This window comes from Gorilla gorilla, chromosome 1, assembly GCF_029281585.2.
Source record: "Gorilla gorilla gorilla isolate KB3781 chromosome 1, NHGRI_mGorGor1-v2.1_pri, whole genome shotgun sequence".
Taxonomy (NCBI): domain Eukaryota; kingdom Metazoa; phylum Chordata; class Mammalia; order Primates; family Hominidae; genus Gorilla; species Gorilla gorilla.
The window spans coordinates 138,802,917-139,091,274 of NC_073224.2; the positions used below are offsets into that span (position 1 = coordinate 138,802,917).

General features: G+C 36.9%; 3 protein-coding genes, 1 long non-coding RNA gene and 1 pseudogene across 23 annotated transcripts; 3 read left to right on the top strand and 2 right to left on the bottom strand.

Annotated features, from left to right (window-relative positions):
- Positions 1–17,590: 17,590 nt before the first annotated feature.
- LOC109028882 (uncharacterized) lies at positions 17,591–78,830 on the bottom strand. Of its 6 annotated transcripts, XR_010130283.1 has the most exons (8): positions 78,696–78,830; positions 75,826–75,924; positions 29,118–29,439; positions 27,324–27,471; positions 24,229–24,454; positions 23,844–23,955; positions 21,275–21,388; positions 17,591–18,004 (listed from the first exon to the last, which is right to left on the bottom strand). It is a non-coding gene; the product is annotated as an uncharacterized lncRNA (long non-coding RNA). The 6 variants fall into 6 exon arrangements; XR_008669071.2 differs by lacking the exon at positions 24,229–24,454; XR_010130285.1 differs by lacking the exon at positions 23,844–23,955.
- DPH5 (diphthamide biosynthesis 5) lies at positions 78,652–114,723 on the top strand. 9 transcript variants are annotated; one of them, XM_063696557.1, is made up of 8 exons: positions 78,652–78,953; positions 79,292–79,449; positions 83,041–83,165; positions 90,992–91,100; positions 103,204–103,324; positions 109,634–109,673; positions 112,034–112,137; positions 114,155–114,723. In XM_063696557.1, exons 2-8 carry the CDS (start codon positions 79,315–79,317, stop codon positions 114,376–114,378), a joined length of 858 nt encoding a protein of 285 aa, XP_063552627.1. In that variant the 5' UTR covers positions 78,652–78,953; positions 79,292–79,314; the 3' UTR covers positions 114,379–114,723. The 9 variants fall into 9 exon arrangements, with proteins under 9 accessions (XP_063552627.1, XP_004026262.3, XP_055209185.1 ...); XM_004026213.5 differs by having other exon boundaries at positions 78,920–79,075; XM_055353210.2 differs by having other exon boundaries at positions 78,934–79,021.
- On the bottom strand, positions 108,844–209,490 carry SLC30A7 (solute carrier family 30 member 7). Of its 2 annotated transcripts, XR_008669054.2 has the most exons (13): positions 209,211–209,477; positions 208,882–208,983; positions 198,602–198,715; positions 194,422–194,509; positions 193,328–193,454; positions 191,755–191,898; positions 187,463–187,513; positions 183,762–183,897; positions 143,907–143,997; positions 138,892–139,041; positions 129,877–129,969; positions 109,272–109,312; positions 108,844–109,154 (listed from the first exon to the last, which is right to left on the bottom strand). XR_008669054.2 is itself a non-coding variant. In XM_019036298.4 (12 exons), the coding sequence occupies exons 1-11, from the start codon at positions 209,288–209,290 to the stop codon at positions 129,922–129,924; spliced, it is 1,131 nt and encodes a 376-aa protein (XP_018891843.1). In that variant the 5' UTR covers positions 209,291–209,490; the 3' UTR covers positions 123,011–129,556; positions 129,877–129,921. The 2 variants fall into 2 exon arrangements, 1 of the variants encoding a protein (XP_018891843.1); XM_019036298.4 differs by lacking the exons at positions 108,844–109,154; positions 109,272–109,312 and adding an exon at positions 123,011–129,556 and having other exon boundaries at positions 209,211–209,490.
- On the top strand, positions 163,716–164,847 carry LOC115933723 (heterogeneous nuclear ribonucleoprotein A1-like; annotated as a pseudogene).
- A 35-nt stretch (positions 209,491–209,525) lies between the features above and the next one.
- Positions 209,526–233,156, top strand: EXTL2 (exostosin like glycosyltransferase 2). 6 transcript variants are annotated; one of them, XM_019036558.4, is made up of 6 exons: positions 209,529–210,919; positions 215,983–216,057; positions 216,728–216,803; positions 227,652–228,079; positions 228,691–228,761; positions 231,112–233,156. In XM_019036558.4, exons 3-6 carry the CDS (start codon positions 216,799–216,801, stop codon positions 231,598–231,600), a joined length of 993 nt encoding a protein of 330 aa, XP_018892103.1. In that variant the 5' UTR covers positions 209,529–210,919; positions 215,983–216,057; positions 216,728–216,798; the 3' UTR covers positions 231,601–233,156. The 6 variants fall into 6 exon arrangements, with proteins under 6 accessions (XP_055209152.1, XP_004026251.1, XP_018892103.1 ...); XM_055353179.2 differs by having other exon boundaries at positions 209,565–210,919; positions 228,694–228,761; XM_055353177.2 differs by lacking the exon at positions 215,983–216,057 and having other exon boundaries at positions 209,526–210,219.
- The last annotated feature ends 55,202 nt before the right edge of the window (positions 233,157–288,358 follow it).

Genomic DNA, 288,358 nt, shown 5'->3' on the forward strand with positions numbered 1-288,358 from the left:
TACTAAAAGCTGAGCCCAGCTAAAAGCTCTTGCCAGCATTCAGTTACTTCATGCATATGAACTAAACAAACAAGCGGGATACAATTAGCAGAGAATGAAAAAATAGAGAGAATATATTTATTTGCTAACATACTAAAAACACATTAAATGTACTAAACATATTTAGAGAGAAATTATGTCGTGAAGATTGTTACAGTCTTTAGAAAGTATAGATCAGATGTTACTGTTTCTCAAAATAGGTTATTCTTTCATTTTTTTCTATAGATACTAAACCAAAAAATTTTAAATCAAATTAGAAAACAGCAAATTTTAAAAATTCAAGTGACAGAATATCTGTACTATTTACAGGCTGTCAATAAGACACATTCCTTACTTCTCAGAGGTATATAACCCATTAAAAAATTGGCTTTGATTTTTAATTTAATAACTTTTGAAAAAGTGTGTTCTTTTTCTTGTACAAATAATGTTAAGCATAGTTTTCTCTATATAGAGAGCAATTATTCTTTTATATTAGCAATATATAAAGTATCCAAGCTATTATTTAATAGATTATCAGTTTTTCTAGGATTTTCTCACCTTTCTATCAATCACATTCAAAGTTTCTTTCATAACAAATTCTAGAAATAAAACAAATACTAGAAACAAAAAACTTCTAGAAATATGCCAAGAGACACACTAGAGGTACATATAAGAACCTTTGTTAATGCCGGGCATGGTGGCTCACGCCTGTAACCCCAGCACTTTGGGAGGCCAAGGCAGGCAGGTCACCTGAGGTCGGGAGTTAAGACCAGCCTGGCCAACATGGTGAAACCCCATCTCTACTAAAAATACAAAAAAAAAAAAAAAAATTAGCCAGGTGTGGTGGCACTCTCCTGTAATCCTACCTACTCAGGAGGCTGAGGCACAAGAATCGCTTGAACCCAGAAGGCGGAGGTTGCAGTGAACCAAGATCGCGCCACTGCACTCCCGCCTGGGCGATAGAGTGAGACACTGTCTCAAAAACAAACAAACGAAAAAAACAGTTTGTTAAGACAGGTGATTTGAAGTCTTGAGAATTAATTTAACTCTAAACTAGTGTAATTGCACTTTTACTGAAGAATAGATAGCTTTTATATAACTATTCATTTGATATAGAAATAAATTGCCTCTTTGGAAAACTAGATACACACCTCTAAAATGGTCCTCTAAGACTACAGGGTTCTTAGCAACTTAACACCCTCTGTCCATGAGAATGAAAAAAATTAAGCACAAATTACTTGATTTGTAGGTGCATATCCACAAACGGAAACCAAAATGGCAAATGCAATTTTACATTCAGTAATCCAACCGCTTTAAATAACCTTTCTGTAAGAGGTTAAAATACTGTGAGGAAATATGTGTGAAAAAAAATAGCTTATTAAATATTAATTCTTGAACCTTACAGTATCTGTACCTTCATGCATTCAGTGATACATACAAAACTTTAAAATAATACCCAGAAGAAAATCCATGTGACATATAACAAAGGACTTATATATCTGTTTTATAAAGAATTACTACAAATCAGTAAGGAAGCATAAACAAATCCAATAGTATCAATGGGTTTTGTACATGAAAGGGCAATTCTCCAAAGAAATACAAGTACATAATAAATATATAAAATTGTGCTAAACTTCACCAGCTAAGAAACAGAAATTAAAATAAATATAAATTTTTTCTAATCAGATTAGAAAAATTAAAAATATTGAAAACAACAACTGTTGGATATGTGCTTGGTCTGGGGAAATGAACTCTATTATACTGTTGGTAGAAGTACAAATTTACACAAACTTTTGGAGGATAATTTAGTTTTTCCTGTTCAAATATGAAAAGTATACATCCTATTACCTACGAATCCCACTTCTAAGAATTCATCATGTAGACACAGCTACATGAGAATGTAAAAGTAAAATAGAGGATGTTCATTACAGCATTATTAGTAACTGCAAAATATTAGGGGCAACTTAAATATCTATTGATAAGTGAATGTGAAATGAATTAAGATATAGACATAAACTGGCACACTATTGTAGCTATTAGATAGAGTCTCTGATATACTGGCAATGTTCTTCTTAACCTGAGTAATGGATGTATGGATGTTCACTATATAGCTACATATATCATTGTACATATGTTTTTACATGCTTCTGAATTTTCAAAAGAAATTAGAAAAGAATCAGGTGAAGTCTATATGTATTAATCAAGTAAGAAGTACATGATATGAAAAAACACAATAGAAGATCATTATGCGTGGCAAATCCCAATTTTATGAGAAAAAGCATCATGTGTATGCATATATATAAACACATAGCTATGCTTACATGGCATATAAAAAACTAGGGGGAATATGAAGCAAACCCTGGAAAATGGGATTATAAGGATACTTATCAGAGGAATAGAGTAGCATTGGAGAGATTTATACTCTTTATAAAATATGTTTTTTGTCATATATAGAAGACCAAAGAAGATATATATATGTGTGTGTGTGTATTATATATATATATATATAACTTCTGTGTGTATATTTCAATTATCCAAAAAAGCCTGCCACTTAAGCAAGCAAAATAAATTTAAAGAGACTACATTTTAACACTTATCCAGCAATAGAAAGTCAGCTATGCAGTTAATTGACAACAAGCAGGTATTTATTGAGCACATAATAATGAATTGTCTGATGTACTTGGTGGAGCATAGCTTACAGGAAAGTTTAAGACACTCTGGTTGTACCTATGTTTCTTGCATCACAATTAGAGAAATAAAACTATTTTATCAACTCCAGTAGATCCATTTTTATATTATATTTTAGATAATAAATCTGAATACAACAAAAATCATGATACATTGAAAATTTTCCCCAAATAATAATATAAGCAGAAACTTACCCAGTGCTAATTAAGTTCCAGGCCTGACTTTAAATGCATGATATGTATTAATATATTACAACCAATTATTGTAATCATTCCTGTTTTACAGATGAAGAAAATGAGACACAGAGAGGTTAAGTAACTTGACAAAGTTCACACAGCTTGCAAGTGATGGGGTCAAGATTCAAACTTAGGCATTCTGATTCTAATATTTCCACCATGCCTTATTGTTTCTCAAATAACTCCAAGTAAAACCTAATATTCGTTATTAAACGATGTTATAACATTAAAATGGGTTTTGTTTTTACCTTCAAAAGGCACATAAAAACATTTTTGTAAAACATAGAACACAGTAAAATGTAAAATATGTTTATTGCAAAACTTTAGTTATTGCTTCCCTTTCCATAACACAAAGATTTTTGTTTTGATACTACAGTGGATTACAGTGAATGTTACACATGTCAAAACAAAGTTCTTTTCTTGAAGGAAATAGTGTATACGTTTGAGAAATTGATCATAATTAACTGTTTCTTGTTTACTTAAGTAGACTAATACGAATTGAGCCTACAGTAATGTTTATACATTCCAATGCAAAAGAACTGCAGGCAAAGCTAAATCTTGAATAATTTCTTAAGACTTATTCTGCATTAGTAGATAAAACTTTGAGAGTAAATGAGACTATGCAATCATTTTTTCGAGTAAATTAAAATTCAGTTTAGAAGATGGAGGACATTTCTTAAAATTCTAGAGAATAACAATAACATTGTGTAAAATAAAGTATTAGAATAAATGTAATAAGTTATATGAAATATATAAAGAACAGTTCAGAGGTAGAAACTGTTGGGATATGAAATAATTACAGGAATTTTTATGCCTAATATGGAACTTGGACCTAATATGGAACTTGGAACAAGAGAAGGAATGAATTGAGGAGTCATAAAAGAGAGTACTTTACTTTTTAAAAAAAACAAAGCATATAATATTATTTTACTTACACTCTTAGGACTGCTGAAAAATTACTATTATTATTGAGGTATATTTTTAAAAAATATCTTACACTATTCAGCAGGAAGTCTTTTTAAGCTAATCATGTTATAATGTTTGAAAAAACTGTTTTTTCTTTAATTCAAGCCAATTAAATAACAAGAATCCCTTTCTTTGCAATTCTTTTATGCACTATTTACCCAGCACTGTTTCTCTAACTTTACTTACACTTATTTGTCAAAGCAAATGTATAGATCAGTTGATTTCTAGTTATTATACATGTGTTTCACCAATAAGAAGTAAAGAGGTTATTGACTAATCAAAGCCAATCTAGTAACATTCAGAACTTCTAACTTGCATTTCAAAGCTTCACCATACTCAGAATATTATGGCATGAGAATATGAAAGTGCAAACTCTAAGAACTAGGATCCTTAAATGAATAGTGGGATGTAGAAAAGAGAGAAGAGTCTACCGTGAGCTGCATCTTCCAACTCCTTAAAATACAAACGTTTATACCAGGAAAACTCATGTGAATAAAATGCTTCATGCTGTCAAAGGGAAAAAGGAAGTTGCATAAGAATTGACTATTAAGGAAAGTTTCAAGATAGAAGCAAATTTAATGATAGAATGGCTCAGAAGTGGTTTAAGAATATTTTATTAAAAAAAAGTAAAGCAACTAATTTTATTATCCTTAATAAACTCCCTAGGCCTTATCTATGTCTACCCAGAAATTTTCTATAAATACTTAAGTTTATAGAGATTGTCAAAAGAACTCCCACTCTTCCCAGTACATAAGGGAGAAAGGGTAGATGTATGTCGGTCATACTGTGGGGAGGAGAGGGCAGGACGGGGGTGGCAGGTAGGTATTTGTGCCAAGAGACTGAGAACTTGTCCCAAAATAAATGCCTGGAAAAGATCCAAACTTTCGGTCATCAACATTCAGTCCCTTTGCCACACAAGTAAAAAGGAATAAAATACACAAGAAAAGCAGACAAATTAAAAAGAGAATCCATCAGAGACCCACCAAAAATTGTTTATTTTTAAAGTTGGTTGAAGAAGATGTCAAGGTCAGCTCATTACATATACCGATTATCCTTTTGATGATCTCAGGCTACAGCAAAAGGAATATAGAGCAATAACCTTAAACGCTCATATAGGAAGTGGAGGAAAATATTGTTTATTAAGGTTGTTCATATTTGGGATCCTCAAGAAACTGAATAATACTGAAATTTGAGTGCACTGGGGCATGAAAGCAAATGCAAACCGCATGTTAAAAATTTCAGCTTGAACTAACTAGAACATGCAAAGCAGCCACTGGGATTTTTTGCATGTGGATTTTTCAGTCAGGCTTTATTATTTTAGTCAATGAATAGACTGCTTGATTTTTTACAGGATCGAAATGATATATTATTTATCTATGTCCAACAGTATCAATAACAATTAAAAGGATTGTTTCCTTGAACTCAGAGAGTGTTTTAAGTCATATATATTCCTTGTCTATTCTTCCTTTCAAAATCTCCTCCCTCCCAGATGTGGAAGTAAACATTACCTTATTGAATAAACAATAACATCTTCTTGATTCTCATGCTCTTCTCTCAGTTTTACAGATTTAAGTGTGAAAAGGACAGCCTGTAGTCTACAATGGGGATGGAAAATATTATTGATAAAACTTGGTGAATAAAATGTTAAATAATATACTTTATGACGGATGAGGCTTTAAAAGATTGGTGAAGAATATGACACAAATCATAAAAAAACTGGAAACCAGGAAACTAGTTCACTGTCCAGTTGTGTTACCTTGTACAGATGACACTTTCTGGGCCTCAGTTTTGTCATTTAAGAACCTGCTTTAAGGGTGGTTGTGAGTAACTAGATGAGGTTAATATCTTGAAACAAATACAGAACTGTATACAAAAGGCTGACATTGACTCTGTATTCTAATTTATTATTCATTGGTTAGCATGCAAAACAGTTTCTTATGAAGAGCATTAGATTCAGAATCTGAATGGAAACTTCTCTGGCCCTTATTTTCTTTATCTATAAATAAGGGATAATGCCACATACGGGTTTTTTTTAGTAGAATGCTGCTGGTAGAGGCCAGTTATTTGTGGCAAGCAACAGGTTTACAGGGATTTTCCTGGGAATTTCAGATTCAATGTCTGTATTAGTTAAGATTAGGTTTTGCAGCAAATAACAGAAAACCCTCCAAAATGATAAATTAAAGAACATGGAAGTTTATTTTTTCTCATAGGGATGTCTCGGAAGTGGTTCATGACTGGCATGATGCTCCATGTTGTCAGGAACTCAGACTCCATTCATCTTGGTATTCTTTCCTGAAGGCTTCAGCCTCACAGTCTCAACATGGCAGCATCACATTCCAGAGGAGCAGAACAGGGAAAGGGTCAGAAGACAAGAGAGGAGAGGAACACACCTCGCTCTCTCCTGCTATTTTCTGTGCCTGGCTGCAAGCTAGAAATGCCGTGTCCGTTGCAAATGGCCACACATCTGAGGCCCTACCACCATGGGAACAGCCACTGGGAGATAACTAGCAGGTTTTACCATTTGTCATTTAATTATTTTAAAGTTAGAAACTTTTTCTTTTTGAATGTCTGAAAGAGAATAGCCTGAGAAATATTTTGGAAAAGTTAAATAAAACTGCTTTGTGACTGTTTATCACTGTCTTTTTGATTTTGAAAAAGTAAGCTCCAAGACTTCCAGTTTCCAATTTCACATGTAAGGAGCTGGGAATTTGCCACTCTGTTCTAACAAGTAAAAGCTGAGCTAACTGAAAAATCAACAACTCTTCTTGAGTCCATAAGAGAAGTGAGGTCACAGGGCAAACCATTGCCCCCAAAATTAGCAAGATGGACAGGCAGATGTAGAGAATCACAATATACTGGAGCAGAAACCTCCATGGGAGCCACTGCTGGGGTAGGAAAACCTAAACTGTAATTGGTGAATTGCTGGAGGCTATGTGTACACAAGTCTGAGAGATAAAAACTCTGGAAGACCTAGTCACAAGGGGGCCACCATGCTTTTGTAAGTTTTACCATCAGCAGCATGACCAGATTATCAGACTAACTATTGAAGAAAACTACATTGTGCTTCTGGCAGTAGGAAGGAAAGAAAAATCATTTTGATATATGCCAGAGCGCTCAGTTCTTAACAAGGTCTGCTCTTAGGAGAAACTGTTTAACCAAAGCCTAACCTGCTGGGGTTTTATCAGAGCCTAACTCACCTAAGGGAATTGAAATAAACAACCCCAGCCTATTCTAGCTGTCCTATTCCACTTAGAAAGGGAGGGCCTAAGAAACAATTGTGATGTTCAGAGTCCAGAGGAATAGGCTTGCTAAAAGATGGAGACCTAATCATAGGACTATAGAAAGTTTCCCCTCTTCCAACACTTTATCACCATATTAGTAAAGGCCTATTTACAGCACTTCCTTTTACCCAGTACACCATGTTCAGCTATCAAGAAAAAATTACAAGGCATACTGTTTCAGCCCATTTTGTATTGCTATAACAGAATACCTGAGACTAGGTAATTTACAATGAATAGGTATTTATTCAGCTTGTGGTTTTAGGGGCTGGGCAGTCCAAGGTTGATGGGCAAATCGAACAAAGGACTTCTTGCTGTGTCAGCCCATGGAAGAATAGCAGAAATGCAAAAAAGCATGCAGGAGTGGGAAGGGGGCCAATCTCATCCTTTTATCAGAAACCCACTCCTGCAATAACAGCATTAAATCATTCATGAGGGGAGAGCCCTCATGACCTAATCACTTCTTAAAAATCCGAAATCTCAACACTGTTGCAGTGGGGATTGTCTTTGTTTTGTGTTGCCATGAAGGAATACCTGAGACTGGGTGCTTTAAAAGGAAAAGACGTTGATTTAGCTCGTGGTTCTGTAGGCTGAGAAGTTTAAGGGCTTGGCCCTGACTCTGGTGAGGACTTTCATGCTGTATCACAACATGGCAGAGAAGGTCAAAGGGGAAATGAACGTGTACAAAAAGAAGGAAACCTGAGGGGCGTCCTGGCTTTATAACAACCCACTCTCTCAGGAACTAAATCCATTCCCATGAGAACAGCACCATATCGTTTGTGAGGAATCCATCTCCATAACCCAACTACCTCCCGCTAAGCCCTACTTCCCAGTATTATCACACTCGGGGTCAAATTTCAACATAAGTTTTGGTGGGGACAAACAAACCATATCTAAGTCACAGCAATGATTAAGTTTCCAACACATGAACCTTGGGAAACATATTCAAACCATAGCATATACTAAAAGGCAAAAGCAAAGTTTGAAGAGAAAGCAAGCATCAGAGCTTGGATGCTGCCACTCTGTTCTAACAAGTAAAGAGCCAGACATGGCAGGGATTTTAGAATTATCAGACAAATAATTTAAAACAACTGTGATTCACACCGAGGCCTGTTTGGGGAGTTGGGGGCTAGGGGAAGGATAGCATTAGGAGAAATACGTAACGTAGATGACGGGTTGATGGGTGCAGCAAACCACCATGGCACGTGTATACGTATGTAACAAACCTGCACGTTCTGCACATGTATCCCAGAACTTAAAGTATAAAGAAAAGAAGAAAAAAAACTGTGATTAAGATGGTAAGGGCTCTAAGGGATAAATGACACATGCGAGAGCAGATGGGCAATGTAAACAGAGAGACGGAAATTCAAAGAAATAGCCAAAAAGAAATGCTATAGATAAAAAATACTTTAAGAGAAATTAAGAATACCTTTGATAAGTTTATTAGTAGATTGGACATGGCTGAGGCAAGAATCTCTGGACTTGAGGATATATATCAAGAGAAACTTCCAAAACTGGAAAGAGAAGAAAACAGACTGAAAAAAATTAAAGCAGAACAAAATATCTAAGAGCTGTGGAACAATTACAAAGATAGAAGATATGTATAATAAAAAATACAAGAAGAAGAGGAAAGAAGAGACAAAACTACTATATACTGAATGTTTATATCTCCCCCAAATTCATATGTTGAAAGTTAATTGCCAATGTGATGGTATATGGAGGTGGAGCTTTGGGGAGGTGATTAGGTCATAAGGATAAAGCCCTCATTAATGGTATTAGTGTCCTTACAAAGGAGACCCCAGGTAGCTCTCTTGCCCCTTCCTTCATGTGAGGACACAGCAAACAGAAGGTTGTTAATGAACCAGGAAGTGGTCCCTCCTCAGATACCAGATCTACCCATGCCTTCATTATGGATATTTTAGACTCCAGAACTGTGAGAAACAAATGTCATTTAAAAGCCGCCCAGGCTATGGTACTCTTTTCTAGCAACCTGAATGAACTAAGACATAAATTGGTACCTGGAAGTGGGGTGCTGCTGTAATTAATACCTAAAAACATGGAAGCAACTTTTGAACTGGGGAATGGGTTGAGGCTGGAAAAGCTTGGAATGCATGCTAGAAAAAGCCTACATTGCTGAGAACAGAACTTTAAAGGTGATTCTGGTAAGGTCCTGGAAAAAAAAAAAAAAAAAGAGAGAGCGGTAGAGAAAGCCTCAATCTTCTTAGAGCATGCCTAAGAAATTCTGAACAGAATATTGGTAGGAATACAGACTGAAGGTCATTCTGATGAGGTGTCAGAAGGAAATGAGGAAGATGCTTTTGGAAACTGGAGGAGAGACTGTCCTTGTTAGAAAGTGGTTAAAAAAAAGTTGGCTGAATTGTGTTTGTGTTCTAGTGTTTTGTGGAAGGTAGAACTTGTGACCAATAAAATTGGATATATTCAGCTGAGAAAATTTCTAAGCAAAGTCTTAAAGGTGCAGCTTGGCTTCTCTTTAGTGCTCTTAGTAAAATTTAAGAAATAAAGAAATGACTGACTTAAAGACAGAATTATTAAGTGAAAAGGAAGCAGAACTCAAAGATTTGGAAAATTCTCAGCATATCCCTACCGTAAAAACAGAGAAATCATGGTCAGAAGAAAACACTAAGGGTGTAGTCAGGCAACTATTTGAAAAAGATGTTAGTATTGATCAGCCATCTCAATAGAAGCCAGAAGCTATTCCCTAAGATGATGGAATAATAACAGTTCAGATGTTATCAGGACTTTACCTCCCATCACAGACCCAGAGTCCAAGGGTCTAGGTCAGAATAGTTTCAAAAGGGTGGGGCCACGTTTCCAGTCCAGATGGGCCAGGATACCCCTGTCCAGTGGCTCAGGGGTGGGGCCCACACAGAGACCTGTGAAATGGGATGCACCCAGCAAAGCCAGGGGGGCCTTGCTACCTCCAACTATATTTCAAAGGCAGGACTTCTCAGCAGAGCCATAGGCACAGGACTCCAACCAGGACAGCCAAGAGGCCCAGGAAGAGAGCAGCAGCATGGGTAGGGCTGTGGCAAAAGGTTCCCACTAGGGCAATGCCCAGTGGAGACAAGGGGGTGAGGCTGTCTCCATGACATCAGACCAGCAGAGCCACCAGTGTATGATTCCAGCCTGGGGAAGGTGCAAGCCTGGAACCCCAGTGAGCCAGAATTGCTGCCTACAAGAGTCACAAACATACAACTCTCACCCATGAGAGATGTGTATTTGGGACCACAAAAATAGTAGGTCTGGAAGGCAAAGCATTAAGCCATAAAGGATTATTCTCAAGCTTTAATGTTTCATGTTGCCTGCCCCATTAGGTTTTACATTTACCTTAGACCTGTCACTTCTTTTTTCTTTTCTATTTGTCCCTTTTAGAATGAGAATGTCCATCCTATGCCTGTCTCAACATTGTATATAATGCACAGGACATGTTTGATTTCACAAGTTCTTCATAGCTGGAGAGCAATTTACCTCAAGATAAATTATACCTCAAGTGTCACCAATACCTGACCTATTTAAATGACTTAAATTCCAGCATTGACTTAAAGTTAATGCTGGAATGAGTTAAAGCTTTAGGGCTATTGGGATGGAATGGAGACATTTTGCATATGAGAAAAACGTAAACTTTAAGGGACCAGGGATAGAATGCTATAAATTGCATGTTTGTGTCCCCTCAAAATTTTTATGTTGAAACTGAATCCCTAGTGTGGTGGTATTTGGAGTTGGAGGTTTGGGGAGATAATTACATCATGAGGGTGGAGCCCTCATGAATCAGATTAGTCCTTTATGAAAAAGACCCCAGAGAACTCCCTCACTCCTTTTGCCATGTGAGAGCACAGTCAAGAGACAGCCAAATACTATTTCACTCCACTCTCTTCTTGCTGCGTGGTTTCTGGTAAAGTTTGCAATATTTCTAATTTTTTATTATTATATCTGTTATGATGCTATGTGATCAGTGATCTTTCATGTTACCATTGTAATTAGTCTGGGGGTACCATGAATCGTGCCTATATACTACAGTGAACTTAACCCATAAATGTGTGTGTTCCGACTGACTGACCAAAACGACTGTTTCCCTGTCTCTCACCCTGTCTTTGGACCTCCCTATTCCCTGAGACACAGCAATTTTGAAACTAGGCCAACTAATAACCCTACAATGGCCTCTGGGTGTTCAAATGAAAGGAAGAGTCACATCTCTTGTCTCTTACTTTAAATTAAAAGCAAGAAATAATTAATCTAGTGAGATATTCATGTCAAAAGCCAAAATAGTCAAAAGCCAGGCCCCTTGAGCCAAACAGCTAAATTGTGAATGCGAAGAAAAAGTTATTAAAGGAAATTAAAAGTGCTACTCCAGTGAACGCATGAATGATAAGAAAGCAAAATAGCCTTATTGCTGATATGAAGAAAGTTTTATTGGACTGGATAGAAGATCAAACCAGCCACAACATTCCTTTAGGCCAAAACCTAATCCAGAGGAAGTTCATAACTCAATTCTATTCCATGAAGGCTGAGAGAGGTGAGGAAGCAGTAGAAGAGCTTGCAACTAGCAGAGCTTGGTTCATGAGATCAAGAAGCCATCTTAATAACATAAAAGCTCAAGGTGAAGCAGCAAGTACTGATGTACAAGCTGCAGCAAGTTATCCAGAAGATCTAGGTAAGACTATAAATGAAGGTGGCTACATTAAACAACGAATTTTCAGCACAGATAAAACAATCTTATATTGGAAGAAGATGCCATCTAGGACTTTCATAGCTAGAGAGAAGAAGTCAATGGCTGGCTTCAAACCTTCAAAAGAGAGGCTGACTCTCGTGAGAGGCAAATGGAGCTGGTGACCTAAGTTGAAGGCAACGCTGATTTACCACTGTGAAAACCCTAGGGCCCTTAAGAATTATGCGGAGTCTACTCTGCCTGTGCTCTATAAATAAAACAACAAAGCCTGCATGACAGCACATCTGTCTATAGCATGGTTTACTGAATATTTTTAGCCCACTGTTGAGAACTGCTGGTCAGAAAAAAAAGATTCCTTTTAAAATATGACTGCTCATTGATAATGCTCCTACTCACCCAGGAGCTCTGATGGAGATGTACAAGGAAGTTAGTGTTGTTTTCATGCCTGCTAACACAACATCCATTCTGCATCCTGTGGATCAAGCAGTAATTTTGACTTTTGAGTCTTATTATTTAAGAAATACATTTCATAAGGCTATAGCTGCCATAGATAGTGATTCATCTGATGGATGTGGGCAAAGTAAATTGAAAACCTTCTGGAAAGGACTCACCATTCTAGGTGCCATTAAGATCATTTGTGATTCATAGGACGAGGTCAGAATATCCACACTGATATGTGTTTGGAAGAGGTTGATTCCAACCCTCATGAATGACTTTGAGGGGTTCAAGGCTTCAGTGGAGGAAGTAACTGTAGATATGGTAGAAATAGCAAGAGAACAAGAATATGAAGTGAAGCCTGAATATGGGACTGAATTGTTGCAATCTCATTATAAAACTTGGATGAGCAGTTGCTTCTGATGAATGGGCAAAGAAAGTCATTTCTTGAGATGAAATCTAATCCTGGTGAAGATGCTGTGAACATTGTTGAAATGACAAAGGATTTAGAATATTATATAAACTTAGTTCAGAAAGCAGTGACAAGATTTGAGAGAATTGACTCAAATTTTGAAAGAAGTTCTACTGTGGGTAAAATGGTATCAAAAAAACACTGCATACTACAGAGAAATCTTTTGTGAAAGAAGTCAACTGATATGGTAAACTTCATTGTCTTATTTTAAGAAATTGCCACAGCCACCCCAGTCTTGACCACTCTGATCAGTCAGCAACCATCAGTATGAAGACAAGACCCCTCATCAGCAAAAAGATTCTCACTGAAGGCTCAGATGACCGTTAGCAATTTTTAGCAATAAAGTATTTTTAATTAAGTTACGTGCTTTTTTAGACAATGCTATTGCACATGTAATAGGCTATAGTATAGTGTAAACATAACTTTCGTATGTACTGAGAAACCAAGAAATATGTGTGACTTGCTTTATGGCAATATTCACTTTATTGCACTTGTCTGGAACCAAATCCACAATATCTTCAAGGTATGTCTGTATATAATTATTATTCCTATATTTCTGAATTTCTAAATTGCTTAGTTCTGTCTTCACAATTGACCTAAACATACGTAATAAAACTCAAAATAATGTAACCATTAATAATGATATTATGAACATTCCCATAGTATATAAAGGAACCACTAAGAGGAGGAAGTGTGGCATTGTGGAAAGAGCACAGGCTTTGTAAAGAAAGTTCTGGGATGAATACCACCATTTACTCGTTCATTCATTCATAGCACCTATTGCCATTATATGTATCTGTTTCATGCAGCATGGGTTAGGCATGGAATTTATAATCTATTTAGGGATACAGATATGAAACCTACAATTATATAAATAATTTAATTACAAATTTAAATTTGTAAGTAACTTAAAGTAGGAGTATAGGGTACTGTAAACATCTAAAAGTAGGCTCCAGCAATTAAACAGAATAAGGTAGATTTATATTTGCTAGTCTTGAAAATCTTTTGCACTTAAAAGTTTAAATACACTATTAAAAAACTGCAAAATAGTATGTGCAGTATGATTCAATTTCACTTAAATAATTACATCAAAATTTCCAACAATATTATTATATTAAATTCATAGAAAAAATTGTAGTAATACATTGAATTATTAACAGAAGTTATCTCTGGTATTCCTGTTAAATATATTTATAATGACCTAATTGTTTACACTGAGCATATATTACTTTCATGCTCAAAAAATAAATAAAAATGCAGTTTTGAAATAAAATCTAGGAACATACAACTGCAACATGAGTCTGGCCCCTGAACATCTAGAAGTGCCCAGCAAAAGCTTTTATTAAACTGGTAAAAAAGAAATACATTAACAAAGAAATCTAATATTCTTCAAAAAAACAAAGAATGTTTTAAGATATTTTAAGTCAATAAATTATTTCTTGTATAGTACAAATTCAAGATTTGGTATCCATCATTAAAGATAATTATATTTTTCCATATAGAAAAGAGAGAGAATACATCCTATCTGTTAGTTTTCAGAAACATTGAAAGAATTAAAAATGATTTAGGCTCTCACAAAATAAAAATACATTCATTATTTATTATGAACAAACTCTGTACTGTGCTATTGGGAAAATTTTGCTAAGAAAGAGTTTATTAACTCGACAAATATGAATTGGGTACCTACTCTGTACCAGGTCTTGGGGGTTCAGATGCAATGCTCTGGGGATTCAAAAATGAAAAGGACATGCCTTCAAAATACTTTTGATTTAGTAATAGAGGCAGACACATAAATAGTTTTCTAAATATATTACTGAAAAAACTCAAATAACCATAGAAAATTTTTAGATCTAGACAAATCTAAAGCGCTAGCACATACACATTCTTCTATGGAGTTGTCACAGAGCCACACACTTTACAATCACAGAAACCAAAGAGCTTGCATAGCTTCCCAAGAAAACAGAATGAGCTTGAATGGCAAAACCATCAAAACAGAGAAAAGCCTATTTAGGCTATGGAACAAGAAAAAGGAGAAAGATACATTTTGCTCAAATGACTATCATACTTATAAAGTTTGGTAGCTCTTTTGAAAATAGTCACTTTCTCGGCTTTATGTAATAATCCTGAATACTGAAACAGTTTAGCGGCTGTCAATATAAACCATTCTAAGAAAAGTTCATCTTACATCTCAGAATAGTTCTGCTTTTCTCTTTTTGTCAGTTTTTCTAGTGGTGACTGTGGTAACAAAAAAAGCCTTAGATCCATAGTGATAAAATAAAGTGGTTATTTTTCTTTCTTGGCAGTCAACATGAGCATTTACATTAAGAGTCCACTAATAAGCATTTTCATTAGCAGTGTAATGCAACTCCTTTGTAATGGTGTTTGGGAACAGAACTAGCTCTCACTGAGACATTCACCAATTCATCTGAACAACATTTTTCTCTCACCTACAATATACCAAACAATTATCAGGCACTGGTGGTAAGAAATTAGGAAGGCATAGTCCAGGCCCTTGAATTTACACAGAAGCCTGTTGTATAGGCAACAAATTTCCTATAATCTGGCATTTTATGGTTGGTTAATGTTATTAATCATATTTCATTGATCATATAAACTTCATTTCTTAATCATTTAATAAATATGTATGTTCTTTTTTTTTTCTTTTTTAAGATGGGAGTCTTGCTCTGTCATCCAGGCTGAAGTGCAGTGGCATGATCTCAGCTCACTGCAACCTCCGCCTCCCAGGTTCAAGCAATTCTCCTGCCTCAGCCTCCCAAGTAGTTGGGACTATAGGTGTGCACCATCACACCTGACTAATTTTTGTATTTTTTAGTAGAGATGGTATTTTGCAATGTTGGTCAGGCTGGTCTTGAACTCCTGACCTCAAGGGATCTGCCCACCTCAGCCTCCCAAAGTGCTGGGATTACAGGCTTGAACCACCGTACCAAGCCTCTATGTTCTTTGAAATACCCAGAACTATGCCACAGAAAAGTGTGTAAAAACAGACATAGCCTCTCTTCTTAAAGATCATGTAGTTTAGCTGGAATAGAGGGAGGCAGAAATAGTCAGTTTCCTAAATATTTTCCATTCTTCTTTCTTCCCCTCTAAAAAACTAATTCTTGTCTAGGGAGCAATACGTCCAGCCCAGAAAATAAACGATGATTAGTCTAAGTCCATGGTTCCCAAACTGTGTTCCCAGCCCTCAAGGGTGCTAAAGTAAACTCACTGGGGGAGCTATAATATATTCAAATTTTCAAGGGAAAAAGGGACTTAACCTCTGGCAGATAGCATGCCCACTATTAGCTTGGGGTGATTCGCAGTTTCCACATTAGACCATGCTACATTTCTTTAGAATATTATGTCATTGATGTCATTGCAAAGCTGGGTTTTCAGTGGTTGCTGTGATGAAAAGCAAGCACTGTCTGGCAAGACATAGGGTGGCACCATCCAATCTGAGTCCAAGGTTTGAGAAGTTGTAGAGTGCCCAACAGGTATATATAGCCCAGTAGTAACTGTGGTTATCTAAGAATGAACAAGGTATTACTTCTCTTTCAATTTATGTGTCATAGTTCAAACGCTTATTGAATTGTATATGAAACTTTTATGTATTTCTTTTGGTACCACGAAAAAAATTAAGAACCCAAGGGAGCTGTGCACCAAGAAAGTTTGTGAAACTTTGGTCAAAGCCAATCATGTCAATCCTGTTTCCTGCTTCCCCAGCTTTTTTAAATCTAGGGGTAACTATATGCTCAATTATGGCCTAAGTAGAAATCTGCTGCATACAGATTTCATAAGGGTCTATCTGCCATAGATGGTGATTCATCTGATGGAATCACTCAGTGGGGCAGGGGAGGAGGGTCTGAAAGAACATTTGCTTTCCTGGTAAGAGAGCAATGGCAAAGACTATTACTTGTCTTTCAATAGTCCAATTCCTTTAGAATCCTCGAAGTTTCAGCTAAAGGCCACATATTCCAGCCTCCTTTCCTACTACCTGGGACAAACTGATTAAGCTCTGGCCAAAGGTACATGAGCAGAAATGATACACGGAAATTCCGGGTCATATTCTTAAAAGGAATGAGCATGCCTCTACTTCTTTTCCCTTTTTAAATAAAGCCCATTTAAATAATTAGCCTTAAATACACATAGCGAGTATCAGCAGAACTGAGATAAGCACGTCAGATTGCCTTATTTCTAATCCACTGCTCTTTTTATATACCACACTCATTCAGGTCTTGGAACTAGCTGCACTGTAATTTTATATTCAATATGCTAATATGATAAGTTCTCTTTGATATGATGGCATATTGTTGATTCAAAATGATAATGTGAGAAATTGACATTGTTATGATGATAGACCATAGTGTTTTTGTTAAGAATCAAGATTTAGTTAGTGGGTCATTTGAGTTTGTTAACCTGTATAGCTAAGAACTAACTCGTGATAGGTTTCTTCCTCAAGATACACGTCATGTGAGACTTGGACAGTTCTATGACTAGGAATTGCAGAAAGGTAGAGCATTAGCCATCACTCTGTGAATGAGGGTTTCTATTAGGGTAAGAATATGAAAAACATTGCTTTTTATGCTATAAGATGCAGGGAGTTCTTGTTTTACTTTACATTAAACAGCTCAAATAAACATGACATACAGAGACATAAAAACAAATGAACACTTAAGGACAGACACAAATAATAAGATTATAAAATAGCAAAAGATTTTATAAATAGATTAGCAAGGACTGAAAAATCATATCTGAGATAGTTTACTTGGTAACTAAGTTGTTGGGAGTTTTGTAAGAAAAACAGTTAAAGGAATTTTAAAACATAATACATTTTTATTTCTTTAAAAACACATGACAAAATTTCTTCTGCCATCTGCCATGCTCAGATTTATACATTATAAAATGATTTAATTCCCTAAAGTACAAAAAAGAATGGCTGGATCTCCAAAGAGTTGATAAAGACTGAAGATGTTTATAAGGCATGCTTATGTATACTATTTCAAGCCATTTACAGGACTCGAGATAGGAATGTTTAGTGTTTGCAAAGCCATAGTCACTGAGCCAGACTTTGTGGTGATCCAGAGATCCTTTCATTTCACAGAACTGTCCTTGACGGCTTCTCCCAATAAAGATTTACAACCTTATCTGTTGGCTGTGGCAGTATGAGAGGATCTTCTTTCAGTACATATACTAAAGCTTCATTGGAGTAGCCACGCTTAGGAAGTACCTAGGAGAAAAAATAAAGGAAGATGATAATCACTAACATTTTCTAGGAGTTACATTTTTAATATTATTTCCTATTAAAATTAGGTCTCTTATGTCATGTGGATGACTACTTCATGTAACTAATTTTTTTTAAACACAAGGTTGAAAGCGAATGTATGGTGAATTTATCTAACAGCTAACTGAAAAAACAGGGACATCCTGCCTATATCTGTATAAGGTAACATACGAAGAAAACACAAATGAGATTCAATGAACTCGATGTAGCAGAAAAACAAATGTGTGTTTAAAACAGACACTTTAAGGGAAAAGTACCTAGTATCATTTGTTTACATCATAATAATATTAGTGATTCCCTTCTGAAAATGGCTTTGTATAAATACATTAATTCTCATAAGTGTGAAGCAATCCCACTGGAATGAAAAGAAGTTCTGAGTGAAGAATTGAAGAGAAATTCAATAACTGGACTAAATATCAAAGGTACTAAGAAGCTGGAGATCTGATCTACTGAATCCTACCACTAATTTTCTGCTCTGTCTTCTATCCCCATTCTCCTTCCAAACCTGTGAATAGACCTAGACATACTAACACTTCCTACATTTTTTTTTTTTTTTTTGAGTCTCACTCTGTTGCCCAGGCTGGAGTGCAGTGGTGCTATCTCAGCTCACTGCAACCTCCGCCTCCCAGGCTCAAGTGATTTTCCTGCCTCAGCCTCCCAATTTGCTGGGATTACAGGCACGTGCCACCATGCCTGGCTAATTTTTATATTTTTAATGGACACAGGGTTTCCCCAGGCTGGCCAGGCTGGTCTCAAACTCTTGATCTCAGGTGATCTGCCCACTTCGGCCTCCCAAAGGGCTGGGATTACAGGCATGAGCCACCATGCCTGGCCATACTAAAACTTCTTACATTTTAAAAGAGAGAGAGGACTCCAGAAAATTAGCCTCATTCATTAATTCCAGAAATTGTTGTTTTGTAGCATGTAGTTTGCTGCTTGGTTTTGGTGCCTTTCTTTATGGTGCTAAAGTGTCATGTACTCTGTGGCATTCAGCATTCAGTGTTTGTCACGTAACATATAAGATGAATTCATAAATAAAAACCTCTGATCAAAGATTAAAGAAATAAAATAAGAATAGGAAAAAAAGACTTCTTTCTTTGTAAACATTCACCCATATTATTAATAATAATATAATTGTTAACCCATAATAAGCACCCAGGGAAACTACAATTGGTATAAAGAATAAGATAATTATATAAACAACTATAAAATATGACAGAATATAGGAAGTGAGAAAGTGTTACAAGAATTAATGAGAAATGGGATGGAGGGCTCACTGACTAAAAAGTACTACTCTTCTAGCTGGCTAGGTCAACTCTACCACCATCCTTTTCCTCAAATTTATCAGGGTTTCCAAGCACTCTGTTTCTCCAATTTCTCCCTCTTTTTATTTATCCTCGCCCCTTACTTTAGTTCCAGTACATCTTCAAGCCTATGGGTCATCAATCTCTCTTTTGCTAATATCTCAATTTCCTGTGTCGCATTATTCATGTCACACAGCATCTGGCTTTCCACAGTGGCCTTCTCTCAGTTCTTCTCTCAGTTCCTTGTTCACTCCCACCTCAGGGCCTTTGTATATGTTGTTCCCTCTGCCTAGGACACTCTTTCATGTCCTTGCATTCCCTTAATCTGCTCCCACTTAACTTAGCTGGACTCTTCATTCTTCAGATCTCTGTGTAAACCTCACATCAGGGAAGACATTCTTGACCCCCAGCCTAAGGTGTAGCCTTCTAAACGCCATGCACAGACCCTTGGAAAATGCGTGAAACTTGAAATTAGTTATCAATGCCACTTTTGTGTTGTATTATAACCTCCATTAGAGTGGATAATAATTCTGTCCTAGTTATTGCTAAATCCCCATCATTAGTTTATCACTTGATATACATTAGGCATTTGATAAATATCTGTTCCATAAATGAAACAATGAAAGGAGAGGGAGACCCCACACATTCAGCTGGGATGATCAAGGAAGGATTTATGGAGGAGGAGGAGGCCTGTGAGACAGGCTTTGGGCAATGTACACAGTAGTGATAAGCAGTGGGGATAATTGGTGCTGAGGCCTGGAGACAAGTGAGTCAGTGGATGCTCAGGGAAGAGTGGAGGGTTCATTTTGGCTATAAAGGATGGACCATTAAGGCGAGTAACGGAAAAGATTGGGCTGGAAAAGAAGGGAAGCATAATATGGGGAAGGCAGGCCTGTTTTGGAAATCAATACTTAACTTTGTAGTTGATGCAGAGACAATAAAGGAATACAGTTCATAGGCTAAGCAAAAGAGGAAAGAGAATGTATATAGAAAACTTATTCTTGAACTCACAGTGATACTACAGACAAGAAAAAATGGCAAAAGCCTAAAATGGACTGCTGACTGCATGAAATAAACAGAAAAGAAGTGATAGAAAGAATTACATGTTTAAGATGGATTGTATAAAGAGTAAAATATTTAACTAAAATATCTGGGGGGAGGCAGGAAAAGAGATAAACCAGCATGCCTCTTGAGGTTCCTGTGAGAGTAACTAGAAAGAATGGAATAATCTAGATGTATATATGGTGAGGGGAAGGAAATAATCAGTTTATTTTGTAACACTATTGAGCTAGATTTTTAACGTTTTATCTAGAATATAGTAATATTGGGGTAAACACTGTAAATCGGTGGCTGAAGATCAATGCAGAATTTCTGCTCTAATGAGATATTATATTTACATTTCTGGTAACTTCCTTAGTCTGTTCATATGCTTGTATACTATAAATGTATGTTTAAAAAAAAAGACTGCTTCAAGCCATGAATAAACAGTGTGTGCTTTCCTGGAGAAATAATTGTATAGAAAATTTGAGGCAATAATCACCAACCCACTTAACCCCCTCCTCCAACTTAAAAGTATTTTTATATTAAAACAAACAGAAATGTATTATGGAAGAGAATACAAGATTCACATGGATTTTTAGATAACACTCTCAAATTCCAAGAGATTTTGTATTTGGCAAACTGCTTTAGGGTCTACCTTCCTTGCCTCAATCTCCTACCCTTCAGTTCAAGTTTATTTTGCTAAGTAAATTACCTAAATAGCCTGTCCACATCTATATTGCTAGCAAGTGGCAGAGCAAAACTTTTAAATCAGATCTCTCTAGAGCCTGTACTCTAAACCACTATAGTAGACACTATCCAATAATTTAATGGTCTTTTAATTTTAGTTAATATTATATTTAGCTTTACTTACCAAGTAAATGACAACATAAGGCCAAATGCAGGCAGCAGGTATTTTTCAATAATGAATTAGCAGGGGCTCCAAGAATACAACAAGAGAAAGTGATTTTTCACAGTGCTTGAGAGGCTGAAGATGGGATTATCGCAGAGAGAAAAAGGTTAGAGTGGTGTTTCCTTAGTCCACTACTCACAAATTAGATGGTTATGTTACATATTCTTTTAAGACACAAGCCATCCTCCAAACTTACAAAAAACAGAAAGTCTACATCATTTTCCTGTTCAAAACCTTGAAAGCACAGCTTAGAAAGTCCTCCACAATCTGGCTCTAAACTACCCTCCAGCAACTAATCCCCATAGAATCTCAGCTCCAAATACCTCAGACTATTAATTAATTAATTAGCTAATACAATTAAAAGTCTTCCTGAAAAGGCAACCTTAACATAAAGACTTCAGGATAAGAAAGAGTTGTACAGATTAAAGGAATGAAACAGGGTTGGGAGGAAGAGAATTCCATGCAAGAACATGCAGAAACAACATCCATAGGTAGAAAGAGCGAGGCCACTGACAAAAGTTCATTCAGGGAAGATGGCAGAGATGAAGCTGAAAAGGCAGGCAGGCAGAAGCCAGAAAGAGGACTTTGCAAGGCCCATGCTCCAGTGGGCCTTCCTTTTAGGGAAATGGAAAATCAACAAAAGATTTTAAGAAAGGAGTGGCATGCTCAGATCAGATCTGTGATTAAGAAAGTTCACTCTAGATACCCCTTGGAAATCATATTAACACACATTGTGTACCGCCACTACTACTTCCAGATGTATGCCCTCCACTGACTTTTACAGGTAAATGTGGAAACTGATTACGGGGTTTACCTAAGAAAACTAGTTTTGCACTCTCAGATTTCAAAATACAGTAATGAAAAACACAAAGCCTTTCCTCTTAAAATCTTGGAGTGCATGTTAGGGTATTCTTTAAACTTTGGTAACCATAAGAAGCAAATTACTTTGGAGTACTCCATTTTAAAAATGTTGTATAATACATGAAATGTGATATTACAGCATTACTGATCCACTTTATGATGTTTTTAAAAATGTACTTATTTAAATACAGAAATATGATCAATGAATACAGCATTATATAATCACCAAGAGAACTTATTAGAGTTTTCATAATGGTCTCTTGGCTCTTCTTCTGCTGATATTGGCACCAAAGAAATTAGGTTATAACTATTGTTTCTTTTTGTGGCTGAAGAGACATTTCCAAGTACAGAATGAATGGAGTTCATTCAGAAGCCTTGCAAATGGGCTGTGGCCCCTTTTTTTATGCATAATAGGCCCAGCAAGGATATTTAGGACAAAACCAAGTTTTACTTTTAACCAGTTGACAAGGTCTTCACATTTTAAAGGAGCTCCACACGCTAGATTTACTTAGGCTTATCTGTTCTTTCATCACAATTTCTATAGAAGAATATTAAGGATGCCAGAGAGTTGCCCACTTAGGGAAGGCAGATAGTTTTTTTAAAATAACAAGATAAATCATATGTTGCTTAAAACCTAAATTACAGAGGACATAGGAATTTCCAGTAGACTAAACTTGTCACAGTGACATGAAACAATAATATTTGAGGAAAAAAATAAAAGAGCTTAGTGGAGAAGCAAGTCACTGGGAAAGGGAAAAAGCCTAAAAGTCACGCACATTTAAAGAAAACTAATGTTTTGTCATTGTTTCAGCCACATCTGAGTACATTAGAATTTAACGTACTTAAAAAAATTTTTAAAGGCAAAACATACAACAGTTGGGAGACAAAGTGGTTGTAACCCACTTCCTCCACACCCTCTTGATACTTAACATTGATACTTTGTGTGGTCTTTGGCTTATGCAGTATCCTGTCTCATTATGACTGGACTATTAAGAATCAAGTAACTGTCCCTGGGCGTGGTGGCGGGTGCCTGCAGTCCCAGCTATTCGGGAGGCTGGGGCTGGAGAATCCCTTGAGCTCAGGGGCTCAAATCTAGTCTGGACAACATAGTGAGACCCCCTGTCTCTAGAAAACAAACAAACAACAACCAAAAACACCCAAACACAAACACACAAAAGAATCCAGAATCAAATAATGGTCATCAACAATACAATATCAAACTGTAGTTCCTTTTTTTTTTTTTAAACACACAGAACAACCTTTTGAAGGTGCCAAATTTAAAGATGGTAAAGTAACAGAGAAGTAAACTGTAACCTAATTGCTATGGCTTCAGAATAACCCAGTCAAAAGATTTTCAACGTGAAAGGAAAGGAATTTAAATTAGTTGCCCTTGAGTTCAATATCTAAAGGTTCTGTATTTTTTTTCCTACTTTAGCAAGGGAACAAATATATTCCTAGATTGGTCCAGGGGTGTATCTCGCCTTCTCAAAGTAATTTGCAGGTTGGACTACAAAGGAGATACAGCAACCCAATGAAAACAGTAGAAGCAAGACAGGTTCTTGGCATCTGCTTATGCTGCCGCCTGTATTTCTGCCCATGTTGGCTCAGGCCAAACAGTGCAGCATCCAGTGGATGGCTGAGGGACCTGTGTCCTCCACACTTCGCTCACCAGCAGGGAGTCATTATTACTCCTTCACATTGGGTACTTTTGAAGCACTTGATAGAAGCTCTTCTTAATGGAAATACTGAGGATTAAAGAACAATTCTGAGACTCAATCATTCTGTAGGGAAAAAAACACAATTGTCTAAGTCAGGGGAAACCATCTCTGACAGATGTTCTGCTAAAAGAGAAGACAGCTCCTCTTTTCTACATGATTCTCGAGGGCTAAAGGCTGCAGAGAGATATTGCTAATTAATTCCTTCATGTTTTCATGAAGGAAATATTTATCAAACATATCTAGAGCCATATTTTATAAGTATTGTTTAGTTACTGTGTGTATATTCTAAGCATTTTATTATATAATAATATATACTGTGGAAGTAATAGTATTTACCTCACTGGGTTGTGGAGAGTATCTAACTCAGTGAGTTGTGAGATAATAAACATAAAGTGCTCATAAACCATAATCCTGGTGCACTGCAATTGCTCAGTAGATGGTCATTCATGTTATTGGTGTTATGGAAGCTGCTAATATAAAGCTTTATTTCTGGATCCAGAAAGAAGTTGCCTTTAATGGAGATATCAAAGGCTAAATAGTAACACTGACGTTTGAATAGGATCTGGAAAAAAAGAGAAATTTTTGACTCAAAGGGATTTATAAGGTTTTGAACCACCCTAAAACTTAAGATTTCTGGTATGCTGTGGAATTCCTGAAGTTTGTGAGAGACTTGCACTTTCAGGAATTTAGGCTTTGATGTTGAATTAGGAAATTTGAATCCTGGCTCCATTACTTATTATTTGTATACTTTAGCTCTCTTATGTGTAAAATGAGGCTAATAATTCTACCTACACGTCAGAGTTTTTGAGAGAACAATATATGTAAATGCTTAAAACAGTGCTTGGTACTTAGCTAGACATATCTCAAATCACTACCATCATGATCACCAAATGGCAGAATTGACAAATGGGATTTGTGTCTTGCTGCCTCAGATTATCTTGGATTTTCTGTACTCTTTGATATCTAAAATAATTTTGATTCCTATTATTCTATAGCTAAATATTCTAACATGAGGCAATTACTATCCTTTCTGTTTCTAAATTGGAAGGATATCTTACAACACAATATTGCAAGGAAAGTAACCACACATTGGTAGGTTCAAAGAAAAGAAGAGGAGAAACCATTAGGAAATGAAGCCACCTTGTCCATCTTAGGGGATGCTCACTCCTATCCTTCATTTTGCTTCTATCAGCTCTCAGTTTTCCCTCCTTCTCCATTGCGCCTCCAGTCTTAGTCTACATGACATTTAAGCCAAAAGTCATTCATAACATTTGTTTGTTTGTTTGTTTGGCCTCTAAATTTACATTCTTGAGAGACTCCTGGTGGCTTAGTTTGCCCTCTAATAGATTGCTATGGTAACACTTGTTTCCGTTTGTCTACCACTCTCCCTGCATCCTCTTAACTCCAATTTCTGATAAAAAAAAAAAAAAAAAAAGGAACCACCTGTTTCCTGAGCACAGAATTAGATTATTGAATCAAGTTGGCTTACACAGATCCTTCGAATTTGAGTCTTAAGTGGAGGTGCCTTGGGGTGCTCTGGGTCAAAGAGTTCACGTGTTCTCAATGCTCGAGTCCTCAGAATTGTCCTGGTTTCTAACCACCTGAAGCTTGCTTGTTCAGTGATACCTTTCTGTGAGCTACTCTAATAATTCTCGTGTTTAAGATGGTCTCTGTTGCATATGCACCTTTCTGCTTTTTGCAACCAAAAAAGTAAAAAAACCTATGTGGCTGTGTGGCTGAGTTCCCTTGGGGGAATTTAATCAGCCATCAGCTTTGGTCAACTAGGGGCTTACACAAGACAAATTAATCTGGAGGAGATGTTAAGGGTGGTAAGTATTTGATATATCCATAACAGGGGAAAATGGTAGTTATAAGAAAAGAATCAGACTTGTGTCTACATCTACTACAGTCTTAGCAGAATATAACAAACCCCATTTAATTAAATTCCATTTAAGTCAGGCATTACAATTAGGCATTCACTAGATAAGCACTTGGGGGATATTTAGACGGATAAGGCTAAAATTTTGCTCTCAAGTAATGGCTAGTCTGGGGGAAGACTACATGTATACATATAAGTATAATACAAGGCAAAATATGCTGACTACTGTGATAAAATCAAATAAAAACACTTTGGGAGGCCGAGGCGGGCGGATCACGAGGTTAGGAGATCGAGACCATCCTGGCTAACACGGTGAAACCCCGTCTCTACTAAAAATACAAAAAATTAGCCAGGTGTGGTAGCGGGCGCCTGTAGTCCCTGCTACTCGGGAGGCTGAGGCAGGAGAATGGCGTGAACCCGGGAGGCGGAGCTTGCAGTGAGCCGAGATCGTGCCACTGCACTCCAGCCTGGGCAACAGAGCCAGACTCTGTCTCAAAAAAATAAATAAATAAATAAAAACATAGAGGAAAGAACAATTAATTTGGGTTATAGCATTAGCCAAACAGGTCAGCCTGCTGAAAGATTCAAATAGCATGTTGCAAGCCACCAATACAAAGGAAAGAAGGAGCCCTTTTAAAGAGCTGTGGCATTTTGAGATCTTGAGTAACATACAAATGGAAAAAGACTCCTCAGGTTTGTAGGCACTTGAGAAATATTGCTTTCTCACTTCTTACCTCATTTAAGTACAGGTCTAAGTAAAGGTGTGTAGAGGCAAAAATCCTTTCTTACCAATAAGTGAGTCCTTCCCTAACCCTAGCCTTGGGCTGGTAGGAAGTATCCCTATTCAGTGTCCCATTTCCTCACCAAGACTGTTTTCCATTCCTGAGTTAGTTCAACAAGGGTAAAATCTGGATTAATGGCCCCCACGTCTTTGAAGTCAAGAAATGTACATTATTTTTTCCCAGATCTTAAATCTGGTGACTCAGCACAAATTCTAGCCTTGCATGTATCCCTCAACCAGACTGAGTATCCATTGCATGAACAATGACCCACGGACACCAGTGTAACCCCTGCCTCCTCACCTCCTGCACTGGCCCTGCAGAACTGAGATTCTGCCTTTTACGTAGCCCTTTTGCCTGAGAACAAGTTAGCCTAATTCTTGGCAGTCTTCTCTCTGGTTATGGCAGTGGAGTCTCTACCATGTGTTTTAAACCCTAGTTCAACAAGCAATTCTGTTAGAACCCGACTAATATCCTCCTTACAATGGAGCAGGTGTTGGCAAACTTCTTTAAAGAGCCAGATAGTGTATATTCTAGGCTTTGAGGGCCAGAAGGTTTCTGTCACAAGTATTCTGGCATTTTAAGTCCTAAAGCAGCCATAGACCACATTTAAATGAATGGGTGGAGCAGTATTCTAATAAAACTTCACTTATAAAAAGAGGCAATGATTTGGCCCTTGAGTATAGTTTGAAGACCCCCTGCTTTTCAGCATCACTGTTCATGCATTCAGAATTCCTTATTCCCATGACCCATCTGTTTGTAAGAAAGCTCACCTTAATCTTTCCCAATCCTCCTTTATTTGCAAAGGTGTAGGCTTGCCCATCTCAGTTACAATATTCAAGACGTCCATGTACCTTACACTTCAGTTCCTGGTATACTCCAGAGCCCACACGAACATTTATGCGTACCCTATCATTCCATCTAGAGCCAAAGTAAAAAAAGAGAAGCGAGAAGTAGTGGTATGTATATAGTTATTAGCAGTTTGAGGGAAAACAAAACAAAACAAAACAAAACAAAAACAGAAAATAGCCTAAAAGAAGTAACTGTTGCTTCTGGAACAAGAGAAAAGGAGAAAAGTTATAAGACAACAATCTGTTATATTCTGCAGGGAGCAGAGATACCTTGGCCAAAAGTAAAGAAAATTGTTTGGGTAACTCTCTAGACAATGGGAAGAAAACTGAGGCTCATAAAAGTTAAATGAGAGTTCCACATAGGCCTGTTAAGGAATTCCTGCTAATTATATTCATCTTGAAGCAAAGGTAGAAGATGTATCACAATATCCCAAATTGGAAATCTAAATATATTTTCTGAATAAAGTTGTTAAATAGAGTGATTTTTTAAAATGTAGTAGTAGGTTTAATAGGAATTTGTAAGTGGCACAAAACACAATAATAACTGCTATTTAGTTAAGTGACAGTGTAGTGGACATTTTTTTCTGATTTTACCATCTAACATTCACTCCCTTTTCTTTTGGTAACACTATCAACAATTTTCTTTGGACAACCGTGCTTCCTGTGCCTTCAGTCCCCCTGCTTTGGATTGAGCTGAAACTATCCGATTTCAGGGACAGGCATGTGATCTAGGTTTGGATAATCAAAATATTGAACCCCCCTGGATCTACAGTTGTTTTAGGAATAGAAACATGCAAGTTTGTCTCATCAAAGTGAGGCCAAGACTTCTATAGGTATTTCAGGGAGAGTTGCTCTTTTTTATGTTATATTAGAAAATGGCAAGATGTAAGTTTAGAGTTGCTAAAGGATGACATTAGGAAATAACTCCTTTGACAGTTAAAGCAAGTATTAAGAAAATTAGGCTGTAGAAATGCAGATACCAAGTCCTGAGAATATTGTTTGAACCCTTAATATTTTAGTAATGAGTTAATTTTTTTAGCCAATTTTCTTTTATAATTCCTTTCCTCCTTCCATTATTCTCTCCTTCCATCCCTCCCTTCTTTCCTTCCCTTTTATCCCTGCAACTAAGAGTTGTAAAAGAAAGTAAAATAATACAGCTTATTTTATGTGAGTATATATAGCTTTCCTTTAACTCACAAAACAATCCTATGGGTGGGTATAATTACTCGGTCAACTGAGGAATTGCATAGTATGCCGCTGGTCATGCTATGCATAGTATGCAATTCCTCAGTTGACTTCAAAGCTACGATTCAACCTCAGGCCAGTATGACTCAAAGCAGGTGATCCTCACTATACCCCCTGCCCTCAGGTAAAAAGTCTTCTAAGGGAACTAAGCTTTTAGGTCTCAACAATTCATATCTGCTTCTAATTTAGGGGCCATCTCTATACTAGGGGCCTAATGTGATGATAATAGATCAACTTTGGCCAGTGATGTGAAAATAAATGTACTTTTGAAAATGCAGTGACTCCTTGACAGGTGCCCTTTAGAATACTGGTGAATGGCTGTTGTAGAAAAGTCATTTCTGAAAGGTATTTTTATGAGGCAAACTGCATTTTCCACTTTTATCCCACACCTAATGTCAGGGATATGTTCTAAGAGAATACTTTTATTCTCATTCATTCTGCAACAAACATTTAGAGATATTTAGAGCTTACCAGGTATTGGAGAAATGTACTGGGCTGCCTAGAACAACAATGTGGACCAACGTTTGCATGTTCCCATCCCAGAAACACTTGTAGGTCCAGGGTGGTTCAATATTTTGATTGTCCAAACCTGGATCATCTACCTATCCCTGGAATCAGGGATGGTTTCAGTTCAATCCGAAGGACAGGAAGGCCATCTTAGATTGATAAGCCATCTTATGTTCCCAGTATCTGTCTGAAATAATTATATCCTGAGAGCTCTTGTAGTGTGAAGCTTTCTTCTACATGTAAAATTTCACAGGGAACCATGTTTTTCAAACAAAGTCATAAGAACCTGAAAGACAGTACAGAATAGTGATTAACAGGGCTGGCACTGGAGTTCAAGTCTCATCTCTTCTCAGCTGCATGACCTTGAGAGAGTTATTTAATGTCTCTGCGCTTCATTTTCCTTGTCTGTAAAAAAGGAATGATAATAATAGTACCGTTATTGTTAGTTGCCCATCCTCCCCTAAGTTTCTCAACTAAATGAACTACTGACTTGCTATCTAGTTTTTAATTTGAATATTAATAGATTATATTCACTTATATTGTGAATAAGTGAACGTTTCACTTATTTCTCTTATCTCTGTCACAATCTTTTATGCACACACATGCAAATATGCTACATAAATTAGCTCTAAAAATGAGCAACTTGTAATACATGCCCAGCACTGTAATGTAAGTTAAGTGATATTTTATTAGGGAGCAACCAATGATTTTTATCATATAAAATAAACAAGGAAATTTATCAAGATAGTTTTCATCATAAAATATATTTTTAAATATCTTTCTTCCCAAATTTTCTATTAAATTTGACCTAGCCATATGACTTACATAAATTATATTAGCAAAACTGAGGCCAATTATCTGAAACCATTTAAAGTATGGCTATTTCAGAACAATAATATGAGTATCATTTAAACAATGTTATAGTGTGTACACACATATCTGTCTTTCTATGTACCTTAGGGGTGGGAGGACAGACTGAGGCAATAGGAAAATTTCTCAAGTTAGTTTAGAAGTCAGAGAAATTTCCCTTTACCCTTTTCATCAGAATAAATTAGAACAGATCATTGGAATCTATTTCAAACAAATAACAACTTTCCTAGTGTTTTTGGAATGCAAAGACTAAAATGTCTAAATTGTCACACAGAAAACCATACAACTCAGATTCCTAACACAGTTTTATGAATGAAGAGCTGAATCACTTTGTTATGTACAAAGGACTAGATAAATGCCACAGAAATACTATAATCCTGGGGATTCATTCTTTTATTACTATTTAACTAAGTTGTCCTAGTGATTTACCAGTTCAAATGTGATATTAAATGCTGTATTGTATGTTGCTCCATACTTGATTTTAAATGAATCAAATGCTTAATTACAGTATTTGGAATTTTTTGTTATTTTTAAAGGCTTTTTAAAGTTTTTATATACTTGATAGTAAGCTGAACACTTAGGTTAGCTTCAGTTACACAATTGTAAGATTTTTTATTGTACAATTATTCTTTTAGAATTGAAATTTATACCAACTTTTGCATGTTTCCTTCCCTTAAACAATTGTAGGTCCAGGGAAGGAGGGTTCAATATTTTTATTGTCCAAACCTAGATCACATACACGCCCCTGAAATCAGAGTACAGACAGCTGATGTTCAGTGTAGACAGCTGTCTAAACAATAAGAACTCTATGTATCAGGACAGGTGCTGTTATTATCCTCCAAATCTACAACACAAGTGTTGATTTATAAAAGATTTGGAGGGATAAGGCTTAAACATTAAAACAACAAGCAAATATCCCAGTAAAACAAAGCTGCAAATTTCAATCTATTCCTTACACAAGAGTCAACTATTCAATGAAAAATTTCAAGAAAAGTATAGGGGTTTTCCACTGCTTTGAAAGTATTTTGATAACACATAATAATATCCAACTTTGGAAATTTATCACAGCTATCTAAGAAGCTCAAGGTACCACTTCAAAGCATTACCAAGAATCACCTAGCATATTTCCAAAACCTGAAAAATCAACTTAGTTTACAAATTGTTAGACTATGAGTTTCTTCAAGACATGGACCACCTTTCTCCTCATGGTTTGCTGCTACCTTGCACAAATTAGGCACTGAGTATATGAAGGAGCATGGCAGACTGAAGTCCTACACCTACCAGAAGAAAGGCCACACACCCTTGTAGTCACATAGCTCCATCCTATTGGCCAAAAATCAATGGCCAGATGATCAAAAGCAGTGGTTCCCAATTGGGGATGATTTTACCCCCCAGGGATATTTGGCAATGTCTAGAGTCATTTTTGGATGTCAGAGATGTGCAGGGATGCTGTCATCTAGTAGGTAGAGGCCAGGGATACTGCCAAACATCCTACAGCACACAGGACAGCCCGCACAACAAAGAATTATCTGGCTGGAAATGTCAGCAGAGCTGAGGTTCAGAAACGCTGATCTAAGAGTTAATTGAATATTTGGCTGGGCACAGTGGCTCACGCCCGTAATCCCAGCACTTTGGTAGGCCAAGGCAGGTGGATCACTTGAGGTTAGCAGTTTGAGACCAGACTGGCCAACATGGTAAAACCCCATCTCTATTAAAAATACAAAAATTAGCTAGGCATGGTGGTACATGCCTGTAGTCCCACCTACTCAGGATGCTGAGGCATGAGAATCGCTTGAACACAGGAGGCAGAGGTTGCAGTGAGCCGAGATCATGCCACTGCACTCCAGCCTGGGTGACAGAGTGGGACTCCATCTCAAAAATAAATAAATAAATTAAATTAAATAAAAATAAAAGTTAATTGAATATTCATGACGGCATCAGACAGTCATCCAGAGTGGAACACACTAAAATATACCTTGTTTAAGTTAAAAAAATTTCATTGCAAGATTCAGTACTCAACTTCCAAAAGAGAAAAGCTGCTGGAATGAAAATGTGGAAGTAGAATGAAAAGCCTTCCATTTTCTCTCAATGAACACAATTTTTCATACATCTTCATGTTTATCACCACATGTGATATATTCAGGAACTGTGGAAGAACAGAAGTGATAATGATATGCTGATACATAAGGAGTCTCATGTCACCTAGAAAGTAGACTGACTTTTGTTAATGAGACATTTAAAGAGGTCAAATACGGAAGGGCTAGATTTGTATTCAATATCTGGCATAAGAACAGTGAAACAGGAAAGGTAAAGGTAATAATGGTAAAGGAGGTAATTAACATCTTTTATGTCCTCTCAATCTGCCAGATACAATGCTACAACACCTTATGTGTATACTCATTTAACTGGTAAGATCTATCAATCTCAGAAGTTAAGTGTTCCAGAAAGAATATGATTTGATCATTTCTATAAAAATTGTACTATAACTTCCATTTCACAAGTCTCACTCCTCCACTAGACTGGGACCTTCTGGAACCTACCCTCCAGAAGGTCCCAGTCTAGTGGAGTGGGACTCGTAAAACAGACTGAAAAAGTAGAAGTCCTAATGATGTCTTATTTATCATTAGGACTCATTCATCATTAGGACTCGTACTATACCACCAAATAGGCCTTTCATTAGAGATTAAGAGAATAAGAGTAACACTGGGCAACAAAACAAAAATCTAGGGGAAACCATCTAAAGTCCTCCAAATTCTAAGGAGAAGAGAGGTTATCATAAGTCTAGTCTGTGAGTTCTTCCATGAGCAAGATACTTCATTATCTCTGTATTCACAGTTACTAGTGAAGAGTCTAACACAGAGTAGACACTTAATAAGAATATTTTAAATTGAACTTGAGACTGTAAATATTTTCAAGTGTTTCCAAGAAAGGGAAATGTGATCCTCTCCTTTACATGGATCTTGACTCAGCAAATACAGTTACTTCTTTTTCTCACGTGTACTTGTTTACAACTCTTGTGTGGTTCCTGCCATTTACTGTTCAGCTCTGATAACAACAATGAATGGCACTCAGACAAGGTCAAAGGGAGGCAACATTTTGCTTGAGCGATTTCTTCATTCAGCTATATATGTCAGTGTGGATGCAGACTGGGTTACATAAGTAATGACAAATACTCCTTTCTTAATTCTAACACAGAGATCTACAGCTGCCCCATTAGATTGTTGCCTTATCTGGGGAGCTATCCTGTGGTGCTGCAGTGGATACTGTGGAAAAAGGAGGAAGCAAAGAAGTGGAAACAAGATAGATGTGCCAAGGCAGAAACTACATTCTAATTTTGAGTATATTATTTAGATACCACCATCAATCAATCCTCCTGATGTTTTATCAACGAAGACAAGACTTACATCTCTTCCCTTTTTTAGCCACTCAAAAAAGATCTCACTAAACTTCAAACTCAAGCATATTGGCATAATAACAGCAACTATTAAGAATTTGCTTGCTATTTTTTGACTTAGAAAAGATGTTCTCTTCATTATCTCCATGAACTAATATTTATGAAGTACTCTCATGTATTGTACATGCATATCTATCATATACTACTCTGAGAAAGTTAGAGAAGTTCCTGCCCTGTGGGGTTTTTTGTGTGTATTGTAGGGAATGAAGGAGAGTTAAAAAAAAAAAAAAAGGCCATATTCTCTCCCTCTCAAATGTCTTAATCAAAAATATTATAACCGGGCACAGTGGCAAGCGCCTGTAGTCCCAGCTACTTGGGAGGCTGAGGCTGGAGGATCATTTGAGCCCAGGAGTTCAAGGCCAGCCTGGGCAACAGAGTGAGACCCTGTCTCTAAAATATTATATATACATCATATAGTCTTATATATATATGTATATATGTATATATATATAAAACTGTAACTTGACAATATCATAGATCTGACCAAACCAAATGATAAATATATACCTCAGAATATGGAGTGGGTGAGTAAACATAAAATATCACTGTCACAGTTCTTTTAACACAAATGATTTATAAATTTATTGATTCTAAGATGACAAAAAAAGTGTCCCTTAGATAAGCTCTGGTCACCTAGGGTCAGTTTCCAACAACAGATTCCTTCTCAGTATACTACCCAATGGTGAGAAGACCCCAAAGTGGACAGCCGGAGAGCTGCAACACATGCAAAACACTTGCAACCCTTCTTGTTTTCTTATTTTTCCTGTTTTCATTGGCAGAATTTTTTCCTTGCTCAAAGCAGAGCTGCAAATGAAAGCAGCTGCCCAAAGTGGAGGAAGTTCAAAGACCAGAGAAGAAAGAGAAAGGAGGTGGGGGTCAAATGAGGAAAACAATGGAAGACAACATGAAGACTATTGGCAACTCTGCCTTGTATGAAAGTCTAAAGCAGAAAACACACTTGTGGACAGATGGACTGATGGCAGCTTTCGGCAAAGCGATGTACCAATATGCTTTCAAGTGACTTAACAACTGAGTGTTATATTTTTAAACAGACTTGAAAACTTATAACAATCCCAAAGCAAGAAATATTTCTAAATATTTTCCTCTGAACTTTTCTGATGGTCACTTTTTTTGGTTCCTGTCATATATTCATTCATGTTTCTGAATCATGCTACAGATGAAAATCTATTTAAAGTTATTGCATGAGTTTCCTTGGCTTTCACTACTTAAAGATTATCAGGAAAATACAGGTGTAGTTATTTTGGAATCTGGCTTCAATAGGTACATTTAAAAGAATTTGTATATATTTAGCATTTATTTTTTAACTACAAGGTTTAGTGCTTCATTAGATATTAAAATTTAATCTTGAAATTCTTATAAAAGGATTATAGTTAAAATATTCATTGCAATTAATTATTTTATTTTTATGCAGAAATTAAAGAAGTAAAATAAATACAACTTATGGGACATTTCAGAATACATTTTTAAAATGTTTTAAAAATATATAAATACCCTACTGTATTTTAGGATTTTTAGAAATATTTTATGCAAAATTAATTTACTTATATTTTAATGCTAACATATAAATTCTAGAATGTTGCAATTCCAAAACTGAAAAATTCACCAGAGTGCACAGATTCTGGAAGACAACTTGTTTGAATATATTTTTGCAAGTTCAAGTATCTAAACTTTTAGACAAAAACTTTTCTATTGCCCTAGCTTCTTTAAAAAATATATTTACAAGCGAGAATGACTGCAAAATGGGACCTAAAAATGTTTGCTCTATGTAGAAATTTCATAAACGTTAACTGTAGAGCGGTAGACACTTTTTACAGACTGACCGCTAACTCCAGAAGCCTTTTCTTTCAGTCAACACTTTCCCACCGTGAGAACCATTTCTCATTAACAACTAAATTGTTTTCCAATGCTGTGCTATAAGGGGTTTCCTTAGAAACCATTTGGTAAAAGACTGTGGCTTTCTTCCACAGAAATCTCAAGCAGTGAAAAGGCAGATTTTCTGGCATAAATCAAACCCAATTTCTAGGGTTCACTAAACCCTTTCTCCTCAAAATAATGTTTTGTGACTTGATCTTAGCAGTTAATAGTACACGCAGGAGAGCTGGTGTGAACCAGTTTTAAATGAATTTTATTCCATCCCTTTTGTCATTCAATTGAAATCACTTTGAGGGCTTGTTATACCTTGATAAAGGTTTAACTGCACAACTAATGGACAAGATAATACTCTTTACTATGTGGCAAAATGTATAATTTTTTTCCCACCAAATGTGCTCTGTGAATTAATCTTTGTATTATTAGGACAATGTTATCTGTTCTGATTTCAGAGTTGTTCTTGCTTATAAATATACTATTTAAAATAAGTTGTGGCAACACAAGTTTCTGTGCTAAAAACATAAATATTTCATCTGGCTAATATATATATTATATATAATATTATATTATATATATAATTATATTATATTATAATATATTTTAATTATATTTTAAAAATATATAATAATTATAAATATATTATATTATATATATATAATTATATATATAATAATATATAATAATATATATAATATATGTATATTATATATACATATACCAATAGCGTTGTAGAAAATTTCTAGATGCAAGTAGATTCATACGAAATACACAAAAAGAAGCATGTGTACCAACAATTATGTCTCTAGTGTATACATGACAGAGGACTTTAAATGAAAATCCAAAATTATTACTGGAATGGAATAATACATTTCCACATCTCTGTGCCTTGTGTATACATTGTTCCCTTTACAAGCAATGTGCACCTGCCTCCCAAATTTTATTCCTGCCTTAGACATTGTTCAATCATCCCCTCATTCACTCATCCATTTATTCATTCCATACATTTTTACTGGGCACTGATTATTTGCTGGATTCTATGCTAGATGCTGGAGTGAACAAGATAATGCCCTTTCCCCATTTTCCCATGGAGCTAATGGTCAAAAGTGATTCCTTCCCCCTTCTCTGACTTCCTCGGAAAAAGATAATCATTTCATTCTTGGTCCTACCATCATTCATCCATTAAACAAGTATCTAATGAGCAACCACTATATAGTAGGCACTTGCCATATCATCTTGCAATTATTTATTTACAAATCTGTTTTGAGGAAAAAGCCTTTCTATATCTTTGTATTTTGAGGACCTAATACAATTCTGGAATACAATAAATGCAAAGTAAATGTTTATTGAATAAATAATTGAAGTAAATGAAACTATTCTAGCTAATAGACTAGATTTTCTGTTATTTGAAAATTGTCAATAATATACCATAAGTTTACAAAAATATCAGCTCTGCTTCACTAAAAACTTGCACTGAACATTTTAGAGATGTGAAAGATGGAAAACCTGAGAAATAGTCAAGCTGTTCTAAGACTTTTTGACAACTAGAGCTTCTGCCATATTACCAGGCAAGTCTTTCCCAAGATTGAATTAATATGCTTATAGGATGATCCATTTAAGTTTGAAAAATAATTTAAAGTAGAAATTAGTCTTCATAACCCATTTATGCCTGAGGTTGCAATTTTTTGAATTTTTGCATAAAATTCATATATGTAACCTACAAAAATTTAAGGAACAAGAATTTGAAGAGAAAAAGTTTTTATTGTGTTTCATTGTTATGTGGCAATCAAAAAATGGAACACCGGGCATAAATGGCTTGGTTAAGGCCAGTATTGTGACAATTTGGTTTGAGGACATTTTAGTTAAGAAATGCAATCCTCACCTACAGAATGGGAGAACATTTTTGCAATCTATCCATCTGACAAACATCTAATATCCAGAGTTTACAAGCATCTTAAACAAATTTACAAGAAAAAACAATCCCGTTAAAAAGTGGGCAAAGGACACGAACAGACACTTCTCAAAAGAAGATATTCATGTGGCCAACGAACATATGAAAAACAGCTCAACATCACTGATCATTAGAGAAATGCAAATCAAAACCACAATGAGATACCATCTCATGCCAGTCAGAATGGCGATTATTAAAAAGTCAAGAAACAACAGATGCTGGCGAGCATGTGGAGAAATAGGAATACTTTTACACTGTTGGTGGGAGTGTAAATTAGTTCAACCATTGTGGAAGACAATGTGGCAACTCCTCAAAGATCTAGAAGCAGAAATACCATTAGACCCAGCAATCCCATTACTGGGTATACACCTAAAGGAATATAAATCATTCTATTATAAAGATACATGCACACATGTTTATTGCAGCACCATTCACAATAGCAAAGACATGGAATCAACCCAAATGCCCATCAGTGACTGATAGACTAGATACAGAAAATGTAATATTCCATGTATCCACCATGGAATATTATGCAGCCATAAAAAGGAACGAGATCACATCCTTTGCAGGACATGGATGGAGGTGTAAGCCATTATACTCGGCAAACTAATGCAGGAGCAGAAAACCAAACACTGCATATTTTCACTTATAAGTGGGAGATGAACGATGAGAACACATAGAAACATTGAGGGGAACAGCACACACTGGAGCCTGTTCAGGGGGTGGAGGGAGGGAGAGCATCAGTAAAAATAGCTAATGTATGCTGGGCTTAATACCTGGGCAATGGGATGATCTGTGCAGGAAACCACCATAGCACATATTTACCTATGTAACAAACCTGCACATCCTGTATATGTACCCCAGAACTCAAAATAAAAATTGAAGAAAAAAAATGCAACTTTCTACTTCTAAAGGCATCTCCCTGGGACTGAATGCCCAAAATATCTTCTGTAAACTGTAAACCTGACAAGATCTGCCATCCTACCCCCACCTCTCTAATCTCATTTCCTGCCACTCTCTCCCTTCTCATCCTGCTCCTACCAAACTAACCTCCTTGCTATTCCTTGAATATGCCCAGCAATTCTGCCTCAGGATATTGGCACTTGCTGTTCCCTCATCTGCTCTTCCTCAGATACCTTCAAGGCTCACTCCCTCACTCCTTCAATTCCTTCAGGTCTCTGCTCAAATCACCTTTTCAGAGAGGCCTTCCTTGACACCATATCTCAAGCAGCATACCTGCCCCATCCACTCTGGATCACTCCCTAACCTTCTCAGGCTGCTTTAATTTTTCATAGCATGTATCACCATCTGACATACTATTTACTTTTGGGTTTTTTGTCTGTCTGCCCTATTAGAATTTAAATTCTACAAGGCTAGAGATTTTTGTAAATTCTACTAGCCATTTTGTAAACTCTACAGGGCTAATATTTTGACAATATTCCTAGTGATTAGAAATGTTTCTTAAACATAGAAAGTACCCCATAAATATTTATTGAGTGAATGAAGTTGATCAATTTATCTGTAACTGTATACTCAGTATGAATTGTCTCTATTGTGGTATATTAACAGCTAAGGACTAATATGGTAATAAAAACCCCCTGAACTTATACATTCAGAATTTACTTTTTTGAATATCTGATATGCCCTTTGTTACTGACTTAGAAGCCCAAATTTACTCAGTAAAACTGTAGTTTTGTCTCCCCAAATCATCTTGCCTCAAAATCATTGCATTAGAAAAGGCAGTTCTGTGAACACCAACAGATTCCTGAACATTTAAAAGCCTATATGAAAATGGGGATGGTAGAGGGGACATGATCCTTCCCATAGATAGTTTTATTCTAGTGGAGAGCCTCAAAGTGAAAGTACTGTTTCCTCTGTAGAGAAATTCTTGTGAGAAAGTCTTAAGCATAGCTAATCAGTTCTGAGTGGAAAAAAAGCGCTCTAAGTTAGGAAACTCATTTCATTGACTATTTAAGGGAAATTTTTATAAAATCAGTTATGGAAATAAATCTGTGGTTGTAATATGTTTATTTTATTTTATTTATTTAAATAAATAAAATTTATTTAAACATATTGTAATATGTTTATTTATTAATATGTTTAGTTAAAGTCATCAAATGCAAGACCAATTATAAAGTTGTGAAGAAAAAGAATATCAAAAGTTTCTAAAACATTTTAATTTAAAAATATCAATTGCACAAATGTTCTAAATAAATATTTCTACTATCCTTTTTTTTTTTTTTAAACAAAGACAGGGTCTCACTATGTTGTACAAGTTGGTATTGAACTCCTGGGGTCAAGTGAGCCTCCCACCTCACCCTCCCAAAGTGCTGGGATTACAGGCATGAGCCACTGCACCCAGCCCACTCATCTTTCTTTCCCTATTTCTGACAATTATTTGATGCATCTCAGACTTGCCTGTGAAATATTGATATATTAAGTTAGAAATAACCAATCACCTGCTTTGGATTTATATCAGGTATTCTCTTATACTAGATTATCATAGAAACGTAATAAAAGGAACCAAGGGCTTACTTAAATTTATGATAAAAATAAATTTGAGAATAATTTATTAATTAATCCATTTTCCTAGTTAAGTTGCTCTTCCCTGCTATATCCAGTTACTATCTTAGTTCTACAATCTGATTTTTCCAAAATTTGTTCATAGCATTTAACTTTCTCCCTCATATTCATGTACACACACGTGCATGCCCATCTGCACATGTGTACACACACAGAAAAGGGATCCTGGTCAAACCCACTTACCAGCTTTATCTATGACATCATATAAACCTTTCACCCCAGCCATCTGGCTGCCGTTCCAAGTCCTTAATTTTTTTTGAGCACCAAGAAGTTTTAATTTGCAACCTGCTATTGCTTTTAGTTTTAAACTGGCTTGGCATTCTCAGTACTAACTAATACATTTTGGGAATCAGCTGTCATATGAATGTCTTTTGACCTTCAAAATATTAAGAAGGTAGCTGGGGGCAGTGATGTGCGCCTGTAGTCCTAGCTACTCAGGTGGTTGAAGTGGGAGGATAACTTGAACTCAGGAGTTCAAGGCTGGCCTGGGCAACATAGTGAGACCCCATCCCACCTCCCCGTCCCCACCAAAAAATTGAGAAGACTGCCAGACTTGGATTAGGTTAAGCAGCAGATATGTCGACACTTCAGAAACAAGGGCTAGAGGCCCGAAGCAGGCTAGTGTTAGGATGACTAACTCATCCTGTTTCACGTGGGATTCTCCCAGTTTTAGTCCTGAAATTCCCAAGTTCCAGGAATCCCCTGAGTCCTGGGCAAAAGGAGACAGTTACCTCGTGAGTGAGAGGTGGAAGAAAACTGAAATGATAGCACCCTGATATTTTGGAGTAGTCCAATGAGCTACTTTGAAAAGAATGGTAAGTGTAGATGTGGTTTTGAGAAGAGTCAGGGCCAGTTAATTTAGCTGGTGAGGCAGGATGGCAATGACTGTAGACAGACATCAGGAACTGGAGCCCAGGAATCTGGACTGGGTTAATGTAGCCTTGGTAAGGAGCAACGTGATACAAAGCCTATGGTGGGAAAGACAGCCCAGGTTCCATTTACTTGACAGGACAGCTGGCAGTGAAATTCTCTCTGACCTGGGGAACGAGTTTGCTGATGAAGAGCTTCAGGTTGCATCTGTGAAATACAGTGGAAGATAGACACAGATAAAAGTAAACTCAAAGGGGCTGAAGGTTACGTAGCTAAGAAGAGGCAGTGCTGAATTTTAAGCCCAGATCTTTCTGACCCAAAGTGTGTTGCTCAGGCAACCTTTAAATAAAAGGTTATGATATAAATTCTATTCATAGAAATCCTCTGTCTAGTAGTAGTTGTGTCAATGTCATTTCCCATTTCCTAGATTATTAAATTCTTAGAGGGTAAAGACTATTCCAAATTTATTTTTGTATCTTTAATTAGAAAAATACTCAGAAGACAATAAGCTTTTGATATATGTTGTTGAATTAAACAAAATTAAATGAGACCTGCACATTCCTACCTCTTTGCCTTTACTCTTATTAGGTGTTTCTGCTTGCACCATGGAATGTCCTTCTTCAAATTCTGTTCAACCTTAAAGCCCAGCTTGAGTTCTAGAATCTTCAGGTCATAGAGATCTCTCCCTTGTCTGAAATTGGCCTCAGCATTGTATCTTTTAATGTATTTAAATCTTATTATTCTGAAGGGTATTACTAGTGGCTTTATATCCATCACTATTATGCTTACAGCAGACAGTCAATCAACACTGATACTTGAAATCAAAAGCAGAAGTCTGTCAATAAATCTGTTCTCTTAATCAACAATTCAAAGCAGGAATGAACATTCAAAACAGGAAAAGGATTCTAAACCTCCTATCAGCAGCCAGACATGACTATAGTCTAAGTGCTGCTATTAAGTGTGCAAAAGAATTCCATTTGTCCTTTTTTTATTTTATTTTATTTTTATTTTGTGAGATGGAGTCTTGCTCTGTCACCCAGGCTGGAGTGCAGTGGTGTGATCTCGGCTCACTGCAACCTCCACCTCCCAGGTTCAAGCGACTCTCCTGCCTCAGCCTCCTGAGTAGCTGGGATTACAGGCACACACCACTACGCCTGGCTAATTTTTGTATTTTTAGTAGAGATGGGATTTCATCATGTTGGTCAGGCTGGTCTCAAACTCCTGACCTTGTGATCTGCCCGCCTCAGCTTCCCAAAGTGCTGGGATTACAGGTGTGAGCCACCACGCCCGACCCCATTCATTCTTTATAAGGGACTAAGCAGCACCACATCTGAAACTTAGAGACTGTTGCCATGTTGATAAAGTTATCTTTAAAAAAACACTTGTTTATGAAAAGGGATTCTCAGCATTTTTATAAGAGAAAAAATTAAGATATAGTTGTTATCAAAGCTGTTAAAACTGGAATACTTGCAATAAAAACTAATAAAAGCCCAATTACTTTGGGGGGCTATATTGCAGCAAACCAAGTTGTGAAAATCAAGTTTACATATTCATTATTTCTAAGTGACAGAGTGAGGGAACAAATGAAACAACAAACAAGTGAGAACTATACCACCTATTAAGTACAAAAGTGAAATGAAATACACACTTTCTACTTTTGAATCAAAATTTTTGCTTAACTTATTTTTGTTTTGTAATCATTAACACCTCTATTTTTTTTTTCTTTTTTTTTTTTTTTGAGATGGAGCCTCACTCTGTCCCCCAGGCTGGAGTGCAGTAACGCGATCTCCACTCACTGCAAGCTCCGCCTCCCAGGTTCACTCCATTCTCCTGCCTCAGCCTCTCGAGTAACTGGGAGTACAGGCATGCGCCACTACACCTGGCTATTTTTTGTACTTTTAGTAGAGACAGGGTTTCACCGTGTTAGCGAGGATGGTCTTGATCTCCTGACCTTGTGATCTGCCTGCCTCGATTTCCCAAAGTGCTGGGATTACAGGTGTGACCCACCGTGCCCAGCCCCAATCATTAAGACCTCTAAACTGCAAAAGGGATTTTTTTTTTCTTTAACCCAAATCTCTACTAAACTCAATTTTTTTTTCCACTAGGCTGGGGAAACAGTATATAACTGAGTACTGACTTGGATTTTGTCAGAATCAGATAGCTGAAGTAAGAGACACATTAGCAGCACGTTTCCTCATTCCTGTTTTCGGTGCTGAACAACAATTTCTATTACAGCCCAAGATTATACTAGTGTGTGACATAGAATGATCCTGCTTTTAAAACACCAATGGTAAAGTCAGAGCAGAATTAGTGTAAAGTGAATGAAACATAAGTGACAGGGCGTCTCTGCACAAACCCCTCCCAAGGCCCAGAGAGAAACACCAGCATTATATTTAGTGATCATACACTTTTGTACAATTTGTAAAAGTAAGATATATTAACTGCAATCAATTAATACCAGCGTCTCTTTTCATTATGTCTTCTCCATTACTTCTCCTCATGCTAGGAATGTTGGAGTGGCTACATGAATGTTAATATCCACCTGGCTGGTCATGGTGGCTCATGCCTGTAATCCCAGTGCTTTGGGAGGCCTAGGCAGGAGGACTGCTTGAGGCCAGGAGTTTGAGACCAGTCGAGGCAACATAGTGTTACCCCTTCTCTACAAGAAAATTTAAAAAATTAACCAGGTGTAGCGGCACACATCTGTAGTCCTAGCTACTTGAGAGACTGGGGCAGGATGATTGCTTGAACCGAGGGATTTGGGGTTACATTAAGCTATTATTGAGCTACTGCACTCTGGTCTGGATGACAGAGTGAGACCCCATTTCTAAGATAAAAACAACAACAACAACAACAACAAAGATCTAGCTAAATGGAGATTGAGTTAGGTATATATTTAGCTTGGATTTAATGGGATAGGCTTATGTGGCCTGCAGAGTCTTGTGTATGGTTATATTATAACTAGCCAAGCAAATTCAAGACTGGCTTCTAGCAATACTTCTATCACCCTGAGTACTGACTCATCTAGAATCATGACACAAAGATGCAGGGCCAGAGGTGGTCATGGTATATGAACAGGTCCTTTGGTGTCGGGCACTGAAAGTATGTGGTTAAGTCAAGAAAAAATGAGAGAAGTTTTCTCAAATTTGACAACAAAATCCGAAAATTTTGGAAGACATAATTAATAACAAGTTTATGAATTATAAGTGAAAAAGCCATCTTCTACCAATAATAACAAAATAAGACTTCTGATTCCACACATGAAATATTACCTGCTGTTATGATCTGAATGTTCATGTTTCCCCCAAATTAATATGTTGAAACCTCATCATCCATGTTATGGTATTAGAAAGTGGGTCTTTGGTAGGTAGATTAAATCATGAAGGCTCTGCCCTCATGAATGGAACTAGTGTCCTTATAAAAGAAGTCCCGGAGAGTTGCCTCATGCCTTCCACTATGTAAGGACACGGTGAGAAGGCACCATCTTTGAATTAGAAAGCAGACCTCACCGGACACCAAATCTGCTAGCACTTTGATTGTGAACTTCCCAGCCTTCAGAACTGTAGAAATACATTTGTGTTGTTTATAAACCAATCAATTCATGGCATTTTGTTATAGCAGCCCAAACAGACTAAGACATCTGCCATGGGCATTGCACTTTCACTGTAAACAGCTAGTAAACCAGAAAAAAAATACGTCAATCAAGTTTTCAGTTATATCCAAGAATCTCAATGACTCCAAGCAGAAGAAACAATGAAAACCACTCTAAGGCAAATCATAATCAAATTGCTGAAAATCAGTGATAAAGAGAACATCTTAAATGCCCAGAGGAAAAAAAGACACATTATATTCAGGGGGACAAAGACAAAACTGACAGCCAATTTCTTATCAGAAGCCATGCAGACCAGAAGATAATGAAAAGACCTCTTTAAAGTGCTGAAAGGAAACAGAACAAAATAAAACTGTCAACCTACAATTCTGACCCAATAAAAATATCTTTCAAATACACAGGGAAAACATTGACTTTTTCAGATGAATTCTTTCAAGAGAATTTATCACCAGCAGTCCAGCACACACGTTCACATGAACACACACACAAATACACATGCACGGGTACACATGTGCGCGTGCACGCACACACACCCACCCAACTGTAAAAAGAAGTTCTGCAGTCAAAGAAGAATGGTACCAGATAGAAATATGGACCTACAGCAAAGAATGACAAGCAACAGAAATGGTAAATACGTGAACACATATAAAAAATAATTTTTCTCATTTTTAATGTCTTAAAAAGATATTTATGTCTGTTTAAAGCAAATAATAATATATTATGAGGTTGATACTACATATATAGCCTTAAAATGTGTGACATCATAAGAGCATAAAGGATAGGAGGAGTATTATAATTTAATGTCGACTATGACAAGTTAAAGATATGTACTAAAAATAAATAAGCAACTAAAAAAACATCAAATAGTAGAAATTAAATACCCAATTAATAAGTTTTTTAAAAGAGAAAAAAGGGAAAGACCAGATGAGATAAATATAAAACAAATAGATGGTAGACATAAAACAAATGGTATCAATAACTACATTAATTCTAAATGCTCTAGACGCTATAATTTTAAAGTATGTCAGACTGGATTTCTGAAAAAGCAGGATCCAACTATATGCTGTTTATAAGGAATCCACCTTAAATATAGAGACAGAGATTGGTTAAAAAGAAAAGAATATAAAAAGATATACCTTGTAAATATTACTCAAAAGAAAGGCAGAGTAGCTATATTATTATCAGCTAAAATAGACTTCAGAACAAGGGATATAGTAGATATAGAGAGACATTTCACAATGATAAAGAAGTCAATTAATCAAGAAAATATAACAGTCTTAAAGTACATGCATCTAATAACAGAGCTGAAAAATACCTAAAGCTAAAACTAACAGAACTTGAAAGAAAAATGTATAAACCTACAGTTATAGTTCGATATTCTAACACTTCTCTCTAGTAAATGAAAAAAAATCATTAAGCATGTAGATGACCTAAACAACACTATCAATCAACTTGGCCTAATTGACATATATAGAACACTCTAACTAATACAGAATATCCATTCTTTTCAAGTGCCAATGGAACATTCATCAAGAAAAAACAGATTTTGGGTCACAAAAGAAGTCTCAATGAATTTTTTAAAAGTAAATCAAATAGATTATTTCTCTTACCAAAATTGCATTAAACTAAAAATTAATAACAGAAAGATATCTGAAAAAATCTCTAAATATTTAGAAACTTAAAAAAACCCTTCTAAACAATCATGGGCTGTAGAAGAAATCATAAATAATTTAAAATATATTTCAAAAATAGCCAGGCATGGTGGCATGCACCTGTAGTCTCAGCTACTCAGGAGGCTGAGGGGGGAGGATCACCGGAGCCTTTGAAGGTTGATGCTGCAGTGAGCCATAATTGCAACAGTGCACTCCAGCATGGGTATCAGAGTGAGACTCTGTCTCAAAAAATTTTTTTGAATCAAATGAAAATGAAAACATCAAAACCTCACTAACCATAGCTAAAGCAGTTCTTGGGGGAAATTTATAGCATGTAATAATTATATTAAAAAGGAAGAAAGTTCTAAAATTAATGACTTAAGCATATACCTGAAGAAATGAGAAAAAGAAGAACAAATGAAACCTAAAATAAGCAGAAGGAAGGATATGACAAAATTTATGGTATTGTTCAATGCATAGAAAATGAACAAACACAACAAGATATCTTGTTTCAGCCCAACTTTGAAAAGATTAATCAAATTAATAAATTTTGTGATAGACTGAAGTGGTCATATAGTTGTTTTGATTTCTCTGTCACTCACAGCAATCACCAACTCCAATATTTGCAATGTTTTTCTCATCTGTTCAATGTTTTCCCTTAACAAAATCACTTCACCACTTGAATTTTGTATTACCTCCCAAAGAGAGATCACTCTCCATCTAACTTGTTTCCTTACCTCTAGACTCACCTTCCTAAAAATCCTTCATATATAAATTGGCTCATTTATTTATCCAAAAGTATTATGCAGCACCTACTACGTACCAAGTAATGAACTCTTCACTGAGGTGAATACAACATGGTTCCTGCTATCGAAGATCTATCGAACATCTCAGTCCAGTGAAAGAGATTGGCATTTACATAAATAAATGTAATTCAATAAAATCAGTATATTACACCTAACATATGTGAGTGTGTGTAGTAGTAGTAGTAATAGTAGTAGTAGTCCGTTCTCATACTGCTATAAAGAAATACCTGAGACTGGGTAATTTATAAAAGAAAGAGACTTGACTCACAGTTCCACATGGCTAGGAAGTCCTCAGCAAACTTAGAATCATGGCAGAATGCAAAGAGGAAGCTAGGACCTTCTTCACATAGTGGCAGGAGAGAGAAGAGCATGAGCAGGGGAAATACCAGATGCTTTAAAACCATCAGATCTCATGAGAACTCACTCACTATCACAAGAAGAGCATAGGAGAAACCACTCCCATGATCCAATCACCTCCCACCAGGTCTCTCCCTAGATAAGTGGGGATTATGAGGATTACAATTCAAGATGAGATTTGGGTGGGGACACAAAGCCTAACCATATCAGAAGGTTAAATGGTTTCAGAGTCTCAACACTGCCCTTTGTAGAAACTGGGAGCATAGTTAAGTGCACTGACTCAAAGGAAGAATACCTGGGTTCAAATCCCAGGGCCATCACTTACTAGGTGAGGGTTCTTGGATGACTTCACCTCTGAGTGTTTATTTTTTCATCTGTAAAATGGTGAATTTAAGAATTAATAAGTTAATACATAAAATGTATGTAAACTGTTTAGAACAGAGCTTGGCATATAGAATCCACTATATAATTATTCTTGGCTCTGGGTAACCTACTGCTCTGAACTGTCATTTCTCGATCTGAAAAAGGACACAAATTGATAACCTCTATGGTCCCTCACAACTGTAAATGTCAATGTTTTGAATCTTAATATTATAAAATCAAGCCATATAGTATCTCAAGAAACATATTCTAGTATATTGAAGTTTTATTTAAATCTATTGTTATTTAACAAAGCCTAACCATGTGAGAACAGCCTATTTTCTCCAGCTGAGAAGGCAGTGTTTAATTACATTCTAGTGATTTAAAGTAAGTTGAACATATCTGTAAAATAAAAAGTTGGAAAGAAAGGTTTTAAATATAAATGTATAATCTGAATATATTGTCTCCATGGATGTATATTTATTCATTGATTTGCATAAACAAATAAAACTAAATCAAGACCCACAGAAACAAAGCCATTTCAATATCAGGAAACTTCACTTATTTAAGCTGTATTTACCCTCATGAAGACTCCCACAAAGGGTGATGTCATGCTGAATTTAACCATGCTAAGGAAGAGCATCAAGTTGCATTTTAACATTCAAAGCTTTGAAATACACATGCCATCACAGAAATACACATTTTGTAATTGACTAGGATTTAATCACTTGCACATTTATTAAAAGAACTATTTTTCAGCAGGTTTACTCTGAAAGAGTGTGAAATTATAGGTTCTAACTACACTAGACTAAATTCCTTGGTGGGCCTAAAACATTTTCTGTAAGAAAATTATCAAATACACTTTGGATTCCAACATGTTGGCTACAGTCAATTTTAATTATAAGCTTTTCAGATTTGCTTTTGAAAAAAATGGATCTCTTGGATAAATATGTAACTGACATCTACAACTTAAAATCAGACAAACACTCAAGTGGATACTATTTTAAATAATATATGATTAATAATAGTCATTTGTTTCTTGAACTGTTACTGGAACTGCAGAATGCAGTCTGTCCCCTTATTTCAGAGAAATAGGTATCCTGTCTCCTATCCAACTAACCCCCTCACAATTATACCTGATAACCTTCCCTCTGTCACCCACTTTTGCCTAAAAATATGCTTGTTATATTACTATATAATATCTGTGTCTATATATCTATTTCTGAATCTCTATCTCTGTATAATTTATCATGTGTCCAAAATGGAATGTTTTTTTCTCCCCACCTCACTCCTTTCTCTCGTTATTTCTAATCTGAGTTAATGGCATCTCTACTCCTAATCATCGTATGTATGAGCTGTTCTTCATTCCTTTCTCACTTCCATCTTGACTTAATCAGCCACTAAACTCGGACAGCATTTTCCTCCTTAGTAACCCTTGGATTTAATCCTTTCTCACCACTTCCACTGCCTTAGGTTAGAATCTCCATATTCATCTCTTGCATGGATTTTATTCTTACCTGATTATAGTAATTTTTTACCTGATCTCTGTGTTCAACACAGTGCTTTTCTTTCATATTATTCTGCACAGTTCACAAAGATTATTGTTCTTGTCATAACTGTTGCATCATATCGTAATTTTTGGTTTACATGTTTTGTCTTCCCTTCTGGATTTGGAGTCATTCACTACATTTGTGTCAAATGAATGAGCATGATGTTCACTATTTTCTTTAAAATAAAGATCTACTAAATTTGCTAAAATAAATTACACTTTCCTGGAGAATCAAACTGATGAAGAAAATTAGACCATTGAATCTAGCTATATTTTTCTTATTACTATTATATTTATCGTGACTCAGTTCTTTCCAAAACAGATGTTTTTTGTTCAATTTCTGTTTTTCTCTAGAGACAAGGTCTTGCTCTGTTGCCCAGGCTGGAGTGCAGTGGTATACTCATAGCTCACTGCAGTCTTGAACTCCTGGGTTCAAGTGATCCTCCATCTCAGCCTCCTAAAACTACAGGCATGTGCTATCACACCCGGCTAATCCAGTAAAGGTGTCCTTAACCTGGGATCCATAAAGACTTCTAAGAGATGTATGAACTTTCTAATATTTTATAGGAAACTTTTTGTATTATTTTTGTGGTGAACGACCATAGTTTTCACCATATTCTCAACGAGGTCTGGGTTGCCTATGTGCTTAAAGCGCACTATGGTGGGTTTGTATCCCAGCTCCACTACTTACTGACTGTCGTACCTTTGGCAAGTTCTTTTACCACTCAGTGTCTTACACAACTTTCTCATCTTTCAATTGGGGGATAATAAGAGTAATGGCCTCATAAGGTTTTTGCGAATATTTAACATGTATGTAAAGTCTTTAGCATACGGGCTAAGTGGCTATGCGGCTCTTGCTAGAAAAATGCCTATAATATTTTTTAAAATACAGAATTTAAAATTACTGTTACTGAAAACATAGGATTTAAAGGTAAAAAGATAGGTCACAGTTGGAAATTTAGGTTTAGAAGTTAACATAGAAGAAGTGATTAAAATCACTAGATTGGGAGTGGTCCCAATGGGAGAAAGAATGAAGAGAAGGGCAAAGGGTTTTGGATTAAGCCCACAGTAAAGTGAAAAAGGAGGGAAAAGAGCTCATGAAGATCTTAGTGGACTCTTAAAATTTAATGCAAGAATTTTATTACGAAAGATACGAGGCCTGTGTAGTTCCAACACTTTGGAAGACTGAGGCAGGAGGGTTGTTTGAGGCAAGGAGTTCAAGACAAGCTGGCCAACATAGCGAGACCCTATCTCTAAAATAAGTAAAAATAAATTTTAAAAGGTACAATTAAGTCTTCCTTAAAACAAGGAAAATGAGGAATATGAAGGGACTATGAATTTTGTACTAGTTTTCTAGTAACAAATTACCACAAACTGGGTGGCTTAAAACAACAGAAAATTATTCTCTCACAATTCCAGGCGACAGAAGCCTGAAAGCAAGGTGTCTGTAGGGTCATGCTCCTTCCAAAGGCTCTGGGGAAGAATCCTTCCTTGCCTCTTGTTTCCAGTGGCCTCAGGCAGTCCCTGGTATCCATGGCTTAGAGCTGCGGCATCACTCCAATCTCGTCTTCCTTCTTCACATAGCCATTTTCCCTCCGTGTGTCTCTATATCCAAATTTCCCTCTTCTTTTTATGATACCAGTCATTGGATTTAGTGCCCACTCTAATCTAGCGTGACCTCATCTTAATTGGATTACATCTACAAAGACCCTGTTTCCAAGTAAGGTCACATTCATAGATTCCTGATGGACATGGATTTTGGGGGAACAGTTTTCAACCAAGTACAAAAAACTTCAGCTGCTTCAGAGTTCAGATAAAGTTATGAAGAATAGCTCAGAGATCTCTACATAGGATAATTAGGTGTAGAGTTGCCATCAATTGAGATTGGAAATAGGGAGAGAAGGGAGTTGAGGTGGGGATTTAAAAAACCATTTCATTTGGACATGCTGAATTTAAGATGGGATTGGGACATCAATATAGGGATGCATAGTAGTTGAAAATGTTGATTAGGAGTTCAGATAAAAGACTGGCCGGGCGCGGTGGCTCACGCTTGTAATCCCAGCACTTTGGGAGGCTGAGGCGGGTGGATCACGAGGTCAGGAGATCGAGACCATCCTGGCTAACAACGGTGAAACCCCGTCTCTACTAAAAATACAAAAAATTAGACAGGCGTGGTGTCGGGCACCTGTAGTCCCAGCTACTCGGGAGGCTGAGGCAGGAGAATGGCGTGAACCCGGGAGGCAGAGCTTGCAGTGAGCCAAGATCGCACCACTGCACTCCAGCCTCGGCGAAAGAGTGAGGCTCCGTCTCAAAAAAAAGACTGAGGTAAATATTCTGAAGTAAAAGATATACTATGAACATAGTTGAAGAAGTGAAATGGATGAATTATATAGACAGTGCATGATGAATAAAATGATAAAAGGATTTGTAATCAGAGTTCTCCAGGAAAACAGAACAAATGTAGTTGGTCCTCCGTATTGGTGGGTTCCACATCTGCTGATTCAAAAAACTATGGATTGAAAATATTTGAAATATTGTATCTGTAGTGAACATGTACAAGCTTTTTTTCTTGTCATTATTGCCCAAATAATATGATATATTTACATAGTATTTACATTGTATTGGTTATTATAAGTAATCTAGAGATGATTTATACAGGAGGGTGTGCATAGGTTATATGCAAATACTATGCCATTTATATCAGGGACTTGAGCTTCCTTGGCTTTTGGTATCGTAGGGAGGACATAAAACCAATCCCTCATAAATACTAGGGCATAATTGTATCTGTATCTGTATCTGTACATGTATACGTATATGAGAGTGTGTATTTTTTTAAAGAGATTTATTTAAAGGAATTGGCTTGTGTGGCTGTAGGGGCTGACAGTTTGAAACCTGTAGGGCAAGAAGTCTGAAATTTTTAAGGTGGGCTGATCAGCAGGCTGGAAACCCAGAAACTCAAGCAGGAGTTAATGCTGCAGTTTTGAGACAAAATTTCTTCTTCCCTAGGAATTCTCAGTTTTTGCTCTTAAACCCTTCCAACTGAGTACATACAACCTACTGCATTATCTCCTTTAAAGTCAACTGATTGTAGACGTTAACCTTATCTACAAAATACTTTTCACAGCAGCATCTAGATTAGTGTTTGATTAAATAACCAAATACTACAGCCTAGACAAGTTGACACATAAAACTAACTTTCACAGGAGTAAAGAACAAATCTAACAATTAACAGGAAAACAAAGGTATAGAAATACAGATGCTCCTCAATTTATGATGGGATTCTGTCCCAATAAACCCATCATAAATTGAAATTGTCTTGAGTTGAAAATGTATTTAATACACCTAACCTACTGAACATCATAGCTTAGCCTACCCTACCTTAAATGTGCTCAGAACACTTAAATGAGCTGTCAGTTGAGCAAAATCATCTAACACAAAGTTTATTTTATGTGTTGAATAGCTCATGTAATTTGCTGAATACTGTACTGAAAGTGAAAAGAAGGGATACTCAAAGCACACCTTTTCTAAACATGTATCACTCACCATCATAAAGTTAAAAATCACAAGCTGAACTGTTGTAAGTCAGGGACTGTCTGTACTGACAAGTAGTAGTCAGAGGGGCAGAGAACTTGAAGAAAGGGATCAGAGAAGCCAAAAGGCAGAGATCATCAAGGTGATCAACCGTGTCAAGCCCTATTAAGAGGTCACGTAAGTTAAGAGCCTAAATCTCTTCTTGGAATTTGACACTTAGTTAATTGTGACCTAGCATGATCTGCTTCAGTATAGTTTAGAGAAGGAAGCAGGATAGCAATGAGCTGATAAATGAAAGGGAGTTGAGGGAGTAAGGACATTATTGCCATACATTTGTAGAAACAATAATTGAAATGTTCTAAAAACCATTTTCCCTTCCTTCTACCACCAAATTATTTGGGTCTTCCCCCAGGGCTAAAACCACTCCCTGAGGGGATAACCCAGCAACAGGTGCAGTCACGGCTGTTTAGATGCCAAGCATTATGGAAATTAGTTTCATGTCACAGATGACAAATTAGACATTATTAGTAATACTTTAAGATATATTAGAGAATCCCTAGAAATTTTTTTTAATTTTTTTGTATAAAGACATGGAAATATATTCATTATCAAATAATATTACTTTAAAAAGTTAGCTGTCATCTATATTCTTTTCTGGTATCAGGAAAGATTGCAACTATCTGTGACATGCCCAGTTTTGTTAAGTGGTCATACTTAAAGTCTGGCTGATTAAAAACAAACACACTTCATATAGAGTACACTTAGGACAAATGGGTGCATAGGATTATTTCATCATGATTAAACAGAACTTAAATTGGTTGTTTATCAAGGTAAATATTCATTTGTCTCTAATGCAGTCAAGAAGAACTATTACTTGGAATAAAAATGCCATCTAAAATACTTAACTTTCACAATTGGTAGAAAGTTTTTTGACACATAATCTTAATATCTATTCAGTAAGATAATAATCTTATGTATGTTTCTTCTTAACTAAAAATATATACACAAATTATTTGGGCCTCCCTAGGGCCAAAACTATTATCTGAGAGGCTTCTTCTAGCATTCATGAGAAAGTCCATCGGCTCTATAAATTAAAATTTACAAAATATTTCTTTTGTTAAGAGTGACATTTCTGAGCCTCTTCTGGCTATGAAAGGTCACTCTTAACCTCAAACTTACGGCTATTGTTATCAGTCCTCCATATTAAACAGCTGTTGTGTTTGGATGAAAGCACTGAGTCTAATTTCTACCAAAAAGAACTGATCATTTCTGAGCCTTTTTCTATTTGTAATCAGTCAAAAATTGCTGAGTGTACATTACATGCAAAATACCATGCTAAACATGGTGGAAAGAGGACCACATGAGTGGTGGCAACCAAAATGCAATGATAAAATACAATCCTCCTTACAAAGATTATGATTAATCTGTTTGGTTCCTTTCACTTGAATGCAGCCAGGCCTAAAATGTAGTTGGCATTGAAGACAAAGATAAAAGTAAGACAATAATCAAGTCCTCTGACTTTCAAGGATTTACATCTATCTTTAATCTATTTATTGATCTGATTCAAGGAAATAGAATCTTAGCATATTAAAGTTGAAGGACCCATAGATAGGCAAAATAACACAGTGGTTAAAAGCTTTGGAACCAGATAGAGTCAGGGTCAAATCCCAGCGTTAACACTCTGAATTTTAGTTTCCTCATTAATAAGATAGGCAATATCACACACACACACACACACACACACACACACACACACACAATTGTGAAAACTTAAAGCATCTAGTGTGGTTCCTAGTATATGGAAGATAATCAATAAAATGTAGTGGTTATTATTATTAGAACATATATAGTCCAAACCTCTCATCTACTAGATGGTAACATTGAGTCTCCAAAAGCATGTCTAAGGCGAGTGGCAGACAAGTTAGGAATAAATTCAGAATGCTTTAACTGGGGCAGGCTTCACTCTGAGAACTAAGCATTTCCTCAAAGTGTGCTGGTGCGCATTTCATATATTCCACATTAGTCTAAACATTCAAAACATTTATTTAATTCTTAATACTTTACCTAAAATAACAATAAGCCACACTTTACTTCTTTTCAAGATCTGCACAAATACCAATATTTGGTCTCAGAGTCAGCAACTATTTAATATCATAATTCTTTCCACTGCTTTTCATTAGAACATGGTTTTCTTTAAAAAGCTAGACTTTATAGAAAAATACACCTGTTTCAGTATACTTTCAATTGTCTTTAAGTCTACTTTCCCATTTGTCCTTTGTTTTTCTGCTTTTCTCTTCCACTACTCTTTATCATAATATAGAAACACAGAATATTCCTCCGCTATTGAGGAATGTATTGCACTGATTTACCTTCACTATTCCCCTTGGCTCATCTCTATTTTCAGTACTGATGGATCACATCGGTACAAGTGTAGCTGAACTACTGATATATGGGCCAGCTTTTGACTTTCAGGGCACCCAAAGGAAAATGATGAGGTGCAGAGATTACTTGGAGGCCTGGGTCTGGCAGTGGAAGAGATATCTGAAGGGGCAGTCAAGTAGTCCAGGCCCTTAGGCCTTACTGGAATGATCTATCCTTCAGACCCTACTGTATTTCAGCCTGTAAATCCTAAACTGCTTTTCTATCCCCTTCTCACTGATCTCTGAAATACGGGGTACTCTGGACAGAGCTTAAATTTTGAAATCGGTTGAACTAGGTTCAAAAACTGAGTGTCAGACACTTACTAGCTTTGTGTCTGTGATCAAGCTGCTTAACCTTTCTAAACCTCAATAGACTCAACAGTAAAAGGGAGCTTAAACCTATTTACCAGAGTTATTATTATGGTTAACTGAGATAATGAACATAAAACATCTAATTGATAGTAAGCTCCTCTCATGATCCTAATTTTGACTTGACAGTTTGATGCTGATCTCCTGTATCCTTTATTTTTATTACTCATTTAGTTATAGGCATTTAATTTATGATGAAGGTAAATTGAAGAGAACATGATTTATTGATGTTATTTTTAGACAAGCAGCTTTCCATTTGGAAATTATTTTTTACCCTATCACATAACATGCCATTTTAAAAAATAATGCAATATGTATAATGGTATCCAGAGGTACTAGTTAACTAAAGTGTTAAGCAAGATCTTTGCTCTAGATTAGTCCTAGGAATATTTTGATTGTAAGTTATGTGAATACCAGGTTTTTGTTTTATTTTGCTTAATAAATTTACACAGTGAAATGCACAGATTTATTTTATTATTTTATTTTAGATTCAGGGGGTACATGTGCTTGTTTGTTACATAGTATATTGCATACTAGTGAAGATTGGGCTTCTAACATGCCCGTTACTCAAATGGTGAACACTGTACCCGATAGGTAATTTTTCAATACTTGTCCCTCTCCAACCTCCCCCTTTTGGAGTCCCCAGTGTCTATTACTTCCATCTTTATGTCCATGTGTATCCATTGTTTAGCTCCCACTTATAAGTAAGAACATGCAGTATTTGTTTTTCCGTTTCTGAGTTAGTTTACTTAGGATTATGGCATCCAGCTCTATATTGCTGCAAAGGACATAATTTCATTCTTTTTTGTGGCTGCAGAAATGCAATCTTAAGTGCAAAACGGATAGGTTTTGACAAGTGGATACACACATATAACCAATAACCAATCAAGATTATCACTCTGGGGCTTGGCACAGTGGCCAGCCTGTAATCCCAACACTTTGGCAGGCTGAGGCAGGAGGATCACTTGAGCCCAGGAGTTTGTGACCAGCCTGGGCAATACAGTGAGATCTCATCTCTACAAAAAAATTTTCATAAAAAGATTAGCCAGGTGTGGTGGCTTGTACCTGTAGTCCCAGGTACCCAGGAGGCTGAGATGAGAGGAGGCTTGAACCTGGGTCGAGGCTGCAGTGAGCCAGGATTGTACCACTACACTCCAGCCTGGGTGACAGAGTGAGACCCTGTCTTGGGAAAAAAAAAGGGGGGTATCATCCTGGAAGTTTCCCTAGAGCACCTTTCCAATCAAGCCTCACCCCTGTAGGCAACCACTTACTCCATCAGCATAGGTTAGTTTTGCCTTTCACATTATAAAATTTCACATAAACAGGATCAAACAGTATTTATTCCCTTGCATCTGGCTTCTTTTGATCAATATAATCTTTCTGATATTCAGTCATCTTTCAGATTGTATCAGTTGATCATTTTTAAATCGCTTATAGTATTCTGTCACATGATTGTATCGCATATATATTTTTAATCCATTCTCCTTCTGATTGGTATTTCCATTGCTTTCAGTTTGAGGCTATCACGAATAAAACTGCTACAAACACTCTTGTGCAAGTCTTTTTGTGAGCACATGTATTCACTTCTCTGAATAAATACTAGGAGTCAAATGAGTTAGGCCACAGAGTATACGACAATTAACTGCCAAACAGGTTTCCAAAGTCCTTTCACCATTTTACACTATGCCAGTTATGTATGAGAATTAATTTTAGCCTTGTTATATTAATTTGCATTTTTCTAATAACTAATGATGCTGCACACCTTCTTCCTGTGATTACATACATGTATATATCTTCTCTGGTGAAGTGTCATTCAAGTCATTTTAAAAATTGGGTTGTCGTATTTTTAAGCAGTCGAATTTATTTATTTGGATGTAAGTCCTTTGTCAGATACACATATTTTGAATATTTTATCTCAATCTCTGGCTTGACTTTTTTCTTGCAATATATTTTGGTAAGCATCTTTTAATTTTAATGAAGCCCTATTTATCAATTTTTTTTTTTAGGGTTAGTGCTTTTTGCCCTCTGTAATAAATTGTTTTTAAATTTGTTCTTTAGCTTAAAAAAGTAATAGTTAATGAATAAGAATGTATTTCTACTAAAAGAAAAATTCAGTAAGATATTTTGTGAATAAATTTTAGATCAAACATATATTATACCTTAAAGTTTGCACTATTTCATTGTTTTAAAGTTTCAAACACAAAGATTCAAAGTGATCACAAAGAATAGCAGAATTAATTTAATTTCTATTTCTTTGCCTTTACAATAACTGTGCTATTGTTTATTTTGAATCTATTACTTAAACAAAGGATTATGTAGTATTATCACATGGGTTAGAGAGTCGAACTAAATCTGAAGAAAACTCAAACTATTTCTTATCATTATAAATCCTAAACCAGAGTTTGGTGAACTTTTTCTGTAAAAGGCCAGATAGCAAATATTTTAGGCTTTGCAAGCATTATGGTCTCTGTACAACTACTCAGCTCAGTTGCTATAGTGTGAAAGCAGCCACAGACAACACATAAATGAATAAGCATGACTGTGTTCTAACAAAACTCCATTTATGGACACTGATATTTGAATTTCATAACAATTTTTACATCACTAAGTACTGTCGTTTTTATTTTTTTAAATCTTTAAAAAATATAAAAGGCCACACTTGGTGGCTAACGCCTGTAATCCCAGCACTTTGGGAGGCCGAGGCGGGCAGATCACGAGGTCAGGAGATCAAGACCATCCTGGCTAACACGGTGAAACCGTCTCTAATAAAAATACAAAAAAACTTAACCGGGCGTGGTGGCAGGCGCCTGTCGTACCAGCTACTGGGGAGGCTGAGGCAGAAGAATGGCGTGAACCCGGGAGGCGGAGCTTGCAGTGAGCCGAGATCGCGCCACTGCACTCCAGCCTGGGCGACAGAGCGAGACTCCGTCTCAAAAAAAAAAAAAAAAAAAAAAAAGAAAGAAGATTTTGCACAAATCCCTGGAAAAGGCAGCTTGAGTCCTACCTTATCTCTCTGGGTTTCTGTATTCATTTTGCTTTTGACCTGTGAATTTCTTAAATTTCTTCTCAGCTCAGTTACATATGTCTTCCAGCATCTGTGGCCATTTTCAGTAGCAGAATTATTCAGGGTATTTTGCCATCCTGCTAGAAACAGTGACCCTCCAATCACAAGTGATTTTTACTCATATTACTTAAATCACTGTGTTTGTCCACCCTCTTTTCTTACCTTACATAATTTTTCAAAGTTTTGGAGGTTAATGTCTTAGAGAGACTTTTCAATTCCTTCCCAGGAATTATACTTTACACTCGGGCTTTCTTAATAAGAAAGTGTCACTATTGGTACAATGAGTTTAACTGGGCTACTTAGGATACCTATAATGCAAGCAGAAACTTTAAACAAGATTTAATTAGTTTAATTGTAAATGAAACCTAGACATACTTGTCTATTATAAATAATAGATTTTAAATTTATTAAATCAGTAATATCAAATAATAGGAAATAACACTTAATGGATAAAGATTACTCTATTGAATCTTTTTGATGTAGGTAGAATTTCACAGACCATCAGCTTTATAAGGATCACTCAGTTATATTTTCTTAACTGTCCACACTAACACAACTTCTGAAACATTCACCAAATAAAATATGTGTAATCTACTTCAGAGATAGTTGCAAATTCTGATAAATTCTTCCTGTATGAATAACCTCTAGCAGACTTTTCCAAATGGAAATTAATGCTGTCAACTCAATTTTATAGTGCCATTCAGACTTCTAATCTGTACATGAATTCCAAATTCTTTGGACTTTTCTTAATGATCATATGATTAAAACAGATAAATGAACAAGAATTCTGGACTACCAATATAATTTAGGTTTTGCAATTTTAGTTTTGATGGTCAGATATGTTTTTTATTTTAGGTGATCAAGGCTGTTATTGTAAAGAAGGTACTGTAATCCCAGCACTTTGGGAGGCTGAGGTGGGCGGATCACTTGAGGTCAAGAGTTTGAGACCAGCCTGGCCAACATGGTGAAACTCCGTCTCTACTAAAAATACAAAAATACAGGCATATTCCTGTAATCCCAGCTCCTCAGGAGGCTGAGGCAGGAGAATCGCTTCAACCCAGAAGGCAGAGGTTGCAGTGAGCAGAGATTGTGCCACTTCACTCTAGCCTGGGTGGCAGAGCTAGACTCCATCTCAAAAAAACAAAACAAAACAAAAAAAAAGCATGTAGCTGGCCTTTGTCCCTGGTCCCCAGGAGAGAGGCTGTAAGTTCTTGAAATTTCTCCATGATCAGAGTGTCTTCATTATTTATGGTGGGCTAATGATAGTTTAACCTAACGTGATGACTCAAGATGGGGGCTGGACATTCCAAAAAGGGCAATCATGTAATTAGAAGGTTTCAGCCATGTGATACCAGCCTGACCTGCAGAGAGGGAAGAAGTATGGAGGTTGAGTTCCACTGCATGGTTATGAGTCAGTCAATCGTACTTACATAATAAAACCCCGATAAAAACTCCAAACACCGAGGTTCAGGTAAGCTCCCCTGGTTAGCAATCGTCGCACAACAATCTACCAGAAGATGATGAATTTTAACTCCATGGAGAGAGGACATGGAACCCTCATATTTGGGCCCTCCCAGACCTCATACGTGTTTCTTCTTTTGGCTGGTTCTGATACGTACTCTTTTTGATATAATAAAAGTTTTATCATAATTATAGTGCTTTCCTGTATTCTGTAAGTCTAATAATTCTTGTTAATGATTGAAACTGAAGGGTTTGTAGCTATCCTCATGTATTTGTAAACAGCTGATCAGAAGTGAGAGTAGCCCTGGAAGCCCCCAAGCTTGTGGCTGGTGTCTGAAATGAGGGCAGTCTTGTGGAGAACCATGCCCTTCACCTGTGAAGTTTAGCTTACCTCTGGGTAATTCAGGTCAGAATTGTATTGCAAAGGCTTTATCATATTATTATCACTTGTAGTTACATTTACCCTGAGGTACTTTCTCATATCTCTAAGTTCATATAGGAGTTGTGGCCATTTTAAAAGGGTGAACCTATTTTGCATTATACAATGAAAAAGAAACCACTGTAATTGCAGGTACTACTGATTATTTTTGAAGTAAATTAAATACAGACATTATTCATCGAACAAACTTTTATTAAATATGTTCCACAGTTACATTCTACTTGTCAGGATACAAAGATAAAGCACATAATTCCTGCTGTCAGAAAGCTTATAGTTTAGGAAACACTCAGAGAAACCATTATAGTTGAATTAGTCAGTGCTATAAAAGAAATACGAAATAGGAAGAATAGCAATGTCAGATGAGTGGATGGGGAAGAAAAGCAGAGGCTTGGAAGTAGTGACATCAGGCTTCAAGAATGAGAACTGCACAGGAGGAAAAGGTCAGAGGAGGGGAAGTGGGTAGCATGGAAGGTAGACAGTAGAGTGTTCCCTGAGACCTGATATAAAGTTGACTAGTACACAGGAGAGGCAAAAGTTGTGGTTTCACAGAAACACTGGGGCCAGATCATAAATTGACTTAAATACACTGTGTACATATACTTAAATACATTTTCTCTTGAATGTAATGGGAAGCACTGAAATGTTTCAAGCAGAGGAATAAAATAAAGATGTGTTTCAGAAAAAGAAATCATTTTGGGAGCAGTGATGAAGATGAAGATTAAATGTCAGATGAGACTGGAATCAGTCTTAGGAAGTGATGAAGCAATTCTGGAGGAAAGAAATAAGGTCTTGGAATTACAATAGGAAGAGGAAAAGGGAAATCAGAAAGAAAAGCATATACAGTGGGGAAAGGGGAGTTCAGTTTTGCACACACAGTATTGAGGTGCTGTGGAAAATGCAGTTGAATATATGGGATGGCAGCTCAGGAAAGAAATCCCAAGTAAAAAAACATATGAAACTCATAACTTTAGCTGGGCATTACGTGGCTCACGCCTGTAATCCCAGCACATTGAGAGACTGAGGCAGGGAAATCACTTGAGGCCAGGAGTTTGAGACCAGCCTGGGTAACATAGCGAGAACCCATCTCTGCCAAAAAAATTAAAGGTAGCCTAGTATGGTGGCATGAACCTGCAGTCCCAGCTACTGGGGAGGCAGGAGAATCACTTTGGCTCATGAGTTTGAGGCTGCAGTGAGCTGATCATACTACTGCATTCTGGCCCAGGTAACAAAGTGAGACTCTGTCTCAGAAAAAAAGGAAGGAAGGAAGGAAGGAAGGGAGGGAGGGAGGGAGGGAGGGAGGGAGGGAGGGAGGGAGGAAGGGAGGAAGGGAGGAAGGGAGGGAGGGAAAGGAATGAAAGAAGGAAGGAGAAAGAGAGAGAGAGAGGGAGGGAGGGAGGGAAAGAAAGAGAATGGAAGGAAGAAAGGGAGGGAGGGAGGAAGGAAGGAAGGGAGGAAGGAAGGAGAGAAAGAAAGAGGGAGAGAAAGAGAGAAAGAAAAAAGTAATAATTTTAGAAGTGATTTCGGAGCCATGGGAGTAAATAAGATCACCAAGTAGAAATTTTGTAGAGTGAGGGAAGAATAAGATCTAGAATGGAATGCTGAGAATACCAGTAGTTGAGGAGTAGACTAACTTAAAACAGATAGAAAGAAATTCAAGAGAAAATGGTGTCAGACAAACCATGGAAGGATTGGTCAACAGAATCAAAACATGCAGAGAGATCCAGTAGCAGACTGTCCCTATTTTAATAATATGTAGATCATTAGAGTTCATGGCAAAAACAGTTTCACTGTAGTAGGGGTAGAAGTCAGATAAAATGAATTAAGAAAACAGCAGAGATGATGAAGAATTTGAGATGATCTCTGAACATTTCTTCAAAACACTTGTGATGAAAAGGAAAAGTATTGAGAAATAGTTAGAAATGGGCAATGATTAGAGGGCAGTTGTTTTGATTATTTTTAAGATGGGAGTATTCTAATATGCTGAAGGGTAAAAGTCAGTGGGGAAGGAGTAGCTGAAATTATGGAAGAGGATAACAGGTCTCTGTGAAAGTGGGAGAAGAAATTCAGAAAAGGGGTAGAGGGATCTGTGTTTGGCAAGATGAGGAATACTGTATTCTGAGTGAAAATAAAACAAAACAATGGTGGGAAGGGTGCTAGAAAGAGAACACTTAAATTAAAACTGGAAGATGGAATTCACTGACAATGGAAATACTATTGAGCCTGCTAATCTTTGAAAATGATACAAACCAAGTAACAATTTATACACATTCTCTACAGAGGAATATCATGCATAAATAAACCAAAGAGTAAGAAAGAGTTCCATGCTGTGTTTCCTTTTAATTACTGAAATGAATATGCAGGTTATGAAAAGTTTCATAAAAAGTCCATGAAAATGGAATAAATTCATCCTGTAACTAAAATTTTACAATAGAACTGATATGGTTTGGCTCTCTGCCCCTACCCAAATCTCATGTTGAATTGTGATCCCCAGTATTGGAGGTGGGGCCTGGTAGGAGATAATTGGATCATGGGGGTGGTTTCTAATGGTTTAGCACCATTCCTCTAGTGCTGTCTTGTGATAGAGTTCTCACAAGATCTGGTGTTTTTTAAAAGTGTATAGCACATCCCCCTTCTACCCCCTCTCCTGCTCTGGCCATGTGAAGAATGTGACGGCTTCCCCTTTGCCTCATGCCATGACTGTGTGCTTCCTGAGGCCTCCCCAGAAGCAGAAGCCTGTACAGTCTGCAGAACTGTGAGCTGATTAAAACTCTTCTCTTAATAAATTATGCAGGTTCTGGTATGTCTTCATAGCAATGTGAGAATGGGCTAATACAGAGAATTAGTACCAGGAGTGGGGCACTGCTATAAAGATAGCTGAAAATGTGGAAGTAACTTTGAAGCTGTGTAACAGGCAGAGGCTGGAACAGTTTGGAGGGCTCAGAAGAAGATAGGAAGATGAGGGAAAGTTTGGAACTTCCTAGAGACTTGTTGAATGGTTCTGACCAAGATGCTTATAGTGATATGGACAGTGAAGTCCAGGCTGAGGTAGTCTCAGACAGAGATGAGGAACTTATTGAGGACTGAAGTAAAGGTCACTCTTGATATGCTTTAGCAAAGAGACTGGTGGTATTGTGCCCCTGCTCTAGGGATCTGTGGAACTTTGAACTTGAGAGAGATGATTTGGGTATCTTGTGGAAGAAATTCCTAAGCAGCAAAGCATTCAAGGTGTGGCCTGGCTTCTTCTAAAAGCTTATGCTCATTTGCATAAACAAAGAAAGGACCTGAAACTGGAACTTATATTTAAAAGGGAAGCAGAGCATAAAAGTTCAGAAAATTTGCAGCCTGGCCATGTGGTAGAAAAAAAAATTCATTTTCTGGGGAGGAATTCAAGCCAGCTGCAGAAATTTGCATAAGGTAAGCTGAATGTTAATAACCAAGACAATGGGGAAAATGCCTCCAAGCCATTTCAGAGACCTTCTCAGCAGCCTCTTCCATCACAGGCCTGGAGGCCTAGGAGGGAAAAATGGTTTCGTGGGCCAGGCCTAGGGACCCACTGATCTGTGCAGCCTCAGGACATGGCACCCTCTGTCTCAGTGGCTTCAGTTCCAGCTGTGGCTAAAAGGGCCCCAGATATGTCTAAGGCCACTGATCCAGAGAGTACAAGCCACAAGCCTTGGCGGCTTCCACATGGTGTTAAGCCAACAGGTGTGCAGAGGGCAAGAGTTGAGGCTTAGGAGCCTCCACCTAGATTTCAGAGGATGTACATAAACATCTGAAAGTCCAGGTAGAAGTCGGCTGTAGGGGCACAGCCCTATGGCGAACCTTTACTAGTGTACTGCAGAGTGGAAATGTGGGGTTGGAGCCCCCAAACAGAGTTACCACTGGGGCACTGCCTAGTGGAGCTGTGAGAAGAGGGTCCTCCAGACCCCAGGATGGTAGATCCACTGACAGCTTGCACTGGGTGCCTGCAAAAGCCTCAGGCACTCAACACCAGCCTGTGAAAGCAGCTGTGAGGGCTGTAACCTGCAGGGCCACAGGGGCACAGCTGCCCAATCCCTTGGGAGCCCATCCCTTGCATCAGTGTGGCCTGGATTTGAGACATGGAATCAAATGCTATTTTGGAGCTTTAAGATTTAATGACTGCCCTGAAGGGTTTTGGACTTGCATGGGGCCTGTAGCCCCTCATTTTGGTCAATTTCTCTGTTTTGGAATGAGAGAATTGTACCCCCATTGTATCTTGGAAGTAACTAAGTTGTTTTTGATCTTACAGGCTCATAGGTGGAAGGGACTTGCTTTGTCTTGGATGAGACTTTGAACTTGGACTTTTCAGTTAATGCTGGAATGAGTTAAGACTTTGGGGGACTATTGGGAAGCCAGATTGTTTTGGAATGTGAGAAGGACATGAGTTTTGGGAAGAGCCAGGGTAGAATGATACGACTTGGCTCTGTGCCCCTACTGAAATCTCATGTTGCATTGTGATCCCCATTATTGGAGGTGGGGCCTGGTGGGAGGTGACTGAATCATGGGGGGTGGTTTCTAATGGTTTAGCACCATTCCCCTAGTGCTGTTGCATAATAGAGTTCTCACAAGATCTGGTTGTTTAAAAGTGTGTGGCACCTCCCCACTCCCCTCACCTGTTCTGGCCACATGAAGGCCATGCCTGCTTCCTTTTTGCCTTCCACCACGATTTTAAGTTTCCTGAGGCCTCCCCAGAAGCAAAAGCCTGTACAGCCTGCAGAACCATGAGCCAATTAAACCTCTGTTCTTAATAAATTAGCCAGTCTCAGGTATGTTTTTATAGCAGTATGAAAACTAATAAAAGAACCTTGACAATTTCCATAAAGAAAAAAGCAAAGCCACTCTGAAAGGGCAGCATCAAGTAGCTGGCTAGAATTCTCACAAGGTTAGTGACTCATTCCTACATACCAACCCCACAGGGCACTTGCGTCAAAGTTATGCCTCTGCAAATTATAATACAAATTAGTACAAGTGATGAATCTTCAAGGTTGCTTGCAAGCTAGGAAATTAAATCCAGAATGTCAAGTGCCTACTCTACTTCATTCAAAAGAAATATTATCACTATGTTCTAGTATTGTGACAGTCACAAAAAGGAAGAGACATTGTCTCTATCTCTCAGAAGTACAAGTCCATTGGTGAATCCACAAATAATTAATTACTCTAAGACAGCCTGTGTTATTAGACATAGCAATGGAAACAAAAAAGACATCACATTATGTCTGGGAGCATAAGAAAGATTTCCTGGAGCAAGGAATGTCTCAGATGACTCTTGAAAATAAACAGAAATCTACCTGGAAGATGGTCATGGGAGCTCTCTAGAGAGTGAAACAGCATGTGCAAAATGGTGATGGCAAGAAAAACCCTACTTCTGGAAGTGAGTTCAGCATGGCAGGAGTAAAAGGTATACAATAGGAGAATGGAGAAAGGACTGGAAAGATAGGCAAAAATCTAAATAGTAAGGGTCTGTATATTATTCTAAGGAATTTGAACTTTTATATAAGATATCATAAAAGGATTAAAAAGTTTAAGATTATATGATGAATCTTTTTAGAGAAAACACAATTGCAGTGTAAAGATGGTCTAGGGCAATACTTGAGATAGGGAGACTAGTTAGCAGGCTACTCTATAGTGTAGGTGAAAAAGGACACAGGCCAGAATTAAAGCTTGAGCAGTGGGCATGGAGAATCCTGGAATGATTCAAGAGATAAGCAAGAGACAAAATTGACAAGACAGAGCAATTACCTGGAGAGTATGAGAACACTCAGGGTGATTCCAGAATCTCTGATTTGAGTAACTAGATGCATCCTGTGTGATTAAAGCATTAGATCATAGATCTTGGAGCAAGTGTTATATTAGTGCCACTGTAGCTCCAGCCAACAAACTAACTTGAAACAAATTTTTTGAATGGGGCTCATGTAGTGGCTGAAATATTTTTACGTTATTGTTAGTAAAACTGTGGTTATTCAGGAGTACCAGAAAAGAATAAACGAGATCCTAATTATAAACATTAAAACTTAAAATACAGACTGTAATAAAGGGATGGGCCTAAGAGGACAGAGAGCTGGTCAAACACACCTACACTTAATGGGATGAGGCTGAATTCTTCCAGGCCCTCAGAAACAGCAACTAGACTGTAGCTTAAATGGTATTTTTAACGGAAAGAACGAATGTGAAAAGGTTAGTCCAAACAGAGTTCAGCAAGGGCACTTACAGGGCTCAAAAGAATTCCATTAACTAGGACACTATGTGGAAGAAAGATATTTTCTGCATCTTCCAAGCATCTAGGTAATTAGACCCACTTACCTGTTATGATTTTATGTTCATCAAGTAACCTGCAAACTGGCATCTGAAAGAAGGGATGTCCTAATTAGAAATACACATTACTGGTCCGGTGTGGTGGCTCATACCTGTAATCCTAGCACTTTGGGAAGCAGAGGCAAGCGGATCACAAGGTCAGGAGTTCAAGACCAGCCTGGCCAGCATGGTGAAACTCCGTCTCTACTAAAAATACAAAAAAATTAGCCAGGCATGGTGGAGTGCACCTGTAATTCCAGCTACTCAGGAGGCTGAGGCAGGAGAATTGCTTGAACCCGAGTAGCTGAGATTGCTTCACTGCACTCCAGCCTGGGCGAAAGAGCTAAACTCCATCTCAAAAAAAATAAATAAATAAGAAATAGATATTACTCACCTCTTCCTAGACCCTAATAGAAGTGGATAAAATGGCAGCCAGACTTTTGTATACCAGAAACAGATAAACATAGCTAGTGTTAGTCCATTGCTAAGCAACTGGTATTGTGGGTATCCTAAGAAAAATCCAGTTAGCATGTTTGTAAGGATGAAGGTCAACTGCAATGCTGCAATGCTGTCCTATCTGCAACATGTCTGGGCTTCCTGGACAACATTACACCAATTTAGTCTCTCTAAACCATGACATAAATAAACTTTGGTTATCTTGTGATAAGTCATCTAAACCATCAAGAATCCAGAAATAGCTTCCATGTGTTACCTAGATATTATAAACAATAAGGTCAGATCAAGCTATTAGAACAGTATCCAGTTTAATTAATCTTTTTCCTCCTTTTCTACCTTACTGCTTGCACTTCTATCATAGCATGTATCACTGTACATATTGTGATATCCCTATAGGGCACAGGTGTGCTGTGTTCTTCATTTGAATATAATCCCTAGATGGTACAAATAGTGATTTATGCTTCTTTTTATCCCTGAGAATAAAGAGCACATAGCCTTATGCATGAGACATAGTAAGCATTTGTTGGACTGAACAAGACACAATTAAGGTCAACTAGGTATCATAAGACTTCAACTTAGTTGTGCAAGGAATTAAGCTAAATCTCTTCATGTGATGACCACTGAAGAATGTGCAAAAATCTGTCAAAATGTGATGCTCCAAAAATAAATAACTCTAGCTCTCAAAAGGCTTTTTGGGAAGGGAGTGTAAAAGTATTTCAAATGATTTTCAAAAGTGAATAATAATCTCAACTCTCTCCGCTTATTTATTTGTCTATCTGGTTGCAAAAGAAAAATCCCATAGCTCATTCCAGTTTTGTTGAAATTTCACCATTAAATGGAATTTACATTTATAGTCATCAAATATTATGACAGCTCTAGAAAGACTAAATGAGAGGTTTTTAAGGATCCATTTCTACATAGTTTTAAACATTATTACACTGAATGTAGAATACTGTTAATTTAAATTTGAACTTACTTTTATTTTCCTGACATTTGATATAAACTTCTAAAAGTAAGAAGTAGGATCCAGTTTGCATCATCCTCTGGCTTTAATCAATCCCTTTCCTCCCCTCCCCCATTTAATTATGTTCATGGTCATCCCCACTGATTTATATAATTAACACATCTCAACTTCTTTTGTCACTGAGTATACGCAAGACTTACTACTATCACCTCATGCACAGATCACTGCAATAGTTTATCATGTCATTTTCCTTGTTTCTAGCCTCTCCTTTCTCAGTTCATTAGCATACCTTGACTTGCCTGCTTTTGTTAAGTAGCACTTTCATCAAGACATACTACGAATACTCATTTAACATCTATTATGAGCAGAACACCATACAGGAGTTACAGAGAATATAAAGATAAAACATTGGCCTTGCCCTTAAAATCTATAGTCTTAAGAAAAACATATAATAGCAATAGACTATTAAAGAAAATCAAAATAAGAAAAAAATTTGCAGTTATGTGAGGTGGGAAAACACTATAGATGAGAGGTTTCTGAACTAGAATTTTAAGGATAATTCCTATGAGATAAAGTAGGGAAGTATTCCAGGTAGAGGCAACACACTGAGCAATGGATGGCCATGAAATTTGAGATAAATTAACCAGAAGCAAGATAAAAGCAGGTGAGATCACATAATTAAAAAAACTGAAGACCACAAACATGGGCAAGAATCTCAGCCTGAGCTGTCTAATGAAGACCACCAAGCAGGAACACAGCAGGTGATCAACCATAGTTCGAGAAATAGGCAACTGGCCACTGAGCCACCATGTACAGCTGGGCAGCTGTATGTCATCTATGTGAACGGTACCTCTTGAAGTTGTGCCTACACCTGTTCAAAAGTGCTCAATGACCCTGGCAATTTCAGATAGGTGAGTGTCTTCCTTTGTGGGAGCCTAGCTTTGTAAAAGGGAACCCAATCATGGGTAGATGGGGCCAAGGCAAGAATTTAAGTCTCTCAGAGGAATGAAATCAGTAGCAAGTTCAACCTCTTGAAATAACAAGGCAGAGATGCAGGTCCTGATGACTAGGAAGAAGGCAAGGAACTCTATTACTGAGATGGCAGGGAGGCCAGGCAGGAGCACAGATAATAGGAAAGTAAATGACATCTAAGTGATGCAAATATCAAAATTAGTGTGATACTAAGTAATTTCTACATAGGATTTCTTATAGCTTCTCTGTCTAAGAAAATGACTGGCCTCAGTCTCAGATTACCATGCCCTGAACACCTTCAACCTACTGATGGGTTTAATCGGTCACAGGACAAAGTTATTAGGAACTAAACATCACACCTTATTCAAGAAAAAATTTATCTTTAAAATTACTAACACCACTTTCTGTTTCCTTTCATGTGCAAATAACATTGCAGCTACATAATAATTTTTAAAAGCTTTGAGCTTTAGCCTGGATGTCCATGTTTTCTTAGTACTAAATATTCTAATTACAAATTCACTTTTTGTTTGGTGTCAAGGGGGATGGATGATGGTCCTAAACTGCAATTTTACCTAGAACACACAGAAATTCTGTAAAACCAGCTAGCTAGAGAATATTTTTGGTATTAATACTAGCTAACGTTAATTGTGCACTATATTGCAGGCCTTTAGATATACAGTTTACTTATCCCATTTAATCTTCACAAAACCCTAAAGGTAATATATTTATAATGATTGCTAACATTTATTGAACACTTACAAAGTGCAAAAACACTGTTCAAAGACACTGTTTATATGTAGTATTACTTCATTTAATCATCACGATGGTCCTATAAGTGCCTTTATTATATGTATTTTACAGGCAATATAACTAAGGGTTCAAGAACTTTCCTAAGGTCACATTGCTAGTAAGAGAAGCCAAAATTCAAATCCTGTAGTCTGACTCTAAAGCCTATGACATTAAAGTCCAGGCTTTTAACCACGCTATTCACTGCTTCTGCAATTGGTATGCATGGAGAAAACAATATTTTTGATACCACTAATACTACTACTAATATTTTGATATGATAGGATTTCATCAGGTTTTATTTAATAAACACCAGAAGAGAGGCAATAGCCAGAAGCAAAGATAAGATTAAAATAGAATCTATATGAGTTTGAGTCTGAATCTCAATAAGCCTTTATCAGAAAATGTAATGAGCTCTGATAGTAAGGTGTAAAAATTGCTGAAGAAAAAAAACCAATGCTACTCAAAGTATACAATAGAAAATATTACTGCAAAACAAGCAAAAGACCCTAATAACATAAAGCAAAAGGTAAGGAAATAAGATTAGGGTGAATCGTATTCTATGACTACCTAGGATTTAGAAATGCAAACAAAAATCAGTCTGAGAAAATTAAATCTGTGAAAATTCTGCAACTTGATATAGATATCGGTTTAATTTTGGTTGAAAAACTTTCTAGTTATGAAAAAAATCACTGTACTTACAGTGAAGTACAGTTATGTGAAGAATAACTCAAGGTCTACAGTTTATTAGTATAAAAAATTTAGTAACTTAACGTTTTTTTAAAAAAATTTATATTGGTTATGCTAATTTCCAGGTTTAAGGAATTACTGTATTGCTTGCAATTTTATATCGAAATCTATTAAAGGAGGAAGGGTAGAAAAGGAGGAGGAGGGGAAAGATACTTCTTATTGGGTTTTGAGTCATGAAACAAAGCAAAGGTCCACAAGTGTAAATAACTTACATTGACTGATTACCGGTCTAGTGTTTTTTCCATTCTAACCAAAAAGGAAGCTACTGAATCCTACAATGTGACTTAGAAATCATCTAACTAAAAGCATTCATGTTACTGATAGCAAAAAATGGTCCAAACCCACATAGTTATTGGCAGCAGAGGCAGAATGAGAAGTGGGTGTCCTGACAACAGGTGTTCTCTCCAGGCAAAACATATATATATATATATATATATATATATTTTTTAAAGTATATTTTAATTATTTTAAAATAACTTCAGCACTTACTATGTTTCAGGCACTAAGTGCTTTCAATACATTAAAACATATTTCACACATATTTATTAGTGAATCTATTAAGGCCCTTTTAAAGGAAGTATCTTATTCACAAATGGATTTACTCAACTACAAGTATAGATTCCACATTTAAATATTGCTGTGGTGGGAGAAAGAAATATTTTTGTCTTCAAAAATAAATAAATTGACTTTGAAGAGGTTTTAATTAATACTGACTTTAAAAGCACTTTCGTCCAATACAAAAAGTGATATTGATTTTATTCATAATGAATAAAGAAAATAACTGAAAAATTAAATAACTGAAAATTTAAAATAACTGAAAAAAATTACATATGAGGCAATTGACACCATTAACCACCACAGAGCTGCAAATTAAAACCACAACGATATCTCACTACACACCCACTAAAATTAAAAGGTATCACAATACCAAGTGTTGGCAAGGATACAGAGCAACTGTAACTTGCATCTATTGCTGGTGGGAATGTAAATTGTACAAACACTTTGGAAAACTGTTTAGCACAATCTGTTAAAGTGAAAACATATATCCTATAACCCAGCAATTCCAATTCCTAGGTAACATAACCCAACAGAAATGAATACTTAAATGTCTAACAAAAGACAGATACAACAATGTTCATAGCAGATTTATTCATATTGGCCCCAAACTGAAACATCCATCAAAAATAAAGAAGATAAATAGTAGTACATTCATATAACAGAATTCTATTCAGCAAAGAATGAACTACTACTACACAGAACATGGACGAGTAAAGCAGAGCCAAGGAAGCCAGACGCAAAAGGGTACATTTTACATGATTCCGTGTATAAGAATAGCCAAAACTAACTTACAGTCAAATAGTGGTTCGGTTACCTTGGAGAGGTGGGGGCAGGGGGGGGGGGGGACATTTACCGGGAGAGGATAAAAGGGAACCCTCTGGGATGCCAGAAATGTTCCACATCTTTATCAGAATGATGGGTACATGGTTATACACATACGTAAAAATTGTGTACTTAAAATGTGGTGGACTTTGCTTTATGTAAGCTATATCCCATTTCTGTGAGATTCATCCAGGTTGTTTCATGTAGCAGTAATTCATTCTTTTTGATTGCTGTATAGCATTGTATTATATGAATGTATCACACAACACAATGATTCTTTTTATTGTTGTTGGGCATCTAAAAAGCTTTTTTTAAAAAAGAATTCAGTTCCCAAATGAACATTTTCTCTGCTCACTAGCAGATTTTGTTTACTAAACTACTAAGAAGCAAAGTCCATTCGCTTTTTTTTTTTTGAGACAGGGTTTCACTCTGTCACCCAGGTTAGAGTGCGGTGATGTGATCATAGCTCATTGCAGCCTCAAATTCCTGGGCTCAAGCAATCCTCCTGCCTCAGCCTCCTGAGCAGCTGGGACTACAGGTGCATGCCACCATGCCCAGCTAACTTTTTTATTTTTATTTTTAGTAGAGATGAAATCTTGGTATGTTGGCCAGGCTGGTCTCAAACTCCTGGGCTCAAGTGATTCTCCCTCCTCAGCCTCTGAAAGTGCTAGGATTATACAGCTGTAAACCACCACATTTGGCTCCATTTCCTTTAAGTTCTACTTTAAGTTTTAACAAATTGCCAGACAACATTTCTTTGGTGCCAACCAAGTCTATAGTGTTGAACTCAATGACAGAATAATTGAAATGAAGAGCTTCTCTCAGAAAGAATACCTCAGAGAATAATATTAAAATAATAATGCTTGCTTAAGATGACTTTTGTCAATCAGTAAACTATTTAGTGGATTGGTCTATAATTACTGAATTATGTAAATGATTCATATAACTTTTGTGAATGGGGAAAAGAATAAGAACCAATCTAGGTGGACTTGACTTTCATATTATAATCTGACAGACACTGTAGATAATTCTAAAATTAATTTCAAACTCTATATCAATATTTGTCAATGTTTTCTGAGTCTTTACTAGTTGTCTGAAAGTATGCTAAGCCCTTTATATGTATTTTTTCATTTATCCTCACAATAATCCCATGAAAGATGTTACTATTATCTCTATTTTATAGAATAGGTAACTGAGGTTTAAAAAGGGAATGCAAGGAATACACTACTGAGTGAAAGGCCTAGACTAAACATGGTCTGAATGACATCAAAATGTGAGTTCTCAATCATTATAAAAAATCCCCTCTGTTCAGTTCTCCTCAAGAAATTTATTTATAACTTATTACCATGTGTAGATGTATACTCATTCATTCAATATATATTTACTGAGCATCAAACACTGTTCTAGCTGTTTGTTTCACATTAGAGCATAACATGGACAAAAAAATCCTGCCTTTGTGGTGCTTATACTCTAATAGGATGTGGACAAAAAACATCATAATAAATAAGTAAACTATGCAGTTGTGTTAGAAAGTGAGCAATGCTACAGGGGCAAATAAGCGGATAAAGTGATTAGAAATGTTGGTTGTAGTTTACATAAGATAGCCCTCACTGAGGAAGTGAATTCTGAACAATGACTTCAAGGAAGTGGAGCCAGAGCCACACAGCTATCTGTAGGGGCCAGGGGTACGGAGACGAGGAGGTGAGGCTGGAGAACTAGGGGAGTGGTGTAGACAGTGGGGGTATGTGTGTGTGGCTAATATACAGCCTGGTAGTTCGCTTTTATGAATTTTGGCTTTTGAATGAAAGGGAAACCACTCCCCTTCTCCCACCAAATCTTGGCTAGTTTAGCTATGTTTCCCTAAAAAACTTAAAGGGACACTGTAAGTTTTTGGTTTGTTTTTGTTTTTCATTTGAGACGGAGTCTCGCTTTGTTGCCCAGGCTGGAGTGCAGTGGCGCGATCTTGGCTCACTGCAAGCTCCGCCTCCCAGGTTCAGGCCATTCTCCTGCCTCAGCCTCCCAAGTAGCTGGGACTACAGATGCCCGCCACCACGCCCGGCTAATTTTTTGTATTTTTAGTAGAGACGGGGTTTCACCGTGTTAGCCAGGATGGTCTGGATCTCCTGACCTCGTGATCCACCCGCCTCAGCCTCCCAAAGTGCTGGGATTACAAGCGTGAGCCACCGCGCCTGGCCTGTAGTATTTTTAAGTGCAAAAAGAGTGAACTATGTATCCCTGATTCTACCTTTTTAGCAATAGACTTTGGAGGAAGGACCTGCCATATACGAAAATGGGTTAGAAACAAACAGAAAGTTTACACATACATGCACATACACACAGGCACTTAAGGGAACATTCTGGGAGCTCCTTTACACAAAAACGCAGGGCTCTAGGTGACTTCTTTACGACAGTCCATATTGTTACTGATTCAATCTATTAAGCTAGGATGAATGACAATAAAAATTTCCATATTTTACACAGAAAATAGCTCAAGATTTGTTTTTTATGCATTTTTACATCATATGATTAACATATAATGTATGGATGAGTACTTAAAATCACTGGGTTTATAAAAAGTGACTTTTTCTCTAAGTAAACAAGTGTACAATAAAGCAACTTCAAATCTTTTAACCTTAGTAAATACAGGTCCTTATCCTAAAGCAATGTTATCTTTAATTATCACTTATTTGTGAATTGTTAGAAAATAATGACTACCAATCAATTAAGAGTCTGAGCTGTACAAATATTAACCAAGATTTCCTCTAACAAAGGCAATTTCTGGGAACATGTAGGTTAAAAGGCCAGCTTCAGAGTAAAATAATATTCTTCATTCACAGTAAGGTCAGATGGAGTTTAGTCAGTCACCGTGATGTCCTCTTTTCAATAGACAAACTGCTTAAACAGGACAATTGAAGGATGACTTCTCTTAAATGTAAGGTAATTATAATTTGTCCGTAAGGTAATGCAGTGACTCAACTATGTTATTAATTCAGAATAAAAGTAGCAGATGATGTGTCTATGACAATGAAATGGAAAAGCCATCAGTATTAATTTCTTATGACTATCTGCATCTCTCTCACATTTTATGACTACTGACCGTAGGTCTCAAATATAAGAATTTGCCAGTAAAAATGAGTTACTGGCAAAGGTTACAAAAACATCTTAAAGATCCTCATAAAAGCATAAACGTTCACCCTCAGGGATGACTTGGCATCATCTGACCTGAAAGCAAGAATACGAAGTAGAAAACTCTTCAGGTCTAATCTATCCATGTTATTCTTGAAGCCAAAAAAGGCTAAAAATCTTTCTTTTTTTCTTTTGTCCTATAATCACCTTTCTCTTTAACCATCACTCTCTCTTCTGCTAGACATGAGACTACAAATTTGCTGACATAAAAGAATTTGTCCTCTAACTGCTTTCATTATTATTATAAAACTACAATATTTTTTAAAAACTAATTTGAAATCGTTTTACAGCAAAATTTTCAAAATCCAGCCTAAATTAGGTGAAGCAATGATATCATTTAATCAGGTATATGCCTAGGTATGTTTTGTTAATCTATTACCTAGGTGAGGAGTTTATGTTTCAAGCAAAATGTAATATGTGTATCGATGGCTGCAACTTCCCTGGAAATGCATCAACAAATAAGATGGGTTGACATCTGGGTAAAAGGATAAATAAGTGATAAAGCAAAAACAGCAAAATGTTAAAACTTTAGAACCTTGGAGGTGGCTATATGGGTGTTGACTGTGACACTGTTTCAACTTTTCTATATGTTTGAAATTTTTCACAATAAATTGTTGGGGAAAATGTACTCACATTTGAAACCTGTTTTAAACGGCAAGGGAAAAATGTCCAAATCCCACAGAATTCTGCAAAATCCAATAGGCAAGATTTTTGCAGCTTATGTTTGTTGAGCTGAGGAGGAAAAACAAAAAAGATTACCATAATCCCTTTATCTGCCTACCTCCAGAAAAGTACAAAAAATTTACACTGTTATTGAGAAATAATGGCAGGTGAAAGGTTTGTTTGTTAAGAATTCTACGTGGTGAAACTAAGTTCCTCTGGCTACATTTTGAAGCTTAAAAACAAATTATTACTGTTATTTCAGGCAATGTTTCACTTCCTTGATTACCCAGAATAACTTTATTTTCAATATAGATATATTTCCTGAAAGGAGATAAACCACACCTTCTTCAGATTACTTAATCATCCTTTTTGGCAGTGTCCTTGCACTGTGAATCTACCTGAAATTATTATTTTTTTAAATCTGAAAACAAAAAACATAAATGATCAACACATTGGAAAATGTGTTTACCTACTCAATAGCATGCATATGAACTATGTTTTGTGTGTTGCAAGCCTTTCGATACAAATGACCTTCTAAAGTGGCATGAGACAGGCATATTTATATTTGATATTCCATTAATGATTTTTTGGTACTTATTTAAAACATACCACCCTCTGTATTAATAAAGATGGAAAAATACGTAGCTCAGCTACTAGTGGATAATAATGATTTATTCAACAAACATTTATTTAATACCTACTATGTGCAAGGGATAGTGCTAAACCTTAAAGATGAGAATACAAATAAGATGCAGTCCCTGAATTAACTAAATCAATAGTTTGGTAAAGAAGAAATACAAATGAACAAATAATAAATCTCATAAATTGGTTAGTAAGTATATGTAGAGTAATACTGTAATGAAGAGGAGAAACCTAAATTAGCTTAGGGGGGTGAGGGTCTCTGGGAAGGCTTCCTGAACTTGGTCTTAAAGAATGGGTATTAGTGATCTAGGCAGGAGAGAATGGGAGACAATATTCTATGATGAGGCAGCAGCGTAGAGGAACAAAGCAGCATGTTGTGGGCAGAGAACTACAAGCAATTCAGTATTGCTGGAGAGAAAGCTCATGGTATGGAGTGGAGAGAGATGATGCTAAAAAGGTAGGCAGTGGCCACACCACGAATGATCTTGTGGGGTATGTTAACAAACCTGGACTTTCTCTTGGCCTCAGAAGGATCTAGAAGCGGTGTAATATTTTCAGATTGTTAACTATAACTCTCTGACCCCCTTAAGTGAAGGAGACATGATTATCAGCTACAAGAATGACAAAATGAGGACCTGAGAATCAAGATGGTGATAGACGGTATGGTTTCTATTGAGATACACAGGCAGACATGACAGACGATGTGGGGGTGACTCCCAAGTGTCTGGCTGGGGTTAATCTGTTGATGACAATACTCTCCTCACCCACCCCCCCCCCCACCCATCCAAATAGATAATATGGAAAGAAAAGCAAAATTGAAAGGGAAGGTGATGGATTCAACCTTGGATGTGTTGAATATGCTTCCGGGTTATCTAGGTGAAGATTTCCAGCAGAACGTTAACATGAAGCCAAGAGGGAGGAAGTCTGGATAGGAGGCTGAAATTTGAATCTGCAAAATATTAGCGATACTAGGAATTCTGAGTGAACAGCCAGTTTTTGTGAGGTTTTGTTTGTTTTACTTAAGCCATTCTAATAGGTGGGTTGTGGTAGCTCACTGTGATTTAAATGTTTATTTTCCTAATGTCTAATGATGTTTAGGATCTTTTTTTGTTTGTTTAAGATCTTTTAAAATAATTGTTATTTGTGTATCTTCTTTGATGTCTATTCAAATCTTTTGCCCATTTTTAAACAACGAGCTGTTTTATTATTGCTTTTTGAGTGCTCCTTATATATTCTCCATACAAGTCCTTCATCAGATACATGCTTTATAAATATTTTCAGTATGTGGCTTCAAGTCTTTTGAAGAGCATAAATTTTTACTTTGTTGAAGTCCAATTTATCAATTTTTTTCATCACGCTTTTGGTTTAAGAAATATTTGCCTAAATAAGGTCACAAATATTTCCTCCTATGTTTTCTTCTGGTATAGGTTTAGGTTTTCCATTTACATCTACGATCCATTTTGAGTTTTTTGGGGTGTGTATGTGGTGTGAGGAATAGATCAACGTAATGAGAGGGGATAAAACCAGCCACGAAGAGTTTATAGATAGGAAGTGCAAAAAGGTGGATGGAACCTGGGAATGAAAAAAAACCAAGGTTCAAGGAAGCGGAGTTGGGCATTGTCGGGGAGGCAACAGGAAAATTCTGAGTAACCAACACTGCCTGCTAAGAAAAGCAATGACAGCTGTCTTTTTTAACTTGGATGAGGTCATCTTGGGAAGAGCATTTTCAGTCAAAACAAATCTTCCCTATTCCTAATTACATGTAACCAACAGCTTTATAAGAATTCCCCCGGCAGAAACGCTTAAGAGGTCTGAAATCCCTGAGCACTATTAAAGGTCACTTCTTCAGGTACAGGAAGGTCTGGGATTCCTGACACTGAGGGTGACTGAAGCATCCTTGGGGCACTCCAGGCATAAGGTCTTGGGGACAAACCCAAGGAGTCATTGCCTTGTTGGGAAATCAGAAGCACACTCACTGCTGGGTTTGCCAATCTCACGCTTCACCAGGAAGACACCTAGTTGAACTACAGGAGGATGAGAAGACTGGAATTAAAATCCGTGCACTCGGCCAAATCCGAGGACAAATCAGGAAAATCCTTCCCAGCCCTCCCTGTTTCTGGGGAGGAGGAGTAGGGCGCAGGGCCCCTCCCGACTCTCTCCCACGTGGCTCCTCTCAAGCGAAGAGCAACTGCACTTACCCAGGCTTAGGAAGCGGGTGTTTAAGCCATGGGTTAGAGGGCTCGTGAGCACGCCCGATCCTTTCCCTGAGGCTATGAAACGGTGGCTCCACGGACTCCTCTCGGCCGACTGACCTTTCGCCGCCCTGCCCCAGCAGCCGGCGGGTTTCTACCAGTGGAGCCGGGGTCTGGTCTCCGCAGCCCAATAGCCCGCTAGCCCGGCCCCCTCCCGCTAGTCGTAAAGTGCAGTAAAGGCACCAGCATTTTGCGGCACCGTAGGTGAGGCCGGCGGCGTGGGCCTTTTCTCTGCACGTAGCCGGCGCTTTTGCAGTTGCTTCTGCGGAAAGGTGGTAGTTAAGAATTTGTAAAGGCCAGGGAACTAGCTACGATTCTCTCAGCGGGTAATTGGCTGCTCCTAGGTTTGTGTAACAAGCGGCAAAACTGGTAGGGTTGTTTAAAACCTCTTATCCCAGTCCTTAAGCGTGACATAAGGTTCCCAAACGCCTGCTTGTTACTTGCCTCTTCTCTTGTGCTACTTTGGTTGTCATTGTGTTCATCACTAGATTTTAGATGTCCTCGGTGTAACTGACGGTTTTTCTGTCCACTTCGTCTTGCAGTCTCTCTTCTCCTTAAGTTTGAAATGCTTTATCTCATCGGCTTGGGCCTGGGAGATGCCAAGGACATCACAGTCAAGGGCCTGGAAGTTGTTAGACGCTGCAGTCGAGTGTATCTGGAAGCCTACACCTCAGTCCTGACTGTAGGGAAGGAAGCCTTGGTAGGTGCTGAGCGTTCCCCAGCCTCCTGGGAAGAAAGCTATCTAACATCTGATTTTCATACACTAAGCTGAACAGAATTTTCAGGTCTGCTTGTTTAAACCCTTTGAAACGCATCCCTTGTTCATTAATGATCTGAGGAGCAGAAGAATGGAAATTATACACCAACCAAGTGACTTGGAAAATGAAAGGGTGCTTTGTCCTATTTTACAAGTCTAATTTTGTGGCTTTCTCCAGTAAATAGGAAAGCTATTTTATACTCTTGGGGGATAGTTATCAAAACCCCTTATTTCATGAGGTAGTCAAGAAATCCTTTCTGAGTTGAGTGCTAATGAGGTGCTGACACTGCCTTAATGAGTTGGTTATATATATTCAAAAACCAAGCTGAAAGCTTCCCCCTTTGAAGTATGTCCATAGGGAATGGCGATTGCCTTTTTGTATCGTATCCAGAGAGATCTTATCTTAAATAGACTATCTCCCAATAAGGCTTATACTGATACACTTGTATATATTGAGTGAGCCTGGACTTAATATATACAAATGTATGAGTATACACTTATATGAGTATACACTAAGTAACCAAAGTATTTGTTAGTATATTATACATTTAGTTGGCCCTCATAAGGGCCCAGTAAATTTGGGGGAAGGGTCAACTTCAGGTTCATTGTCAAACTCTAAGTAGAAATAAATCAAAAGATTAATACATATGTTATGGTAGGAGGGAGCAGATTTATTGTCATGTCTTCCAAACAAAAAATAGACTTAAAATTTTTAGGCCTCAGATTACTTTAAAATCTTATAGAAGGAATTAAGAACTGCTACTTGAATTGGCCATGCATTTAAATAAAAGTTGTGTGTAAAGACCAACTTTGATATATACATATATGTGGAGAGAGAGAGAAAAGTCATATACATATATGTGGAGAGAGAAAAAAAGTTGTGTGTAAAGACCAACTTTGATATATACATATATGTGGAGAGAGAGAGAAAATAAGGCTGGCTCACTGCAGCCTCAACCTCCTGGGCTCAAGTATCCTCCCACCTCAACCTCTCGAGTAGCTGAGACTACAGGTGGGTGCCATCATGCCCAGCTAATTTTTTGTACTTTTTGTAGAGACAGGGTTTTGCCACATTGCCCAGGCTGGTCACAGGTTCCTGGACTCTAGCGATCTGCCCGCCTCGGCCTCCTAAAGTGCTGGGATTGTATAGGCACGAGCAACCACACCCAGCCTAAGGCCAGCTTTGATTTAAAAAACATTTTTTTTTCTCATTTTTTCACTCTTAGGATAGAACCAAAATATCTAAGCTCGAAATGATGGAAATGTGCGTCTCTAATCAGTGATTAAGGAAAAGTAAAAGGAACTTAACACCTTCAAGAAAAGACAGACAAATATCAAAACAGCAGTTTGATAGATGAGATATCAGGGGATGGCATAGAGGAAAGTTTGGATGTAGTCTTATCTTTGCTTTGTTACATGTTAATGTGACCTTGGACAAGTCCTTTAACTTTAGTGTCTTTTTTAAATGGGGTAAAAAACACCTACTTTAGGTGTTCAGCATAATTCTTAGCATAGGTTCTTAACTATGGTATGTGGCACAAAACTGTTCAGAAATAGAAATTGTCAATGTTCACATTTCCAAACTTCTCTGAACCTCAGTTTCTTCATTTGTCAAGTGGCAATTACCAGTTGGAGGGTTATGTAGTGTTCTATTGAGATGATGTATATGAAAGTGCTTTGTAAATTTTCAGTGCTAGCTAAATGTTAATTTTGGCTGCTGTTATTTTGTAAAGTATTTTTTTCCAAAGACAAAACTTCTGGAGTTACTACTTACAGAGTCAAGACCTGAAGCTGGACCCAGCCTTACCTACAGTAAATTATGTGTACTTTGTTAAGGTGCTGGAATATCTGTTTCTTCACAGTAATAAGTACTGACATTTATAGAACAGTTACAGAACAGTTACTGTGCACTGTTTTAAATGCTTTCCATGTAGATTAGGATTATTATTCTAATTACTGTTCATTTTGCAGGGATAGAGAAGTTAACAAACTTACCTAAGTTCGTGCAGATAGTGAATGATAGAGCCAGGAGATGAACCAAAGCAGTCCTGAGTTGAAGTCTGCCACTCTTTTTATTATTATTATTATTTCTTTTTTTTTTTTTTATTTTGAGACGGAGTCTTGCTATGTTGCCCAGGCTGGAATGCAGTGGTGCGATCTCGGCCCCCTGCAACCTCTGCCTCTCAGGTTCAAGCAATTCTTCTGTCACAGCCTTCTGAGTAGCTGGGATTACAGGCATGTGCCATTGCGCCCGGCTAATTTTTGTATTTTTAGTAGAGATGAGATTTCACCATGTTGGCCAGGCTGGTCTCGAACTCCTGACCTCAGGTGATCCACCTGCCTCGGCCTCCAAAGTGCTGTGATTACAGATGAGAGCCACTGCGCTGGGCCGAGGTCTACCACTCTTGACCTCTACACTGTACTGTGTCTCTGTATTCTTAAGGATAGATAATAGCTACACAAAGTGTAACTTCACAGAACACCTACAGAGAAGGTAGGATTCAAGCAAAATGGTCAATGCTGGATCCTGCCCTGCTTAATAATTTGTTCATGTACTCATTTGTTTGACAGATATTATTGAGTACCAGATACCGTTGCACTACAGCAATCCTTATAAATTTTAATAACTCACTCAAAGTTCTCAGTATGTAAGAAACCGTATTATTTATCTATGCATCCAGTTTTACTCCATTTGAATTACTTATTACTTCTCAGGAAATCAGTTTTAAGATTCATGATCCTTCATTCTGTACTGGGTGACGAGATGAAAAAAAAGAAAAGGATTCATGATCTTGCATAATAGCCCGTAACCACTATCAGATGACTACTAGCTTACTAGCTCACTCTCTACTGGATTTGTTCTCTAGAGTTGAGCTGCAGGGAATTAAATCACAAAGCAGTTTGTTTGCAAACTTCCTACATATTTAGAATTCAGTTATTGCTCCTGCAACTCTGCCTTTTTAGCAGAAACTAAGGAATATAGTTTTAAATTAGTATCTTCTGCATTTATGTAGGAATGTTCACTGGTTCTGTAAACAGCTAATTTTCTATTGTTTCTCATTGGTGCTGCCTTTTTTTTCTAGCTGAGTTGCCATATGTTTCACCATTGAAAATTTAATAAAAGCTAAACCACCATGTTTGTTTAAACTTATTGTTTAATATATTTATTCTGTATTACATCATGTTTCTGAAGTAGGGCTCATGTGTACATATTCTGTATTCATCCTACAGTGTTCTATTTGGCCTTTAGAACCAAATTTAGAAATAAATTTAAAATGCAAAAAGCCTCAGATGTTAAGAGTTCCGCCTCCTTTGGGATATTAAGACAGCCCCAAATACAGAGTTTAATTGCAACATGATATAAAGTACTGGCTTACTGATGAGTTGTATTGAATGATCTGCATTTGGGTGGTTGCCAACATATGCACCAGTCCCAAACAGAGTGTGTGTGTGTGTGTGTGTGTGTGTGTGTGTATGTGTGTTAGAATGGTCACCTGCTGTCTCTTTATCTTGATATTGGACTTATATCTGTAGGAAGAGTTTTATGGAAGAAAATTGGTTGTTGCTGATAGAGAAGAAGTGGAACAAGAAGCAGATAATATTTTAAAGGATGCTGATATCAGTGATGTTGCATTCCTTGTGGTTGGTGATCCATTTGGGTAAGTCAAGGCAGATATTTTGAGTTTTTAACTCATTTACTTTTTTTTAATCAGTAAGAATTATTCTATTGCATTTAACACTTTTACCTGCCAGGTCCTGATAAGGAACTCTGTTTACTTATGCGCTATCTAAAATGTCATAGTTTAAACTTTCATGATCTTTGAGATTAATGAAGAAAAGCTAGTTGGTAAATATATCATCATATGTATCACTACATTATCAAGTGTCAACTCTAAAGTTTGTATCATTGCTTCTGCTGTTTTAGAAGGTCATGTAGGGCAACAAATGCCTTAACTGGTATATCATTATTAAATAGTTCATTACATTATCAAAAGTCATGCCTGCCATTTTCTGCTGATAATTTCAGGCATCTTCGACTTCTTTTGTCCTAGGTTTTTTTTTCCTTTTGTAATCATCTACTATTTGGCAATACTGCCGTCACTTTGCTTGCCTTGAATTTATCATTTATCAAGTCTCTGATTTCAGTTTCTTATATCCATTGGGAACCCTGTTCTTTGTCATTACCACGAAGATGGGCATCTACTGCCTAGTCAAGCATCATCAATCTCTAATGTCAAGCCAAACAGAAGAGTTCTTTGTCTACAGCTGGTTACCTAAGATTTATATCACAGATTTAAGGAACATAAGGACCATGTAAGACCTTGGAGGGGACTAGGAATTTAATTTAAATACAGTGGTAAACTTTTGCAGGATTCAAAGCAGGAAAAAGTCAAAATCTGATTAGCATTAAAAGGTCACTTTAAGTGCTTAGGTAAATGGATTTTAGGGAGGCAAGAACGTTTTTGGTGGAAAAGAGAAAAAGATGGGAACATATTTAGAAGAAGAATGACAAGATGAATGTGGTGGATAAGGAAAAGGAAAGGAGTAGATCTGATTCCCAGGATTCTAGCTTTATAAATGAGTGGTTGGTAGTGTCACTTGAAAACTGGTAGAGAACAGGATTTGGAGAAACAAGAATTGGTTCTGGAAATATGTTAACTTTGAGATGTCAAGTAGGCAGTTAGCTGCTGCTAGAGCTTGGGATGGGAGGTCATCCTAGATAAATGGCTTTTGAAGTCATCAGTATGTTTATGGTGTTTAAAGCTGGAGGAATGGATAGAATCAGCTTAGGAGAGAAGAGTGGGAAAAGAGGACCTAGGATGGCCCTAGGAAACCTTGGAATTTCATCATGTACCTGGAGCCAGAGGAGGAGGGAGAAAAAGCAAGAGAGTATGTTGTCACAGAAGCCGGGAAAAGAGACTATTCAAAAAGGAAAGACTGAATAGCTTCAATATAATACTGAAAGTTTGACTGTAAGATGAGGACAGAAATATGTGTGTGAATTTAAAGACATGATGTTTGGAGTTGATTAGTGGTGGTTTTATGGAGGAGTTGGAACTTGAGCTGGGTCTGGATAGGGTTCAACAGATGGAGATTATAGGGTGGGCCAGGAGAAAGGTAGAAGGAAGAATGCTCATATAAATGAAAAAACTGAGGCACAGAGAAAGTACCTTGATGTAATTAATTGCTCCCATGCTCAAAAACCTTCAGTGACTTCTCAGGGCCTTAAATCTTGAAGTCTTTCTTTTTTCTCTAGCTACTCTTTAACCGCTATGCTAGAACCAAATGGTACAACTTTCCATTTCATAAGTGTTTTGTAATATTCTTCCCCCATTTCTTTGCTCAAGCTTTTTCCTTAAAAGAGTTCTTCTCAGTTCCTAATTATACCTAATTGTACTATAAAATTAGTATACAGCTCAGATGCTACCTCTTTCATTCCTGTTTTATTCCGGAGTGCCTTTTTTTTTTCCATTTTAGACTTCTTTAATTTGCCCTTTCTTAGTGATTCATCGTATATAGCCTTGTATTTAAATTCAGATTTAAGGAATATTTACTGTACTGCAGTTATTTTTTATTTACCGGCAGATTATAGTTAGGATATGATAGTTGGAAATGGCATGATGGGGAATGTGTAATTTTAATTGGAATCTGAGTGGATTAAATGGAGGAGAAATCAGGTAAGGAATATAGAATGCAGCAAGGCACTGAAATTCTTAGATATGAGCAAAAAATATCCCTTATTTAATTTTAAGACCCCTTCTTATTTAAATAAAATATATAAAAAGAAGATTGTTTAAGATGCTGAATCTTAAATTCTTTTTTTCAGTACTTTTAAAATGGTAAAATGACACATGACAAAATGTGTCATTTAACCATTTTAGTGTACAGTTCAGTGGCATACTAAGTACATTCACATTGTTGTACAACTATCAGCACTGTCCATCTCCAACAATATGAAGTTCTTGAAGACAATTTAAAGTCATAGTTAAGTAAGTTCATGTAGTCTCATCTTTGTTCTTTTACCCAGGTTATTGAAAGGAATATGGAAATAGATCACACAAAGAAAGTAAATGAGTCTAAAAATATATACTAAATCAATAGAACTTAAATCACTGTGAGAGTTGACAGTCTCAAACATTCTATCCCTAAATCTCTGCATAAGAAGTCTTTATTAAACACACTGTTTCTAATGATGGTTCTGTTTTATTATTCCATTCTGTATTTCAATATGCTCTGTAACTATATTATTAAAACGAATACAAAATTTTTATCCCTATGTTGTATGCCTTTTCCTTAGTGGCATCCATATACAGATAATATCTCCTGATGTAGGCTGACTGCTTCCATTCCATGTAATGAATGTGAACAGTGCTTGATACCTAATAACTATAAAAGCAGTGGCAGCATTATTATTAGTCTATTTTTCTTCAATATAAATAAAGCTGTCACATATAAATTTATGTATATGATACCTTCCTCCCTCCCACTTCTTTATCCCCATGTTTTAGATTGTTTCCTTATGGTAGATCCTCCAAAATAGGTTTTTAGGAATAAAATATCAAAAGGTATGGACATGGACATTTTCTAGAATAAAGCATATTGTCAATTATTTTTCAAAAGGATAGTGCCAAGTGTTAGTGCTTCCATAGTTCATGAAAACGTCATTTGCACTATATCATTGCAAACATTACTAAATTTCTGGCCCTCCAGCCACACTTATGTCAAAAAGGGAGACACTATAAAATTTAAAACAAACATACCAGCCAGCGCGGTGGCTCATGCCTGTAATCCCAGCAACTTTGGGAGGCTGAGGCGGGTGGATTGCCCGAGCCCAGGAGTTCGAAACCAGCCTGGGCAACATGGCGAAACCCTGTCTCTACTAAAAATACAAAAAAGTAGCCAGGCGTGGTGACAGGCACCTGTAATCCCAGCTAGTCAGGAGGCTGAGGCAGGAGAATTGATTGAACCCGGGAGGCGGAGGTTGCATGAGCCAAGATCGTGCCACTGCACTCCAGCCTGGGCAATGGAGCAAGACTCTGTCTCAAAAAAAAAAAAAAAAAAAAAATTAAATTTTGTATATTCAAATTGGTCACCTTTGTGTACTTTATTTTATTGATTCCATTAATCAAAACATTTTTGGATCTCCTTTTTTGAAATTGCCTTTAGAACAATTTCAAGTAACAAGCATGTTATTACAGACAGATTTATTACTATTTCTGAGCATACATACATATACACATATATGATTTTAGATAGAGCCATATACCTAGAAATAGTGAATTTGTGTGTGTATGTATGTGTCTACTCATTTTAAATAAACTTGTGATAGAGATGTAATTTTGAACCAGTTTTTCATTTGCTTAAATAACTCACCAAGTAACTAATTTAGTTTTCTTTACTTTTAATGTTAAGTAGTGAGATTCTGTTGAAGGTGATATTAAAAACAATTCTTTATAATTGACATTCATGTTATTTTTTTAAAAGCTTATTTGAAATCAAATTAATGATTATTTTTCATACCAGTTTTATTTTATGTATGTGATTAAAAACAGGCTTCCCTGGTGGGCATTTGTTAATTTGTTAATATATGTCTGACTGCTCCATGGGGTGAAAGCCCTTTATCTTCCTACTTGGTATGCATTGACCAGTCCACAGCTTCTACTTGTTTGCATGTGGTTTCTCAGACATGCTAATGTTGCTTTACCCAGTAGGGCCTGGAATTTTTATCAGGAGGGAAAAAGGCCTTTAAAATGCAGTTCTAAATTGATAAGGGGTTACATTTCACTGTGTCCATGTTTATATTTATCTATAGTCTCTCTTTACTCCAATCTACCTACTTACAATCTTGAGATTTTATCTTAAAAAAGGAAAGGCAACAGGTCAAATATGCACACATACATACATACGCATACACACATCCTAATTACACACAGTAACCAAATGAAAACAGTTATAAATAAAATGACTGCTGGACAGATATAAAATCCAATATTATAGGAGATAGGACTCTCATATAAAGACTGAGTGACAAGCTGTGAAAATTTATGTACAGGCATACCTCGTTTTATTGTGTTTTGCTTTATTTCATTTCACATACATTGCATTTTTTAAAAATTGAAGGTTTGTGGCAAGTTTGCATTGAGCAATCCTATTGGTGCCATTTTTTTCTGACAGCATGTTCTCACTTCCTGTCTCTGTGTTACATTTTGGTAATTATTGTGATATTTCAAGCTTTTTCATTATTACATCTGTTAATGGTGATTTGTGATCAGTGATCTTTGATGTTACTGTTGTACTTTGGGTTGCCACAAACCAAGCGCATATAAAATGGCGAACTTAATTGATAAATGTTGTGTGTGTTCTGACTGCTCCCCACCAACCAGCCATTCCCGCAACTCTCTCACTCTTCTTGGGCCTCCCTTTTACCAGAGACCCAACAATATTGAAGTTAGGTCAATTAATAACCCTACAATGGCCTCAAAGTGTTTAAGTGAAAGAGTCACATGTCTCTCACTTTGAATCAAAAGCTAGAAATGAGGAAGGCATATAGAAAGCCAAGAGGCTGGGTGTGGTGGCTCACACCTGTAATCCCAGCACTTTGGGAGGCTGAGGTGGGCGGATCACCTCCAGTCAGGAGTTCAAGACCAGCCTGGCCAACATGATGAAACCCCGTCTCTACCAAAAAATACAAAAATTAGCTGGGCGTGGTGGCAGGTGCCTGTAATCCCAGCTACCCGAGAGGCTGAGGGAGGGACAATTGCTTGAACCCAGGAGGTGGAGGTTGCAGTGAGCCAAGATCATGCTACTGCACTCCAGCCTGGGTGATATAGTGAGATTCCGTGTCAAAAAAAAAAAAAAAAAGGAAAGCCAAGATAAGCTGAAAACTAGGCCTTTTTCATCAAACAGCCAAGTTATGTATGCAAAGGAAAAGTTCTTTTTGTTGAGAAGGAGTCTCATTCTGTCGCCCAGGTTGGAGTGCAGTGGCACAATCTCAGCTCACTGCAAGCTCCGCCTCCCGGGTTCACGCCATTCTCCTGCCTCACCCTCCCGAGTAGCTGGGACTACAGGCGCCTGCCACCACGCCCAGCTAACTTTTTGTATTTTTAGTAGAGACGGGGTTTCCCCGTGTTGGTCAGGATGGTCTCGATCTCCTGACCTCGTGATCTGTCTGCCTCAGCCTCCCAAAGTGCTGGGATTACAGATGTGAGCCACTGCACCTGGCTGGAAAAGTTCTTAAAGGAAATTAAAAGTGCTACTCTTACGAATGCTCTAATGATAAGGAGGTAAAACAGACTTATTGCTGATAGGGAGAACGTTTTAGTGTTCTGTATAGAAGATCAAACCTGCCACAATATTGCCTTAAGCTAAAGTCTAATCCAGGGCAAGGCTCAAACTCTCTTCAAGTCTATGAAGGCTGACAGGGGTGAGGAAGCTGCAGAAAAATAGTTCCAAGCTAGCCGAGGTTGGTTCATGAGGTTTAAGGAAAAAAGTTGTCTCTATAACATAAATGTATGAGCTGTGGAAACAAGTTATCCAGAAGGTCTAGCTAAGGTAACTGACGAATGACTACACAGTAGATTTTCAGTGTGGATGAAACAGCCTTCTACTGGAAGAGGATGCCTTGTAGGACTTTAATTGCTAGAGAGGAGAAGTGAATGCTGGACTTAAAAGGACTGGCTAACTCTTGGTAGGGCTAATGCAGCTGGTGACTCTAGATTGAAGCCAGTGCTCATATATATAGCCTTATGAAAATCCTAGGTCCTGTAAGAATTATGCTAAATCTATTCTCCCTGTGTGCTGTAAGTGGAACAAGAAAACCTGAATGACAGCACATCTGTTTACAGCATGGTTCACTGAATATTTTAAACCCACTCTTGAGACCTGCTGCTCAAAAAAATAGATTTCTTTCAAAACATTATTGCTCATTGACAATGCACTTGGTCACCCAAGAGCTCAGGCAGTGTACAAGAAGATTACTATTGTTTTTATGCCTGCTAACCCAACATCTATTCTACAGCTCATGGATCAAGGAGTAATTTTGACTTTCAAGTCTTTCTATCTAAGAAATATATTTTGTGAGGCTGTAGCTGCCCTAGATAGTGATTTCTCTGATGAGTCTGGGCAAAGTAAATTGAAAACCTTCTGGAAAGGATTCACCATTCTAGATGTCATTTAAAATATTCATGATTCATGAGAAGAAGTAAAAATACCCACATTAATGGGAGTTTGGGAGGGGTCGATTCCAACCCTCATGAATGACTTTGAGGGCTTCAAGACTTCACTGCAGGAAGTAACTGTAGATATGGTAGAAATACCAAGAGAACTAGAATTAGAAGTGGAGCCTGAAGATATGAAGGAATTACTTCAATCTTAGGTTAAAACTTGAACAGATGAAGAGTTGCTTCTTATGGACAGGCAAAGAAAGTGGTTTCATGAGATGAAATCTATTCTTGATGAAGATGCTGTGAACATTGTTGAGATGACAACAAAGGATTTAGAATATCATATAAACTTAGTTGATAGATTATTACTAGCAGGGTTTGAGAAGATTGGCTCCAGTTTTGAAAGAGGTTCCACTGTGGGTAAAATGGTATCACACAATGTTGCATGCTACAGAGAAATCTTTCATGAAAGGAAAAGTCAATCAATGCAGCAAATTTCATTGTTTTATTTTAAGAAATTGCCACAGCCACCCCCATCTTCAGCAACCACCACCCTGATCAGTTAGCAGCCATCAACATGGAGGCAAGACCATCCACTAGCAAAAAGATTAAACTCACTGAAGGCTCAGATGATTGTTGGCATTTTGTAGCAATAAAGTGTTTTTAAACTAAGGTATGCACATTTTCTCGACATAATGCTATTACACACTTAACAGACTACAGTATAGTATAAACATAACTTTTATATGCACTAAGAAACCAAAAAAATTAATGTGGCTGGCTATATTTTGATATTCACATTATTGTGGTTATCTTGACCCAAACTTGCAATATCTTCATGGTATACGTGTATATTCTGCCTTATATTTTAAATACAAAGACAAAGTCTTCAAAATAGAGCAGTGATTCTAGTTATGCCCTAATTTAGAATTTTAGAGCAGTAATTTTAAGAATTTAAAAGGGCTCTGAGACCAAAGAGCTTAAGAATTGCTGCTCAAGAGTTAAGTTGCTAAGCTTATATTTCATAGATGTCTTTTTCAGGTATTTACAGGACAATGGGCAAGTAAAGGTCCCTTTCTTAAGTAGCTGCCAAGGCTGCTTTAGGAGTGTTATAGTAGCAACTCAGCATTTTGAAGGGCATGTTTAGTCTTGCATTTTCTTGCTAAAAAGCTCAGATGAAAGCCTTATGCAGGTGTGTGGAAGAATTTGAAGAAAGGCAGTGCTCCTGCCTCTTTAATTGACATGAACTCAGGAAATATTATAGCTTTACTGTCTTAAAAGTGTTGTTTGCTTTAATCCAATCTAATCTTTTCTCACTACAGGGCTACAACACACAGTGATCTTGTTCTAAGAGCAACAAAGCTGGGAATTCCTTATAGAGTTATTCACAATGCCTCCATAATGAATGCTGTAGGCTGCTGTGGTTTACAGGTAATGCAACAAAGGAGGTTTTTCAGTGGAATTAAACAAAAATGTTTTATTTTTCCACAAATTGAAAATACATTTAATTGTATTTTATGAATCATAAAACATACTACTATTTGATACTAGGCTACTTAGTATATACATAGACTGAATTTTTTAACACTAATTTTTTTATGCTAGGTTTTCCCCCTTATTGGAATCAAACGATTAGATTTAGCTAGAAAATGATTTTAACCTTAAATCCAACTTGTACTTACATAAAAAGGAAAATATAAACTAATCCAAATGACGTACTCAGCATTGTCGAGGCCCATGATTTTTCATATAGTATTGTTTTGTGTGCTGTCAAGAGCATTGTGATGCTGCATTTCTTAGTAGAATCAGTATAAAAGCTAAAAGCCAGTGATATAGGCTTTTAAACCAGGTTTGCAGTTATTGATGTGTAAAGTTAGTTATTTTTGTGTCCAACAGTCTTGGTTCTGAGGGGTTAGAGTGCCCCACAATGGTTTCCAAGATTTACTTCTTAGCTACTATCATTTATATCTTTATCATTTATATCTTAGCTACTATCATTTTCCAAGCTTGGTGTTTGTATTCTGATGTTCACACATGGATAATCCATGACAACTATGACTGCTGCTTGGCTAACGGTGGTTTTAAGACATCATCAATTGTTAAGACACATTCCTATTTTCAGATATATCATAATAGGAAAACAACATGCATCTTAGAAGCTGTGAAATAAGTATTTCCCAGTGTGTCTTCCTGAAACGCATAATTTAAAAATAGATATTTTCAAGAAGATACGTTAGCATCAGGCACCAATGCTATGTCTGTAGCTTTAGAGGACTATATTTTCTGTATGACTTGGAGAGAATAGTTCAATTTAATTGACTAATACTGGCTTTTTATGTCAGAATGTTGCCTGTGTTTATGAAGAACTAGAGAAAAAGTATAAATGATTGACCTGACCTGACAGTATTCACCACTTGCTCTTAGTTGTTATGTTTAAATTAGCATGGAATTTTGCTATCTTTTTTGTCCAAAATGCATACTTTTTAAAAAACCTTGCCCGTTCAAGTCTTTTTTTCCCATTTTGAAACCCTTCTGAACATTTCTGTGTTGGAATAAGTCACATGCTGTTCATAGAACTATAAAATGTTAGCGCTACAAAGAATGCTATAGGGATGGAGAAAATGATGCCAAAATATGTTCCCAAGGTCATTCAGGTAGGTAGATGGAGCTAAAACTCTTGATCCCTAGTCCAGTATTCTTCCCTTCTGGGGATGTCCAAAGGAGAGAGTACAGTCATGGGTTCTTAGTTTCTGTTTTTGGTTCGGCCAGTAAAGCCCCTTCCTCATCCCTCTTTTCTGCTTATCACTAGAGACAGAAACTAAAAACCATGGCTTCAGGCTGCTAAAAGCCTAAAACAAAACAAAACAGAAAAACAACAACAAAATAAGGCAGACTGGACAAGCTTGTGACAATGCTGCCTTTTAAGAACTGATGACGGATGGCTGGGCGTGGTAGCTCACGCCTGTAATCCCAGCACTTTGGGAGGCTGAGGCAGGTGGATCACCTGAAGTCAGAAATTCAAGAACAGCCTGGCCAACATGGTGAAACCCCGTCTCTACTAAAAATACAAGAATTAGCTGAGCGTGGTGGCAGGGACCTGTAATCCCAGCTACTAGGGAGGCTGAGGCAGGAGAATTACCCTAATCCTCAAGGCGGAGGTTGCAGTGAGCTGAGGTCGCGCCATTGCATTCCAGCCTGGGTGACAAGAGTGAAAACTCCATCTCAAAAAAAAAAAAAAAAGAATTGATAACTGCTAGAAGAAAGAAAAAAAGGAGAGAAATTATCATTTGATAAATAAAGATATGTAAACCTTAAGCTAATAGGACATACATTTTTACCATATTTCATATAATTTTGTGTCTTGTAAAGAAAGTTAACTAGCCCTTTCTCCATCATATTTTGCTCTAAATTATAGCTATTTTTAATTAATTTTTTTGCTTCTTTATTAAGCATAAAAATAGAACACATCCCATATAAATCTGTTTTATAGACTGGTTAAAACTAAACCTGGGTGACCCTGTCCTTCTGATCCTCCACACTGATAGATAGGTAAAGTGTAATTGTTCTTGTGTCTAAATTGGGTGAAGGTATTTGAGTGGGAATTTACGGTGAGAATTAGCAGTCTTTATGTAAGCACCTACAGTCATATCCACATATATTATTTTTCAAAAAACTTTCTCACAATTGTGTATGGGATTTCTCTAAACAGCCACACACCATTTTTCCCCCAGCTTAGTTTTATTATCTAATCTGGATATGAAATGACTATTTGTGTGAAAAACAGGAGGTGCCTTTTAAGGTTCTGTCTTATATAGTGATCACATTTCTATGAAGATATACTTCTTATACCACTGAAATTATTCATATCAGAAGAGGTAATTATTGATTCATTTTGTACAGTTTTTTAATATAAAAAGCATTAAAAATCCTATGCATAACACAACTTAAATTTTAAAATAAATGTATAGATATCCTGCATAATGCAAGTACTTTGACAAAGTCTTCTTCCTTATAATAGCTGGCCTTTTTCTCTTTACTATTTGGACTAGTGCTTATGGAAGAAACAATAACCTAAATCTGTGGTTCTCAGACTTAGTATTTATTAGAATCACCTAGAGGGCTTGTAAGACAGGTTGCTGGGCTTCATATTCAGACTTTCTGATATAGTAGATCTGGGATGGGGTCTGAGAATTTGTATTTCTAACAAAGTCTCAGGTGATACTGAAGCTATTGCTATAGGTACCATACTTTCAGAATTACCAACCTAGACAAATTAAAAACTTAGAAAGTGAAAGAACTATGTTGTCTTTTGTTTGGCATGGCAGGATTGGAAGAGTAGATTTTTAATTCCCAGTATACACTTGTTAAATGTAGGATGTTGAGAGGTTATCTTGCCATGCTCTCGCTCAATTTTTTAAAAGGGAGATGAGAACCACTGTGAAAAGGCATTCTGTCATCTCTGTGAAAGAGCTTTCCATGAGTTCAAAAACAGCCGTCAAGTTATTGAACAGAGTAGATTAAAGAGTAGCAGTATGAAATTTCTAACCTAGAAATAGAGAGACTTTTCAGCTATCAATTTATCAACCCCCTTTGAACTATTCTGTTGTTTTTGTTATTTTCTAAAGAAACAACATGCAGAGTTCAGAATCAACCACTGAGTATTGTTCATTACCTTTGTAGTTTATTAGCCAACAGAAAATTTTTGTTTATCACTATGATGGTAAAAATCGTTGTATAACTATCTAACACTCCTTCATACACACAGACATTCACACACACAGCCAGTTGATACGCACTATCTTACAGGCTTGACATAAAATAAAATTCTCTACCACAAACTCCATATTCCTGATGAAAATTTTCCTTGTAAAATAAAAAGTGTATTAGAGGCTTCCAAGTTAGACATCTTTAAAGAGAATAGTGATCCATTCATTCAACAAATATTGTTAACCTACTTATTTTTCTAAGTGCCTTTGGATACAGTGATAAACTTGACCAATAGGGTCCTTGCTCTCGAAGAGATTCTATTTTAGTGGGCAGAAGAGACAACATCAATAAAATGATAAATATTAGATAACAGTAAGCATAAGAAATTCAAGTAGACTGGTATTTAGAGAATGACTAAGTCACTACTGAGGTCGGGGAGGTATCTCTAAGAAGGTGACATTTGAGATTCGATATGAATCAAGAAGGAACTAGCATATTCCATACAGAGGAAACAGTCAGTGCAAAGGCCCTGAAGTGAGAATGAGCTTGGCTTGTTAAAGGAACCAAGGAAAGGCTTGTTGGACCATAGCAGGCAAGGGAAAGAGTGACCTGAGGTTGAATAGGTGGATAGGGCTGGATCACTAGGCTCTCATCCAACATTAGGAGTTTAGATGTTATCCTAAGTGACATAGGTTGACATTGAAGGGATTTAAGCAGTATAAATACTTGATCTGATAAATTTTTTAAAACATAAGCTTTGGCCAATATGTGGAGATTGAATTACTGCCAGACAAGATTGGAATTGAGGAAATCCTCTAAATTACAGTCATTTAGAGGAAAGATGATGGTGGCTTGTACTGTATGGAGTAGGGCATAAGAGAAGATTTAGAAAGTGAACTTGTAAGAGCATTTTCTATTAAAAGAATTGAGATTTGGGGAGATGTAGAGAGCCATTTCTGCCTTACTGATAGTCCTAGGAAAGGAATTGGGGTCTTTATGCTAATGGGTCCTTTTCCACCATCTCCACTACCACAGTTATTATGGTTTGTACCCCCAAAGACTTGTCTATAGGCCTGGATTCTTCTATTACTACTGCTGGATTGGCTTCCTACTTTGGTTGGTTCTGTTAAACTTGTGATTGCTAGAGCAGTTGCCTCCTGTCACTAAGAGCCCTGTGCCAGTCTTTCTGTGCTTTCAGGACCATAGATTAATCATAGAATTGATTATGTGGAAGAGTATGATTAGGTTTATCTTACTCCTAGACTCTTGAGGGTATGGATGTTGCCTTGAAGTCTCTACTAATGTCTTGGGAAGAGTTAAAGTCATGGGGTAGGTATTAAATACATGTATGTTAAATGAAAGAAGCCAGACATAGAAGATCATGTATTATTTGATTCTATTTACATGAAGTGTCCCCAAAAGGCAAATCTGTAGAGACAGAAAGTAATTAATGGTTGTTTGGGGCTGGGCATTACAGGGATTGACTGTGAATGGACATAAGGGGTCTCAGTTGGGTGATGAAAAATGTTCTAAAACTAAGTATGGCAATGGTTGCACAGTGTGGTAATTTACTAAAAAGCATTGAATCATACACTTGGAAGAGTCATTGTTATGTGATGATAATGCAGTAAAGTGGTTAAAAAAATGAATTATACGAAGTTAGCTAGATAGGCAAGAGGGCAGAAGGCATTCCTAACAGAGAAGTGTAGTTAAAAGAGAGAGTCTTGGAAGCACTTTAGGGAATCTGTAAGGTATTGCAGTAACACACACACACATACGAATATGTGCATACATAAATACCGAAGAAACCTTGGCTATCTAGGGAGTCAGTTAACACGAGGCTTAGAATATATCTATGTTGAATAAGAATAGACTACATATTGGGTAGAATTGGTAGAGGAAAAATATAATGGAAAAGATTTAGGATTGAACTTCAACTTAAAAGCCCTTGTTTTACTTCTTGCCTAGGCAGTAACTAAGGTGTCATCTTCTCTGGATCTCAGATTCCTTTACTGTAAGGGTATGTGGTGAGGATTGGGAGGCAGACTGGATGAGAATGTTGGTTTTCAAACCACACCATGATGTATGAAGATGCTTTAGGGATTCTGCAGACAATGAAGTAATGACATAACACTAAATAACAGAGATTTACATCCTCAGGGAGCCCAGTCATTATCTTTAACTCTATTGACGTTTTACTTAAGAGTAGTTCATTTAGAAAAAAAGAACTAAATGTACACTAAGTGCCAGTAAAATGTATGAAAATTACTAAACTAGATAAGGTCTAATATAGATTTGGAAGCCAAAAAGCCAGCCTCTTTTCCAACATTTAGCAAAGATTATCTTGACTGAGATACATTAGGTACTCAAATTTTCATTCAATAAATTTTAGGATTTTTCACATTAAAATAATAGTTATAAACACATACTTTAAAATCATGTTTTTAAATTCCTAACATATTTCTAACACTTGTATTTGTTTAACATTTTGCAGATTTTTCTAATGAAAGAAAAGCCTATTTGTATGTCTAAAGCCAGGCATGTTGGTTGTGTTTAGATGTCCTGGTAATGAAAATTTGCTTAATAAATTGAGGATCAATCTTAATAAATCTGAGATTTTTCTCAATACACAGAAGATAGGAGAATAAAGCACTTTTCTTTGTTTTTTTTTTGTTTTTGTTTTTGTTTTTGTTTTTTTGGGGGGGAACAGAGTCTTGCTCTGTCACCCAGGCTGGAGTGCAATGGCACGATCTCAGCTCACTGCAAGCTCCACCTCCCGGGTTCATGCCATTCTCCTGCCTCAGCCTCCCGAGTAGCTGGGACTACAGGCACCCACCACCACGCCCAGCTAATTTTTTTCATATTTTTAGTAGACACGGGGTTTCACTGTGTTAGCCAGGATGGTCTCAATCTCCTGACCTCGTGATCCGCCTACCTAGGCCTCCCAAAGTGCTGGGATTACAGGCATGAGCCACTGCGCCTGGCCAAAGTCCTTTTCTTGAATTCTTGAGTTTAACATTTCTGCAGAAGCAGTTAGCTTAGACATACAGAATCAGAATTGCTTCCATTTAGCATTGTTCCTGCTTTAGAAGAACCATTTTCCTTGATAATAAATGATTTCTATGCTCACAGAAAATTAGGAAGATATATTGAGTTTAAAAAGAAAATAAAAAAGCATCCATAGTACCACCACCTAGAGATATCCACAGTTACCAATTTTGGCACATTTCAGTCTTTTTATTCAACACTTAGTATGTGTATATTTACTTGATCTTATAGGCCAAAAAAAATTAGAAAAAATTACAAATTCTGAAATACTTCTTTGTATAGAATTTTATTATCTTTCTTAATCATTTGTGTGATAGAATATATTAGTTCTCTTGTAGAAATTTGGTGACTGAAATGGTTTTAAAACATTTTAAAAGGCAGATAAATGAGACAGTTCCATGAAACCAGGTAGCAATGATTTTAGATAAAAACTGCATTATCAGTTGTGGCTGACTTCGGAGAAAAGGTTGTATAATTTCCTATCATTGTGAAATGTTTCCACTTTCTCTTGCTATTGCATGAGTGACCTTGAGTATTGCCATATGTTCATCTGTTTATATAATGCATTTCTAGTTTGGAAAAATGTATATTACTTTCAGAAAGTAACAACTCATTTCCTCTCTTTTTTTTTAATACCACAACATTCATTGTGATAGTCAGCATTGTCGACCTTGTAGTGATTCTTATTGTTACTTTTCAGAAGCATTAATTGGTTTCATTGTTGTCCAGGGACTAATGTAGTAATGAAAAACCCTAGCTTAATACAAAGAACACCTAGTTTTAGTGTTCTTTGTATTAAGCTAGATTTTATCATCTAGAGTTCTATATCCTTCTGTGGTCTTAGAAGAAAATAATCTAAGCTCTTTCTATTCTTTTAGTCACTTAGGAACAGTTTTTGACTACCTGCTAAGTCATGAGCATATTTAATTTTTTTTCTTCCTTTCTGTTTCCACTTATTACTGGTTCTAATCATTATTTTTTAAAATAGCCACCTTACCATCATTTTTTTCCTACTTCATACTTTTCTTTTTAAATTGTAAATATAATTGTGCCATTCTTCTATTAAAACAATTTTGGTAAATTAATCCCCATCCTATATAGAATGTTCAGTTACTTGTATGTTGTATTAGTCCATTCTCATGCCTCTAATAAAGACATACCCAAGACTGGGAAATTGACTTTGAGGTCAATTGTGACTCAATTTTGAGGTCAAATTGACTTTGAGGTCAGTAAACTGTGGAGTTTAATTGAGTCACAGTTCAGCATGGCTGGGGAGGCCTCAGAACACTTGCAATTATGGCTGTAGGGGAAGCAAACACATCCTTCTTCACATGACAGCAGCAAAGAGATGCGCAGAGTAAAGAGGGGGGAAAGCCCCTTATGAAACCATGAGATCTTGTGAGAACTCACTATCACGAGAACAGCATGGAGGTAACTGCTCCCCCCCTCACCTCCCCCACTACCGGGTCCCTCCCACAACATGTGGGGGTTATAGGAACTACAATTCAAGATGAGATTTGGTTGGGGACACAGCCAAGCCATGTTATATATGTTTATGACTTTATCATATTATAAACTCTTTGATTTACTCATTTTCCTATCTGCCATTGCATTCTATCACAGTGCCATGCATATAATCAATATGTAACAAGTACTTGCTGAGTTGAATTTCTTATTTATTTTTTCCCCCAACCCCCTGCCTTCCACCCTGGAGTTCGATCTTGTCTTTGAAATTATATGCTGTTAATTGTAATTTTAAAATTTGATTTACAAGTGGCTCTCATTTATGTGTGAGAATAAATCTTGTAGCTCTTCTGTCTACGTAGTCATTCAACTTTATGTACCTAGTGTGTGGCCCTGTGCATACTCTTCCTTAGTGTCATCAAAAATCAATGTTACATCAATGGCATGCAAATTGTATGTGGGGATAAAAACAACAACAAACAAAACCCAACCCCAAGAACAGTATTCTATATAGAAGAGAAAACTAGTCACTCTTGATTATGTGGTTTTGTGGTACATTTTTTGACAGTTTTGCTGGCTTGGCTTTCTTTCACTTCACAGATTTAACTGATTTAATTTAGGATATAAATATATGATACTTGCAGGGCTTAATAGAGTTCTTAGCAAGTTTAATTTTTCTTAACAGATATTTTTAGCTTTAATACCACAGAAAATATTTTTATTTATTATACAAAATAACAAAAGCATTGAAATCTAAAATGGAGTTTTACAAAGCATCTATGCTTCTAAAAGGAAAGAAATATTGATGGCTATGAGATGAGTTAGGAGACTGTTAAGGTTATTCAGGCAAGTGATATTGAGGGCTCAAACCATGGTTGTAGGGAAAGAAATGAGTAGTCAGCTACATAAATTATACAGCAGAATTTACAGGAATTGGCACTAAATAAGATGTCAGGAATTAGATATATGTTTAGAGAGAAGTCAGGCACAGTTAGCTATTTCTGGGTAATGGCTTAATGCCATTTTAAATATTGCCCAAGACTTCCCGCCTCTGTTACTTTGTTCATAGTATCTCATTCTTTCCCCATGTCCGGCTTCTCCAGTCTTAAATCTTAACTGTCTTTCAAGGTCTAGCTTACACCTTGTATTTTCAGAAGATGCCTTCAGATGCCCTCTTAGTGGGGGAAATGCTGAATCCTTATAATGCTTAGAGTCTATAGCATATTTAATAATAATTATTACTACCTACTATTGTCTTTCTTGAGCATCTTCTAACTAGATTGTGCCTTATGCCTAATGAGTGGATGTTTTGAGTTTTTTTGGTTTTTGTCCTAGATAAAACATAATCCAATATGAGTCAGGTAAACTGCTTTCTCTATAGGTTACTCCAGCTTAAAATTTAAAAAGGCCTGTGTTTACCTACTGTTTCTTAAAAAACAGCTGTTTTTTTAGTCTTTAAATTTAGATTTGCAGCAATAATGTTTTGGAGGAAAAATCACAGCACAAAGGCTTATATGAATATTATAGGATGGTTCAATACTTAGGCTTCTGCAATCTCAGTTCTCATCACTGTGTGACTTTGCTCTAGTATAGTTCACTGGTAAGCCCTTCGATTGTGAAACACAAAGAACTGGTTCTTTTGTTCTTTGAGGTATTGACATATGGCGAAATTGTTTGCATAATGTTCCAGGATTCACTGAAGAAGTTTGCACCACAGCTACAGGAGTGGTTACAATTTATAAATCAGGGTCCTGGAGAGCAGTGCTTGTGTGAGGTTTTCTTTCATCTCTCAAATTAGACAATTCAAAGACACTGCTACACAAAATGCTTTAGTGTTTATATGTGACGTGCATCTCAATTCTTTCTTAAGTGGTCTGTCACTTTCTTTTTGAATGAAGAACTTATTTCCTTCCATGACTGTATTCCCATGACTCTTAAAGTATTTAAGACTCATTTAAAGTATGTATTATTGCATATATAACTTTTTTAACAGTTTTACCTTGAAGCTTTTTTATGGAATAATACTAATATTTCATAGTTTGATCTGAGATGTGAAAAATCCTTTTTAGAATGTAAACAGTTGAACTTGTCAGAATGAAATCATAAATGTAGTTTCAAGTATTTAGTAATATTTTTGAGCTTACTCCAATAAGGAAAGCAGTTGGAGTAAAGCAAGACACAGCATTTTAGAACATCTTCATTATTAAAACATTATCATTATTATATCATCAAATTCCTAACACTGAGACTTTTCCATGTGCAAGGCACTACTAGGCACTCTGCATACTTTGTGTCATTTAACCCTTAAAAACCACATTTTTATGTTTACAGTTATTATACCCATTTTGTAGAAGGGTTCCTCCCAAGGATTGGGAATGTTACTTGACTTGTCCATGATTAATCATAGTATAAGAACCAGTGCCATGACTGCAGAGCCTTTCTCTGATGTATGAGACATGAGCAAGACTGCACAATCCGTGAGAGCCAGAGCTGTTTTGCCTGTCATTTTAAACCTGTGACTAGCATAATACCTGGTACATAGTAGATGATCTGTAATAAGTATTTGTTGGCTAAGTTTGCCTCTCATCACCCAATAATGATAACAAAACCCCTCAGCAGGGCCAGGACCGATCCTGGTAGCTTGGCACAGAGTGAACATATTCGTGGCATTCCACATTGGAACTAGAAATACATTGTCACAGGGAAACCTGTCACATGTAGCAGGAAGTTTCATGACTCAATACTTGGAGTTACATGGGTCTTTGTACACTGACCTGTGAATTTGATTGCTACTGAATAGCATAACTTCTATGTTTTTAGGCAGCTTTCAAATGGACTTTGGGAGTAAACCTTGTTGGTAGGTAAGATGTAGGCTGTGGCCTATGAAGAACATGATGAACCTTCCCTTTAGAACTCAAAGTCACCATTATGAGTATTGATTATAGTTTATAGGACCTCATTATGTAAAAACTGAGAAACGTTGAGCTGCTGCTCTAGGGAATTAGGGATGAAGCACCTGAATGCCCCACCTTCTGTTTCCTTCCTGCTTGTCTTCCCCTCATATCTTGCTGAGCCTCTGAAACTGATTTGAAAAGCCTTAGGCTACTGGAAGCAGAGGATGACTAATCCTTGCTCCAGACCAGGTTCTGCATTTTTAATTGAAGAACCCAAGGCTGAGAAAAGTGACTTCCTGAAGTCACACAGCTATTTCAGGCACACGGTTAATTTGTGGCAGAGGACTAGATGTGACTTTCAGAGTCTAGTGCTTACCAGTTCTATTATAAATTATTTCAAGTACTATTTAAATTGAATAATTAAATCTTTATACAACTTTAGTATTCTGTTTTATATTGTCTTTGAAAATAAATGTCCTTTGCTCAGTGCTGAGATAAGAACTAATATTAACCTATTGTTTCACAGTTTGAATAACTTTTTACATGTAATATGATCCTCACAACCCTAGGAGTAGGAAGAACAGAATTTTATCACTATTCCTGTTTTAGAGATAAAATCTTACAGTAATATCACACAGCCAACAAGTTGCAGAGCCAGAATTCAAAAGTAGATTTTCTCACATAAGATTTGAAATTGGACTCACTTAAGTGAGCTAGTTCAGCCAGTCTGGATCAGAGAAGCCAGCTTCTTGGTTGTAGTGATGGTGAACCCGGGTGGGCCACTTGTGGGTTAAAGAGAAGGTTTGGAAAAAGGCCCTCATCCCTGAACTCTACAGTAAGGGAAAAAATAGAATCTTGCCAAATTAAGGGACTATAGGTTTGGAACAATGGCAGGAGTGAGCATATGCTTTGTTTTCTTGAGATAGTGTGATGGAAGGGAGCATTCCCTCAGGCTAGATTTAAGTGTTTATTTTTATATTAGTTAGCTATGTGACTAGCTAAGTCAGTTGCTCTTTCTAAGCCTTGATGGTCTCATCTGTAAAATGAGAACAATATTAACCTTGTGAACCCCGCTCTGATTGCTCAGAACTCTTTTTTTTTTCCTCCTGGGTTCTTTGCATTTCAGTATTTTTAGCAACTATATAGCTAAATTATGAAATTGTCACACATGTTCCTATACAGAATGCAGAAATACTAGAAACTTATTACTGAAACTTACTTACTACTGGCATCAGAAAGACACCAGCTACCATGAACCAAAGAAAAGTTCCTGTTACCTTTTTTGGTGACAGATTTGATCCCCAACCCATTTCGAGTTGGATTTTCACTTTTTATTTTGGTTGTAAAATGATTAAATTATCTCCTTATCTGTGAAATAGTAGTTAATTGTTCCATCATTAATTAATGTTTTTTTTTTCTAGTTGTATAAGTTTGGAGAGACAGTTTCTATTGTTTTTTGGACAGACACTTGGAGACCAGAAAGCTTCTTTGACAAAGTGAAGAAGAACAGACAAAATGGCATGCACACATTATGTTTGCTAGGTAAGGGTTTTGGAATTTCCTTGAAGTAACAATATGGAACTATCATACTGTTCTCATTTTGATTTTGTGTTAAGGTCTGTGGATAATTAGCTAGAGGTAAGAAAAGACACAGTCTAGCCATTCTATGCAGACCGCACTCTTTCCCATGCTCTTAGAGAGACATGCATCTTCTGCCTCAAGTACCACATGGCTATTTCTGCATACACACCATAGTTACGCTGCTCCCTCTTATGCCCTGCCCTAGTAGATCCTCTCCAGTATTCCATATCTTACTCATTTGTCCATCAAGGATTTACTGCAATCCAATAGACATGCACTGAGCAAGTCTTACCAAGGACCATCCTGCATCTTTCTAGGGAGGTTCTTTGAATACTGCAGTATTGATGCTATCAAATTCACAATGATAGATCTAAAAGAGACTCTGGAGATCATCTTATTGAGGCCTGTTTTACAGATGAAGTTGAGGCCCAGAATATTGAATTATTTCCCCAATGTCACCTAGTCAATTGTTGGCAGAACTGGTAGAATCAGATAGCCTTTTAATAATAGCTCATTTCACTATACCTTCTTCCCCAAATCCTGTTTCCTTTTTAGTGTGGAAAGAGCTGGGATCACTGTCTTTGTTTACCAAGATAATAGTACTGAGTTTCAGAAAGCCATGGTGTTTTCTTTCTAGCAGAGGCACTGAAAGTTTACCGATTCACATTTGCTAATCAGCCCCTATTCTAGTAGCATATGTTGTAGAAAGAAATACTGGTATCAAAGACTTAATCTGTGACTAAACAGAACACAGCTAACTGACATTTTTGATGACTTTGCAATGATACTTCTACTTGGAATCAGAAGACAAAATCCCAGTGCTACTACTTACTAGCTAGAGAATACTGTAAACATTCCTTAGCCTTCATATTTATCAAATAGGAATAATTCCTCCCACCTCATGGAGTTATATAGAGCAGTACTTCTCAAACTATTTGTGGTAAAGAACCATGGTTGGGTTGTTTAAAACATGTTTGATTTTTAAATTTTCGATCTTTTATGTCAGTGTCAAGTTACTATAAATTTTGTACATATTCTTACTCCTGTAGTTACTTCATCATTTACTGGCAACACAAAGCTCACATACTGGCATTGGTCCTGAGATCATACTTTGAATTGTACTGTGTTACTGAAACTGTGTGTGAAGTCACTCACCAAAATGTCTATCACATAGCACAAGATCAGGGCAGAGAATAAGCCCATGATTTTGGCCTCTGTATATTAAATACAGATATTCAGAATATTAGACAAGATTTCTGTTTGCCACTTTTTTTTTTTTTTTTTAAGACAGAGTCTCAATCTGTTGCCCAGGCTGGAGTGCAGTGGTGCAGTCTCGGCTCACTGCAACCTCCGCCTCCTGGATTCAGGCAGTTCTCCTGCCTTGGCTCCCTGGGTAGTTAGGACTACAGGTGCGTGCCACCACGCCCGGCTAATCTTTTGTATTTTTTTTAGTAGAGATGGGGTTTCACCATGTTAGCCAGGGTGGTCTCCGTCTCCTGACCTCATGATCCACCCGCCTCGGCCTCCTAAAGTGCTGGGATTACAAGCGTGAGCCACTGCACTCGGCCTTTTATTTTATTTTTATTTTTTTGAGATGGAGCCTTGCTCTTGTTGCCCAGGCTGGATTGCAGTGGCGCGATCTTGGCTCACTGCAACCTCCACCTCCCGGGTTCAAGCGATTCTCCTGCCTCAGCCTTCCGAGTAACTGGAATTACAGGTGCCTGCCACCACACCCAGCAAATTTTTGTATTTTTAGTAAAGATGGAGTTTCGCCATATTGGCCAGACTGGTCTCGAACTCCTGACCTTAAGATCTGCCCATCTCTGCCCCCCAAAGTGCTGGGATTACAGGTATGAGCCACTGCACCTGGCCTATTTGCCAAAAATTTTTAAGCTATTTGCATAGTATAGCCAATCTCTATTATTTAACCATATTTAATTTTAAGCAACAAAATAAATTTTTTATTTGTTTGTTTAAGAGACAAGGTCTCGCTCTGTCTCCCAGGCTGGAGTGCAGTGTCACAATCTCAGCATACTGCAGTCTCAACCTCCCATGCCCAACTGATCCTCCCACCTCAGCCTTCTAGGTAGCTGGAACCACAGGCATATGCCACCACACCTAGCTAATTTTTGTATGTTTTGTAAAGATGGGGTTTCGCCATGTTGCCCAGGCTGGTCTCGAATTTCTGGGCTCAAGCGATCCACCTACCTTGGTCCCCAAAAGTGCTGGGCTTAGAGGAGTGAACCACGGTGCCTGGCTGTATGTCTTAATAGAAAAGATTATAATACATTTTTACTAATGATTGGCATTTCTTAGGATAGAAATTAATATCTAGAGCAGGGATCAGCAAACAAGTACCCATGGATCACATCTGGCCTAATGTTTTGTAAATAAGGCTTTATTGGAACATGGCCATGTACCTTCATTTATATATTATCTATGGCTACTTTGATGCCACAACAGCAGTGATGAGTAGCTGTGACAGAGACCATATGGTCCTCAAAACCTAAAATATTTGCTGCCTGCCCCTTTTCAGAAGTTTGCTGGCTCCTGATCTTGAGTGAAATTTTATTTAATCTCATGTGCTGCACCCTGAATCCCTTCAGTGATGTGTTATAACCTTACACTACTTTTTTCATAGTCTTACCAGCATATGAATTACCTTATTAACTTGATTTCTTCACTGCTTCATAAGAGCAGAGACTTTATCTTGCTCATTATTCTCTTCCTAATATCTAGAAATCTAGCACAGTGTAGGCACTAAATAAATATTTATGGAAGTTAATGGAAGTTTTATTTAGTCTATATTCTCAGACTTGGTCTTATGACCCATTGGCACAGAAAATCTTTAACTCTTGCTAGTTCAATCAATTGCAGCCAGAATACACTCCTTTTAATTCCATTTTTTTCTTTTCTTTTTTTTTTTTTAAGATAAGGTTTACCCTGTCATCCAGGCTGGAGTGCAGTAGTGCAGTCTCGGCTCACTGCAACCTCTGCCTACCAGGTTCAAGCGATTCTCCTGCCTCAGCCTCCTGAGGCTGGGATTACAGAAGTCTGCTACCATGCTTGTTTAATTTTTGTGTTTTTAGTAGAGATGGGGTTTTGCCATGTTAACCAGGCTGGTCTCAAACCCCTGGCCTCAAGTGATCTGCCCGTCTCAACCTCCCAAAGTGCTGGGATGATGGGCTTGAGCCACTGCACCCGGCCCCCCTTTTATTCTTGGCATCTCATTAATTATAGATCTAGATTAGGCCATAAATGCTTCTCTAACACATTTTCTTTCATCTTATGCCAGTATTTGCAATCAGCTAGTATGATGTTTTCTTATTTTAGTTTATTGCCAGTGTGATTTAGTGCTTCATTCATCATTAATTATCTTTATAATTTTGTCTTTTAATTTTCCTTGTAAAAAGAGACTGGTCTTACTTTTTTATAGTCCTTTCTAACAAGGACACTGTAAGACTTGTGAGTTGGTGTGGACTATGCCATCAGATATATCCATCTTGTTATCCCAAAGTTAGAGCCAGTTAAGGCCAGCTGTGGGTAGAAGATCAAAGTAGATGACGGGCAAAGGATAATTTTTAAAAGGACTTTTGCTAAAGAAGTAGATGTATCTGAGGGATGAAAAATGGGGATTCATTGGAGCTCAGATACTAGAATGTATGTTTTATAACAGTACTGAAAGGTTCTAAAACAGAACAGGGAAGGAAGAATCTGAGAGGCAGGCTACCTGATAACCTCCCCATATATCCATTAAAAATGACAGGAAACGCCGGGCGCGATGGCTCACGCCTGTAATCCCAGCACTTTGGGAGGCTGAGGCGGGCGGATCACGAGGTCAGAAGATCGAGACCATCCTGACTAACACGGTGAAACCCCATCTCTACTAAAAATACAAAAAATTAGCCGGGCGTGGTGGCAGGTGCCTGTAGTCTCAGCTACTCGGGAGGCTGAGACAAGAGAATGGTGTGAACCCAGGAGGCGGAGCTTGCATTGAGCTGAGATTGCACCACTGCACTCCAGCCTGGACGACAGAGCGATACTCCTTCTCAAAAACAAAAAAAAAGATAGGAAGGAGAGGAAGCAGCACTTATCTTTTCAGAAGCTTTGGAAAGGCAGATAGAAGATCAGTGTACAGGTGTTTATTGAGTGCTTACCCTATGCCCCATGTAGAGTTAGTTTCTTTTGGAATACTAAGGAAGTGTAGACGTGGGTCCTGCTCTCAAAGCTTTGAAATCTAGTTTGGAACTAATGTGTTGTGCACGTGACAGTTTAAAGAACAATTAAGTTCTATTGTATGGAGAGGCAGGAAGGACAAACCAGAAATTTGGCTCTTGAGTTGTCTTTCTAAGAGCTGCCCCTTTTCTTAGCTTTCCTGGGAAAAGACAAACAAGGTTAAACAATATATCTTCCTTGCTCCATTAACAAAAGCAGGAACAGAGTGTGAAGTATAGGATGTCATGATTTCAAATCCTCAAACCATAGTTCTCATCGTTTTATCATCTGGCATTATCATTATTTAAATTAGTATGTATTTATTGAATGCCTGCTGTGGGTTAAGTTCCATAGGGATTAGTGAAGATAAACCATGGCAGGAAAGCACAGAGAATTTAAAATTTACTTAGAAAGACAAGACCAATATATATGATATAATTAGAGGTTAATAAAAGATAGCATTAATTGTGTAGATCTTTCCAAGAACAAAAGCATTTGAGGAGAAGTCAACAAAGACTTTATGAAAGAGTTAGGACTTACGTTGCCCAGAGAGTGGATAGTTTAATATGGGCTGGTGACTGAGTGGTAGGAGAGTCGCTTGAGTAAATTTATTCAGTAGACATTTATGGAGTGTCTTCTGGGTACTTCACATTATGCTAGGTCCTGGTACTAAGATGAATCAGAGAACCTTACATTCTAGCAAGTAGAAATAGAGAGGAATAATTATGGACTGTGTGAAGACAAGGGAAAAGTAATGCGGGGTCTGGCTTGAGACAAAGTCACGAATGCACTCCTTGATTAAAAAGGATTTGCCTGTAAAAATTCTCCTCAACCCTCTTCCTTTTAAAAATCAGATTCTATAGAGCATATCTGAAAAGTAAAGACAACTGAAAATATGAAAAATCTCATCACATTTCAGAAGCTCAGAGTGAATGAATTAATAAATGGGTTAAAATTTTTAAAATCTTAGAAACGTAATTTAAAGGAAATCTATAAGTTGAGTAACACCATTGATTATAGGGAGGCCACATTCTTAATAACAGGCATTCGTTTTTTTCTCCATAATGTGACAGACAAGTAGAAATATTAAATAAATAATGATATTTCAAACCTGAAAAAGGCTTTCAATGCTGGTTCCAAGAACATTTAAAAATATGTATTTAATATTAACTCTGCTATAATTTCCAAGCAAACTCTTTGATATCCTTTATAAGAAACACTTCTATAATCACTTAGGAAATCTGCATAAGTCTATTAAAGACTCCTCAGTTGCACTATGTTTATTTTTGCAAAAACAAACTTTGGCTGAACCATTTGTTTTCAGCATGTAAAGCAGGAAGCAGCTGTTGCTGTTGCTGTTGTATACTGAGTTCCTTTGAGGATGTAGAGTGATTCTGCTTTTTTACCTTTTACCAAATAGTTCAGTTGAGCATGAGTGATTAAAAAGTATACCGAATCAAATATTTATGATGCTTGGACTGTCAAGCTTCTTGAGAGCAGAGTTTATATCTGGTCAGGTCCCTGTGGTATCCCAGTCTCTGGCGCAGCGTCTGACACACAGTCCGTGCTCAAATCCCTGTTAAAAGCATGAATACTTAGAATTAAAGTATTTATTCAAAATTATGGCATGTGTTAACATTCGTCAGAAAGCAAAAGACTTTTTTAAATGTGGAAAAGATTTTTTTCTACTTACATCTATCAAAGGGCTTTCAGATGGGTCTGTGCAGTTACTAGCTGGTAGAAATGAAAACAAAGATTGTGATTAGCTGTTAGCAGTGTATATGCCAATGTTTATCTAATTCTTTCCCTTGTCTTTTCCAAAAGGAAATTAGATGTTAGCAGGATGGTCTCAGGGCCAAGTTCATGTTTGTTTTCTAACTAGTGGCACAACCACAAGCTTCCATTCTTCTCTATGTTACTGTAAGAAAGTGGCTAATTAAAATGTGAGGGAAGAGTGTTTCCCCAAAATTTAGGTGACTCTTAACTGAGGTTTACACATAGGGTTTTGGATAAAGTTTTTAATTAAATTAAAAGAACTATTTTTACTTCCTACAGACATCAAAGTAAAGGAGCAGTCTTTGGAAAATCTAATCAAGTAAGTTATTATTCTGAGAATGCATACATGTGTTTTATTTCCTTGAACAATTCAATATATTCTACTTAAATGACCTGAGTTCTAAAGATGGTTGAAAATGAGCTCTCATTAACAGTGTGAACATTAGGCATTTTTATTCTTACGAAATGATAAGCAGTATAATAGAGTAGAAATAGCAATATATTTTGTAGATTCAACACTGAGAACAGTGGTTGGCATCTAACAGACAGTGTTTGTGGAATGAATTAATGCATTGGGATTCTGAAAACATGGGTGTGAGGCTGGGTGCGGTTGTTCACGCCTGTAGTCCCAGCACTTTGGGAGGCTGAGGCAGGTGGATTGTTTGAGGCCAGGAGTTCAAAACCAGCCTGGCCAACATGGTGAAACCACGTCTCTACTAAAAATGGAAAAATTAGCTGGGTGTGATGGCACGTGCCTTTAATCTCAGCTACTTGGGAGGTTGAGGCACGAGAATCGCTTGAATCTGGGAGGCAGAGGTTGCAGTGAGCTGAGATCACGCCACTGCACTCCAGCCTGGGTAACAGAGTGAGAAAAAAAAAAAAAAAGACATGGGTTTGAGTCCTGAGTCTGCCTCTAGTTGAGTGCTCTTGGGCAAGTTACCTCCATCTCTGAGCCTTATTTTCTCCAGATGTATAATGATAGTACTAATCCTTTTTTACTTAGAGAGGCAGTGTCTAATACAGTACTCCCTACCCACTTGTGACTAAGGAGCATTTGAAATGTGGCTAATGTGACTGAGGAACTGAATTTTTCATTTAATTTTAATTAATTAAAAAATGATACTCAATTTTGTTATTGGAAAACTTTTAAGTATGTTTGGAACAGGTTTAGTATATAAATCAACTGTTAAAACCATAAATTTTATGAAAGTTAGATACAGATCAACTATTTCCAATGAAAATTTAATATCCAAATTAAGGTGTGCTGTAAGAACATACCAGATTTCGAAGACTTAGTATAAAAACAATCTCTTTAATAATTTTTATATGAGTAGATGTTAAATTACAACATTTTGGATTAAATAAAATATTCAAATTTTTGCCTTTTTTGGCTGGGCGTGGTGGCTCATGCCTGTAATCCCAGTACTTTGGGAGGCCGAGGCAGGTGGATCACGAGGTCAGCAGTTCGAGACCAGCCTGGCCAAGATGGTGAAACCCCGTCTCTACTAAAAATAGAAAAAAAATTAGCCAGGCATGGTGGCAGGCACCTGTAATCCCAGCTACTCGGGAGGCTCAGGCAGAGAATTGCTTGAACCCAGGAGGCAGAGGTTGCAGTGAACCAATATCACGCCACTGTACTGCAGCCTGGGCAACAGAGTGAGACTGTCTTAAAAAAAAAAAAATTGCCTTTTTACAGACTTTTTTGTTAATATGGCTACTAGAAAACTTGATTCTATATATGGCTTCATTTATATTTCTATTGGATAGCACTGACTTACAGAATTTTTTTGAGAGTCAGTAAAATAATCTGTTTGAACTGTGTTGTAAGCCACAATAGCTATATATATATATATATATATATATTTATATTTTCGACAGAGTCTTGCTCTGTTGCCCAGGCTGGAGTGCAGTGGTGTGATCTCAGCTCGCTGCAACCTCCGTCTCCTGGGTTCAATTGATTCTCCTGCCTCAGTCTTCTGAGTAGCTGGGATTACAGGCGTGCGCCACCAAGCCACGCTAATTTTTTTTATTTTTTGTAGAGACGGAGTTTCACCATGTTGGTCAGGCTCGTCTCAAAGTCCTGACTTTGTGATCCACCCGCCTCGGCCTCCCAAAGTGCTGGGATTACAGGCATGAGCCACCATGCCTGGCCTGCAATGGCTGTATTTTTGTTAATATGATAGTTCGGCAAGCCTGATAGGCTTTTGAGGCATACAGAAATAAACGTATGCCATCACCTGAGATTTTTAAGCATCCAAAATGCTTTAGTTTACTTTTCTTAGAGGAAACAGTGAAAAGAATATGTGGTTTAAAAATGGTCATAAAAAGGACACTAAATAACCTGATTAAGCTAGAGTATAGACCAAATTGCCACTTACTTTGAATTGTTTTTACCGAAGGTAACTTTGAATAAAGATAACTTTCATTTAGACATCTATCTTTATGTGTTCCTGCCATCATTTCAGTGAGATCAGAGGAAGGTTAAATTAGAACAATGAAAAAGCTTAAGAAATGAACAATCATCATGCTTTTGTGTATGCTTAAAGTGAGTACATGTAAAAAAACATCAAACAGAATGTAGACTGTGGTACTTGAGTATACCTGGGAGAGTAATTGCATTAATAACATATTATGTAGTTTCATGGCTAAGAACAGTGGCATCTAGTTTTCTGCCTATAGGGGAAGGAAGATCTATGAACCTCCACGGTATATGAGTGTAAACCAAGCAGCCCAGCAGCTTCTGGAGATTGTTCAAAATCAAAGAATACGAGGAGAAGAACCAGGTACTCAAGACACTAGAAGGGCTCTCATATTATTCCTCTGTTACTACATTTAGATGTGTATATGACTTAATATCTCATACCACTATGGAAGCAAGAGTCAGTATTTTTGCATTGTACTATTTCTTGTCATTTTTGTCCAACTTTAACTTAAATCCCATAGGCTTCAAGTTGTAGTGAAAGAAAAAAAAATCGGCATTCTTTTATAGTATAATTAACACCATTCCAGAAAGTGAGGATTTTTCACAAATTAAACATAAGTCACATTTGATATAAATATATTACTATATAAATATTTTTGTAAAATATATCTATTATGTTATCCCTAATCAATGGTGAGATCTATCCTGCAAAAATATATTTATCGTTCTTTTATTCTCCCTCCTTTCATTCTTAACATTGAGACTAGGAATAGTTTTCTTCAGGGTAAATATAAGAGAAAATTTGTTCTTATATTCCTAATATGTAGACACAGTGTGTGGTATATAATAGAAATGTTTATTGTCAATAAATCTTTATGGGAGGTTCTTTTTTTTTTTTTTTTGAGACAGGGTCTCACTTTGTCATGCAGGCTGGAGTGCAGAAGCACTATCTCAGCTCATTGCAGCCTCCACCTCCTGGGCTCAAGTGATCCTCCCACCTTAGCTGAACTACAAGTGCATGCCACCATGCCCAGCTAATTTCTTTGTGTGTTTTTGGTAGAGACAGGGTTCCACCATGTTGCCCAGGCTTTTCTCGAATTCCTTGGCTCAAGCAATCCTCCCACCTCGGCCTCCCAAAGCCTGCCAAAGTGTTGGGATTACAGGTGTGAACCACCACGCCTGGCCCACTGTGAGATTTTTTTTTTTTTTTTTTTTTGAGATGGGGTCTTGCTTTGTTGCCCAAGTTAAGAGTGCAGTGGTGCAATCATGGCTCACTGCAACCTCTGCCTCCCGGGCTCAAGCCACCCTCCCACCTTAGCCACTTGAGTAGCTGGGACTACAGGTGCATGCCACCACACCCAGCTAATTTTTTTGTATTTTTGGTGGAGATGGGGTTTCACCATGTTGCCCAGCTGGTCTCGAACTCCTGAGCTCAAGCGATCCGCCCGCCTCAGCCTCCCAAAATGCTGGGATTACAGGTGCGAGTCACCGCACCCGGTCAAGAGATTCTTGAGTGATTGTTGCTTATTTTATTCTCATTAGTAGGCCATGTTAAAGTCGTGAAACAAATAGTCTGCAAGGATGTTCTATATCCATAACTTTGTACAGAAGTTTCTTGCATTCCTGTTTGTCCTTGGATAAACCATTTGCCCCCTTTTGATCATTGTTCAATCAAGACCCCTTTCCCAACTAAACAATACAACCATTAAAGGGTCAGCTCTTTAGCTGTAGCACCAGAGTGAATAATACTAAAGCTAAGGCTGGCTGTTTTTAACTGAAAAACGTAAATAGTGCCAAATGCTCATTATTTGTTAAGGAATCTGTAGTCTACTAGTCTCATATCTACTATCTTAGCTCTCATTACCATGATTTAAAAGAGAGAGTATTATATTTTAAAAAATGAGAAAACTGAAGTTTATCACACAGCTAATTGGATGGCAAGGCAGAAACTCAAATCTGTGAATTTATTTCATAATCTCATGGTTTCTCCAGTATATGTAGGTCAATATGAACATTATCTCAAGCAAGTTATTAAAAACCTGTGTGTAATAAACATTGTTTACTCAGAACTTATTTAAAAACGAATGCTGTGCAATTGTAGAGTGTAAGTATAGCTTGTCAAGTCCTAAAAGCTTAGTGTAAGCCTTTGTAATTCTGAAAGGGTAAAGTTTGGAAGTACTCTTTTATATTAGGTAATACAAATGATTTAGAAAATCCCTTGGATGAATTAATGGATGAATTAATGGTCCATAAGTGGCAAAAGAGATTTAAGATATTTGGGGCTTCTTGAAATGTACTTGTGGTACTAATGTTTGTTTGACTGTTGGATGGATGATGCATTTGCTGAATTGAATAGCAGTATCTTTTTTTTTTAATAGCAGTTACCGAGGAGACACTTTGTGTTGGCTTAGCCAGGGTTGGAGCCGATGACCAGAAAATTGTAGCAGGCACTTTACGGCAAATGTGTACTGTGGACTTGGGAGAACCATTGCATTCCTTGATCATCACAGGAGGCAGCATACATCCAATGGAGATGGAGATGCTAAGTCTGTTTTCCATACCAGAAAATAGCTCAGAATCTCAAAGCATCAATGGACTTTGAACATAGATATTTACTATTGTCTGATGTAAATTTCAGCCATATATGGATCGATATGGTTTGGCTGTATCCCCACCCAAGTCTCATCTTGAATTTTAATCCTCATAATTCCCAGGTGTTGTGGTAGGTAATTGAATCATGGGGGCAGTTTCCCTCATGCTATTCTCATGATAGTGAGCTTTCATGAGATCTGATGGTTTTATAAGTGCCTGGCATTTCCCCTACTGGCTCTCATTCTCACTCTTGCCGCCCTGTGAAGAGTTGCCTTCCACCGTGATTGTTAAGTTTCCTGAGGCCTTCCCAGCCATGTGGAACTGTGAGTCGAAAATTAAACCTCTTTTATAATTACCCAGTCTCGGGTATTTCTTCATAGCAGTGTGAGAATGGATTAATACCTGGATGCATGCATGTTTGTGTAACAAACAGGTCTTTTGGCTTATCTAGTAAGTATAAAACAAGTGACCAAAAAGAAGTTGACTCAACAATGCTTGGTTTCTTGTGGCAGTGAGTTTTTTCCCTATGATATCATCAGTTGTTGCTGCTATTTTGGCAACTTTTCAGGATGTACACATAAAGCAGACCAGGCTGGAAAGCTTGTGGATAGACATCCACTGACAGAATGATTTAAGAGCAGTTTTTATTTATGAAACCAATTTATACAAGGTGGTTGTTAACAGAATATAACTTAAAGGTAACTGGAATTTGAATCACTTGAATCTGTTTTAAAGGGTAAAAAATGTTATGAGTGCCAAGAAAAGCAAATAAAAGATTAGTAAATGTTCACAAAATATGTTTATAATTTTCTTCTTTTTAAAAAAGTTAGCTGTCCCTACTGCATGAGGAGTTGTCCTGACAGCAGCTGGTATTAGTGTATACAAACAAAGGTAGAAAGATTACATTTCCATCCAGCAGTCTGACTTAAAGCTCAGCTGAGCACACGCCACAAAATGACATTCTTCTGAATTCACTGTCTTGGTTAGCTGACATCCTAATTACGTGGCTCATACTCTGCTGTATTTTGGAGGTTATAAGATTGTTTAATTATAAATGTTCAGCCAGCCTTGTACAGTTGCTGTTTGGTTTTAAATAGCATCTTTCACATCCAAGCAGACAAATGGAAAACTTGCTGACTACAAAATAAAATTTTTAAAAATGTAAGTTTTAAGGCAACAATGGATTAGTCAAGATATGCCATATCACTTAATTCAGTTAATATGCCATTGTATATGTGCGAATAGTCACACTCTTCTTACTAGTATTAAATAACACTCCATTTATTATATTTCATGACCAAAGAGTTTCAGTTCTGAATAGAAATAGCTTTCTTATATCCTAGTTCAGTTGGTTCAACTCTAAGTATTTCCATGGCCTAACCAATTTTTCTGAGCTCTTTACTTAGTAAATTCATTGAAATTTGAACAGATTTCCCTACTCCCTGGGATCATCAATTAGCTAAAGATTATTTGACTTATTTTACTTCATTTGAGATAAAAGATATTTATATATATATGAAACATCTCTTTTTTCTTTATTATTTTTTATTTATTTATTTTTTTTTGAGACAGTCTCACTCTGTAGCCCAGGCTAGAGTGTAGTGGTGCAATCTTGGCTCACTGCAACCTCTGCCTCCCAGGTTCAAGCGATTATCCTGCCTCAGCCTCCCGAGTAGCTGGGATTACAGTCATGTGGCGGCACCACACCTGGCTATTTTGTGTGTGTGTGTGTGTGTAGAGATGGGGTTTCACCATGTTGGCCAGGCTGGTCTTGAACTCCTGACCTCAAGTGATCCGCCCACCTTGGCCTCCCAAAGTGCTGGGATTACAGGCATGAGCCACTATGCCTGGCCTCATTTTCAATCTGTTAGACACAGAAGGGGAGAGAGCCAAGTACATTTAAATGCCAGTTGTATATTATTTTCTTCTCATATGTTAAACTAAACATTTAAGAACTATATAATGAAGGACTTCTGGTTTTGGTAATGGTGTAATAGCTTGTAATGTACAAACCCTCCCAATTATAAACTGTGGACAAAATATAATAAACAATGGTCTAAAAACTCTAGGGAGTCACTGAAACCAGCTGTGAACTATATATGGTTTTTCCCCTTCGGTCTTTCCCAGACTGTGTGGTAAGGCGTGGCTAGAACTCAAGAGAAAGTTGCAGTCTTTCTGGCTTGAGGTGTTAGGATGGAATTAAAGGCTGCTAGAAGAACTGAAAATTAAAGCCGCAGATCCTAGAAATGAAGGTGTCAGAAATGGAGGAGGCTTCCTGTCTGCATATGATCTCTCCTTAAATCCTTAGCTAACTCTCGAACCGTGCATGCCCCGGGAAGACTCCAAGGACCTTGGTGGAAAGCCACAGTTGGAAGGCTCAAGAAGCTGAACAGAGACAGCTGTTTTCTATTGCAATAGAAGACAGAGTTTCAAGTTTGAATTCTGACAAGTTAGAAGGGCTTGATAGAACCTTGAGCTTCCCAAACCCCAGAATGGCCATGTATTAGTAAAGACTGTGCACAAGACTAAAGATTTATGCTAAAACTAAGGATGAAACCTTTAACATAATATAAAATCAAGGTGATTAGCCAATACTTTAAATGAGATCAAAGCTTAGCACTCTTCAGAGTATGATAAAATGAATCTGTATAACATATAAACAATGACCGGAATACAATAAAATGCTATAGGGTATCCAAAGAAATAAGGAAATACGGTTTATAGCTTATGGTTTAAAAAAAAAAAAAAAGACAACAGAAAAAAAAATCTGAACATAAACTAGATGATGGTGGAATTGGCAGACAAGGATTTTTAAAGCAGTTTTTAGAACTATGTTCATGGACAAAAAGGTAGGGTGGTTGTAATGAATGAATATAGATACATATTCTCACCCAAAATGTGGTAACATTAAAAGAAAATGGTTGGGTTTAACCGTAGCATACAGATGACACATGAAAGAAATTGTCCAATCTGAGGAAAAGAGAAGAAAAGATTAGAAGGAAAACAACAGAAAGCCTCAATGCCATTTGGGGAAATATCAAGCAATTTAACATATGTAACTGGATTTCCAGAAGAATAGAAGGAAAATAGGGCAGAAGAAAATATAAGTAACTTACAGGCCAGAATTACCCCAAATTTGGTAAAGCTATCAACTCACAGATCCAATAAACTGAGTGAACCCCAAGTGGAATAAATAAAGAAAATCATACCTAACGTAACAGGTAAAACTGATGAAAACCAAGGATAAAAGAAAAAAGCTACCAAGGGTGGTAGTAGGGAACCTACCAAATTTTTATTTGAAATTAAACTTAACCAGGTTCCTCTGTCTGCTAAATCTGGCAATTCTGTTCTGTATGTAACTTAACCTCAATTTAAATGAAATTGTAAAATGAACACTGCACTACTCAGCAGGGAAAGGATGAACAATAGTGTTTTCAGTCTGTTCTCTGAAATCCCAGTGTTAGTTAAAATAGAAATACCTGAAGGCTGCATACATTTGTTTGATTATTTAATAGTGTTTAGCTCTTTAATACTATAAAGTTCTTTAAAATTATCATGTAGTGAAACACTATTCCATAATCTAGATACAGAACGGTTTCATCACACACAAGATCTCCCACTGTCCCTTTATATTCATCCCTCTAGTTCATTCCTCTTTATTGCTAAGTAGTGTTCTCTCATATGGATAGACTACAGTTTATCCATTCACTATTTGAGAGATAATTGGTTTGTTTCCACTTTTTAGCGATTGTGTATAAAGTTGTTAAAACATTAACATAACAGGTTTTTGCCTGATATTTTATCCAGAGGGATTGCTGGATCACATGGTTAAGTGTGCACCTAATTTTATAAGAAACTGCCAAAATGATTTCCAAAGTGCCTGTACATTTTGCATTCTCGCCAGCATTGTATGGGTTCCCATTGCTCTGTATCTTTGCCACCACTTCATGTTGGCAGTATTTCGAACTATTCTGATAGGTGTGTAGTGGTGTCTTTTTTTTTTTTTAGACAGAGTTTTGCTTTTGTTGCCCAAGCAGGAGTGCAATGGCACAATCTCGGCTCACCACAACCTCTGCCTCCTGGGTTCAAGCTATTCTCATGTCTCAGCCTCCCGAGTAGCTGGGATTACAGGCATGCACCACCACGCCCAGCCAATTTTGTATTTTTAGAAGAGGCGGGGTTTCTCCGTGTTGGTCAGGCTGGTCCCGAACTCCCAACCTCAGGTGATCTGCCTGCCTTGGCCTCCCAAAGTGCTGGGATTACAGGCATGAGCCACTGTGCCTGGCCGCAGTGGTGTCTTTGTTGTGGTTTTAATTTGTATTTCCCAGTACCTAATGATGTGGATCATCTTTTCATGTGCTTATTCACCATTCTTATATCCTATTTGATGAAGCATCTGTTCATGTCTTTTGCCTACTTTTAAATTGGATTGTTTCCATATGGTGAAATTTTGAGTGTTTATTACATATTCTGGATAAAACCTTTTGTAAGATATATGACCTGCAAATATTTTCTTCCCATTTGTAGCTTGTCCTTTCATTCCCTTAACCATTTTTGATAAAGCAAACGTTTTAAATTTTGATTAAATCCAGTTTATGTTTTCTTACATAGATTATGCTTCTGTTGCCATGTCTAAGATCCCATCACAAATTCAACAGACTCAATATTTGTATGAAGTGAGTTTTAGATCCACACTCATTTTTTTTTGCATGTAAATGTTCAGTTACAACATCTTGATAAGAAGACTGTTCTTCCATTGAATTGTTTCTGCACCATTGTAAAAATCATTAAGCCCTATTTATGTAGGTTTCTTTCTGAACTCTTGCTGTTCTATTGATCTGTGCGTCTCTCCCTTCTATGATACTATGCTGTCTTAATTACTTTAGCTTTATGGTAAGTCTTAAAAACAGGTGGTGTGGTTCCTTTAACATTCTTTTTTCAAAGTTGTTTTAGCTATTCTAGTTCCTTTGCCTTTCCATATAAACGTTAGAATGAGCTTGTTGACATATACAAAAGAGGTTGTGAGATTTGGATTGGAATTGTTTGAGATGGTGTGGATATTTTGGGGTTTATTCTGTTTTGGGTTTGCCCAGCTTCTTGACTCTAGGTGTACATCACCAAACTTGGGAAGTTTACAGCCATTATTTCTTCAGATCTTCCTTCAGCACTATATACTTTATCCTCTCCTTGAGAAATTCTGATAAATACAAATGTTAGACATTTCTTACTGTCCAACAGGTTCCCGAGCTTTGTTCATTGTTGTTGTTATTTCAGTCTGTTTTCTCTGTTGCCTAGAGCTGATAATTTTTATCCATCTATGAATTCATTGACTCTTTTCTCTGTCTTCTCCATTCTGCTGTTGAGTCCATCTGTATGTTTTTAAAATTTTGGTTACTGTTCTAAAATTTCCATTTGGTTCTTTTTATGTCTTCTGTTTTTTATTTTAACATTTGTTTCAAGATTATTTGTGATTTCTTTGTCATGTATTTTTCTGTAGGTGTTTGAGCATTTCATATAGCATTTTTGTATTGCTCACTTGAGCATTTTAAATATCTGCTTTAGGGTCTTTGTTAGATAATTCTAAGATTGATATCTCAGTTTTACCATCTATTGATTTTCTGTAAGTTGAAATTTTTTGCAGCACTTTATCAAGTAATTTTGGATTATACCTTGGACATTTTGAATATTATGTTGTGAGTTGCTGGGTCTTGTTCAGATTTAATGGAGAATATCAATCTTTTTGTTTGAGCAGGCAACCAACCTGTTAGCTTCAGGATGCAATTATCAGATTGCTCTTTATGGGCCACAGTTCCAGTGTAAGTTCGGTTTTCAAAGACTGCAATTTTCTTTGGATCTATCTCAAGTTTGTGGCACACAATTTGGGACTTATGAAGTCGTCTGTTGGATAGTTTAGTTCTCAAGATTCTCAAGGCTAAATAGAATCAGATCCAAGCATTAGTGATTTGAGGATGATCCTTGGGGTTCATAAACAACTTTATGAGATTGCTTTCGTGGTTTCCTCCCACTCCATAATCTCTCCACTTCCTGGTTCCCTGGGCTCCCTTTCTTGGTTGATCCTCTGGCCAGAAACTTGGGCATCTAGTTACTCTACTCTGATACTATTTCATACTTTCATGGCTGGGCCTGCATTCTGCTCCATGTGGTGGGGGTACAGAGAGAAAAAAGCAACAGGGTTGCTGTACCCTTTTAAAACCGTAACTCTACCAAACAGAAATATTCCCCTCCCCCAAAGTTTTAGTTCCTATGGGCTTACATAGCTGTTGGCCACCACCACAGGATTGCCTGGCCGAAGCTTTTGGAAGCCAGTGGGAAGTCTTCCCTCCAACTAATGTAACTACAAATGTAGTAACTTTGCCTTCTTCTGAGGTCTGTAGAAACCAATATGACCTGTGTACAAATTATTGCTCATGGGGAAAGTAGTATGATGCACATTACAGGACAATAAACCCTGTAAAGCTGAACATTATGATCTAACTTATTGTCTAGGGTGGAAGACAGTGACGGCTAATCAGATGGACCTTATTTTATTTGTAATTTTACAAGTCACAATGACATACTCAAAAGTCCAAGCCAAATGGCCAAGCCAAGCCTTAATTGCTAAGTGCTCCTGCTTATATGTGAATCTGAATATCTTGTTTACTTAAAAAATACCACATTTAAACAATGCCATTTGGTGGCTACATTCAGGAAATAATTTTTATAATGTCTTTGTATTATTTTGCTTTATTCTTTAGTTTTAGCAGTTGCTCTTTCACAAAAAGAGTACTATTCACTTTAACAATTCATACAGAATCACTTTTCAAAGAGGAGTTAAAGTTTACATTAAAAAGCAAAATTCATCCATTTTTTCAATAAATTGATTGCCTTGCCTACACTGTGCCAGACTATGCATTTCTTACTATCAACATTAGCAGATAAATTTGAATTGTGAATTTAAATGTTGGTAGCATGTGCTAAGCCTGAATTTCCTGGTAGTTTTTTTTTTTTTTTTTTTTTTTTTTTTTTTTTGCCTCAAAGTAGAACTGGATGAGCTGATAATGTTTTAATGAACTAGAATCCCATTAAAATGCTGTTTCTTTTTTTTGGAAAGAATGAAAAAAAGTAGTAAATTGCTGTCATTCTGTCTACATCTATTGAACCTGTTTGCTCCTCCTTGTCTCTGCTGTTTTTTTGCTCTAGACTAATGAAAAGTTTGGTGCCATATCAAGGGTTTGATTTAATAAGGAGGGAAAGAAATGCATTTAAGTTTCGAAAGTTGTTCAGAAGAGTTTACACTTGATAAGCATTAGGGAGCCACTCAAGATTCCTGAGCTAGAGGACTGCAAGTGGAAACTGGGAAAGCAAGACCAGTTTAACATGCGGTGGCTTCTGCGGTTAGGAAAGCCAAAACTCTACATAAGATTGGCCGGTGCAGTATTGTACCAAACAACTTCCTAACCCAGCGTGTAAACAGAAGAGGCTGCTCCGTAGGAGTGTTGACAGGCCACTGTAGAATTAGGCCAGAGGCTAATTACAGAGAAGACAGGATAGGTAGGGAGTCTCAATCTAGCAGGTATGCAGAGGGGCCAGCTCCCGGCATTCAGGAAGCCAGGACAGGACAAATGCTTCAAAAGCGCCTGGACAAAAGTTGGATTCAGCAAAAATTCCTTGTACTCCCGGCCAAAGCCAAAATTGTTTGGGTGGGGGCTGAAATGGAGGTGGCTAGAGTTGGGCAAGGAAAGTGATTCTGCTTGCAGTCATCAGTGAAATCCTGGAATAGGGCAGTGGGAATGGAAAAGAAAGTAAAAGATTTCAAAGGAAGAAAGACGTTTTATGATAAGGGATTCAGGAAATGGAGGTGACAGGGCATTGCTTAGTTTTCTAAGAATTCTATGAAGAATTCCGACAAATTGGTAGTTGAGAATTGAATGGGAAAGATTTGTTTTCTTCAATTCTGAATTTGATATGCTGGTAGTTCTGCCATGAATGTGACAAGAAGCCACTGATGGCCTTGAACCAACTTCTACAAAATAGGAGTGAAGCTATACTACTAGGAGCTATGGAAATGGTTAGAAAGGAGGTAGAAGCAGCAAATGTAGACCACATACAAGGAATCTGACAGCAGACATGCTGAGGATAAAGCCTTGAAGTATGGCAGAGATTGATAGTAAAGAAGCTGCTTTGGTAAGAATACCTTTGAGAAGGAAGGTGACATGAGTGGTGCATGGGATACTGTGGAAGAAGTTATTTTAAAAAAGAATTGCTTCTAATCAGAGGGAAAAATTTGGAAGGATAATGGATGCTCACAACAGATGTTTTGGTCTTCACGTCATATAAGACAAAGTCATCCATAGAAACTGAGATGAGAGAACAACTTGGGAGTGATGGAAATATCTGGAAGTAAATACTTCGAGACATGTTTATGAGGTCCGATGCTGACTAAGAGCCACAATGAGGCTGTTCACAATGTAAAGATACTTCCAACCTCCTAGCATCTCTTCTCTCCTAGTAAGTTCTGCCGTTTCTTGGCTCTGAGAATCATTCTTTGCCGTTCATTCCTTAAGTCCTCTAGAATCTATTCCAATACCTGTAAGATTCACAGTGTTTGTTTCAGTTCGTCAAACTGATAGACACAATTCAGGTAGAGATTTTTAAACAGAAATTTTATTGAAAGAATTTTGATACAGTTCATGATTCTTTTTAAATACATATGAAGTTTAACAAAATATATACATGAATGTGTTCAAGTAGAAAATGTGAAATATACATTATAGATTTGTTGTATTGCACTTGGGCAAATCATAATTGCTCACTTCAGCATATTCAAACCGAATCACAACATAGTCTTTGAAAGTTGACATTATAACTTAGCCTTGTACTCAAACATTGTAAGAAATGTTTTGATGCCTTAATCTTCACCAAAGGAATCAAACCCAAATACTAACTTGGCCATATGTTTAAATACCACTAAAGGCAGGGAGGTAAAGTGTTGTAGGGGTGCTTAAAATATACTAAGAAGGGATTTGGCAATTTTCCATTCACAGTATTTCCAATATAAAAGACTCATCCTGTTTATCAAACTCACAAAAGTTGGGGGAAAATATCACTTGGGAAAAAATTTCACTGAATTGCTATCAAAGGAAGCAATGAAGTTACTTGACAAACTATTGACAGGATGTCTAGTTCAAAATAGAATCTTCATTGAGGCTAACTGTAGCACAGTATGTGATACATAAACAAAATTCAAATATTAAAATTCTAAATAAAAAAATTTTCCCCGCTAGTATAAAGTAGAAGTTCTATAGTGGAAATAACAATGAAAACAGATGAAAAATCAGTGAAGAAATAGAGGGAGGTACTACTAAAATTTTGTGTTTGAGAGGAAAAAGAGAAAGGTAAAAAATAATTCTGGGAATATTTAAATCAGTAATTGAATACATGTAGTGATGTCTTTAAAGCACCTTCAAGAAAGACCTCTTTCATTTTGGATGACAATACATTAGGATAAATGAAATATGTGAATATGGCAATTTTCCATAAAAACAAAGGAGACTATGGAGACCATCTGCTTCCTGATTTGGCCATACAAAATATAGAAAATTCAAGTGACCCAGGTTCCACAGTCCCAATTCTGTCAAATTCCAATCCAACAGTTTGTAAAATGGATAACATCTGTATACTTCCACTGTATATGAAAAAGAATGAGCAGCTCACAGGGCTACTTAAAAAAAAAAAATGGCCAAGGTGAATATATAGTCATTTATTTGTGCAAAAATGCCAAAGAAATGCTGAGATGTCTTCTGTAAAAAACAGTAAATTACTGGTTTTACCTATCCCTAACCCTTACTTTTGACACAACTATCTAAAATGTTCACTAGTTAACCAAACATTTACTCAGCATGTGAATCCATCCTAAGTTTGTGGATAAAAGGATGCAGAAGAGAAAGATATTCTTTATTACAAGCTTTCCAACATCATGATCAAAATTACAAATAATTTTCAAGGCTGTTGTAAGAAGTCAACATTAAGTGTTAAGTTTAAGCATAGATTACTACTATTTATGAAACAGATTTCTTCCTTTTGAAAGGTGTGTATAAAATGTAATGTAAATCAAATCTACCTATCCTTCTCCTGCAGTGCAAAATTACTTGTACTTTTGGGGAAGATAATTCCCTAATAAACTAAATTAAGGTCTCTTGGGTAGAAATTCAGTTTCTCTCTTCATACAGCCACAAAGGGTACTATCTTTTCATTCAGTCCCTTAAGCAGCTTACTCTTCAATGCCAACAAAACTTTATTTTTTAAATAGTCTTAAAAGTGCTTAAGGGAGTTCTGGTTCCTCTTTTCAGCCTGCACAGTTTAAGATCAATGGTAAAGGTAGGAAATAAGCATAAGGGCACTGGAAGAAGGAATGAGTCTAAATAATGTATAATGACTGTTCCCCCATACCAATTTTGTCATGGTGATTATTCACTAATTTTATAGGAGAGTGTATTGAGATCTGCTACAACTTCTTGGATCTTTGAAGCACTGCTGAATTACATACACAAAGCAGAGCAGATGTCAGCACCTGATTAATCAGTACTCTACTACTGGCTAGATTCCCCAGGCAAGTCACTTAAATTATCTCCAAACAGCTTCCTCATCTGTAAAATAAGGATAAAAATTCCTTCCTCACAGAGATGTTATGAGAATTAGAGGAGATTTGAAAATGCTCCGTCAATCATAAAATCATGCAAAATTATTCCTTTGTAGAAATTTGAGGATTAAATGTAATAACATGAAGGCCACACTAACCGCCTGGCACATAAATACTTAATAAAAGTTATTCCCCATTCTCACGTTCTGTGTAATTTGCAGTTAGGAAATATAAATCAAAGACACCCTTGTCAGACTCACATCCATTTGGCTTTAACTAGAACTGTCCTTCTCTGCTCCTTTTCTTTTTTTTTTTGGATACATAATCTTTCACTGTATTTGAGGCTATCTTGATTCTCTGGTTGAGATCTGGGTCACTAAGGCTTCTGGGGGATCATGTCTTCAACAAGCCTTCCAATGAATGTCCAAAGAAAAACATATAATTTCCTTTTATTTTATTTTATTTTTTTTTACCAAAGTTCTTATGAATTGGAAAATAATTTGTTTCAAAGATGGTGATGAAAGGAAAAAAAAAGTTTAACTTTCCAAAGGTAATGCTTTCATGAAGAGTTAGAAATAGCAGTTTTAGTAATTAGTTTTAGGAATTCTGGTTAAGACTTCAACATTTGACCTTACTTAAAAGATATGCTTTATGCAACATTTAATGCCCAGTTTTGCATGGCTCTAAAAATCTTTAAAATGCAAAAGCTTTTCCAGTGACTGGAAGCCAACACGACAAGACTGAAATGGTATGACCTGTGAATTAGCCTGGTTTATAAAAAAATACCAGTTCAGAGACCATAAACAAAATAAAGAAACTAAGCAATCCTTAAATTGGATTTAGCCTTGGGCAATTAGCAGAAAAATTCACTCATAAAAGGATCCATTTTACAGATATCGTTTTTTAAAATGTCAGGAACTGGTTTTATAAGAGTAAAAAAGTTAAAATTAATTACATCTTCCATAAAGAATATGATGGAAATAATTATATACGAAAAATGAGACAATAAAAGTCCATTTATAAAGTGCCTTAATGTACCAAAAAAGGAGGTCAGATGTCCTTTATTTACAAATCATATTTAATCCCATTTACAGAAAGGCAAATATTACATTGGAGAGGCAGCATAATAGAGTATAAAGAACTCTCAACTTCGAGTCAGAAGATCTGAATCTTTTTGGCTTTGCCACTAATTTTCTCTGTGACTTTGAGCAAATGAGAGTTTTTCTGGGCTTCGGTTTTCTCATCTGTAAAATGAGAGGCAGAACTACACTGCTTCTAAAGCCAGTCCTTGCTTGGATGTAAAATTCTGTGTTAAGCAATGTAAATATGGTTCTTAAGTTTTGGAATTACATAACAGGGTTCTACCATATTAATAATCTCTGTAAAAACTGATTATTCCATAATAGGTAGGTAAAAACATTATAGAACTGTGATCAAATACATTTTGAGTTCATGATTTGGCTGCTGTACAAAGGTGCAAAAAAGTCAGCATTTTGGTTACTGATATACACGTGTAGGTTTTCAGGAATGCTGACAAATTCCAGATATAAGGGAAATGACAGCACAAGGAACACTGACCTACAGATAAACTAGATACTGTCCTTCACAAAGACACATGGGGAGTTAGCAAACTGAGGAAGCTGTGGATATGTTAAGCCCTTCATCTTGAGGAATATAATCTATGTTTAAAAAACCAAAGCTAGTGGCTGAGCACGGTGGCTCACGCCTGTAATCTCAGCACTTTGGGAGGCCGAGGCAGGAGGATGACCTGAGGTCAGGAGTCCAAGACCACCCTGGCCAACGTGGTGAAACCCTGTCTCTGCTAAAAATACAAAAATTAGCCGGGTGTGGTGGCGTGCACCTGTAATTCCAGTTACTCAGGGAGCTGAGACAGGAGAATCACTTGAACCCAGGAGGCGGAGGTTGCAGTGAGCTGAGACTGCGCCACTGCACTCCAGCCTGGGCGACAAGAGTGAAATTCCATCTAATACAAACAAACAACAACAACAAAAAAAAAACAAAACCAAAGATAGTATAGCTATATTTCTGTTTGGGAAGGTTTACCAGGCAAGGTAAACTGTCCCTGAGCAATACAAATTTGTTGTCCAGAGAATATTTTGGCTTTTAAAATATTGGCAAAGTTACACTCAGATACAAGTTTTGTTTGTTTGTTTTATAAGAGTTAGCCCAATATCAGGGACACTGTAAATTAATTTTATAACAATAATCAGGTAGTATTTCTCATTGGAATTATCTACTTTAGTAATACACATGTGCCAAGAACACTAATAAGACAAAATATTTCCTAAGAGTGACAAAAAGTTGCTTTTTCTCACTAATTTTTTACTGCTGCACACATAGGTATACTGGCATTTAATTAAAGCATAAATGTTAATGCCAACTTGCTAAATGATATGCGCTGGCAATGTAATGTAACAAATGCAAATTCACATCAGTCTAACACTGTATAAACATACTCATGCATTTGTGTACTGATAGTACAGTCAAATAAAATGATTCATATTTTGACAAAAACTAAGCTTGGAATGGAGGGCTGTGTGAAAGGCAGACTTGGGTCTTCAAATATCTCCATATGTGAAATATCAGTAGTTATACATAATCAGTTTTTAAAGGCACACATCCAAAATCTCCCTTCATCTATATCTGTCATTTTCTCTATCTAATATGCCAAAACCCACAGAATATCCCAGAGTTCTCTCAGACTTGGTGGTGGTTGCAAACTTCCAAATGACTACTTATATTTGTAGAAAAACCAGTACCATTATCAGGACACTTCCTTTTGAACTTTCCTGCTTAAAAGACCTTAACAGTTGTTTTAAGCACATACTACTGCAGTAAATCATAGATTTCAAACCACCTGGCAGTAAGCAAACATATTTAGAAAATGCCACTTTGCCTGCGGAAAAGAGACTATTGATAGAGTTCACGGCAATCTGCAGCAGTTTAGAAAAGAATGAAGAAAGTGGTCTAGTTCTCCTAATAGAGAGTAGTTTATAGTTGTAGGTCAGAAATAGGGGAAAAGACACTCTAAAACTTAGAATCAACAGGGATTTCTGCCACATCACTAAAAAGTACTTATTATTGATCTACATTCTTAATCATTGTTTCCATCCTGCAGGGTTTTTTCTCCCACATTTACAATTTTTTAAGTTAAAAGGGAATATGTATTGTAAAATGAAGTATGAAGGAAATCAGATCATTTTCTCTTCATAAAACACAGAGAATACTTAAGTAGAGTGCTCAAGCACTTATCTCGAATTGCAATTTTATTTTTCAAATACGTAAGAACCTAGAAAATCAACTTAGCACTTACTTCCTAGATACCTGTGTTAGGAAAAGTTCTACATCACCACATTTCCTCTGTACCTTTAATAATTCAAACTCAATAAAACGCTGCTTTAGGATTCCTGAAAGCAATTGTATTTGTGCAAAGCCTAAACAGGAAAACAAAGTAGATGACTTGGCATTTGAAGAATGAAAAAGCCAAACAGCACTGTCACAACCATTTCTGCCTTCAGTCTCCAATGCCTTTTTCTTTCATTATAAAATCCATAGAAATGGCAAGGAAAGATATAGGAAAGTTTATCACAGATACAGTAGCTATTACAGAAATTTGGAATTCAGCAGATGTTTTAAGTCAAAATTTTCTGTGTGACAGATGAATTTGCAAAGTTTTGAAAACACAGTCCACAAAGTAATTTAAAATGTGATAATTAAATTTGTTTTAAAAAGCAAATTAACACCTTTTATTTTCTGTGAAGATAAAACAATAAAAGAAAAATGTTCATATATCCAAACCTATGCTGGAAGTACACAAAAAGACAATTTGTATACATTACTGGCAATAGTCTTGTTTTGTACAGGATATTTTACAGAATATCCGTTAAAAAAAAAAAACAAAAAACAAAAAAAAACATAGCCGGGTGTGGTGGCTCACACCTGTAATCCCAGCACTTTGGGAGGCTGAGGTGGGTGGATCACGAGGTCAAGAGATCAAGACCATCCTGGCCAACATGGTGAAACCCCGTCTCTACTAAAAATGCAAAAATTAGCTGGGCATGGTGGCACACGCCCATAGTCACAGCTACTCAGGAGGCTGAGGCAGGAGAATAGCTTGAACCCGGGAGGCAGAGGTTGCAGTGAGCTGAGATTATGCCACTGCACTCCAGCCTGGCAAAAGAGCAAGACTCCATCTCAAAAAATAAAAAATAAAAACAAAAATAAAACATACATGACTCTTGATGGTACATTTCTATGCTGGCAAATACATTTTTGGATACAAAGGCACTTTGAAAACCCAATATGGTTTGGTTCATAAGTTTGCAAGGTACAAACAATTTAACAAACATGATTATACTGAAGAACGTCAACAATTGTGACATTACGTATAGCACAGATTTCCAATTTCTTTCTTTTTTTAAAAAAAAAAAGTAATACTGGTTTTGTGGGAATGAAAGCAGTGATTTCCAGCAGCTGCAGTGAAGACATTCCAGAAGACTGGAGGCCCACAATCTGAAATTCTTACTGCCTGGGATGAGAGGATGGTGGTGTGGGCATTCAACATGAAAACAAACAAACAAACAGAAAACAAAAACAAAAAAAGAAAGACAAAAGGACAAATTAACATCCTAAGCCAAAAACCTCAGAAGTCAAAAAGATTTGGAGGAAAGAGCACAAAAGAAAAGACCAAAAGTCCAGGAGATATCCTCTTAAATCTGATCCCTTAGCTGTGAACTCCCCACAAAGCATGAACGGCTGACTCTACCCCGTTTACTTAGTGCTCAGGAGTTGTAGTGATAATTTCTCTCTTTTAAAAAGCTGGTTACAATGTTTTGGATTGTACAGTACCAGAAAAATTTGGTCCATAAAAGGTGCATAATTTCTTTCCATTCACTACATGGCTGCAAAGTCAATCTGTACGTAGAGCTGTCTCACTCCAGCCTGAAAAGTAAGAAAAAAAAAGTTAGAAAATCTAACAAGCTAATAACACCCTACACATTTCAGGAAAGTAATTTTTTTTTTTACAAATCTCACTTTTTTAAAAAAAGAAAAGAATTATTTCAGAAACAAATATATTCATAAGATACAAAAAAGAATCTCCATTTACCACTACAAAAAAAAAAAAAAAAAAAAAAAGAGCCATGTTAACAGTCACACACCCTATCCAGATATCCAGGTGATACTTAGAAAAATGCAGTTCACCTTCTACAGTTACTCTATTAGAGGACACCATGATGCTTAACTGGTTGGCTCCTAGTTGAAACTGATACATCAAGCCTGTCTAAATCCTCCTGTGATAAATGATTAGTAAACAATTTAGCAAGTATAACCATCTATTGGAATTATTTTGCACTCCAAGTTCTCTCTTCTGTTTTGGATATGAACTTGCTACTCAAGGATACTGCTCTCTAAATTCTCCCCAATATCTTCTGTGTTACCAATTTACTTCCTCTCAACTAGATCACTTCTATTAGCATACAAACACACTGTAGCTGTTTCTATCTTTGAAAAAACCTCATGAGAAATTATCTTTTGGGTACAATGTACACTATTCAGGCGACAGTTGCACTAAAAGCCCAAACTTCACTACTACGCAATATATCCTAGTAACAAAACTGCACTTGTACCCCCCTAAAGCTATTTAAAACAACAAAAAAAAGCAACAAAAATCTTTACTTAGCCCTACATCCCCTTTTGGGCTCCCCATCTCCGCTCTTCTTTACAGCAAAAAGCCTCGAAAGAATTATCCATATTTGCTGTCTAAAATCCTTTTTCTCCCTTCTCTCTTGAACTCATTTCAACCAATCTTTTGCTTCCCAACACTTCCCCAAAACTGTGTCCAGGTCACTTCCACATTGCTTACATTAATATCCAATTCTCAGGCCTCTTCTTCCTACTTCACCTATCAGCAATAATACAGATGGTCACTCCTGCCTATAGATATATATATTTTCCCTTTTGGCTTCCAGAGAATATTCACTGGCTGCCCTTTTACCTCACTTATCAGTCTTTCTCAGTCTTCTCTGCTAGTTCTTCCTCCTCTCTGAAAACTGAAATCGCCAAAGGCTAAAGAAAAAAATAAAGCTTGGTACAAGAGCTGGTAAATACCTCAGCACTCCCAGTAAACTTATCACCTTGTGATGTATTATACAACTTATTCACGGTGTTTATTGTTTATCGCTGACCTCTCACTATAATATAATGTCTCCGAGATAAAGGATTTGGTCTTCTTCTTTACATTGCTGACTCCTAGAACCTCAAGTGGGAGCCAGCACACAGTAAGTGATCAATAAGTATTTGTTGAATTAACTAAAATTCTACTAATTTCCTTCTTTCAACCCAAAATGATCTATTTTTAATTAAAGGAACCCATCAGTCACAATAAGCCCTTTCTTCTCAGTACCACAGAATAAAAGGTAAATTGGAATATTTAATAGGAAAAAACCAGAGTGAGGAAAAAATCTATTAGCACTACCTTCTTACAGTAATTTCTGGACTCCTCAAAGCACTGTTTTCTAGCTTGGCTTTTTTTCTAGAATTCAGGTAGGAGGGCTCTGTACAATACTGAGTGCTTGAAAGGATTCAGGAACTACTCAAATGGATAAAAGGCTTGCAGGTTCTAGAAGCTTGTCAGCAAAAGAAACATATTTTAATTTTGCTGGTGCTTCTCCTTTTTTTTTCTTTTTAAATAAAAGGCCTTCCTGTGGAAAGTTAAAGCCTCTGTTATTCAAATCTAAGAAAAATATATTTAATAGCATCCTCTCCTCAGTTAAGATGATGTGGCAGAAAAAAAGAATTTAGTATCTGTATGTTCTTGAGTTACAAATTAAAATCAAACTTAATTTTTTCTCATTTTAAAAGCATTGATAAACACCAACCCTACTAATCTCACACAATTGTTACATATTCATCCAATATTTGACAGATATTCAATAAATCCTTGCTATATACCAGGTACTTATAAAAGGCTATTACAAACAAATTATTATGATTGATTACAATTATATGATCTGACATTATCCAGATGACACCTGAAATGACTGTACTTAGGAACTCTTTAAAAATTCTTATATATCAAACCATAAGAGGAAACAAATATTGTTCAAATAAATTGTCTTAATTTCTTTTATTTTTCAACAACATTGTTAGTGAAAGCAAAATGGGCAAAACTTGGGCTCTTTTTATTGTCTCTGTCATTTTCCTTACTCCTAGCCCTAAACAGAGAAGACGGTAAAAAAAAAAAAAAAAAAAAAAAAAAATGAAGTAGCCCAAGGCAATAACAAAGAAAGGAAAAACAAAGAGGCTAGGTAAATTTTCTTTGCATAATCATGAGTTAATTACTCAAGCTGATATCCTTCCCCTGAGGGCTTACAGCTTTCCACAAAAGCTCAGTCTAACAGAAAAAAAAAAAGAAAAAAAAAGTCATTTTGCTTTATCCATCTGGCCCGATGAGGACAGCTTCAAGTTTTACAGATTCTCATTTTCCTCTTCCAGTTTCCTTTAAAGTAAAGAGAAAAGTGGAAGAATCCTATGGTAAGTCACCTACTCTCTGAATGCAAACTAAGTTTTCTATAGTTTATTCACATCACAAAGACATGACAGACACTCCAACAGATGAAAACACTACTCAGATCCATCATAAATTCTACCCCTAGAATGGGACCAGGAGCCAGAGGCTGGCTGACAGGTCCTTAAAATGTGAAAACCATATAGTACTCATTGCATATCCTGAGAATAATGTACAAACCATACTCCAGTCAACATTTTTATAAATGGGAAAGGCACCTATTTTGAACACTTTTATGCTCCTAAGAAAATAAATGTTAACCTGGTGCTATAGGCTTAGAATATCTTCAATACATATTTATTGTTGTAGAAAGGATAACAAATCAGAAGTAAAAAATTTAGGGAAATAAACGGGAATATGACTATAGAAAATTATTTCGACTGAACATATATTCATCCTTATCCCTTTAAAATGAAGTCTTGAAAAATTGCCTTACTCTTCCTTGTGAAACCTAAATCATTTCAGAGTTAGCAAAATAATGAGCAACTGTGACTAAATTACAAGTCAATAACAGTAACTTGAGTGTGGGTTTTTTTGTCTGTAAATTGTCTTTTGAGGCTCATTTAATATGTCAGGTACTGATCACACTACTTGGCACATGACAAGCTCTCAATAAATACTAGCTGCTGGTGCTGTTATTATTTCCACCACTATTTATCAACCAGTGAACACTTAAATCATATGGATTACTTAAAAACAATAAACCTAGGGATCTGTTGGCCTCACAACCTATGGTTGTTCTCTCCAACCTCCAAAGGAGGTCAGATTCTGGCGGACTTCAAGTACAAATGATGAAGAAAGATAATGGGAAGATGGATAAGGAAAAACTGCAGAGCAGGCAACCAAAATCAATACTTAGGAAACATTAAAGCCCTTGACCAAAAGCTTAAGAGAAAAAAAAAAGAAAAGGAAAGGTGGAAAAATAGTAATCCACTTTCTCCTACTCTGTACCCCCTCCCTCAAGCAGACAGAGCAAAGTTAGATAAAGCCACAGGAAGGGATTATGATCCTAGGAGAGTTTACGGAGGCAGAAAGTTTCTGAAACTTGGGGCACTCTTACTTGGGCTTGTGAGGAGGCTTTTTGATTCCTTCCTGAGTATCAGTGTTAACTTCTATTTTGAGGACAGAGAATAGAGCACAAAAAGCTGAAGCAGGAAGTTGGTGGGGGGCTTAGGACTTATCAGGCACAAGTGAGAAAGGCAAAAGAGTAGAAAAGATGGAAGAAATAAAGGTAGAAGTTCTATCAAGGAGTAAATATGTATTAGGAGAGACCATCTTTTGTGTTTTGTGGAACTGATAATGGTAATAAACCCCAAGCGTATTATAGACTTTTCTTCAAACATATTTCTATATGTTTCTTTAATATGTTTTCTTCAGACATTATTTCTAACAAAAAAGGTATATTAAAATTTTTAGGATTACAGTTATGATTGTGAAGTGTGCTATTTAAAAAAATTAACAAATATTATTGGCCAATTTAAAACATAAGATCTTAATTGCCTTCCTAATCTAGTATCCCATTTTTTTTTTGCTGTTTGTACACTAAACACAAAAGGTAAACTCTCCATTTTATCAATTCCCAAATGATAACTCATTAAAAAAAAATTAGTGCAAGGGGAAAAAGAGGGAGAGGACTTTTTGTATGTCAACAGAAAACCTGGTACTTTAAAAACTGTATTGTCACTTAATCCCAAAGCAATCTGAGTACCGAAGTGGCTTTTAGCAATCCACTTGCATTAGTTTATATTCACGTACAGCAAGCCAACTTCTTTAGCAGTTAAAGATTAATTGGTAACTCTGGAAAATGAAATTAAAAAGGATATTGCCTAAGATATAGTCACAAAACTATAGTTTTATTAACCAAATAGAAAGTTATAATTCTCCAACTTTTAGATATTGGTCTTCTCAGTTTAAAGTTATCCTCATAAAAGTTTTAACAAAACAATTTTTAACCAAAAACTATCACTTACATTGTAATTTAAGACTGGCTATAAGAAAGATACCTAAAAATGTAATAAACCAAAAGCTATAACTTATTATTGAAAAAAATCCTTCTTTTGGTATTTTGGAACTAAGGCCACCAGTATTTTGAATCTGTCTGTAAGAAATACACCTGAAGCATCTATGTGATCGAAAAGGGAGCAATTTGAGTTTTCTTATTTTTGATAAGTAAAATTTATAAGATGTAATTTAAGATCAAAATTTTTTTTAAATTTAAATTTCATTTCATAAAATAAAAATGTTCCTGCAAGCCTTGGCATATACTAATTGCATAAGGACCATGCATTACTAGGGTATATGCAGAAAAGGAAAATAAATTCATGAAAATTTCAATTTGCATAAGTCAGAACTAAAGCAGTGATCATAAAACAATTTTAAAATCATTAAATGTAGGAATGAAAGTCATTAGTAGGGTGACTCCCCTCTCCCCTAGGAAAAATGTGTTGAGCCACCTTCACTGCAAGTCTCAAAGAATCCCTGGTCTCTGCAAGGAATGAAATAAAGTGGACTTGACCTTAGGTGATAAAAAGGCTTAAAATATTTTTTCAGGGCTTAAAATATTCAAAGCTCAAATGCAGTTTCCAAAACCAAAGAAACAGCTGAATAAACTTTCAATTTCAGCCATTTTAAAAGCCAAAATTTCTAAAGTTACCGGAAGAACCTCCTTCCACTTACTTGAATGACAACTTCAAGAGTTCCTAAGCCCGGACACAGCTGCTTGCACATTTCTAAAACTAGAAATTGCATTCCTTTTCAGAGGGCAAAATTGTGAGTAAATGCCAAAGTCTTAGGAGAATATGGAGTGTCCTAGAATTCAACAGAAGCTCACACTATAAGGGTGAAAGGACATTGCATATCTAGGAGAAAATTCAAGGTAAAGGAGGGAAAAATAATCTGGAAATGTCAGTGAAAAGAAACATTACTGCTAGCCTGGTTATCTTGTTGTCCCTGAAACATGTAGAAGGTATAAGAAGGATTCAGACACATTGTGAAGGTCTTGCATGCTTCATTATGAATGTCATGATATAGACTTACAGTGTCTGTTAAGAAAGACACCTAGTTGTTAAAATTCTGAAATAAATAAGTGGTACCAGCATCTTGTTTGTAGTAGTGTATGTCTTGATTACACATAAGATTAGCACTGGAGTAAATCCTAATTATACATAAGATTATTTCATTAATTTACTCCCAAAGGGACCTAATGACACATTTCTCTTTATCAGAAAGATAGATTTTAGATCTCATTAAGATCTTTTTGAGCTTGTGGTTAAAAAAGACCAATGGGAACCCAACGATATTTTTCCATACTTAGCATATATAAAGATGGCTTTAATCAAATACAGTTTTTAAAATCTGTTTATATAACAAATTCATTATACACATATACATCTTCTAAGCACTGGGAATGCAAAATCATGACAGCTGGTAGGAACTCGCACACAAGTTGTACAATGTGATATGTATGACATAGGATAAAGTAATTCTGCTTTGTGGGACACTTAAGGCTTCAGAGAGAAAGTAACAATTGCATTGGATATTTTAGTTAGAGTAGGATTTTTGTCCCTCACAGAAAAGCAAACAGTCTGGTGGGTTTGGAGTATAAAGTACGTGGCAATGAAAAGCAGGAGACAGACTTTAAAAGTCTGTTGGTTCATGCTAAAAAGTCTGGGCTTTACCTGGATGGCAATGAGGCACCACCAAGGTTTTTATTTTTCAACTTTTTACCTTGGAAAAAAACATTTTTTTTTTTTTGAGACAGAGTCTCACTCTGTCACCCAGGCTGGGGTGCAATGGCATGCTCTCAGCTCACTGCAACCTCTGCCTCCCGGGTTCAAGCGATTCTCCTGCCTCAACCTCCCGAGTGACTGGGATTACAGGCATGCACCACCATACCCAGCTAATTTTTGTATTTTTAGTAGAGATGGGGTTTCACCATGTTGGTGAGGCTGATCTTAAACTCCTGACCTCAGGTGATCTGCCTGCCTTGGCCTCCCAAAGCACTGGGATTACAGGTGTGAGCCACCATGCCTGGCCTATTTTGAAAAAATTTGAAGTCAAAATAATAGTACAATAAATACCTGTGAACCCTTCAGCTATATTTACCAATTGTTAATATTTTACCATGTTTGCTTCATCTCTCTACATATATATTTATATGTAATTTTTTTATTTTTGCCAAAACATTTGAAAATTAAACATCTGGATACTTTGCCATTAAATCCTTCAACATGAATCTCCTAAGAATTAAGAACTGTCTTCTATACCACAATACCATTATCACATCCAAGAAATTTAACCACCCATACAATTAAATGAACTACTACAGTCTATAATCAAATTTCTTTGACTATCCAATACTTTCCTTTGTGGTTGTTTTTTTCCCCAGTCCAAGATTCAATCAAGTACCACACATTGCATTTAATTGTGAAGTTTCCTCTAATCTAGAATTATCCCCTACCTTTTTCTCCTTTCATGACATTGACACTTTTTAAAAGAATCCAAGTTAACAGCCTTGTGGAGGCTCTCACAAGCTGTATTTGTCTGGATGTTTGCTCATGGTTAGATTCAAGTGAAACGTTTTTGGTAGGAGTACCACATAGGTCATGTTCTGTATTCCCCATGGTATCAAATCAAGAGGAATATAATGTCAGTTTCGACCACAGATTTTTAACACATGGAACCTGTTTCTTCATTAGATCTATGTGTTAGATCAGGGGTCCCTAACCCCTGGGCCACAGGCCAGTACTGGTCCACGGTCTGTTAGGAACAAGGCCACTCACAGCGGTGAGTGGCGGGTGAACTGTGGCATTAGATTCTCATAGGAACTGCACATGTGAGGGATCTAGGCTGTGTGCCCTTTATGAGAATCTAATACCTAATGATCTGAGGTGGAACAGTTTCATCCCAAAACCATCCCTCCCACCACCACCTCCAACCCCTGTTCATGGAAAAACTGTCTTCCACAAAGCCGGTCCCTGGTGCCAAAATGGTTGGGGACTGCTGTGTTAGATGATTCTGACAGTGGTATCAATGTCTAGGGTTTTTTGCCAAATGTTTCCAACAAACTAGACTGAGAACAGAATTTATATTCTCTCTGCCTCTTTCTTAGAGGTTACTGACATGACCTTCTTATTCTCCCAATATATACACAATACATACCATAGTAATCAGTCTTTAATTGTCAGTTACATAGCTATGTTAACTCATGATGGCATGAGCCTTAACTGAAATAACTTGGTTGTAGACCATGCACTGATTAATTCATGATTCCAAATGCACTATTAAGAAAAACTCAACAGCATATAAAGTTATTAAATCACTCAGTAGGTGACCATAGTTTTGCTGTCACACAAAAAAGTTAACAGTCTGCTTTTAGCTAAAGCCACTTATTCTTATTCCAAACACTGTTTTAGAATTCTTGGCTTCAAATAGTACCTAACATATCTTATAAGAAATGTGCAGTAAAGGATAATATACTTTTTCTTGAAGGAACTCAAATAAGTACAATGATGAGCATATAGGAACTATCTTTCTATTCCTGAAGAATATTAACTAAAACAGGTATTTCCCAAACTTGACCCTGTGTTTGGAAAAAAAAAAATGTGGTTTTCTTTTTTCTTCGAGACCGAGTCTTGCTCTGTCGCCCAGGCTGGAGTGCAGTGGCCATGATCTTGGCTCACTGCAAGCTCCGCCTCTTGGGTTCATGCCATTCTCCTGCCTCAGCCTCCCGAGTAGCTGGAACCACAGTCGCCTGTCACCACACCCGGCTAATTTTTTCTATTTTTAGTAGACAGATGGGGTCTCACTGTGTTAGGCAGGATGGTCTCGATCTCCTGACCTCGTGATCCTCCTGCCTCAGCCTCCCGAAGCGCTGGGATTACAGGTGTGAGCCACCGCGCCCAGCCAAAAATGTAGTTTTATGCTTACCTTATAGTTTAGTAGTATATATATTTATTATGTTAAATGGCAATTTTTTTTTTTTTTTTTTTGAGACAGGGTCTTGCTCTGTGGCCCAGGCTGGAGTGCAACTGGATCATAATCCACTGCAGCCTCAAACTCTTGGGCTCCAGCAACCCTCCTGCCTCAGCCTCCCAAGTAGCTGGGACTATAAGCGCATGTCACCATGCCCAGCTGATTTTATGTTTTGTAGAGACGGGGTCTCACTATGTTGCCCACACTGATCTAGAAATCCTAGCCTCAAGCCATCCTCTCACATTGGCCTTGTAAATATTTTTAAAACTACTAGTTATAAAAAATGTTAAGACCCTTAAAAGAAGTTAGTAAAAAAGACATACCTGAGTAAAAATATTATGTGTTTGGCTTAAAATCCACCTAGCATCAGCATCAGGTGCTACTATTAATTTCAAGGTCCCAACATAAACGTCAGAACATAAAGTCCAGAAGTGCTGTTCCTGTAAACTGTAAACTCCTTGCAACTGCTGTACCTGAAATATAAAGGAGAGATATTAACATCATAATCAAGTTAAGCACTCCCTTTTACTTAAGTTATTATGCAACATATCAGTAAACATGGATTCTATCCTCCACTTTAAAAAAAGGAAAGGAGGATGTTTGAATAAATAAATAAATAAATACTCTTGAGTACTAATTATGTGCCAGGTACCATGACAAGTATTTGGGAAATATAAACAAACACGTATCAAAATTTGTAGGACACACCTGAGAGTGTGCCCCACAGGGAAATTTACAGTCACAATCACTTTATAAAGTCCAACACTTATTTATGACTTGGAAAAAAAACTATTAGAAGGACACTTCCTTAACTTAATATAGGCTAACTACCAAAAATGTACAGAAAATACAGATGAAACATTAGATGTATTCCCTGAAGATCAGGAAAAAGACAGATACCCAAATCACTGCTATTGTTCTGCATCTCCATATTGATCTGGAGGAGCTGAAATAAGATCAACAACCAAAAGTTAAAAGAAAAAAGCTCAATGTGAAAAGATCTTTATAACAATTACAGCAGTTTACAAAGAAAGAGGGAGCTTCTCTGTGAGTGTGTTAACTACCTATCTCCAGAAATGGTCAAGAAGCTGTAATACCAACTTGATGTCATAGAGGAGATTTTGCAACAGACAGAAGGCTGGGCCAAATGCACAATAAGATCTTTTTCAGTTCTGAGATTCTGATTTTTACATAATCTACCTGGGAAGTTAAGAAAATGTTGATCTTATATCTATCAAAAATATTTATTTTTTGTCAGAATTTGATGAATGTAGTCATTATTTTCTATAAACTCCAAGACAGTTGATAGGAAACTGAGATAGTATCTACCGTGCCTTCTTTAAAAACTGCTTTTATTGGGGAAAAAGATCAAGGTGTACTTTTTCTTCCTCTTTTTGGACTCTGACAACATAGCTGTTTTAGCCAGATATCCCTCCACATTTTTCTACATGGCATCCTCATGGATGAGGCCTTAAGCTGAGTTCCACTGTTAATGAAATAACCTGGTTGAAAAGATTTCTCCTACTTCGATATGTGGCAGTACAAGTACATGACTGCAGTTATCTTAAAACACAAAGTAAAGAATAATTCCTGTAGAAACTGGCTTAATTTTACAAATTAAAAAATGGGAGGAAAGTGTAGTTACAGATGAAAAGGGCAGTGTGGCACAGTAGAAAGAAGATGACCTTTAGAGTCAGAGTGACGTGGATTAGAATCCTGATTCAGCCACTAGCATTTGGACCTAAGGTGAGCCTCAATTTTACCTAGGGATAGGAAGACGATACTCACCCTGTAGTTTATTGTGAAGAAGAGAAACTCTCTCTCTCTATATATATACACACACATATATAGGTTATATAACATATATGTTATATATACATATACATATGCATATGTATATGTATATATGTATATGTATATATAATATATACACACATGTATATATGTATATGTATATGTAATATATACACACATGTATATATGTATATGTATATGTAATATATACACACATGTATATATGTATATGTATATGTAATACACACATGTATATATGTATATGTATATGTAATACACACATGTATATATGTATATGTATATGTAATACATACATACATGTATATATGTATATGTAATACATACATACATGTATATATGTATATGTAATACATACATACATGTATATATGTATATGTAATACATACATACATGTATATATGTATATGTAATACATACATACATATATGTATATGTAATACATACATACATGTATATATGTATATATAATACATACATACATGTATATATGTATATATAATACATACATACATGTATATAAGACATATAGGTTATAGAACATATGTTATATGTTGTATAACATATATGTTATATGTTGTATAACATATATGTTATATGTTGTATAACATATATGTTATATGTTGTATAACATATATGTTATATGTTGTATAACATATATGTTATATGTTGTATAACATATATGTTATATGTTGTATAACATATATGTTATATGTTGTATAACATATATGTTATATGTTGTATAACATGTATGTTATATGTTGTATAACATGTATGTTATATGTTGTATAATGTATGTTATATGTTGTATAATGTATGTTATATGTTGTATAACATATATGTTATATGTTGTATAATGTATGTTATATGTTGTATAACATATGTTGTATAACATATATGTTGTATGCTGTATAACATGCTGTATAACATGTTACATGCTGTATAACATGTTACATGCTGTATAACATGTTACATGCTGTATAACATGTTACATGCTGTATAACATGTTACATGCTGTATAACATGTTACATGCTGTATAACATGTTACATGCTGTATAACATGTTACATGCTGTATAACATGTTACATGCTGTATAACATGTTACATGCTGTATAACATGTTACATGTTGTATAACATGTTACATGTTGTATAACATTTATGTTACATGTTGTATAACATGTGTGTATATATACATATACATATATATATATAAAACAATTAGTAACAATTATGCTGATTGATGCTACCTTAAAATAATAACAACAAATCTTGAATGGGCAATATGTAATTTCCCTGTATCAAAAGATTATTTTATACCTTCTCCTTTTTCCTCTAGCCTTCTGATCTCTCTGCATGATTACACTGCCTGGTACATTATAGAGAAAACAGAAGTAAAAAGAAAATCCCTTATCCTTTACCATTAAATCTACCAGTGACCTCTCATCTATGTCAGCATTTCTGCATTCCCTCAGAGGATCTAGTACCCCTGCTACTATCAACAGTTAATCCTTCCATTGTGCTTTGGGTTCTATCCTTTCTCATCTTCTCATGATGTCATTCCTTTAATAATGTCCTTTAGTACTATAACAATTTCTTCCTCTCAGACTGTTACCATCAGTTAATGCACATGTTCTAGAACTATGCTGTGCAATTCAAAAGTCACTAGACATATGTGACTATTTAAATGAATGGAAATTAAGTTAAAAAGAATCAGTTACACTAGCCACATGTGGTTTGTGGCTTCCATATTGGACAGTGCAGATTATAGAACATTTCCATTATTGGGGAAAGTTCTGCGGGATAATGCTGTTCTAAACATCCTACTTTAAAAACAAAAAAATACCCTCTTTCCTGATAGTACATCCATATCCGCTATCAACTCATTTCTCTGCTCCCTTTAACAACACTTCTTAAAGGAGTTGTCACTTCCCCATTCATTTTCTCCTTAATCCACTCAAATCATGCTCCCCTCTCCAACACTCCAATGAAATTGCTCTTAACAAGGTCAGTAATGGCATCCAGAATGCCAATCAATGATCACTTCTTGTTTTTACCCTCCTTGACCCCACAGAAATATTCAACACAGTTAATTACTTCCTCCTTCTTCAACTCTGTGATCCTACACTCTTCTGGTTTTCCAGCACACCACTAACCACTACCTTTCCTGGCTTTCTCACCTATGCTCCAAATTTAGAGTTGAAAGCAGAGCTAAAAGAGTAGAACTAGAACTTCTCCGGAGGTAATCAATACAATCTTGATGTTTTAGATGTTATTCATATATTGATGACTTATAACTCTTTCTGGTCCTAATCTGTACCCAAAACTCAAGATTTTCAGATCCAACTACTTAAGTAACATTTCTCCTAGAAATATGGTAGCCATTTCCATTTTAACATATCCAGAATAGAACTCTTCATTTGGGGAGATTTTCCATCCTCAAACCTGTACCAACAAGGCCTCAGTCTCAGTAAGTGGCATTACCATCTACCAAGTAATAAGCCAACACTTTCTCTCCCCTCTGCTAATATAATCCACTTCCAAAAACATATCCCAAATGTGAAGAAGAATATTTATCTTCACTGTTACCACTGTAATCTAAACCAACATTGTTTTTCACTTAGAGGACAATAACTTCATAACTGGTTTTCTTCGCTTTCATCCTCCCTAGAATATGTTCTCTTCATAGAAAACACAATAATCTCTTAAAAACATAGGATTTATGACATTTCTATTGCCTAAAAGCTTTCGAATGCTTCCCACTGAGTTAGAATTAAATTTAAATCTATGACCCAAAACCCTAAGTGATCTTGCTCCTGCCATTCTCTCCAGGCTTTCAAGCCATTCTTCCCTTTATTTAATATGCTCCAGCCACAATGGCCTTTTTTATTCTGTTCTTCAAACACAAATTAAATCCAGACATAGCACTTTTACATTAGCAATTTCCCTTGCCTGGAACATTCTTCTCCAGTATTTTCATATGGCTAGCTCTTTCTTGTCTTCAAGGTTTCAATTTCCTTGAATATAACTTCCTTAGTGAATCTAAGGTAGCCATCCATGACTACCACATCACTTTGTTTTATTTCTACTATAGTAATTCTCATTGATATTTTCTTATTTATCTACTTACTGTTTAGTTACTGTATTTCCCCAATGGACTGTAAGTCCCATGAAACAGAGGCACTGTCTGTCTTGTTTACCATCACCTCCCCAGTACTTTAGAAGAGTATCTGGTAGAGTGGGAGCTCAAAAACTCTATGTTGAATGAATATCTCTGCTATAGATATTCTATATTTTTAAAAACTACTCAATTTCTAGATCAGAACAATTTCTACCACATTTTCTTTAGTAAAGTTCAATATTTTCTGACAATTTTATTCTGGTTTGTATAAATGACATTTCATGGTCAGCATTCAATCTTGGAAGAAATAGTCAATTATACACACGTTACCCATATTTGTGAAAGCTGAAAATCAAGAGATTGAAAACAGCATAAAATCCAATGGTTTGGAGTATTTGAAACTCACCCTCTGATAGCACTGAGGCAGAGTATTTTCTAATAGGGGAGGAGTTCTCTGCATTAATATTCCAACAGATTCTCTTAAAAGAGGAATAACACTAAGGAAAAGGAAGACAACAATTTATTAAAGTCACATTCTGCTAATCCCATCCGGCAAGAAAGTAATAATATGCCTCCCTACGGTAGAATATAATAGGACTTACAGGAATAATATGAGAAAAAACAATCAACCAGTCATTGTTTTAGATTTTCCATGTGATCAGTAAATTATCCGAAGTAAAAGTAAAAGAGCTAGAGAAAATGTATTAATGTATGAAAGAGTAAAGCTATAAAACTGAAATAATATCATATCATCTAAACCCAGCACATTTTCAACTGTTAGTTAAAATATGACTCCACATGGTCAGAACCTTCCAAAGTAATCATAGTAGCACTGATAAGGAAAATACAAAAAAATGAATACATCAGCCTATTTGTCCAATATCAGTCATATTTCATTACTTAAAAAATATAGAAGCCTGGTGATAACCACAGATGTAGTGAAATGAACTCAGCTCCTCTAGGGATGGTGCCCAAAAGTCTGCATGTGTTGATGTACTAGTCCTCAATTAGTATTTGAAACTACTGCTTTAGGCTATTTGGATGATTAAATGTACACAAAACAGGCCGGGCGCGGTGGCTCATGCCTGTAATCCCAGCACTTTGGGAAGCCAAGGCGGGTGGATCACAAGGTCAGGATATCGAGACCATCCTGGCTAACACGGTGAAACCCCGTCTCTACTAAAAATACAAAAAAAAAAAAATTAGCCGGGCGTGGTGGCGGGCGCCTGTAGTCCCAGCTACTGGGGAGGCTGAGGCAGGAGAATGGCATGAACCTGGGAGGCGGAGCTTGCAGTGAGCCGAGATCGCACCACTGCACTGTAGCCTGGGTGACAGTGAGACTCTCCGTCTAAAAAAAAAACACACAAAACAATTAATAGTAGAATGGTGAGGGTGACTCTAATGCAATGCCTTTCTAATCTAGCACATATCCAATTCACCTTAGAGTTTTATTTTGTTTTCACTTCTGATATATTGAATCAGAATCTTTGAGGGAATGTCCAAAAAGCTCTCCATGTGATTCCAATGATTCAGACTGGTAATGTACTGTTCTACTGCTTGAAGTAGATTGAGAGGGGAGGTCAGAAATAGCTTCACTACACTTAATAGCTTAAATCAGTGCTCACTTAAACTTACAGAATCTCAAAATTTTCAAAGTAAAACTTCTGATAATAGCTGTAGATGATGAAGATAAAAAGAACATCCATCTTTCAAGGAAGAGCTCATAAGAAGAGTAGAAGCAAGTGTACTTTCAGGACTGGTGTTATTCTGACAGATGGAAAGGAAAGAGAGGTACCAAGAAAGACCCAAAAGAATAGAGACAATGCTTATCTGGCTCACTATTATATTCTCAAGGTCTAGCAAAGTGCTGGTCATAAAGTGGGCCCAATTGCTGGTTAAACGAATGACAGAAATACAGATAATCAAATGTTTCAGACTCTGCCCTGAAGAAGGGCATAGGGCACAGGAAAGAAATGAGGAGACTGTTTTCATACTTTAAGTGTATAGTGATAAGTATTTGGACAAGGAGGGTAACCATAGGAACAAAGACAAATAGGAAAATTAAGCAAATAGAAATAACTGGTGTCTAACTGGATCTAACGAAAGACACAGTGAGAGCAATGTTAAGGACAAACAGATTACTAAAAAATATGGAGAAGATGGCAGTGATGAGGATAGAAAGCTAAATGTGGACAGGAGTTTCAGTCACATTCAAGTAAAAATATTATCTAGTCAATAGTGATTTAAGAACCAAGAAAAATTAGATGTCACCCTTAATTCCTTTTTCTCCCTTAAATCACCAAGTTCTCGTGATTTAATATCCTAAATATTTCTTGACTCAGTTCCTTCCCCTTCATTGTACTACGCATGTCCACAATAATATCCGTATCTTTTACGTGGATTATTATAATAGCTTCCTAAGTGGTCCCTTCAGCTCTAGTCTTATTTCCTCAAGTCCACGTAACAGGCAGCTTCAGTGATGGCTCCCAATGACCCTGCCCTATGTAGTATTCATGCCCTATGTAAAGTTTCAGGACTTAGTGACTTGCTGCTAATGAACAGAGTATGACAAAGTGATGAGACATCACTGCCAAGATTAAGTAAAAAGACTCTGGCTTCTGTCTTGTATACCCTCCTCGTTTGCTTTCACTTGCTCTCTCATAGCTGCTGTGTTGTGAGCTGTCTATAGTGAGGACCATGTGGCAAGAAACTGAAGGATACTTCTTGAGAAATACTAGACAGACCCTCAGTTCAACAGCCCAAAAGGAACATAATCCTGTCAGTAACCACTTGAGTGAGCTCAGAAGTAGATTCTCCCCCAAATGAACCTTGGAATAACTGCAGCCCCGGCTGCTACCTTGATTACTGCCTTGTGAGAGATCCTGAGCCAGGCAACATAGTTAGCTATGCCCAGGTTCCTGAACCACAGAAAGTATAAGATAATAATGTGTATTATTTTAGCTACTAGGTTTTGGGGTACTTCACTATGTATCGACAGATAACTAATACAACCATATTTTATAGAGGCGTTAGACTAATCTACATAAAATAGGTATGTGACCCTATCCCTTTACCACTAAGAAATGTGTCAAAAGCTCCCCACTGCCTAGGGAATTAAGTGCTGGCTCTTTTAGTGCTGGCTCTTTAACATAGTATATTTTTGGATCTGGCCCCTCTATCTTCACCTCCTATTAATCCTTGCTTCATATTTTAAGCTCTCCAAATATAACATACTTGTACTTTACCTTATGCTGTTTCTTACTTTCATGGTTTTGCTCAAACCATAACTTCTGCTTAGAATGTCCCTAAGCCGCCCTACAGTCTTACATTTCTTCTTTAAAATCTCAAGTGTCACCTCTTTTAGGGTATATTTCCTGATCCCAAACTGTCTTCTACACTGTATGAAGTGTCTTCTCTGTGTTCCTATGAAAAAAATCTGTGCTACCTACACTATTACTACATTGCATGATAATTATCAGATTGTGTTTCCCCCTCCCTCTAACCAGAAAGCTGCTTTAAGGTAGGAATTATCTTATTTATGTTTGTAAACCCAGCATCTCAGATGGTGTTTGGCAAATAAATGTTTATGGAACAGAATTTGTAGCTGAATCTGTTAAACATAATTAATTCATAAATTTTAAAAGTATATCTAAGGCTAGGGATCAATACTAAATCTTAAATAATATATGGAATCATTAGCAGTTAAGAAAAGGCACTAGGTAAAGAAAGTAAAGTCACAGTAAGTAAAACATCTGGAAAAAGGGGAAACATATTTCCAGCAACAGTAAATGCCTCAATGAAGAAAAACAGAAACAGAAAAAGGCCATCAGATTAAACAATGCAAATACTGGCCGGGTGCAGTGGCTCACGCCTATAATCCCAGCACTTTGGGAGGCCAAGGCGGGTGGATCACGAGGTCAGGGGATCGAGACCACCCTGGCTAACACGGTGAAATCCCATCTCCACTAAAAATATAAAAAATTAGCTGGGCGTGGTGGCCGGCACCTGTGGTCCCAGCTACTCAGGAGGCTGAGGCAGGAGAATGGCGTGAACCCGGGAGGTGGAGCTTGCAGTGAGCCGAGATAGGGCCACTGCACTCCAGCCTGGGCGACAGAGCGAGGCTCCATCTCAAAAAAAAAAAGAAAACAACAACAACAACAACAACAACAACGCAAATATTGTTTGAGGCCATCCACTGTAACATTTCAGGAACAGTAAAAGCCAGGTTGGAGAAAGAGAAAAAAAATGAGTAGAAAACAACTGCAAATGGACTTAAGGATTTTGACAGTGAAGAATATTGGTTATTCATTCATCTAAACTAAAGAGGGGGATCTGTTTCTACCTACTGTGTTGCTATTAAATAGCTGAAGACTTCCTGTGTTTACAAAAAAGGCAAAGAAAAAAATGATGGCATATTAATTAGGTACAATTCAACCATCATTTTTCTTTACTCTCTCCATCCTCATTTCTCAGGAAAAAAAAAGAATCCATCACAGAATGTTTTCATATATTAAACTTAAAATTTTTATCTTTTCCTAACTGTACTCGGAAAATGGGCACAAAAATAGTTCTCCTTGAATTATGTTTGACAATTAGAAAAAAGGTTTTTTTCCTACCTACCTCGTAAGTTTAGTTATTTTAATAATTTCTTCTCCAATCTCAATCTAGGGAACTACTAACAATGTTTAGATATCTGACGTGAAAATTACACTCATGGAAACCATGACACTTGGGTTCTGATTCTGCCATTAAATAGCTTTAAGCAAATCACATAGTCTTCCAGAGCATCAATTTTCTCATCTATAAAATGAAGGAGTAGACTAAACATCCAGGCAATTTCTTTCATCTTTTATATATTTTCCATTCAATAAGAAAAAGTGGTTAAACTATAAAGAATACTAGAGAGAGAATATATTTGGAAATGAAAGAAAATATAAATTGTTTTTATATACTAAGGGGAAAAAAGCAGTGTCACCAAATGACACATAGATATACTTGGCAAAATGATTTATTCTATCATGATAGATAATCCAGCAAATGAATTTTATTAAGCAATCAATATTAAGCGATTATTAAGGATCTACTACTATATATCTGGCATCAGATTTTCTGGAACCAGGTGGGACCTTACTCTCGAGTTGTGGAAATGGTGGCCTAGAGCACCAAAGTAACTTGTTTAAGGACACAGCTATTAAGCAGGAGAACTAGAACAGATCAGGTCGTTAGACTCCAAGTTCAGTTTTGAAAAGTTCAAGTCAACAAACATCTGTTATATGCCAACCATGTAGCAAGCATGTGCTAGACACTGGAAATACAAAAATAAATAATATAGAATATTTCATCTCAGAGAAATTCATAACTTTATTTTTAATAAGCCTGCAGAGAAGGCAATGGAAATCAAGCATCAAACTTATTTAGGGCCAACCATTTAGAAGAAGGCACATATGAATTTAAAGCAACTACATATTATGCTTGTATCCATTTTCACTTTCCATGAACTTTTGGTAAATGGTTTTCTTAATTGGTATGTTGATAACTTCTTTTTAAACATACCTTTAAAAGTAAAGGGGAAGAGAAAAGGAATAGAAGAAACACTGACTCAACTGCAACAGAAGGCATACAGTATGAGAAATAACATTACTTAAGCAATAGGTGTGAAATAACTTTTGTGAACAACTTTTAAAAATTTATTGTTTTAGAATATTCAGGTTTAGTCTAGTTGTTTCCCCCAAGGAGCTGAAACACAGTAACAGATGGTGAATCCCATCTATAATAATCCTTGAGGAGATCAGCCTTAAAACATTAAAGACATTCCCTTAGACAGTCCAACAGTCTCTTAATAAGTCACCTAGAAAAAACATCTACAGATTTATCCAAATCTTTGTTCAAATTTTTATGTGTGTATTCCATGTGTGTTGCCTTCCAAAGTCTGCTACTCCCTGCCACCACCTTTTTAAAAAATAACCTAGTACTTCCTTTTTTCCTCCTAAAATTCACTTTCACATGAGGCCCTTAGTTTGAGGACTCTAGAATTAGTAAAGAAATTACATGATCACAAATAATATCATATTAGAATTAAAACGAAATTTAGAGATCACTCATTTTAACACCATTCAAGAACAATATGTAGATAAACATTTTAATAAAATGTTAGAAATAAACATATATTTTAAAATTAACTAAATTATAAGACATCATCACTGATATAAGGAAATAAAATTATAGTGCATTTTTATCTTTTTTCATTAGGCTCAATTGTGGTTTTTATTGATTTGCTTATACTGAAATTTGGAATGGTTGCCTTTTTAGGTAGAATTTTAATAAAATCTTTACACTCAACAGCAGCGAGCATTTCACCAAAGCAAATGGATATGTCACACTAACTTTCTCCAATAGCAATTTAAAAATAATGCAAGAATTTCAGCTATAGGAGCAATAACTAGGTCATAAAACTATGGTAGAGAATAAAGGTACTTGCTAAATCACACGGTGATACGCAATTTAGAACAAGGCCAATTTCTATAATAATTTAAAGAGTCATAAAAATGTAAAAGAAACCTTTAGAAACTCTAGTTTTTGCCTTTTAAAATTGTGTTTAGCTCAGGAGTTTGTGTCCATATTTTTCTGATTAACTACTGTAATAGAGAAGCATAAACCAGATTTTAGCTTGGATCTATCTAGCCATAATGAAAGGATATGTAGAAAAAGACAAGCTTAGCAAATTCCTGACTGAGCTAAGACTTAGAGCTACATCCAAACCCAAAAAGTAAGCATTTGGAAACAATTAGAGGTTCACTTCTGGTTGACTAACCCAATTCTAGCATTCACAATGAAGCACCATTTCCCTATCATAAATAAAAAGAGATGAGTCATTAGGTATGAGTTTACCAGTAAAACAGGGCAATGATTTTATTCTTCAAAAGCTGAAGGTAAATCAAATTTATAATCTTACAATCATAAACATAATATTAATTTGAAAGCTTTACCCTTAAATGCTAACAGATTAAATAAGCAGTAGTTACTTATTACTCTTTACTGCCAGTAATTTTACAAGTAAAAATATATTCAGATCTTACTCCAGAAGCAGCTTTTAGTGAAAGAGCCTCACTACTTCAACAGTAAATAAAATTATCTACCAGTAATCATAAACAAACCAAACAAAAAAGGGTATGCATTACGAAAACTTCTGAAGAACAGTCTACTGACAATCACAATGTTTAACAATAAAAAATTTCAGTTAAAATTATTACTTAGATCTGAGAATAAATGTCAAGTAATATTAATTAAAACATGATTACAGATTCATCTTGATGAATCAGCTTATGAGCTAAGTTTTTCTATATATTGTAGGGGTTCTTACAATCTACAAACACAAAGAAAGAAAATTATACTTTTAAAAATAAATTTTAAAAATAAATTTGGCATATGTTGTATACCATATTTTCAGGGGACAAAAAAGCCAAAGAAAACTGGCCCATAATGGTAATGCAATTCACATTTAAATTAAATATTCAGTCACATTTGCATAAATATAATTAATTCATAGTGATGGATAATTACCTATTAATCCAGAATTTCATAAGCCTTCTATAGAATAGATAACCAAAAATCTTATCACCTGGGATTGTGCTTTACTTTATAATTATACTGTGTTTCTGAAACCTCTGGCTCAAATCAATGCATATTTATAGAGAACCTACTTTACCAATAATGGGGATATTAAGATGCCCTAAGGTACCCCTAGAACTTAGAGCCAAAGTCATGAAAAAGTCATCCTTTTCCATAAGCTTCTGGAACTTAGTTATAACACCTAATGCATCTGGTCTTTGGACCAAAAACACCAGTGTATAATGTCAAATTTGTAAATAATTAGTAATGTCATTGTTTAGATAGCACTTAATAGTTTTTAAAATGCTTTCATAAATTTTTTTTAATTTAATCCTCAAAACAACCTTAAGTAACCTTTAAGAAAATGTTAAAATCACTCCCTCATTTTACCGGTGAGAAAACTAACTTGGAGAGGTTAAAATAACTTGTTCTTTGTTATACATAGGTAAGAGTTAGTGGCAGAGTTGGGTGTGACACTGCCAAGACAAAAGCTCTGCACACACTGCAGTATCTCATCACAGTTACGTTCTCTAGAGTGAAGAGAATAAGAATGAAATGCCATATTCATTTTATTCCTAGTGCCCAGCACAATGCTTAGAACATAATAACCACTTAACACGTCTGCTGAAGAATGTATTATATACTTAGAAATTCCAAATGGCAGATTACTGACATCTAAACTAGCCCTTGTTTGACTTGACTTTCAACCGTTCACAATAACAGCTAAATAGCATAACAGAGAAGAGCCTCCCAATTCAGTCATATCTAAAAAAGAACCTCTAATAAACAGAAAGCAAAGTATCTTATCCTCCATTCAAACATACATTAGAAAGAATTATACTTAGGAACAATCAGCATTCTCAATTCTCAATGTGCAATTTATCTTAATAGAAGCTCTTCTCTTCATTTTTATAAGAAACTAAAATCACACCAGCAATATAAGTAAAAATTAAATCTTAAAATGGGAAGAGACTAAAGTCAATACAGTATTGGGCAAAAAGCTCCAGAAAATATACACGGCTTTGAGAGAAGATCAGGCAGGAATAAATTCATATTATTCATATTAAATATGGTAACATTTGTATTGAAATGCTAATGAGACCTGGAGGAACCGCCCCCACTCCATCTGAAAGCAGCGGTTAGGTAAGGATGGACACAGGCAGGAGAACAAGCTCTTTAGGCAAATCTGCATTTTAAAAAGCATAGAAGTCAAGAAACAGGACCTTGTTTAGAAAAACCAGATGAGACAACAAGAAGTACTTGTTAAGACTATCAAAATCGAATGAATTACCATTCAGGTAGCTTCAGAAATGACAAGTATTAGCCCAGAACAAAAAGGTCAGCAAGAAAAATCCAAAAGGAATAGGACCAAAATGCTAATTAATCTCTGGTTTCAACTAGCTATCAGGAATCTGAGTTAAACTATGTCTACCTAGTTGTATTTGTCTGCCTTCATACTGCTACAAAAAACTACCTGGGACTACGTAATTTATGAAAAGAAGAGGTTTAATTGACTCACAGTTCCACAGGCTTAACAGGAAGCATGAGTAGGAGGCCTCAGGAAATTTACAATCATGGCAGAAGGTGAAGGGGAAGACAGGACCTTCTTCACATGGTGACAGGAGAGAAAGAGACAGTGAAGGGGGAAGTGCCACACACTTTTAAATCATCAGATCTCACGAGAACTCACTATCACAAGAACAGCAAGGGGGAAATCTACCCCCATGATCCAATCACCTTCCACCAGGTCCTTCCTCCAATGCGACATGAGGTTTGAGTAGGGACACAAATCCAAACCATATCACTAGTACAAGTTAAAAATGGTATACTTATATTTGATCCAATCTACATAGTGTTCAAACCGTATCATTTCCTCACAATATGGTAATAGAGCTTTGACTCTTAATGGCCGAGTATGTTGCTGTGAAAAAATTCAGCATCCAGGAAAGACACTGCAGAAAAGGAGAAAAGGGCATCTTTGAAAGTACAGTTAATCTTTTGTCCTCTTAAATGATGCAGGTAGAACCTATCCAGGATTTGGTTTAGGAACTGGCCCATCAGGTAGCCAAGAACTAGTCATTCCAAAGTAACTAGGGAAGACATAGATGAACTATATCTCTTTGTTTTTTTTCTTGCCTTTTTTCTCTCTGTCTTCTGTCTTTCCCCATTTGGTGATGAATAAGAGTCAATTACATGAAACAACATGTCACGGTAGTAAGAGAAGACTACCTTTAAGTGGATGGTGTCTGCTCCTCAATAGCCTTCCTTTAAGAAAGGCAGGCAAGAATTAACACTTTTACTGAAAGTGTGGCAGGCGGTGTTCAAGACTTTATATACACATCTTAACCCATTTAAGTCACACACAACAAATTATGAGGTAGGTATTATCATTGTCCCCATTTTAAAGATGAAAAATTGAGTCACAGAGAAGCTAAGTGACTTGTCCAAGCTCACACAGCTAAAAAGTTAAAACAGCATTTGAACCCAGGCACTCTGGCTATACAGTGAATTTGTGTGTGTGTGTGTGTATGTATGTGTGTGACTTAAAATAGCACAAATTAATTATCTTGCAGTTCTGGAGGTCAGAAGTCCAAAATACGTTCCATTGGGCTAAAATCAAGGTGTCACAGGCTCTAGAAAGAATCTGTTTCCTTGACTTTCCTGACATCTAGAGGTCACCTGCATTCCTTGGCCCCGGCCTCTTCCTCCATCTTCAAAGCCAGCAGCATAGCCTCTTCAAATTTGTCTTTGACTCTGACTCTTCTGCCTTCCACTTCCATCTTTTAAGATCCCTTTTTTATTATATTGGGCCCACTTGGATAATACAGAATAATCTCCCATCTCAAAATCTTTAACTTAATTACATCTGAAAAGTCCCTTTTGTGAAGTAAGGTAATATATTCACAGGTTTCAGGGATTAGGACTTGGCCATCTTTGGGGCCATTCTTCTGCCCAGCCATTCTTCTTACCCTAGCCAGGTGGGTAAGGAGGGAGAAATCAGGAGGCTGTTGGCAGGACCTCACTGGCCAGAGGAGGGTCTGAGTTAGGTCTTCCAGGTGGGAAGACTTTTCACAACATGGAGAGGATTCCAGGCAGGCTGAGCAGCACGAACAAAGGCACAGCAGTTATCACGAGCCTGGCATGAGCACACTGGGCAGTAGGGAGACAGCTCTAACTGAAGAAAAGAGGTGCACCTTGGAGCATTATGGGAAGTAATGCTGTGGAAAAGTTGGGTTCCATTCTTCTTCAACTACGAGACTTGGAGGGTAGTGCCTCCTTTTTCACAAGCAACATTTTAGTATAATTTGTGGATCTTCTTTGCTGAAAATTAGGAATGGATTAACTAAGATTCTATAACAAAGCTTTTTTTTCTGATTAGCATTTTTCTGTCTTTCCTGATTCCTTTAACCTGATTCCCTTTTTCGTTGTTATTTGTTGTTATTGCTTTGCTTTTTCTAAATGAGTTCTAGCTTTGTAGTAGACAAAGGGGTACTTTGTGTCAGTACCCTGACATACCCCTCCCCTGCTTCGCACCCCTTTTCCTTCTAACTGCCAGCATTTCACCTAACATCTTTCTCTAACCCCAAAGCTTGCTTTGCATATCTGCCAAGTGGAAAAAATCTGATTCACACTCCCTCACTTTTCAGCAGCTGTCTTCCAACGACTGAGGAGTTGGTCTATAAATCCCATTTCCCTTCTTCCCCTCCAGTGGGATAACTCTGAAACATGACTCCTACGCTGGCTCCCCAAGTTACTCAGCAACTTAAGCTCCTGTTGCCTATAGTGGTAACTTAATTGACACTGAACCCGATGCTGGCTCCTTCCCTTCCCTGTCTCACTTCTCCACTCCTCTACAGGTGTTTGTTAGGATCACCTCCCAGATAAACTACTTGCACTTGAATCCATGTCACAGGGGGACATGAATCATGTCTCTAGGGCAACCCAAACTAAAATAGGATTTCATCAACATAGTGAGTGCTTTTAACTAGTCGGGGTTAAAGTTATAAAAGTGACTTTGTGGGCTCTTTCAGAGAACTTTGCCTACAGTAAAGTCCTGATTTTAGGAGAAGCTGATTTTTAAAGTGTATAAAAGGACCAGCCCACAGAAAAAAACGCAAAAGCTCAGGAAAACATGAACAGTAAAAATAACCCCAGTGGACCTTGGCAAGAGGCAGTGATAGAAAACAATGTGAAAGTTTTCTGCCATCATAGAGCTGACTGGTACAGTCAAATGACATGACCAAAAACAAATCTCTGACACCCAATTTCCATTCTGGGCCCAAACTCCATGCTGACTTCCAAAGTTACATGTTTAAGTAAACCTAAATTGTGAAATAAAAACAAAGAAAAAGAACTCTTATTTAACTGATTACCTAAAATACAAAATTTTAAATATCACTGTGAGAATATATTTTTTATTGAATATCTCAAAGTAAGTTAATTGCTACTTACACTGGATGCTAACTATATTAAAATATTTAGTTGCTGAGGTATGACTGGAATTCATGTTTCCAAAGGATTAATTAAGCAAAACAACAGATTAATTTAAGGGCAGGCTATACCCAGTGGTGGAGAGTTTGAAATTACACACAGATTAAGAGTGACCATTAAAACTAAAGAACCACTGCAGCTCCCAGCGTGATCGATGCAGAAGACGGGTGATTTCTGCATTTCCAACTGAAGTACCTGGTTCATCTCACAGGGCCTGGTTGGACAGTGGGTGCACCCCGCGGAGAGCGAGCCGAAGCAGGGTGGGGCATCACCTCACCCAGGAAGCGCAAGGGGTCGGGGGATTTCCCTTTCCTAGCCAAGGGAAGCCATGACAGAATGTACCTGGGAAAAGGGGACACTCCCACCTACATACTGCACTTTTCCCATGGTCTGAGCAACCGGCAGACCAGGAGATTCTCTCTCATGCCTGGCTTAGTGGGTCCCATACCCACAGAGCCTTGCTCACTGCTAGCGCAGCAGTCTGAGATCGACCTGCAATGCTGCAGCCTGGCTGGGGGAGGGGCATCTGTATTGCTGAGGCTTGAGTAGGCAAACAAAACAGCCAGGAAGCTCGAACTGGGAGGGGCCCACCGCAGCTCAGTAAGGCCTACTGTCTCTACAGACTCCACCTCTGTGGGCAAGGCATAGCTGAACAAAAGGCAGCAGAAACTTCTGCAGACTTAAACGTCCCTGTCTGATAGCTCTGAAGAGAGCAGTGGTTCTCCCAGCATGGTGTTTTGAGCTCTGAGAACAGACAGACTGCCTCCTCAAGGGGGTCCCTGACCCCCATGAAGCCTAACTGGGAGACACCTCCCAGTAGGGGCTGACAGACACCTCATACAGGCGGGTGCCCCTCTGGGATGAAGCTTCCAGAGGAAGGATCAGGCAGCAATATTTGCTGTTCTGCAGCCTCCGCTGGTGATACCCAGACAAACAGGGTCTGGAGTGGACCTGCAGCAAACTCCAACAGACCTGAAGCTGAGGGACCTGACTGTTACAAGGAAAGCTAACAAACAGAAAGGAATAGCATCAACCTCAACAAAAAAAGACACCTACACCAAAACCCCATCTGTAGGTCACTAACATCATAGACCAAAGGTAGATAAAACCACAACGATGGGGAGAAACCAGAGCAGAAAAGCTGAAAATTCTAAAAACCAGAGCGCCTCTTCTCCTCCAAAGGATCGCAGCTCACCAGCAACAGAACAAAGCTGGACTTAGACGAGTTGACAGAAGTAGGCTTCAGAAGATCAGTAATAACAAACTTCTCCAAGCTAAAGGAGCACGTTCTAACCCATCACGAGGAAGCTAAAAACCTTGAAAAAAGGTTAGATGAATGACTAACTAAACAGTGTAGAGAAGACCTTAAATGACCTAAGGGAGCTTAAAACCATGGCATGAGAACTTCATGACGCATGCACAAGCTTCAATAGCCAATTCGATCAAGTGGAAGAAAGGGTATCAGTGATTAAAGATCAAATTAATGAAATAAAGCAAGAAGACAAGTTTAGAGTAAAAAGTAACAAAGCCTCCAAGAAATACAGGACTACATGAAAAGACTAAATCTACGTTTGACTAGTATACCTGAAAGTGACAGGAAGAATGGAACAAAGTTGGAAAACACTCTTCAGCATATTATCCAGGAGAACTTCCCAAACCTAGCAAGGCAGGCCAACATACAAATTCAGGAAATATAAAGAACACCACAAAGATAGTCCTCGACAAGACCAACCCCAAGACACACAATTGTCAGATTCGCCAAGGTTGAAATGCAGGAAAAAAATGTTAAGGGCAGCCAGAGAGAAAGGTCGGGTTACCCACAAAGGGAAGCCCATCAGACAAACAGTGGATCTCTCAGCAGAAACCCTAAAAGCCAGAAGAGAGTGGGGGCCAATATTTAAATTTCTTAAAGAAAAGAATTTTCAACCCAGGATTTCATATCCAGCCAAACTAAGCTTCATAACCGAAGGAGAAATAAAATCCTTTACAGACAAGCAAATGCTGAGAGATTCTGTCACCACTAGGCCTGCCTTACAAGAGTTCCTGAAGGAAACACTAAACATGGAAAGGAACAACCGGCACCAGCCACTGCAAAAACATGCCAAATTGTAAAGACCATCGATGCTATGAAGAAACTGCATCAATCAATGGGCAAAATAACCAGCTAACATCACAATGACAGGATCAAATTCACACATAACAATATTAACCTTAAATGTAAATGGGTTAAATGCCCCAATTAAAAGACACAGACTGGCAAACTGGATAAAGAGTCAAGACCTATCAGTGTGCTGTATTCAGGAGACCCATCTCACATGCAGAGACACATATCGGCTCAAAATAAAGGGATGGAGGAAGATCTACCAAGCAAATGGCAAGCAAAAAAAAAGCAGGGATTGCGATCCTAGTCTCTGATAAAACAGACTTTAAAACAACAAAGATCAAAAGAGACAAAAGAAGGCCATTACATAATGGCTAAGGGATCAATACAACAAGAAGAGCTAACTATCCTAAATATATATGGACCCAACACAGGAGCACCCAGATTCATAAAGCAAGTCCTTAGAGACCTACAAAGAGACTTAGACTTCAACACAATAATAATGGGAGACTTTAACACCCCACTCTCAATATCAGAACAAGACAGAGGGTTAACAAGGATGTCCAGGACTTGAACTCAACTCTGCACTAAGCAAAATTAACAGACATCTACAGAACTCTCCACCCCAAATCAACAGAATATACATTCTTCTCAGCACCACATCACACTTATTCTAAAATTGACCACATAATTGGAAGTAAAGCACTCCTCAGCAAATGTAAAAGAATAGAAATCACAACAAACTCTCAGATCACAGTGCAATCAAATTAGAACTCAGGATTAAGAATCTCACTCAAAACCACACAAGTACATGGAAACTGAACAACCTGTTCCTGAATGACTACTGGGTAAATAATGAAATGAAGGCAGAAATAAAGATGTTCTTAGAAACCAATGAAAACAAAGACACAATGTACCAGAATCTCTGGGACACACTTAAAGCAGTGTGTAGTGGGAAATTTATAGCACTAAATGCTCACAAGAGAAATCTGGAAAGATCTAAAATCAATACCCTAATATCACAATTAAAATAACTAGAGAACCAAGAGCAAACAAATACAAAAGCTAGCAGAAGGCAAGAAATTCCTCTATGCAAATAAACTAGAAAATCTAGAAGAAATGGATAAATTCCTTGACACATACACCCTCCCAAGACTAAACGAGGAAGAAGTTGAATCTCTGAATAGACCAGTAACAAGCTCTGAAATTCAGGCAATAATTAACAGCCTACCAACCAAAAAAAGTCCAGGACCAGACAGATTCACAGCTGAATTCTACCAGAGGTACAAAGAAGAGCTGGTACCATTCCTTCTGAAACTATTCCAATCAATAGAAAAAGAGGGAATCCTCCCTAACTCATTTTATGAGGCCAGCATCATGCAGATAGATACCAAAGCCCGGCAGAGACACAACAAAAAAAGAAAATTTTGGAACAATATCCTTAATGAACATCGATGCAAAAATCCTCAATAAAATACCGGCAAACCAAATCCAGCAGCACATCAAAAAGCTTATCCGCCATGATCAAGTGGGCTTCATCCCTGAGATGCAAGGCTGGTTCAACATATGCAAATCAATAAACGTAATCCATCACATAAACTGAACCAACTACAAAAACCACATGATTATCTCAAAAGATGCAGAAAAGGCCTTTGACAAAATTCAACAGGACTTAATGCTTAAAAACTCTCAAACTAGGGATTGATGGAATCTATCTCAAAATAATAAAAGCTATTTATCACAAACCCACAGCCAATATCATACTAAATGGGCAAAAACTGGAAGCATTTCCTTTGAAAACCGGCACAAGACAAGGATACCCCCTCTCACCACTCCTGTTCAACATAGTGTTGGAAGTTCTGGCCAGGGCAATCAGGCAAGAGAAAGAAAGAAACGGTATTCAATTAGGAAAAGAGGAAGTCAAATTGTCCCTGTTTGCAGATGACATGAATGTATATTTAGAAAACTCCATCATCTCAGCCCAAAATCTCCTTAAGCTGATAAGCAACTTCAGCAAAGTCTCAGGATACAAAATCAATGTGCAAAAATAACAAGCATTCCTATACACCAATAACAGACAAACAGAGAGCCAAATCATAAGTGAACTCCCATTCACAATTGCTTCAAAGAGAATAAAATACCTAGGAATCCAACTTACAAGGGATGTGAAGGACCTCTTCAAGGAGAACTACAAACCACTGCTCAACGAAATAAAAGAGGACACAAACGAACAGAAGAACATTTCATGCTTGTGGATAGGAAGAATCAATATCATGAAAATGGCCATACTGCCCAAGGTAATTTATAGATTCAATACCATTCCCATCAAGCTACCAATGACTGTCTTCACAGAATTGGAAAAAACTACTTGAAAGTCCATATGGAACCAAAAAAGAGCCCGCATTGCCAAGACAATCCTAAGCAAAAAGAACAAAGCTGGAGGCATCACGTTACCTGACTTCAAACTACAGTAACCAAAACAGCATGGTACTGGTACCAAAACAGAGATATAGACCAATGGAACAGAACAGAGGCCTCAGAAATAATACCACACATCTACAACCATCTGATCTTTGACAAACCTGACAAAAACAAGAAATGGGGAAAGGATTCCCTATTTAATAAATGGTGCTGGGAAAACTGGCTAGCCATATGTAGAAAGCTGAAACTGGATCCTTTCCTTACACCTTATACAAAAATTAATTCAAGATGGATTAAAGACTTAAATGTTAGACCTAAAACCATAAAACCCCTAGAAGAAAACCTAGGCAATACCATTCAGGACATAAGCATGGGCAAGGACTTCATGACTAAAACACCAAAAGCAATGGCAACAAAAGCCAAAACAGACAAATGAGATCTAATTAAACTAAAGAGCTTCTGCACAGCAAAAGAAACTACCATCAGAGTGAACAGGCAACCTACAGAATGGAAGAAAATTTTTGCAATCTACCCATCTGACAAAGGGCTAATATCCAGAATCTACAATGAACTTAAAACAAATTTACAAGAAAAGAACAACCCCATCAAAAAGTGGGAGAAGGATATGAACAGACATTTCTCAAAAGAAGACATTTATGCAGCCAACGGACACATGAAAAAATGCTCATCATCACTGGCCATCAGAGAAATGCAAATCACAACCACAATGAGATACTATCTCATGCCAGTTAGAATGGCGATCACTAAAAAGTCAGGAAACAACAGATGTTGGAGAGGTTGTGGAGAAATAGGAACGCTTTTACACTGTTGGTGAGAGTGTAAATTAGTTCAACCATTGTGGAAGACAATGTAGCGATTCCTCAAGGATCTAGAACTAGAAATACCACTTGACCCAGTGATCCCACAAAGGATTATAAATCATGCTACTATAAAGACACATGCACACGTATGTTTATTGTGGCACTATTCACAATAGCAGACTTGGAACCAACCCAAATGTCCATCAATGATAGACTGTATTAAGAAATTGTGGCACATATACACCGGGGAGTAGGGGGCGGGGGGAGGGATAGCATTAGGAGAAATACCTAATGTAAATGAGGAGTTGATGGGTACAGCAAACCAACATGGCACATGCATACCTATTTAACAAACCTGCAAATTGTGCATATGTACCCTAGAACTTAAAGTATAACAAAATAAAAAATAAATTAAAAAACTAAAGAACCAAAAGGAGCCAATTTTTTTTTCTTTTTGCAGCTAGTAAGTTAAGTTAAAAAATCTCAATATGCTTTTCACTTTTTTGACTTACTTTTCTTTGAAGGGCTAAATATGTGGATGATTCCAAAGTCAAAAATATTTTAAAAACATATTCTGTCTGGGTATGGTGTCTCACACCTATAATCCCAGCACTTTGGGAGACTGAGGAGGGTGGATTTCTTGAGTCCAGGAGTTTGAGACCAGCCTGGACAACATGGCAAAACCCCATCTCTACAAAAATTAGCCAGGCGTGGTGGTGTGCACCTGTAGTCCTAGCTACTTAGGAGACTGAAGTAGGAGGATGGCTTGAGGCCAGGAGGCAGATGCTGCAGAGACTGTGCCACTGCCCTCACTCTAGCCTGGGCGACAGAGCCAGACCCTGTCTCGAAAAAATATATAAATAAAATAAAATGAAAATTCAAAGTCTCACTTCTAATCCCTTTCCTCTGCCTAAAAGATAACTATATTTGCCTTTGATTTATTCTTCCAGTGTTTCTTTTCAAAATTATGTGAAAACATTTAGATTATATGCATGTCTCTTCTTCTTATATAAAAGGTAGCAGTGCTTTTATATAGCTTATGCTATAAACCTATATATCATGTGCTACATATTAAGTGCTATCTTGTTTTCTTAATAATATTCTTGAAAATCATACCACATTACCACATAAAGATCATCTTTATTCTCCTTTTTAAGGTTGCACAGAACTGCTTTACTGATGATGTAATATTACAAAATACATATTTGGTCTTTGACCCCATTTCCTGACATACAGCTCTTAAAATCCTTGGACTCTCTAAAGTGATGTCTTTCTAATGAGTTGACTGATGGCTGGCAGCCTGTAGGTAGCTTCGGGATGTGGGCTGGTCATGCAGAAAGATCAAGGCATGATTAGAAAGATCCAGATAGGGAGAGCGGCTGAAGGTTAAGTTGATCACCAATGGCCAATTAATCAATCATGCCTATGTAATGAAGCCTCCATAAAAACCCAAAAGGAAAGGGTTTGGGAAGCTTCCAGATAGCTGAAGACATGAAGTTTCCTGGAGTGTGGCTCACCTAGAAATGACATGGAAGCTCTGTCCTTCCCCCATACCTCACCCCATGCATCTCTTCATCTGTATCCTTTGTTATATCCTTTATAATAAGCTAGTAAACATGATTCCCTGCGTTCTGTGAGCTGCTTTAGCAAATTAATCGAATCCAAGGAGGGGGTTGTGGGATCCCCAGTTTATAGCCGGTCAGTCAGAAGCACAGGCAAACTAACCTGGGGTTTGCAAATGGCATCAGAAGTGGGATCCCTCAACCTGTGAGATCTCACACTGTCTCTAGGCAGTGTCAGAATTGAACTGAATTAAAGGATACTCAGCTACTGTCTGCTGGAGAACCGATTGTGTGAAAATAAGTAATTCAAAATCTAAGCTGTTGGAACTTCAAAATATTTTGAGCCTTAAAGGAATGTGATTATAGGACCTCAGTCACATAACAGGGAACTGTAACCACTGTTTCTCTGATTAGACTTGCCTTCTCTCTTACCCACATAGTTTTATAAAATGTTGTAAGTGATTAAAGGGCACCTAGACAGCCCCATTCTCTCTTCACTGTAGATTAACTGCCCTTTTACTTTTTTCATACACAGACTATCATGTCTAAGACGAAATGTTAAAAACACTCTTTTAAATTGAAAAGGAAATGAAAGCAAGCTGTAACTCATTAGATTGTTGTAACTCATAAACCAGCCTTGCATAGAAAATGCTATAACCCTAATACATTTGTTTTCTGCCTGTATAAGCAAGAACTTAACTTTTAATTTGGGAGCACAGACTCCATTTCTCTGGAGTTTGTGTTTCCCAGATGGCCATTCTCAGCTTTTCACTTGAATAAAGCTAGACTCTGATTCTTTCGATTATTTCAGGTTAACACTTGCTTGGTGTCTGGGGAAAAAACCCCACACATTTCACAGAAGTCTACTGTGTTGATTGTTGCTGGGTGAGAGAACAGAAAAAGCACTTTGAGTGTTTTTTCCATAGAGATGGCCATTTGTGTTCTTTCCAATCTTTTGCTATTACAAATAAAGGCACAAAGAATGACTTTACAGATATGTTCTTTTATATTTTTTGCAAATTTGCCTTTGGGATATATTCCCAAAAGTGTGATTGCTTAATTAAAGGTATATGCATATTTAATTTTGCTAGACATTGCCCAATTCCTCTGAGTTAATACTATTCTCATTCCTATCAGCAAAGTATGAAAGTACCTATTTTACCCATAGCCTTGCCAAAAGATTATGCAAACCTTTGGACATTTATCTACTGATGGGTAAGAAGTGGTGTCTCAATGCAGTTTTAATTTCTATTTCTTCCTTATACGTTGAGCTAAACTACTCTTCTAAAAGTTGTTTGTGCTTCCTGCCAGAGGATGCCGTCAAGGAGGCATTGTTAAAATCTCTCTTCCCACTGCCGTCATGTCGCAGTCAGTTTTCTAAAGAGCCCGAACAGCTGTGGAAGCTCTTCATTGTCATTGGAGGGTTGAGCTTTGAAACAAAGCTGAGGAAGATCTGAGGAGCCATTCCCAGCAATGGGGAACACTCACAGAGTGTGTGGTAATGGGAGATCCAAACACCAAGCACTCCAGGGGCCTTGGGTTTGTCACGTATGCCACTCCAGGGGCTTTGGGTTTGTCACGTATGCCACTGTGGAAGAGGTAGATGCAGTCATGAATGCAAAGCTACACAAGGTGGATGGAAGAGTTGTGGAACCAAAGAGAGCTGTCTCAAGAGAAGACTCTCAAAGACCAGTGCCCACTTAACTGTGAAAAAGATATTTGTTGCTGGCATTAAAGAGTATACTGAAGAACATCACCTAAGAGATTATTTTGAACAGTATGGAAAAACTGAAGTGATTGAAATCATGACTGACCAAGGCAATGGCAAGAAAAAAGGCTTTGCCTTTCTAAGCATGACTGTGGATAAGATTGTCATTCTGAAATACCATACTGTGAATGGCCACAATTGTGAAATTAGGGAAGCTGTGTCAAATCAAGAGATGCCTAGTGCTTCATCTAGCCGAAAAGGGTGAAGTGCTTCTGAAAACTTTGGTGGTGGTTGTGGAGGTGGTTTTGGTGGGAATGGCAATTTTGGTTGTGGTGGAAACTTTAGTGGTCATGGTGGCTTTGGTGGTAGCTCTGGTGGTGGTGGATATGGTGGCAGTGGGATGGTTAAAATGGATTTTGTAATAATGGAAGCAAATTTGGAGGCGCTGAAAGCTACAATGATCTTGGCAATTACAACAGTCTTCAAATTCTGGACCCATGAAGGAAGGAAACTTCGGTGGCAGAAGATCTGGCCCCTATGGTGGTAGAGGCAAATTCTTTGCTAAACTATGAAACCAAGGTGGCTGTGGCAGTTCCAATAGCTGCAGAAGCTATGGCAGTAGCAGAAGATTTTAATTACTACTAGGAAATAAAGTTTAGCAGGAGAGAAGAGCCAGAGAAGTGACAGGGAAACTACAGGTTACAACGGATTTGTGAATTCAGCCAAGCACAGTGGTGGCAGGGCCTAGCTGCTACAAAGAAGACATGTTTAGACAGTATTTGTGTATATGGGCAAAAAACATGAAAACTATATTTGTGATTAATTGTGTAACAATAACAGGTTATCTTAGTTTATGTTCTGTGGAAAGTGTAAAACAGTCTACTGAAGGGTTTTAATATAAGATTTTATTTTTTGCATCCATGCTGTTGATTGCTAAATGTTATAGTCCGATCATGACACTGAATGTGTCTTTAAAAATAAATTAATTAATCACATTAAATTTGTATTTCTTTTCCTGTAACTTAAATGAACTTATACTTTTACCCAGTTTTCTATCAGGAAGTTGGTCTCTTAATTAAATTACATTTTTATTTTTAGAAGCTCTCTTTATATTAGAAATGTTAGCCCTTCATGATCTAAGTGGCCAATACTTACTCTAATTTATTGTGTCTTGTGACTTTCCTTATGATGCTTTTTTCTTATGCCAAAATTCTTCTTTTTAAAAATGTAGCTTAATTCATTAATCTTTTCTCTTACTGATTTTCTAGTTTTGAGCCACAGCTACCCCTTAATATTCTCATGCTACTGTAAATAATTCAGCCATGCCTTCTTTTAATACTAGCATGGTTTCATGTTTTACTTTTAAAACACTAACCCATTTGAAATGTTTCCGGGTATATAGTATAACATAGAGCTCTAAATTTATCTTTTTTCAAATGGCTATCCAGTTTTTAGGGAAGCCATCTTTTTTCCACTGATTTGAGGTGGTCTTTATCATTAGTAAGCCACTATATATATATAAACCCATCTCTGGACATCCTAATCTGCTCCATTAGTCTTCTTGCTCTTTCAGGTATCTCATTATGTTCATTATAAAGGCTTTATATTTTACATCTTCTTTTCCAGGATTTACTTGGCTATTCCTCCTGTTTGTTTTTTCCTTATAAACTTTAAAATCAATTTTTACTATTTCCTCCTCAGAATAAAAGGACCTACTGGTATTTTTATTAGAATATTTTAAAACTTTTATAAATAAACACAAAAAGCATTGACATGTTGCTGTTTTTTTTTTTTTTTTTAAAGGAGTCTCGTTCTGTTGCCCAGGCTGGAGTGCAGTGGCACAATCTCAGCTCACTGCAAGCTCCACCTCCTGGGTTCATGCCATTCTCCTGCCTCAGCCTCTCAAGTAGCTGGGACTACAGGTGCCCACCACCATGCCCAGCTAATTTTTTGTATTTTTTTTTTAGTAGAGACAGGGTTTTACTGTGTTAGCCAGGTTGGTCTCGATCTCCTGACCTCGTGATCTGCCCACCCTGGCCTCCCAAAGTGCTGGGATTACAGGTGAGAGCCACCGCGCCCGGCCAGCTGATTCTTTAAAAATGTCATAGTTGACAAAAAAGGCTCTGTTCGAGTCTACTTCTGTGTTTTTTAAAGGGTTTAAATTCCTTGTGTAAATTTTACTCATTTAACCTCTACGTTATCTTTGTTGTTGCTACTGAAGAGGTGTCTTCTCTTTAATAACATCATTCAGTTGGAATTTGTTTATATACATAAAGAACATTGATTTTTGCATATCAATCTTATATCTGTAACTTTGCTAAATTGTCTGTCATAGTTTTCCCATCAACTTTCACGGGCTTTACAGACATATAATTATATACTTGGCATTAAAAAAACCATTGCTCCAATTTCTAAGTCTCAAATACTTTCTCTTGTCTAATGTTACTGGCTAATGATCACTAATACTATGTTAAATAGCAGAGGCAACAGAGAGAATCCTTGTCTAGTTCCCTACTTTGGTAGTAATGCCTCTAGTGTTATGCCTTAAGAAAGGGATTTAGACTTTAGGGCTGTGATGCATGTAATTTATCATGTTAAGGAATTATCTATTGATTTACACATGGCCATAAACATGGGAACAACAGACTCTGCAGACTACTAGAGAGAGGAGGGAGTGGGGGATGGGTTGAAAAACTACCTATTGGGTACTATACTCTCTACCTGGGTGCAATATACCCATGTAACAATCCTGCACATGTACCCCTTCTACCTAAAATAAAAGCTGAAATTGAGAGACAGAGACATTATTCCAGGTAAGCCTGATTTAATCAGATGCAAAGCCCTTAACAGATGGACTGGAGCTCTCCCTGAGATCAGATGCTCTCTTGCTGACCTTGGAAAGGTAAGCTGCTGTGTGTTACACAGCTGTAATGAAACAAATTCTGCCAACAGCCATATAAGCTTGCAAGATGACCCTGAGCCTCAGATGAAACTATGGCCCCAACCAACACTTCAGTTGCAGTCCTGTGAGACCCTGAACAGAGGAGCCAACTAAGCTGTGCCCAGACTCTTGATCACAGAAACTGTGAGATAATAAACGAGCATTGTTTTAAGCTGGAAAAATTGTGGCAATGTGTTATGCAGCAACAGAAAACTAATACATATGGCAATTCTTCAGTCTAGTAAAAAGAAACAAGTAAGTTTAACAAAGTGTGATAGGTGTTAGAAATGCTTAGGGCACAAAATAAAAAAACAGTTAATTCTATATAGTAGTTTACAACAGGCTTCACAAAGGAGATGCCCCTTGAGATGAATTTTATAAGAGGTATTCAAAAGGTAGACATTAGCTACCTATCAAAATCCCAGTAACATTTTTTTTCTAGAAATAGAAAAATCCATCTTAAAATTCCTATGGGATCTCAAGAAACCCATAATAGTCAAAACAATCTTGAAAAAGAACAAGGTTGCAGGTCTCACACTTCCTAATTTCAAGTTACTACAAAGCAATAGTAACAAAAACAGTGTGGCACTGACATAAAAACAGACATATAGACCACTGGGATAGAACAGACAGCCCAGAAATAAACTCTGACATATATGGTTAAATGGTTTTCAACACAGATGCCAAGGCAATTCAATGGGGAAAGGACAGACTTCTCAATAACTGGTGATGGGAAAACTGGATTTTTACATGCAAAAGAAGGAAGCTGGACCCTTACCTCACACCATATATAAAAATTAACTCAGAATAAAATGTAAGACCTAAAACTATAAAACTCTTAGAAGAAAATATAGGAGAAAGCTTCATGACATTGGTTTGGTTGATTTCTCAGATATGACACCAAAAGCTTAGGAAACAAAAGAAAAAACATGAAAATTAAGGCAAATCACGGAAAAAGAGAAAATATCTGCATATTATACATCTGATAAAGAGTTAATATCCAGAATATATAAAGAACACCCACAATTCAACAACAACAAACAATTTAAAAATGGACAAAGTACTTGGATAGATATTTTCCCAAAGATATACAAAATGGCCAATAAGTACAAGAAAAAATGTTCAACATCAGTAATCATTAGGGAAATGCAAATCAAAACAATAAGACCACTTGATACGTGTTACGTTAATGGGTTTTCTGGTAGATAAAAACAGAAACAAAAAAACAAAAATAAAAACAAAAACAAAACAAAACAGAAAATAACAAGTTTTGGAAAGCATGTGGAGAAATTACAACCCTTCTGCATTGTAGGTGAAAATGTAAAATGGTGTGGCAGCTATGGAAAAGAGCATGGCAGTTTCTCAAAAAATTAAAAACAGAATTACCATATGATCCAGCAATTCCACTTCCAAGTAAATACTCAGATGTTTAAATAAATAATTCAAAACCTCCCACAGATGTTTTGAATTATTGACACAAATTTGCAATTGAGCAGTTTCTTACATGGTTACATAGTATGTGTGTAGGTAGTAATAGCAGATTTTTATTTACTTTTAACATTGATTTATTTCTTAGGAATACTGAGAAGGTAAATAAATAATAAGAACATGTAAAATGCTAAGCAAAAATGAAGAGCTACACAGGCATTCCTACATACATAGATATAGATATAGATACAGATAATCTATGTGTATGAGTATGAGTAAATATACTAAATCTATAAGTATAGTATAAGTATTTACTTATACTAAATGTATAAGTAAATACTCAGAAGTGGAATTATTCAGTCTTAAAAAGAAAGGGTATTCTGACATATACTACAAAGTGAATGAAACTTGAGGACATTATTTTAAGTGAAATAAACTAGTCACAAAAGGCCAAATATTGTATGACTCTACTCTCATAAGGTACCACTTATATATGTCACAATTTCATAGAGACAGAAAAAATAGTGGTTGCTAGGGGCTGAGGTGCAGGGTGAATTGGGAGTTATTGCTTAATGGTTACAGAATTTCAGTTCTGCAACATGAAAAGAGTTCTGTGGATGGACGGCAGTGATGGCAGCACAACAATGTGACTGTACTTAATGCCACTGAACTGTATACTTAACAGTGATTAAGATGGTAAATTTTATGTTATGCTTATCACAATTATTTTGAAAAGGTAGACATTAGTAGGCAAGATTTTCTAAGGAAAAGATACTTGGTGAGCAGAGATACAGAGGTATAAGCTAACTTAACATGCTCTAAAAAGTGCAAACAATTTGGTACCACTGAGACTTAGGGCAGGAGTCTTCAAATTAGAGTACATATAGGAGTGTGTACTACATTTCACTAATCACAAAAAAATACCCTTGGGGATACCCATATACTTTCTGAAAGACGTTTAGAATAGTTATAAGAGAATAAAATATCAGATCCTCCACTTCCACAGGTACTCATTCCAAAACTGACAAGACACCAGACTGAGACAATTGGTCTAGTAAATTAGTAAGTTCTCTATTGCTCCCCTCCCATTTCACAATTACCACTTCAGCCACTTGACAAAAGAAAAGCATGTAATTCACCCATAGAAAATACTACTATGGTAAACTGTGCCAGAGTTTGAAAATCACTGGAGTAGAAAAAAAAAAAGAAAAACGAAAAGAAGACAATTTGAAATATTGGTATCTGGTAAGCCTTTAATAAAAGCCTTTGTCTCTGCTCATAAACTGAGGTATAGTTTTATGGCTTCTCTGTTTTATGTAATTCCTATTAAGGGCAAAGAGTGGTATTAGGAACAAGGTATTCTGGCCCATATATTAGGAACGTTCTGAGTTCAGACATATTGTAAAGTGGGATGACTAAAGTAATGATAGGTTTAGTAATAATCCCTCTTCTATTGTCCCCCAGATACTGACAAAGAATATGTCACTCCTGAGAGAAGTCCCAAGAAACCTTTGTCAAACAATAGTAAAAACCTGTATCTCTTTAATGTCATTTATTTACACAATATACAGACCTTAAAAAAAGCTATTAATTTTTTTAGAGGAAAGCTGGGAGTATTGGTTAAAAAACAGTAAACAGCTTGAACAATTCCAAGCCATCATCAAAGTTGGCTTTAAAAACGTCATATAAAGTATTGTCACTCACTATGATAGTTAAGAAATCACATTTGATAGTGATTATTCCAGTGTATAGGTGATAGCCAAAAATAAGTTAGTCACCAAGTCTATCACTATAGCTCCATTCCCTATTCCAACACCACTCTGCTTCATAAAATGCATAAAATGGCAGAAGACACACTTCACCAGATTGTAGCAAAAATCGTAAAAAGAACTAGTTTTGGTTTCTGAAAAGTTTAAACTGACTTGCATTAAGCACTGGATGTAACTATTAGAAACATACCAGAATTCATGCCTATAAAAAGTACTATGTGAGGAACCCAGGTTTTGATGCAGTCAAAAGACGGTTGTCATTTGTGTAACTGAAAAATGAAGCAAGACTTTCTCTGACAGAAAGAACTTTCTCTGAAAGTATGATTTGACTGATTGGGTTGACAATGAAGGCTAGTTCTGACAATTAGGTTATATAGAGGGTATTTCTAAAAATAAATAAGCTAAATTTGTAGTGCGAAGGCTTTGATTAGCATATATTAAACACAAATAGTTTGAAGCTTCAAATATGAGCTAAAAATAGAAAATCATGGCACTGAATTTTTTTTTCTTTTTGTGGGACAGAGTCTTGGTCTGTCACCAGGCTGGAATGCAGTGGCAGTGGCGTGATCACGACTCACTGCAGCCTCGACTTCCCAAGCTCAAGCAATCCTCCCACAGATGTTCTGAATTATTGACAAAAACTTGCAATTGAGCAGTTTCTTACATGGGTACATAGTATGTCTGTAGGTAGTAATAGCAGATTTTTATTTGCTTTTAACATTGATTTATTTCTCAGCAATACTGAGAAGGTAAGTAAATTACAAGAACATGTAAAATGCTAAGCAAAAATGAAAAGCTACACAAGCATTCCTACATACATTTATATATATATATATATATATATATATAGGTATTGATATAGATACAGATAATCTATGTGTATCCTCACTAGATGTGTTCTGCTTCTTCCATTTACACAGAGATAGTTTAAATAGTTTCTTAGGAAAATATTATATTTCCACACCTTAAGAAGATGTAACTCTGACTTCCTTATTCTTTTTACCATAATATGAAAATATCTAAGCAGTTTATCTGGATAATAGAGCAAAGAAAAGATGACAGTCCTATATTCTTATAGTTCATAACCTAAATGGCCCCTTATTGCCTTCTCTAAGTGTGCAATATTTAATTTCTACTTTCTAGTAATCTCTGTTCTCAGGTCCTGATAACTTCCTGTCTCTATATCCTTGAAGTAGGCCATACTCTGAGAATTCTTATTTTCCATTATTAGCCTTGGCTTTTAACATGCTAAAGGTATCATGTGTAAACACTCCATGAAGTGGTACTTATTTGTACAACCATGAAAATTAGAATAAAGTCAAAAATCCACACTTGAGAAAACAGAGGGGTCCAGAAACTTGAGTGTCACAAAGCCAGAACCATAAGTCAAGCCTGCTGAATCTCAATCTAGGTCACCAAAATTCCACAAATATTACTGTGCACCAAGCACAATGATACAAAGCTGAACAAGACCAGTCCTATGCTCATGTACTGGTATGTACACGTATGTATATAGAGATACACTATGCCACCATTTATGAAAACAATAACTTGATAAATTTAAAGGTTAAAAACAAACGGTTTAGAAATGGAAGAAAAGGCTTCATGGAAGAAACAGTATTAGAACTGAACCTTAAAGAATTGTTAGGACATGCCTCCAGCAAAGACTTGGAACCAACCCAAAGGTCCAACAATGATAGACTGGATTAAGAAAATGTGGTACATATACACCATGGAATACTATGCAGCCATAAAAAAGGATGAGTTCATGTCCTTTGTAGGGACATGGATGAAGCTGGAAACCACCATTCTCAGCAAACTATCGCAAGGACAAAAAACCAAACACCGCACGTTCTCACTCATAGGTGGGGATTGAACAATGAGAACACTTGGACACAGGAAGGGGAACATCACACACCGGGGCCTGTAGTAGGGTGGGGGGAGTGGGGAGGGATAGCATTAGGAGATATACCTAATGTAAATGACGAGTTAATGGGTGCAGCACACCAACATGGCACATGTACACATATGTAACAAACCTGCATGTTGTGCACATGTACCCTAGAACTTAAAGTATAATAAAAAAATTTTAAAAAAAATTGTTAGGACAGTGATGGGAATCATGAGGAAGAAAGGCATCAAGATAAGAATACTATGAGCAAAGGTACAGGGGCAGCAAAGTATAGAGAGTATCTTCCATAAATAACAAGTGATAAAGCTAAAAAAAATTGTGGTGGCCAGGCACGGTGGCTCACACCTGTAATCCCAGCACTTTGGGAGGCCGAGGCAGGCAGATCACGAGGTCAGGAGATCAAGACCATCCTGGCCAACATGGTGAAACCCCATCTCTACTAAAAATACAAAAATTAGCTGGGTGTGGTGGTGCATGCCTGTAATCCCAGCTACTCGGGAGGCTGAGGCAGGAGAATCCCCTGAACCAGGGAGGCAGAGTTTGCAGTGAGCCGAGATTGCGCCACAGCACTCTAGCCTGGCGACAGAGCGAGACTCCGTCTCAAAAAAAAAAAAAAAAAAAAAAAAAAGAAAAAGAAAAAGAGTGGTATAATATATACAAACTGCTATGGAAAATAACTGGCTGGAAGGGAGGTTGGGGCAGATGACAGAGCTCTTTAACCATAAGATTTATTCTGTAAACAGAGATAAGACATCAACAATTTTAGAAGAGGGGGCCCTTGATTAAATTACCATCTATACTGTACCTTGTTCATTTTTATAGTCTAGCTCTGTATTGTGTTTATTTGTGTATAGGTTTCTCTCTCTCGTATTACTTGGTGAGATCTTTGTATTCCACTTCTCTAGAACACTCTAACACACTCCCAGTAAGTTTCCTTAAATAAACCTACACAAACCAAGCAATCCCATATCAAACAATGATAAGGCATAAATAAAAAGGAAAAAGTGTTGACTTGATTTTTAATCACAGACCTACACATATATACCATCATTAGATTATAAATTACTAACGTATATATCTAGTTATATTACACCACTCACATTTCTATTTTTCATGCTTTGTAATATAAATATCAGTTGCAAACCACAAAAAGGCCATATTAAGCAGTTTCTTATTTATTTATTTATTTATTTATTTATTTATTTATTTATTTTTGAGACAGAGTCTTGCTCTGTCGCCCAGGCTGAAGTGCAGTGGCGCAATCTCGGCTCACTGCAACCTCCACCTCCCAGGTTCAAGCGATTCTCCTGCCTCAGCCTCCCAAGTAGCTGGGATTACAGATGTGTGCCACCACACCTGGCTAATTTTTATATTTTTAGTAGAGATGGGGTTTCACCATGTTGGCCAGGTTGGTCTCAAACTCGTGACCTCAGGTGATCTACCCGCCTCGGCCTCCCAAAGTGCTGGGATTACAGGCATGAGCAACCGCGCCCAGCCATTAAGCAGTTTCTTATGGGACTAACCGTTCTAAAACTTTTGTGGAAAAGGCATAACACTCTGATTTTTAAATTTCTTCCTTCATTTTAGCTTTTATACTCCAATAAAGTCAATGATGAAACATACAACATTTCTTAGAAAAACTACAGTTCAAATATAGCAACAACAAAAATGGTAGGGTTAGATTAAAAGCAGAAACAGCACATTCTGGTGTTTGTACACAGCTCTTCTTATTTGACTTTTAGAGGAGTTTTTGGCTTTAGGGTAAAGGAAAAAATAATACAGTATGCTTGATGTTTAAAAGAAACCAAATACATTTCAACAATGAATTCCTGAATAACTCTGATTGGAAGATGGTATCTCAGAACACTTTAACTCCAATTTACAAATACAGTTTACAAATAGACTCCTAATTTACAAATTGGTAGTATTTTAAGGTATTTTTAAGTTGGCTGTTTAAAAATCACCAATTTCCCACAAGAAACAATGCAAAAAGCAGTTAGGTTTTACAGTGAATATTTTAATAAGAGCACAGTACTAAACTCTGGTACTAAACTCTGGTAACTGAACAGTAAAAATAAAAAAAAAAAATACTCAGTGAGTTTCAAATAAGAGCATGGAAAATAAAATCCAGTATGCAATCCTAGTAACCAAAAACCCTGCTCCCTCTTCATTGGCCAGGAGATAACCTTATCTCTAATACTAGCAGTTACAACCTTTTGGAGGCATTGACAGTTAAGGCATATTTACGAATTGTGCATGTGTGTGTTTATGTGTGTAGTAATGTAATGGCAGAGAGAGGAAATGAGTTGAGATTTTGCTTAAGTCAGGAATTTTTTAAATATACTTAATGGCGGTTTATTGGTAGTTGTACTGAATTAATACCTGATACTGTATCCTCAGATCCTAAGAAAGTGTTGAGGACAAAGCAGATGTTTCAATGAAAACTACTGAATTTTTGCTGAATGATATTCTTACATAATTAGGTTCTTAAGTTCAAAATTCTGTTTACCATTACTATGCTCACTGTGTTCTTTCCAGTATTATAAAATCCTCTGCCAGCCTTTAACTAGGGTTCCTCATCTGAACCAATGAACACAGAAAATGATTTTAGCGACTATTTCTCAATTCCCCCAAGGATAATACATAACTGTGCTTATCTAGATACACAGGTAAGAAGTTAATAATTCCATACAAATTGAGGCTTTATAGTATTAGGGTGTTCTTTCCCAATTGAGAAAGGCTGTTACACTAATCAGTTTTTATAAATGTTCTTACTATGATGGTTTTATGTATGATTAAAGAATACAATAACTATGCAATAATGTTCCCATATGTTCAATTTTACAATATGGGCACATATACAAGCAGCAAGTTAAAATCTTGGCAAACTGTTTATCTTAGTCCCCAAAAGTAATAGTTCACAAATTATAACCACTTGAAAGGCAAACCACAAAGGAAATTGTTAGGGAACACCCAAAAACAATTTTGAAAAAAGTAAAATCTCTAGAATTTGTCATATGGTAACTTTCTACATACTAAAAAAAAAAATGCTTACTTTTTACTTAATACAGGCCACAAATTTATTCTATTCAACTCTTTCTATTTAAATAGGAAATCAACAAGATTTATCAAAATCAGTACAGGGTCTAAATCCTATATTCATGAACAATGATGATTTCTTATAATTAAGAATTTCAAGTTTATAATTTTGTTTCCATTAGTATACATTCTATTTCATACAGACCATTATTTATCATTTCTAAAGTCTGTACCTCAGTTTGCCTCTAAAAATTTGTTTCCTCTAAAATTAAGCTGCTATTTTAAAACTTTTTAGACCTAACAAAAAGACTTGTTTTTGGTTAAAAAGCTTTTCTTTGTACTTACAAATGATTTTGTGGTATATATATATATATATATATATATATATATATATAAAAGTACAAAGCACCACAAGATGGTAACTGGTGAGTTGCAGAAAATTGATTTTTTAAAAAAATCTAGCAAGGCTTCAGAAATATCACACCAGTAACAAAGTGTATTTCTATATCCTGCTTAGTTTTATAATTATCCATCATGCATAGGTAACCCTTTCATTTAAGTGAATAAAAAAAAATCAAGCTACAGATCTATGTAAATTGCCTCATCTCTAAACTGCAGTGAGATTCAAAGCTACAACTAATTGTTCAGATTTCTGCATTCTAAGTTATGAATTCATCTTCTATCCCAACTCACCTTAGGGAAAAAAGGAGCAGAACTACTCTGAAAGCTCTTACAGGAACCATATTTTCAGAAAATAAAAAATCACACTCTTACATGATATTCATTCTCCTGTTTTTCATTGCAAAACAAAATTCATCAGAATACAACTCAGTTTTACCCCAAAATTTATTATCACCCTTTGTCTGTGTAGAAAATGTTGAAAAAAAAAAACCTGTCTTTTTCTAAGAAATCACTTTCACTGTGGAAGTGAAAATGGAACGCTGGGCAACCTGGAAGGGACAGACATATATTTCCATGGCACGTTTTCAACTGAGCAGCAGTAGACCCAGAGAATTTAAAAGAAGTGCCACTATTTCTCTTGCTATTGATGAACTGCAAATACTGAATATATAAAAATTAATGGTAGGGGAAAATACTTCTTTATACTCTATTTAGTTGATTTTTAAAGAGTTTTCACTATTTCCTAAAATCAGGCAAATTTTTACCAATTTGAAAAACATCTCAGAGTGATCTCCTTGCAAATAGTTCTTTATCAGGTGTACATTTAAATAAATTCAGTTTGTTTTCTTTTTTAAATGAAAAAAATGCTGAACTAGAATTTCTTTATTTTGTACTTTGGAGCTACTTTTTAACTGACTTTCATTAAAAAACTTATGCTTTTTTAAAGTCTAAGTCCAAAATGTTACCATAGAGAAATTAGGCAAGAGATGTAATTTTAAAATTACACTACCCAGAGAGAGCCAATTAACATTCTGGGAAATATATTCTCTATATATATGAATGCTAATTGGGATCTGGTGTGTACACGCACGCACACATGCACACACACACACACACTCTCTCTATATAGTTTCTCCCTCATACATGTAAAGATAAATGCGTAGTTTAGACACAGACCTTTTACAAGAATTTTTCTTATGTGTTGCTCTGTACCTTGTTGTCATTTATTACCATTGAATCTAAGCCTTTGCTGACAACTTAGTCATCCAAAACTTAATATTGACTTAAAATAATAAATATACTATTACCTTTCATCTGAAACCTGTGAATGCTCTCTGATGCTGACCAAGCTTAACAATCTACATATAGTAGAAGTTCAATAATTTTTTTAAAAATGTCCCTAAAAATGATTGTAAAGAAATACTGCTAACAGTGGTTATGTGACCTCTGCGTGTTGTGATCCTAGTTTTTCTTTACTTCATATGCTTTCCACTATTTTCAAAATTTTCTACCATGATCATATTTTATAATCAGAAAACTATTAAAAATTTTCTTACAAAGAATATGTCATATGCATAATACAAACAAAAATATTATGAAAAACAAAATAAAACAAAAGAATCTCAGAATAAAAGAAAAAATCCAAAAGAAAACCCACAAAAATATTAACATGGGTCTCTTATGGTAATTTTTCCTTATCTTTTTCTATATTTTACCAAGTTTCTTTGTCAACATAATTATTCCCATAATTTAAAAAAACTACTTTTAAATATGCAATTTCATTAAATCCTCAGCCTCTTCTCTAAATAGCCACATAGCATGTTCATGCTCTACCTGAAAACTGACCAATGGAGGGCACTGTCTTCCCTACAGCACTATTAAGAAGCGCCGTTTTCTCTCCTACACTCCAGTACTGTCGGGGCTTGTGGTGAGGCAGATGTCCTTCTTGCTTGTCACTATCACTATTTATCACAGTTCCTACTACTTCTTCCCTACAGCACAGTTTCCTTAAGGCCCATGCCATTAGATCATTCCACCCTCTACCCATCTTGATTACCAGGGTTACAATTCCTGATTGCTCCCCTTCAGTCACTGAAAAATTTGGTAATGGGCTTATTATCTTTCCACCTCTACTCTTTTCATTATTCTTGATTTAAATTATCCATGTGGGCAATCCACCTATCATCAGGTCTCTATATGCTAAGCTTATCTTCTGCCCCTATAATCACACCTTAAGCCTTAAGATCTCAATTCCAAATATCTCGTAATCTGAACAACCCTTTCTATTTCTGGATCAATTCCCCTAATACCTCCACTCTTAATACTTCTTCCCAAACAGGGAAGATAGGCTCAGTGGATTAGACTGACCCTATCTTAGGCCACTAAGTGGATTAGACCACTGAACCTAACACTTTTTTTTTTAAAGCATGCATCAATTACCTTTATATCTTAATTTCTCACCACTCTAATCCCTGCCTTGCCCCTTTCTCACTGTCAGTACTCACCTGACAAAACCCCAAACCTGTTAAATCCAACTCTCTGTCTATTCCATACCTCTTACCAAGTAGCTGAACAAGACTGAAGAAAAACACAACTATTCTGGTTGTTTGCACTTTAAATTCATGACCACAAACCTCAAAGTGGGCCCTCTGTGCTGCCAGGCAATCACACTGCTCCCCTTTACAGCAAAAGGCTTTGAAAAGGAGTTGACTTAGTTGCTATCTCCATTTCCTCCCCTCCCATTCTCTCTTGAAGCTACTCTGTCTGATCAGGCTTTCATTCTCATCACTCTTCTTAGTCCCAGCAGCATTTAGCAGAGTTGATTAGTCCTTCCTGTTTAACAGGTTTCTTTACAAGGCTTCTAAAACAACATATGATTATATCTTTCTTCCCACCTCGCTGGTCATTCCACTTTACTCTTCTTGGTTGCACCTGCCTCCTGACCACCCCCAGGGCTCAGTTCTCAGGCCTCCCCTCCTCTATCAATACTCGGTCTCAGAACAAACTGTCTATTAAATATGGCTTTAAACAACATATATAATCTGATGACACCCAAATTTCTATCTTCCACCGCAACCTGCTCCCTGAACTCTAGAGATGCAGATATATAAACATGTATCTACCACTCTCTGCCCTGCTCATTGCGCTCCAGTTACACTGCCCTTCTTGTCATCCTTGTATCTGGCATCCTCCTGCCTCAGTGTGTTTATACTTGAAGTTCCCTCACCAGGGATATTCTTCCTCTGAACAGTCCCATATCCCTCTCCTCCACCATTTAGTCTCTGCTCCAATATTACCCTATGCAGAAGACTTTCCAAGCCCTTCTAAAATAGCATCTTAGCCTACTCTATGGCATTTGTCACCAACTGAGAGTCCATTATCTATTTGCATGTTCGTTTGCTTTATTGACTGTCTCCCTATTAAAATGTAAGCTCCATGAGGGTAGGCTATTTGCCCATGTTGTTCACTGCCTGGCACAGAGTGGGTACTAAAACATTTGTTGAATTTTAAGATACATGAAACTTTTTTGTTACCTTCAAAGGGTGGGCTTATGAGAACCTTTTAATAGGTAAGTTATACATTTCAGTAATGTTTAAAATTTTCACAATAAGAATGTTAATATAGTTTAGATATGTGTGCCTGCCCAAAACTCATGCTGAATTGTAATCCCCAATGCTGGAGGTGGGGCCTGGTGGGAGGTGTTTGGATCATGGGGACAGATCCCTCATGGCTTGGTGCTGTCTTCACAATAGTGAGTTATTTCGAGATTTAGTCATTGTTTTCTCTCTCTCTCTCTTTCACCACGCTACATGCCTGCTCTGCCCTCACCTTCCACCATGACTGTAAGCTTCCTGAGGCCTCCCCAGGAGCTAAGCAGATGCCAGCACTATGCTTTCTGTAAAGCCTACGGAACTGTGAGCCAATAAAACCTCTCTTCTTTATAGACTACCCAGTCTCAGGTATATCTTTATAGCAATGCAAAGTATTACTTTGGTTATCAGAAAAACAAGAGCAAATAATAAAAATATTAAAGCTTAACAATAACAAAAAGAAATCCAATCATATGACCTGAAACTATGTATCTATGTAAGTTACAGAGAAGTTTATAAGTAGGTCAGTAGGACCTAGACAAGGATGACAAATAAGTTTTACCTTGGAAGCCAACTGTAGTTGACCGGTTGTGGTTGCTTGAAGCACTATATTGAAAGGGCCCCTGATGCTAAATCAGTTTTAGCAGGCAGGAGTACCATACTGAGGGATATCTTCCAGGAAAACAGAAGGGGTGGGAATTGTGGCATTCATGCTAGATGAATTCCAATGCCAGATGAATACCAACCACTCCATGACTTTAAATCCAGGTGTGGACTATTTTCAACCCTTTCTGTTCAGTTGGCTGCTCCCAAGAATGCCTATTTGTACACTCTTTGTCTATTTGAACTCTCCATATCAATGTCTGAGAGATCTCAAACTTACATCCAAAACAGAATTTTTGATCTACAGTCCTCTTTAAAAATAAAAACATTACCTTTCTCCCAGTCCCCTCTCTTTTAGTAATGACACCTCATTCATTCAGTTGCCCAGATTAAAAACTCTAGAAACTATTCTTAATTCCCCTCTTTCACTCAACCCTGACCCACACATTTATATTCTCAAGCAAATCTTGTTAGCTGTACCCCAAAGCATTTTCTAACTTTTCTGTGTCTCTCCATTTCTAAGGTTAGTACCTAAGACCAAGCCACCATGGCCTCTCACCTGGTCCACTTTAAATAATAGCCTTCTGGCTGGTCTGCCTGTTCTCACTTGTGCCCCCTTATAATCTATTATCCACACAGCAGCCAAAATCATTTTTTAAAAAGAATATCCTTATTGTGTCCCATTGCACTTGGAATAAAATCCAAACTCCTAACCCTAGGTAGTCTTCCCCAGCCTATTTCTCCAACTTTATCTCAAACCACTCTCCTCTTACTCCCTATGCTTCAGCCATGCTGGCCTCCTTTCAGTATCAAAGCTGCTTTTACCACAAGGCTTTTCTACCAACTGATACCTAGACTAGAATGTTCTTCCTCTGACAAGCTTTTCTTACGACAATAAGATCTCAGGTTAAAGGCCTCTTCTTCAGAAGTCTTCCAGATCTACTCAATTTAAAGTGGCAACTCAGTCACTATCATATAATCCTATCTTAAATCTACACAATACAAATAACTATTTGGCATTTGAGCCGTCTAATTTATTAATTATTAATTATTAATTTATTAATTTGTTTATTGTCTCACTCTCCTATTATAGGATCAAGACAGTGAAGATCTTGTCTAAGATTAAGTAGTGAGAGGGCCTGCTTAATAAATATTTGGTGAAGATGATTTGTGCAGTTTTCTTAATGTGTTATATTCAGTAAAACAAGTTTTCTTTGTGTGTCTGTGTATGTTTATTTATTTATACTAGAGGAATAAATGAATGAGAACAGAACTAAGTAAGAACTCCCAATTTGGAATTAAAGTAATTCTCTGAGGTTGAAAAAAAAACCCACAAATTTATTTTGATTCAAATTCAAAGTGCACCAATTTTTTTTTTTTTTTTTTTTTTTTTTTTGGCCAGGGAGAATTAGGTGCTGACTTTAAAACAATGAAAAAACAATTTGCCCTAATGGAGCTTGAGGGCAATAACAAACAGCCTATGGTAAGTAAATGCCATGAAAAGGGTACTACAGTAGAAGGTGCTATACGTGCAATCAACCCAGCCTGGGAGGTAGAGAATCAGGAAATGCTTCCCAAAGAAATGCCACTTAAACTGAATCTGATCTGAAGGATGAGTAATTGTGATACATACACATATGCTGGTGGGAAGGGGTGGGGGGTGTGGCAAGAAAGACATGAAGTATAAGAGTATTTTGAATAGAGGAAATATGAGCAAAGCCCAGAATCCAGAGAGCTGATAACATACTCAGGGAACTAAAACTAACTTACTGTGGCTGAAGAGCAAAGTATGAATTGAGAAGTACTGAGAGAGACCAAAGAGGTCAACAAGGTTAATATATCATGAAGCCTGCTAAGGAGTTCAGACCCTATCCTAAGGGTAAGAGTCATTAAAATATTTAAATACTTTTATATGTAATATAATCCTTATTAACAAAAGATAATTTTAGCCAATGTGATGTGTTTAGAGGGAGACAGAAAGGTCAACCTGGAGATTGTTACAGTTTTCCAGGTAAGACATAATTATAGCCAGAATTAGAATAGTAAGAGTGGAGACAAAAGTGAATATTAAGATCCTAGTCTAAGAAGAATTAGAAGCAGTTAAGTGAACACTAAAAGCACAAATAAAGAGGTATAGTTGTAACAGTGAATAAATTACCAAAAGTCAGATTTCACAGAATATGGGACATCTAAGCTGAAATTTCAACAAGGTACAGTAAGATTTCCAGAGAAGAAGAAAAGGCATTTCAAACTTTATGAAATCCTTTTATTTTCCTTTTTATATAGAGACAGGATCTCACTCTGTCACCCAGGCTGGAATGCAGTGGCACCATCATAGATATCTGCAGCCTCAAACTCCTGGGTTCAAGAGATCCTCCTGCCTCAGCATCCCAAGTAGCTGCAACTATAGGTACGCAACCACCATGCCCAGCTAATTTTTAAATTTTTTGTAGAAACATGGTTTCACCATGTTGCCCAGGCTGGTCTTATACTCCTGGCCTCAAACAGTCCTCCTGTCTCAGACTCCCAAAATGCTGGAATTATAGTTGTAAAGCACTGTGCTGAGCTTATAACAGACATTTATATAGCAGAGTTATTTCCCTGTTCAAATAATTTGAAAAAATTAAAAAATAATCTGTATGTTTAAAATGTATATCCTATTTTTTTAGGCAGAAACTTTAAAAAAAATCTCCATTTATGACTCATCTTACATTATGATTTCATCATACTTTATTAAATCTATTCTAATAAACTACAAGCTATAAAAATCTTGAGTCTGGCCTCTAGCAGATCTTAGTTATCATTACAAAAAAGTTCCTGACAGTAAAATCACAATGAAAAAATAAAAACAGTCCAGTCAAGACATATACAGTGTATATGTAAATTTTTAAATAACTTTAAAATGGAACATAATGTCTTATCATTATGATAAAAATTAGATAAAAAAGATAACAACTGTACAATCTAATTCAGCAAATATTTATTGAGAATTTATACACCTACACACATGTATCTTTCCATATACATTGTCCCTATAGAAGGAAAGAGAAAGATAAAGAGCTAGGAGGCAGATGCTTCCTCAAGAATTTTGTAAGCCAGATGGGAAGACGGACATAATTCATTTCAGGTAGCATTTTTACAAGACTTCTACAATGATAATGTGACTTGATGAATAAAAATGGTTCTAGCAGAGGAGTCTTTGATATTCTTTTGCATTTAATAATGTAAGATGCAGATGTCAAAGGATTAATACACTAACTATAGTGAATATATTTTATATTTCCATTATTTTACTCTATAGATGCAATGTTGGATTCAAGAAAATTACTATTGATTTGAATTATGACCAAAAATTTAACTGCCAAATATCAAAAAGAAACATCAAACTCTAGGTAAGAAATACATGGCAAACACAGAAAACATATGAAGATGAAAAGGGTATCTGGCCGGGTGCGGTGGCTCATGCCTGTAATCCCAGCGCTTTGGGAGGTTGAGGCAGGTGGATCACCTGAGGTCAAGAGTTTGAGACCAGCCTGGCCAACATGTTGAAACCCCATCTCTATTAAAAATACAAAAATTAGCTGGGCACTAACGTACAGCTGGTTGCAGGTGTCTGTAATCCCAGCTACTTGGGAGGCTGATGCAGGAGAATTGCTTGAACCCAGGAGGCAGAGATGGCTATGAGCCGAGACAGTGCCACTGCACTCCAGCCTGGGTGACAGAGCGAGACTCTGTCTCAAAAAAAAAAAAAAAAAAGCAACCAAAGGAAAACCAACATAATTATTTTTATTTTAGACCTATAATTTAAGTAACATATTTCTCTCTCAGTCTCACTTTAATACTTGAAAGTAACAATAACACTTACCTTACAACTATAAGAATGGCTATAAGAATTGAACAGATAGGATCTGCTATCATCAGACCAAAATTTTGCATCATGATGGCAGAAGCAATTACACCAATACTTCCAAGTGTATCTGCTAGGATATGTAAAAATACACCTAGAAATAAACCATAATAAAAATCAAAACAGTCTTTTGGTTAATTTAAAATACGAATATATCCTAGAGCTATACTCTTAATTTTATATATAAAAAACTAGATATCAACTTCAAAAATAAGTAAGCATGTATATTCACCATTTAGTAACCATGTAATAGTACATTTATGAATTAAAATCACTTTTTCTGTTTCAAATCAACAGGGGTTGAAATATCTGACTGGTAATTTATACCTTTTCTTAATGATATAAATGAAGTAGAGAAGCAAGTTGATTTTAAAAATTGTTTGTGAACATTCACCTCTGGCTAAAAGGAGTCCAAAAGTCAGTAATTTGTTATGGGATGGAAATTGCATCAGGCTAAAAGAACTGGTCAGGAAAACATTTTTAACTATAGATATACGTACATACAGAGCCCTCTACTGGTGATTACAATTATTACCATTTGGGACTACAATTTCCCATAAACCATAATTTCACTTATCCTGTTACACTTATTAATTATCCTAAAAGCTCTATCTAAACTGGTTACATACTACACTCAGAGGTGATGTGAAAGCAGGCACTGATTTGAATATTTTTAAATAAATATAAAATACATGTTGAACTTTTAATAATTAAATATTAAATTGGTAGGATACTGATGTTATACTGATATTCTAAAAACTTAGACATAATAACATTTAGTAAGTCAAAGTTGCCCAGAAAACCATTTAAAATGTCAAGAAGTAAGATTTATGTACAATACTTTCTGAAAAAACTCAACTGAGACAAATTATTCAACGTTTAGATCTTTAATACAAAATTTCTATATCACAAAACATTCTTTTAAACTTCAACCATGTCTTGCTAAAAATAGAACATTATTCAATACCATCATCTGCCCTATCTGAAAAGAAATAGTTAATGTATAAAAAGCATGTATGTAGTTGAGAAATACTTGATTTTTCTTTTTTAGTATTCACTGCACAATAAAGGGTAAACTGTAATTATTTTTAGGTATAGAAATACAAACAAACTCAAGAAATGTTCTCATAACTTAAAAATTGATTGCTAATGAGTCAAATCAAATCTTGTGTTCTGGGAAATTATACTTCATTTTATCTGCCACTGATGGAAATTTATATCAAATATTATATTAAATATAAATCATCCCTCACTACCTACATATAACTTTTCGTTTATATACAGTTTAACTCTATTATTGTAACTGTTCTTCAAAAAGAACAGTCCTTTAAGAACAACTTTCTTAAAAATTTTTCCAGAAGAAATAAATTTTGTCAGACATACTTATAGAATAAATATTCGGTTCCTATCACGTATTTCAAATAGCAGTGAATTAAATAGGTTAATAATGTTGGGTCCACTTTAACTTTTAAAACTACAACTGGAAAAAAAATACACATCAAAGCAGATTGAAGGTCCCTAACTACAAACTCTTATATATGATACATGCTTTTAAGCCTTTATATTCTTTAATCAGTGTTTTGGTAGAATAAAAAATGAAAATAACTCTAAACATGAAAAGAAAAAGAAAATAATGATTTGTTCTTGATTTTCCTTAGACTGGAAAGTCCCTGGCTACCATTTATTTGCTAACCTGAAAACTGGTTTTATTAGTAAGTGTCATTAAAACTACCTAAAGCCTTCTTACTACATAAACTGTTTAAGAAAAAAATCACTAAGAAAGAAACATAAACTAGGATGTTTAACTTATACAAAGTTAAAAGCCTTAGAAGATGTGGTAGGATACTGATAACCTAACCCCCCAAAACCTTAGTAAGCCAGGAGTCAAGATGTAGCAAATAATTGAAAAACGTAATTAATTCAAGTTTTTCATGTATGAGTATCTATCTACCTGGTCATTTTACAAGAAGTTTTTAATGCCAGGTAGTTATCTCTGTTCTTCAGCTATTTACTGGGCTCTTCAGCCACCATAAATTGATAAATATTCAGAAAATATAAATTTATTTTCACAATAACTTATATAAAAGAGAATTAGAAAGGCAAATCTAACTTCCTTTCCTCCAACTTGTGATGACTTTCAAAATTAAATTCTTATTATCAAGGCTAATTTATAGTACTTGATATAGATGCATCATATATGCATGATTATATGTTATTTCAGCAAATGTTATTCTAAAACAATTCCATATCTTTTGTAAATGGAAAACCTGTGATTGGAAGACACATTTAAGCCTTCTGAAAATAAATTTCTCAGTATGAAGAAATATATTCACAGTGAAAAAATAAAAAAACGAGAGTTATATAAAGAAATAGTGAAGACAAATAGGTGCAGTTGAGATTGGATCAGAAGCCATTCAGAAAGTCAGACGGAAGTCAAAAGTTAATAAAGGCAAGTAGATAGCTGGGAATTAGGAAACCCTGACAATAAAGTCTAAATGGAAACTCAGAGCCAGAGATTGATTAATAACCTACCCCCCCACCCACAAAAACAAAACAAAACAAAAAAAATTACTATAATTCATAGACAGGATTGATTTTCTCTGGCTTGTAAAACTTTGTAATATACAATTTTACACATGTATTAGCTATTGATGGCCTACAAATATTATGGAGTTCTCACTTTGCATTAAATCTTTAGCTCTAAATTTTCCTACAACATAAAAACATATTAAATATTATTCTTGGAAAAACTACGTAATAATCCTGTAAAAGCAAACATACTCCTACAGACAGTCCTCGACTTAAAATGATCAACTTATGACTTTGGCTTCATGATGGTGTGAAAGCAGTATGCATTCAGTAGAAACTATACTTCAAATTTTGAATTTTGATCTTTTCCTGGGCTGGCAATAATGTGCTATGATCATCTCTCATGATGCTGGGCAGCAACAGCAGGCGGCAGCTCCCAGTCAGCCAAGCAATCACAAGGGTAAACAACTGATACTGTACTCTACAGTGGACTGTATTAAATAAATTACATGAGATATTCAACACTTTATTATAAAATAGGCTTTGTGTTAGATGATTTTGCCCAACTGTAGGCTAATGCAAGTGTTCTGAGCACATTTAAGGTAGGCAAGGCAAAACTATGATGTTCAGTAGGTTAGGTGTATTAAATGCATTTTCAACCTACAGTATCTTCAATTTACCATGGGTTTATTAGGACACAACCCCACAGTAAATCAAGAAGCATCTATACAATGTTTATAGTCACAGGCGTGGGTATTACTTATATTCAAGCAGAATAGTTTCCGAATCTTTTTGAGATATGAGTCTCATATGTTCCCCAGGGTGGTCTCAAACTCTTGGGCGCAAGCAAGCAATTCTCCTGAGTAGCTGGGATTGTGGGGACATGCCAAGTGCACCCAGCTCTATATTTTGCTTTTATTATCAAATCAGAGAAAATAGTCAAGTGACAATTAAAAGAATGTCTGCTAATATATCTAATAGTATATAAAAAACAATCACTAGAAAGGCTAACACTAAACACAAACACTATGTTTTATATTTTTCTTAAAGGAAAACTTCAGACAACTAAAACTTCAAAACTATAAAAGCAGTTTCAAAAAACTAAGAAACATAAAAATTGCTTGTCATACCTTGTAAAATCTGTCTGCTGGGTCCTGTTGTTTCTTTTAAGGAGGGGCCATCTGTAGAGAATTAAGTTATTTTAAAACATGTTTTTAATTCCTCATTCAAGTTTTTACAATTCAGAGTCCTTTTCATTCAAATGCATCATCAAGAATGCATGGCTATATAGCCATATCAAACTTACAAATTTATTTTTTAAATTTAATAAAATAATTGAGTGGAGGTAAATTTAGTGGCAGTAGTTTTAAAATTCATCAAAAGTACGGAGTATTTCAGAAATTATTGTATTAAAAAGATTAAAAGCACAGGAAATTAAAGACATTGTGAAAATCTTCCAGTATTCATAAAATATCTTTTAATACTCTTACAATTGGAAAATTCAGAGAAACCCAAATGTACTGCTTGAAGTTATGAGGTCCAAGAAATGAAGCCAGGATAGAAAGATAACTTGACTATGGTAAACAGTAGTTTTTCAACAGCTTCTAGATTAATGTGGCAAACTCTTGATACAGAAGAGATAAAAATAATTTTTTTCATTTTACTTTTATGATGACAAAATGCTATAATTTCTATCTCTAAACATCTTGAAAATTACTATTCAGCTTTAACATTAAAACAGAAAATATAGGAAAACAAGGCAAAAGATGAGAAATATTTGTTTAAACAGATCATCAGGAAGACTGACAAGCTTTCTGATCACAACTAACAATGTACCTACTATCATCATTTGTTCATGGCCCACAGCACCAAAAAGGTCACGGTACCCTTATCAGTACAGCTTTGATAGAGCATTATAACAATGTTCTGCAATAATGTAACAAAGAAATATAAAAGCATAACACCATATAATATTTCCTATCTAGATATTATACTGCTGTATGGGAATGAAGAAGTAGCTACCCTGAAAAATCCAGCTGATAGCCAAAAGTGTAAGAGATATGCAGTTTTTCAACATTATTTTGGGATGCATGTGAGCAAAAAAGTTGGAAAAGCAAGGTTTTAAAGCATACCAGTGTAACTGTTATAAAAATACAGGATATTTTAGAGACTGACACAGGCATCAGGCAAAAATAGACAAGAAGGATTACATCAAATTAAAAAGCTTCTGCAAGGCAAAGGAACCAAATAACAAAATGAAAAGGCAACTTAACAGAATGACAGAAAATATTTGCAAACTATGTATCTGATAAAATATAGACAGAACTCACAATCAACAGCAAAGGTAAATAAATAACCTGATTTTAAAATGGTCAAAGAGTTACAGAACGACAAACATTGCATGTTCTCACTTATTTGTGGAGTACAAAAATTCAAAACAATTAAACTCATGGAAGCAGAGAGTAGAAGGATGGTTACCAGAGGCTGGGAAGGGTAGTGTGGTGCTGCGGGAGGAGTGAGGATGGTTAATGGGTACCAAAAAAAAAAAAAAAAAAAGAAAGAATGAATAAGATTTACTATTTGATAGCACAACAGGGTGACTACAGTCAATATTAATTGTACCTTTCAAAATAACTAAAAGAGTGTAACTGGATTGTTTGTAACACAAAGGATAAATGCCTGAGGAGAAGGATACCTCATCTCCATGATGTGATTATTTCACACTGCATGCCTGTATCAAAACATCTCATGTACCCCATAACAACATACACCTACTGGTTGGGCACAGTGGCTCACACCGGTAATCCCAGCAGTTCGGGAGGCCAAGGCAGGTGGATCACGATGTCAGGAGATTGAGACCATCCTGGCTAACACGGTGAAACCCCGTCTCTACTAAAAATACAAAAAGTTAGCTGGGTGTGGTGGCACACGCCTGTAATCCAGCTACTCGGGAGGCTGAGGCAGGAGATTCACTTGAACCCGGGAGGCAGAGGTTGCAGTGAGCCGGTATCGCACCACTGAACTCCAGCCTGGGTGACAGAGCGAGACTCCATATCAAAAATAAATAAATAAATAAATAATAAGAATATACAGCTACTATGTACCCACAAAAATTAAAAATAAAAAAATTTATTAAAAAAATTAAAAAGTAATAAATGGCCAAAGGAATAAAATAGACATTTCTCCAAAGAAGACATACAAATAGCCAACAGGTACATCAAAAGATGCTCAACATCACTAATCATCAGGGAAATGCAAATCAGAATCACAATAAGATATCATATCACACCTGTTAGGATGTCTATTACCAAAAAAGCAAAAGACAGTAAGTGTTGGGAAAGCTGTAGAGAAAAGGAAACCCTTGTATACTACTGGTGGCAATGTAAACTGGTGCAGACACTATGGAAAACAGTATGGAGGGTCCTCAAAAAACAATAATGGAACTACCGTATGATCAGCAAACTGGGTATATATCCATGAGAATTGAAATCGAGCTCAAAGAGATATCTGCACTTCCATATTCACTACAGCATTATTCACAATAGCCAAGACATGGAAGCAAGCTAAATGTCCATCAACAGATGAATGGATAAAGCAATGTGGTATATACATACAATGGAATATCATTCAGCCTTAAAGAAAGAAAGAAATCCTTCTAATTTTGACACATGAGTGATCCTGAAGGACATTATGCTAAGTGAAATAAGCCAGACACAGAAGGACAAATACTACATTTATATCACTTATATAAGGAATCTAAAATAGTCAAACTCACAGCAATAGAGAATAGAATAGTGGTTGCCAGTGGTTGGAGGAAGTTGGAAAAGGGGAAATATTAGTCAAAGGGTACAAAGTTTCAGTTGTGCAAAATAAATAGATCCTAGGGATTTGTATGGCATAGTGCCCATAGCTAATACTGTATTGTATACTTAAAAATCTGCCAAGAGTGTAGATCTTATGTTAAGTGCTCTTACTGCAAAAGTAGAAAGAAAGAAAGAAAGAAAGAAAGAAAGAAAGAAAGAAAGAAAGAAAGAAAGAAAGAAAAGAAAAGAAAAGAAAAAAGAAAAGAAGGGAGGAAGGGAGGGAAAGAAAGAAGAAAAGAAAAGAAAAAAGAAAAGAAAGAATTGAGAGTAGGAGGAAACTTTCAGTGGGAACGGATATGTTTATTGGAGAAATCATGGTGATGGTTTCATGGGTGCATACTTACCTCAAACTCATCAAGTTGTATACATTAAATATTTATCTGTTTTCATATGTCAATCATATCTCAATAGAGTAGTTAGAAATTTTTTTTTTTTTAGACAGAGTCTAGCTCTGTTGTCCAGGCTGGAGTGCAGTAGCGTGATCTCAGCTAACTGCAACCTCCGCCTCCTGGGTTCAAGCTATTTTCCTGCCTCATGGAAAAATTTCAAAGACTGAAAAATGAAGGGCTTAGAAGGCTCACTCTTCAAGGTCCCTTTCATATTTTCAATTCTAAAGCTTTAGGATTCTGTCTATGCTGCAAATAAAAGATAATACTTAAGCATACACTCTATTGAGAGTAATCAAATTGTGTCACCCAAGCAGCTTCTATTAAGCTATACTTTATAAACTATGTAAAATATAATTCAAAATAAAATATTAAGTTGATAAACACCTCATAACTTAGTACCTAATGCTATATAAGTTAGCATCCAAAGATTTCTAAAAAAACATAGAGGTAAACATCAGGTGACAGACATCAAAAATTGTAATATAAATGTGAAAACTTGAAAACCTCTATCATATTTTTATAAGCCAATATAGCACAAAAGGCCTCGTGATGCTTAAAAAATTATGATTTTCATTTCCTAAAATGCAATTGTTCCTCATTCACTAGTACTCATTTAAAATAGTGGCATTTGGGGGGAGGGAAAGGGGGATGGTTAATGAGTACAAAAAAATAGTTGAATGAATAAGACCTAGTATTTGCTAACACAACAGAGTGACTATTGTCAATTTGTAATTTCATTGTACATTTTAAAATAACCAAGAGTATAATTGGATTGTTTATAACACAGGATAAATGCTTGAGGAAATGGAAACCCTGTTTACCCTTACGTGATTACTATGTATTACATGCCTGTACCAAAATGTCTCATGTAACCCATAAATATATACACCTACTATGTACCCACAAAAATTAAAAATTAAAAATAAATACATAAAAAAGTGGCATTTTATTATGATATACCCCCTGGAAAAACGCGAACATCCACTGCCTTATACTGAGTTAATTTCATGCTATACAAAAAATAAACTAGCCCTGGGAACCATTTAGATTGATTCATTAGAAAAGAAGTTGATTGGGTATCTTTTTAATAAACTATTTCAACTAGGAAAAGTAATCCACGAAACTCTTGTTTATTTGGAGGCTGTCCATTTGTCTCTAGGCTGTACTCACCATGAGAATGAAAGTGTCCATGTCCATGAGCATGATCATGGCTATGTGCAGCACCATGTTTCACTTCATGGCTATGGCAATGATCGACATGGCCATGTGCCTGATCTAGAGCACCATTAAAGAGGGAATGACTGTGTCCATGGCCTAGAAAACAAAGTGTTAGGACAGAAGGTATGTAAAAATATATTATATAAATGGTTACAATTATACTGACACTAGCGCAAAGAATCAGCTCTAAACTCAGATCAATTCAATAAACATTTACTTGTAAAAAGTGTTACACATTTGTTAAAACAATCCTGAGTTTCTGCTATGGAGTACCAGAAGGTAATGAAAGCATAGAGGAAAGTGATAGACCTTACCGGAAATGAAAATAAGTACTGACTGGAAGTATACAGATATCTCCAAAGAGGTCAGATAATGATATTCATTCATTTGAGAAATATTTATTGGTAACATTTTCTATTATAGGAATCATTCTAGGCACGGGAGATGAGGCAGTAAACAACAAAGACAAAATTCATGCCCAAAATTTTTCAAAGTACTATTACACACACTAACAAAGATTAACAAGACATATGCAAATGCTCACATTAAGGCAGACACAAGAAAGCTGCTGCATTTGGTAACAGAATCAGTAAAATTACATTAAAGCAGGTAGAAAAAGCTAAATGCAAAAGACTGCAGAATCCTTTCTCCACAGCATACCTAAAAACGACTAAACCACCGAGAAACATCTTATACAGGCTATTCTAAAGGACAGAAAAAGAGTGGATGCTATCCAAGTCAAAAATATCACTTTTACAAAAATTCTAAATACCAGTAAATTAAATCCAGCACTGCACTATATGAAAAAATCATGACTATGAGGATCTCCAAGACATATTTACATAGTACATTTCATAAACACACACACTTTTTTTTTTTTTTTTAGACAGAGTCTTGCTCTGTCACCCAGGTTGGAGTGCAGTGGCATGATCTCGGCTCGCTGCAACCTCCACCTCCCGGGCTCAAGCGACTCTCCCATCTCAACCTCCTGAGTGGCTAAGACTACAGGCATGAGCCACCATGCCCGTTTTTTTTTTGTTTTTTTTTTGAGATGGAGTCTCACTCTGTCACCCAGCATACCTGGCTAATTTTGTATTTTTTTGTAGAGATGGGGTTTCGCCATATCGCCCAGCCTGGTGTCAACCTCCTGGATTCAAGTGATCCATCTGCCTTGGCCTCCCAAAGTGCTGGAATTATAGGTGTAAGCCACTGTGCCCAGCCCACACAAAACTTTCTGATAAGTAGATTTGTTTTGTGGTTTTCTGATATTTGTCTATTTTATATAAATGATATCACACTAAACAGATAAGCTACTGAGGTCTGGTGGGATCCATGATAACAAGCACAGCTCTGAGAAGGCACTGAGATGGAGGGGCATAAAGAAGTGAAAGGGATAGTTCAGGAAGATATTCACACAGTCTGTTGACATCAGAAATCAGTATAGTTTAACTTAATTCTCTCAAGTAAATAATTATAACAGAAACCTAGTAGAAAATGAAGAAACAAAGTGTCCTAACCATCATACCAGAGCCATGAGAATGTCCATGACCTCCATGTTTGAAAACAAATATTCCTATTAGGTTTACCACAAACCCAAGAATGGAAACAAGAAGCAGTCTCTCATGGTGGACATCTGGAGGGGCTAATGCTCTCTAGAAAACACATAATACAAACAAATAGCATTGATATTATTTCTGATTGATCAACTAACAAAATCATAAGACAACATTAAACACTTCCAGTTATTTTTGGAATTAAAAGCACTAAAAAAAATTTCCCAAAACAGTTGATAGAAATAAAACCAGTGCTCACATACTGTAGAAAAAGTAACAATTACTATTTTAAAATAAATACAAATATTTAAAAGCATAAATATTTGGTCCAAAACTTGTTCTTATGTGGTATCTTAAAATACTGCCTTTCATGGCTCACACTTGTAATCTCAGCACTTTGGGAGGCTGAGGCAGGCGGATCACTTGAGGTCAGGAATTCAGGACCAGCCTGACCAACATGGTGAAACCCCGTTTCTACCAAAAATAAAAAAAAATTAGCTGGGCATGGTGGTGGGCTCCTGTAATCCAAGCTACTCAGGAGGCTGAGGAAGGAGAATCGCTTACACCAGGAGGCGCAAGTTGCAGTAAGTAAGCTGAGATCGCGCCACTGCACTCCAGCTTGGGCAACAGAGTGAGACTCTGTCTCAAAAACTAAATAAATAAAAAATTTAAAAAAATACTGCATTTCATTTTAAGTTCACTAATCTTTAAGTTTTCTTCCTTTTTAAAAAATACGCCAAATGTTAAAGATTGACTGCTTCTAATTTCTTTAGAAATACTTCCCTATTGACCTCATTATCCAGATTGCGCCTCTACATTTCATAGTATTAACACTTCATCTATAACTTGTAAAGCACTATCATTTAATTGTTTTCAGTTCCAAGAAGATTCATATATATTTAATTTTTCAACTATTTTGTAAGCTCCTCTTGTACGCACATATCTAATCTAAGATTGTCCACAATATTTAATAATAGTTGAAAAAAGCTGTTACATATATCTTTAATTAATAAACATTTTCATTACAGAAATGTAATTTACTGACTTTAATAATTATCTACTATACCTCAACTCCTTCTGAGAAAATAAAAAAAGCAGTGAAGATCAAAAATAGGCCATTGACAAAGCCAGCCAGAACTTCCGCTCTAACATACCTAAAGAGGAACAAAGTAAATAACTGAATTATTATGTTATTTCTTAAAAATTAAATCATAAAATTACATACATTCAGAGATTCCAAACCATATTACATGGTTATAAGTGGCCAGCGAAGCCCTAGTGTTTATAGTACAGTGCATTTTATTTTATATATAGTAGAAATGAAGAAACGAATTAGTACGAATTGTTCAAAAGCAGAATGCCACAAAACAGATTTTTACAAGCCAATCCAAAGATCTTCTTAGAGTAAGTAGTTTTAGAAAGACCTTTCACAGAAATTTAAATCTCAAGTTGCTAGTGGAGAAGGAAAAACAGAACCAGACAAGTGGACAAAGAAAGAAGGATTAACGGCTAAAAAGTAGAAGAAAGGGTCTGGAAAAGGGGGTTTTTAAAACTTATTAATTTCTCTTTTTCTAAGAACTCCTTATGCTTTCTGCTTTGTACTTTTTAGCTTTCAAACCTTTGGAAAGCAGAGCTTCGATCTGAAGGAAAATAAAATTATTTCTGACTTACGCCAGAGACAACTTGAGATTTATATTTCTAACACTTTTTCTAAGATTAATAAATCTAGCATAAACTTTCAATTACCTATTTTTAGAATCAATTTTAGCTTCACATAATTCTAACTAAACTATTTTTAAAATACCTGTCTTTTGTTCCATGGAGTTCTGAAGCTTTCTGCTTCCTACCTGTGTGAAGCATTGGGGAAAGATTTTATTTTTCTATATCGTATATTTGGCTTAGTTAAAGTCATCAGAAACAACTTTAACTTAGCATTTTTACATGTTCAAACATCATTCAAAGGGTGCTAACAGCAATTAACCACTCTGGTCCTTAAACAATATAATGAGAGCATCAAAACTCGTGCTTTTCCTAGGTTTCTATGTTAACTTCTAGGTAATAACGATTTTTACTGTAAAAATATTTTTAAAGAGAATTCTTGAAAATGTACTCTATCAAGTTATGTTGGAGTTTGTCCTGTCAAGTGCATTCCAACATAGTATGTATTTCTATGCCAGAAATAATGCATATTTCTATCTTCTAACACATCCAAATAACGTATTACTTGTCAAAACATATTTTTTTTTTTCCTGGAGAAAAGTTCATTAAATTCAAATAATTTGCAACCAGCATTCCACAGCCTACACTTAGGAATTTATCTAATAAATCAGCAGGGTTACTATCCAAAAGTAAAAAGTATTTTCTTTTAATCTACCCTTGTAGTCCCATAACTAACGCTTGACTGAAAACCTTTTGTGCTTGACTTCTACCAGATTTCAAGATCAAAGGCAAGAATGTTTTTCAGGCATCTTTTTGTTTCTAATTCCTAGCTTAGTAGGTGTGCTATCTAAGTTCAGATAAAATGTTGGAGTGATTTAATTAGCTTGAGTTTAAGATATATTTGTTAAACTTGGTTGTGGGCTCAAAACAAAAACACATGAAAACTAAACACATTTGCCTTTACAAATATCTGTGTTTACTTAACAGATTGAGTAGGTCTTAGAATTAGAACATGTAATTCATGAATGTGCTGTTGCCTAATTAAGTATGGCTAGTGTTTAGATTCTTGAGCCAGGAAGAAAAATAGAAAAGATTTAAGTATAGGTACATATGTATATACGCATGTATGTATGTATCTATCTACCTACTGGATGTATATTACTTTTAAGCTGGCTTTGCTCTTTAAAAAATAAGAGTGTGGCAAGACACAAAGATGACTTTTATATAAAGAAATACTTAAAAGTCCTTGCTTGCTCTCATATTCCCCAACTCTTTCTTCTATTGCAGAGTCAGTCAGCTACTGCAGTCATCCTGAATTGGGGTGGGAGGTTATGAGAATTCAACCCTATGCTTAACGTGAATTAATCAGTGTCATTTTGATTCACTGACACCAGTAGTTTACATATGATGCTACTTATTACTATACCAATTATTCATAGTGTTAAATATTGTACCAGCTTTTATTCTTTAATCTTTCCCAAAAGAAAACACACACACACACACACATAAAGAGAGGAGAGGATTAAATTAAAGGTGGAAAGAATATTATTCTCTTACATCAACTAGCTAAAGCTGAACATTAAAATCTGCTATGGTACTGAAGGTATTCAAAGCTATTTCTAAAAACCATTTTAGAGCAGGAGACAACACATTCTAAATTGGAAACAATAGAAAATCTAAGCGTTAAAGAACTGAGAATTTTTAATAGTCAGCTACTGTTTATTCAGAAAGATTGTAGAATAAGCTATTCTAATTAGATTTCTGATATATAATATAAATAAATTACTAATTTTCCAACAAAAATTATAACTTTGGATATAATCTTTCTTTAATAATCTAAAATATACTTAAGAATCTTTCAGTAGCTACTGTTTAAATTATTTGCATATCACCAATATCATGCCATAAAAAGCGTTCTTATCTGAGCTGTCAAGCTGTTTGAATTTATAGATATATAGGATCTACTGCTCTATACTATAAAATGTACAATTAGTATTTTTTGGCTCACTTTTTATAATTTCAAAAATAACCATATCCCTTGCTTATAACTAAAATCAGCAAGTTCTGCCACAGAACTCCACATCTCCTTTTTGGCAACTGTCACAATATATAGCTATTGTTGTATTTTTACAGAACCGTTTGCCCAAGAGACAAGTTCCGGCAAGGCAGGAGGCATGTTTTTACATCATTAGATCATTTTTACATCATTAGAACTAGAAAAGTATTTGACTCATATGGACCCTCAATAAATATCTAAACAGAACAAGAGCATGTGAAAGAAAGAGTGTGTGTCTGCTAAAGGAAAGAAGCCAAGCCAGGGAGAAAGAGGGAGCAGTGAAGGACCGAGAGTAAAAGACATAACAAGAGGCCTAAGAGACAGTACATGAAAGAAGGTGGCTGTAAAAAGGACAGGGAGAGAGTGAGAGAAACTGCACCGGAAAGGGAGAGCTCAGGGAAGGAGAATCAGTGAAGGAAGGAAAGAGAGACTTGGAAAGGGAGACAAAAAAGAAATAGAGCTAAAGAAGTTAAGAGAAGAGGAGGAGGAGAGATTGAGCCTGACAGATAAAGGGTTAAAAGGTAAAGGAAAAGACCAGGAGAAAACAAAGAATAAGACAGGAAAGGTATAGGGGGACAGAAGAAGGAAGAGAGAGGAAAAAAGAGCATGAGCACAAGCCCAAGCGACAAGAAGCAAAGACAAGAGAAGGAAAAGGGAGTTCAGGAGAAGATAAGAGAGAGTAAGAGGCCGAGGAAGGGAACAAGAGTGAGAGACAGAAAATATGAGAGACAGATGAAGAAGGAAAAGAATGTAAAAGAGCACTCACAGGGGAAACGAAGAGAAGAGGAGGAAAAGGACAGAGGGGAAGAATTAGTAAGAAAGCAGAAGAGAGAGGGAATAGGAAAGACAAAGGGGTGGGGAAGAGAAAGAAACAGAGTATGCATCCTGAGCTCTGCTTACACATATATATAGCTATACTGCAAAATATTCTATGAACTCAAAAAAGGAAACACTCAGGCAGTGTAATCAAATAATGAAAAATCCACTGCTTCCTCCCATCAGAGGTGGCAGAAATCAAATTATGCCTCTAAGATGATCCAATGTAGTCCCTTCAGCATACAGATGCTCTACAAATATTTGATTAATTGTCCAACTCAGCAAGCATATAAGAACTGTTACATAAAAGCAGAGCTAAAGAACATAATATAAAACCATATTAGAAAATGATTTTAAATAAATCAACAGCAAAGTATCCATTCAAAAAGAAAAAAGCAAAAGCAAAAAAAAAATTCCTATTTTCATATACTAAAACTTTCTTCTTCAAAAAAAAGTTGAGAAATTCCTCTATATGGTAACAATCTCAACAAATTACTGTAGATTCCAATTATATACTATTCAAAAACTCATCCATGAAGTCATGAAAGTGGTTACCCTTGGGGAGGTAGGAACTCGAAGAGGCCTGAGTGGGGGCTTCAAAGATTCAAAAGTTACACCTGTGTTCAATTTGTAACAAGTCACTGAGCTTAAGATTAGTGTTTTTTTGTGTATATCTTATACTTCAATAAAAAGATTTTTTTTCTTAAAGTCTTACCCATAGGAGAAAGCATCATTATCTCTCCATTTTGAAATAACAGAAGCTGCCAGTCCAGCCAAAATGGCAGTGCTATCGAAAAACATGTGAAAAGAGTCGGAAATCAAGCCTAAGCTGGAAAAGAACAAACACATTGACAAATTATAATAAAAACCAAACAGTAGGCATCTTTCTCTGAAAGTCTAAGATTCAGCCTTTGTTCATCAGGAATTAACCATCTAAAACAACAATTTAAATATGCTATATAGATAGCTTTGAGGATAAGTTTTAAATATCTAAAAAGTAAACCCTCGTACCTCCTGCACAAGGAAAAGCCCAGCTGCTGCGAGAGAGGTAGAAACAAAAACCATCTGCTGCTGGGTGAGGGGTAGGAATGTGACCACTCTTTGGTCACTTGCAAAGGTCAGCTGCCACTGAAAGAGAGGTAGGAAAAAAAAAAAAGCCATCTACTACTGGGACGAGGCTGATACCTGCTTGCACCCAGGATCTTACAAAGCAAAGGTCTGCTATTGTTGAGTATCCTGCTCCACCCTTTTGATACCAGGCTGAGGACAGTGGGGACAGGCTGGGAGAGAGGGAGAGCTGCAAGATCATTAATACTCACCCTGACACTGAGGTGCACAGGCTTGCCTGACTAGGGATACAACAAGAGAACCTAGTCCCACCCTCCCCACCAAGTCTTGAATAAAGTATAAGGAACAGCAAACTACCAGTGAGAGCACAAAGAGATATGTGCAGAACTTGCTAAAAGCTGAGAGTGGAGCAAGAACCCTGAAAAAATCCTGCAGTACTCCAAATCCAATACTAATCACAAAGTAGTAGGAACCACCGAAAAATTCAAAGACTAATTTGTTGAAATCAGCAATAACAAAACACAAAACCCAGCTCAACCCCAGTTCGACTAATGAGCAGATAGTTTCAAAAGTCCCATACTAATGGCCAGACAGAAAAATAGGTGTGCCCATTTCTGGACATATACAGTCTCTATTATTTTAAACAGAATGTCCAGCACTCAATGACAAAATCAAGAAAGAAAAAAAGAGAGACTCATTGTTAAGAGCTACAACAGGCAACAGAACCAGAAATGGCCCCGATGTTGGAACTATTAGATAGGACTTTAAAAACAAATACAATTAATATGTCAAAGGATGTGGTATAAAGTCAGAGAAAATTCATTAACAAATGAAGAATTTCTGCAGATAAAAACTATAAAAGAATATAATGGAAATGATAATTTTTTAAAAATTACAATACGGAGGAATAACAGTCATGGGCTTCTGAGCAGACTGGACACAGAGAGAAAGAATCAGTTAGGTCAAAAGAAGTTAAACAAAGTGCAACACAAAGAGAAAAGAGAGTGGAAACAAACAGACAAACAAAAAAAGCAGAGCATCCCAAACCTGTCTGGAAGTATCAAACATACTAAAATACATGTATTTAGAGTCTCAGGAACCGAAAAGAAAAAAAGAAAGGGATAGGAAAAGTATTTAAAGAGAAAATGTTTCAGAGTTTTCTGAAATTCATAAAAGAAAATAAATCACAGATCCAAGAAGCTTAATGAACCCAAGCGAGGAAAAAACCCTGCACACTTCACAAACCACTAAACATCAAAGAGAAATAAAAAAATCTTTGAAAACCAGAGGGGAAAAAAGAGAAAAATTAAATTAAAAAAAAAAGATAAAATTTATAGCATGTTTTCCTTCAGAAACTATTCAAGCCAGAATGCAATGGAGCAACACCTTTAAAGTATTGAAAGAGAAAAAAAATACTGTCAACAACCTAAGGTATGACAATAATAGCACGCAGAATGGAATAAGAAAATCAAAGTGTATTATTGTAAGGTTCTTATCAGATACATGAAATGACATATTATTTGTGATAATTTAAAGATTAATATTATACATACTAAAGCACCCACTAAGAAACGCCACCAAAAGAAGGGAAGGAAATCCTCTACCAACACAAAGCAGACGTTCTGCTACCACTGAGAATGGAGAAGGAAAGTTGTCTCCATCCAGGACCATAAACATACACACAGTAGAGTTTGGCTATTACAGGAGAAGGAGTAAAAATGTTGACAAAATCATACCCCTGAGGGTGAGGCTTACAGAATCTACCAAAGACAGAGGCTTTGGGTTAAAGTTAACAAATACCCCTCTGCCTTCACCATAAACTGGGTACTGAGTAACAAGCAACAGCAGTCTATAGCTTGGGCAGGAGTAAGAGCATGAAGAAAAGAGCTTCTGTGGCACAGGCACCATACAGAGATTACTAAAAGCACAAAGTCCAACCAACTAGTGGTCTGACAGACAAGGCATACCTATTTCCGATCATAAATACTATTACCTCAGTATCTACTGTTTTTTACTCATAATGTCCAATATTTGATAAAAAAAAATTTCAAAATACACAAAGAGCCAAAAAAAAAAGAAGTCACTGTGGAGAAAGCAGTTAACAGAACCAGACCAAGATATTGACCCAGATACTGGAGCTATCATAAACTCTAATTAATATGCTAAAGGATCTATGGAAAAAGTGGACAAAAAATATGAACCAGTGGGGAATTTGGTAGAGAAGTGGGAAATATAAAAAACAATCAAATGGAAATACTAGAAACAGAAAACAAGTTATCAGCGATAAAGAATTCTTCCAATTGGCTTATCACAGACTGGACACAGCTGAGGAAAGAAATCCGTGAACTTGAAGAGAAGTCAATAAAAATTTTCTGTAAGCAATCATCAGTTCAGTCTTTAAAAACAAGCTTCTGAAGTCAGAGTACCTGGGTTCAAATCCCAGCTCCAAATTTACTAGTTCCGTGACCAGTAAGTTACTTAACTTCTTTGTGCCTCAATTTAGCCATCACTTCAATAGAGTAATAGTATAAAAGTGTCATAATTGTTATAATTGAGTTAATATATATGAAACATTTACCACAATGCTTGTCACATTAAAACCACATTAATATTCCTATTGCTAATTATTAATAAATTACATTATTAATTATTAACTATTATTAATGCTTATAATACCTGGTGTTCCCAAGCACAACCCATACCTCTTAATATTTGGCTAGATGCTAGAGTTGTCATCAGTTGGAAGTGCTACAAACTAAAAGTCAAAAACATTCTTCACACATACAGAAAAAGCATGGTTTTAAATTTTTCTCATAATTTGGAATAATTATATAATTAGAAACTAAGTCAAAGCACATCATTTACCAACAAGAAAAAGCACAATAATTTATAAACCTCTGCCAAATCATTACAAAAGATTTTAGAAAATGTCTTAAACTTTTATCATGAACCTTATTTATTCCACTGAAATATAGATATATTAGAAAGTTTAAGTGCAGATAGTACTTTAACCATCTCATCTGACATCTAACTCAAAGCAGAATGAGAACTGGTGAATAAATGATAAAGCAGAATAATAAAACTGATACATGAGGACAAGGTAAGGGGCATATTATTCATGCAATTCTCTTAGATTTAATATTTTAAGATTTGTCCTTGTATAGTTAGATTACCGAAAATTACACACTTGAATCATAACATCTATGTAACATGGAAAATAATGATTTAACTTTATTTTGAAGTACAAAAGACTCATGTGAAGAATTTCTCTATACTGTGATAAAACCATTAATAAAGACATTGTCTATGATTTTGTTTTCGATCCCCCAAGAAAAGATTAATATGGCAAAATACTGTTAAAATTTGATTTCAGAAAACTATCTTTCTACTCTGATAAAATGATAGAGTTGTGTTCACTTTATGGAATTTTATAACTAAATTTAAAAGTCAATTTTGGGAGCTAAATTAGACTATATATTTAATAGATTTATTTTTTCCTCCCTAGGTATGGTTTCTAAATGTTTTTATTTCTTAATGTGTTTTATTAGTATATATAGCTTTTATTTTAAATTACTGTAATCAGTTTTAGAAGGCAGGGCATTCATTGTAAATAAATATAAACAAACATTTACTGATTTATTGATCTATATTTTACTATCTATTTCACTATATATTTAGTAAAACACTGTCATAGGTTGAATTGTGTTCCTGCCCCCAAATTCATATGTTGAAGTCCTAACCTCTAGTACCTGAGAACGTGACTTTATTAGAAATGGGCTCATTGCAGATATAATTAGTTAATATTAGGTCATTAAGGTGAGCCCTCATCCAGTGTCCTTATAAAAAAGAGAAATTTGGAAGAAGATACATAGATCACCATGCGAAGATAAGGCAGAGATCAGGTGATGCTCCTACAAGCCAAAGACTGTCCAAGATTACTAGAAAACCAACTGAAGCTACAGAAAGATCATGGAACAGATTCTTCCTCAGAGCTCTCAGAAGAAATCAACCCTGATGACACTTTGATCTCAGACTTCTAATCTCCAGAACTGTGAGACAATAAATTTCTGTGGTTTAAGCCACCTAGTTTGTGGTGTTTTATTACACCAGACTAGCAAACTAACACACACTCCTTTTTTTCAACAAATTTACTTTATATGCATCCAACACAGACCAAATATTGCTGTAATGCAAAAAATAAAAATAAAAATAAAAATTCCTTTTGCACAGAATAGCAGTCAGGTTCCTTTTAAAGAGGTGTGGATATAGCACGGCAATTTTAATACTCATCAAAATGAAATTTTATTTAAATTTTAAGTAAATTTAATTAGCATAAATGTTATTTTTAGTACTTAATAAAATGTGACTACCTGAAAAACTACTCCCTCTTCTGAGATGGAAGAACATTATGTTCTCTTAAAACACTGCAATATGAGATCTTTTCCCTTAAACTTGATATCATGATTTAAAAATTACCTAGCTGCAAATACACAAACTCATGGGAAAAACAGTCTACTTTTAGCTCTCTGCTGACCTATCACATGTAAAAATACTGCTTATGAGGAAGGTCAATTTTACTGCTCATATTCAACCTTAGCAAATGTTTCTGATTATGAATTATATTTAAACTATATGGCATAAATTTCCTTAAAAAATAAAGGTAGCATAGAGAATACCTAAGGTTATATGACTGAAACACCAAAGGTAACTTCAGTAAACCATGATAAAGTAAAGCTGGTTGTGAAAATCCACTTACTTGTCGTAGACTCCTCTTTAAGCACTGCTAGTTTCTCTAAAATGTATTTGTAAACTTTTTTAAATGACTACCTTCTAAAGACATTTTAACATGGAAAACCAGCCGGGTGCAGTGGCTTGTGCCTATAATCCCAGCACTTCCGGAGGCTGAGGTGGGTGGATCACCTGAGGTCAGAAGTTTGAGACCAGCCTGGTCAACATAGAGAAACTCCCATCTACTAAAAATACAAAAATTAGCCAGGCGTGGCTGTACTCCCAGCTACTTGGGAGGCTGAGGCAGGAGGATTGCTTGAACTCAGGGGGCAGAGGTTGCAGTGAGCCAAGATCGCGCCACTGCATTCCAGCTTGGGCAACACAGTAAGACTCCGTCTTAAAAAAAAAGAAAAAGAAAACTTCTAAGTGTATAAAGGAGAAACCCGAATACATAAATACAGAAGCAAAAACAGCACAAATGTCAATAGAATATATGGCAAAAGAAACTTTTGAAAAGAATTTTATTTAGGGTCTATTGGAGGCAAAAACAAAGGAAGGGAGAAAGAGAACCTATAAATTAAGAGCAACTTAAGAGACATATAAGCTAAATACTATGTATGGATCTTGCTTGATTTCTAATCTGTAAAACCAAACGTAAAAAGAATTTATGAGACAATGAGGGACTCCTGAATACTCGCTAGCTGGATATTAATGAGTCATTAATTTTCATGGGTGATAATGGTTTTGGGTTATGTTAAGGGGGGGTGGATTTTATCTTTTAGAGAAGCATAATGAAATAGTTATGGAAGAAATTACATCTTGTGTCTGCTTTAAAACAATCCAATGGTGGGACAGGGACAACAGATGAAATAAGATAGACCATGTATTGATAAATGTTAAGGCTCAGTGATGGGTACATGAGGTCCATTAAATGCTCTACTTTTACATATGTTTAAAATACCCAATGATAAAAAATTGTTTAAAAGGTCTATTGGTAACTAAGCTAACGGTATATTTATATTGTTCGTTAAACGTGTTCAAAATTGAAAATAAGGAATCATCATAATTCAGAAATCCCTTACCAGGTACTTTCCATGATGTGGAAAGTCGGGGAAAAACACTGTCAATTTATTATCAGGAAATTAGAAAATTCTTACAATCCTGACATTAGCAAAGTCAATAAACTAAATGAGTTACAGTGAAATAACCCAGAACTCCACTACATTCCATTATATAGTCCCTTACTTTAAAAAAAATTCTAAGCAAAATGGAATATTTATCTATGTTTTTAAGGTGGGAAATAAAATTATAGGAAAGCAAAAGCCATCACCATAAGCTGGTAAGTAATGCTGCCTTTTGAGAAGGAAAAAGTTGATTTTAAAAGACTAAGATATATGAAAATTTTAATAGAAAAACATGTGATTGATAGAAGTATTCTTCTTCACTAAGGAATTACTTTACAAACATCTGCTGTGAAATATCACACTGAAGTAGAACCAAATAAATGTCTAGTATTGTCTTAAACATTTCTTCAACAAATATTTACTTTGTTAACACAAAGACATTAACCTTTAGAGTTACCTGAGTGTCTTCTATGTCTAAGGGAAAAATGGTTGCAACAGCTTTGGTAAGAAATACTACTGAAATTAAATCTGTTAATAATGAAGTAAAAATGTAAGAACATAAAAACATAGAAACTATATTGAGATACTAGAAAAAACCAGTGTGATGTTTTTTGGACATCAAACTTGGACAATAGGTGCTTAGGCTCTGCTGCTCACTTGGGAAGTAAAAAACTCTAGGCCTCAATTTTCCAACTATGGAAGATGACAGGTTAGTTTGTCTCTCTCTCTCTCTCTCTCTCAAGTCCCACTTCCAAAACCTACACTATCCACATATTCTCTTTCTTCCTTAGTAAAAAATCCTTGACTTTCCGCAGAATACATGGCTGGGTGGAATAAAGACTACATTTGCAACTAGGCATGACCATGTGATAAAGTTTTAGTGAAAGCATTGTGTGTTAGCATCCAGGTAAATCTTAAAAAAAAAAAAAAAAAAGTGCACACCTTTTACCTTTTTTTATCTGCATTCCAGACATTATGCTGCCAGGGATGACTGAAACACTAGCACCCATCTTGGAAATGAAGTTTTATCTTGTTTAAGCAACCATTATTTTAGGTTTTTGTTTTGTTTTGAAACAGAGTATTACTCTGTTGCCCAGGCTGTGGGGCGGTGGCTCAATCTCAGCTCACTGCAACCTCTGCCTCCCAGGTTCAAGGGATGCTGGTGTCTCAGCCTCCATGTAGCTGAGATTACAGGTGTGCAGAGTTTTCCTGTAACTTGAAAACAAACTTAACCGTAGATGATACAAAACCAAATTGTTACACTATGTTACCTTGAGATTAGTCAGTTACTCAACAATAAATTAGTAAATGAAAAATAAAATACTAGAAGGAAGGGAAAAATCACATAGAATTTCTACCATTTTCCTCCCAATTTCTAAGAGTGAGAGAATGGAATTTAATGTTTTGTCATTGCTGTTTTTCCTTAACGGGGTAGTTACCATTTTTAGTATAGGTAGTGTAATTCCATACATTAATTATTCCCTCATTCTTTCATTTAGCAAATATGTATTAAGCATCCACTATGTGCTATGTACTGAAGTGCCTGCATAAGATAGAAAAGATCCCTACATTAATACAGTTTACGTTCTAGTGGGAAGGTGAAAGGTAGCAGATATTTATTGAGGGGAAAAACACACAACTACCTATTCTTCCACTGAAGAGACCTACTCATCATCTAAAATATAAATCAACTATAATTAAGTTCTTCCTTTAAAATGAAGGCTCTGAAAAAGAACCAGAACAATTTAACATTTGTTAAAATTAGATCAACTGCTTCTATGAACCTTTATTTGTGAAGTGAGTGTTTTATTCATGTTTCAGTCCTCTATAGGAAAAAAATTCTTGGTTATTTCATGTTCTCAACAAGTTGAAATTTATTTTTACAGAATGAAATTCAACACGGAATTGACTTTAATACACAAAATGAGTTTTAGAAGAAATTTAATCAAGGAACTGAAAAGCTAATATAACCTACAGGAACGCAGATAATCTTCTGGTCATATAAAGAAATTATCGATCAGTCAACAAAAGGAACTAAAAATTTTGGTGTCTAAATAAAACACAGAAAGCCAGATTATTAAAAGGCCAGAGAAATGCCTAAATCTGCCCAAATATCAATGAGAAGAGATCTGTATTAAAAATTAATATTTAAGAATAATTGGTTGTAGATCTGGAGATTAACATAAATAGGCATGAGATGACGGATACGTGCTAAATGAACTAAGTACAACACGCACTGGAGCTAGATTTCAAATCTAGCTAGAAGACATAACACAATGAAAAACAGTATATAAGCTGCACCAGTAAAGAAAAGCAAGCCCCCTAAGGGTAAAAGAACAAGTCACCTACAACTGATGTTTTTGTTATGCACTGATGCATACTGACTTAAAAAATAATGGTTCTGGTAATCTCCCCAACAGATCTCTACAGATCAAAAGAGTTACTATATACTTAACTTTTCATGAAAGGTGGTTTAGGAACTTCAAGTGTGAATCTCTTGAATGAGATATTTCACAGAGCGACTTATGCAATGGAAAGCCATAGTGAAACACTGCAATAGAAACTATCTGTAGCAAAATATGCATATATAAGCTATGATACACTCTTGATACAAAATATGCATATATAAGCTATGATACACTCTTGATACAAAATATGCATATATAAGCTATGATACACTCCTGATACAATCAGCACATATCCCAAAATTAATTTGGCATAATTTAGGAAGAGAAAAATGTAAAATATACTGTAAATATTATATTTATGATAAAGTATGATTATTCAAGTACAAGTGCTTTCAACATCTACAGTATATTAAAGTGTGTTAATACTATGGGATTAAAAAATTAATCTATGATGGGGTAGCCTTCAAATTAACACATCTGATTCCCAAAGGATTCAAAATGGTTATTACATATATTAAGATTTCATTGTGCCAATATGCCTTTATACCCAACTGTTGACTAAACCAATAACCTTCAAAATCTGCTGGTTATTGAGTATTTTTTATAGAACTGAATTGACGGTTGAATTGAAAGAAGCCCAAGCATTATATAAAAGTATACATGTCACAAAACCTGGTGATATTACCTGTCAATGTTTGATCTCAACAGATCAAGGACAGCAATTTTCTCTGAAAATGGGTCTTAAACAACAGAGACTAAGTCTATTTAATAAATAGAAAACAGGTTCTTAATCTAGAGTCTAAGATTTAGTACAGGGAACCCAACAACATCCTGAAGCTTTATGTACAATTCTGAGTATTGGCTTTCATCAGATTTTTGAAGGAGTATGGGATCTAAAGACAGAATTAGTACACCTAGGAGTGTGACAGTCTTGTTAGCAGAACAACTTCATAAGACCTTAAGTTACTCAACAGCAAATACCTGAATAATAGTAACTTCACTGCCACAGAGTTACACACTAGATTTTCTTCCTCCTAAGGATGTTTCAAGAAAAACAAAAACCCTCAAAGGTGCCACCAAAACCCAAGAAATGTTGTTTCTAGAAACTATATGGGATTTTTACATCGCAGTTAAGACTACAGGAAAATCATGAGACAGTTTCGGCATTAAAGAGAGAAGAGAATGACACATATTCCTCCCGATATCACTTTATAAAACCTCCCATTCCAAGCCCCAATAACAAACTAAGTAGAACATCTCAGATATACTCTCTCAGAATCTTAAGGGTGAAATCCAAATGCCACTCCCCCCCGAGAGAGGCAGCAAACAAGTTTCTCCCAATTCCAACAAAGTGGGTAAACCTAAGGCCTACAATTAGAAATGAAGGATTCTGCCCATCTGCTAAAATAAGGAGGGGCTTGTCAGTCTTGTCTGATGGAACTGGAGGGGAGCATGACAAGAGAGGTTGCACAGGATAGGCCCAGATCTTACTCAAGAACTGTAGCCCTACCAGATTGGTGTGGGTATGAGAAAGCAACTCAGCAGCAGAGGTAGGTAACAAAGGTAGGACCTGAACCTCCTGGTGAGGAGCTACGTGGCATTAAGCAAACAGTGCTTCGTCTCCCTCACACCCAGCTTCCGCCCAAACCATTTTCCCCTTTGGTTACCAGTTGCTCCAGATGCCGTAGAGTAGTTCCACAAAAGCGAAAGAGAGGTTCAGGCACAGGAAGAAAAACAGGTTCCGGGAAGTCTTGTCGGACAGTATAGACCTGGGAATGATACACGTGGAGAAGAGCCGGGAGAGTTAAGGAGGTGCCGGGACCCCGAGGCTGGGTACCCCCTTCAAGACCCTCCCAGTTCACATGCTCCTTTCCTCACAGCTAGGGGTTGACGGGGAGTTTCTGACTCTCCCTCACTGGACCTCGGGCCATCCTGAGGTCTGGGCCTTCTCCCTTTCTGCCGGACACCCCCTCCCCGCAAACACAGCTCCCCGCACCTAAACCAGCCCGAGATCTTGCCGAACAAATTGAACTTGGGTGGTTTGTATTCATCGTCCTTGATGGACAGGGGCAACATCTTCTCTGCCCGGCGAAGGGCCGGGTCTACTCCCCTCTAGAAGTGGCTCCGTGGGGTGATGGCAGTGACAGTAGTGACGCCTCAAACGGGAATCCCCAGGGCTTGTCCGGGGCCGCGCGCCGCTGCGAGACACAGACAGACACAGACACACACCCGGGAATTCGCTTACTTCCGGCCCGGGCCGCGCAACGCGTCCTGGGACAGGAAAGAAGGGAGGCCGGTCGCGGGCGGGGCCTGCGCGGCGGAGGGCGTGGCTTGCGGCGGGGGCGGGATGAGAACGGTGCTGGAGCTGTTGGAGGGACGCCAGGAGGTGGCAACTACCAGGGGGTGTGAGGGGCTGACCTGGGATGGAATCCTGCCACCCGGACTCAGGAAGAAAATCCTGAGGTGGCGACCTGCAGACTGAGCTGGGAGATGGAGAGCCCGCTCACGCCCACCCGACCGCCTACCACCAGTGTTCCCGGATGCATGGGCTCCAGCGCCTGCCCTTTCGCCATTTCCTCCCACCTGGCATTAAATCCTGGTGTGGTAGATATCAGTGATTAAGAGTCTAGGCAGCCACGTGTTCTATTGCCGCCAGTCCGCAGGAAACGCAAGTGATCGTTTTGCTGCGTTAACTCTATGGGCGCCCAAATCTTAGGAATCCATTCCACGCCACCCCGAAAACAGCGCTTGACCCTTCTGGACTGCCACGCAGGAGGCGATCAATGTTTTTCTTTCTTTATTTTTTTAAGAGACAAGGTCTCGCCCTGTCACCTAGGCTGGAGCACAATGAGGCTTACTACAGCCTGGAACTCCCGGACGCAAGTGATCCTCCTCAGCCTCCGGAGTAGCTGAGACCCCAGGCGTGCGCCACCATGCCTGGCATCAATCAATGTCTTTCAAAATAAAGGCTGTTAAACGTAGTATAGGAAAGAAGCCTTTTAATGGTAGGTTCTACCAGACGTGTTTGTTTGATTTTTAGGTTTGGTTAATGCATTGTTTCCCGTACAATCTCAACCCGCGGAACCCCGAAACTCTAGAATTCGTGCAGGTCTCTTTCGCTTCCAGGTCATCCCCGGGGCAACGGCCGCCGCTCTAATTCTTGTCAGAACCTCCAGGCCAGTTTCAGCAACGTGCAGGCAGAAGCTGGCGCCTCGGTGGGATGCGAGGGCGTGTGGAGCGCGGGGAGGAGAGCCCCACAGGCCTTTCCTGGGCACCCGCGGTGGATGGGAAGGCTCCTTCGGGCGCCTTTCAGGGAAGTTGTTTGGCTGAGGGCAGGTGGTCCGTCGCGTGAATGATTAAAAGTTGTTACCTTGGAGAAGAAATGGAGGAAAGGATTGGCTTTCGGAGGTGGGCTGGAAACTACAAAACCGAGCTTCCTGGGAATGCCTTTTGGGCCGACAGGAAGTGGAGCGTCACCGAAAGGGAGGGGCGGCCACTTGGGGACTGTCCCTTGCTCCAGGCGCTCGCTTTGCGGGCGGCACTTTTTCCAGGTTGTTAATCCAGCTAATGGAGAAGGATAGATGCACGCTACTTGATTTAGAAAAAAAAACAAAAATGAGCAAACGAGACGCCCCTTCCGTTTTATGATAACCAAGCTGCAGGGAAATAAATCGGCTGGCCCTACTGCAATCTACTGCACTCGAGGTAAGGAGACACAGCAAAACGCTCCAGTGTTAGTATTTTTCTTTTTGTAGTGAGGATATATGCATGTTTTGCTCTCGTTCTGAGAACTTTGTGTGCGTGTATGGAGTATTCGGTGGTTTTATTTTTGAAAATATGTACTTATTCTACAATTTTGAAAAATGTTAATTAAAACTGCTGTGTAAAAACAGCTAGGTTTCAGAAGTAAGTTCTGGGAAGAGTATTTTGTATTTGCCTTTGTTAGCGTATATTTCATTCTTTTAATTTAAATGTAGAAATATTTAAAATTAGTAGCATTTACTCTTTTTTTGGAAGGAAGTTTTTGTATTAGCAGTAGACCTTGAATTTTACTCTACTGCACTGCTGAGGAAAAATTAATTGGGTGCAAACTAGATAGTTTAAAGATAAATAATTCTATGGTAATTGGATTTTTCTCCAAAACGCCCTTATTCAATATGATTTAACTTGGGAGAAGGCGGGAGAAGTAATAGAAATAATTAAATTTCAGCAACTGATTTCCAGCATAATCCTAACTCATCAAGGTCAGCTGCATTTTGAACTTTTTTGTATTCTGCCTTTGAAAATAAGTCCTATATTTTATACTGTATTGCTACAAATCAGAAATCGCTTAAGTGGTTTATGGAGAAACCTACATTACCCCTTTTCAAATAGTTTTGAAATGGGTACGAGAAATTGAAGTTTAATTTCAGTTACATCAGTTTCCAGAGACTCCCAAATTCCCCCACTCCCCATCCCCAAAGATATATGATAGGTATTCCCATGAGGACCTTCTCCTTTCAAAAAGTGACGGTGATGTCTTCACATCTTTCAGTCTTAAAGAGCATAATGACCAAATTTAAAACTAAAGGCATTTTATTTGCAATATAAAAGTGTAGGTGGACACTATTTAAATCAGGAAAAGTTCTATGAGTGAAAAACGTCAGGCTGTGCCTCACTTCTTTTGTCATTGTCAAATAATGTTTGTCCCATATATGTTAACCTGTCTTTGTTGTCATATCAAATTTGTTTCTTTCATTCATTCAACAGTCATTTAATGAATGTCTTCTATGTGCCAGGCTCTGTGCTGGGTGCTGGGGATACAAAGCCAGATAAATAAAAAGTTCCTTCCCTGGAGGAATTTTATGGAAAGGAGTAGTTATGAAGAAAGGGGGGGTTGTGACAGGCAAATCAGTCCCGTCTTTTAGAACTCTGTGATGTTTAAAATTTACACAAGGGATGCCCTTGGAGCAGTGTGGAGGGACAGCTGTCACTCAGTAAGTCTTTCTATAAATACTAAGCCATTCCTTTTGCCCTTTCAATATGTCGTATTGGAAAATCAAAAATGATTCTTCAACTCTGTTCAAATGGTATCTTGCAAGTCACCAATCAGAATTCTTAATTCCTTTGTATGTTACAAGATTAAATAGGTTTATAAGATCATAAAATACATATACTATTTAACATTTTTAAACTAAAAGATGGATTTCTACCCTGAACTTTTAAATATGTTTTTATATCTCTCCTACCAACTAATTGCATTAGGTTAGCTATGCAGACTCTATGGGTGGAAAAACCCCAGCTGCTCAGACATGTGATTGAGGATTCTGAGAAATGAAAGCAGAGAGAATTAAGGGGCAGAAGCTCATTTCAGTCATGGTTTCAGCTCCTTTTGGGCAATGGTCAGCAAGGAATAGGAAAGATGCTATCTGTCATTCCTCAGTAATCAACCCTGGCATTTATCTGCAACCCTGTTTGACCCTTTTAGATGCTTCAAATTGAGTGCCCTGGGAACTGCTGGTTAAAAAAGGAGTTGTAAAGGTACATAAGAATACAAATTCATATAAATCTAGAAACTGGATACAAGTGCAAATTGCTGACATGTTCAAATGTTTTGCTCCATGGCATACATCCTCTGGTTTCAAATGTGTAACATTAGATAGTTGGGATCGTGTGCATTTATTTTGCTTCTGGATCCTTGTATTAGGGTTCTCTGGAGGGACAGAACTAGGATAGTTCTGGTAGGATAGATGCGTATATGAAAATGAGTTTATTAAAAAGAACTGACTCAAACAATCACAACGTGAAGTCCTACAATAGGCCATCTGCAAGTTGAGGAGCAAGAAAGCCAGTAGTGGCTCAATCAGAGTCCCAAAACCTCAAAGGTAGGGAAGCCGACACTGCCGCCTTCAGTCTGTGGCCAAAGACCTGAGAGCCCCTGACAAACCACTGGTGTAAGTCTAAGAGTCTAACAGTCAAAGAACTTGGAGCCTGATGTTCGAGGGCAAGAAGCATCCGGTACAGGAGAAAGATGAAGCCCAAATACTCAGCAAGTCAGTTTCTCCCACCTTCTGCCTGCTTTTTGTAGCCATGCTGGCAGCCAATTGGATGGTGCCCACCCACATTGTAAGTGGGTCTTCCTGAGAGTGGGTCTTCCTGTCCTAGTCCACTGACTCAAATGTTAATCTCTGCTGGCAACACCCAGAAACACCCAAATACACCTAGAAACAATACTTTGCATCTTTTAGTTCAATCAAGTTGACAATATTAACCTTCACAAGTCCATCCCTTGTCAACTTGAACCCATACACATTTCTTGAAATCATACCTAATCTCCAAATAAATGAAACTGCCTTTGCAAAAATTATAACTGAGGAAATTATGACAGTGAAAGATATCAGACCTAACCAACTCCGTCTTGCTTCTAACCTCTAAACTGTCCTTGTCCATTCCTGAATGTAAGCCAAACTAGCCTTGGGAAGGAATTTAGTTTATAGTTTAAATAACAGCCCTTCCCAAAAGCTAAACTGTTGTTATAAAATGATTGAAAGGCCACCAGGCACCAAGTTAGGATGAGAGGGGCTGGAATTCTAAATATTACCAGCCATTATTCCAGAGGTCATAAGATTTGCAACTTTTCCAGTTACTCTTGAAGATAACATCACTATTGTGAAACTAAGATTGGCCTTTTGAGATGTCTTTTCAGGTTTTTGCATTTCTGATAACTGGATGGCCCCACCTGGACCTGCCAACCAGTTCTGTGGCCCCCACCCTGGAGCTGACTCAGCATAAAAGGACAGTTTTGACTCCCTAAGATTTCATCCACAAGCCAACCAATCAGCACTCCCAACTCACTGGCCCCTTACCCAACAGATTATCCTTAAAAAACTCTGATCCCTGAGTTTTCCAGGAGGCTGATTTGAGTAACACTAAAACTCTGGTCTCCCGCACAACCAGCTCTGCATAGATTACTCTTTCTCTTTTGCAATTCCCCTGTCTTGATAAATTCATTCTGTCTAGGTAGCAGGCAAGGTGAACCCATTGCATGCTTACATAAAAACAATAATATGGTCATAATTATGCCTAACAATACAGCTATCCTTTATACAACCAGAAGCATACTAATCCTTAACCTAAATGCCATTACATAAAGTTAACAACACTTAAATGCTGATATGTCAATAAATGTCACAGGATACAGGAAAAAGAGGGGAAATAAAGATATATTCTTTATTCTTAGTACAAGTGTATACATGCATAAACATATTCTTAACAAAATAAGGAGGAAAACTCATGACAATTACAGTCCTAGTTTCTGCAACTGCTTATGTGGTCATAGCTGGTATTGATCACTACCTTCTTCTACTACCCATTCTGTATTCCCTTTGCTTTCAGCAAGCACCTCAGCAGGTCATAGTTTTTTACCTGGTGAAGTAAATTGGTACTGCAGAGAGTAGGGCATTGGTATAAAAATATCCAAAAATATGGAAGAGACTTTGGAACTGGGTAACGGGTAGAGGATGGAAAAGTTTGGAGAGCTCAGAAGACAGGAAGACATAGGAAAGTTTGGAACTTCCTAGAGACTTGTTGAATGGTTTTGACCAAAGTGCTGATAGTGATATGGACAATGAAGTCCAGGCTGATGTGGTCTCAGGTGGAGATGAGGAACTTATTGGGAACTGCAGCAAAGGTCACTCTTGCTATACTTTAGCAAAGAGGCTGGTGGCATTTTGCTCCTGCCCTAGAGATCTGTGGAACTTTGAACCTGAGAGAGATGATCTGAATTTGGAACTTGTGTTTAAAAGGGAAGCAGAGCATAAAAGTCAGGAAAATTTGCAGCCTGACTATATGGTAGAAAAGAAAAACCCATTTTCTGGGGTGGAATTCAAACCAGCTGCAGGAATTTGCATAAGTAACAAGGAGCCTAATGTTAATCACCAAGACAATGGGGAAAATATCTCCAGGGCATGCCAGAGACCTTCACAGCAGCTTCTCCCATTACAGGCCCAGAGGTGTAGGAGGGAAAAATGGTTTCATGGGCTGGGACCAGGACCCTACTCCTACTCTGTGCAGCCTTGGGACTTGGTGCCCTGCATCTCAGCCATGGCTAAAAGGGGCCAACATACAGCTCAGGACATTGTTTCAGAGGATGCAAGCCCCAAGCCTTGGCAGCTTATACATGGTGTTGAACCTGTGGGTGCACAGAAGTCAAGAATTAAGGTTTAGGAACCTCTGTCTACATTTCAGAGGATGTATGGAAATGCCTAGATGTCCAGGCAGAAGTTTGCTGCAGGGGTGGAGCCCTCATGGAGAACCTCTGCTAGGGCAGTGTGGAAGGGAGATGTGGGGTTGGAGTCCCCACACAAAGTCGCCACTGGAGCATTGCCTAGTGGAGCTGTAAGAACAGGGCCACCATCTTCCAGACCCCAGAATGGTAGATCCACAGACAGCTTGTACTGTGCGCCTGGAAAAGCCACAGACACTCAAACGCCAGCCCATGAAAGCAGCCAGGAGGGGGACTGTACCCTGAAAAGCCACGGGAGTACAGCTTCCCAAGACCCTGAGAGCCCACCTCTTGCATCAACATGTTCTAGATATGAGACACCGAGTCAAAGGAGATTATTTAAGAACCTTAAGATTTAATGACCGCCCCACTGGATTTCGGACTTGCATGGGGCCTGTGGCCCCTTTTTTTTGGCCTATTTCTCCCATTTGGAATGGGAGCATTTTTCCAATGCCTATATCCCCACTGTATCTTTGAAGGAACTAACTTGCTTTTGATTTTACAGGCTCCTAAGCAGACGGGACTTGCCTTGCCTTGGAAGAGACTTTGGACTTGGACTTTTGGGTTAATGCTGGAATGAGTTAAGACTTTGGGGGACTGTTGGGAAGGCATGATTGTGTTTTGAAATGAAATTTAAGAGGGGCCGGGGTAGAATGATATGGTTTGGCTGTGTCCCCACCCAAATCTCATTTTGAATTATAATCCCCATAATCCCCACTTGTTGTGGGATGGACCCAGTGGGAGGTGATTAGATCATGGGGGCAGTTTCTCCCATGCTGTTCTTGTGATAGTGAGTGAGTTCTCACAAGATCTGACGGTTATAAAAGTGGCAGTTTTTCCTGTGCTTACTCACTCTCTCCTGCCCCCTTGTAAAGAAGGTGCCTGCTTCATCTTCCGTGATGGTCATAAGAGGCCTCCCTAGCCATGTGGAACTATGAGTCAATTAAACCTCTTTCCTTTATAAATTACCCAGTCTGGGGTATTTCTTTATAGCAGTGTGAAAACAGACTAATACAACCCTCAATAGAAAGATGAAAACCAAAATATAGCACCAACCTCACTGGAAGTCATTAATCATCTACCTCATTGCCTAAATATAATTTTTAGAAGACAGAATAACAAATTTTAATTTCTAAAGTAACTCAAGGCTTGTGGACAATGGCATTGAAAGCACCATTTTTTGTTTTGTTTTTAAATTTCCTGCTGACTGACAGAAACATCACAGAAAATTCTTTGATTTATCTTAATAGTGACAAGAGAGCCTGCTTCTATCAATTACTGAAGCCATAAGGAAATTTTTTAAAAATTAAACTTCAACACAATGAGGTAAGTACCAATATTTTTTGGCTTTTGTTTAACTGTTGTAAAATACGTATAACACAAAATTTATCACCTTAACGGTTTTTAAGTATATAGTTCAGTAGTGTTAACTGTTTTCACATTGTTGTGCGGCCGATCTCTGGAACTTTTTCATCTTGCAAAACTGAAACTTTATACCCACTGAACAACAACTGTCCATTTCTTCCTACTCCCAGCCCCTGGCAACTGCCATTGTTCTTTCTGTTTCTATAAATTTGACTTTCCTAGGTACCTCATAATAAATGGAATCATACAGTATTTGTCTTTTTGTGACTGCCTATTTCAATTAACATAATGTCTTCAAGATTCATCTGTGTTGTGGCATGTATCAGAATTCCCTAATTTGTAAAAACAGAATAATAATACTCTTTTGTAGCTGTGTATCATATTTTCTAAATGTATTATCCATTCATCTGTCAGTTGACCTTTAGGTTGCTTCTGCCTTTTGGCTCTTGCAAATAAGGCCACAATGAACATGGGTGAAGTACCAGTACTTTTGTCTGAGAAAAATTATCTCCTATAGAGTTGGTTTTATTTCCTTGGAAACAATAGTTCTTACTTAAGCCAAAATCTTAGAAAATACTGAGAGACCTCTCTTAGGTCCATTGAAATAGTATTCCAGATTACAGAATGAAGTCAGTATGTATAGAGTTGAATATTCTTGTAGACCAGAACAAAGCTGGATATAGAGACTATTCAGAAGACATAGAAAATACAATGTGGCGGGCGGGGCACGGTGGCTCACGCCTGTAATTCCATCACTTTGGGAGGCCAAGGCGGGCGAATCACAAGGTCAGGAGATCAAGACCATCCTGGCTAATACGGTGAAACCCTGTCTCTACTAAAAATACAAAAAAATTTGCCGGGTGTGATGGCGGACGCCTGTAGTCCCAGCTACTCGGGAGGCTGAGGCAGGAGAATGACCCGGGGAGGCGGAGCTTGCAGTGAGCCGGATCGCGCCACTTATCTCCAGCCTGGGCGACAGAGTGAGACTCTGTCTCAAAAAAAAAGAAAAAAAGAAAATACAATGTAGCTCAAGTGAGAGAGTCGAGAGTTTGATTTAGACTTGCCACTCTTTCTGTGGCTCAGGAAAAATCTTTTAATACTATATTCTCAATCTCAGATGTCTTCTCTGCAAAATGGGATGGATACACTTTATTTCCTTTCTTTCTAAAGATTTGAAACATTATCAATTTGAGGTAATCTATAACATGAAGCAGGGAGAGCTCTGACAACTTTCATTAGTAATGCTCAGCTCTGTGAGGGCAGAAATTGGTTCTTCTTGCTCACCACCATCCCTTAGTACTTAGTGCTGGGCACGTGGTAAATACCTATAAATATCTGCTGGATATTTTGACCTTCCCCTAATAAAGTAAGAAAGCTCACATGAAGTGGGATTGCTTCCATCTTAGGTTCAATACTTAAAAATATTTTTAAGCCATAATTCATCTGTATGAAATCCATTTCTCTTACAGAAGTGATTTTGGAAAGTGAGTTAATGGCTGAAAACCAATATTGGATAAAAGAGAAAGGGTTCTATAGAACAGAACAGGGATCTGTTGCCTGACAAAACAGATTCAAATGAAAATCTCCAGTATCCTGGAATGGTAAATGTACAATATTTGCAGATGTACTTGGTTTCTTTTTGACCCATTTCTAGAACTAATTTTGCATGGCACTGTACTGAGCTAAAAATGCTTTTCTATTTCTAGGCTTTCCTTTTAGGATGCGTTGACTCCTTGGATCCTATGAGTCATGGATATGTTCCTCTTAGGAATAAGGCCTCTCTTACTCCTGCCCTAATATATGTCCATGGAATTGGTCATCTCCAAACATCATCATCATTATCATTATCATCATCAATAGCTACAATTAATTCACTAATCCAAGAGATAGGTGCAAAGCTAGAAAGAACTTTTATCTAGCATAATTCAGACCTGCGCAGTTTGAAAGTAGAAAGGACCTCATTGTCTACCTCAGTAGCAGATAGCTGGATTGAAGGAAGCAAGTGGTGCTTTAAAACGACTTTATGCATAATATTTATGTTATTTCCCTGTAAATAAGTGATAACAAAGCAAACTCTAGTTGATTGATAATAGCTGCCTGAAGCATTGTTGAGAAGGAATAAGATCCTTTGTATAGGAAAGGGGAAGAGGAAAACTAGAAAATGCTAGAACTGATGAGCAGCTTTTGCAATGCGTAAGAGCTTAGGATTGAGGAGGGAAACAGAAACACAGGTACTTAATGCCTGATATCCCATTTTCAGTGCTGCCCTTGTTCATTCTAGCCTGATTTACCTGTTAAGAAATGGCTCATTCAACCTGGCCGCCAGAAGGAAGACGTGATGTTTAATGTAATCAGCACAGAGATGCTTTCCTCACAGCTTGCAGTGCTAAATGACCTATTGCAGCAACATCATTCTATTTAAATGTGATACTGAAGTTTGTGTAGCTACTTCTCAATATTTTAGCAATTGTTTCAGAACTGTAGTCTAAAAAGGGCAGGACTAGGCCTTCTAAATAACAAGGTTTAAATTGGCTATCAATGATCATATATATGCATAGCCATTCTGTTGTCAATAGAAAAGATGGATCACTTCCACCCTAATAACTAGTCCGTAACACAGTTGATCCAGATTGTAGTCATCTAAATGATCCATTCATATCACTGTAATTGGCCATAAACACAAGATCACAAGATGAATCTCTGACACTACATGGACTCTTTTATTATTACAAGTCTATTCCTATTCCTGCCTTTACTTCTATATTTATTATTAACACAAACTAATTTAAATTATTTTGTTTTAGATTTGTGAAAAAAGTAACAGGAATTAAGAAGAACCTCATAAGAATAGAAGAGCTACTTAGGAAAATGGGAGGGGAAATCATTTTGGAAGGAGAGCATAGAATTGGTAGAAAATGAGAAAAGCTGTATGGCGTTTCTAAAACAACAATGAAAAGAATGACTTTCCTGAATGTGGGTAAAAACCTTACCTTACATCAAAAACTCTTCCCAGAATCTTTTATAGCACCTGGAAAAGACTTGTGAAGAAAAATGACCTTTCATGTACCATTTCTAGCATTTTGTATTTTGCAATGCAATAAATTCTAGTTTATGCTGCTTATAATTTTAATGGAAGAAGCTTACCATGGGCAATACTGAATTCAGTTGTGTAGTGTTCTGACTTAGTTTTCTTTTTCTGCCAATTGTCATGAAGTCTGTAGTTTTTGTCACTTTCTGAACCCAAACTAAATTTTCTTTTCTCAACCGAGTAAGAGTTTTTTTGTCTGTTTAAATCATGTATGCTGCGTGCCGGATTAAATAATATAGCTTCTGGTTATCATGACCTGCTAAACTTCCTTGGGGAAATTCGCAAGGATGATATTATCCATCAAATGATGCTTCCCCCCAAGGCAAATCAGCTCATTCACCAAGAGCTTTCATAGAAACAGGGATGTTCAAGTATATTTTAATGCAGAATATCTTTGAAAAGATGTGAAAAAAAATCAGAGATCTGAGACATCTTTTGTTTATCAAGTGGCTTGGCCACAGAACTGCATGTAGAAAGGGGGCCTGTGTGGTCTGTGTTTGAGGTCACATTTCATGACATGCTCTTCTAGTCACCAGATGGGTGATGACCCAGCTCTCCTATGTAGGGAACAGTTGCTTTGGTACTGTCTAGTCTTAATTGGGCCTTAATTTACATTTAATCTGAGTTTATTCTGTTAATGTTTCAGGCATTCATTGACATTTAGGACAATTTAGACATAAATTCCCTCATTTAATTCAACTATAGTGATGTGAGCACTGAGTCAAAAAATGGGCCAGACACTGTTCTGGATTATAAAGAAGGACAGAAACTTCCCTCAAGATATGTTAAGACTGAAAAAAACAGCAAAAGAACAGTCGATAGTTGAAATACCTGAAAACAAGGACTAGAAACACAGTAATCAGAGTTCACTGGAATACTCAGGGTGGAGAGTGGTGAGGGAAACATTTATAGGAGATGTGATATTTGAAAGAGATTTGAGGGGCAGGGAGTAAGAGTTTGTCAGATAGAGAGAAGGGTTTTGTAAGTAGAGAAAATAGCATGTACCAATACATGGAGTCGTGGATCGGCTCACTGTATGTAGGTACCATTGAGGGGAAATGTCTTTTTGGAATTTGGCACCACATGTGCCTTTGCCTTAGTTTAAACAGTGTTGGTTATCTGCATGCCATAAACCTGGTCAGAAACTGGTCATTGGTTGTAGAGCCGTCTCTTCCAATTTTCTTTTTGCATCTTCTTATGTGCATCAGCTCAGGTTCTGCATTGGCCTCTGTATTCAACCTTGGAATGATTTTATCTCTTGGCAGCTGAGGCCCCTTTTCTGAGCATCTATATTCTATATTCATCAGTTTATAGGCAAGTAAATATTCTAGAAGATGAGCCAGAGGAGAAACAATCTGGACAGTATGAGGCAAATCTCGTAGTGAAATGGCAGAATAGTTATCGTTCTGCTGCCATCTGTGGCAGCAAAATAAAAATGACAGCTTCTCATTGTACAACACCACGTTGCTCATTGCTTTTCTACCTTATGAGTCAGAGAACATAATCTTTGTTCATGCTGTGTACTGGCATGTTTGTTTTCAGCTTCTCTCTGGATAATTATTGCTTTCCAGTCCGAAGGAACTAGCCTTGAGGAAAGAATCCTTCAACGGTGTTTCTTCTAGGGAACTTTGATAGATTATGTAGTAAGTAACTCTATAGCAGATCTTTGGAAATTCAAATTGCCTGGTCCATTTAAAGACATCCATGACAGAATTTGTACTGTTATTTAATAGACTATATATTATTTACTTTCTTATTCTATGTCCACATTTAAGAAAATTACTTGTAATTTCAAATAATGCTCTTTGAAAAGCTACTTCAGTTCTCAGATATTTAAATATTACTGACATAATGACCCAGCAATTCTACTCTTAGGTAAGCACCTAAGAGGACTGAAACCATAGGTTCACATAAAAACTTGTACATGAATGTTCATAGCAGCATTATTCATAATGGCCAACATGTGGAAACAATTCAAACGTCCATTAACTGATGAATGAAGAAAATGTGGTCTATCCATAGAATGGAATGTTACTTGGCAACAAAAAAAAATGAGGTACTGATATATACCTCATGATATATACAGCATGGATGAACCTCAAAAACATTATGCTAAGTGAAAAAAGCCAGATACAATGGTCATATATTGTATGATTCCATTCATATGAAATATCCAGAATAGGCAAATCCACTGAGACAGAAAATAAATTAGTGGTTTCCTGGGGCTGGGATGGAGGTCAGGGGTTAAGGGAAGTGAAAATAGGGATTGGCTGCTAATGGGTCTGGGGTTTCTTTCTGAGGTGTTGAAAATGTTTTAAAATTAAATTGTGGTGATGGTTGCAAAACTCTGTGATTATATTAAAAGCTACTGAACTGTATACTTTAAATGGGTAAATTTTATGGTATGTGATCTCTCCTTAAAGATACTAAAAAACTCCAACATAACAAGTATAATTTTTTATATTATCTTGCAGGTTAGTGACAGTCTTCCTTATTAATTTTTTGACACATCCTTGCAGAATTTACCCTAGCGTAGTGGAAAGAGTTGTGGACTGTGCCATCAGAAGGTTTAGAGTCTTCTCTTGGTTCTGCTGCTGATTAGCCACGTGCAGCTGCATGACCTTAGGCAAGTTCCTTATCCCCGGACCTTGAGTTGTTTATCTGTGAAATAAGGAAACTGGCTAAGGAGGACCCTGAAGTCTCTTTCAGCTCTCTGAGTTTCTATGTTCGTGCAATAAGTAATATAATTATGTAATTATTGGGGCAGTATTTTTTAGTTGGTTTGTTGTGTTTCTTGTTTTTTGTTTTTTTATGAGATGGGAGTCTCACTCTGTTCCCCAGGCAGGAGTGCAGTGATGCAATCACAGCTCACTGCAGCAGCCTCATCCTCTTGGCTCCAGCTATCCTCCTGCCTCAGCCTCCTGAGTAGCTGGGACTATAGGCATGCACCACTACAGATGGCTGATTTTTTAATTTATTTGTAGGAATCGGGTCTCATGACATTGCCCAGGCTGGTCTCAAGTTCTGGGGCTCAGGCAGAATCCTGCTTTTGCCCCCGTAAGTGCTGGGATTACAGATTTGAGCCATCATGCTTGGCCTACCGGGGCAGTTTTAGAGACAGGGCTTTGCCCTTTATTGTTTGAGTATAACTAATGGCAGTAGGATTTTCAGAAGCCACCTCTCTAGTAGTCCTCATCATGATGTTTAAGTGTGTTTTATTAGGCAACCTATATGTAGATCAGGGTTTCTCAACCTTGGCATTATTGCCATGTTAGGTCAGATAATTCTTTGCCATGGGGGGCTGTCCTATGCATCGCAGGATATTTAGCAGCATCTCTAACATCTACCCACTAGATAGCAATAGTATCTCCCCTCTAGTTGTGACAATCAGAGATACCTCCAGACTTTGCCAACTGTCCCTTGGAAGACAAAATCATCTCTAGTTGAAAACCCTTTGTGTCCCCAACAGTGGTCCCCAACCTTTCTAGCACCAGGGACCTGTTTTGTGGAAGACAATTTTTCCATAGATGGGTGGTAGGGGATGGTTTTGGGATAAAACTGTTCCACCTCAGATCATCAAGCATTAAATTCTCATAAGGAGCATGCAGCCTGGATCCCTCACATGCACAGTTCACAATAGGGTTTGCACGCTTGTGAGAATCTAATGCCACAGCTGATCTGACAGGAGGTGGAGCTCAGGTGGTAATGCTTGCTTACCCATTGCTCACCTCCTGCTGTGCAGCCCAGTTCCTAACAGGCTGCAGACCAGTACTGGTGTGTAGCCTGGGGATTAGGGACCTCTGGTGTAGAAGACGCTAAGTAACAATGTATCAAAATAACTAAAAGGATGTGTTCTCTACCTATAAAGAACTAATGAATTAACGTGCAGAAAATATCATTGGGGGAAATCTTGGATTTTTTTAGTTCATGAGGAGAAGAGGAAGGATTTTTGTTTTGTTGGCATTTACTGTATTTATCAAAGTTATATTTACTGCAGTCATGGGGATGGGTGAAGGACAGAAGGGGAATAGACTAAGAGCTGTCAGATCCTTTTTGGAATGAGGCAGGGTGTCAGCAAATATATAAAGACATAACTTAAAAAATGAAAAACCAAAACCTAAAGAGAAAGTTTAGGAATTGAGGGCAAGAGAACTGAGGTGCTTATGTTTACTTCTTAGTTCTTCCCAAGTACGACATAGGTCATCCAGATGTGTTTTTTCTCATATCTCTCATTCAAAGCTCAAAGCTGCAAATTAGATGATAGGTTCTTTCTCTAAAAGAACAGAAGAACGCCAAAAACTGTGAAATCCTTCTAGCCATAAAGTCATCATTATTCTCCAAATTGTACTGAAGCTGTTTCTAATGGGCCTACGATGGAGTTCTAGACCTCAGCTATTGTCAAAGTACAGTGTGCCACTTGCACTACAGTCTATAAAGTCCTTGCTCTTCATACTTTACTATGCAAACTAAAATTTACATAATTTTATTGGGTTGCATTATTTAATAAATACCACATGAAATATTTACACTATGTTTCTAAAGACATAAATTATTCATATCTCCTGAAACCTTTCTGATACAGGTAAAATTGGGGGATTAGGAGCTATCTGAAAAGAAATGTCTGTGATGGATACAGGGGATAAACTCCTACTTAAAAGAATACATGAGAAGGAAGCAGTCACTCATGAGTGTCTTCAGTGTATATTTATAGTAAGCTATAGTAATTAATCTTATTACTTTTTCTAGATTAAAACTGCTAGATAGCAAGTTATTAGTGTCTAGAGATCAGAAACACTTCTATATAAGTTTTAAAATGTGCTATTCCTACTCAGCTGCAGAAAATGAATATAAAGATCTTAATCATGGTATACTATAATGCAGTTAGTCAAAGTGATTCTTTATTCTCAGTACTTATAACCAGTCATTTTTATGTAGAACTGAAAATATGTGTTATGGGACCTACTTTTCGTTCAATATTAAAAGGATTTTCAAGGACTTTGAACCAAGATTGTTAATTCATAATGATTTGTCTTTGACCATATTAACATTACATGTTATTTTAGTAAGAGGGTAGATAAAATGAAAACATGGTACACTAAAGCTTTAAGTTATTATCCTTGTAAAATAATCATGGAAAAGCTGAGGTTACCTTGAAAATAATTTATTTTATTTATACCTTAAGAGTGAGGCCGTGATAGAAGCAGAAACACAAAATTGCTCTTTTTAATAGAACAAGCTGCAGAGAAAGTCCAGGAGAGATACCCTTGAAATCACTCTCAAAAGCTTACTCTAAAGGTGACATTACTTTTCAAATCTGGACTGTTGAAAAGTGAGAGCTGCTGAATGACAATGATCTTCTCCTTGTCTTTGTGAACAAACTCTTCCTTTGCTTGCACATGCCTGAGCATACTGTCCTGTCATGGAGAGTATGCCCTTGTCCTTCTTTGCAATTCTCTAAACTTAAACTTCAAAGGAAAATGTTAAAGACATGGTATATATGATCTCTCTATGTCCTTGAACTATAGAAAGGAAACTTTCTACCATTACAAAACGCACACCACAACATGAAACAAGCTTACAGGAATATGATGGTTACTAACCCAACCACTGCCAGGTCTCCTCAGTGAAAAACAAAATGTTGAGTAGATATCATTAGGAAAGTAAAATGAGATTTAGTTTGGAACAGAATATTCCAAAACTATTCTATTCTATTCCAAACTAAATTTAGACTACAGTCTTAGGATTGCCTATGGAATGATGGCCTAGTTTCAATTGCCTGACTTTAGCCACAAGACATGAAATCAAGAGCTTAAATATTACTATGTAAGTATACATACAGTTCACTTTTCCAAGAAGAGGGGGAGTATCAAAAATAAAATGTACAGAGGCAGTGTTATACCAAGAAGAAGAGTGACAGTAGCTCTTTGCAGTTAGTATACTTCAGCTGTGGTTAGCAGTGAAAAGTCTTATCCAGCTGTATTACATCTGTCAGTATTAAGCAATAGATGAGAGTAACTGTTTATCATATAGCCAAGAAGAGAAATTGTACCAGAAGTGGGGATGAGAAGGGATAGACTATGGGTTAATTAAGGCCACCAAGAATAACATCTCATCTATTCTTTCTCAGAGATCTATTTTTTTCCTAAAGGTGTTTTAAATATGTTGTTTAGAAACTCCTGATTGGTTTTTGTTTCCAGTCTTTCTTTTCATAAGTAAATTTCTTTGAATAGTTCATTTTCCTCACTTCTGGCTTTGCACTTGAATAGAGTAGTAAAATAGATCCATGATGTGCTGAAATGGCTATGAAGACTCAGTTGCCAAAGTACAAAACAAGGACCATACCTAAAATGCTTCTGGTGGCCTGTGGAAGAGTAAGTAGCCTGGAATCAGAAGCAGAAATAGCAGAAGATTGAAAAACAGAAATAATTGAATGCCAGGAGTCAGCAAGCATGGAAATGAAATGTTATTGGAATCCAGGGAATAAGAGTTTTAGGCATCTATAAAACTGTCTGAGATTTAACCTTTTCTCATATAAGCAAGGGATTTGATTACACAAAATTTTTTGACAGTGGATAGCTAGACTGTACTTATCAATTTGTTCACTACTGTTCTATGGCTATCTCTGGAAGACCCTTTAGGTACAATAAGGAAGATGGGAGAGTACATAGCTGATAATAATACCTTGTGATTTGTACTGTGAGAGATCGAGTTGTGGAAGCTCTAGGGCTGTGCCTCAGTTCAACCTGGATGTAAAGCCAGGCAATACACCCCCAAGCCCATGAACAACCTAGGCTCTGGGGGCAGATTTTCCTGTTGGAAATCCTAGCACTATTACTGAAATTACTTGGTAATCTTGGGAAGGGCATGTAATCTCTGTAAGCATCTAAACTATTAAATGGGAATAATAATAATAAATAATAAATTAGATCCAAGAACTCTCCAATGGCTTCTCATCTGGCGTATAGTAAAATCCAGACTCTTTAATGAGGGTCAGAGGTCCCACATAATCTGGCCCTTGCTTATTCTGATTTATTCTTTTTATAAATAGATTCTATTCATACCCACTACCCCAGATTATCTTTTGAATTTGTTTATTGTGTTATCTGTTTCTCCCTATCATCTCCTCTGCTACTAACAGCAGACACCTTTTGTATCTCATTAATTGCTATATCCACAGAACCTGGAACAGTGGTGGCACAAAGTAAGTGCTCAGTAACTATCTGTTGAATGAGTAAGTACATACTGTGGTATATGAAGCACATGGTACAGGGCTGGTAAGTAATACACCTACCATAATTGTTTGCTGCCTCATGTATTACGGCTCTGTATGATTTTGTTTGGGAAAAAGTCTGCTACTACAGAAGTGTAGATTCGAAATTAATATATTACTAAGGGAAATAAAATCCCAGTTGAAAAATAATCTCAGTTCTGGAGATATAGTGATAAAATGATGGCAAATTTTTAAATGCTTAATTTTTCCAATTTTGTATGTATAACATCTTTTGTCTGCAACTGCATAACAAGCAGGGCAAGAAGGAAGGGAATATTAAACTGGTTTTTTAAAATCTCTTAGGCCAAATTACCTTATTGAGGAGGAAGGGAGAACTGAATTTGAATCAGCTAAAATAAGATTGATATCTTTCCTCATTGGAAAAAAACATGAAAACACAGGGACTCGTAAGAATGCTAACATTTGTATGTTGTTTCCATTTCTACTCTAGGTGTTGCCACATCTGCAAACTTCCTGGGAGAGTAATGGGGATTCGAGTGCTTCGATTATCTTTGGTGGTCATCCTCGTATTATTACTGGTAGCTGGTGCTTTGACTGCCTTACTTCCCAGTGTTAAAGAAGACAAGATGCTCATGTTGCGTAGGGAAATAAAATCCCAGGGCAAGTCCACCATGGACTCCTTTACTCTCATAATGCAGACGTACAACAGAACAGATCTCTTATTGAAACTTTTAAATCATTATCAGGCTGTACCAAATCTGCACAAAGTGATTGTGGTATGGAACAATATTGGAGAGAAGGCACCAGATGAATTATGGAATTCTCTAGGGCCCCACCCTATCCCTGTGATCTTCAAACAACAGACAGCAAACAGGATGAGAAATCGACTCCAGGTCTTTCCTGAACTGGAAACCAATGGTGAGTTGCAGTGTAGTTCTCAGCCTGGAAAGGCTGCCGCTATCCAGAGCTGGGACAGACATGTGAATTTCTGGCCTTCTGCTTAACCGTCTGGAGAAAAATGAAGGAAGTTAGTCCTAAGAAAGCACTTTGGAAAGCTTGAGGGACAATTTCCAAGATGTCAAGAAGTGGTTTCCTGGCAAAGAGGTTAATATTGTAATAAAGGATATGCTATAATTACATATTATTGCATTACAGTTGATAGTAAGATGCCATTTAGCTTATGCTTAATATATTTTTTTGCCACTCCTCTTTTCCTCCCATTCCTGACAGTTTGATGAGGTTGCAATTTGCTTTAAAGAATCTTGGCTTTATTCATGTATAGGCCCAATAGTTTCTAGGATGCTGGATAATAACTGCTTGATTATTTTCCCTTCAGGCAGTTATACAATCAGTTATGATACCAAAAAAATTATTTTCTACTGGACAAATCTCCCCAAGAATACATTGCTTATTTATTATTGGGTCAGAAAATACTTCATTTGAATGATCTATATAGACACTATTGTATTTTACTACTTTTGTTTTCATTTCCAAACTGTTCAACTTAAATTTTTGTCCTTTCATTTTAGCAGTGTTGATGGTAGATGATGACACACTCATCAGCACCCCAGACCTTGTTTTTGCTTTCTCAGTTTGGCAGGTAATGTTGCTGTCTCTTTTATGAAACCATCTTTATAAGATCTTGACTAGTACTTAACCAGGGCAACATGGTTAATATAGAAGTTACCTAAAATATTTTAGATAATATTTATCTAAAAGATGGATGAATTTGTTATAGGCTAATCAAGATTTTCTGAGCTTAGTTCAGCCATCCTGAAAGTTATAGTATCTTTTATCTAGATTTAATTTATATTTTGGTGTATTGGGGAAAAGAGCTAGAACTGCCTTCCAGAGAACAATGGGGAAATGATGTGGTCCAGCAAAAACTAGAATGAGGAGATGTTTTGCCTAGACCACAGACATGTGTCTCAAATGATAAGCGTATTTCTATGTTAATAATGTGTATAACTTTTTGTAAAAGGAAGTATTTATTACCTCCACAAAATTTAATCCTGGTTCTGAGAGCATTGTTTAGAAATTTTGCAGTAATAATTTTACATGTACCATTGTGGTAGGAGGGTTTTGTTTTACTTTGTTTTGTTTTTTCCTAAATCATAGCTTGAATAAGCAGGCATAAATTGGTCAGTATCCTATAAAAGCAGCTCTCTCCTATTGAATATGTGTTAGTAATAGCTAACTTTTACAAGTTGCACTGCCATTACCTGAAACCGGAACTGCATGGAAGCACTTGGAAGCCGTGTCAAATAATTAAACACTGTGCTACCCAGTAAATGATCGAATTTATACCATGGTAACTTTTAAAATTAGCTTCTTGGGATATAACAGCATTCGATATTAATGGTAAGTGATCACAATACTCAGCAGATATCAGCATTTTTAAAACTTCAGTTTTTAATTTCATGCCTAGTGTGCTGATCAACGAAATTTTTCCATATCAACAATTTTTTTTTCCAGCCCTTGGAATGAAATGAAATAAATGAAAGCTTCTTGGACAAAAAGTTCTAATGTGATAATTCAACTGTGAGATTTCTATTGATGCTTAAAAATCCATTTGCCCAAAATGCAAAAATGGAGGCAGAATATGGGGACTGTGGTTAATTGGAACCATCTGAGTAAACTATAAATTAAAGATATATAAATATGATTTCAGGTTTTATTTATAAAAATATCAAAAACAATTTCAGTCCATTGACCAACTTAAATTCAGTCCAACCCAAACCCTGCATAGCATAATGATCTGAGGTTTGTGTATAAGCAAGCAAGATTCGAGTAGACATTCATCTGTGTCTTTATATTTGCCCATTACCTCCACTTTTAGTGTTTTCCCTTTTCCCTCTCTAGCCAACTGTGAAATTTCTTTCATTCTCCTAGATTGTGTAAATAGCGCATCTTCTCTGAAGCCTCCCAGCCTTTATCCCCCATCCCCTGACCTTCCCCTTTGCCTCCCAGCAACACAGTTGTCATTCTACCCTCAATGTGCCCATTGGATTTACCCAGCTGCACTTAAAACAACTTTCTCACAGTATTGTATTTCCTTGTTTGCATATCCATATCATACCCCTCTACCCTCTCTAGACTATAAGTGCTTTGAAATAGCATTTAACTCAGCCTCGTGTGTGTGTGTGTGTGTCCCTAGTTCTGCATCTGTTCAATAAATGAATGAAACTCAAATTATTTATGAGTGAATGAAACTTTCAACCCTATAAATTCTTACCTCTTTCCCATGCTTCAGTGTTTTTCTTTTGTTTGCTGATTGTTGTTTTATTTTTAGTCACGCTCATCTACCATCTATCCTTTCATCAAAGATTCTGATGCATCTCTCTCACATATATATAATATAAACATTTATTTTATATAGATAAATATAAACATTTATTTATATTATCTCATTTTTTAAAAAAAGAAACACCCAAGCTGAAATGGGATAAATATAACATTGTTTAAAATCAACAGTAATTTTTATGAACATCGAAATCAACATGAAAAAGAGATAATCACACATGTAGGTCCATAATTTTATATACTCCTAAGAGATTAGAACAAATTTTCAAAACGATCCCATTATCTCTTATTTCCTACAATAAATAGCATTCAGGCAGTCAACTTTTCTCGCAGCAGATTTTGAAGGATTGGACTCTTTGGTGACTGGAATTTGTTAATGTCAGATAATGTTTGAATTAGGAGAACATTTGTAAGGGTAGAATATTTGTTTTCAGAGATGTTTGGGTTGTGATGCAATTTGACCTGTAAACATATCAGAACACAGATTTATGAAGTTACCTGGAGCTAGATAAAACTGAAATGTAGAAACCAGGAATAAGGAAGAGTTGACAAATCAGTTTCATTCTCTCTGTAATAAATCATTGCCTTTTTCACTATGTCTTCTCTAAAAATATGTGACATTTAATTGTTCTTTTCCCTCTTTTCAGCAATTTCCTGATCAAATTGTAGGATTTGTTCCTAGAAAGCACGTCTCTACTTCTTCAGGTATCTACAGTTATGGAAGTTTTGAAATGCAAGCACCAGGGTCTGGAAATGGTGACCAGTACTCTATGGTGCTGATTGGAGCCTCATTCTTCAATAGCAAATATCTTGAATTATTTCAGAGGCAACCTGCAGCTGTCCATGCTTTGATAGATGATACTCAAAACTGTGATGATATTGCCATGAATTTTATCATTGCCAAGCATATTGGCAAGACTTCAGGGATATTTGTGAAGCCTGTAAACATGGACAATTTGGAAAAAGAAACTAACAGTGGCTATTTTGGAATGTGGCATCGAGCTGAGCACGCTCTGCAGAGGTCTTATTGTATAAATAAGCTTGTTAATATCTATGATAGCATGCCCTTAAAATACTCCAACATTATGATTTCCCAGTTTGGTTTTCCATATGCCAACTACAAAAGAAAAATATAAAAGTAAAACAAACAAAAACAAACCTGAAAACTGCTTGGCATTTGAGTAGCTTCTCCATGCTATGTATTTTTTTAAGCAACATCATGAATTTTATCTACTCCAGAAGTCTCTACAATAGAAAAAAAAGTGCAGTGCTTCTAGGATATAAAATTCACATTACTTTTGAAAGCCAAGAAGTTGGTCTCATCCAGTTAGGTCTTCTTATGAAGAGTTTTCATCCAGGGATATAACTCCTTGGTCAGTGATTTTACTGTTTACATCCTGAGACTGTTCTACAGTTTCTCTGACTCCTGGCATTTGCCTTAAGGACCTATAGCAAGCTGTTTCTAGGATCAGAAACTCAAGAGAGGCATTTCTCTGCTTTTTCACTAAAGGTCAATTGTTTTAATTTGAAACCTGAAATGCCTCTTTAGCAAAAGCCTGTGGTATGGGGTAAAGCCATGTAAGAAGAGAATAGTCTCAGTCACATATGAAGAGGAAAATTTGCAGCTGCCAGTGCTTTCCTTGTGGCCCTGCCAACCAGCTCTTCCAGGACGAACTCAGTCCAGCATGGTTTTGATGTAACCATCCATGCTTTTATTTTTGTTAAGTCTTTTGTGACTGGGACAGTTAATTTTAGTAGCTGAAGAACGTCTAGTTGTTTGCTTGATTTTTGTGAACATTTACTGCATGGATCACAAAACAATATACCCTGTATTTCTTATACGCCACTTATATGCAGCAAGGAGTAAATGTGTTACTAGATTCGGGTAGTGCATTTTGTCACTGAATCTGACCTTGAGAATGTACATTAATTCTTATATTTTACATAATGTATGTGTTGTTTAAGAAATGTATAAAAAACCTGAAAAAAATGAGTAAGAACTGGCAGAAGTTAAAACCCTTTGTATCAAAAGATCTTTATTGGTAGAGCACTGGTTATCTTCTGGATACTAAAAAGTTGTATTACAAACCCAAACGCTTGCATTCACAACTTTAAAAAAAGAAGATCCAAGGTACTATTCATAATGATGAAATTTCAACTACATACAAGGAGGAGAAAATAAGAGCCCAGTCATAACAGAGGAATTCTATAGGAGTCTGCATCAATTCATTGTTAAGGTTGCCTACTCTCTGTTATGTGAATTAGCGTCTGTGTTTCACCCATTGCGTGTTTAGTCCTTGTTCACCACTAGGGCAAGGAATTCTTAACTAGGCCTCTGTTTACCACCTTCTCTTTCTCCTCCTTTCCCTCTTATTCCTCCTTCTCCTCTTCCTTCTTATATAATGCTAGTATATTCTCAAAATTGCAAAGCTGTGAGAATATTAAAATAATCATGGCTAATGTTCCAATAATGAGGTCTTTGTGCATTTAGTTCCGCATATGATGGTTTTTTTTTTACATTAAAGAGTATATGTGTCTTAATGCAGTCAGATTGTAAAAAACAAAAACAAAGAAACTAAGAATCTTACTAAAAATCAATAATGTGAGTTATCTGTTTTGTCCAATATTGGTAGTACTTTTTTGCCTCTTATGATTCCTCTAGCAGATAAATAAAAGAAACTTTTGCCATCCATGTGTTCTGTGTTAACTAAGCAGACTCATGTTTTTGTGATTGGTGTTCTTACACATTTCTAGATATGATACTCTAATATGTTGCTGAGAATAAGGTAGAGACATTAGCCACATTACCCATGAAAAAAATTCCCAAATTTTATTTCCCATCTTGTGTCTTTAAACTTGTCTTAAGCATCACATAAGTTAATCATATCGTGTTTTCAGATATTATAGAGCAAATAATATGAAACCAAAATGCAGTTCAGTCTACATTACAAAGACTCTTGCATTGTAGGTAGACTCCTATTAAAGCTGTCTTTCCCTGAATGCCTCTTATTCTTGCCTCAAATGATCTGGAGAAGAGATGCTCAGGCTTAAAACTTTGTAAGAGAAGCAATGCAGCGTAGCGGGTCAATTGTGCACACTTTGCCATTAGAATACTTGGGCTCAAATCCTTGCTAGACCTCATTTTCTCTTTACTCAGTTTCCTTATCTGCAAAATAAGGATAATATCTGCCTGGAGTTTGTTTTAAGGAACAAAAGAGATAACTTGCATAAATATAGCACAGTGCCTTGCCCATTTTAGATGTTCAATAAATGAAAGCTGTTGGGATGACAGTGTTATTGATAATAAGGACAGAATTAATCTTTCCACTCACCACCTAGGTGTTAGGAAGCCCCTGCATCCACCAGGTGAGACATTCAGGAAATTATTTACATTTAACTATGGGCAAGGAACCATGGCAGTTTCATCTCCTATTCATTATTTATTTCAAATACTGTTTTTCCTTTCTTTTTTTTTGAGACGGAGTCTCGCTCTGTCAAATACTATTTTTCTTATGATTAAAGCAGTATATATTCATTCTGGCAATTTTTGCATATTCAGAAAAGTATAAAGAAGTAATTAAAAGCCCACTACCCCAATTAACAATGGCATTTTTGTATGTGTTCCTGCAGACTTTTCTAGGCATATATTTTACTAGCATGATTTATCTGGTATTTTATTATATGAATAAACCATAATTTATGCACTCAATCATACTACCATTTTATTTTATACTTTTTTACCATTATAAAAACATTTAGATAAGTATCTTTGCCTTGAAAAGATATCTTTGAGCGTATCTATAATTATTTCTTTAAAATCAAGTCCAACAAAGTTCAATACCTGGGTCTATCTAGTAGTGTGTGTGCTTTTAGGGTTTTGCTACATACTGCTAAATGCTTCCAGAGGTGTTGGCATGGCTAGCCTATTCATACCACAACTGAGAGCACCTGTTTCCTGTCAGTTTCCCAAAATTGAGTATTATTTAACAGGTTCTTTCATATATTTTTTCTATATATAAAATACTCAAATAGTGCCGGATTTGAAAGGCTGCTCATTCATAGAACTCTGTGTTGAGAAGGCTGAAAAGGCAGGCAATCAACTATCAAAAAAACTGGAGGGCAATATAAGCTTCAGGAAGCATTTGACAGCTTCTAAAAACTTTACTCCAAGGTTTAGAGTATAAACAATGAAAATTTCCTGGTACCAGCAATAAACCGTTTGGAAGCAACAGAAATGGCCACATTTGTTTCCTCTGGGAAGACCTAAGGCTTTGAACCTGAGGTCAGGAAGGGATATCTGTGTGTGCTAGAATACATGCACTTGAGCGGGTAGGAGGGACAGGGAGTGGAATGTGGGAGAGGGAGTGGAGGATATTGCTGTGATGGAGGATGAGTATGAAGGTACTGAATCTCAAAGGTTGCCACAATGACTTAAATGGTGAGATTATATCATCCTCTATCCCATGCCAGCTTTTATCGTTTATTGTTCCACTAAGGTGCTTTCAACTTTGTTCACTTTCTCCCTTCCCTCCTTCTTCCCCTCCCTCATTCTTCTTTCCTCCACTCCTTGAAAGCCTTCTTAATATACAACTCAAATATATAGCTACCATAGATGAAAAAAAGACCATTTGGTACCCTAGAAACATGCACTGAGTCCTGGCTTGACTTAATTTCATCTGAAGAATAGGGATGAAAATACCTGCCCTAAGATTCACGGGCCTTAACGTGTAAAGAGAACTTTGCAATAGCAGGAAAATTAAAGAATACTGTAAAAGCCATCACTGATAAACAGCAGCTTGGCCAACAGTTAAAAAGAAAGCTTGGTTGTGAAGTAGTAACTGTGTCAAAATTATACCTTAGAGTATAAAAAGAAGCGAGAGTAAATATGCAAGTACTGAAAGCAATTTAAGGAGCCCACTTTAGCTCTAGCTCAGAAGGAATATGTAAATGAAGTATTTATTTAATCTAGAGAGGCCTCAAGTCTCTTTTCTTTTTCATATGTCAATATTTCTTTTATCTAAAAGGAAAAAGAATCAAATTCTTGATTGGAATATTTTCAGTAGTTTAAAAATATATATATCTGAAGCAATCAGTCTTACTTTATAGCCGTAGGTCCTAACCTGGACTGATTTTGCCCCCGAGGGGACATCTGGCAATGTCTGGAGACATTTTTGGTTGTTACAATGGAGGGCTTGCTACTGGCGTCTAGTGAGTCGAGGCCAGGGATGCTGCTAAGCATCCCACAATGCACAAGACAGGCCCTCACCACAAAGAACTAAGTGTCCCAAAATGTCAGTAGTGCTAAAGTTGAGAAAAAATATGTTTGGCATTATATTATGGAATATTTCATCAGTCTTGTATCATATCACACTACTTATCTCAATGAAAGTTGCATTTTTAAAGTTTTATCCTGTATAACAATGCCTATTGGAACAGAACAGTAACAGAAAATGTGCTTGTATTTCTGATAAAACATCCGATGCATGATGCTATGACCCTCAACCTCATCAAAGAGCCAGAAATTTCCCTGGTTAAGGTTTATTTTTGATTCATTTTCTTTTTCTGATCCAGATACCTCTTTCTATTCTCACATATTGAAGAAATAGAGAATGGAGCTTGATTTTCTGGGAGGGAACATATGAATGAATATATATATTTCTGAAGCACCACAGAGAAATATTATATAATATGCTGTGTATTTTAATAATGTCTCAGAGAAAGTCGGCATGGTTGAGTTAAAATAAGCTAAATATAAATTCTCAAGTAAGCATACTTATGTGTGAGTATGTGTGTCCAAATATTTTTGGTTTAAACAATAAATAATATACAGCTAGTGAAGACAATTTATATAGAAAAGAATCTTGCAATGGGAGATTCAGGGAACTTTCTTTCTAGTATCAGCTAGGTGACTAAGTTAATTAAATTTATCTGGGTCTCAATTTCCACATATACGAAAGAGAATGACGAACTAAATGGTCAGGAAATTTATTTCCCGTTTCAAAATTCCATAACCCTAAACGTGAGTATTGAATTAGTAGGTTTTAAAGTAGCTATATTATACTTCCCAGCAAGAAAAAATTATCCCGTAGAGTTTAGCTCTGTTGGAACCTCCCCTACATCCTAATCCTATCTCCCCAGAAACACTGTCTCCAAGTGAATTCTAACTTAATAAACATCACTAGTTGTTTGCTGCGTTTTAGGGCCAAAATACGTGATGATGATGTCATCACGCAGTGGTAAACACCGACTGGAAGAGGTTGTGATTTCACAGATATTTTACTTCTTAACAAAGCTATTTAATGGATACCACTGGCCATTATGAAGAACTCGAAGACAGTTACAGCAGGCTAACAAACCACTTGATTCAAATTGAGCTATGAATCAGAAATGATCATATACAGCAGCTAATTTGTTAAACCCAGAATGCAAATACGAATTGCAAAAACAATTAAATTATTTGATTTCATTTACACTGGTGAAACACGATTTTTATGGAATTTACTGTCTGACCAGCAGATGTCAGTGCAACCTAATTAACTAACATTTTTAGTAGTTTAAATACCTGCCAGTAAACTAAGTGAAGTAGTCTTAAAATAGCGAAGTTAAAAACCTACTGTCAATGTTTTTGATTAAGAATATCTAAGTAGAGCTATAGAAAATATCAATCCTTCAAAAGTTAAGTTAAATGGGTCCTTGCCTATGTAAATCATATTACATAAGTTATGACACCTTGTTATAATTTATGTGACAATAGCATTTCTCAGTGACATATACAAGACATGACCTTAATTAAATACAAAATGCTAATCTGTGGCGAAGTGTTAGACTAGCACGTTATTTTAAAAACTCACATATCATAGACACTTGAGCCAAATGTAACTTAATTGTCTCTGGGTGATGTATACAAAGCCTTGGAAGAACCCATTAATTCCCAATGAACACTAAACATTAGTAATGTGATACCATTTGTTTTCTACAATGCAGCCTTTTGCATTCAGCAAAAATTGTAACTGTAATGACAATAACGGCAGCACCTATTATGTGCTGAACATTCAGCTTATATTATCCCATATAATCTTTGTAACAACCCTGCCATGTAGAGGCCTGTGTCACCCACATCTTGAGGATAAAGTAACTAACATTCAAAGAGGTTAGGTAATTTTTCTAATAAAAGTTACACAGCAGCCAAAATGACAAACTTCAGATAGTTCCAAGGCTGTACTCTTCCCTTTATGCAATACTCCATTCCTTTAAAAATGCTATTTTATGACCTTTTATTGAAAAGGCCTCTCATCATTTATCACACTTAATGCTAAAACTATATTTTATACAAAATATTTCTACAACAATGATACGGCACACAACGAGAAGTAGACTAAGAATAAATGAAGGAGTATGTGTACAATTACTTTTGAAAAGCAAAAGCCATAATTTCTTATAAAGTAAAACATGCCCTCACCATATAGTAGCAATCCCATGCCTAAGTATTTACCTAAGACGTATTAAATATATGTCCACACAAAGACCTATACTCAAATATTTATCAAAACTTTGTTCATAATCATCAAAATTTGAAAACAACCCAAATTTCCATCAGCTAGTTAGAGGGTAAACATATTGTGGTTTATCCATACAGTAGCATGCTGCTCAGCAATAAAAAGAAACAAACTACCTTTACATGCAACAGCATAGCTGAACCTCCAAAGCATTAAGCCAACTGAAGGCAGACAGACACAGAAAGCCATATACCATATGCTTCCATGTATATGACATTCTGGAAAAGGCGATACTCTAGGGACAGAAAACAGATCAGTGATTGCCAGGGCGTGGAGGTAGAAGTCGGGGGTTGGGTATGAAAGGGTATGAGGAAATCTCCAGGGATGATAGATATATTCTAGATCTGATTGTGGTGAATGGTGATAAGACTATATACATTTATCAAAACTCAGAATTGTACACTTAAAATTGGTGAATTTTACTTTATGTAAATCTTACTTCAACAAATCAGACTTTTTTTAAAAAGTGAAAGACATTAGACATATAGAAAGTATTAGTGACGTCACCATTAATAAAATTTCTGAAGAGTTGAGCCAAACAATAAGAGATAGAAGAAAAGTTAACAAACAACCCGAATCTTTGCCTAGTCTGGGAATGTAGGAGAACAGAAACCAGGGCTCTGGTATTAGCTTGCCAACCCGCTTGTGTGATCTTGAGTGAGGCATTACTTCTCTCCAAGTCTCAATTAACTTACTATTAAATAAATTGCATTAAACATTTAAATTCTTTAAACTTCTTGAACTCTTCAAGCTAGAAAAACAAACCCCAAAAAGTATGAGGTTCACTGTTCCAAAAATTCTCCCCCTTGCTGATCATTAAAGAAAAGCCCAAGTATCACATATAATTGCTTTGGTAGAGAAACGGGGTTCACAGTATTCACTATTATCACTCACCATTCCTTCAGAGAGGGTAATTATTCTATGTGGCCAGCAGGTGTCATTCACTCATTTATGAAAAACTGATAATTCTCATATCCAAATGCTTTTTTAAATGAATGTTGGCTTAATATTTTCATTTGTAGCGATTATGAACATTGTTTCTCTTGGTAAATGCTTACAGGAAGGAAGATATCCTAAGAATTCAACCCGGTCCTCCATTTTTTTCTTAGTCCTCATCAGGTATGCTAATTAAATCTATATATCAAGATGAAAAAAACATCTTTTACTCCGTGATGTTTAATGTTTCAAAGATTTTTAGGAAACAAAGCAATGGCTTTATGAACATTACTTACCCAATCTTGGCACACTCAGTCCTTTAACAACATTCTCGTCATTCTGTGTCACTCCCTGCCTGAAGCCTTCCCCTGGCATCTCCGATACCACAAAACTTTGTTATCCTAAGTAAAGCAACTTCCACACTGTCTTATAACTATTTATGTATAAATCTACTTCTCATCTCTTTTGACTACTCTTCAAACCATAAATTCCTAGGTTATACCAGTACTGTGTACCCAAGCATGCAGCATAGCATCTTGTGCTCAATAAATGTTGGTTGATGGTGAACAAAAAAGTAAATGAATATTTGAAACAATTTTACCATCTCAAAACAGATGGTGTTTCTATGACCAGGTGAAAAGTAAAAGGACTAAGGGGTGGTGAGATCAATTGAAAAACACATAGAGACACATGCCTATTTTCCCTGGAAAAGCATATGGGATAATTGTGACTTATAGAAAGAAGAGTAAGGGCAGCAGCATATAGAATCCAAAAATTTGAGATAATGGGGCAGATACATAGCTTATGGAATGAACTAGCAGGAAGTCTTAACCTTTTTGTGCCAAAGACATTTGAGGATGCCTATCAACCCTTTCTCCAAATAATGTTTTTAAAAACATAAAACATATAAGATTACAAAGAAAACTAATTGAATTTAAATATAGTTATCAAAATATTTAAAACTATTTATAAGATCTAGCAGCAGACTTAAAATAACTTATAATTTCATAAAAGTGAAGAGTGTAAATGATATTTTGAGAAATCTGCGACAACTGTAACATGATATGAAAAAATATTTTTGACAGTCACAGGTACTGCTGATCTTCTGTAGTTTTTGCCTAAATTCACAATTGGTGAAAATGCTAGATTTCAGTCGAGTGAAACTGAAGTTGTAATTTTTTTCTAAAATTACATAGATCCCTTAAATTCTATTTGTGAACCACTTGAGGTGGATCTATGAACCCAAGGTTAAGGGTTAAGAACCCCTGGGCTGAATAGAGGTTAGGATGGTGGGAAACAAGGAGTTATGAAGGGTGAGGGAACAAAAGGATTTTTCTTCTACAGACAGAGTTTCTCTCTCTCTCTCTCTCTCTCTCTCTCTCTCTCTCTCTTTCTCTCTCTGTCTCTCATTCTCAAACTCATAATATTGGCCAGGTGTGGTGGCTCATGCCTACAATCCCAGCACTTTGGGAGGCTGAGGCAGGAGGATCACTTGAGCCCAGGAGTTCAAGACCAGCCTGGGCAACATAGTAAGACCCTATCTCTAAAATAATAAAATAAAATGAAAATGGAACAATAAAGCTCACAATATTCACGTCCCCACCTCTCATTTTTTCTTTACCTCATTACAATAGGGATTATATCCCTATCACTCCCTAAAATCATCCTTTTCCAAGTCTTGCCTGATATCTAGGCATTACACAGTCTGGTGGGTATGGCTTGGTTCTTATCTTATTTGATTTCTCTTTGGCTTTTTCACTGTTAACTACTCTCTTTTTCAAATGTCTTTCCTCCTTTGACTTCACTTTTTCTTTTTCTCCTTTTTCTTTGTAGGCTCCTTTTTAGCTTCCTATCCTGTCTTCTCTTCTTCTGATGGTGGATATGTCCCTGGAGTTCTACCTCTATTTTGCTTCTCTTCTCACTCTGCACACTTTCAATGAAATGCTTTATCAATCTAGTCTACGTCTCTAGCCCCAGCTTCTTTCCTGAATCTAGATCTCTATATTCAACTCTCTATGAGATACTCTTCTGATATGTACCAAGGATCCCTCAAACTCAACGTATCCAAAATTAAACTCATCCTCTTCCCCTCCCTGCTTCTTTGTTTTCATTTCCTACTTTGGTGAATGACATTACAATCCAAAACCTGCCCGACTCAAAAGTCTAGATGTTATTTTTTACTTCATCTTCTCTCACACCACCAAACATAAAATCAATGGTCAAGTTTTAAAGATTATTCATCTTTAAGATAGCTCAAGCTTGTCCCTTTTTCCCAGCTCTACTATTACTGCCTTGGACATTCTAATAGCTACCGGCAATCATTGTTTCTAATTTGTCAAGTATTATGCCAAGTATTTTACACATGCTGTCTTATTTAATTCTCATATTGTCCCCTGAGGTAAGAATCATACCTATAATTACAAATGAGGAAACAGAAGCCAAAGAGGGGTAAGAACTTGCCCAAAGTCATAGGGATTCTAAATGGCAGAGTCTGGATGGGAACCTCAGTCTGTTGGACTGCAAAGCTACATGCTTCCTTGTTGCTCTCAGGATCTCTGGTGTTCTTCACCTACACTCTACTCATCACGCTACCACTAACATTCTTCTCGGAGGCAAGTCTGATCACCTTACTGTGCTGCTTGTGATTTTTCAGTGTTCTTGAGAATCTTCACCATAGTGCTCACACTCCTATCCTGGCCTTTATTTGGTCAGGCCAAATGAGCTCAGCCCTGCCAACCTCTCCAGCCTCCCCTCTAACAACCATACAGCTTGTGCTCCACACCCAGGTGCTTCCCACCCCACCCACACACCTCAGTTTCCCACCCCGCTGTATTCATTTGCTAGGGCTACCCTAAAAAGGACAACAGACTGGGTGGCTTAAACAACAGACATTTATTTTCTCACAGTTCTGGAGGCTGGAAGTCTAAGATCAAGGCATCAGCAGGGGCAGTTTCTTCTGAGAGCTATGAGGGAAGATCCATTCCAGTCCTCTCCCCTTGGCTTATAGATGGCTGCCTTCTTGTTGTGCCTTACATGGTCTTCCCTTTGTGTGTACAACCCTAATGTCTCTCTGAGTATCCACGTTTCTTCTTCTTATAATAAAGACATCAGTCAGATTAGATTAGAGCTCAACCTAACAGCCTCATTTTAAGTTAATTACCTCTTTAAAGGCCCCATCTCCAAATACAGTAATATTCTGAGGTACTGGGAGTTAGAGCTTCAACATATGAACTTGGGAGGGGACACAATTCAGACTCTAGCACCCACTAACCCAGCTAACTCTCACTCACCCCTCTGGATGCATTTGCTCATGTCACCCTCCCTAGGAAGTCTCTGAAGCCCTAGATCTGAGTTAAGCTTCCCTCTATTGTAGCACTTCGCATTCTGTATTGTAATTTCCTTTTTACTTCTCCAAAACCTCCATTGGATCTAACTCCTTGAGGGCAGGAACCATGTCTCATTATTTATTTTTCTAGCCACAGCCCCCAAACCCCAAACCTGAATCACATAGGTGTTTAATCAGCTAATTAATCAGACAAAAATATATTGGTTCATATTTTCCAGATCCTTGTTTTGGTCAGGCACTTTTCAGGAAATTAATGTTAAAGCGGCAAAAGGCAAACAAGACCAAATAAAGCCCCTCCTCTCATGGAGTAAATATTTTCACAGGAGGACAATAAGTTGGTGAAAATACATGATATAATCTCTGGCCCCGATAAAGAAAATAGAGTAATGTGATGGACAGTAGCTATAGGAGACTTCTTTCACTGGTCGTTCGGGAAAAGCTGGAGGAGGATGTGAGGTGTGGTTTGAATGATGAGTTGTTAAGGCATGCTCTGTGGGAAGAGAATTTCAGGCAGAGAGAACATCAGGGGCAAAGGCCCCAATATGGGAATAAACTTGGCAAGTTTGGGGGATGACAAGAAAGCCAGAGGACTGCAGAGCAGTAACTGAAGCTGAGAGTAGAAGGAAATAATGTCAGAATCTTGAGCTGTGGACTAAGTACAAAGGAAGCCTCTGAAATGTTTTCACCGGGGGTGGGATATGACGATTCATATGCTTAATAAGATCACTCTGGATGCTGTATAGGATGTAGATTTTAGAAGGGCAAGAGTGGGACAGGGGGACAAATTAAGAGATTGCTGGCACTAATTCAGAGAAGTGGTTCTCAACTGGGAGTGATTTTGACCCCCCCCCCCCAAGCCCCATAAGGGACATTTGGCCATGTCTGGAGAGATTTTTGGTGTTCATAACTGCATAGTGGGAATGTGACTAGCATCTGGTGGGTAGAGAGAAGGGCTGCTGCTAAACAGCCTACAGTGCACAGGACAGCCCTCAGAACAAAGAATTACTTGGTCAAAATGTCAATAATGCCAAGATTGAGAAACCCTGATCTAGAGAGAAATAATGGTAGTTGGGACCATGGTGGTAGTAATGAAGTTTGTCAGAAGTAGTTAGACTTAAGGTATGTTTGGAGTTAGCCAGTAAGACATACAAGACTTGTTGAACAGATTAGATGTGGGCTCCTGGGTTTTTCGCTGAAGACATGAGGTAGATGTTGGTAATATTTACTGAAATGAGGAAGACTGGAGATCAATCATTAAAGCATAGATGATATTAAGAGCCCTCAGAGTTGGTCGAATCATTTAGGGGGATAGCATAAATAGAGAAGGAGAGAGGGCTGGGTAGAGCCTGGGACACTCCAGAATTGAAGTTCTAGTGAACAGAAGAAGCCCGTACATGAGTACAGAAGTGAGGTGCCTGGGAAGGCCCGAGAGGATATGTTCCAGGTGCAGGGGAGGGTGGCCAAAGGGGCAGGAACTCTGTTTTCCTGAAAAAGGAGGGAAGACAAAGTTCATAAACAAGGATATAGGAAGGCAAGTGGATTTTGTGATGAGAAAGAGGGCATTTTGCATGTTGACATTTATTGTCTATGACGAAAGTCTGAGTATGAGTATCAGTTGAGTGTGAGTGTGTGTGTATGTGGGAGGTATGGGGATTTGAGAGAAGAGAACATTGTGAAATAGCTATCTTGGAAAGTAGGAAAATGAAGTTACCAGGGCAATGAGATAGAATAATCTGGGACTGTTTTGAGTCATTTGAGATTTGTAGTTACAAATTTAAAGTGAGTCCAGTCAGCACAATTTCTGGATTCATAATTTATCAACAACCTTTATTGAATGAATAAAATATCATAATAATAGTAATATTAACATCTACCATGTTGAGTATTTACAATGTAGCATGCATCATGCTTTATACAATGTTCTTATTTAATACTCTCAAACAAATCTTATGAAATAGGTATTATTACCTTATTTAACTGATTTAAAAAACTAAGAATTAGAGAGGTTAAGTAATTTGTTCAAGGCCGCAAAGTAAAAAGGTCAGGATTCAAACCTGGGTCAGTCAGTTATAAAGCTTATATTCTTAACTATTAATAATATATCCTACTCAGGCTACCATTAATAAAAACCACTGCCCTGACCGGGGCTTTGCAATTACCCTAGTCTTCAGAAAGCCAAAGATACTAGTAACTCTAGGAGTAGTGGTGGGAATAAATGAAGATAGTGCTAAAAAAAAAAAAAAAACCTAAGTTTCATTAAAAATGCATGTAATTAATTGCTACAATTTACTGCTTTATGATTCTTCTCTTGCAAGATTCTCCTTGAGGCTTACTTAAATCCAGTGTTATCTGTTTACTGAAATGGGCTAGGGAAGGGCAAGTGGAGTTGGAACAAGGTACTGGAGAAGGAACAAGGTACAGAGTGTGATTTGCCCTTAGCCTCCAACCCCCGGTGGGACAGTCTTGAGTTCTGATAAAGGATTAAAATTACTTGTACAGAGAAAACATTCTGCTTCTCCTTCAATCCCCTTTAGTTGAAATGGAGATGTGAGGGCTGAGAAGAGGTTATCTAAGACCTCAAGAGAGTATCTGAAGACAATGGAGATTTTCCTTTGTAATTTGACTCCTGCAATGCATTTAGCTCACTACACATTCTTGGCAGCAATGTGATTCATGACATGATGCAGAGTTACAGACTAAATGCAAAACATAATAGGTCCTTTTAATCAGAACATCTGATATGGTTTGGATTTGTTTCCCCACCCAAATCTCATGTCGAATTGGAGGATGGGCCTGGTGGGAGGTGATTGGCTCTTGGGGGCAGATTTCCCCCTTACTACTCTCATGATAGTAAGTGAGTTCTCATAAGATCTGATGGTTTAAAAGTGTGTGACACTTCCCTCTTCTCTCTCCCCCTACACCATCATGGGAAGAAGGTACTTGCTTCTTTGCTTTCTGCCATGATTGTAAGTTTCTTGAGAACCTCCCGGTCATGCTTCCTGTTAAGCCTGTGGAACTGTGAGTCAATTAAACCTCTTTTCTTCATAAAATACCTAGTCTCCAGTAGTTCTTTATAGCAGTGAAACTAATACAATGTCTAAAACAAAGTTACCTGTGCTCCATTGAGTTTCCCTCATTTTAAATAGTTGTCAGCCATAGTCTTTACTTCCCTCTTCACAAAAATTTTAAAAGTTTAGAAACTTCTTGGGTTTTTTTTTTTCCTTTTTTTTTTTTTGCAGGGATGGTGGATGAAGAAGGGATGAGGACAGAACCAGAACCAGAAAATTTCTAGTTTTGATGAATTTGCATATAGCATTATTGATATAGTTGTGTATCACATCAAAAGTCAGATTTAGTTTGTATCTCTTTGTTTCAGTAATATTTACCTACCACTTGCCATTAATCACTGTGTTATTAAAAAGCTGTTTTTAAAAAAAACATTTAACTTTCTTGATATATTTATTTCAATACTTATCAAAAATCAATTAAAGCTCACCAGTTTAGATCTATGTATTTTGTTTTGAGCAATGTATATAATTTAACCATGTATTTTCTCACCTTATTTGTCATGATGAAAAATATATTACTAGGATGGGGTATCCTACTTTACACCGGATGTGTTGAGATCTCTCTTTTTCATGCATTAGGTTAAGCTCCTATGAATCTGGGTCTTCGTTTCTAGGAAAGAGGTTAAATAATCTTTTAGCATTCCACAAACACTTATTAAGCACCTACTTCCTAGCACTGTGTTAGGTGCTCAAGATACAGAGAAGGACAAGAAGTGACCAGTGTTCTCAAGGAATGGAAGGAAACAAGCACTCAAGTGTTACACAGAGTAAAATAGTTCTATCTGAAAGGTAGAATTGAGCAAAAGGAGAAAATGCATGGCCTACAGAATAATTTGGCCATTCTCTTCTAAGATGATGTTGCCTACCCTCTCTCACTCTGAACTTTCATGTCCAACAGGATTTTCAGAGAGGCTATCAGCTGGTAGCATCTGCCACCAGGGAATCAGGATCAGGAGTCAGATGAACTTGGGTTCAAAATCCATAGCTATCACTTACTAGGATGTGACCTTGGCAAGTTTTGTAACTTCACTAAGCCCAACATTCTTCACCCTCAAAGTACAGCTTACTGCAAGGGAGGCAGTATTGTATATTGTTAAAAGGTAAAGCTCTGCAGCCAGACTGCCTGAGTTTAGCCAGGTGACCTTGGACAAGTGATTTAGTCTTTCTATTCCTCAGTTTCCTCATTTATAAAATGGGGACAATAGTTTTATCTATTTCATTGGTTTGGGGGTGGATTAAGTGATGAAAGTGCATAAAATAGTGCCTGGCACATTGTAACTAGTCAATAAATGCCAACTATTCCTATTGCTGTTATTATTGTTTGTTATTGTTATAGCTTTCTCAATTGAGCTGTTGAAAATTAAAATAAAATGTTTGAAAAGTAGCTAGCACAGTGTCTAACACCTAGTAATTGCTTACTAAAGGCAGCAAATGAAACTAAATGAATCTAGCATTCTTGAGTTTCTCTCACCAAACTCCTGACCCTGGCCTTAATAGAGGGAACTTCTAAGAAGATAAGATGGACATATTACAATTCTTCTCATGGCTCTCCAATGGCTTTTTGGTTCACTCAAAAGCCAAAGTTCTTTTAGGGTGACCTACATGTCCCTAAGTGATCTGGTCTCATCTTCCCTCCTGACCCCATGACCTGCCACTGTGTGCCTCACTTATCTTCCTCTGCCACATCAGCTCTGGACTGTTCTTTAAACATTTCAGGCATACACCTTTCTCCAGTCTTGGCTGTTCTCTCTGCCTGGAATGCGTATCTTCCCTCAGATTACATATCAAAGCATAAAGGACTTAGCAAAAGCAGTTTTTAGAGAAAAATAGCCTTAAATGTTTGTGTTAAGAAAGAATGAGTAAGTTGTGCATGCAACTTAAAAAGTCTGCAAAAGGGCCGGGTGCGGTGGCTTACGCCTGTAATCCCAGCACTTTGGGAGGCTGAGGTGGGTGGACCACAAGGTCAGGAGATCAAGACCATCCTGGCTAACACAGTGAAACCCCATCTGTACTAAAAGTACAAAAAATTAGCTGGGCGTGGTGGTGGGTGCCTGTAGTCCTAGCTACTCAGGAGGCTGAGGCAGGAGAATGGTATGAACCTGGGAGGTGGAGCTTGCAGTGAGCCAAGATCACACCACTGCACTCCAACCTAGGCAACAGAGCAAGACTTCATCTCAAAAAAAAAAAAAAAAAAAAAAAAGGAACAAGACAAAATAAATTGTAAGGAAGAATATGATAAAGTTAAGAGCAAAATTCATGGTCTCAAAAACAGAAGTACAATAAATAGAATCTATAATGTCAAAAGTTGGTTCTTTGAAAAGACTTAAAATAGACAGAACAGGTTGGGTTCAGTGGCTCACACCTATAATCCAGCCCTTTGGGAGTCCAAGTCAGGAGGACTGATTGAGCCCAGGAGTTCAAGACCAGCCTGGGCAACATAGTGAGATCCCCGTCTTTACCAAAAATAAAAAAAAATAGCCAGACATGGTGGGGTGTGCCTGTAGTCCCAGCTACTAAGGAGGCTGAGGTGGAAGGATGACTTGAGCCCAGGAAGTCAAGGCTATAGTAGGCCTTGATTCTGCCACTGCACTCCAGCTTGGGTGACAGAGTGAGACCCTATCTCAATAGTAATAATAATAATAACAAGATAGTCACAACTAACTCAGTTGAAACTATTCCAAAAAAGTGAGGAAGGACTCCTCTATCATTCATTCTACAAACCAGCATCAATCTGATACCAAAACCTGGCAAAGAAACAACAAAAAAGAAAACTACAAGCCAATATCCCTGATGAACATAGATGCAAAAATCCTCAGCAAAATACTAGCAAACCAATCCAACAGCTCGTTAAACAGTTAATTCACCATGATCAAGTAGGCTTCATTCCTGAGATACAAGCTTGGTTCAACAAATGCAAATCAATAAATGTGATTCACCACATAAACAGAATTAAACCCAACCATATGATCATCTCAATAGACATGGAAAAAACTTTTGATAAAATCCAACATTTCTTCATGATGAAAACCTTCAACAAACTAGGCATTGAAGGAATATAACTCACAATAATAAGAGCCATTTATGACAACCCACAGCCAACATCATACCAAATGGGCAAAAACTGAAAGGATTTCCTTTTAAGAAATGGAATAAGAGAAGGATGACCACTCTCACCCCTCCTGTTCAACACAGTATTGGAATGGACAGCCAGAACAATCAGGCAAAAGAAAGAAACAAAAGGCATCTAAGTAGAAAAAGAAAAAGTCAAACTATATCTCTTCAAGGACTATATGATTCTATACCTAGAAAACCCTAAAGACTCCACCAAAAGACTCCTGGAAATAATAAACATTTTCAGTAAAGTTTCAGGATACAAAATCAATGTACAAAAACCAGTAGCATTTCTATACACCAAAAACATTCAAGCTAAGAACCAAATGGAGGATGCAATCCCCAGTTACAATAGTGACAGAAAAAAAAATAAAATACCTAGGAATACATTCAACCAAGGAGACAGAAGATCTCTACATCAGAATTACAAAACACTGCTAGAAGAAATCATACATGACACAAATGGAAAAACATTTCATGCTTATGGATTGGAAGAATCAATATCATTAAAATGGACATACTACCCAAAGCAATTTACAGATTCAATGCTATTCCTATCAAACTACAAACATTATTTTTCACAGAACTAGAAAAAACTATTCTAAAATTCCTGTGGAACCAAAAAAGAGCCTAAATAGCCAAAGCAATCCTAAGCAAAAAGAACAAAGTGGAAGGCATCACATTACCTGACTTCAAACTATACCATAAGGCTACAGTAACCAAAACAGCATGGTACTGGTACAAAAATAGACACATAGACCAAGGAAACAGAGCACAGAACCCAGAAATAAAGCTGCACACCTACAGCCATTTGATCTTTGACAAAGTTGGCAGAAATAAGCAATGGGGAAAGGACTCCTTATTCAGTAAATGGTGCTGGGGTAGCTAGCTAGCCATATCCTGAAGAATGAAACTGGACCCCTACCTGTCACCATATACAAAAATAAATTTGAGATGGATAAAAGATTTAAATGTAAGACCTCAAGCCATAATACTCTTTGAAGAGGCTGATTGTGGTGGCTCATGCTTGCAATCCCAGAACTTTGGGAGGCCAAGGAAGGTGGATCTCTTGAGTCCAGGAGTTCAAGACCAGCCTGAGCAACATGGTGAAACCCCATTTCTACAAAAAAATACAAAAATTAACCAGACATGGTGTTGCATGCCTGTAGTCCCAGCTACTAGAGAGACTAAGGTGGGAGGATTGCTTGAGTCCGGGAAGTTGAGGCTGCAGTGAGCCATGATCACGCCATGTACTCCAGTCTGAGCAACAGAGTGAGACCCTATCTCAAAAAAAAAAGAAAGAAAAGAAAAGAAAAAAAATCCTAGAAGAAAACCTAAGAAACACCATTCTAGACATCAGCTTTGGGAAATAATTTATGACTAAATCCTCAAAAGCAATCGCAAGACAAAAATTGACAAGTGGGGCCTAATTAAACTAAAGAGCTTCTGCATAGCAAAAGAAACCATCAACAAGAATAAACAACCAAACTACAGAATGGGAGAAAATATTCACAGCCTGTACATCTAAAAAAGGGCTAATATCCAGAATCTATAAGGAACTTAACAAGCAAAAAACAAATAATCCCATTTAAAAATGCGCAAAAGACACAAACAGACATTTCTTAAAAGAAGACATACACATGGCCAACAAACATATGAAAAACGTTCCACATTACTAATAGTCAGAGAAATGCAAATCAAAACCACAATGAGATACCATCTCACACCAGTTAGAATGGCTATTTTAGCAAGTCAAAAAATAACAGATTCTGGTGAGGCTGTGGAGAAAAGGGAATGCTTATACACTGTTAGTGGGAATGTAAATTAGCTCAGCCACTGTGGAAAGCAGTTTGGAGATTTCTCAAAGAACTTAAGACAGAATTACCATTCAATCCGGCAATCCCATTACTGGGTATATACTCAAAGGAAAATGAAGCTACCAAAAAGACACATGTACGCGTGTGTTCATCACAGCACTATTCACCATAGCAAAGACATGGAATCAGCCTAGGTGCCCGTCAATGGTGGATTGGATAAAGAAAATGTGGTACATATACACCATGGAATACTACACAGCCATAAGAAATAATGAAATCATGTCCTTTGCAGCAGCATGGATGCAGCTGGAGGCCATTATCCTTAGCAAATTAATGCAAGAACAGAAACCAAATACCACGTGCTATCACTTATAAGTGGGAGCTAAACATGGGATACTCAGGGACATAAAGATGGCAACAACAGAAACTGGGGACTATTAGAGAGTGGGGAGAGGTGGAGAAAGGAAAGAGTTGAAAAGCTAACTATTGAGTACTATGCTCAGTTGCTGGGTGATGGGGTCATTCATACCCACACTACAGCAGCACACAATTTATCCAGGTACCAAATCTGCATGTGTATCCCCTGAATCTAAAATAAAAGTTGAAAAATAAAATAAAATAGAAAAACCACTAGCAATATTAAAAAAGAAAATGAGATATGGCACAAATAAATAATTTTAGCAATGAAAAAGGAAAATAACTTCATATCCAGCAAGATTTTAAAAATTTAAAATAATACTTTGTTTAATTTTATGCCAATAAATTTGAAAGTTTAAAAAAATATATAGGCTAGGCACAATGGCTCCTGCCTGTAATCCCAACACTTTCAGAGCCCGAGGAGGGAGAATCGCTTGAGCCTAGGAGTCTGATACTGGCCTGGGCAACACAGGGAGACCTTGTCTCTACCAAAATTTTTTTAAAAATTAGCCGAGCATGATGGCATGTGCCTGTGACCCCAGCTAATTGAGAGACTAAGGTGGGAGGATCATGACACTGAACTTAAGCTTGGGCAACAGAGCAGGACCCAGTCGCCCCCAAAAAAGTGTGTGTGCGTGTGTGTGTGTGTGCGTGTGTGTGTGTGCGTGTGTGTGTAAACCTTCAGAAATGTTTAGTCACAATTACAGACACTGATAAAGTAATTGAACATCTTCTCATAAAAATAAGCCCCAGATGGTTTTGTTGACCTGTCTACCAAATTTTTAAGCAAAAGTTTATTCTAATCTTTTGCAAACTCCCGAAGAAAATAGAAAAAGAGGGAACATTTTCTACCACATTCTGTGAGTTCAGTATAACCTTGATAACAATCAGACAAAGAATGTAGGAGAAAGAAAAATAACAGGCCAATTTTACTAATGAGTGTAGATGTAAGAATCCTTAAAAAAATTAGCAAATTGAAACTGTCAATGTACGATGTACAAAATGGTTATGAAACATCATGATCAAGTTGAATTATCTCAAAAATGTAAGATTTATATAACTTTAAAAAATTCTAGAATGCCATTCATCAGAAGCATAGATTAAATGAGGTATACTCTATAAAATTTTTTCTTTGATATTGGATGTTACCCCAAGGAATATTTGGGATGGTGTAAAAATAATGAATTGTTTGAATTTAAACACAAAGTTCTTAAGTTTACCTGGATTTGTGTATGAAAATAGTTTTTTTAATCACTTGAAAGAAGGAGAAAATAAAACTGAGTTAAAAGTTAAAGAAAGTGTATCTCTCATATCTGAGTTTTATCCTCAAAACATATTTACTAGGCCTGCCACTGGATATATACTTATTTTATTTTTTTGTGAGATTTTCCATCCAGATTCACACAAACTTTGCAAGATGATTTTTGAGAGGCACTATTTTATTACTAAAGTTTGGTGATCAACACACACTTCATTCTTTTACCTATTAATTTGAAAATTTGAAAATAAATTGTTAATTGTGCAGTATGACCTGTCCTGTAAAAGATATACTTTGCTTATGTTGTTCATATTTCCATCACCAGTTTGTTGCATATATATATGACATTGCATTTGAGATACGTCATTCAAATATGTATATACATACATATTCGAATATGTATATATATATTTCAATGACGTATCTCAAATGCAATGTCATCCATAGAAGGATAGCAATTACCAAGGATATTCTCTTTCTTAAGAAGTTATAGTATTGTTTCTAGTCATCTGGATTATCTCCAGTTGTCAGTGATTCCTCAAAACTCATTTTAAATGGATTAGCGAATATGTATGCAAAGTCCTTGAATATATTATAATTAAAGCTAGACTAGTGAATTTGGCTATGTATATATATATATATTTGAATGATGTATCTCAAATACAATGTCATCCATAGAAGGATAGCAATTACCAAGGATATTCTCTTTCTTAAGAAGCTATAGTATTGTTTCTAGTCATCTGGATTATCTCCAGTTGTCAGTGATTCCTCAAAACTCATTTTAAATGGATTAGTGAATATGTATGCAAAGTCCTTGAATATGTTATAATTAAAGCTAGACTAGTGAATTTGGCTATGTTCCAATTGTTATTGTTTTATTTACTGTTACTTTATAACATTTGAAAAACATTTTTCAAGTATTTTTTTCCTAATGTTTGGTTATATGTATAAGGAAATATATTTAACTATTTATTATAATTAACATAATTCTCATTATAAGATCGTATCGAATCAGTTCAAAATAAATTACTCAGTGAATGCCAATTGCTAGAACTGATCTATTCAGTCTTGTGTTGGGACCTACAATACTCTTGTCTCATGAACAGCATAAAATGGCCTTAGGTAATCACAACAGTCAATTTTCAGGCATTGGAATGATCACGCACACACACGCACATTTTAAAGGTACACCAAATCAATATAGTTTATTTTATTATTTTATAAGCTGGGGCAGAAAACATATCTTGTGCTTTTCTGTATGCCTCAGAGAGCCTAACGCAGGTCTATGAAGATAGTTGATGCTCCATGCTTGGATAACTGACTGAAAGTGAGTGAGGGCATCAGTAATACACCTAGAAACTGCAGCCTGGTGCTTGGGTTCACATCCTGGCTCCATTATTCTTGAGCTGTGTGACTCTAAGCAAATGACATAAACTCTCTGCGCCCCGGTTTCTCAGGTGTTCACTGAGTAATAATAATTATACTTACTTCATAGGATTTTTTGTGAGCATTAAATGAATTGATACATATAAGTATTTAAAATATTACCTAACATATAATAAATATTCAATTTGTATCAGCTATTATCATTTGGAATAGATGGGCTAAGATGGAGCACTTTTCTTGAATAAATTGAATACACATCTTTTCAAAGCTATTGCTCCAAAGTGATCTGCACAGAATGGCTGTGGAGTGAAGTTTCTTGCTGCTGTGAACATTAATGAACATTCAAGTTTTGGTTCAGTTCTAGACATCAATAAATGACAGTTTTCCTTGTCTTTTCTTCCGTGCCCTATCATGTTCTTTACCCCATGTCTCTGTCTGATAGTTGTTATTCTTATTACTGTGTTATGACTAAGTTTTTGGCATTGCTAATCCCACATCTTTGATCTCAAAACATTTATTATTCTTTGGATCTTTCATCTTCGTTTACAAAAAAACCCAAAAACTTGACTCTTTGTAACTACATAAGCCTGAATTTAAACCTTGGCTCTACCACATAACCTCTTCAGTCTTTATTTACTCATCTACAAAGCGGAAGAATTAAATCTATTTACAGGGTTGTTGACAGCATTAGGGCAAGTTTCTGTTATTGTGGGTGCCCATCACAATGCCTGGCACATAGTGGATGATCAAAACATAGCAATTCCTTCTCTCCATGAACTGATTTTTCTCATTTTTTACTTTCTGCATTATTTCTTTAAAAAACTGAGATAAAATTTTAATTTAATTTAATTGACTTTTAATCCATCTTTTCCACAACATTTCAAATTTTTATTTTCCAAAAGAAGTTAAAATTGTTTTGAATCCTCCAGCCTCTTTAAAGTACTGTCCTAGGGCCTACATGGAATACGAGACTCTATAAAACATCACTTTCTCCTCTCAAAATAAACCTGTTATTTACTGGTAGTTTTAATTTTCATGTAAATTACTATTTGGGAGAATTAACCATCAAATTTCTTATGTATATTCTATAGTGAGTATGAAGTTCTTGGGTCATAAGTATGAGCATTTAAGAACATAATTTTATTTTTATGTAACAACTTGGTTTTGATTTTAAGATCTTTTTTTTCCCCAGTAGCAGATAAAATAATTTGATCAGTTCTGGTTAAACTCAGTTGTTAGGGTCTTCTCTCCTCTCTGATGTGAAATTTAATTTCCAGGAGCTTATGGCATTGTGGTTTCTGATGGGGGTGGTGGAAGGATAACTGGCTCATGCTTGTCATCTGTCCTTCATATTGGCTCCCATGAAGATGTCCTAGCCCATGGAGACTTGCACAAACCTTCTTGATGGCATCTGCAGAGGTGTCCCTGTTCCCACCTGCACCATAGTGGTGTGGTCCCTACTGCTTCCCCCTCATCAGGGAGTCCCCTCATTATGACCATGAGTCCCTTGCCAATTCTCTGGCTAGTTTCTGCACCCGTTTTGAAAAGCAAGAAAATTAATTCCTCTCATACACCACTATTGGCTCTTAGGAAGCTCAGTAAGGTGACCTTGGGCTTTAAGTGCCCACACCCACATACACAACCACATCTGCTACTAAGCCTGTTCCATGACGGTAGACGGAATTTCTGGAGACAAGGTTGTCTTCAAAAATTCCCCATGATCTTACTATTCAAAGAGTGGACCATGGATTATCTGCATTAGGATCAACTGGGAGTGTGCAGACTCCTGGGCCACATTTCAGAACTACTCAATTAAAAGTGTATTTTAATAAAATCCTCAGGTAATTTTTACGCACATTGAAATTTGCAAAGCACTGATCGGAGATACAGCATAGAGTTGCAATTTACCCTCAGAACCTTGACTTCATTTAAGGATTCTATTGCTCTCATCTCCCCGAGGGGCTAATTACTGAGGGAGAGGTATGGGGAAGTAGGGTCTGGTGATCTTTTCTAAGAGAGTTTCAGCAATGTCTTAACAATCTTGTTTCCCATCTCCACTATATCCCTTTTCTTCTCTTAGTCCAGATAAAGGTTTAAGTTATTTTCTTCTGAGAGAGGAAAATGCTCCAGCAAATATTTGATTTAATCTTTGTATCACATAGGTGGGCATTTTAAACTGAAAAGCCAAGAATGTGTTATATTTATTTTCTGATTGTGCTGTAATTCCCTCCCCTTCCCTTCTTCCTCACATCTCTGCTTGGGCCAATGGAACAATTCAGTTTAGCTGCCTGGATAGGGGAAGTTCAGGGTCAAGGTAATATAGGAGAAAGCAATTAATACTTGTCAATATCATCTCATGGGGATAAGGATTTTATTTAGGTTTTAAAATATTTTAGACTCAAATGGATTTATGTTTTCTAGAAAGCCAAACTACATTTTTGAAACTGTAGTTCATTCTGTCATATTGAAAGTCCTTCTATAAGGCTGTGTTTTCTGAAAATGGGCTTTGCTAATAGAATTTTTGTGTGCAGATAGTGAATATTGGGCAAGTAGACTGATAGAAAGGACTTAAGCCTCTTCTGTCTTCAACAGTCCAGTTTGGTGCAATAGTTGATGTTTCAGATAGGTCTTCTTTGACTCCTTAAGAGTGAGCTGTGCTCACTTTGAGTTCCAGGTATTTACTTCTATGTTAGCATTTAACACTTTGGTCACTGTATCCCTTATTAGACTACAAGATTACTGAGGACAAGGATCAGAGTCTCTTTCACTGTTTCATCCCCAATGCCTAGCCCAGTTCCTGGCTCATAGGAAAAACAAACCTGCTTGGATGAATAAATGAACAAATTTATTGGTATTATTCAAAATTTTCCTCACTGAGCCTCAATACCTGAGAGGGAGAAAATAAATATATAAAGTGTCATGGAAGTCTTTTAGTCCAATCACTGACTCAAAGTAAGAATCCTATATATAGAATCTCTACAGAGCCAAGCTTTTGCTAAAATATTTCCAGAAGAGGGAATATACTTAGGTTTTTTCCATTTATGGATCATTCACATTTTTAGAAAGTTCTTTCTTTATTGAATCAAAATCTGCCTCCTTAATTCTGTCTGCCCTTTGGAGTTTTATAGATTTCCATTTCTATAGTATAATTCTCCAAGTTTGCTAAAAAGACACAAGTTCAAAAAGATTTAAAATGTAGTAAGGATGGCTCATCTTGCACAGAAATCACCAACAGCTGGAACATCTGCTTTCTCCCCGATAAAATAAATAGGCTTTGCTTTGAATTTAGGTATTTATGGAACTGTCAGAAATGGAAAGGGAGAGGAATATGTGGGTTTGGCTACCACATTCAAGGAGGGAGAATTACCTTGATTTTTAGCCTTTGATATGAGAGCAGCATCGTTTAGGTGCTTTATGATATCTGTCATATAACACAATATGGGGATTCATTTCTGGTTGTGGTATTTTACATTTGAAAATGCTCATCAAAATTTCTCTATGTGCCCTTGTTCTATGCCCATATAGCTACTCCCTACTGTCATTATCACTCCAAATTCTACATTTGAAAGACCAGAATTACCTCCTCCTCTTAACCGTTTCTACCAGCTACTCTATCACTGGCACTATTATTCTCCCAAGAGCAAAAAATACATGGTTCATTTATCCTGCTCATCCCCACATCCTCTCAGCTACATAGTCGTGAGCATTTCTCACCTGTAGTGTTTCTTACATTTACTTCTTCCTCTCCAGTAATAATGAGGAGGCTCTCATTGCTACATGATTCATTTGCTGCTTCCCTTTCTCACTCCTGCTCCTATCCTGTTTTCGTGAAGAAGACATAGCACAGTTACATTATTTTTTTCTTTACTTCCATTGTCATCAATCTTTCACCTAATTTAAAATCCCAAACATATGGATGACCTGGTACATCAGTCTAAGCTTCTCTACTTCCATCTCAAGGTCCTCCTTCAACCCCAAAACCCTTAACTCTCAAATTGTCCAGGCTCATGTTAGCTACTGCACCACCCCATACAACCCACCCCAAACTCCAAGCCCATTCCAGTTGGTACCCTCTTTCCTTGCAACCCATCTGCACCCCAACTCATCCACAGCTGTGCTACATTTGCATTTGTATTGATCTGCTCTCTCTTCTGTGCCAATTCTTAAGTTATATTTTCCCCACAAGTTTTTATTCCAGTTATTCCAGGCCTTATTCATCTCCTTCTCTTTCTATCACTTAACATTTTATTGTGAATTATGATTTTAAAACAGGTAAATAAAACATGTGTACAGTTTTAAAACAGGTTATGAAAAGAATACCCATGTAACTACCACTCAGATAGGAAGTAGAGTATTCTGGGAACCCAGTACATTTTACAGTACTAATAGTCTGTACCTCATAATTTAGTACTTATGGTAATTAAGTATCATCTTGCCTTGTCTTATGGCTTAAATGTGCCATTGTATTCCTCCTACTCAATTGTAGGCTATTGAAAGGCAAGGGCTCTACAGATTATTCTTTAGAATATCCCACAGTGTCTCAAACTGTGCTAAGTAAATACTACATATTCAAGAGATGCTTGTTCATTGATTACAGACTAGGAAAAAGCAACACTTAGTACAAACAATATGTATGTTTATGTCCAAAAACTAACATTGTTATATCTTTCAAACACATGTTAATCTTTAGGAAATAGCACAGTTCTAACGTCTTAGCTTCTTTTTTTCCCACATATTGTCCTCCTTGGTTTCGGTTTTCTTTTCTTTATATGGCATTCAGCTTTCCTGGAGACTTCTCAGGGAATTTCCAGTTTTACAAAGCAGAATATAAAGGAATGCCTTGATAATAAATAGAAGTCCCTGGCAACATAGTAGAAACACCAATGATTGCCTGTATTAATTCAGTTAAAGATCTGCTATAATCACAAAGCAGTCTTCTCTCTTCCACTGCACAATTCTTTCATGAAAAGAAACTCTGCATTGCATCCAAAGGTCTTTAGCAAATGTTAATAACATTCCACATATTGGAGGTTTTATCACACAGGACCTCCAGCAAAGATTCCATAACAGCAATAGGAAGAAAAAAATATATATATATATACACACACACACTCTAAATATATATACTAAGGAAATAGTAAACCTAAGAAATGCACATTTGAAAAAAAAAAAAAAACTAATCCCTAAAGGAGTTCTCAGTGCAGGACATTTGACTTAAGGAATTGTGCATTGTAAATTACATTAAAAATGTATAAAATATGCTGATAGTGATACACCGCAAAACAGCATACATATTACAAGACAACAAAGAACTCTAATGTTTGGTCAGACCTATGAATCCCTGAGATGTTGGGTTAAGTAAGTATTCCTTACATAGGAGAATCTGTGATTCAGCGGCAGAAAGAAGGAAATCTATTCTTTTGTCCTATCTTACAGTTTCTATGACTGAGGCAAAATTCATTGTATTAAAGAAGCATTTCTTGTTCGGGCTAATTATAATCAGACAGTGGAGAAAAGCAGAAAGAAAACTTACATTATCAAAATGGATATATTTACAAGAGCTTAGTTCATGGATAGAGCATTAACTAAGGCCACAAGTGAAATAGGTAAGGTAGTAAACCACCAAAAATGGTATCTGACAATCATGGTGTTCAATCAGTTAAGCAACTGAGCCTAACTGTCAAGCTTCAGATATGAGGAAATGGACAAAACTATTTGGAAGGCTTATATTTTTATTAATTTAGTTAACAAATATTTATTGAGTGCCTACCATGTGCCAGATCCTTTTATAGTTACTTGGGATATATCAGTGAACAAAATAGACAAAAGCCTTTGCTCTTATGTAGCTGACATTCTAGTGAGGATAGGCTGATGGCCCTTCATGTTGTGTGATATGCCGTCTTTATGAATTTCAAAACCAAAAAAATACATTGCTGATTTTGTGGTGAAACCATAGAAAGACTAAAAGTAAACATAAGCCTCAAGATAGTGGTTAACACCTGGGAGAAAGAGGGTAATAGGATCAGGGAGGAACAAACAGGTAGCTTCAACGATATTGGTGATAGTAAATTTCTGAGGTTGGGTAATGGATTAACAGGTGTTTATTTTATTATTTTACTTTTTAAGCTAGCACAAGTTATATAATTTCTTTTGCACATATAAAATATTACATCATGAAGTATTTTTATATTAAAATAGGAATGTTTTTAAAAAGAGCAAGTGGACAGGGCATGGAACAAGGGACATAGCCCATGTAATTTAAAATGGCTAAGAAAGTGGCTGGCAAGATGGCCAAATAGGAAAAGCTCTGGTCTGCAGCTCACAGTGCGATCAACGCAGAAGGTGGGTGATTTCTGCATTTCCAACTGAGGTACCTGGCTCATCTCACTGGGACTGGTTAGACAGTGGGTGCAGCACAAGGAGGGCCAGCCAAAGCAGGGTGGGGTGCCTCACCCAGGAAGTGCAAGGGGTTGGGAAACTCCCTCCCCTAGCCAAGGGAAGCCATGAAGGACCGTGCTGTGAGGGATGGTGCTATCCAGCCCAGATACTATGCTTTTCCCATGGTCTTTGCAACCCACAGACCAAGAGATTCTCTTGGGTGCCTATGCCACCAGGGCCCTGGGTTTCGAGCACAAAACTGGGCGGCCATTTGGGCACACACTGAGCTAGCTGCAGGAGTTTTTTCATACCCCAGTGGCACCTGGAATGCCACCGAGACAGAACCGTTCACTCCCCTGGAAAGAGGGCTGAAGCCAGGGAGCCAAGTGGTCTAGCTCAGCGGATCCCACCCCCATGGAGCCCAGCAAGCTAAGATCCACTGGCTTGAAATTCTCGCTGCCAACACAGCAGTCTGAAGTCGACCTGGGATGTTGGAGGTTGGTGGGGGGAGGGGCGTCAGCCATTACTGAGGCTTGAGTAGGCGGTTTTCCCCTCGCAGTGTAAATAAAGCCACAGGGAAGTTTGGACTGGGTGACGCCCACCACAGCTCTGCAAAGCTGCTGTAGCCAGACTGCCTCTCTAGATTCTTCCTCTCTGGGCAGGGCATCTCTGAAAGAAAGGCAACAGGCCCAGTCAGGGGCTTATCGATAAAACTCCCATCTCCCTGGGCCAGAGCACCTGGGGGGAAGGGGTGGCTGTGGACGCAGCTTCAGTAGACTTAAATGTTCCTGCTTGCTGACTCTGAGGAGAGCAGCGGATCTGCCAGCACAGTCCTCAAGCTCTGCTAAGGGACAGACTGCCTCCTCAAGTGGGTCCCTGATTTGCATGCCTCCTGACTGGGAGACACCTCCCAGCAGGAGTTGACCAATACCTCATACAGGAGAGCTCTGGCTGTCACCTGGTGGGTGCCCCTCTGGAATGAAGCTTCCAGAAGAAGGAACAGGCAGCAATCATTGCTGATCTGCAGCCTCTGCTGGTGATACCCAAGCAAACAGGGTCTGGAGTGAACCTCCAGCAAACTGGAGCAAACCTGCAGCAGAAGGGCCTGACTATTAGAAGGACAACTAACAGAAAGGAATAGCATCAACATGAACAAAAAGGACATCCACACAGAAACCCCATCCAAAGGCACCAACATCAAAGACCAAAGGTAGATAAATCCACGGAGATGAGGAAAAACCAGTGCAAAAAGGCTTAAAATGCCAAAAACCAAAACTCCTCTTCTCCTCCAAGGTATCACAACTCCTCACCAGCAAGGGAACAAAACTGTATTGAGGATGAGTTTGACAAATTGACAGAAGTAGGCTTCAGAAGGTGGGTAATAAAAAACTCCTCTGAGCTAAAGCAGCATGTTCTAACCCAATGCAAGGAAGCTAAGAAGCTTGAAAAAACGTTAAAAGAATTGCTAACTAGAGTCACAAGTTCAGAGAAGAACATAAGTTACCTGATGGAGCTGAAAAACACAGCACGAGAACTTTGTGAAGCATACACAACTATCAATAGCCGAATTGATCAAGTGGAAGAAAGGATATCAGAGATTGAAGATCAACTTAATGAAATAATGCATGAAGACAAGATTAGAGAAGAAAGAATGAAAAGATATGAACAAAGCCTCCAGAAAATATGGGACTATGTGAAAAGATCAAGCCCACATTTGATTGGTGTACCTGAAAGTGACAGGGAGAATGGAACCAAGTCGGAAAACATTCTTCAGGATATTATCCAGGAGAACTTCCCCAACCTAGCAAGATAGGCCAACATTCAAATTCAGAAAATACAGAGAACACCACAAATATACTCCTTGAGAAGAGCAAACTGAAGACACATAATCATCAGATTCACCAAGGTTGAAATGAAGGAAAAAATGTTAAGGGCAGCCAAACAGAAAGGTTGGAATACCCACAAAGGGAAGCCCATTAGACTAACAGCGGATCTCTCTGCAGAAACCCTACAAGCCAGAGGCGAGTGGGGGCTGATATTCAACATTCTTAAAGAAAAGAATTTTCAACCCAGAATTTCATATCCAGCCAAATTAAGCTTCATAAGTGAAGGAGAAAAAAATCCTTTATAGATAAGCAAATGCTGAGAGATTTTGTCACCACCAGGCCTGCCTTACAAGAGTTACTGGAGGAAGCACTACATATGGAAAGGAACAACCAGTACCAGCCATGGCAAAAACATACCAAATTGTAAAGACCATCAACACTACGAACAAACAGCTTCAACTAATGGGCAAAATAACCAGTTAGCATAATAAAGACTAGATAAAATTCACACATAACAATATTAACCTTAAATGTAAATGGGCTAAATGCCCCAATTAAAAGAAACAGACTGGCAAATTGGATAAAGAGTCAGGACCCATGGGTGTGCTGTATTCAGGAGACTCATCTCATGTGCAAAGACACACATAGGCTCAAAATAAAGGGATGGAGGAACATTTACCAAGCAAAGGGAAAGCAAAAAAAAAAAAAAAAAAGCAGGGGTTGCAATCCTAGTCTCTGATAAAACAGACTTTAAACCAAAAAGAACAAAAAAGACAAAGAAGGGTATTGCATAATGGTAAAGGGATTGATGCAATCTGAAGAGCTAACTATCCCAAATATATATGCACCCAATACAGGGGCACCCAGCTTCATAAAGCAAGTTTTTAGAGACCTACAAAGAGACTTAGACTCCCACACAATAATTTTGGGAGACTTCAACACCCCACTGTCAATATTAGACAGATCAATGAGACAGAAAATGAACAAGGATATTCAGGACTTTGAACTCAGCTCTGGACCAAGCAGACCTAATAGACATCTACAGAACTCTCCACCCCAAATCAACACAATATGCATGCTTCTCAGCACCACATAGCACTTATTCTAAAATTGACCACATAATTGAAAGTAAAACACTCCTCAGCATATGCAAAAGAATGGAAATGATAAGAAACAGTCTCTCAGACCACAGTGCAATCAAATTAGAATTCAGGAATAACAAACTCACTCAAAACTGCACAACTACATGGAAACTGAACAACCTGCTCCTGAATGTCTACTGGGTAAATAACAAAATTAAGGCAGAAATAAATAAGTTATTTGAAACCAATGAGAACAAAGACACAATGTACCAGAATCTCTGGACACAGGTAAAACAGTGTTTAGAGGGAAATTTATAGCACTAAATGTCCACAGGAGAAAGCAGGAAAGATCTAAAATCAACACCCTAACATCACAATTAAAAGAACTAGGGAAGCAAGAGCAAACAAATTCAAAAGCTAGCAGAAGACAAGAAATAACTAAGATCAGAGGAGAGCTGAAGGAGATAGAAACAGAAAAAAACCCTTTAAAAAAATCAATGAATCCAGGATCTGGTTTTTTGAAAAGATCAACAAAAGAGATAGTCTGATGGCCAGACTACTAAAGAAGAAAAGACAGAAGAATCAAATAGACACAGTAAAAAATGATAAAGTGGATATCACCACTGATCCCACAGAAAAACAAACTACCATCAGAGAATACTATAAACACCTCTTCACATATAAACTAGAAAATCTAGAAGAAATTGATAAATTCCTGGACACATACACCTTCTCAAGACTAAACAAGGGAGATGTCGAATCCCCAAACAGACCAAGTTATAAAATTGAGGCAGTAATTAAAAGCCTACCAACCAAGAAAAGCCTAGTACCAGACAGATTCACAGCCGAATTCCACCAGAGGTACAAAGAGGAGCTGGTACCATTCCTTCTGAAACTATTCCAAACAATAGAAAAAGAGAGACTCCACCCTAACTCATTTTATGAGGCCAGCATCATCCTGATACCAAACTCTTTCAGAGACACAACAAAAAAAGAAAAATTCAGGCCAATATCCCTGATGAATAGTGATGCGAAAATCCTCAATAAAATACTGGCAAACCATATCCAGCAGCACATTAAAAAGTTTATCCACCACGATCAAGTTGGCTTCCTCCCTGGGATGCAAGGTTGGTTCAACATATGCAAATCAATAAACATAATCCATCACATAAAGAGAACCAATGACAAAAAGCACACGATTATCTCAATAGATGCAGAAAACGCCTTCAATAATATTCAACACCCATTCATGCTAAAAACTCTCAATAAACTAGGCATTGACAGAACGTATCTCAAAATAATAAGAGCTATCTATGACAAACCCACAGCCAATATCATACTGAATGGGCAAAAACTGGAAGCATTCCCTTTGAAAACCAGCACAAGATAAGGATGCCTTCTCTCACCACTCCTATTCAACATAGTATTGGAAGTTCTGGCTAGGGTAATCAGGCAACAGAAAGAAATCAAGGGTATTCAAATAGGAAGAGAGGAAGTTAAATTGTCTCTGTTTGCAGATGACATGATTGTATATTTAGAAAACCCCATTGTCTCAGCCCAAAATCTCCTTAAGCTGATAAGCAACTTCAGCAAAGTCTCAGGATACAAAATCAGTGTGCAAAAATCACAAGCATTCCTATACACCAATAATAGACAGAGAGCCAAATCATGAGTGAACTCCCATTCACAACTGCTACAAAGAGAATAAAATACCTAGGAATACAACTTGCAAGGGATGCGAAGGACCTCTTCAAGTAGAACTACAAACCTCTGCTCAAGGAAATGAGAGAGGACACAAACAAATGGAACAATATTCCATGCTCATGGATAGTAAGAATCAATATCATGAAAATGGCCATACTACCCAAAGTAATTTACAGATTCAATGCTATTCCCATGAAGCTACCACTGACTTTCTTCACAGAATTAGAAAAAACTACTTTAAATTTCATATGTAACCAAAAAAGAGCTCATATAGCCAAGACAATCCTAAGTAAAAAGAACAAAGCTGGAAGCATTACATTACCTGTCTTCAAACTATACCTCAAGGCTACAGTAACCAAAACAGCACGGTACTGGTACCAAAACAGATATGTAGACCAATGGAACAAAACAGAGGCCTCAGAAATAATACCACATATCCACAACCATCTGATCATTGACAAACCTGATGAAAACAAGCAATGGGGAAAGGAAAGGATTCCTTATTAATAAATGGTGTGGAGAAAACTGGCTAGCCATATGCAGAAAACTGAAACTGGACCCCTTCCTTACACCTTATACAAAAATTAACTCAAGATGGATTAAAGACTTAAACATAAGACCTAAAAGCATAAAAACCCTAGAAGAAAACCTAGGCAATACCATTCAGGACATAGGCATGGGCAAAGACTTTAAGACTAAAACACCAAAAGCAATTGCAACAAAACCCAAAATTGACAAATGGGATCTAATTAAACTAAAGAGCTTCTGCACGGCAAAAGAAACTATCATCAGAGTAAACAGGCAACCTACAGAATCGGAAAAAATTTTGCAATCTATCCTGACAAAGGGCTAATATCCAGAATCTACAAGGAACTTAAACAAATTTACAAGAAAAAACCAAACAACCCCATCAAAAAGTGGGCAAAGGATGTGAACAGACACTTCTCAAAAGAAGACATTTATGTGGTGAACAAACATATAAAAAACACTTATCATCATGGGTCATTAGAGAAATGCAAATCAAAACCACAATAAGATACCATCTCACACCGGTTAGAATGGCAATCATTAAAAGGTCAGGAAACAACAGATGCTGGAGAAGATGTAGAGAAATAAGAACACTTTTACACTGTTGGTGGGAGTGTATGTTAGTTCAACCATTGTGGAAGAGAGTGTGGCAATTCCTCAAGGATCTAGAATCAGAAATACCATTTGACCCAGGAATCCCACTGCTGGGTATATACCCAAAGGATTATAAATCATTCTACTATAAAGACACATGCACACGTATGTTTATTGCAGCACTATTCACAATAGCAAGGACTTGGAACCAACTCAAATGCCCATCAATAATAAACTGGATAAAGAAAATGTGGCACATATACACTATGGAATACTATGCAGCCATAAAAAATAATGAGTTCATGTCCTTTGCAGGGACATGGATGAAGCTGGAAACCATCATTCTCAGTAAACTAACACAGGAACTGAAACCAAAGACTACATGTTCTCACTCATAAGTGGGAGGTGAACAATGAGAACACGTGGACACAAGGAGGAGAACATCACACAATGGGGCCTGTCAGGGGGCAGGGAGCAAGGGGAGGGATAACATTAGGAGAAATACCTAATGTAGATAACGGGTTAACGAGTGCAACAAACCACCAGCCATAAAAAAAGAATGAACTCATGGCCTTTGCAGGTACAAAGGACATTGAACTTTCCATTGAAAATAAAACATGATTATTTACAGTAAAAAAAAAAAGACAATATTAAAACAATACTGTGGCTTTACACTGATAGTCTAACCTGCATCAATTATTTAAGGTGAAATCCTGGTAACAGATATAAATATAAATTGAGCCTCTAATGGTTCTGCTTCTCTTATTGATCTCAGACTGATACAAGTTTTGGGCAAGTTTTTGTAGGTGTCCCATGCCTCAAGGCATCAGAAAAGCCCCAGGCAAGGTAGAAAGTGAGAGGCACATAGGGAGAGACTGTCAGTTTGCTCCTGGATGAAACTGACCAAAGCAGGTATTAGTTAGGTAACCGCAGCAGTGGCTGGAATAAGAAGTGAGGCTGAAAGGATTTTAAGTAGTATGCAAGAGATATCCAATAAGCATTCTATAATAATAGTATGTATAGGGTACTAGGGAAATGCCTAATTCAATTAAGGTAGGGATTTCACAGAAAAGATTCACAGTTCTGTGACCCAGCAGAATAGTGTCCTCAAATAAATGTCATCACACTTGTTAATGTAATTGTAAACTTCTCTTTATATTACTAAAGGTCATCACCTTAATTTTTTAATTATTTCAGATTTCAATTGAATATCCATATTTGGTAAGGAGGCTGATGCTTTTGTTGCTGTAAAATCATGCAGTGTATTGACATGAAGTTGGAATTTCAATGTACCTATTTTGGTAGTGTGAAACACCAAGTTCATAAAATTACAGTCTTCTACTCCCCCAAAGGGTTAATCTTGCCTGCTTCCTAGAAAAACCAGTGCACTGAGAACAGCAGGTTTTTGCAATAGAGAAAAAATTTAATAATCGCAGTATCAGCCAAGTGAAAGGACAGGAGTTTATTATTACTCAAATCAGCCTCCATGAAAATTTGGAAGCTAGGATTTTTTAAGGATAGTTTGGGGGACAGAGGCTAGGGAATGGGGAATGCTGATTGGCTGGGTTGGGGAGAAATCATAGGGAGTCAAAACTTGTCTTCTTGTTCTGAGTCTGTTCCTGGGTGGGGGCCACAAGACCAGATGAGCCAGTTTACTGGTATGGATGGTGCTAGCTGGTCCATCTGATTGCAGGGTCTGAAAAATACCTCAAACACAAGCCTTAGGTTTTACAATAGTGATGTTATTTACAGGAGCAATTGGAGAGGTTAGGAATCTTGTGGCCTCTGGCTACATCACTCCTGAGCCATAATTTCTAATCTTATGACTAATTTGTTAGTTTTACAAAGGTGGTCTTGTCCCCAAACAAGGAAGAAGTTTGTTTTGGGAAGGGGCTCTTATCCTTTCCTCAAAGTTAAACAATAAAGTAAATTCCTTCCATAGTTAGCATGGCCTTCAGCCAGGGATGAAGGGCAGCTTGAAGATTAGAAGCAAGATGGAGTCAGTGGAGTCAGTTTGGTCAGATTTCTTTCCCTGTCATAATTTTCCTATGTCAAATTTTTCTCATTGTCATAATTTTTGCAAAGGAGATTTCATCATGAGACCTTCTGAAGTATTTAAAACTAAGATTTTTTTCTTTAGGGAGATGGGAGATTACTAGCATTTCTCTTACAAACATAGGTTTCAACACTTTATTTTATAGAACTTCCCTTTCTTTCTTAACTTACATTTAGCAACAGAAGGAGATTTTTGTAGCTGTAACAAAATGATGAGGAAAAAAGTAGACTGAGCTTAGTATATATTAATGGTATGTGCACAATGTTAGCAAAATTCTTGCTTACATTTTGCCTAAATATAAATATTTTTGACATAAATCAAAGCCTATTATAAGGAGCTATTTTTATACTAATAAATAGAAACTACCATGTAATCAGATCTTTCATTAACTAGCTTTGTGCCTGCCATAGAGATGGGATGTTTGCGTCCTCCCCAAATTCATATGTTGAAATCCTAATCCACAAGGTGATGGTATTGGAAGGTGGGGCCTTTGGAAGGTAATGAGGTCCTGAGAATGGAGCCACATGAATAGAATTACTACCCATATAAAAGAGAACTCAGGGAGCTCCCTTGCTCTTTTTGCCATGTGAAGACACATCAAGAAGACAGTAGTCTGTGGATCAGGAAGTAAACCCTTAGATATTGAATCTGCAGGTGCCTTGATATTGGACTCCCCAACTTTCAGAATTGTAAGAAATAAATGTTTGTGATTTAGGTCACTCTGTCTGTGGTATTTTTATAGTACTATGAACGGACTAAGGCAGTATCATTGGATACATAATGTAAACTCTTTGGGCCTCAGCATATATATATGTGTGTGTGTGTGTGTGTGTGTGTGTGTGTGTGTGTGTGTGTGTGTGTGTGTGTGTATAGAAAGAGAGAGAGACATAAATATAAATTTATATAAATATAAATGTTTTAGTTAAATAGGTTTTCTCCCAGTTCAAAAATTCAATCATTGGCCAGGCGCGGTGGCTCACGCCTATAAACCCAGCACTTTGTGAGGCCGAGGCAGGTGGATCACTTGAGGTTAGGCATTCGAGACCAGCCTGGCCAACATGGTGAAACCCCATCTCTACTAAAAATACAGAAATTAGCTGGGCTTGGTGGTGCACACCTGTAATCCCAGGTACTTGGGTGGCTGAGGCATAAGAATCATGTGAACCCAGAAGGCGGAGGTTGCAGTGAGCTGAGATCATCCCACTGCACTCCAGTGTGGGTGACAGAGTGAGATTCTGTCTCAAAAATATATATATATTATTATTATTATTTAGGCTTTCATTTTGCAATAAAATTTCCAATTAGTAAAGAAGCCCAGGAAAATCAGAAAAAGTAACATTATATCAATTATTTTTGTTACTGAGTTTCAAGTCCCACTGGGATTAATAATTTGATTTAATAACAGTTTATAAATGGGGTTGTTTTTTCTCTTAACAGAGGAAAACTTATTATACTAAGACCTATTGTGTTTAGATTTTTATCGCTTAAAAGCGGCAGAAAGCGTTCCCTTTAGTATTGTCTAAAGGAAATGAAACAATTCACTTTTAATAGCAATACATCAGCTAAGTGAAATTTTGACACACATACTCCCCATGAAGAGTACCTTGAAAGAAAGATCAAAACCTTTTAAAAACTTCGTAGCACCAAAATTCCCATTTTCCTTGGGAACTTCCCATGATTCATGAGATTCCAAAAGTGTAAAGATTCAGATCTGTTGAAAACTGAAGGAAAATTCATTAACAATTGTGTTTATCAATATTTTAAAAGAACAAAGCTTAACATTTTAGTGAGTGAGGGAGGCCGGATGTGAGACATTCTGAAACCATCTTCTGTGACCTGATTCCCATTAGATATAAAAATAAATCCAACCCAGTGGCCAGGAAGACTGCGCTGCTCTGCATAAAACTGAAAGCTAATCAAACTCTCTGATAATAATGAATCAAAGGATGAAAAATAGAGAAGTCTGGAAGAAGAGAGAAAGGAACTTCTTTTAAATCTTAGAAACAAGAAAAAAGAACTTGCCATATAAGCTGCGGTGACTACCTTTCCCACCAGCAGCACCACTCGTTGTGGGACCTGTTTCCCAGTGCTCCGCTGGGTGCTGTACACACACATGAGAGTATAGCTCAGTTTGAGGCTAAGTGCATCCACATAAGCAATTCAGGCATGTCTGAACAGATTTGGGCAAATCCATTCTTATGAAGGTGCTGAGGAGATCCTCCTGGAAAATAACTCACCTTAAGGGCAGAAAAAGTAAGACATCAATGTGTCTAACCCAATATGAAAGCCTTAGTCATCAGAAGAGAGGATAACTTCTGAGTCTACTCAGTCTTCAATAATACTGGGTCACTTGGAATTGTCTCCTGCTCATGGGCCCTGTCTCAGTCAGGGAGAGAGAGCAAGCAATAAAAGGGCATTTCCACTAAAACTCAGTAAGGTATTGGCACCAGCAACACTACTTTGGTAGTCTTCTAATTCAACGTAACATAAAAAAGGGAAAAGAGGCATGCTCCCTTTTTATCACAACCCAACAAATAGTTTTGGCACGTATTCATCTGCTCTCACATTGCTACAGAGAACTATCTGAGCCTGGGTAATTTATAAAGGGAAGAGGTTTAATTGGCTCACAGTTCCACAGGCTGTACAGGAAGCATGGCTGGGGTTGGGGGAAGCTCAGGAAACTTACAATCATGGCAGAAGGCAGAGGGGAAGCTGGCAAGTCCTACATGGCTGGAGCAAGAGGAAGAGACAGAGCAAAGGGGGAAGTGCCACACACTGCCAAACAACTAGATCTTGTGAGAACCCACTATCACAAGAACAGCAAGGGGGAAATCTGCCCCCATGATTTAATCACCTCCCACTAGATCAACACTGGGGATTACAATTCAACACGAGATTTGGGTGGAGACACAAAGCCAAACCATATCAGGAGACACAAAGCCAAACCATATCAAGCATCTTGAGGGAGACAGTGAAAATGCAAGTGCCCAGTAGGTGATCATAGCCCCCTGGTGGTTAGATAGCAGATATTTCAGAAGTAGCAGTGGGATCTCCTGGATTTCCCCCGTTAACTGACGATATATTCATTGGCATTTACAGAAATTCACTATTACTTCTAGAAAGTCTTTAGGCAGTGAGATGAATGTATTAGTCAAGAGAAGTTAGGTTGTCATAAAAAACACGTTGCTTCTACTTACAACTCAATAATCAGAAGCCTCATGGCCCTGCCGAACTGCGACTTGGCAAGTGGATGTGGAGGAGCAGATGGCACTCTTGCTAAGCATTGCTGTCTCAGCCCCAAGAAGTATGGAGGCTGTAAGCAAGGGATAGGAGGAGGAGCTGATAAAATGTATTCTTAATTTTACTGCATTCATTCTCACATACTGATGATACCAGGGAAGATAGTCAATTACATACACAAGTCTTTTATTTAATCCTCATGGCAGTCAGAGAAAACAGAGAAGTTAAGTAACTTGCCAGAAGTTACACAGCTGTTCAGGTCTCCTGGACTCCAAAGCTATTTGCTTTTTATTATTCCATATTTGCAAAAAAAAATTATATGCCTTAAAATAGCCTCAAACATTCACTGAGTTCCTACTCTGTTATTATCTCAGTTTTCTTCACAGCAACCCAGTAAGATGAGATTGCTATTATCCTCAACAGGATCACAGAGGGTTAAGTAACTTGATCAAAGTTACTGCAAGCAGAAAAGATATAATGTGAGCCCAGATCTTCTCCCTTCAACTGACTGGAATCCAATCAATTCCCAGTCTATTCCCAGTCTGATGCTTTTTCCACCTCCTTAATTGGTGATGAAGGTACTTCAATTATTCCTATTATCAATGTCATAAATCATAGGCCATAAACTATGGTTAGTTCAGTAACTGCTACTCTGGAGGAAAATAGCTTCTTTCTAACAGAAACCTTTATTTTTCATTTGAGTAAGTCATTGAACATTTCCAAAGCATAGACTTCTCTGGCCTTCACAAATAAAACAAAGATAATGGGTACATTAATTCTACTAAATACACATCAAGTACTTAAGAGAGATGCTTAACTCTAACTCCTAGGATGTTTTTGAAACAGAATCTGTAAAGAAAAAGACAATGTCAATTGACATAGTTGAGAAGAGAGGCAGGTGAAATGCTGTCAGGAAAGTTTAAAGGAAATTAATGAAGACTAAGAACAATTTTTATTTAATGTAAAGGGGAATGCATGTCATAAAAATGATAGGAAAACAAGCCATATAGTAAGACTTTATTAGGGCATAGGTACACAGAACCAAACCAGGGAAGATAAGAGTGTATTGTGCTAAAGAAAGACAACAGAGTTGTTGGGATATTCACTAAGTTACAAGTTATCTGCCATATGCAAAATCTAGCCCATTTGCAGATAAGGTTTGGGACTTGTCTCATACAGATTAAACATTGTTTATCTGCAAATAGATTGATTTCTTTATATGGGCCTTAAACTATATAAATTTGTTAAAAATAACCTTTATAACAGGACATATTTGCAAGATGGCTCAGAATAATTACTCTTTCTTCAAATTATTGTGAAAACAAGGGGTGTTAGATTTAGTTTTCACCAGTTTCCTTAAAAGGCAAATCACTGGCTCAAGTCAGAGAAAGCATCAAAATGGCTACATTTAAATTGAAAGTTGATACAGAAGGGTCTACAACAGGGTCTCAACTCTGACTGCTCATTAGAATTGCCTGAGGAAGTGTCAATAAACATTGCTGCCTGGGCCTGTGGACAAAAATTCTAATTAAAGATGGGGAGTTGAGGGCGCAGTACAACGGCTGGTGACAAGCAGTTATATTTTTAAAATTCTTCCCAGATAGTCTGATGTCTGATCTGTAGCCTTCCACCATCAGTAGTGTATGAAAGTACATCTCTTTGACTAATCAGTCAACCCATTAAAAAAAAGACCACAAAGCAGTCAACCCATTAAAAAAAAGACCACAAAGCAAAAACCCTAACTCTTGAAAGATTAGCCATGTCATGCTATGACCAATGTTAGTTATTAGTGTTACATTTTTACTTTGGTATAGTTTAATTATTAGTGTATTCTTAACAAATGCATATCATCAGTGACAACAAGTCATATTTTTAATGAGTTATCATTACAAGTTAGTGTTAAACTTCTCACCCAGAACATAATAAAAATTTTGTGCACATTTTATTGTGAAATCTAAAGCTTTATCTTTAGCAATTTTCTCTGTTCAAACTTCTGAGCCCCATTCTTGTGTGTGGTGTGATGGTGCTCGGCATGTCTACTGTCTTTGTTCTTATATTCATCTATTCCTTTGTAATATGGTAATTAGTTTTAAGATGAAAGCTAATCCCGACTGTGAGAGTGCTGAGCTATTGTTACTGATGGCTAATGTATCACTAGAAGACCATGCACAGTAAAACAGAAAAAAAGGTTTTTCTTGTGTTCTCCATTGGTTTATTATTAGGAGTAGGGGAACAATGTGCAAAATGTATCTCTAAGGCACAAATGAGAGTAGCGATGGAAAAAAAAGCAAAACATATTGAGACGAGAAACAGTGAGTTTTCAGAGGGCTATCAATAAGTTTAAGTCATTTTCTGTACTGGAAGAGCAGAAGTTCAGCATCCAAACCCAGATCCACTGGTGGAGGGGGAGTCTTTGGGGTTTTATATCTCTGCTGAAAGGGCAAGCAAAATAATGTGTGTGTATATGTGCAGTTTTCAGGAGAGCAATACCTGTTACCTTTGCCAAAGGCTTATGAGTGAGGTATCTACAAATTGATATGAAGGAAAGCTATCTCTTCATATCTTCTCTTTCTTAGCAGTAACCAATACTGAGTCTTTTTCAACTAATCTTTTAGGGGTTCTTTGCTGGAATAATCTATAATACTTGGTGTATTTCTTCAGTATGTCCTTACAATAATTCCTAATCAATATACAAGTACTGGAATCAGGCTTGCCTCTTCTGTATAGAAGGCTGCTAGCATCAGGGTCTTAATTTCATGAATGGCAGTTGCTGTGGCTTCTCTTCCTTTTCTGCTAATACTACCTCTCATAACATTGTTTTAATCTTCTTATTCTGAACTTTTGCTTGACTGGCAGGTGGACCAGCTAGCTGGGTGTTACTGAGGTTTAGCACCCACTCAGACCCATGCTTATCTCTCTTGCTGTACAGATGAACAGGTTAGCATCCTCTGAAAGGACAGTATCTCAGCTCTCCTGAGAGAGTGGGAGAGGTAAAAGAGAGGGTCCCCATAACATTTTTTCTTAACTTTGAGTCAGGTTTATGCATTCATCCATGGCTCTACTCTCATGATCATTCCAGTGCTATTAGAATGCATTGCATTTTTAAAAATCTGATAAATCTAGCAGTAGAAATGGGCCTATCTTGCTCTTTACTAATAATGAGTGCTCAAGGCCAGACTGGTTACACAGAGAACCTTGACATCTAAAGCATGCCGTAGGCTTCAGCCCCACTCCATTAGGAGCCTGATGCCATCATCCATGCTTATAATAATTGCTCATAGTTATTGAAACATACTGCATATCAGGCATGTAACTTGTATTATCTCATTTACTCTCCACAACAATTCTCCTAGGTAGGTCCAATGATTATTTACATATCATAAAACAAAGGCTTATTGTAATCACATAAATCGTACAAGATCATACAGCTAGTAGGTGATTGAGCTGGGATTTACACAGTTTAAATCTGTTTCTGACTCTAAGGCCTCCATATTAAACTATATTAACTCCAACGGTTTCTGGAAAAATCCAGAGTATCCAAAGTACGTAGAGTCGGAGTTGGGGAAATGATAGTCACTATGAGTTTGCCTCCTTGAAATATAGTTATATATTACTGATAGGTATTTAAAATTACTTACTTATAGCAAGAACAATGAAAGTACTAAGTTTTGATGTGAGCTTAGACAACATCAAAAACAACAAACAAAATCTTTATTACTACAGACCTTGAAAATACCTAGATATTTTCTACAGAATATCCACAATTCTTTATTTGCTCATCAAAATTTACAGTGACTTTTCTTCAAGTAATAGCTTGATAAATTTTTAAAGTTTAATTATTCTTCATTTAATTATTAATATCAGTGAATGTTTAGAAAATATTACATGTCTACATTTGAGTAACTCTATTTTAACACTGATGATTAACATTTATGGCATGTTGCATGTGTATGTTCACTGCAGCACTATTCACAATAGCAACGACATGGAATCAAGCCAAATGCCCATCAATGATAGACTGGATAAAGGAAGTGTGGTTCATATACACATGGAATACTATGTGGCCATAAAAAGGAATGAGATCATGTCCTTTGCAGAAACATGGATGGAGCAAGAGGCCATTATCCTCAGCAAACTAGCACAGGAAGAGAAAACCAAATACCACATGTTCTCACTTATAAATGGGAGCTGAACAATGAGAACACATGGATACAGGGAGGGTAATAACACACACTAGGGCCTGTCAGCAGCAGGGAGGGGTGCGTAGCGGGGAAAGCATCAGATTAGACAGCTAATGATTGCTAAGCTTAATATCTAGGTGATGGGTTGATAGGTGAAGCAAACCACTATGGCACACGGTTTACCTGTGTAACAAATCTGCACATCCCGCACATGTATCCTGGAACTTAAAAACTTTTATGGCATGTTTTAGAAACATGAAATAGTCTGATGGGGATCATTTTAGAATATGTAAAAGGGAATAGCAGGAGACACATTGGGAAGTTTGGCTGGAATTATATTGTAAAGGGCTTATATGCCATTTATTTTTTAAGTTAAGAAGTATCACAAAAAATGTTAGCCAGAGGAGCAACATTGTTCTATAATAAGAAACTATATATAAACTTGAAAATTCAATGTACGAATGTTAGAAATAAGCTATTTTTCTATTGTATTCCTGTGTATCTCTAACATTTTTTCCTTGTTACTTATTTTAGAGAACAAGCTCATTTAGTATAGAGACCATATGAGTGGTTGTAAGTAGTTAAATCAAAAGGAGAGGGTCATCTTATCAAACTGCTAAAGAGGACAGGAATATCCAGCCGAGGACCCTTTCTCTCTAACTCTGGGCTCTGCTTCTCTGTAAAGATCAGGCTTTATTCTCTCAAACCAGGGGACTCTATGGGCTGGAATTATGGCCTCTGGCATAATACAATGTGACAGCAAACACCAAAGCAATAGACCTTTGTAGTTTTTTTTAAAAAATGATAAAATGGGAGAGACCAGTTTTCAATCTGGCATGTAAGGAGCTTGTAAGTGATCACTACATGCTCACAGGTTAAAAGCTGAACAGACTAAAAAATCTTCAACTCTTCTTGGGTTTGTCACAGAAGTGAGGTCGTGGGGAAAATTGCTGCCCCTAAAACAAGAAAGGCAGACAAACACAGAGAATCCCAAACACCAGAGCAGAAACCCATGAGCAGAAATCTCTGTGGGAATCACTGCAGGGGTTGGAAAACGATAACTATAATTGACGAATTGCTGGAGGCTCAGTGTGGACAAGTCTGGGAGTTACAAATGCCAGAGGGCCCTGTCCCGGGGTGAAGGTTGTCCCCACACTTTTGTAGGTTTTGTCTCCAGGAGCTCAACCAGGTTCTTACAGCCAATAATGGAGAAAAGTCCCCTCATGCTTCTGACAAAAGGAAAGGAAAGGTAACCATGTAAAATATGCCAGAGCTTTCTGTTCTTAACAAGGCCAGCCCTTCAGATAAAATATTTTACCAGTGCCTAAACTACTGGATTTTTTCAAAGTCTCACTGACATGAGGAAAGAAAATGCTCAACCCCAGCCTCTGCTATCTTTCAATGTGGAGAAAGAAAATACCCAATTCCAGTCCACTTTATCCATCCTGTCACACCTAAGTGTGTGCATGTGGGTGGGGGAGACAGAGAAATACTTGTGAACTGCACAGTCCAGAGGCATTTGGTCACTAAAAGGCTGAGACCTAATCATAGGACTGTAACACATTTCCCTTCCCTCACATCACATACCACGTTACTAAAGACCTATATCCAGCAGCTCCTTTTACCCAGTACTCAAGAAAAAATTACAAGGCATACTAAAAAGCAAAAACAAACCAACAAAAAAACAACAACATGGTCTGAAGAGACAAAGCAAGCATCAGAATCACACTTAGATATGGTTGGGATGTTGGAATTATTAGATCTACAATTTAAAACAACTTTGATTAGGATACTAAGGGCTCTAAAAGATAAAGTAGACAGTATGCAAAAATAGATGAGCAATGTAAGCAAAGAGATGAAAATTCTAAAAAAGCAAAACAAAGAAAAGAGATGCTAGGAATAAAAAACACTCTAGCAGAAATAAAGAATGCCTTTGATGGGCTCATTAGTAGCCTGGAAACTGCTGAGGAAAGAATATCTGAGATTGAGGATGTCAATAGAAACTTGCAAAATGGAAAGGCAAAGAGAAAAAAATGGCTGAAAAAAATGGAACAGAATATACAAAAACTGTGGGACAACAAAAAGTGTTACATGTGCATAACAGGAATATTACAAGGAGAAAAAACAAAGGAAGAGGAGAAATATTTGAAGCCATAATGACCGTGAATCATAATGACTGTGAAATTTGGGCAAATCACAGATCCAGGAAACTCAGAGAACACCAAACAGGATAAATACCAGAAAACAGCACTTAGGCATATCAAACTACAGTTTGAATATTTTCTAATATTCAAAGGTATTTCTAATATTCAAGGAAATCAAAGAAAGGATTTTGAAAGGAGCCAGAGAGAAAAAAAAAAATCTTACCTATAGAGAAACAAAGATAAGAATTACATCTGACTTCTCAGAAATCATGCAAGGAGGAAGAGAATGAAGTGAAATATTTAAAGTGTTGAGAGAAAAAAAAAACCCACCAACCTGGAATTTTGTACCCTGTGGAATTATCCTTCAGAAGTAAAGAAGAAATACTTTCTCAGATAAAAACTGAAGAAATTTGTTTCCAGTAGACCTGCCTTGCATGAAATATTAAAAGAAATTCTTCAGAGAGAAAGGAAATTATGCAAGTCAAAAACTTGGCTTTACATAAAGGAAGAGCATTAGAAAAAGAGTAAGTAAGGGTAAAAAAACCTTTTATTTTCTTATTTTTAAGTAATTTAACAGATAACTGTTTGATCCAATAATAGCAACAAAGTTTTTAATTATGTTTCCTTATATATCATATGTATCATACATGCATATATATTATATACACTTACGTACTGTTTAAAATTAATGACAGCAATGATACAAGGGACAGGATTGAGATATTAGTATTATTTTGTTATTCCAAGTTATTTGCATTACCTATGAAGAGATACACTGTTATTTGAAAATGGACTTGAATTAGTTGTAAGTGTATATTACAAACCCTAGGGCAACTACTAAAAAAAAAGTAAGAGAAGAAGTATAATTGATATGCTACGAAAGGAGAGAAAATGGAATCCCATAAAATGCTCAGTTAATACTACAAAAGGCAGAAATAAAAGAGTGGAAGAAAAAATAAGAACAAAGCATAAAGGCAACAAGTAAAAAAACAATAAATATGGCACATAAATCCAACTATATCAATAATTACTTTAAATATCAATGGTTTAAATATACCAATTAAAAGAGAAATTGTTAGAATGAATCAACAATTTTAAAGACCCTACTTTGTGTTGTTTACAAGAAATCCATTTTAATATAAAGATGCATATATATTAAAGGAAGTTATTTAGGGAGTAGAAGTATGATACCCAATGGAAATTTGGATCTATATAAAGGTATAAAAAGTATCAGAAATAATAAATATATGAGCAAATATTAAAAATGTATTTTTCTAGTTTTTAATTTTTTTGTAAGATAACTGCTTAAATAAGCACAAATATCTTCTTGTGAGACTTGCACACATGAAGAAGTAAAATATATGATAACAATAGCACAAAATATGGGAGAAGGAAATAGACTACTGTAAGTTTCTTACGCTACATATGAGGGTAGAATGTGGCAAATTAAAGATATATATTGTAAACCATTGAGCAATCATTGAAAAAGAGGGAGTAGGGCTAATAAGCTAATGTGTAGATAAAAAGGAATCATTAAAGATAATCCAAAATAAGGCAGTAACAGAGAGAGAAAGAACAAGAAGAAGACGGGACTAATAGAAAATGAATAGCAAAATGATAAACCTAAAAGCAATTATAGAGATAATTACATTAAATTAAAGTAGCTTGAATTCCTCAAATTAAAAGGTAGAAATTATTAGACTGGGTGAAAAAGCAACAGCCAACTATATGTTGTGTAAAAGTAGTTGCCTAAATACAAAGCAATTCATAAATTAAAATTAAAATAATTGAAAAAAGATCATGCAAACTTAAGAAACCTGCAGTGGTTTTATTTGTATCAAAATGGACTTTAAGATGAAAAGTAATAGCAAGGATAAGGAAAACTATCTCATAATGACATAGAGTCAAATCTTAAGGAAATTATAGCAATCTTACATGGTATGCACCCAAAACCAGGTTGTATTTATAGAGCTAAAGGAATAAATAGATAAATCCACAATGATAGTTGTAGATTTCAACACTTCTTCCTCAGTAGTTAATAAACAAGTAAATAAGATATCAGCGAGGATATAAAAGGCTTAAACAAAACTATCAACCAACTTGACTTAATAATACATATTTTTTCCCCTAGTCCCACATCCCCCAACAGGCCCCAGTGTGTGATGTTCTAGGGGAGGGATAGCATTAGGAGAAATACCTAATGTAGATGACGGGTTGATGGGTGAAGCAAACCACCATGGCATGTCTGTACCTATGTAACAAACCTGCACATTCTGCATATGTATCCCAGAACTTAAAGTATAAAAAAAAAAGAAAAATAATAATACATATTTTTTGAATGCTGCACCAAACAACAGAATACATGTATATTTTCTCAAGTTAATATGGGACGTTTAACAAAGATAGACTATATACAAGGCAATAAACAAGTCTTTTTTTAAACTCTATAATTTATTTATTTATTTTACTTTTTTATTATACTTTAAGTTCTGGGTTACATGTGCAGAGCATGCAGTTTTGTTACACAGGTACACATGCCATGGTGGTGTGCTGCACCCATCAACCCGTCACCTACATTAGGTATTTCTCCTAATGTTATCCCTCTTCTATCCCCCAACCCCCAACAGGCCCCAGTGTGCGATGTTCCCCTCCCTGTGTCCATGTGTTCTCATTGTTCAACTCCCACTTATGAGTGAGAACATGTGGTGTTTGGTTTTCTGTTCCTGTGTTAGTTTGCTGAGAATGATGGTTTCCAGCTTCATCCACATCTCTGCAAAGGACATGAACTCATCCTTTTTGATGGCTGCATAGTATTCTATGGTGTATATGTGCCACATTTTCTTTATTCAGTCTATCATTGATGGACATTTGGGTTCGTTCCAAATCTCTGCTATTGTGAATAGTGCTGCAATAAACATACGTGTGCCTGTGTCTTTATAGTAGAATGATTTTTAATCCTTTGGGTATATACCCAGTAATGAGATTGCTGGGCAAATAGTATTTCTGGTTCTAGATCCTTGAGAAATCGCCACACTGTCTTCCACAATGGTCGAACTAATTTACACTCCAACCAACAGTGTAAAAGTGTTCCTATTTTTCCACAACCTCTCCAGCATCTGTGGTTTCCCGACTTTTTAATGATCGCCATTCTAACTGGCATGAGATGACATCTTATTGTGGTTTTGATTTGCATTTCTCTAATGACCAGTGATAATGAGCATTTTTTCATATGTCTGTTGGCTGCATAAATATCTTCTTTTGAGAATTGTCTGTTGATATCCTTTGCCCATTTTTTTAATGGGGTTGTTTGCGTTTTTCTTGTAAATTTGTTTAAGTTCTTTGTAGATTCTGGATATTCGCCCTTTGTCAGAAGGATAGATTGCAAAAATTTTCTCCCACTCTGTAGGTTGCCTGTTTGCTCTGATGATAGTTTCTTTTGCTGTGCAGAAGCTCTTTTGTTTAATTAGATCCCATTTGTCAATGTTGGCTTTTGTTGCCATTGCTTTTGGTGTTTTAGACATGAAGTCTTTGCCCATGCTTATGTCCTGAATGGTATTGCCTAGGTTTTCTTCTAGGATTTTTATGATCCTAGGTCTTATGTTTAAGTCTTTGATCCATCTTGATTTGATTTTTGTATAAGGTGTAAGGAAGGGGTCTGGTTTGTTTTCCACATATGGCTAGCCAGTTTTCCCAACACCATTTGTTAAATAGGGAATCATTTCCCCATTGTTTGTGTGTGTCAGGTTTGTCAAAGATCAGATGGTGGTAGATGTATGGTGTTATTTCAGAGGCCTCCATTCTGTTCCTTTGGTCTATATCTCTGTTTTGGTACCAGTACCATGCTGTTTTGGTTACTGTAGGCTTGTAGTATAGTTTGAAGTCAGGTAACATGATACCTCCAGCTTTGTTCTTCTTGCCCAGGATTGTCCTGGCTATGCAGGCTCTTTTTTGGTTCCACATGAAGTTTAAAGTAGTTTTTTTTCCAATTCAGTGAAGAAAGTCAGTGGTGGCTTGATGGGGATAGCATTGAACCTATAAATTATTTTGGGCAGTAAGGCCATTTTCACGATACTGATTCTTACTATCCATGAGCATGGAATGTTTTTCCATTTGTTTGTGTCCTCTCTTATTTCCTTGAGCAGAGGTTAGTAGTTCTCCTTGAAGAGGTCCTTCACATCCCTTGCAAGTTGGATTCCTAGGTATTTTATTCTCTTTGTAGCAATTGTGAATGGGAGTTCACTCATGATTTGGCTTTCTATTATTGGTGTATAGGAATGCTTGTGATTTTTGCACACTGATTTTCTATCCTGAGACTTTGCCGAAGTTGCTTATCAGCTTAAGGAGATTTTGGGCTGAGACAATGGGTTTTCTAAATATACAATCATGTCATCTGCAAACAGAGACAATTTGACTTCCTCTCTTCCTATTTGAACACCATTGATTTCTTTCTCTTGCCTGATTGCCCTGGCCAGAACTTCTAATACTGTGTTGAATAGGAGTGGTGAGAGAGGGCATCCTTATCTTGTGCCGGTTTTCAAAGGGAATGCTTCCAGTTTTTGCCGATTCAATATGACATTGGCTGTGGGTTTGTCATAAATAGCTCTTATTATGTTGAGATATGTTCCATCGATACCTAGTTTATTGAGAGTTTTTAGCATGAAACGCTGTTGAATTTTGTCAAAGGCCTTTTCTGCATCTATTGAGATAATCGTGTGATTTTTGTCACTGGTTCTGTTTATGTGATGGATTACATTTATTGATTTGCATATGTTGAACCAGCCTTGCATCCACGGATGATGCCAACTTGATCGTAGTGGATAAGCTTTTTGATGTGCTGTTGGATTTGGTTTGCCAGTATTTTATTGAGGATTTTCGCGTCGATGTTCATCAGGGATATTGACCTAATATTCTCTTTTTTTTGTTGTGTCTCTGCCAGGCTTTTGTATAAGAATGATGCTGGCTTCATAACATGAGTTAGGGAGGATTCCTTCTTCTTCTATTGATTGAAATAGTTTCAGAAGGAATGGTACCAGCTCCTCTTTGTACCTCTGGTAGAATTCAGCTGTGAATCCCCCTGGTCCTGGGCTTTTTTTGATTGGGAGGCTATTAATTATTGAAATAGTTTCAGAAGCAATGGTACCAGCTCCTCTTTGTACCTCTGGTAGAATTCAGCTGTGAATCTGCCTGGTCCTGGGCTTATTTTAATTGGGAGGCTATTAATTATTGCTTCAATTTCAGAACCTGTTATTGGTCTATTCAGAGATTCAACTTCTTCCGGGTTTAGTGTTGGGAGGGTGTATGTGTCCAGAAATGTATCCATTTCTTCTAGATTGTCTCATTTATTTGCATAGAGGTGTTTATAGTACTCTCTGACGGTAGTTTGTATAGAAATACAAACCACAGAAGTGGGATCAGTGGTGATATCTACTTTATCATTTTTTATTGTATCTATTTGATTCTTCTCTCTTTTCTTCTTTATTAGTCTTGCTAGTGGTCTATTTATTTTGTTGATCTTTTCAAAACACCAGCTCCTGGATTCATTGATTTTTTGAAGTTTTTTTGGTGTCTCTATCTCCTTCAGTTCTGCTCTCATCTTAGTTATTTCTTGTCTTCTGCTGGCTTTTGAATTTGTTTGCTCTTGCTTCTCTAGTTCTTTTAATTGTGATGTTAGGGTGTCGATTTTAGATCTTTCCTGCTTTCTTTTGTGGGCATTTAGTGCTATAAATTTCCGTCTACACATCGCTTTAAATGTGTCCCAGAGATTCTGGTATGTTGTGTCTTTGTTATCATTGGTTTCAAAGAACCTGTTTATTTCTACCTTCATTTTGTTATTTACCCAGTAGTCATTTAGGAGCAGGTTGTTCAGTTTCCATGGAGTTGTGTGGTTTTGAGTGAGTTTCTTATTCCTGAATTCTACTTCGATTGCACTGTGGTCTGAGAGACAGTTTGTTGTGATTTCTGTTTTTTACATTTGCTGAGGAGTGTTTTACTTCCTATTATGTGGTCAATTTTAGAATAAGTGCAGTGTGGTGCTGAGAAGAATGTATATTCTGTTGATATGGGGTGGAAAGTTCTGTAGATGTCTATTAGGTCTGCTTGGTCCATAGCTGAGTTCAAAGTCCTGAATATCCTTGTTAACTTTCTGTCTTGTTGATCTGCCTAATGTTGACAGTGGGGTGTTAAAGTCTCCCATTATTATTGTGTGGGAGTCTATGTCTCTTTGTAGGTGTCTGAGAACTTGCTTTATGAATTGGTTTCTCCTGTATTAGGTGCATATATATTTAGGATAGTTAGCTCTTCTAGTTACATCGATCTGTTTACCATTATGTATGGGGCTTCTTTGTCTTTTTTGATCTTTGTTGGTTTAAAGTCTGTTTTACCAGAGACCAGGATTGGAACCCCTGCTTTTTTTTTGCTTTCCGTTTGCTTGGTAGATCTTCCTCCATCCCTTTATTTTAAGCCTATGTATGTCTTTGCATATGAAATGAGTCTCCTGAATACAGCACACTGATGGGTCTTGACTTTTTATCCAATTTGCCAGTCTGTGTCTTTTAATTGGGGCATTTAGCCCATTTACATTTAAGGTTAAGAGTGTTATGTGTGAATTTGATCCTGTCATTATGATGCTAGCTGGTTATTTTGCCCATTAATTGATGCAGTTTCTTCATAGCATCAATGGTCTTTACAATTTGGCATGTTTTTGCAGTGGCTGGTAGCGGTTGTTCCTATCCATGTTTAGTGCTTCCTTCAGGAGCTCTTGTAAGGCAGGCCTGGTGGTAACAAAATCTCTCAGCATTTGCTTGTCTGTAAAGGATTTTATTTCTCCTTCACTTATGAAGGAAGGAGTTAGTTTGGCTGGATATGAAATTCTGGGTTGAAAATTCTTTTCTTTAAGAATGTTGAATATTGGCCCCCACTCTCTTCTGGCTTGTAGGGTTTCTGCAGAGAGATCACTGTTAGTCTGATGGGCTTCCCTTTGTGGGTAACCTGACCTTTCTCTCTGGATGCCCTTAACATTTTTTCCTTCATTTCAACCTTGGTGAATCTGACGATTATGTGTCTTGGGGTTGCTCTTCTTGAAGAGTATCTTTGTGGTATTCTCTGTATTTCCTGAATTTGAATGTTGGTCTGCCTTGCTAGGTTAGGGAAGTTCTCCTGGATAATATCCTGAAGTGTGTTTTCCAACTTGCTTCCATTCTCCCTGTCACTTTCAGGTACACCAATCAAACATAGATTTGGTCTTTTCACATAGTCCCATACTTCTTGGAGGCTTTGTTAGTTTCTTTTCACTCTTGTTTCTCTGACCTTGTCTTCTCACTTTATTTCATTAATTTGATCTTCAATCACTGATATCCTTTCTACCACTTGATCGAATCGGTTATTGAAGCTTGTGTATGCTTCACGAAGTTCTTGTACTGTGGTTTTCAGCTTCATCAGGTCATTGAAGCTCTTCTCTAAACTACTTTTTCTAGTTAGCCATTCATCTAACCTTTTTGCAAGGTTTTTAGCTTCCTTGCAATGGGTTAGAACATGGTCCTTTAGCTCGAAGAAGTTTGTTATTACCGACCTTCTGAAGCCTACTTCTGTCAACTCCTCAAACTCTTTCTCTATCCAGTTTTGTTCCCCTGCTGGCGAGGAGTTGTGTTCCTTTGGAGGAGGAGAGGCGTTCTGGTTTTTGGAATTTTCAGCCTTTCTGCCCTGGTTTCTCCCCATCTTTGTGGTTTTATCTACCTTTGGTCTTTGATGTTGGTGACCTACTGATGGGGATTTTGTGTGGATGTCCTTTTTATTGATGTTGATGCTATTACTTTTTGTTTGTTACTTTTTCTTCTAACAGACAGGCCCCTCAGGTGCAGATCCACTCCAGACCCTGTTTGCCTGGGTATCAACAGCGGAGGCTGCAGAACAGCAAATATTGCTGCCTGATCCTTCCTCTGTAAGCTTCAGCCCAGAGGAGCACCTGCCTGTACGAGGTGTCTGTCGGACCCTACAGGGAGATGTCTCCCAGTCAGGCTACATAGGGGTCAGGGACCCACTTGAGGAGGCAGTCTGTCCGTTATTGGAGCTTGAATGCCGTGCTTGGAGAACCACTGCTCTCTTCAGAGCTGTCAGGCAGGGACATTTAAGTCTGCAGAAGCTGTCTGCTGCCTTTTGTTCAGATATGCCCTGCCCCAGAGGTGGAATCTGGAGAGGCAGTAGGCCTTGCTGAGCTGCAGGGGGCGCCACCCAATTCAAGCTTCCCTGCAGCTTTGTTTACACTGCGAGCATAAAACTGCCTATCAAGCCTCAGCAATGGCAGACACCCCTTCCCCCACCAAGCTGCCACTTTGCAGGTTGATCTCAGACTGCTGCTGTAGCAGTGGGCAAGGCTCCGTGGGTGTGGGACTCACTGAGCCAGGTACAGGAGGGGATTTCCTGGTCTGCCAGTTGTGAAGACTGTGGGAAAAGAGCAGTATTTTGGCAGGAGTGTACTGCTCCTCCAAGTACAGTCACTCTTGGCTTCCCTTGGCTAGGAAAGGGAAACCCCCCGACCCCTTGCATTTCCTGGGTGAGGTGATGCCCCCGCTCTGCTTTGGCTCACCCTGCTTTGGCTCACCCTCCGTGGGCTGCAACCAATGTCCAACTAGTCCCAATGAGATGAACCAGGTACCTCAGTTGGAAATGCAGAAATCACCCATCTTCTGCATTAATATCACTGGGAGCTGTAGATCGGAAATGTTCCTATCTGGCCATCTTGGAAGTGTCTTCCCAATAAATAAGTCTTGAGCTTAAGAGGATTTAAATAACGAGAGTATATTCTGACCACAACAGAATTAAACCATAAATTAACAATATATCTAAAAAGTATCCTAAATATTTAGCTATTAAACCATATACTTCACATGTACTTTAAATAACTCATGGATCAAAGAAGAAATCATAAGGGAATTTAGAAAATATTTTCAAGTGAATGAAAACAAAAACAAAATCTAGAGAATTCTTCTAAATCACTGCTTGTAGCAGAAATTTTATATCATTAAATGCTTATATTAGAAAAGAAGATTTAAAAATCAATGATCAAAGTTTCCACCTTTTTTGCTCCTACAAAAAAAGTACATTAAATGCAAATAAAGAAAAAAAGAATCCATAAAGGTAAGAGCAGAAATCACTGAAATAAAAAACAGAGTAACAATAGGGAAAAGTAATGAAACCCAAAGCTAGACCTTTGTAAAGAACAATAGACTTGTTAACTTTCTAGGTCAGTCGTTCTTAACCAGAGGTAATTTTGCCTCCCAGAGGACACTTAACGATGTCTAGAGACATTTTTGTTGCCACAATTGGGAGGTGGTACTGGAATGTAGAGGTCAGGAAAGCTGCCAAACATCCTACAATGCACAGGGCAGTCTCCCACAACCAAGAATGTCACTAGTACCCTAGTTGCCCCCCCACCCTAATGTCATTAGTATTGATTGTTATTGAGAAACTTCCCTAGTCAGACTCCTGACAACACAATTACTGATACAATGGACAAAGATTACAACAGATCCTACAGATATTAATGGTAAATAAGGGAATATTATGAACAAATTTATGCCATAAAATCCAACAACATAAGTAAAATAAATGAACAAAACTTCCCAAGCTCATTCAAATATAAATAGATAGCCTGGATATACCTATATTCTGCTAAAGAAATTCAATTTGTAGTTTAAAGCCTCCCAACAAAATAAAACTTTAGTCTCAGATGGCATCATAGGTGAATTCTGCCAAAACTTTAGGCAAGAGATAATACTAATTCTATGTAAACTGTTCCAGAAAATAGAAGAGAAGAAGCATTTTCCAACTTATTTTATGAGGCTAGCAGTATCCTGATTCTAAAGCCAGACAAATATTACAAGAAGAGAAAACTTTGGGAAAATACCTATACATGAAAATAGATGCAAAAGTCCTTAAGAATATGTTGCCAAATGAAAATCAGCAATATATTTAAAAGATAATACTGTGTGACCAAGTGGGATATATCCTGAGAATGCAAAGTTGTATTTGTGTTTAAATAAATCAATGCAATTTTTCATAATAGCACATAAAAACATCATCTCAATAGATGAATAAAATGCATGTGACACCCACTGTAATTTTTTAAAAATTTGTATTCAACTAGGAATAAAGGGAAACTTTCTTCACCTGAAAATATTTATCTAGGCAAAAGCTACAGCTAACATTATACTTAATAGTGAAAGGAAATTGCTTTCCCTCTAAGTTCAGGAAAAAGGCAAGGATGTTTGCCCTCACCACTTTTATTTAACATTATACTGCATGTCTTAGCCAATACAATAAGGACAAACAGGGATAAAAACCATATACATTAGTAGGAAAGAAGTAAAACTATTCTCAGATAATATGATCACCTATCTAGAAAATTCTAAGGGCTTTCCAAAAAGCTACTAAAGCTAATAAGTGAATTTAGCAAGATTACAAGAGAAATACAAAAAGCGATTGTATTTCTATAATAACAATGAATTGTTGAAAATTACTGTTTTACCTCCACAAAAAATATTTGCCAAACCCTGCTGTAGACATTATTCTATGTCTTGCTTCTTTTCACATCAGACTTCTTAAAAAAGTAGCACATAATTTCCTTACCTCCCTTTCACTCCTCAAACCAAATGCCATTTGATTTCTGTCCTCAGCCCTCCACCTGAATATGCTTGAATCAAGATTACTAGTGAACACTTAGTTGCCAATCCAAACGATGTTTTTTCAGCTTTTTTTCCCTATGTAAGTTATTAGCATCATTTGACACTATGGACTATGTCCTCCTTTTTAAAAAATTTTTATTTATGTATTTAATTATTTATTTTATTTTATTTTTATTTCCATAGATTATTGGGGAAAGGTAGTGTTTGGTTACATGAGTACGTTCTTTAGTGGTGATTTGTGAGATTTTGGTGCACCCTTCACCCGAGCAGTACACACTGCACCCTATTTGTAGTCTTTTATCCTTCACCCCCTTCCCACCCTTCCCCCCTGAGTTCCCAAAGTCCATTGTGTTTTTCTTATGCCTTTGTAGTCTCATAGCTTAGTTCCTACTTATGAGTGAGACTATATGATGTTTGGTTTTCCATTCCTGAGTTACTTCACTAAGAATAATAGTCTCCAATTTCATCCAGGAGGCTGTGAATGCCATTAATTCATTTTTTATGGCTGAGTAGTATTCCATCATATATACGTATATATGTGTATATATATACACATATATGTACATGTGATATATATGTATATACAC

Excerpts from the sequence above, each read along its gene's own strand:
- DPH5 (XM_063696557.1), top strand. The coding sequence starts at position 79,315 with ATGCTTTATCTCATCGGCTTGGGCCTGGGAGATGCCAAGGACATCACA. Across the intron at positions 91,101-103,203 it reads TAGGCTGCTGTGGTTTACAG|TTGTATAAGTTTGGAGAGAC; the intron begins GTAATGCAACAA and ends TTTTTTTTCTAG. Across the intron at positions 103,325-109,633 it reads GCACACATTATGTTTGCTAG|ACATCAAAGTAAAGGAGCAG; the intron begins GTAAGGGTTTTG and ends TACTTCCTACAG.
- SLC30A7 (XM_019036298.4), bottom strand. The coding sequence starts at position 209,290 with ATGTTGCCCCTGTCCATCAAGGACGATGAATACAAACCACCCAAGTTC. Across the intron at positions 194,510-198,601 it reads AATGATGCTTTCTCCTATGG|GTATGTTAGAGCGGAAGTTC; the intron begins GTAAGACTTTAA and ends GTTCCTCTTTAG. Across the intron at positions 183,898-187,462 it reads CAGCAGACAGATTTTACAAG|GTGTATTTTTACATATCCTA; the intron begins GTATGACAAGCA and ends GTTTATTTCTAG.
- EXTL2 (XM_055353177.2), top strand. Across the intron at positions 228,080-228,690 it reads TCCTGAACTGGAAACCAATG|CAGTGTTGATGGTAGATGAT; the intron begins GTGAGTTGCAGT and ends CTTTCATTTTAG. Across the intron at positions 228,762-231,111 it reads TTGCTTTCTCAGTTTGGCAG|CAATTTCCTGATCAAATTGT; the intron begins GTAATGTTGCTG and ends CCCTCTTTTCAG.